At 35.2% G+C, this 247,854-nt stretch overlaps 2 protein-coding genes and 1 pseudogene across 7 annotated transcripts; all 3 read left to right on the top strand.

Moving 5' to 3' along the window:
• The first annotated feature begins 6,582 nt into the window (after positions 1–6,582).
• On the top strand, positions 6,583–59,367 carry INTS2 (integrator complex subunit 2). 6 transcript variants are annotated; one of them, XM_041726564.1, is made up of 25 exons: positions 6,583–7,381; positions 8,466–8,772; positions 9,831–9,969; positions 11,550–11,652; positions 13,138–13,251; positions 17,921–18,051; positions 18,296–18,469; positions 20,758–20,984; positions 22,626–22,751; positions 28,108–28,179; positions 28,257–28,371; positions 30,786–30,854; positions 32,301–32,435; positions 34,015–34,191; positions 35,199–35,307; positions 39,062–39,166; positions 41,412–41,576; positions 43,172–43,373; positions 46,579–46,704; positions 50,914–51,112; positions 53,559–53,810; positions 54,401–54,508; positions 54,638–54,743; positions 56,133–56,309; positions 57,145–59,367. In XM_041726564.1, exons 2-25 carry the CDS (start codon positions 8,477–8,479, stop codon positions 57,312–57,314), a joined length of 3,597 nt encoding a protein of 1,198 aa, XP_041582498.1. In that variant the 5' UTR covers positions 6,583–7,381; positions 8,466–8,476; the 3' UTR covers positions 57,315–59,367. The 6 variants fall into 6 exon arrangements, with proteins under 6 accessions (XP_041582498.1, XP_041582496.1, XP_041582495.1 ...); XM_041726562.1 differs by having other exon boundaries at positions 6,583–7,091; positions 57,145–59,366; XM_041726561.1 differs by having other exon boundaries at positions 6,583–7,104; positions 57,145–59,366.
• Positions 59,368–61,026: 1,659 nt separating this feature from the next.
• On the top strand, positions 61,027–247,086 carry BRIP1 (BRCA1 interacting helicase 1). Its single transcript, XM_041726192.1, has 20 exons — positions 61,027–61,180; positions 63,046–63,168; positions 65,197–65,308; positions 67,659–67,829; positions 75,203–75,330; positions 77,250–77,369; positions 112,049–112,339; positions 116,691–116,912; positions 120,531–120,730; positions 127,394–127,526; positions 134,585–134,739; positions 137,983–138,148; positions 138,266–138,406; positions 142,535–142,696; positions 187,801–187,960; positions 189,429–189,550; positions 220,520–220,632; positions 238,615–238,697; positions 241,862–242,185; positions 246,055–247,086. The coding sequence occupies exons 2-20, from the start codon at positions 63,076–63,078 to the stop codon at positions 246,900–246,902; spliced, it is 3,744 nt and encodes a 1,247-aa protein (XP_041582126.1). The 5' UTR covers positions 61,027–61,180; positions 63,046–63,075; the 3' UTR covers positions 246,903–247,086.
• On the top strand, positions 133,707–134,069 carry LOC121473147 (annotated as a pseudogene).
• Positions 247,087–247,854: the final 768 nt, after the last annotated feature.

Raw genomic sequence — 247,854 nt, 5'->3', positions numbered from 1 at the left:
GAGATCTTAATTTGTTTTATTTGTACATGAACTCAATAGTAATCAGACTTTCTAACATTAGCTTTGTGAACCTCAAAGGATTAAAAGAAACACTTAGAAATTTGTAAAATACAAATGTATGGGATGATTCATATAATACTACCTATGTTCTCTAGAAGAATCAAATCTAGAATAATTAAGGCTTGTCTGGGGGAGGGGGAGAATGCCTAAAGGCAACAACAGGACTTTTTTTTTTTTAACAACAGGATTTTTAAAATATGTTTCTAGCAAGATCAAGGATGGAAAGAATGCAAAGAATCAAGTATTTAATACTGTTTATCTCCCTTCTGTCCTAACCTACCCCCACTAAAAAGCCAGCTTGAAGGGTCTTCAAGTTCTAAAATGTAAAATCTGCCTATGATGAAATTAAAATCTGAGGTAGTTAACTGACTTAAAGGATTTAAAGGCGCCAGGTCCAAATGAGTTACATCCTTAGTGCTAAAAGAACTTACAGATCATGATTTCAGAAATGCTGTAGAAAACCAGAAGGTCCCAGAGGAGTGGAAAAGTACAACTTCCCTGGTTTTTTGAAGTTTTAAAAAGTTATGTCCTAGAAACTAACAAATTTACTTCACTTTATGAACAAGATCATTAAAAACCAGCATAGTTTCATTAAAGCACCATTTAATACACTACACTAGAGATCCTAACCTTTGACCTTTAGCCCTAGTCTACTGAGACACATACTTGTATGCACATAGTACCATAAGCCCTCTAGAGTGATAGGAATAATGTAATGCATATACAAGAGAGAATAGAATAGTTAAAATCAATCTCTACATTTTATTTTGACAGTATTAACTGTATGGAGATGCATATTCAGGTCATTTAGTAAGGTTTCATGGTATCATTACATAAGTCAATTCAGCAAGCCAGTATTAATACCATACCGTGCCAAGGGCAAAGAAATAAAATATAGTTCCTGCCCTCCACGTATTACATTCTGGTAGGAGAGATGGTTTGTTTTTTTGTTTTTTAGGAGAGACAAATTTTACAATATAGTGCAATATGTGAAGTACTATGATGGCAGCAAAGGGTGCCTTGGGAACATTGAGGGATGCTTAAATCTCGAGAGATAGGTGGTTTGTCAGGGAAAGATGCTTAGCAAGGAAACACTAGGAGTGAGACTTAAAGGATACTTAGGAGGTACTACATAAAATAAAGGAAATTCATTCAGAAGGAACAGTGAGGGAGAAGGAGCATAAAGGATTTGGGAAACAAGCAGTTCCAACAGACTAAAACAGTGGTGCTTATGGTGGCATAGATAGATGATGCAGGAGTCCAAGCCAGAATTAAGAAGTCAGACCATGAAAAAAAAAAAAAAAAAAAAAAAGACCATGGAAAACTGTCTTGAGTGCCAGAGTAAGGAAAAAGAATATCCCAAAGCAAGGCAATGTCTTAGAAGTTGGGATGATTCACAACAAACTGAACAATTACACTAAAAAAGGCTTGATTAATGGAGCTATATCAACCTGGAGGGATGTCTCTGGTGCTGCACTATAGAATTTTGGCTGAACCCAATTTTATTCAGTATTTTATCTATAAAATTAATAGATATGATCTGCATAGCCAGAGCAGATACCCAGTGTAAAAGAAGACTCCAAAAGATCTCAAAGGGTGAAACAATGGAAGAAATTTTATAAAATAGGGTACTATTGGGATCCCTGGGTGGCGCAGTGGTTTGGCGCTTGCCTTTGGCCCAGGGCGCGATCCTGGAGACCCGGGATCGAATCCCACGTCGGGCTCCCGGTGCATGGAGCCTGCTTCTCCCTCTGCCTATGTCTCTGCCTCTCTCTCGGTCTCTCTGTGACTATCATAAATAAATAAAAAAAATAAATAAAATAAAATAAAAAATAGGGTACTATTGAGGATAATTACAGAGTTTCATGTTGAGAAAACTGGAGCTAGATGGCTCCTGAGATCATTTTACTTTGAAATTCTGTGATTCTATTTCCAAAGAATATTGGTCTTCCTTTAAATACCCAGGTGTTCTAATTTCTTGAAGCCCATTTACTTCGCAATAATCTACACCTAGTATACCTGAAACATAATGTTGCTTTTTCTTTTTGATTCTTTTTTTTTTCTTCTCTTAGTCTTACTGAGAAATAGTTTTTTTAAATTTTTATTTATTTATGATAGTCACACACACAGAGAGAGAGAGAGGCAGAGACATAGGCAGAGGGAGGAGCAGGCTCCATGCACCGGGAGCCCGACATGGGATTCAATCCTGGGTCTCCAGGTGCCCTGGGCCAAAGGCAGGCGCCAAACTGCTGCGCCACCCAGGGATCCCTGAAAAATAGTTAAAGTCAGTCAATATTTTTTTTTACTGAAAAGAGTAAAGTCAGCCAGTCAGAGGAGAATGTTTATTACACTTAGGAAGGAGTCTTCCCTCCAACCCCCCCTTTTTTTTTTAAAACATTTTATTGATTTATTCATGAGAAACACAGAGAGAGAGAGAGAGAGAGAGAGGCAGAGACACAGGGAGAAGCAGGCTTCATGCAGGGAGCCCGATGTGGAATTCGATCCTGGGTCTCCAGGATCATGGCCTGGGCCAAAGGCAGGTGCTAAACCGCTGAGCCACCCAGGGATCCCCAGGTGTTTTCCCTTTTGACTTGAAGTATAGGAACTACACAACATGTTTCACCTAATCTAAACACCGGTGATTGTAAGACATTTTATGTACCACTAAAACATAAAAAATGCCGCTTAGTAAATTAAACAAACTACTGATTTTAAGACATCCCAATTTCAGGGACAGGTAAGCATTTGACTTGATTTCAGTTCAAGTCATGATCTATCTCAAGAGACACGACATCAAGCCCCGCCTTGGGCTCCGTCCTGGTCATGAAGCCTGCTTAAATTAAGATTCCCTATCTTCCTCTCTGTCCCTTACCCTCTATCATGCTCTCTCTCTCCCTCCCTCTTTCAAATAAATATTTTATTTTTATTATTTTTTTATTTTTATTTATTTATGATAGTCACAGAGAGAGAGAGAGAGAGAGAGAGAGAGAGAGAGGCAGAGACACAGGCAGAGGGAGAAGCAGGCTCCACACAGGGAGCCTGATGTGGGATTCGATCCCAGGTCTCCAGGATCACGCCCTAGGCCAAAGGCAGGCGCCAAACCGCTGCGCCACCCAGGGATCCCTCAAATAAATATTTTTAAAAAGACATCTCAATTTCAGTCATTTTAAGCATCTGACTCTTGATTTGACTTGGGTCATATTCTCAGGGTTGTGAGATCAAGCCCATGGGATTCTCTCCCTCTCCTTCTGCCCCTCCTTCCACTCTCTCTCTCTCTCTCTTAAATAAATAAAAAATCTTTTCAAAATGTGAAAAAAAGTCACCACAGAGTTGATGAAGTATATCTTTTGTGAGTAAAATGGTAATGAGCCTCAGTACCACATTGGTCTTAGAAGGTTATTTCTTCAAACATTTTATATCACAAAGGATACACCATAGTCATATAAGATACCCCTTTACTAATCAAAGGCTTTGTGGTTTATAGCAACTAAATGTTAGGACTACTTTACTCTTCTACAAGTTGTTAATCTAACTAAACATCAGAGCTGCAAAGCCTTTATTATTATTTTTAATATTTTATTTGACGGGGAGAGAGCACAAGCTGGGGGAGCAGGAGAGGAAAAAGCAGGTTCTCCATTGAACAGGGAACCCTATGTGAGGATCAATCCCATGACCCTAGGATCATGACCTGAGCCAAAGGCAGATGCTCAACCAACTGAGCCACCCAGGCGCCCCTGCAAAGTCTTTAAAAATTGATTTTATTATAGTTAGGGAATGAGCCTCAGAGGAGGCAGATCTAAAACTCAAAAGTTCATGAGTAAATCTTTTTTGAGTTTTATATGATTATCAAAATGATGTCACTGGCAAACATGTGGATGAGCGGGGAGAGATTGAAACCTAAGATGGCTTTCAGGTTTCTGGCTTGAGAAATTCTGAGTAGTGGGTGATATTCACTGGGAGAAGAATTGGAAGAGAAGGAGAAGGGGACTTGGAAGAAGGTTAAGTGTCAGCACTCATCACCTTTACCTAGGATCTTGTTTGGGCTGGGTGTGATCTGTTGTTACCTTAGATTGAGATGGATCTGCATTTTGTTTCTCCATTAATAATTACAGGATCATAAAAAGAGTTGAAAGAGATCTTAAAAATCACTTGGTCCTTTCTCCTCTCATTTACCTCTTAACCAGTCTTTGATTTCTCTCCATACTCCTGTGAAATGACTATCCAGGGAGATTAAATTATTTAACCTCTCTCAGTCTCAATTCCCCCACAATTATAAAATTGAGACTATTATCGGGACACCTGGGTGGCTCAGCGGTTGAGCATCTGCCTTTGGCTCAGGGTGTGTGATCCCACATTGGGCTCCCTGCATGGAGCCTACTTCTCCCTCTGCCTCTGTCTTTGCCTTTCCCTCTGTTTCTCATGAATAAATAAAATATATTTTTTAAAAAGGCTATTATCTACCTTAGAGAATGAAATCAGATGATATAAAATACTACTGCCTAGCAAATGTTCAATAAATGTTATTAAGTATCAGCTTAAAAATGACAACACACAATTTGTAAGCTAAGAGACTATGAAATCAATTTTAGTGTGTAGTGACCAGCAATTTTTTAAAATTTTATTTTATTTTTAAAAAGATTTTTTGTTTATTTATGAGAGACACAGAGAGGGAGAGGGAGAGAGGCAGAGACAGAGGCAGAGGAAGAAGCAGGCTCCATGCAGGGAGCCGGATGTGGGACTCAATTCCAGGTCTCCAGGATCACGCTGGGAGCGGAAGACGGCGCTAAACCACTTAGCCACCCGGGATGCCCTAAAATTTTACTTTTAAGTAATCTCTACACCCAATGTAGCGTTTGTATTTAAACCCTGAGATCAAGGGTCACTTGAGCCTTGCTCCCACTGAGCCAGCCAGGTGCCCTGTGACCAGCAATTTAAAGAAATGAAATAGAACATATAACATGTAGTGTATGTATTATTTCATAAAAATTTTATTCCATTTAAATGTGGGTATACGGGCACTGGCTAGCTCAGTGAAGCACGCAACTTTTTTTTTTTTTTCCGAGAGAGAGAGAGAGAGAGAGAGAGAGAGACAGAGAGACAGAGAGACAGAGAGAGAGAGAGAGAGAGAGAGAGAGAGAGAGCATGAGAGCAGGGTGAGGGGCAGAGGGAGAAGCAGACTCGCGCTTACCAGGGAGCCCATGGAGGGCTCAATCCTGGGACTCCAGGATCATGACCTGAGCCAAAGGCAGATGCTCAACCGAGCCACACAAGTGCCTCAAATCATTTGACTCTTGATCTCAGGGTTGTGAGTTCAGACCCTGTGTTAGGTGTAGAGATTACTTTAAAAAAAATATTTTTTTAAAAAATTTTTTATTTATTTATGATAGTCACAGAGAGAGAGAGAGAGAGAGAGAGAGAGAGGCAGAGACACAGGCAGAGGGAGAAGCAGGCTCCATGCAGGGAGCCCGAGTGGGACTCGATCCCGGGTCTCCAGGATCACACCCCAGGCTGCAGGCGGCACTAAACCGCTGCGCCACAGGGGCTGCCCTAAAAAAAAAAAAGAAAAAAAATCTTAAAAAAAAAAAAGTGGGTATACATGCATGTGTCCTAGATCACAATGTGAAATGTATTATTGTAGGTGGAAAAAAGTTTGAGAAACACTGCAACACATGTTAGTTTTCTTCCTTTGCTGATTTTTAATGCTGAAAGCAGACTTTATTAGAAGATTATCACTCTGTGAAAGCCTTGGAAACTATATGGTATGAAGTTCTAGCTCTGTAAGATATTTGTTTCCAGCTTGTAGCACAGTATCTGGTAAACAGAAGGTGCTAAATGCACACTGATTGAACCAGGAACTAGAAATAAAGTGAAAATAGGGATCCCTGGGTGGCGTAGCGGTTTGGTGCCTGCCTTTGGCCCAGAGCGCGATCCTGGAGACCCGGAATCGAATCCCACGTCGGGCTTCTGGTGCATGGAGCCTGCTTCTCCCTCTGCCTGTGTCTCTGCCTCTCTCTCTCTCAATCTCTCTGTGACTATCATAAATAAATAAAAATTTAAAAAAAAAAGAAATAAAGTGAAAATATAGAGAGATTAGTTAATCTTTTCTGGATGCTTAACACTCCATTTGAGAGGTTGTTCCAAGTTTGGACCCTTTTTCCAGAAGTGCCAAGCACTCACACTTTTGCAGGTTCCAGAGAATTCCAAAAACTCCACCCATCACTTTCTAAGGATCTATGGGCCCTAAGTGTTTGGTTTTTGTTTTTAAATTGAACTACAGATGACGCACAATGTTACATTAGTTTCTGGTGTCCCCATATAGGGATCGGGCAATTCTGTATGTTATGCTGTATGCTGCTCACCACAAGTGCAGCTACCCTCTATTATAATACCGTTGACTATAATTTCTATGTTGTGTGGGAGTTACTCATTCCGTAACTAGAAGTCTGTACCTCCCCCTCCCCCATTTTTCCCATTCCCCCAACCTTTGACCCTAAAGTACAGATCCCTGAAATTAAGGTGTTTAACTTGCCACCCTGAAGGTGTGAGAGGTCAAGAGCCTAAGCAAGCGCAGGAAGAGACTGAATTTGTATTCGCCCATACATGCTGGGATTCTAGAACTTCGGTGCCCGGAGGGCACAGGCAGAGATGGAAAGAGGAGCACAGCCTGATTCCATTAGTGTTCCGGTCAAGGAACAGTGTAGGCTTACACTGTTAACATTTCTTTTACCTACTTGACTTCATTCAAGTGCTACAAAAATCCTGGGATAATGAAACTTCAGCTTGGAGGAGCTTAAGCGCTCCATCGAAAAGGGACACAGACGGCGGGCGCGCTTCGCAGAAGACCCTGGAAGCTCCGTTGTCAACGAGGGAGGGGATGTAGTTACGCGGGGCAACGGCGGGGAGGAAGGGGTGGGGCCGCGCACGCGCACCGTCGCCTCGACGCCGACGCCTCTGGGTTTCCTTTCGCAGCCGGCGGTCCCCTCAGTCCAGTACGGTGGCCGACGGGAGCCCTACGCTGGGGATGAATGAAGGTGCTGGGTGCAGGTTGAAACAGCCCCCCTCCGCTTTCCCCTCCCTTCAGAGCGGGTTCTGCCTTTGTGCTTGTGCTGTGTCCCCATGCAGCCTAGCGCGCGGCCGACCCCGTGGGTCCCGGCGTCTGGGTTTGCCGGTGTCTGGGTCGACTCAGGGCACAGCTCGGGGTGGCGAATCGGGGTTTTCGCCTAGGCCCAACCTCGGATCGCGCTCTGGATTTCTACGGCGTCCCACCTCTAGGGCGCGGAATCCTGGTTTGGTCCCGGGAGGTTGGAGGGTGAATCTTAAGGTATGAAGCTTCCGCCTCTCAGGCCTGAGCGCGTTCCGGGTTCCACGTCGGTCACTGGCCTTGCCTCTCTCCGCCAGAGGGACTGGTTGGTTCTCCTCACGCTGCGGGCGAGCCCTGTGAGCACGCACGGCTCTTGGCGCCTCCGCTTGCTCAGCCCGCCCCTCCGTTAAAAGGCCAGCTCCTCTTGCTTAAAAACAAAGTAACGTTTCTGCCCACGACTCTGTTAACCCACGATTTTGGCGAGTCTGTGGTTTTTTAGAGGGGATGACTTTGGCCACCCGCTCTCTGCCTTTTTTTTTTTTCCCCCTCCTGATGATTAGCGAAGACAGAGAAGTGCCCAAGTGGAACTCGTCTTTCTCCCATAGCTAATTGCACCTCCACAGCTGTTTTTTGTTTTTGTTTTTTTTCCCCAAAGGAGCACAGGGGACATTAAGATAATGTTACGGCCTCCAGAATGTTGAATCTGGCATTGCATGTGGCAAGTGAGGAGATTTAGGTTCCATTGACTTGTGGAGGGTGAGAAAGAGAAGCCTGACAGGTTTTTTGTTTGTTTGTTTGTTTTGTTTTTTGTTTTTTTTTTTGCATTTGTTGGGTAGGCCGAAGAAACTAAAGACGTACAGAAGAGGGGCATTCTTAACTGTACTCCGCACTTTTATTTGCATTGTAGTGCTCAGTTGATTGATGCTGTGGACAAAGTCTTGGACTGAGATTTAGTAGATGAGGGTTCAGCCTTGGATTTTGCCACTAGTTATCACTATATGCCTGTTACTTAATCTCTCTGGGCTTTATATTTCTCCTTTGCAAAATAAGTACTAGAACAGAAGATCTCTAGGGCTGGAGGAGATATTACTATATTCTCTTTTATCATTTTTAAAAATTAATTAATTAATTAATTAATTAATATATATGTATTTTTTCTTTATCATTTTTTAGATGGGAGTAAAAACAGGGAACCTTTGTGCCAGAAACATAGCCAGCATAGGGGCCTATTAAAGATACACCACTTTTCTCAGGGTATTTAAAAAGAGGAGCATTCATACATATAGGAGTTAAACCTACTTTCTTTTTTTTTTTTTTTTAATAGGATCAACAGTGATGATGGCTGAGTGTACAAATCTTCAGTTTGTCAGCCCCTTTGCTTTTGAGGCAATGCAGAAGGTGGATGTTGTTCGGTTGGCATCTCTAAGTGATCCGGAATTAAGACTTCTCCTGCCTTGCTTGGTGCGGATGGCGCTTTGTGCTCCTGCTGACCAGAGCCAAAGCTGGGCTCAGGATAAAAAACTGATCCTTCGTCTTCTCTCTGGAGTGGAAGCTGTCAACTCCATTGTTGCATTGTTGTCTGTGGACTTTCATGCTTTAGAACAGGATGCCAGCAAAGAACAGCAGCTTAGGTAATGTGTTATATAATATGTGGACTGGGATTTACTTAGATATGCCAAAGAAGAGAGAATCAAATATGTCTTGGGAACTTTTACGATTTTTTTTTTTTTTAAATTTTTTTTTTTTATTTATTTATGATAGTCACAGAGAGAGAGAGAGAGGCAGAGACACAGGCGGAGGGAGAAGCAGGCTCCATGCACCGGGAGCCTGATGTGGGATTCGATCCCGGGTCTCCAGGATCGCGCCCTGGGCCAAAGGCAGGCGCCAAACCGCTGCGCCACCCAGGGATCCCTTTTTTTTTTTTTTTTTATTGGATGCACTCTCCCAGAAAAGATTGAGAATCTAAACTTTGGAGAGCATATTACGTAGTTCTTTTCTATTTATAGTTAAAATTCCAGGATCTTTTGAATTCCATATTCTAAAATGTGTAGAGGAGTTTGGCCAGATACACTGTCGTATTCATACTAAACTGATTAGGTCAATTACTCTCAGTGGGAAGTGGGTAGGGTAAGTTCCCCTAGAATAGAATAATTATTGGAATCACTCAGAAGGCTTTTTTTTTTTTTTTTAAGATTTTTATCTATTTATTTGACAGAGAGGACAAGCAGGGAAGCAAGAGGACAAGGGAGAGGGAGAAGCAGACTCCCCACTGAGCAGGGAGCCAGATGCAGGACTTTATCCCAGGACACCAGGATCCTGACAAAGGCAGATGAGCCAAAGGCAGATGCTTGACGTACTGAGCCACCCAGGCACCCCAAAGCCTTTTTAGCTTACACTGATTTCACAAAATTCTGGGCAGTTGTTCAGTTCTTCTCTGCCCATTGCGACTCTAGTAGTGAGCCATTCTTGTTCATTGAAGTGGGTGTTAACTGTTAGTTGAGTCTTTATATATAGGTTGTGAATCCCTGAAATAGGCAAACTAAATAGTGTTTCAGAAATGATACACTCATGAAATGTATGAAAAGAATTCATACATTCGTTTGTAGATTATTTCAACAAAAGATAATTTTATGTTATTTTTATGTCAGTGTTCTTATCATTGTGGTTTTACACATTTCTGCTTTATTAGGCATAAACTTGGAGGAGGCAGTGGAGAGAGCATCCTGGTATCCCAGCTTCAGCATGGATTGACATTGGAGTTTGAACACAGTGATTCACCTCGTCGATTGCGTCTTGTGCTTAGTGAACTGTTGGCAATAATGAACAAGGTGCATTTATTTTAATCACATCTCAAAATATGCATGATTTGTTGTCTACACATAGTAGAAGCAGAGATTAGAAGACGGGCAGGTTGCAGTCTCTTTTACATGTGTCTCTATTTGTTTTGAAAGTATTTTCCTTAGAAAGGCTTAAAAGAATATTAAATGCCTGCCTGAAAGATTTTCTTTCTCTAATTACTGTTTTCCCTCATTTATACCTAGTCTTCATTTTCTGTTGTAGAGATTTTTTTTCTGTATGGATTCCACACAATGGCTTCTTGATATTAGAAGAGTACATAGCTCAAGATTTCTACAAATTACCAAATTTTATATCTTTATAGGATATAATTTCCTTCAAAAAATATTATAAAGCATAACTGAAAAATGCATGTGATTCCTTTAGACACTGAATGGGCATTAATTATCTCACATAACGGTGAAGAGGGAATATCAAAGCTGAATTGGTTGGATCATTGAGTAGCCTTATTCACTAGATGACTGAATTGCTCACAATGAAGGCTATTCAACTTCACATGTCAGCAAAACGATAGATTACTGAGTTCATGGACCTCTGGGTAATTATGATTAATTGAAACTCTAAATTTGTGCATGTCAGGGGTCTACTATAAAAAGAATTAAGCTGGATTTCTGTATTAAGATGGCTTATATTATTAAGCCTAGAGTTTCAGAGGCAAAAGTTATTTACTGTTAGAATCTCAAGGTCAGTTAATTTATAATAAATAAAGTTTAGTTTTATAAACTGCGGACCGAACAATTCTAAATTCTGTTTCCAAAGAAAATACTAGTGATGGTTGGGGGGTGCAGTCAGTCAGTTTTAGATAGTCTTTAGGATATATTAGAAATCTTTATTTTTAAAAATTAATTTTTAAAATTCCAGTATATATATTATAAATCTTATAAAAAATGTTTTTCTATTACAATTATTTCTTTCTACTCTTTTGCACTATACTGATAGATTTAATTTAAGTCAATATTTTTCCTATATTTTTTTCTTAATTCCTAGCTTGATTACGCTAGTGAAATAAGTGACTGTTCTCCTTAGGAGGTTTCCAGTTTTTCAGTTCAGAACTCTAGCAAATGGGAAGTGTGATAAACTACTATATGAGATTTTTTAAAAAGTTAGTAGGTACTTCTATCGATCTACATTTTTATATTTTGTTTTCCCTACAGTTCATTTGCATTTGAACATAATTTATAGTTATTATACTCCTTCAAGTTTATCATTTCTTGCTTTTTTTTTTTTTTTTTTTAGCTATAACTTTTGTAGGTGACATTCCTACTTCATTTGTTTGGCTTGTCTTATCTTTAATTCCAGATGTCTCCAAATATTTATATAGAAATACATTATTGACACTCATATTGCTATGTCTGAACAGTAAGTGACTATGATTAAATTGGCTCAAATATATCAAATAATGCATATTGTGCTGCAGTATATTAATGGCATATTTAGAAACATGGTCTGTAAGCTCAATGAGTAATTATAAAAATAGTAAGGGATTTAGTATATTATCCAAAATTAATAGAGTTCATCATTTCTTTTTTATTTTTTTGTTTTCTTTTTTAAGGTGTCTGAGTCCAGTGGAGAATTTTTTTTTAAGTCATCTGAGCTATTTGAGAGCCCAGTCTATTTGGAGGAAGCTGCAGATGTACTTTGTATTTTACAAGCAGGTATTTATAATGACTGCTAAGATACATTAGAATACATACTTTCTTGTTAAATGATTCTGTGTAACTTTTTAACGTGGAATATTGTGTTATTTTATATAAATATTTTATGTATCTTATAAAAATGCACCTAATGTGCTAGTAGCAGGACAGTGATTAAGTATTGTATTATTTCCATAGTATGGCATGTTATACAGCCATCACCAAGTGAATTTGAAGGAATTTAATGATTTTTTTTTGAAAATGGTCATAACCTGTAAATGGAAAAAGCAAAGGGTAAAATGATAAGTGGAATATAATCCCAATTTTATTTAAAGATGAGATAATACCTGTGGGGGGATTAAAATATTTCAGATTATTAACTTTGAGTGATTGGATCAGAACGGTAGAGGATGCATAAAAATGCAAAGATTTCATGAAAATCACTTTGACCAGCATTGTCCAGTGTATCAGTGGCAGTATTGCATGTTGTACTTTTTTTTTTTTTTTAAGATTTTATTTATTTATTTGAGAACGAGAGAGAGAACATGAGAGAGATAGAAAGAACATGAGCAGGGGGTCGAGGCAGAGGGAGAGGGAAAAGCAGACTCCCCTACTAAGCAGGGAGCCTAACATGGGCGTGATCCCAGGACCCTGAGATCATGACCTGAGCTGAAGGCAGACACTTAACTGACTGAGCCACCCAGGTGCCCTGCATGTTGTACTTTCCCATGCAGTAGCCACTAGCCATACATGGTTGTAGATTACTTGAAATGTGATTAGCAAGACTGAACTATTTTAAATTTTATTTAATTTGAATTAATTTTAATTTATTCACTTATTCAAAGATTTTATTTATTTAATTGATGGGGGGGGGGGGGGAGGGACAGAGAGTGCACCAGCAGGGGGAGCAGCAGAGAGAAAGGGAGAACTGGCTCTTTGCTGACCCTGGGATTATGACCTGAGCTGAAGGACAGATCCTTAACCAACTGAGCCACCCAGGAACCCTCATTTATTTATTTTTTTAAAAGATTTTATTTTTAAGTTATCTTTGCACCCAGTGTGGGGCCCGAATTTACAACCCTGATATCAAGAGTTGCATGCTCTATCGAGATTAATTTAAATTTAAATAGCTACATGTGGCTGGTGGCTATTCCAACTGGACAGTTCAGCTCTAGACTATGAAAAGAAAGTACTTAATTGGTTTTGGTTTTTTTTTTTTTTTAAGGATTTTATTTATTTATTCATGAGAGACACAGAGAGATACAGAGAGGCAGAGACGCAGGCAGTGGGAGAAGCAGGCTTCATGCAGGGAGCCTGATGTGGGACTCGATCCAGGATCTCCAGAATCACACCCTGGGCCAAAAAGGTGGCGCTACACTGCTCAGCCACCCAGGCTGTCCCCCTTAATTGCTTTCAAATGACATCTGTAAAATTTCAAAAAATGCTTGTATATAATATAATGAAATATCACTCTTTAGTAGTAACATTGATTTTGTTTTCTTATAGAGCTCCCTTCCCTGCTTCCTATAGTGGATGTAGCTGAAGCTTTGCTACATGTTAGAAATGGTGCTTGGTTCTTATGTCTCTTGGTGGCCAATGTTCCTGATAGTTTTAATGAAGGTAAATATAATTTTAAAATAGGGTATTGAAGTGATTTGCTTGGGCAGATGCAGGACCTGCTTTTTTGAGCTAAGAAGAAATATTTATTTATTTATTTATTTATTTATTTATTTATTTATTTTTTATTTCTTTATTTTTAAATTCTTTTTTTTTTTAATTTTTATTTATTTATGATAGTCACAGAGAGAGAGAGAGAGAGAGAGAGAGAGAGAGAGAGAGAGAGGCAGAGACACAGGCAGAGGGAGAAGCAGGCCCCATGCACCGGGAGCCCGATGTGGGATTCGATCCCAGGTCTCCAGGATCGCGCCCTGGGCCAAAGGCAGGCGCCAAACCGCTGCGCCACCCAGGGATCCCAGAAGAAATATTTATGTGCTTTCATTTGAGATTTTTATCTTTGGAAAGTTTATTAGTGAGTATTCATTGTAGATATATTGAGTTGAGATTTCAAAATTGTTTTGAGATTACAAATTTATGTACAGTGAGTGTGCAAAAAAGTAATTTTTTTTGCCATTCATCATCAGTGCTATAATAGGACAGTAAAAAAAAAAACAACAACTACAAGCTATAATCCTGTGCTCATGGAGCAAGGAGAAGAAGACATACATCTGTGAAATAGAGTGCAGGACAAGATATATATAATCAGAAATAGCAGCAATCAAACCCTTTGTGTTTTAGACTTATTGCCATCGGTTGGCAGAAAAGTCGAAATTGAGAAAAATCAACTGAAATTTTCACCTCTATTTCAAACTACTACTGATTGAAGATTATTGTTTGGGTCTGTGTGATATAAAAAATAAAAACATTTATTGAACAAAGTTGTGAATTGGGAGCTGAAGAGGAAAAAGCACTGGATCTGGTAGTCATGATTTTTAATTTTGTCACTTGCTTTTCGGGTAATCTTCATCAAGATACTATTCTATAAAATGAGGTATTAATAATATTTCCCATACATTTCTTTTTTTTAAAATTTTCTTCCCATACTTTTCTGAGAGGCTTACTGAATATCATAACATGTAAAAGTCTTTCTGACAACTGTGCCATTGCTCATTTTCTGTCTCCATGTTCCTGAGAGAAGAGTGGTGACGTCTCCAAACAGAATTGTGGCTTTGTCTATTTCTCCTTTCATTTTGTCAGTTTTTACTTCATTAATTTTGAAGCTCTGATTGGGTCCATGTACATTTAGGATTGTTATATCTTATGATGAGTTGAGCTTTTTTCTTTTTCATTATGATATGTCCTTCTTTGTACCTGGGTAATATACCTTCTTTTGAAGTCTACTTTATTAGCAGAGCCATAGCAGCTTACAGTTAGTCTTTGCATGGTGTGTATCCATCTTTTTGAAAAATCTGTATCTTTCAGTAGGTTTCTTGTAGGCAAATGTAGTTGAATCTTTTTTTTTTTTAATTTACAGTCTCTGCTTTTTTTTTTTTTTTTTAAAGATTTTATTTATTCATGAGAGACACAGAGAGAAGGCAGAGACATAGGCAAAGGGAGAAGCAGGCTCCCCGCAGGGAGCCCGATGTGGGACTCGATCCCACAACTCCGAGATCATGCCCTGAGCTGAAGGCAGATATCCAACCGCTGAGCCACCCAAGCATCTCAACAGTCTCTGCCTTTTTTTTTTTTTTAATATTTTATTTATTTATTTATTCTTGAGAGAGAGGGAGAGGCAGAGACACAGGCAGAAGCAGGCCCCATGCAGGGAGCCCAATGTGGGACTCTATCCTGGGTCCCTGGGTCACACCCTGGGCCGAAGGCAGGCCCTAAACCGCTGAGCCACCCGGGCTGCCCAGTCTCTGCTTTTTAATTGGAGTGTTTAGACCATTTACATAGGCCATTTAATGTGATTATTGTCGTTGTTAGCTTTAAGTGTATCATCTTACTATTTGTTTTCTATTTGTTTCCTTTTTCCTCTTTTCCTTTCTTCATTTGGATTGAAATTCTTAGGATTCCATTTTATCTCCACTACTGTCATATTAGCTATAAGTCTTTGCTTAATTTTTTTCTTTGCATTTTTATTTCTTCATTATTGTTGTTGGGTTTAAAGTATGCATCTTTGGGGCACCTGGGTGGTTCAGTCAGTTAAGTGTAAGACTTTGTTTTATTTTATTTATTTTATTTATTTTTTAAGTGTAAGACTTTAAAAAAAAAAGATTATTTGAGAGAGTGAGAGTGCACAAGAGAACGTAAGTGAGTGTGATTTGGGGGAGGAGCAGAGGAAGAGGGACAAGCAGACTTTGAGCTGAGCTTTGAGCCCAGGCAGGGCTTGATTCCACAATGCAGAGATCATGACCTGACCTGAAATCAAGAGCCAGTCACTTGACTTAGCCACCCATTGCCCCAAGCTTCCAGCTCTTGATGTCAGCTCAGGTCTTGATCTCAGGGTTGTGAGTTCAAGCCTTGTGTTGGGTTCCACGCTGGGTGTGGACCCTACTTAAGAAAAAATAAATGAACTGGGGGGTGCCTGGGTGGCTCAGTCGTTGAGCATCTGCTTTCAGCTCAGATTGTGATCCTGGGGTCCTGGGATCAAGTTCAGCATCAGACTCCTTGCAGGGAGCCTGCTTCTCTCTCTGCCTGTGTCTCTGCCTCTTTCTCTGTGTTTGCCATGAATAAATAAATAAAATCTTAAATAAAAAAGTAAAAATAAATAAAAATATATAAAGTATGCATCTTTAGCTTATGACAGTCTACTTTTAATGATTTTATATCTCTTCACATATAATGTAATATACTCATATTTCCCCCTCCTGTCATTTGTGCTACTGTTGTCACAGATTTTACTTCAACATGTGTTATAAGACTCACAATACGTTGTTACTACTTTTGCTTTTACCATTAATTTTATTTTAGAGCAAGAGCATGGGGGTGGGAGAGGGAGAATCCTAAAGTGGCTCCATGCTCAATGAGGAGCCCGATCTGGGCTTGACCTCAGACTCTGAGATCATGACCTGAGCTGAAATCAGGTCTGACACTTCACAGACTGAGCCTCCCAGGTGCCCCACTTCATTCCTTTTTGTAGCTCCACATTTCCCCTTTAGCTTGAAGAACTAACTTACTTACTTTCTTTCTCTTTCTTTCTTTCTTTCTTTCTTTCTTTCTTTCTTTCTCTCTCTCTCTCTCTCTCTCTCTCTCTCTCTTTCTTTCTTTCTTTCTTCTTTTTTCCTTCCTTCCTTCCTTCCTTCCTTCCTTCCTTCCTTCCTTCCTTCCTTCCTTCCTTCCTTTTTAGTGAATGATGGCCCCTCATCCTATGGAAGGATGAGCTCAATCTTTTAAAAAATTTTGTTTAAGATTTTATTTATTCATGAGAGACAGAGAGGCAGATACACTGGCAGAGGGAGAAGCAGGCTCCCCAAGGGGAGCCCAGTGCAGGACTCGATCTCAGGACCCTAGGATCATAACCCAAGCCAAAGGCAGACCACTGAACCACCCAGGCATTCCCTTTTTTAAAAATTAAAAAAAAAAAAAACATTTAAAATTAAACATTTTTTGTTATAATTTTAAAAATTTATTTATTTGAGAGAGAGAGCACGCACGAGAGAGAGAGAGCATGAGTGGAGTGAGGAGCAGAGGGAGAAACAGACTCCTCACAGAGGAGGGTACCTGTTGTGGGGCTTGGTCCCAGGATTCGGGATCATGACCTGAGCTGAAGGCAGACGCTTAACCTTCTGAGCCACCCAAGCATCCCTTGAAGAACTTTCTTTAACATGTCTTACAGTTTAGGTTTACTGGCAACACACTTTTCCAGCTTTTTAAATTTATCTTATTTATTTTTATTTTTTAAAAGATTTTATTTTTAGGGGATCCTTGGGTGGCTCAGTGGTTTAGTGTCTGCCTTCGGCCCAGGGTATGATCCTGGAGACCCGGGATCGAGTCCCACATCTAGCTCCCTGCATGGAGCCTGCTTCTCCCACTGCCTGTGTCTCTGTTTCTCTTTCTCTCTGTGTCTCTCATGAATAAATACATAAAATCTTAAAAAAAATTATTTTTAAGTAATCTCTACCCACAATGTGGGGCTTGAACTTAACCCGGAAATCAGGAGTCACATGCTCTACAGACTGAGTAAGGTGCCCCTTTCCAGCTTTTTTTAATTTGAAAAAACAAAACAAAACCCTGATTTTCTCTTCATTCTTGAAAGATACTTTTCACTGGGTATAAAGTTTTAGGTTAACATTTTCTTTTAGCTCTTTGAAGATGTCATTCTGTTGTCTGTGGTAGTTTTGGTTTCTGTTCCTCTGTATATAATGTTTTTTAATTTTTTTCCTCTCTGGCTACTTTATTTTTTCTTTCTGGCTACTTTTAAGATTTTATCTTTTCCAGGGTCTTGATATGATTTTGTTTGTGTTTATCCTGCTTGAGTTTCTGTGTTTATAATTTTCATCAAAGTTGAAAAAATTTCTTTACATATATTTTTGTCTTCCATTTTCCTTTTCTTTCTGAGACCTTAATTATATTTGACTATGTGATATTATTGCTCTACAGGTCACTGTTCATTTTTTAAGTCTCTTTTCACTCTTTTTTAAAATTTTGACCAGTGTTCTGTTACTGGGTTTTCAAATTCTCTAATTGCTTTCTTCTATAATGTCTATTCCACATTAATTCAAAGGCTGAGGAAATTGTTGCTAACATCTTACTTGAAAGCTTAAAGTAATAGTGGCTGTTAAATGTTCAGTTTGCAGGGGCCTGATAAAAAATGGAGAACGACAAGATGAAGAAAGTCTTGGAGGAAGGCGCAGGACAGATGCCCTACGCTTCTTATGTAAAATGAATCCTTCTCAGGCCCTCAAAGTTCGAGGGATGGTGGTAGGACATCTTATTATTTTTATGAGACAAAAGCCTTTGTATTATCAAGAACTTTCCCAGGATGATTTTAGAATTTTGTAGAGATTTGGAATTACAATTATATTCGATGTATTAGTACCTTCTTCTCTGGGTTTTTATGTTTTGGGATATGTCTTTTTCCTAAACTTTAGAAACTTTAAAACATCTAAACTCTGAAGTGGCCTGATATGATACTGAGTTCAGTTTGTTTTCTTTGCTGTGTTAGGTGGAAGAATGTCACTTGCCAGGCCTTGGAGTGGCTTTGACATTGGATCATACTAAAAATGAAGCTAGTGAAGATGGAGTGAGTGACTTGGTTTGTTTTGTTAGTGGGTTGCTTCTTGGAACAAATGCGAAAGTCCGGACTTGGTTTGGAACTTTTATCCGAAATGGACAGCAGGTAAGGGATTAAAAATCTTATAGGTTAAGAATCAGGATATTTTGGCAACTAGTAAAAGACGAAGAAACACTTTTAGAATGATGTCATTAGACCAGTGGTTCTCACACTTTTAGTCTCAGGAACTCCTGGCATTTTAAATTATGGAGAGTACCAAATAACTTTTGTTTATGTACTTTTATCTGTTGCTATTTACCATATTAGAAATGAAAACTGAAAACTTTGAAATATTTACTTAATTCAGTTAAAAATAATAATAACCATATTAAATGTGAACACATTTTTAATGAAAAATAACCAAGTTTTCCAAAAATTTAGTGAGAAGAGTGGTACTGTTCTACAGTTTTACAAATCTCTTTAATGTCTGGCTTAATAGAACCTTTGGAAAACGACATTGTACACTTGTGAGAAAAGAGTAGAAATGGTCAGTAATGTTCAATGAAGTGTTTTTGACCTTTGGACCCTTTGAAAGAGTTTTGGGAATCTCTAGGGTTTTGGGTTAGACTCCTGAGAACTGCTGTAGTAGGTCATCAAAATATGTTATTATAGTCTGTAATTTTAGTATATATATAGTGGTAGAATATAGATGACATGAAATTTACTGTTTTAATCCTTTTTTTAGTGTCTAGTTCAGTGGCATTCACAATATTTTGCAACCATCATCACTATTCACTTTCAGAACTTTTTTCATCATTTCAAACAGAAACTCTATACCCATTAAACAATAACTCCCCATTCCTCCTTCCTTCCAGCCCCCGGTAGCTTCTTTCTGCTTTCTGTCTCTATGAATTTGAATGTTGTAGGTACCTCATGTAAGTGGAATCACATAGTATTTTCTCTTTTTGAGTTTGGCGTGTTTTACTTAGCATAATGTTTTCAAAATCCATGCACCTTGTAGCATATATCAGGATTTCTTTTTCAATGTTGAATAATAGTCTACTCTATGTATATACCACATTTTATTTGTTCATTCATCCATTGATGAATATTATATTTTGGAACAGTGTTTAAGTGCAAAATACTTTACTTTTTCTTTCTTTCTTTTTTTTTTTTTACTTTACTTTTTCAAAAAATATTTCCTGATAACTCTGTGACTAGAGCTCCAATGAAGGACCCTATGCAGACTGATTTTTATCTTGTTGAAGTGAATTAGAGTAACATGGGTACTGCCTAGTCCTCCAGGCGATTTTGTATGCTACTGGCTCCTCATATATTCTGTATCCAAATTCTGCTTATTTCTGGCCCATTTGAGAACTAATTTTAAACTTTGCTTTCTAAGGGTGTTCACATTTATTATATACCTTCTATATGTCTGGCACTGTGTGAGGCACTTTGGTATGCTCATCTTGTTTGTAATTATCCTCTGTGGGCAGTACATTTCTCTTCTTTGAGCCTAATGCTATTAAAGCAGGTTTATCATATTTTACTTAGAAACATCCTAAAAATAACTAACATTTGCCTAATTCTTTACAGTTTAGAACTGCTTTCTTTCTTTTCTTTCTTTTTTTTTTTTTTTTATGATTTTATTTATATGAGACACACAGAGAGAGAGGCAGAGACACAGGCAGAGGGAGAAGCAGGCTGCTCCCTGCAGGGAGCCCAATGCAGGACTTGATCTGCCCTGGGCCAAAGGCAGACATTCAACTGCTGAGTCACCCAGGTGTTCTTAGTACTGCTTTCATATGTATTACCTTTGTTCATTCATCTATTTAACAGATATTAAATGCTTGCTATATGTCAGGCTACAGGGGTAGGCTCTGCCAAGTAATAGATGCCTGAGACGCTATCCCTTCCTGAAGCACTATGAGGGTGATAGACTTGTAAACTCCTAATTACAATAGCTTTCGGAATTATATATTATTAATAAAATAATTACTTCCTTGTCATTAAAGAAATTGGGGTTCAGAGAGGTAAGTGTACATAATCAATGGCAAAGCTATTGTTTAAACCCAAGATATTCTATCTCCAACATCTGAGTAATTTGTGCTGTGTCAAAGATAACTCCATTAGTTATTATGTATTTGAAAGTACCATTTAAATGGTATTTTACAACTTGAATTATCATTAATTTAGTACTTTCTGTATAGCCAATCCAGTTTTTAAGGTGAGTAGAGTATTCCTCAAAGGGGTCAGTGAATTTTGATTTTGCTTGTTGGAGTTGCAGTTATGACAGCCTTTTCAAATGGGATCAATTTCAAATGTTTAACAGAGGAGTTTGATTTGAACATTCTTTTGACTTAATAAGTACTCTATGCTTTCTTCCTTCCTTCTGTGGTCCATATTTTTTACAGAGAAAAAGAGAGACCAGTAGTTCTGTCCTTTGGCAAATGAGAAGGCAGCTTCTTCTGGAGTTGATGGGCATTCTTCCCACAGTAAGAAGTACTCGCATTGTGGAAGAAGCTGATGTGGAGATGGAGCCCAATGTGTCTGTGTATTCGGGGCTGAAAGAAGAGCATGTTGTGAAAGCCAGTGCACTCTTACGTCTGTACTGTGCTTTGATGGGGATCGCTGGACTCAAGTATTCAATAATTTGATATTTTACCTTTTTTATCATTTTACTTTCTTGTTTCTAATCCCAAGAAAGTGAGCCAAAGGCCTCTTATTCTGAGGATTTGGGTTTTCTACTAGGTTTAGGCAGTGGGCTGGCCTATATCAGGAATGAAGTCCTAAGGCAAAAACATTCCTGGGTTGGATGTATCCATCTATTTTTGCCAGATTGTAAATATAATCATGTGTATATGGGAGGAGCCAGAGCAGTTAAAGAAAACCTGTGACTTTACCGCAGCTTGACTTGACTCTAGTGAATGATCTGTGAATGATACTTTACCTAGCCCTCACAGCTAGTTCAAGTAAATCTCTCCTGTTTCCTTTTGCAACTGAGATCACAGATTATTTAAAATTGCTATGTTGTAATTATTAAGCATAAGGTTTCTTGTTCAGTCACTGCACTACATCCTTTTGAATAATGTCCTCAACTGTTATACATACAGTCCTCACTTTGCATGTCTCTGATAAGTTGAATTTCACTAACCACGACTTTAGTGTTGGCTAAGTTAAATAAGACCACTCTCTCAACAACTAATGTATTAGTTACCATGATACATTAGTCAAATGGCTGTATAAGGTACAAACTTTGTCAGAGCTCTTCAAACCACTAGTCACTATGTAAATAACATGCACATCATGATCAGTGACTAATCCTATCATTTCTTTTAAAGTTGTTGGTGACTGTTTACTGCCCATCTATTAGTTGGTGAACAAACAGGAAAGCGTATAGTTATATGGTAGCCTTGTCTCAGTGATAAACCCATATGTCATTTGACAAACATAATTGAAAGAAGGAATTGGCCACAAGAAATGAATGTGTAGCAAAGAAAAAGTGGTAATACTGGAAGTGGCATTTGAACCAATCATAAATGGAACAGCTGATCATGACAATGTTGACATTGCTGCCATTTGAGAAACCCTAGATAGGTAGCTGATGAACGTAGTGAAGGTGCCCTTGTCAACATGAATGAAGAAAGTCATTGTGGAAAAAAAACGAAGTCCCAGAGGACGTGATGCTGACAAAAATCTCCACATTAAAGGAATCTCAGATCCAAACTTAGAAAGAGATATGATGGTTCATCAAGGCTTAAGAAAGGGATTCACTCCACTTTATAAGATATAAAGGAGAAGAAAGCAAGGGCTTTTCAAACTATTTCTTGCAAAATTTTTTTACAAAGAAAATAGTTTAATTCCCAATGTTTGTGTATTTTCAGTTATATAAATATTTGCTATTTTTTTCACTTATGCATTATGACTGACAAAGTTTTTAATGTTCTGACAGATTTTCAAGGTCACAAACAGTTAACTTTCCCCATTGATTATTATTATGATCCTGATGCAGAGTTTTGGCTTGCATGGTTATTTTTATGGTCCCACACTACTGTGCCAAGTGAGGATTGCTTGTGTTTGTGTTTGAGAAAAAGCACTGGTTGTAAGCTCCGCAGTTTTGCTTTTAATGACTTAAGATTTTAAAGATTTTATAAATAGAAAGGTATCATCAGAAAGCTCAGAATTTATTTCAGAAAAATTAAACTCTTGAGATGTCCTTTTTTCTTCTTTCTTCTCTCAACATAAGAAAAATAAAGCCTAATAATATATCCGTTTTTTTTAGACCAACTGAGGAAGAAGCTGAGCAGTTGCTGCAGTTGATGACAAGTCGTCCTCCTGCTACCCCAGCTGGGGTTCGCTTTGTTTCACTCTCCTTTTGTATGCTGCTGGCCTTTTCTACACTTGTCAGGTACCTTACTACATAGATTGTGCTGTTTTCCGAAGGTCTGCTTTTGTTTATTTATTAAAATGCTTGTATAGCATTAATTGGGAGCTTACTAAAAAAAATGGTCTAGGTATGGACAGTGGTATTATCTTTTAGTAAATTGTGTCAGTAGCATCTACTGTATGGCAGTCCCTATTCCCTTCCTTCCTATTTCCCTTTCCCTCAAGGCAACTTCTTTCAACTTCTTTAAGTTCTTATAGCTGATTCTTTTGTTTTTTTACTTCCACATCTTTAAATAACGTTTGTGTTTGCTATATTTTTAATTTTTTAATTTTAGGAGTAATTGATTTCCTACATGAAAGGTGAGGAATTAGTTCTCTTTTTTCTCTTCCCTCTCCCACCATATCTACATATCCTTCTCATCTTCCCATTCTCCCAGAACAGTTATATTGCAATTTTGCTTTGACAAATATGTAGTTGTTCATATTATATTATTGGAGGCTCAGCCATATAGTAGATGATAACTTTTCTTCTGCAAAACTTGTTTTTTTACCTTAATAATTATCTGGCATTTTGTTTATTTTTCATTGGCTCTTTGTTCTGTGCACTTAACATTAATGCAACCTCAAACTCTGCCATTCTGAACCTTCTCTCAAGATGTTCATACTTCTTATTCTGTCAGTTTCATTGTCTTGAGGAAGTCTCTTCTGACTCTCTGAACTCATTACCTCTCTAATGAGTTTTTCAGCTCTCATCCTGAAATTGCTCTTCACTCTTGTTTTTAGGACTTGCTTCATATCTCCTTTGTTGGATCTCCTGCTTGCTACATCTTATATCTCCTTTTTTCTTTTTCTTTTTTTTTTTTTTTTTTAAGATTTTATTTTTTAATAAGTACACCCAGTGTGGGGCTTGAACCTATGATCCCAAGATCAAGAGTTGCATGCTCTACTGATTGAGCCAACCAGGCACCCCAACATAGTTTTTTTTTTTTAAATTGCTTTCTCATTTTGCTTCTTTAGTTTGAGTATGTGGGAGATCAGTTATTTTCAGACCGGGTATTTCTGAAAATGTCTTTATTCTACTTTGACACTTGATTGATAGTTTCATAGGGTTTATCATTTAAAGTTGGAAATAATATCCTTTGAGAATTTTGAAAGTCTTGCTGCATTGTCTTCTTACTTCTGGTGTTGCTATTGAGAAGTCTGATGACATTCTGATTTTTGGTTTTTTGTGTAGCCTAGGTTTTTAAAACTATGGAGACAGGATTAACTTTTTGTCCCTAGGATTTTGAAAATTTTGGATGATATGCCTGTTTTTATCTATTGTCCTAGGTATTCAGTAAACCCTTTTAACCTGGGAACTCTTCAGTTCTAGGAAATTTTCTTAAACTAATATGTTGGTAATGTTCCATATAGGACTTTTTCCTGTCCAAAACCTTCTTTTATTTGGATATTGGACTTCCTAAAATGATTTATTTATTATTTTCATATTTTTTATTTTCATATCCTTTCCTGTTTTCTATATATTTGTCTTGTTCTACTTTAAAAAAAAAACCAGACAGCCTAGTTGAGAGACTATTTACATACCATAAAACCATAAAACTTGCCCATTTTAAAGTGTACAATGCAATAGTTTTAAGTATATTTACAAAGTTGTACAACCATTACCACAATTTTTTTTAATTTTTTTTAATTTTTTTAATTTTTTTTAAAATTTTTATTTATTTATGATAGTCACACAGAGAGAGAGAGAGAGGCAGAGATACAGGCAGAGGGAGAAGCAGGCTCCGTGCACCGGGAGCCTGACGTGGGATTCGATCCCGGGTCTCCAGGATCGCGCCCTGGGCCAAAGGCAGGCGCCAAACCGCTGCGCCACCCAGGGATCCCACCACAATTTTTTTTTAAATATTTTTATTTTTATTTATTTATGATAGACACAGAGAGAGAGAGAGGAAGAGACACAGGAGGAGGGAGAAGCAGGCTCCATGCCGGGAGCCCGATGTGGGACTCGATCCCGGGTCTCCAGGATCGCGCCCTGGGCCAAAGGCAGGCGCTAAACTGCTGAGCCACCCAGAGATCCCCCCATTACCACAATTTAATTTTAGAACATTTTATCACTCTGAAAAGATACTGCTCATTGTATCTTCAAGGATTTGTTTTGAGCTTCCAATTCTCTGTCATTTTTGACATCTAAGAGCTCTTTTTTGTTTTCTGGATATTTCTTCTGTACGGTAGCTGTTGCTTCATAGTGTGGCATGATTTCTCTGAAATTAATCATAATGATTTTTTTTTAAGATTTTATTTATTTATTCATGAGAGACATAGAGAGAGGCAGAGAGAGAGGCAACAGGGACAGGGGAAGCAGGCTCCATACGAGGAGCCTGATATGGGGCTTGATCCCAGAACTTCAGGATCACGCCCTGAGCCAAAAGCAGACGCTCAACCACTGAGCCACCCAGGCATCCCAATCATAATGATTGAAGAGGTTTTATTAGTACTGTTGGTTTTCTCTAAGTTTTTTTTTTTACTTTTTTTTTTTTTTTTTTGGGTCTCTATTTTTTAAGTCAGAAACTTTTCTCAGGGTTTTGATCATTCTTAATTGTTTATATTTAAGAGTAGAAGGGGTGCCTGGGTGGCTCAGTCAGTTTAATGTCCAGCTCTTGATTTCAGCTGAGGTCATGATCTCAGGATCATGAGATCAATCTCCACATTAGGTTCTGTGCTCAGTGGGGAGTCTGCTTTAGATTCTTTTCCTCTGCCCTCCCTCCCCCCTTCTCTCTCAAATAAATAAATCTTAAAAAAAAAAAAAGAGTAAGAAACTAACAAGCAGATTGAAGATTTTAATGCATAGGTGGCTCTTTGGCAAGCTCTTGGGCTTACCAGATTCTTAGAGGAGACTCTTGCCTTACGTTGAGGATAAAGACCTGATAAGAAAACCCATAAGCAAAATTTAAAAAGTAGGGGTTAAAGGTTAGGAGATCTAAACCTATAGTATAATTATTCACATAATTCTACTTTTAGAATGGTGTCCCAGATAGCCCTGGTTCTTCCTCAGTTCAGAGACTCCCTCTTTCACCATGTCCAGAACACAAATCTCCAGTCTTCTCTCTGCTGGGGCATGGGGAACCATCTACTTGTGTAGAATGGAGGAAGTGATTTGGAGGTCTACTACTTATATAGACTGCTGACCTTTTTAACTTCATCTGTCTTCACTCTTCATCCCACAACTGCCTGGAGCTCTCAGTTCCTGAGCTCTTTGGCGATTCTGTGGTATTAAGTGGATTGGCTTTTCCCTCCTGCCAGTTTAGTATTCTGCTTTCTTGGATCTACTAAATTATTTACCACTCTTCTATATGTGTTGTCAATTCCAGTATTTTGTGTTGTCCCTCAGCATCATCTTATGCATTTATGCCTTTTAGGAAAATCCTTTTAATGTAGTTTGGAGTTTCAGGAGGGTGTGAAATCAGGTAATAAAATGAAGTGCTTTCTTTTCTCTTTACCTAAAGTAATTGCTAAATATTATCTCTAATCTTCATCACTTCTGGAAGGTGGGTATTTCTATCTGTATTTTTCGATAGGAGAGCTAAAGTTTTTTTTTTTTTTTTAAAGACACATTTATTCAGTGTCATGATCAGACTATTACATTTAGCAATCAACAGCATGGGTGCAAAAAAAAAAAAAAATCTACATTAAAACCCTTTGTTGGAATGCTTTACACTTTCCACAGAACAGAAACTAAAATAACCTGTTATACAATTAGTCACCAATACAGTCCTCGAGTTTTTTGCCCATACACCAGAGTATTGTCTTAAACCTGTCTTCTTTGTAGCAGCTAGGCCCTGCCACCACTGTGCTTGGCTGAGTTCACAAATCTGTTGTAACCTGTAGCTTCCCTGTCACTTCTCTGGCTCTCCTCTCCTGCTAAGCTTTGTTTCCTGGCAGTAATTAAAACCTGCCACTGCCATAGCTGCTGCTGCTGCTGGAACTGCCATAGCCACCTTGTTTTCGTGGTTTGGCAAAGTATTGGCCTCCACCACCATAGGGGCCAGAGCTTCTGCCTCCAAAATTTCCTCCTTTCATGGGTCCAAAATTTGAGGATTGATTGTTGTAATTGCCAAAATCGTTATAGCTTCCGCCACCTCCAAAGTTGCTTCCACTACCACTGCCATAGCCCTCTGCCTCCTCCGTTTTTATAGCTGTCATAATTGCCACTCCCGTCATAGCCACTCCCCTGGTTTCCATAACCCTGTCCACCACTTCCATAGCCTCTGCTTCTTCCAGGGTAACCAGGGCCGCAGGAGAGCTAAAGTTTAGAAGGATCATTTAAATTCCTTGTTTGAGATCACATTACCAGTGATTAATAGAGATAGGATTCCTACTGAGCTCTGCCATGCTCTAAAGGCTGTTATCTTTCTACCATTTAATGCTTTTATTAGTGAAACGGTTTAAGTATAGTTCAGAATGACCTTTCAAATTCTCTTAGCTTGGGATAGCAGGCTTTTCAGTTGCTTTTTTTATCCATTTACTTTGCAATGAAGTAGAAAATCAAAATTATTTTCATAAGTCAAAGTTGACTTGTACCTTTCAATGGAAATCTAGGCATTCCCTTTAAAAATGTTTTGGTATGTTTTTATAATAATTTTTTATGTCTGATGAGCCCATGGCTCATTTTTCTTTTTCTTTGAATAGTGATCACTTATTTCTCTATAATTTTGAATTCTACTCAAAGTGTTTCTGTAAATTAAATTTTATTTTCCTTTTTACAGCCCTACTACTCAGTTTGTGACTTTTTGACGACTATTTTAAACACTGGATTTTTTTCTGAATGAAATATTAGCCATTCAAGGATGCCTGGGTGGCTCAGTGGTTGAGTGCCTGCCTTCAGCTCAGGGCGAGATCCTGGAGTTCTGGGATCGAGTCCCACATTGGGCTCCCTGCCTGCATAAAGTCTGCTTCTCCCTCTGCCTATGTCTTTGCCTCTCTCTCTGTGTCTCTCATGAATAAATAAATAAAATATTTTTTTAAAGAAATATTAACCATTCATACAGTTCTTCTACTATTTTATCCCAAAAAGTCTTGACTTTTCTAAAAAAAGGAGAAGAAGTTCACTCTCTCCAACTTGCAAATGCAATAATTAAGCCTTTGAGAGGGTTTGACTATTCACATTCATAAAAAAAAGCAAAGGCCCTTATTCTTCATCTTTGGAACTACTTCATATTTCAATGACAGTTAATGGCCATTTCAACAAGCAGTTAATTTGAATTGATACTTCAGAATAGAGAAGGAAAAAATAATTTCTGCTAAAAATAATTCCAGAATGTTTTCTCATTCTCTGCCTGTAAATCTGATTCAAACCAGTGACTTTTTCATATTTTCTATAGTACACCCGAACAGGAGCAGCTAATGGTAGTGTGGCTAAGTTGGATGATAAAAGAAGAAGCTTATTTTGAAAGGTAAGATGACTTCATTTGTTGCAGTTAGTGTTTCTTATTGTCTTTGGAAATTTACATTTTCTCTTTTGTTTCAACAGTACTTCTGGCGTGTCTGCTTCTTTTGGGGAGATGTTGTTATTGGTTGCTATGTACTTTCACAGCAATCAACTTAGTGCTATCATTGACTTGGTCTGTTCCACTTTGGGGATGAAGGTAATTTTCTTTTATCTTTTCTCTAAGGAAAGTATTTCTAAACTGGGTGGTTTTTTGTAGTATATAGTATATTTTGTTTCCATTTTGAAGTAATTTCAGTTTAATAGTTTGAAATTAATCTGGAGCTCTTAGAAAAAAATACATATTATGAAAACATTTATTTGCCAGAATAAAAGATGTTCAAGATAGAAAGTTGGGAAAACTCAAAATATAGAAAACTTAAAAAACACAAAAGAAAGGAAGAATATAATTTCATTGTTCAAGACATCAAGTATACTACTGTTAACACTCTTGTGTCTGTTCTTTCTTTTTTTTTTTTTTTTTTTTTTTTGTGTCTGTTCTTTCTTTATATTGATATATGTATTTTGTGATTTAAAGAACTTCTATGTAATATTTCCTCACATCAGTAAATGTTGTAATACAATATCATTTTCATTGACTGTAACATAGTACATCTTATATACCAATCATGACTTTCTAATGGATCCTTTCTTATTTGCCATGTAGATTTGCTAATTTCTGGATAGGGCTTAGATGGTTATCCTTATTTATGTAAATACAACATAGACGCTCAAATATGTTTATCTTTAAACAGTTGTTTTTTTTTTTTTTTTTAAGTAATCTCTACACCCAACATGGGCCTTGCACTCAGGATCCTGAGATCAAGCGTTGCATGCTTTACCAACTGAGCCAGCCAGGTGCCCCCTTTTTTGGGATGCCCGGGTGGCTCAGTGGTTGAGTATCTGCCTTTGGCTGAGGGCATGATCCCAGGGTCCTGGGATCGAGTCCTGCATCAGGCTCTTCACAGGGAGCCTGCTTCTCCTTCTGCCTATGTCTCTGCTCTCTCTGTGTCTCCCATGAATAAATAAAGTCTTTTAAAAAAACTATTTGGATTATCTCCTTAGGAAAAAGTTCTAGAAGGCAGTCACTAAGCAAAAGAATATGATGATGTTAAGATGTTTAATGAGTACTGCCAGATTACCTTTAAGAAAGATTATATCAGTTTAACTGTTCTTATCAGTGAATGAGAGTACCAATTAACTGGACTCTCACCATCAGTGGGCATACCATTCTTTTTAATCTTTATAACTTTGATTGATGAAAGATGGTCTCTCACTTAGTTTTCATTTCATCGTTTACTAGTGAAACTGTAGTTTTAATTATTTTTTTTAATTCATACGGTTTTTTTTTTTTTTCTTTGTAGTTTAAAAATCTGTGTGTTTTGGCTGGTTCATTTCTTTTGTGAAGAGGTTTATCAATGTCCTGATTTTCCTATAGGGATTTTTATTTATTTATCCTTTCACTGATTCAGAATTCATATATAAATGATATGCCATTATGCCTTATGTATCATATTTCATTGATTTCAAGACACATATTTTATCCGATATTGAAATGGGGCTTTATTTTACAGTTAGGTGATTTGTAATGTAATATGGTAGTAATCCCTCTCCCCACTTTTTTTCTTGAAAAGTTACTATTAAATCAGCATATCTTATTTTCCTTAGTGTCTTTAACAGTGGAGAAGTACAGTATGTTGCAATTGATTCTTCTCAGTCCTTTTTGGCCATGTGAAACTTATTTTTTTTTGGTGTGTGTACTATATTTAGTATTTATTTTATGGTTCCTACTTTGATGTTACTCTTAGAAATACTATCTTAAAAAAAAGGCAGGGAGGGCACCTGGCTGGCTTAGTTGGTAGAACATGTGACTCTTGGTTTCAGGGTTGAGTTTGAGCCCCATGCTGGACATAGAGATTAGTTAAAAAAAGAAAAAATGTAAAAAAAAAAATGTTTTAAATGAAAAAAAATTCTCTTTTCTCAGATTTAAAGAAACAGTTACCTATGTTTTCTTAACAGTGTCTTTGTGGCTTCGTGTTTCATATTTAAATTTTTAGTACACTTAGAGTTCATGTTGGGTATAGTATCATGTGTGCAGATATAAATATATATATATATATATATATATATATATATTTATTCCCCTGGAAGATAGCTGTTTTACCTTCATTGATGAATAATCCACTTCTTCCCACTGACTTGAAAAGTTGATAGTAATATTTACTAAGTACTTTTGTATGTCTGAGGAAAAACACACTTCAATGTAGGGTTTGAGGAGCTATTTTTTTTTAAAGATTTTATTTATTTATTAGAGAGCATAAGAGAGAGAGCATGAGAGGGAGGAAGCGTAGAGGAGGAGGGAGAAGCAGACTCCTCACTGAGCAGGGAGCCCAATGTTGGACTCCATCCTAGGACACTTAACCAACTGAGACATCCTGGTGCCTGAAGCCACTTTTAAAATAGAGTATTTGAACATTAATTTTACATATCATAGTCATTTTAGATAATACATTTATCAGAGAAAAGCACTTCATATATTTTTACATGCTATTAGAATTTTTTTGGTTGTTTTAGATTGTAATTAAGCCAAGTTCCTTGAGCAGGATGAAGACTATCTTCACACAGGAAATTTTTACTGAGCAGGTACTTCTTTTAACTTTATTTTTAGGTACTTCTGTAACTTTCTTTTATAACTTTTTTTGGGGAAAACTTGTATATCAGTTTAAAAGGATACTGTGGTCTTTTTCTGTTCCTTTGTAGTTTTTAGTGATGGTTTATTTAATCTTTAAAACTCTGTAAAGAACAATCCCTTTTAAAGTTTGCTTTTAAAGCTACTTACTACATACAAAAGCATGTTTTAGATTTATATATTTTGGAGATGTTGAGTAAATGCTGAAGAATATGGTCTTCAGTATTAATGGTAGGGATCTCACATGGGGTAATCATTTGGTTTGTCAGAGAAAAATAAAAAGAGACCTGTTTAAACTTTTAGGCTGTAATGTTCATTTCTAACTAAATTATAAACTAGAATCTAAATTCTTTATTCTTTAAAAAAATTTTTTTTTAATTAGGCTGGGTGTGGAGCCTAAACTGGGGCTTGAACTCATGACCCTGAGCTGAGATTGAAGAGTCGGATACTTAACCGACTGAGCCACCCAGGCGCCCCTTAATTCTTTATTCTTGTATTTATGTGTTCTTATTTGGCCGCAGTACTTTTGTCCATGGGTTAAGCCTATGGATATTTTAGTTTTTCAGCAAAAGATACAACTCTGAAATTTAAAATTAATTCCCAGTTTAATTTGTCAATTTAAAAAACATATGTCTGAAACATATGTCTGAAAAAATGAGATATTTGAAAATGCTCATGAAGGCATAATTTTTGCTTCTTTTACAATAATATTCTCATCCCTATACCAACTTTCCTTTTTCTCTCAGTATATATACACTCCCGCATAACAGACACAAATAATACGTAGGAAATTCATAAGTTATTTTTTATGTATTTATTTGAACTCACTGGAAGACAGTGTTGGAGACGGTCTTTGAAAACCATTAGAGGTCTATGCATGACACAATGAGAAGAATAATAAAAATCCATTTTTATTTATGTATATATTTATATCCCTATATATTTATCACATATAGAGAATTTATGTCACATATAAAGAATTGATAATTTATAATTCACATATGTTTTTCAAAGCAATTTTTCCCTCTCACAAAAACCTTTTGAGGCAGGTAAGACTGTATTGTCCCATTTTATAGATGGGAAAATAGGCCTAGAAGATAGTGACCTATCTAAAGTCACTGAGCCCAGATTTTGATTTTACATTTTTTTAACTTGATATTGCTGTCAACATATTTATGTTTAAAATTTTTAAAAAAAATTAGAGTGCTTTACAAATCCCTAAATGTATGCAGCTTTATCATCCAGAAATAATTAAATCATGTAATAATTAGTTTTTCTCACTCATTCTTAAGGATCACATTTGTGTTAAGAATTGACACTCTACCTGCTAATCCTCCCTTTTTCAGAATAATTTTGTATTTGGTTTTATCATATGTATTAATACTATTTTTCCCTTTTAGGTTGTCACAGCTCATGCTGTTCGGGTTCCTGTCACCAGCAACCTGAGTGCCAACATTACGGGATTTTTGCCTATTCATTGTATTTACCAGCTGCTAAGGAGTCGTTCCTTTACCAAGCACAAAGTGTCAATTAAAGTATGACCTTACGTTTATATTTGAAGCTACAACTCAAGTTAATTTTTTTCCCCTGATTCTTTATTTTTTTTTTAAGATTTTAAAAATTTATTTGTCAGAGACAGAGAAAGCACAAGCACTTTCCGCTGAGCAGAGAGCCTGACTTGGGGCTTGATCCCAGGACCCTGAGATCATGACCTTACCCAAAGACAGATGCCTACCCTACTGAGCCAACCAGGCATTCCTTTTTTTCTAATTCTGTTTTAGTTTTATAGGCTTCTGCTGCCGGTTTTATGTATGAAATACAGTTACTAATCATTTATACATAGTAAGTAGGACATTAATTTCAGTTTTTTTAAACAATGTAACTCTTAAGTTATTGACAAAATGTAGAGTATTACTAATCCAGTTAAAATTTTAATGATACCTTTTGGCCATTTCCTTAAAACTTGGTGTGAAATTGCCATTTTCTTTTTTTAAAGATTTTATTTATTCATGAGAGACAGAGAGAGAGAGAGAGAGAGAGGCAGAGACACAGTCAGAGGGAGAATCAGGCTCCATGCAGGGAGCCCGATGCGGGACTCGATCCCGGGACTGCAGGATCCTGCCCTGGGCCGAAGGCAGGTGCTAAACTGCTGAGCCACCCAGGGATCCTGAAATTGCCATTTTCTATACTTTGGTTTTGTTCACCAAACTGACAAAATTGCTTATCAGCCATGACCAGCATTTGTACTTTTGTCCCAAGGATAACTATCATCTAATATACATATTTTGATATATTTTCAATCAGTTATAGTTGGCTATACCAAACAGTTAAAAGGTCTTTTAAAGAAAAAGATAAATCCCAGAAGGTAAAGACGTCTGAGCGTTTTCTAGAGACTCTTTTATTTATAAAGAACAATGAACGATATATGCATTGATATATTACCTTTATCATTGTTTTCATGATTTAGTAAAGTTATTTTCCAGGTAGGTTGTATCTTCTTCTTTATATTTTTAGCAAGTGAAACAGATAAGATTAAGAGTGAATGCACACTCAATGTATCCACATGTTCTCTATCCATGTGTAGTTAATGATAGTCTCCCATAAGTGGTTGCCAAAGCCATTTTTTAAAATCTGAGGATTTGCTATGAAGAACTATCCCTCTCCCTAAATTCCTCTGTGCTGTGGGGTCTTTTACAACACAGATGGTGCTCTATATACAGATATAATAGGGACTTAAAATATTTTTCCTACTACTTAAAAAATTATGGATTAAAAACCCAAAATCCAAATTCATCAATTATATTTATCTTCCACTAGACAATAATAGTCTTGATTAGGATGTAAAAATAATTCATATTTTTAGATCAAAGACAATTGTGAAACTGGGTAATCTATTTGTAACTGCTAAAAGTTAATAGTTTTACTGATTCATAAATCATGTCAAATTGTATGTGTTTACTAGATTTCACTTTTTCTTATTGCCATAATTGATTGAGTGCTTGTAACCTTCTTTTTTAGGACTGGATTTATAGACAGCTGTGTGAGACCTCTACTCCACTTCATCCTCAATTACTTTATTGCCATAATTGATTGAGTGCTTATAACCTTTTTTAGGACTGGATTTATAGACAGCTGTGTGAGACCTCTACTCCACTTCATCCTCAGTTACTTCCTCTGATTGATGTGTATATAAATTCCATTCTTACTCCTGCATCGAAATCTAATCCAGAAGCCACAAATCAGCCAGTCACAGAACAGGAGATCCTCAGTATTTTCCAAGGAGTCATTGGGGTAAAATAGTTCTTTACATTTATTAGTTGATTTTTCTTTTCTTCTTCTGACTTGTTCCATATTTTTTCTTTGATTATTAGAGGACTTCTAGGTGGTTCTGAATTTGAAATGGGATTACATTTCTCCAGATCACGTATGAAATTTACAAGTATGGCATTAGTTTCAAGTAGTTTGTTGAAGAGGCACTTTCTGAGGAATTCTTTAAAAGAGCTACCTTTTAAAGTCTAAAGAATGCCCCAGAGAGTGTGCTTAACTAAGGACTATTTGGCATTTCAACACCGTCAACAGAGATTTGTTTAGCTTCTTGGGAATCTGCGATACACTTAGATTCAAATGGGAAATTTGAAAAAAATTTTTTTTCTCCATTTTTTAGAAGGAAAATATGGTTGTATTTTTCACAAATGTATTCCAATGTACAATATATTTTTTTAGAAGTTATTTTCTTTTTTTAAATTAATTAATTTATTTAAAGATTATTTATTTATTCATTCATTCATTCATTCATTCATTCATGAGAGAGACAGAGAGGGAGAGAGGCAGAGAGACAGGCAGAGGGAGAAGCAGGCTCCATGCAAGAAGCCTGATGCGGGACTTGATCCTGGATCAAGTCTTGATCTAGGATCACGCCCTGGGCTGAAGGCAGCACTGAACCACTGAGCCACCCGGGCTGCCCAGGAGTTATTTTCTTCATGGTAATTCCAGGTAATACTTGAGCCTCCTGTAAACCTTTTTCAGAAGCAGCCTGATGGAATTGCTGTTAAGGAACAACTGAAGTCTTTTTTTTTTTTTTTTAATCTTAAAGATGATTAAGCATGTTGTCTTTCATTGCCTGTGCCATCTCAAATTTAAATTTTGAGTTGTGTCTTTGAGTTTAGTGCAATGTTGCTCTCATTTTATCTGAACTTGGGAACAGTAACACTGAATAGCCTATTTTAAACGCTTTTACCATCAAAAAAGTACGCATGAAATTTAACAATATTTTAAATTATTTATAATATTACCTCTAGGGTGACAACATCCGCCTTAATCAACGTTTCAGTATCACAGCACAGCTTTTGGTGCTTTATTATATACTGTCTTATGAGGAAGCTCTCCTAGCAAACACAAAGACTTTAGGTAAGTTGTACATATACATAGGGAAGTGTTTCTAGTGATAATTCATTTTATTTGCTTACATTTTGTTACTTTCCAAGCTGTCATATGAGAAAATAAGGTCAAATATTCTAACAGGCTTCAATATCATTTTATAATCTTTGCAATGAAGGCATTATATACTCTGATGTGTGAATATATGTATGTGTGGGCACATAACCACCTCTTCAGGCTCAGCCTTCTTTTTAGCAGGCTCAATTAATAACTGAATTGTCTGTAGTTTAGTAATTTTAGGGACACTACTAAGTGCCTACAAATTAATAGATAAACCTGAAGGAAGTATAACTGAAAATTTTTTGCTAGATTTGAGTCTTTGCCCTACCTTCCTTCCACTAGGTGAAGAATAATAATCTAATGAAAAACAGTTGAAAAAAATAACAGAGGAGTTTCATTTTGCTATAAAATTATCACTGAACTGGGCTTTCAAACATAGATACTGTATATAATAACAAAAGTTAGATTTAACATAGAAGATAGCATATAAAGCAGTATGTTTTTTTGTATGTGAAAAAATTCACTTGTATTTTAGGCTTGCTAAATGTATGTAGTTCCATATTTGAACAAAAAATTTCATTAGAAAATTGTAGGCATTAAGTATTGCAGGGAAAATTCTTATAAGGGTTGTTATTTTGCCACAGCTGAGTGATTGTACATTTTGAAAGCTATAAATCAAAGTTACTTTTCAGTGTTTGGCAGATCCTTTATTTATCTGAAGTATTGTGTTTTAAATGTACTGTGAACTTCTTAACTGCTTTTCTTTTTCCTGAGTATAATTGTTAGGGTTATACAGATGATATCTCATAACTGTGATTATAATCTTTGTCATATTAGCCAAAAGATGGGCTAATAATAAGCATTAGTAATAGTCTGCCACTCTTATTCACATGTAATGTATTCTGTTAAAGAATATGACACTTGTAATTTAATAATAGAAGAATAAATTATAAGGAGGTGTTCTTGTGAAGAATTCAAACCATTAATATTGTAGCAGGGACCTGGATACACCCTTATTTTTTACCTTTATTTACACCTTTATTTTTCACCCTTATTTCATAAATGAATGTCTAGCAAAAAAAATTTTTTTAATACAGGAAAGTACAGGGAGTAGTATAGCCAATGCCTGTGTATATACCAATAGGAATTAATAAATGCTCAAAATTTTTTAGGACTGGAAGAATCTTTAAAGATTATGTTTTCCAATCCCTAGTGACGTGCTTAGTTGAACCCAGTGTTCCTATGAAACTACTCTTCTTTTTAACTTGTTATTTTATTTTTTAAAGATTTTATTTGAGAAAGCAATAGAGAGAACATGAACAGGTGGAGGGGCAGAGGAAGAGGGAGAAGCTGATTCCCTGCTGAGCAGGGACCCTGATGTGGGGCTTAATCTCAGGACCCTGAGGTCATGACCTGAGCCAAAGTCAGATGCTTAACTGACTGAGCCACCCAGGTGCCCTTCCTGTGAAGCTGCTAGTCTTTATATAACAGTCTGATGGATCTCAGAAAGTTAAAGGTTTTAGGTTAGGAGTACAACTCAGCCTAGAATGCATCTTGGGAAAGGAACTAAAGTATTAAAGGAATGTTAGTGGGTTTTTATAAGATTCTAGGTGAAAGGTAGTGGTGGTTTGGACTGGTAGAAGGATATATGCATTTTGAAGGTAGAGTTGAGAGGTTTTGCTAATGGATTCATGAGATTTGAGAGACATGAGCCAAGGTGGATGTGGAGGCTTTTGGCCTTAGCTTAAAGAACAGAATGGCTATCAACTAAAATATAAGAGCCTGGGGAAGGAGCAGATTTGTGAGCGACCAGGAACTCTGTAATGGGCATGTTAAGTTAGAAATGTCTGATAGACTTCTAAGTGGGGATGTTAAGGAGACAGTCTACACACACACACACACACACACACACACACACGCCTGGAATTCAGGGGAAGTACCTGGACTGAAGCTTTGAGAATTTATACATATATTTGATATTTAAAATCATGACATTAAATAAGATCACCCATGGATGGGAGTGTGGGAGATTAGGAGAATATGATGTTTGGATGCCAAGGGAAGAATGTTTCAGAGATACAGGGATCACCTATATCAAATGATGTTGCTAGATCAGTTAAGGTTAGGACTGAGGCTTAGCTGATTATAGCGTATTGCTTGCTGGAGGCCAGTTTTACTAGTAAATGGTAGAAAGCTGGATTGCAGTGGATTGAAAAGAAAATTAGAGGAGATAATAATGAAAACAATGAGTAGAGACAGCTCTTTGGAGGAGTTTTAAAGAAAGGAAAATAATGTAATTGGAGAGGAAAGTAAGGTCAGGAGAGGGCTTTCTTTCTTTCTTTTTTTTTTTAAGGTGAAGTAGTTGAGAGAATGTATGTTGTTGGGAGTAATCTACTGGAGAGGTAAGATTGATAATGCTGAGAAGAGAATTCCTGGACTGATGTCCTTGAAAGGCAGTGGGATGTAGAAGACAAATGAAGAGATTGGCTGTTCCTTGGAAAATTTTTCTTCCCTAGATGAGGAGACTTTTTCCTAGTCTAGTTTTTCATCTCTAAGGAAAATAAATGACTGTAGAATATGTCACAACATGGGAGAACTTTGCTTTTTCATAGTCAAAAAGGTAATTTTTCTGCCTCATATTTATTCCTACATGTGAAGTTGTATTGTAGTTTCAGTATATTAACTGTTCTGTGGTTTTAGCCGTATAATAAAAATTATTAGCAGCTACCAGGTAGCTGCAGATGCTCACATATGGAATTCTGGAAAATGACTTGGAGCAAAGTTATAGAATGTCATAGCAGTTTCAAAAAAGTGTGTTTGTGTGTGTATTTTCATATGCACATATATTTTTGGTTTGTTTAAAAAATCTTTATATTGTATATGTTAATTTTAGTTAAATATTGTATTGATACAAAAGAATGTGTATAAGAAATAGAGTACTATAATAAATCCCAATGTACTAATAATACCCAATTAAAATATGAGCATTATCATTATATTTCCAGTTTTTATTTTATTTTTTTAAAGATTTTATTTATTTATTAATGAGAGACACAGAGAGAGAGAGAGAGGCAGAGAGGCAGAGACACAGGCAGAGAGAGAAGCAGGCTCCTCAATAGGAGCTTGATGTGGGACTCGGTCTCAGGATCATGATCTGAGCTGAGGGGAGATGCTCAACCGCTGAGCCCCCCAGGTGCCCCAGGACTTGTTTTTTTAAAAAAGAAATTATTTGCTGACTGAAGATAGAAGTTGTGAGAAAAGGGAGTAAAACTCATATTGCCTAACTTCCTTTAAAAAGAGTCACTATAATACATCATTAAATTAAAACTATTGAAATCATGAAGCTTTAAAGCCATATGGTCATGACTGAATTTTAGTCTTCCTAATTTGATTAGATTTGGGAGAGGGTTGACTTACTTATCAAGGGTTTTGTTTCATTTTGTTTCATTTTTGTTTTTTCAGGTAGGGCACTTTTGCAGATGGCTTCTCTCTTAGGATTTTTCTCCTCACTAGTTTCATTTTGGGGCATTTTCCAGATCTTGCCCTTAGATATGTTCTTGCTCTTCCTTTGTGTCCACTATTTCTTCATTTTTTGTGACAAAAATTTATAGATTCAGTGAATTAAAAGCAATCTAATGTTGTTTTTGTTCCATTTTGGTTGACGGTTAAGATTGCTGTTGTTAATTACAGTTTTTATCTTCTGCTTTGTATCTTTCACTGACAGCCACCATGCAAAGAAAGCCCAAATCATATTCATCGTCTTTAATGGATCAGATTCCTATCAAATTCCTTATTCGACAGGCTCAAGGGTTGCAGCAGGAGTTGGGAGGTATTTGTTTTGCTTGCTTTTTACTGCTAACATTTGTTGTTAAAAAATACTTTCCTGTTTATAGTGTTATAAAGTGTAATAGGTGCTTAATAATAATAAAAAAAAATCAAACAATTTAGGAGTGAAATTCCTCTTTGCCTCCCTATCTTATTCCTTGCATTCCTCCTTCCCCAAAACCCAGTTTTATTTTGGTATGTAATTTTAGACGTTTTTTCTGTAAGTTGAACCATATGAAATTACAGGTATTCAACTTTTTTTGACCTACAAAAATACAGTTTCATATGGTTGAAGTTAATAGATACACGAGTAAAAAATTTTTTTTAACTATGAATGGCATTAAACCCTATCTCTTCTGAGACTTGTTTTTTTCCCTTGGAGACTTAGAAATGTTTTTATGCCAGTACATGTAGATCTACCTTACTGCTTTTAATTCCTCCATAATACTCCATAGCATCGAATTACTATAGTTTTTACTGTAAAGCTATCAAATAGATACATAATGATATTTTTTGAAATTCGATTTTTTTCCTTAACACCTCCTCTTATAGTGTTTGAGTTTTTTGTTTCTTTGAAGTTGGGAGTTTTCTTTTTCTTTCTTTGTTATGGTTGATTTCAAGCAGGAACAAAGATGGACCTTCTTTGGTCCCCTTTAGCCAGATACGTGCATTTATTTTTACTTAGATCTTTGCATAAACTATTTCCAAGGAAATAATGTTATATTTGGCAAGTAACATTTTATTGGAGAGATTATGAAATGTAGATTAATTTTCACTCTGGTAAGCAGTCATTTTGTGACTGTTTTGAGATAGTCTTAACTATACATGTAGTTGTGCATGTGGATATTTAAACTTTAAAATAATATTATTGATTGTTGCAGCATTTTTTCAAACAAATATTAATTTTAAGCAGTTTCTTTGACAAAGGAAGCAGGTATTCTCCCTACTGGGACTAAGTGGCATTATTTGATCTAAGTTGCATAATAAGGAGATTATTGGATGAAAAGTACTTTTATTACCACTAGTACTGTTGCTGCTATTCTTATAACTCTGATGAGGATGGTAATAATAATATAGTAACAACAATATTTATTAGGTATTTATGTGCCAAATCTTTAGCGTAGTGGTATTTCATATATCTAAGTAGACATTTTTACAGAATCATCATCATTTATTTTATCATTTAAAATACCAGTCATGCAATCATCATATGATTTCACTCATGTAGAATATAAGAAATAGTGAAAGGGACTATAGGGGAAAGGAGGGAAACTGAATGGGGAAAAATTAGAGGGGAAGACAAACCATGAGAGACTCAAATAACTCTGGGAAACAAAGGGTTGCAGAAGGGGAGGAGGATGGGGGGATGGGGTAACTGGGTGACAGGCACTAAGGAGGGCACTTGATGGGATGAGCACTGGGTGTTATATATTGGCAAATTGAATTTAAATTTAAAAAAAGTCATGAATAGTCAAACTGCTGTAAACAAAAGGTTTAGAAAGAAGACTTTGATTTAGTATGAGAAAGTTTCCCATTCCTTTTGCCCTTCCTTAATTAATTCTTCTTGAAGGAAGACAAATGGACTGTCTTGTAGGTATCATCAGTACTACTTCAGTTGGCTGACATATTTAGCTGTGTGACTCTGGGAACTTTAATAAATGTCTTTCAGTCTGTTTTCTTACAGTAGAATGGAGACAATATTGTTTACCTTGAAGGGATGTTACAGAGAAATGAAAAAATGTACATAGAGTGCCTGATATTTTTTTAGGCACTCAGAGTGGGCAACTTGATTTTACCCATCTGTAGCAGTGATTCTTAACTGGGTTGGAAGAGAGCACATGTTCTTCTATAGACACCTATCAGAATTTCTGAGGAAGGTCTTTCTCAAGCCATATATGATCTCCCCCAGATGGACATTCTTTTCCTCTTTTTGTCTTTCTCCCCATTGCCCTCATACTTGAACTACTGCTGTGTCAACATTGAAGTCTTTTATGTTGGGATAGGGTGGAAGAAAGCTGGAGAACTTTTGATAAAACTAGTAGTTTCCACCTTTTTGTATATCAAATCTTTATTTAAGCAGATTATCTGGCTGAATTACCAAACAAATTCTCAAATGATAGTATGCATGCACAAGATGTGCACATTCCTTTGGTTTGCCAAAAATGAAAGAGACAAGGGAGAGGGGAGAGAGGAGAAAAGATTTTGGTTTTGCGAATGAAAAATCCATTGACTTCTTGTAAATTTTTAAGGGTTACATTCTGCTTTACTACGTCTCCTTGCAACTAATTATCCACATTTGTGCATTGTGGATGATTGGATCTGTGAAGAAGAAATCACAGGGACTGATGCCCTGTTAAGGCGAATGCTACTGACTAATAATGCCAAAAACCACTCTCCTAAACAACTCCAAGAAGGTAGAGTAAATTGGAAACTCCTTTTATACCTTTAGTAGTACAAAGAGATGTTAGGCTCATTGAAATCTTAAAGTCATGCAGAATTTTCCTTGGTATGTAACAATGATTCGTCAATATGTTTAAGTAATTTTGAGTTTAGGGAGTTTTAACCTTTTTTTTTTTAATTTTTAAAATTATGTTATTTATTTATTTGAGAGAGAGAAAAAGAGAGTGCCCCAAGTTGGGGGAGGAACAGAGGGAGAGGGACAAGCAAACTCTGCCATGAGCCTGGATCCCCTGTGCTGGGCTTGATCTCATAACCTTGAGATCATGACCTGAGCCAAATCAAGAGTTGGACTCTTACCTGACTGAGCCACCCAGGCACCCCAGGAGTTTTAATCTTTTCTTTCTGACATGCTTGTATCTGTTTACTCATAGTTTCTACATTACAGTACTAAATAGGTCATATGGTTTAGGAAGGTCCTAAACTGGTCAGAAATAACTACTATAGAATAGAGCAATGTACTTGCCATTAATGGAAATGTTCAAGCATTGTCAATTAGAAATGTGATATGAGCCACACATATAATTTTTTTTGAGCCACACATATAATTTTTAACGTTCTATAGCCATATTAAAAAATAGGCAAAAGTAATTCTAATAATTGTATTTAACCCAATATTTCAATATATTATCATTTCATCCTGTAATCATTATAAAAATATTAATGAGATATTTTACTGTTTTTCCAAAGAAAGTCTTTGCCATCTGATATATATTTTATATTCAAAGCACATCTCAGTTTGCACTAGCTACATTTCTTACAGGTTCAGTAGCCAGATGTGGTGACTATTCTGTTGAAAAGCACAGTTATAGATATTTTTCACTAACAGCAGTCTGCTGGATACTTACATCTTATAAAGGGGGCCACCCAGATGGAAGATATTAAGAAGTTTGGATCTTACTGAATATTACTACCAAAAGCAATACTTGGGTATATTTTCATGTTTCAGTCAACTTTTATTTTATTTATTTTATTTTCTTTTTTTTCAGTCAACTTTTAAAACTAATTTGATTCACCAAGGAAATGGCATTTGTCTTTGGGTTACTAATGTGTTTTTTAAAATGGGATTTTTAGGGATGCCTGGGTGGCTCAGCAGTTGAGCATCTGCCTTTAGCTCAGAGTGTGATCCTGTAGTCCTGGGATCGAGTCCCACATTGGACTCCCTGCATGGTCTCCTTTAATAAATAAAGTCTTTAAAAAAATGGGATTTTTATAACTTTTATCTTTATTTTTTTTAACTTTTATCTTTATGATTATTTTTATAAATATACTTAACATTAACTTTTCTTAGGCCCCTCCTTTTTTTTTAAAGATTTTATTTTTTTATTCATGAGAGACACAGAGAGAGAGGCAGAGACATAGGCAGAGGGAAAAGTACCTTAGGCCGTTATTTTAAGTATAGCCAAAACTTGTGGCCAGGATTGAAAGTTTTACTCTTTTCAGCAACAGTGTTTCCTTCATTTGGGTGGTGTGTAGTCTGATGGGACAGTATTAAATAATATTTGGCAAGCTGTATAGAATTTAGATCATGACTGCTAAGTTTTCCTTTTAGCATTTTCAGCTGTCCCAGTAAGTCACACACAAGTGATGCAGATTCTGGAACACTTGACTCTACTCTCTGCCAGTGAACTTATACCTTATGCAGAAGTATTAACATCCAATATGAACCAGCTGTTGAATTCAGGAGTTCCGCGGCGAATTCTTCAAACGGTCAATAAACTATGGATGGTTCTTAATACTGTGATGCCCAGAAGGTAATTTCAGTGTATTGTTTCATGTAATAAATAAGTGTATAGCAGTGATTGTATACAATAACTTAAATATTGAAAAATTGTTGATTATCTGACAATATAAGTCCATTCTGAAGACCACTAATTAAAAAGTAGTTATACCTTTAAGGAAAAGAATAAACTTTAAGAAACAAAACAAAGTATTTTCAAGTTGAGAAAGTCCTTTAAAAATGAATTCTCACGTATACTCATTTGTGGCTAGTTGTGATTTAGATCACCATGTGGCTTACAATCCTTGCCATGGCTTCAAATTTTGCTACACATTAAAATCACCTGGAGATATTTTAAAACTCCTGATCAGCAAGTTGTAATGCATACTAATTAAATCAGAGTGTCTGTTGGTGGGAGTTAGCTATTACTTTTTTTTTTTTTTTTTAAAGAATTTCCTGAGTGATTCTAGCACCCATAAAGTTTAGAGAACACTGGATTAATTATTTTGCCTTTAGGAAGATAAATCTCTCTTGTTCCATATATGGCATCAGAAACATCTGGTCTAAATAGGTGATGGGGATTAAGGAGTGTACTTGTTGTGATGATGAGCACTGGGTGTTGTATGTAAGTTTTGAGTCACTAAATTGTACACCTGAAACTAATCTTATACTGTATGTTAACTAGCTAGAATTGAAATAAAAACAAATCAGAACCCCTTTAAGTAGGAAAACAAACAACACCTAGTCTGTTCTAAAAGAATCTAAACACTGGGCTAGACTTTGATTTTGATTTAATTGGTCTGGAAATATTTATGCTTTTTAAATTTAAGTTTTGCTTATGTCAAATAAATACACGTAACTTAAGAACTTAAGTAGTATATTCCTTTCCATTTTGACTGTTGCTCCCCAGAGACAGCTGTTTCCAGCTCTTTAACCTTTTTATTCTGGCATTTATATCCCCCCATCTATCTCAGTAACATAATTACTAGGATTTCCTGACTTTCCAATTGAGAAATTTTGTCTTTCCACTATGCAAGATGCAGAGTTAGCCCTGTTTCCTCCCCTGTGAGTCCCTCTTCCCCCAACACACTTTCCCTTCCTTCGCTTCTCCCAACAGAGTAATACCAAAATTTTGGTTAAAGTAGTATTCAGTGTGTCTATCATGACTGCATCAGTGCTATTATTATAGTTGATATATGCAGTATCCTTTGATTACAACCTCTTACACAACTGCCTTCCTTCATACCTCACACACATACCCTGAGTTAATACTTCCCTCTTCAAAAAAAAAAACAAACAAAAAAACTTTCCTCTTCATTTTACTTGGGTTTTTTGTTTTCATTTTGTATTAATAACTAATTCATCCCTAACTCCATTATTGAGGGGACATTTACTTTAAAATTGTTCTAACACATCCGGTAATGTATCAGTAGCATTTTATTCTTGGAAACATTCCTTTTATAGTTTTCCATCCTCATTTTTTAGTTTGGGACATGCACAGAAGCCATCCTGGAATTGCTTTTGTCTCTCCTCGTTGAATTCCATGTTTTTTTCTCCGTCTTGGTTTAGTTCGTTTTTTTAATGTGAGTGTAACTCACATTCAAGTTGCTTCCTGAGAAAGAGTGTTTAGGGAATTTATTTATTGTTTTGGACTTGCATGTGTGAAAAGGGTTTTATTCTTCCCCTCACATGTGATTGGTTGTTCTTTAGCCTAAGTGTAGAATTCTATCTCAATTTTCCTTTCAGAAATTTGAAGATTTAATTTTACTGAATGAATTGAGCTTCCCTTATTGCTATTAATTAATCCATTGATATATCAGTTCTCACTCCTTTGTATGTGATTGTTGTTTTTTTCTCTTAAATTGTAGGGTTTTTTTTCCTTTCACTGTTTTCTGAAATTTCATGATGTATTTTGTGTATGTGTTTTTTTTATTCATAGTGTTGGGTGCTTGGCCTTTTTTTTTAGTCTGGGGACTAATGCCTTCATTTCTAAGAATATAATCTTGATTTTTTTTCAATGATTTCTTTCCCTCTGTTTTCTGTAATTTTTTGTAATTTAGCTTTTAAGCCTCTTGTCATAAAACCTGATTATCTAATTTTTTTTCTTCTCTTTAAATTTGTCTTTTGAATTTACTTCATTTCCTCAATGTTATCTTCTGATCTTTCTTTTGTATTTAAATAATTTGTTATATTCTTTTTTTAAAAGATTTATTTATTTATTCATGAGAGAGAAAGAGGCAGAGATGCAGGCAGAGGGAGAAGCAGGCTCCCCGCAGGGAGCCTGATGTGGGACTCGATTCCAGAACTCCGGGATCACGCCCTGGGCCAAAGGCAGACATTCAACCGCTGAGCCACCCAGGCGTCCCTAAGTTGTTATATTCTTAATTTTTAAGAGCTCTTACCCAAGTATTTTTAGTTTTCTTTTTCTTTTTTTTAAGTAGGCTCCGTGTGCAGCATGGAGCCCAACATGGGGTTTGAACTCATGACCCTGAGAATGAGAGTCGGATGCCTAACTGACTCAGTTACCCAAGTGCCCTTTACCTTAAGATCTTTAAATGTCTCCTGTTCTTGTTTCATATATGCAATATTCTATCCTTTAAGGATATTATAGACTTTTAAAAGTTTCTCATCCCTATCTTGTTTCTTTGAAGTTTCCTTCTGTTTGCATATTTTAATCTTTTTCAAACTAGATGCTTTACTTAAGTGTCTGGTAACTCTTAGCTATCCACTCATATTTGAGAGTGGACAAGCTCTGTGTGCAAGATGGGGCTGATGGACTCTTGGGCTTCACTGTGAGAAATTAGGTACCCTTCCTATTGGCATATCCCTTAGTAATTCTGATGTGTACTTCAGGTTAGTAATCACTTTTATAGTTTATTGATGTCTAATCTCAAAGTGGCATCTCACATTGAGATTTTATGATGATACAGAACCAAAGCTTAATTTATGGGGCCAGATACAGTTTCATAGTGCTAAGGTTTTAATTCATACTTTTATTTTTATATGCCATGATTATTCCATTACAACCGTGGAAATTTTTTGAAACTATATTTGCTGTTTTATTTTCATTTGTTTTAGAGACATCATAATAAGTTAGATTTCCATAGTTCTTAATTTTTCCAAGTTTATTCACACCTGATTAATTTTTTCCTGATTTTATCCTTCTAAGTTATGACTGGATGGCTATAGGTTTCATCTATAATATAGCTGTTTTTGAACATGTGATTATTTTTCATCAGACTGTGGGTAATGACAGTTAATGCACTTCAGCCTTCAATAAAGTTTGTACGACAACAAAAGTATACTCAGAATGACCTGATGATAGATCCTCTCATTGTCCTAAGATGTGATCAGAGGGTACACAGGTAAGTGTCATTTGAGTTTCATTTTTATTCTGGAGTTATACTTTGGAGAGTCAGAAGAAACTGGAGAAATTCCGTTTACGTCTGTCTTAGTGTTCTTGTAGGTAATTGGCAGTGTGAGCTGTGAGGTTTTTTGTTTTTGTTTTGTCTACATTTAAGAACTATTCAGTTTAATATTTATTAATAAAATCTAGCCTTGTTAGCATTTTTGAAAAAGGCTTTTAAAAATTTACTAAATATGAATCATTACATAAACTATCATCTTTTTGGCATCCTCAGTTGTGATATTAGTTTCATTGATTCCACATTTGTCCATAATTCCTTGCCAATTGCTGAACTTTAATCAGTTGCTCTGAAGTGGCTTCACCTTAAGAGGCCAATTTAATTAATTCACATCAATAATATTTGAATTTCCAACGCTAAGTCATATCAATTATATATAGGTTAAAGTGATTATCACCTATATGGAGAAATAAGACAAATACATGAAAAGTTAAATAATACGGTTGCATGCAGATGAATGGTACAGTAAATGGATGCTGTTAAAGGTTCAGGAAAGATGCAAAAGAAGTGGATGCTGAGTAGTATTTTAAAGATGTATTTATTTACTCATGAGAGACACACAGAGAGAGGTAGAGACACAGGCAGAGGGAGAAGCAGGCTCCACGCAGGAAGCCCGACATGGGACTCAATCCCAGGTCTCCAGGATCACACCCCAGGCTGCAGGGGGCACTAAACTGCTGCGCCACCGGGGCTGCCTGCTGAGTAGTATTCTTTTTTTTTTTTTTTTTTTAATTTTTATTTATTTATGATAGTCACAGAGAGAGAGAGAGAGAGGCAGAGACACAGGCACAGGGAGAAGCAGGCTCCATGCACCGGGAGCCCGATGTAGGATTCGATCCCGGGTCTCCAGGATCGCGCCCTGGGCCAAAGGCAGGCGCCAAACCGCTGCGCCACCCAGGGATCCCGCTGAGTAGTATTCTAAAGGATAGAAATGGGGTTTAGATGAACAGACACTATAATGATGGGGGTAAGGGCTTAAGGAAGGCATTATGGGGGAAAAGGAAAAATGTGAGCAAAAATGTGAACAGAAGCACAGATGAAAAAGCCTTGGGGTGGAGGGGTAAGTTGTTCAGAGGAACATACTTTATTTTTTTATTTTTATTTTTTTTAAAGATTTTATTTATTTATTCATAGAGATGCAGAGGGAGGGGAGCAGAGACACAGGCAGAGGGAGAAGCAGGCTCCACGCAGAGAGCCCGATGTGGGACTCGATCCAGGGTCTCCAGATCATGCCATGGGCTGCAGGCGGTGCTAAACCCCTGCGCCACTGGGGCTGCCCGAGAGGAACATACTTTAGAACAGGAATGTCAACTTAGGGGTCAGACTGTGGAGGGCCTTGAATGTTAGGCTAAAGAGGTCATTTAGGTGGTAACTTAAGAAGAGAAGCTTTGTGTTAGATGGCTTAGAGGGGAAAGAAATTGGAGTTAAAACTTAAGTAAGACATACACTCTCTGAATGTACTCATCAGACCTCAACCTAAGGGATGACATTTGTGAAGTGACCAAATTTGCAAAATCAGCCACATATGGTTTGGTGAGATCAGGGTCTCATAGGAAATACGAGTCAGGAGAATGAACAGTGTAAGTGACATTAAGTATCTAATAAAAGAAAAATAGCAGTAAATAACACTTCCAGACAAGAGTAACTTCTAAAACAATTTATCAGTCTTAATAATCCATTTAAATAGGTAACTTTTCATCTGAATTGCCTCCAGTTATTCAGGAAGTTGTTAGATTTTGCTATCATAATGTATATAATGTTTTCTTAGCCTGGATTTTCACTTGTGAACTTTACCCCACATTAATAGATATTCTGATATTAATTGGCTGCATAGTATCCCACATAGATTTGCTTTGCCTGACCGAATCACTATTGTTGGACATTTTGTTTATTTCTATTTTTTGTTATTATCAATATTACTGTGGTGACTATTCTATATACTATTTCCTTAGAGCAGATTCTTTTTAAAAAATATTTTATTTTTTAATATTTATTGAAGTAATCTCTGTGTTCAATGTGGGGTTCAAACTCAGAACCCTGAGATCAAGAGTTGTATGCTCTTCCAAGTAAGCCAGCCAAGCCAACCCAGAACAGATTCTTAAAAATGGAATTATAGGGGAAAAGTAACATTCTTATTTTCAAGACTTTTGTATTTTTTATATTCATATTTTGATTCATATTCATATTTTCATTCTGCCACCTAGAAAGGCTGGGCCAGTTTACATTTCCAAAGCAGTGTTTGATATTATACTTTACTACTTTATATAGGTAAAAACTTGATTTTTATTTTAATTTTTTCTAAAGATTTTATTTATTTGAGAGTGAGTGAGAGAGCACAAGCCAGGGGGATAGGCAGAGGGAGAGGGAGAAGCAGGCTCCCTGTTGAGCAGGGATCCTGACGTGGGGCTCTATCCCAGGACCCTGGGATTATGACCTGAGCTGAAGGCAGATGCTTAACTGACTGAGGGTGACTAAGGGTGGCACCCTTAGTCAATTTGTATTTTTTTTTATTTTTTTATTTTTATTTATTTTTATTTATTTATGATAGTCACAGAGAGAGAGAGAGAGGCAGAGACACAGGCAGAGGGAGAAGCAGGCTCCATGCACCGGGAGCCCGATGTGGGACTCGATCCCGGGTCTCCAGGATCGCCCCCTGGGCCAAAGGCAGGCGCCAAACTGCTGCGCCACCCAGGGATCCCTAATTTGTATTTTAGATTGAATAATTTAATATGCTTATTGGCTATTGATATCGTTTCTTTCTATTTTAGTCTAGTTTTTTATTGAAATGCTTATTTTTTTTATTTGGAAAGAGTTCTTCATAAAGGATATTAGCTCTTGCAGTTTTTTTCTTTGTTCTATTTTGCCTTTTTTTTTTTTAAGATTTTATTTATTTATTCATGAGAACACACACACAGAGACAGACAGAGACAGAGACACAGGCAGAGGGAGAAGCTGGAATCCATGTGGGATTCAATCCTGGGTCTCCAGGATTAGGCCCTGGGCCGAAGGCGGTGCTAAACCGCTGAGCCACCTGGGCTGCCCCAATTTTGCCTTTTAATTTTGTTAATTTAAAAAATTTTTTTTACCAAGTGATCATTCATATTATTTTTTATATATTTTTAAAGATTTTATTTATTAGAGCAGGTGCGTGCCCACGAGTTGGGGGAAGGGCAGAGTGAGAAACAGAATCCCACTGAGCACAGAGCCCCATGCAAGGCTGCATCCCAGGACCCCGAGATCATGACCTGAGTCGAAATCAGATGCTTACCTGACTGAGCCACCCAAGCGCCCTGGGCTTGGCTTTTTAAAATTTTAGTGGTTACTAATTTATCTATTTTTTTGTTTCCTTTTTTGTATGTAATTCTTTTTTTTTTTTTTATTTTTATTTATTTTTTATTTTTTTATTTTTTTGTATGTAATTCTTGTATTTATTCTTACCTCCCTTAATTTAATCTGTAACAATCTTTGTGGAATGAATAACTGTAAATAACTTATCTCAGGTCAAGTGGATGAAGCACTTTTGGAGTAGTGAGTTGTCTTGCTCCAAAGGAGAAACAGGAATAGAAAGAATAAATATTCTGTTCTAGTTTCCTTCATCATATCAATTGTAGAATGTTTCTCTTTGAGGACAGCTACTTTGCAGGTTCCTACTTAAGAGATTTACTGGTAGTACTGCTCTTTTTGCAAAAGGGCATACGTTATATTTGATTTTAGCTGATGAGATGAAATAGATAATATTTAATATGTATTCAATATAATCAAAATATAGAGGATAGGATAAATATATTAAACTTTTTAAATAAATATTTCAGTGTAGGGCAGCTTGGGTAGCTCAGCGGTTTAGCACCTGCCTTCTGCCCGGGGCGTGATCCTGGAGTCCTGGGATTGAGTCCCACGTTGGGCTCACTGCATGGAGCCTGCTTCTCCCTCTGCCTGTGTCTGCCTCTCTCGCTCTGTGTCTCTGCCTCTCTCGCTCTGTGTCTTTCATGAATGAATAAAATCTTAAGAAAATAAAATAAATATTTCAGTGTAATAAGAGTACTACAACTCTTTAGGTTTTTTAGGTACTATTCACCACTGATTGATCATATTCTGAGTAATTTATAAATTTATATTCTTTCTCATGTATTTTTCTTCTTTCTGTGTTAGATGCCCCCCACTGATGGATATTACTCTACACATGTTGAATGGCTATCTGCTTGCATCCAAAGCCTACCTTAGTGCTCATCTGAAGGAAACAGCAGAGCAAGATAGGCCTTCCCAGAATAATACAATAGGTTTAGTTGGGCAAACTGATGGCCCCGAAGTTACCAGAGAAGAATTAAAAAATGCATTGCTGGCTGCTCAGGTAATAAAATTAGCCAAGAAAGGGCATGGGTTTCCTGTTAATATAATTAGTTAAATAGATGGGATATGATAGCCCTCTATGTACAACAGTGACATATTGTGCATGTCTTTCATTACAGAATGTATTATAGTTCTGTTTCCTTTGCTTCTGAATATCAGATGGACTATATTACTAAAATTAGGAATAATCTTCATAATATTAGTTTAATAGCCATTTAAATGAGATTTACATGTTAACAAAATATAAAACTTTTGTTTTTTTAAAATTGAAGGGTGGAGACAAACAGAACAAGTATATATATAATAAAATGTCAAGTAGTGGTAAATAGTATGACAATACAAGGAGTTGTTTTATATATAGAAAAGTTTTTAAAGATTTTATTTATTTATTTGACAGAGAGAGAGAACACAAGCTGAGGTTGCTGCAGGCAGAGGGAGAGGGAGAAGCAGGCTTCCTTCCTGGTGAGCAGGGAGCCAGATGTGAGGCTTTGATCCTAGGACCCTGAGATTGTGACCTGTGCTGAAGGCAAACGCTTAACTTATGGAGCCAGTCAGGGGCCCTTAGAAAAGTTTTATAACAATGTAGGATTGGGGATCCCTGGGTGGCGCAGCGGTTTAGCGCCTGCCTTTGGCCCAGGGCCCAATCCTGGAGACCCGGGATCGAATCCCACATCGGGCTCCCAGTGCATGGAGCCTGCTTCTCCCTCTGCCTGTGTCTCTGCCTCTCTCTGTGTGTGTGTGACTATCATAAAAAACAAAACAAAACAAAAAAACAATGTAGGATTTTCCGAAGCCTTTAGTCATTTTTAAGTAAGTCAGGAGATGTGAGATGATTAAAAGTTAAGCAATTTGAGGTCTTCAAAGTAGAAATGTTTTCTTAGTTTGAAACATATCTTCTGAAATATTTTTACTGCCAATAAGGGGAATTAGAGCAATAGTATAGGTCCACAATCCCTTATCTGTGATACAGAAATCAAATAAGCTATGAAAACTGAAGCACTTTTTCGGTAATTCAGTTGACAGAAAGACCTGACTTGATGTGATCTCATTTTTGAGAAAACTTGACCTGAATTGATATGAGGCTATTTATGGCTTTATCTCACTTATTGTGAATGTTGTTTTACTGCAGAAATGTGAGTATGTTTGACTGCACTGTGTGCTACCCTAGTCTCTCCTGGAGATACTATATAATATTACATTAAAAAGAATTCTGACTTCTAAAATTAATCTGGTCCTCAGAGTTTCAGGTAACTAATTGAGGATCATACTAGTTACCATTTATATAATGCTTACTATGTGCTGAGTGCTATTCTAAGTTCTTTATGTATATTAACTCATTTAATCTTTATAGCCAATCTATGAGGCATGGAGTATTATCCATTTTTATAGATTAGGAAAATGAGACCTAGGGAGGTTAAGCCACTTGTTCAAGGCTACACATTAATAAGTGGCAGAGCTAGTATTCAGGCCTGGGTAGTCTCACACCAGAGTTTACAAACAAAAACACAACAAAACAATAACTCCAGACCAAAAACCCTTCAACCCAAGAATGATAATTATAAAATAAAACTTACCTTACTTTATAATCATTCGTAAAAACAGGTGAAATAATTATTTTCTTCTATTCCAGGCAGTGGCTGTCTTCCAGAGATACATGTCATATATTCTCTCTCTCTTTTTTTTTTTTTTTTACCTCTTCCTGCTAGATAAAAATGATTCTAGCTCTCCTTTATATGTAGGGGCATCAAGTGGATCACCCCTCAGGAAATTACTGTTCTATGAAATGACACTCAAGCTTATAGACTGAGCAACAGTGATTTGTACAGGGGGAATAGATGGTAAGGCAGACTTTTTCTTTGCAAAACCAGGGCCATAAAGAGCCCATCTTCAAATTAAAAGTGAAAAAGCTTTAGGAAGTGACTTTTAGGTATTAATTATTAACCACCATCTTCAGAGGAATTACTTAATTGGTGAGGAAAAACAACCAGTTGAGGAAAAGAGGGGAATACAGGATAGGATCTCGGGAAATGTAGGAATTTAAGAGGAAAGGAAGGAGATTTTGGTAGAAGTCATTTTTTGCTTAGGCCCTGTTTAGGATGTCATTTAATCAGAATACTCCTCTTCTAGTAGACAATTTAAAACTAGAGTCCATCGATCTGCCATAGTGACATATGACCACTCTGAAATTATACAATATATTTGTTTTCATGGTAATTTATATATGGGGTGTGTAGTTTTTTTCAGAGACTTAAAAGCATTCATGACCCTAAACAAGGTAAGAACCACTGCTCTATAGATTGTTCACATTTGCTCGTCAAAGTACCTTTTTTTTTTTTTTAAAGAAACTGTTATTTTACCACTTTTGTTCATGTGAAAACAAGATTAGATTTGGTTTTCAAATAAAATTTTCAGAAAATTCTTAAATTCACTGTTCTGTTTGCTTGTAGGATAGTGCAGCTGTCCAGATTCTCTTGGAGATCTGCTTACCTACTGAAGAAGAGAAGGCAAAGGGTGTTAATCCAGACAGCTTGCTAAGGAATGTTCAAAGTGTTATTACTACCAGTGCTTCAAATAAGGGAATGGAGGAAGGAGAAGACAATTTGCTCTGTAACCTTCGAGAAGTTCAGTGCCTTATCTGTTGTCTCTTACACCAGATGTACATTGCTGATCCCAACATTGCTAAACTTGTTCACTTTCAGGTGTGTTTTCAAAGAACAATCTTTATATGATTGAACTTTATATCTGAGAAGGAGAGTTTGATTACTAAACTAATAGTTTGATTACTAAACTAACTGATTACTAAACAGTTAGAAATCAGAGATCACTCAAATGATCATGGTCCTTTGTGATATGGCCAAAAATCCAGAGTTTTTAGTTAGTTTTTTTTTTTTTAAGATTTATTCATTTATTTATGATAGACACACACAGAGAGAGAGAGAGAGGGAGAGAGGCAGAGACACAGGAGAGAGAAGTAGGCTCCATGCCAGGAGCCCGACGTGGGACTCGATCCTGGGACTCCAGGATTGCGCCCTGGGCCAAAGGCAGGCGCCAAACTGCCGAGCCACCCAGGGATCCCCAAGTTTTTAGGTTTTATTTCACACTGATAGGTTCAGATAATTTATTCTAGTGCACCAGAAGGGTCAAATGCCAGGATTTATTTAGGGCGCTGTAGCCTTCTGAGCAACTTTTACATAAAGGAAGAAAAATCTTCCTATGTATTTTTATCTGTATTTGACTTACAGGTCTTCTTTTTAATTTCTAACTTTTCCCCCCTTTCTTGTTGAGATAGGGTTATCCATGTGAACTTTTACCTCTGACCGTCGCAGGTATTCCATCTATGCACATTTGTCTGGATTTCATACCTGAGCTTATTGCACAGCCAGAACTTGAAAAACAGGTAATGAGCATTTTGGAGGTTTAGGAAAATTTTAATCTCCCTCCAGTCCTGCTAGTTATCAAACATTTAAAAAATTTTAATACTTAAGGATTCCTCAGAAACATGTAACATTTTGACTTTGTATTGCAGATATTTGCTATCCAGTTGCTTTCTCATTTGTGTATCCAGTATGCATTACCAAAGTCACTCAGTGTGGCTCGCTTAGCTGTGAATGTCATGGGAACTTTGCTAACAGGTGTGTGGTCAACCAACATTAATAACAAAGACTTCTAATGTAAAGTAGTACATATTTTTACTGAATTTAATAGTATGATGTGTTACCAGTAGTTTAATTTACACCGTCTTTTCAGTTATTCTTTTGAAAAATTTTTAATTACAAATGTGATTTATAGTGTAGAGGAGATGAATAGGTAGGCAAATTGTATCTTTCATTTTGTGAATGATATATATAGATTTAAGTAAATATAATTAGTTTTCAGGGGCTCCTGGGTGGCTCAATTGGTTGATGTCAGACTCTTGATTTCGGCTAAGGTCAAGATCTTATGGTCATGGAATCACGCCCTGCACTGGGCTCTGTGCTCAGTGCAGAGTCTGCTTCAGATTTGATCCCCATTCCGGTTGGCCCCTTCCCTTGCTCACACATTTGCATGCTATCTTTCTCTCTCTCTTTTTTTTTTTTTTAAAGATTTTATTTATTTATTCATGAGAGACACAGAGAGAGAGGCAGAGACACAGGCAGAGGGAGAAGCAGGCTCCATGCAGGGAGCCCGATGTGGGACCTGATCCCGAAACTCCGGGATCACGCCCTGAGCCAGAGGCAGATGCACTTAACTGCTGAGCCACCCAGGCGTCCCGTCTCTCTCTAAATAAATAAATAAAATCTTTAAAAAAAAAACAAACTTTTACAAATGAAAATCAGGTCTGCTTTCTGAATGTAATTATATCAACAGAAGACAAATTATAATTTATTACAAGGCTTAGAGTTCCAGAAAAATACCATCATGATATATAAATAAGAGAAAAAATATATTGTTTCCTTAAGTTCTAAAACTAAACTAGTTTTAGATACTAGATTAATGTTTTAATCACTGTCTGGTTTGCAGAGTAAAATGGTATCAAAATAAACTATTTTAAAAGATATGTAATTAAAAATATGTAATTCAGTCTTTTAAAGTTATGGCTTAGTTAATTTCATATTCTTTCTTAGTGGTCCCACAATGCTTTGTTCATTTTTCTTTTCGTTTTTATTATTTTTAGTGGTTGGGAACTTAACTGCCTGAGTTCAATCCCAACTGCACTAACTGGCTGTGTAGCCTTGAAAAGTTTCTTAATCTAAGGTTCATTTAGGATTTTTCTCCTCTATAAAAGAGGTATCATAATACTACTTCCCTCATTTATGAGGCTGTGAGAATTAAATAATGTAATTTACTCATAGTGCTTGAGAATAAGAATTTACATGTTGGATGATGGCTATCTACTAGATTATAAGCTCCCTGAAAGCAGGGATCAGACCTATCTTAGAAAATTTAGTAATCTCTGCACAGAGCGTGGTGCTTAGTATATTTAATAGGCCATATATGTTTAATTTATATTTGTAAAGTATTGTGTAACTTCTTTCCAACAGTTTTAACACAGGCTAAGCGGTATGCTTTTTTCATGCCAACTCTGCCAAGTTTGGTCTCTTTTTGTCGAGCATTTCCTCCACTGTATGAAGATATTATGTCTTTGCTGATCCAAATAGGGCAAGTCTGTGCCTCTGATGTTGCCACTCAGACAAGAGACATTGATCCAATTATTACACGTAAGTAGTAACTTATTTTCAAAGTTTTTTTTTTTTTTAAATTTTTATTTATTTATGATAGTCACACAGAGAGAGAGAGAGAGGCAGAGACCTAGAGGGAGAAGCAGGCTCCATGCACCGGGAGCCCGACGTGGGATTCGATTCCGGGTCTCCAGGATCGCATCCTGGGCCAAAGGCAGGCGCTAAACCGCTGCGCCACCCAGGGATCCCCTCAAAGTTGTTTTAATGTCAAACAAAGGCCAAACTCCTTTCTAGATTCCTTGCATTATTTCTTTTTTATAATAAATTTATTTTTTTATTGGTGTTCAATTTACCAACATACAGAATAACACCCAGTGCTCATCCCGTCAAGTGCCCCCCTCAGTGCCCGTCATCCAGTCACCCCCACCCCCTGCCCTCCTCCCCTTCCACCACCCCTAGTTTGTTTCCCAGAGTTAGGAGTCTTTATGTTCTGTCTCCCTTTCTGATATTTCCCACACATTTCTTCTCCCTTCCCTTATATTCCCTTTCACTATTATTTATATTCCCCAAATGAATGAGACCATACACTGTCCTTCTCTGATTGACTTACTTCACTCAGCATAATACCCTCCAGTTCCATCCACGTTGAAGCAAATGGTGGCTATTTGTCGTTTCTAATGGCTGAGTAATATTCCATTGTATACATAAACCACATCTTCTTTATCCATTCATCTTTCGATGGACACCGAGGCTCCTTCCACAGTTTGGCTATTGTGGACATTGCTGCTATAAACATCGGGGTGCAGGTGTCCCGGCGTTTCATTGCATAGATTCCTTGCATTAATTAATTAATTTATTTTCCTTATGTTTTTAGGTCTTCAGCAAATAAAGGAGAAGCCAAGTGGATGGTCAGGTATCTGTAAAGATCCACTTTATAAAAATGGATCTGGGGACACTGGAAGTATGGATCCTGATGTACAGCTCTGTCATTGTATTGAAAGCACAATAATTGAAATAATAAACATGAGTGTTAGTGGAATTTAGAAAAAAAGTAAAAAAATGAAGCTGTTTGCTGCATATACTCAATTCAAATCTGCATCTTATAACAACTCTAACCTGAATGGGAACAATAACGTCTTGAAATCATTAAACGATTCAGTTCAACATGAGTATAATTTAGAACTCTCTTAAGGATTAAGCTTGCTTGTATTTGATTGGCACTTCTTTGGATCTACTTTGCTGGTATGTTTATACTGTAGCAGTGGAGTGTTTTTTGTTTTTTTTCTATTGGGAGCACATTTAAGAAACTCATTACTAGAAAATGAATTTGGCCTTGTTTAGCTTTCGCGATGAAGAAACAGTGCCATGCCTTTAATTTCTTATAAAGATGAATCTCTGGGTAGCCCTAGTGTTTAAGGTCAGCTAGTAACAGTGTGACAATGATGCAATGATGAGATGGAGAAAAAGGGAAGGGAGAATTCAGGAAAAATTAGGAGTTTAAATACCCAATAGAAATCGCTAAAACTTGCAATGCAAGTAATAGTAATGTAAGGTAGAATCCTGCTTCTCTAGCAATAGTATTGAGAAGACTTTAAAAAAGGCAGATGGCTTTTTGTAAATGATTTCCATGGAATTACAGATGAGAATTTTAAGATTTTACATATTTGCTTCAATTTTTACTAATATGGAGACGTATGTTTAAAGAGATATTTGAATAATTTGAAATTTTAAGATACTAATTTAAAAGTGTTTACAGAAACATCTTTGTGCAGAGAAGAATCTGAAAGGAGATCTCATTTAATTTTTTTTATAAGATTTATTTTTATAATGTTTTACTAACTTACCTAATGGTCAGTGGGGGGGAAATACATTGGTATGTAATTAAAGTTTAGAGCAGCGAAACAGGCTAGATTAAAGAGCCCTTGGTGTGCTATCAGGATTATAATTCACATCATAATTTTAGAAGATCTCTGAGTAAGAAAAAATATATATAGTGTTTGGACCTCAGGAAAAATTTAAAAGTATGTAATGTACCATGTTGTTGAAGGATTTTGCATTTGTCTGTTAGTAACTTCCATTGATTAGGTAGATGCATTCAGGTAACCCATAATCCTAATTTTTTTCCTTAATTAAAATATCCAATGTAGAAGTTATTTCTCTTTGCTTTCTGAGATATGCCTGAGTGATACACACTCCTCACAACCACTCCCCCAGTCCACTGCCTTGAAACAGACCTCTTCACTTGTAAAAGAAATTAGGCTAATAAGAAAGTGTGATTTTTAAGAAAAGAAATTTAACTTCAGTCTTCTCACTACATTACAGGCACATGTCAGTTTCCTCCTTTGTAAAACTTGATTACTACTGGCCCTACCTCATAAGGGTATTATATAAGAATTAATTTGTAACTGTTTGAAATCATGAAGTACACAGTATCCTAGATGATAGACTATTTATAACTTTTATTAGATGCTTAATGTTCAAGTAAATAATTTTGATGCAAAAAGTAAAAGCATACACTTAAAAAATACCATAAGAATTTTCATATTTTTAAACAAGGCAGTTTTATAAGTCTTTTAAGATTGAATACAACTGCTCCTGTTTTGTTTAGTTTAGTTTTTAAACTGAGGCTTTGAAATATTTTGTGTGAGTAGATAATCTCTAGGAGTTCAGAAAAGGTTGAAATACGTTTTCTAACTAAATGCAGTGCACATTCCTGGATCACTTTTCAAAGACTGGTCAAAACCTGCTGTGTTAAAATAACATATGCTGTTTTTCATCAGATTTGTTGATGATGTAAATAAATGTGTAAATATATTAGTAAATGTTAATATTCATGTATTTTAAGTTAAGGTTCTAAGATTTGTCACAATGTGATTTTTTTTATTCAAGTGAAAGATGTGTGCAGCTATTTTGAATATTGGTTTATAAACATTCATATTCTTTATCAAATGAACTTGTGGTTTTTTGTGTTTCATTTCGCTGCTGCTGACTTGAAAGGGACATTTTGAGGGACTGGAGTCCAGGACTCTCTGGCTCCAGAATCTAGGTGTGTCCCTTTTCTATTATGCCATGTACATCAAATGACAATACAAGGTTAGAGTGGTTGAGAGCCTTACGAATTTAGGAGAGGAAAATCAGAATAGTTTCCCTGGAGCAGTAACTTAAAAGATTAGATATTTTAAATATGTGTAAATGCAGAATAACAATTTGAAGTGTATTTTTACGGTCTTATTTTTATAAATTATCCCTCCACTGTCTTAACAGTAAGTTATGTTTTTTTGTACTTTCTCTTCATCTTTGCTTATACACACATATTGTCACATAATGGAATTTACAGTACCCAGTTAGAGTCTGCTTTTTTTTTCATTTACTTTTATATGGTATTGTTTTTTGCAAGTTGTTTACTTTTTTATAATTATGGTTTATAGCAATTTTTTTTTTAATTTTTATTTATTTATGATAGTCACAGAGAGATAGAGAGAGGCAGAGACACAGGCAGAGGGAGAAGCAGGCTCCATGCACCGGGAGCCCGACATGGGATTCGATCCCGGGTCTCCAGGATCGCGCCCTGGGCCAAAGGCAGGCGCCAAACCGCTGCGCCACCCAGGGATCCCTGGTTTATAGCAATTTTATCTTTATAATTATTTTATTTGCTTCATGATGATTGAATTGATATAGCCATCTCCCTATTACTATACTGGGAAGTTTGTGATTTTTTTTTCAGTATTACAATAGGCACTGTTATCAAATTGAAGTATTATTTTTCTTTCCTTTAGATTACTTATTTAGGATAAATTTCTGAGTCTGAGATGACTGAAGGGCAGAATTTATTTTTATGACTAAGTTTTGGCGTTTGGGGACTCTGTAGTAAAAGTCAAAGTGAGGCAAACAAATCAGCTCGCCTCCTGGTGCTCCCTCCTGCCGCACACCTCACTCTCAAACCAGTTTCTCGAATTTGTGAAAATGTCTCAGGTTTTGCTTTTGGGGGCACTAGTATTTTAGCCAAGTTTAGGCTATACAGAACTCTTTAAAAATAACAATTCAGAGAGATTAACCTAATTTTGAGAAAATTTAAGTGTACTTCTTAGCAACAGAGAATAAACTGGTCTCGGGAGGGACAGAAGGTGGATGAGCCTTAATAGAGGTAGAAGTTACCTAGTGCTGGAAGACCTTGCGAGCGTTTGTCTGGTTTAATTTAGTACCTGAGGATGCCTTGAATATTATGAAATCTTGTCATCGAATCTTTTCGCCTGGTTTGGCTCAGTCTCGCAATTCCCGCCTCAATCTTTCCGATAGCGTGGCTACTTGTGAAGTTCCAATTTGAATTGCGTGGCACCGATGAATGCTCGGAGAACTCAGCAAGGCTTAGAGAGGTGTTTCCTTTCTGTCTACAGCTTTTAAGACTAGAGACTTCGAGTTTCCAAGAAATCTTTGCACGACTTAAATCACCGGTTTCAAAAAGTCCAACGGAGAGAACTCTTTTCCTTTAAATCCCCAAAATTTGGGAGAGTCCTTCCCTCTTCCGTCGCTCGCCTTCCGGTGCCGCCAAGTGCCCTGGGTCCATTCATCTTGCGGAGGCTTCCATTGGATGTCAGAGTTCTCGCCCCTTAACCTTGCACCGGGATTGGCTACTTGAATCCTGATCGAGGCGGGTGATTGGTTGTCTGGGCTCATCCGGCGATTGGATGCCGGGAGTCGAGGGGGCGGGAGGCGGGAATTTGGGAGAGCGTTGTAGAGCGAGCGGACTCCTGCGGGCTGGAGCGGAAAGCCGAAGCCTCCCGGAGCCCGTTGAGGAAGAGAGAGAGGCGTGTGACCCTTTGCCAGCGCTCTGCTGTACTTGCGGATATCTGTTTCCTTTTCTCCCGTGAATCGGAGCCCAGTCAGTGGTGCTTCAGTTTTCCTCAGGACAGGCAAGTTTGTCTCCCGTGCGGGGGGAGAGCGCGAAGCCTGCCGGCGGAGTGCTTTCTGCTTTCACCCAAACTCCTCGCCGGCAGGTCGGGGTTGGCTGGATCACCAGGGCCTCTGGGATCTCACCCGGATGCGGGAGGAGGGAGCCTGTCCTCCCCTCCCGGAGCCGAGGCCTGTTAGGATAGACAGCGGCCCGCGCTCACTCTTGGCTGCAGGGGGCGACGGCGGGAGGCGGATAGTTGTGTATTTTGGGTTTTGTTTGCTTTATTCCCTGTACGGGGGAAGCTACCCCTTTTGAGATGCCTGTTGCCGCTACTGGGGCGGGGGATGGATTGATTTCCAGGTTATATCTGAGTAACTAGGCCAGCGCTGAGCTGTTAGTTCAGATTAAAGGGTTAGGTTCCCCCAAATCTCATTCTCAGAGCTGCACAGAAGTAAAAAATACTAGAACTGGAAAGTACCTTAGAGTAGTGGTCCTTTTGGAGCACATAGGCCATGGTTAAGGTTTTACTGGCTCTCTAATCTTTTGCGTTGCTATTTCAACCATCCCTCCATCCCCAGATTGAGTCTACTAAATTTTTTCACTATTACAAAGTGCTATCAATGTATATCACCCCCCTCTTTGAGTTATTTTTTTATGCATTTCTGGGAATGAGAAATTTATGGACTCTCTTTTCAGAAAAAAAAAATGCAGTCGTGCGCAGAAACTTCTGTATGCAATAGCAAGAGATCTAGCAAGAGTTTCTGAATTTAATCTATTTTAAATTAAGAAAAGGTGGTTTAGAAAGAGGGAGATTAAAGTAGATCACTTCTGTTTTAGATACTAGAGTCTGTGCACATTTCTGTCCATTATGTTATTTTTTATTCTATTATTATTTTCAAAGGTTTTATTTATTTATTTGAGAGAGAGAGAGAGCAAGAGAGCACAAGTAGGGGTAGCGGGAGAGGGAGAAGCAGCAGTTGGGGCTCCATCCCAGGATCCTGGGATCATGACCTGACCTGAAGGCAGACACTTAACCAACTGAGCCACCTAGGCACCCCTCTATTTTATTATTTTTTAAAGATTTTATTTATTTGAGAAAAAAAAGATTTTATTTATTTGAGAGAGAATGAGCATGCGCAGAGGGAGAGGCAGAGGGACAAGCAGAGTCCCAGCTGACAAAGAGAGTCCCTGCGGGGCTAGATCCCAGGACCCTGAGATCTTGAACTGAGGTGAAGTGTGAAGCTTAGTGACTGAACCATCCAGGTGCCACAGGGTGCCTTATGTACACGTAGTATACAGACATTGTTATTTAATTCTGAACTCAGTGTCTGGCTAATTCTTGTGAAAACCCTATCAAATGAGTAGTATTATCTACATTTCACAGATGAAGAAATTAGCTCTGAGAGGTTAAGTGACTCACACAGAAAAATTCAAATTTAGATGTGCTTTAGTCCAAACTCACCTTTCCATTATACCCCCCTGACCCTTAAATACGAATTATTGGGAGCCTACTAAGTGTCAAGGCATTTTCTCTTTCACAACAGTTTAAGTTAGGAGTTACTACAAATAAGGATCTTAGTCTAGAGAAGTGAAGAGACATGATCAAGGTAACATATCTGAGTTGTTTTCAGAACCTGGTCTAGAGTTATATTTTCTAACTCCTAGTCCACAGCTTTGGCATAGCAGTGATACAAATCCATACTTGTCAGATTCCAAGACATCCACTGTGATTTATAAGATGAGGACATTCTTTTACTTCCCCATTTGTTTTGTTTAAACATTTATTCCAATTTTTATTTCCAGACATCTGTTCTAGTGTTGAATATCTGTTTTTTTTTTTTTTGAATGGCATTGTTTCAATATTGATTTTCATTTCTGTTGCAGTTACGAATCTGAAGTAAATAGTAAAGCATAATGTCTTCATTGTGGTCTGAATATACAATTGGTGGGGTGAAGATTACCTTTCCTTATAAAGCTTACCCATCACAGCTTGCTATGATGAATTCTGTAAGTATCTTTTAATAGTTAATTTTTTAGTAAGATAGGTGCTTACAATTCATGAGACTGTTCAATTTTTTAGATGGTAAATGGATTGAAAATATTTGCCAGGTTCATTGAAGAACATCTAGCCTTAAAAAAAAAAAAAAAAAAGAACATCTAGCCTTTGGAAAATTAATACTGATCACTGCTAAACTGTATATTTCATGGTTATAATGGAGACAAAGAGAACATTCTGAAAAACATTCTTTTTCTCCCCCCCCCCCTTTTTAAAAAAGATTTTATTTATTTATTCATGAGAGACACAGAGAGAGAGGCAGAGACATAGGCAGAGGGAGAAGCAGACTCATCACAGAGCCCAATGTGAGACCTGATCCCGGGTCTCCAGGATCACGCCCTGGGCCAGAGGTGGCGCCAAACCGACAAGCCACCCGGGCTGCCCTGAAAAACATTCTTAGCTCAGTTGGAACTTGTGTTTACTTTGCAGAATTACTGTCTTTTTTTTTTTTTTAGATTTTATTTATTTGTTAGAGAGAGACAGCAGAGCAGGCGGGTAGGGGTAGAGGGAGAAACAGACTCCCCACAGAGCAGGGAGCCCAACTCTGGCTGTATCCTAGGACTTGAGGATCATTATCCCAGGCAAAGGCAGACACTTTATTGACTGAGCCACCCAGGCACCCCAGAATTACTGCTTTCTACAAAATATTTGCTATCTATTACACAGAACATACTGTTCAGTATATTTCTCATCATAATTTTTTGAGATAGTTGTCATATAGCAAATTAATATAAAAACTTAAGTAAATCAAATTTCCAACTTTGTTAAATCTGAATATTTTATATTTACTTTATACCTTGTTTGTGAGCAATAGAATATTACTTCACACATTTTTAAATGTTGCATAATAACATGATACTTTACTTACCTGCAGAAGTTGACATATTTTTTTTGCTTAATATTTTTAAGATGTAGGCCTGTTGATTGTTAATCCATTTTACTTGCTGTATAGTATTCCATTATATGACTATATCAGAATTTTTTTGTCCATTTTCCTTTTAATATACTTAAGTTGTTTACATTCTTTTTTTAGTTGTTTACATTCTTTAGCAATTATAAACAATGCTGCTATGAACTTTCTTTTTTTTTTTTTTTTTTAAAAAAAGATTTTAGGGATCCCTGGGTGGCGCAGCGGTTTGGCGCCTGCCTTTGGCCCAGGGCGCGATCCTGGAGACCCGGGATCGAATCCCACGTCGGGCTCCCGGTGCATGGAGCCTGCTTCTCCCTCTGCCTGTGTCTCTGCCTCTCTCTATCTCTCTGTGACTATCATAAATAAATAAAAATTAAAAAAAATTTAAAAAAATAAAAATAAAAAAATAAAAAATAAAAAAAGATTTTATTTTATCTATTCATGAGAGACAGAGAGAGAGAGAGAGAGAGAGAGAGAGAGAGATAGGCAAAGGGAGAAGCAGCCTCCATGAAGGGAGCCCAATGTGGGACTAGATCCCAGTTCTCCAGGATCACCTGAGCTGAAGTCGGATGCTTAATCGCTGAGCCACCCAGGCATCCCTGCTATGAACTTTCTTATACAGGTTTCCTTGTGTTCATGTGGGAAAAGTTTGGGGTATATACATAAGACTGGACTTGCTGGAGTTGGGTATCTTCAACTTTACTAGGAATTGTTAATTTCTTTACAGAGTGGTTAACAGTTTACACTCCCATGAGCAGTATCCTCCATTAAGTTTTCATCAAAGGTACTTATGTGCTATATTCTAATTTTATAACATGATTCAGCAACAAACTGCTTTTCTTCACTTCTTTTTTTGCTTGATATGTTTTTAAGGCCATAATAATTTTAGGGAGAGGTATAAAGGAATAAAGTCTAGGGTTAAGTAAGTATTGGTTCTCCCTCCTGCTATTGCTGTGTTTGTGGAAGTGCATTCTTACTTCTCATTGTTATTGTATTATATCTGATGGAGAGAGATCCTAATGAAGTAAATTGTTCATTGATTTTTTTGTTTTTGTTTTTGTGTCCATAGATTGTCAGAGGATTAAACAGTAAGCAACATTGTTTGTTGGAGAGTCCTACAGGAAGTGGGAAAAGCTTAGCCTTACTTTGTTCTACTTTAGCATGGCAACAGTCTCTTAGTGGTAAGTAGTTGGTTGATATCTTCAGGTTCTTTATTGGGAACAGAAAAAGATATTTTAATAAAGTACTTTTTATCCAGAATGACTCAACCATATTCTAGCAAATTTAAGTACATATTGTTTTTCAAATATTTCTTTATAAGTTATATATATTCTTTTAAAATTTTTTCTTAAGATTTTGATTTTTTACTTATTTATTTTAGAGAGAGCTAACAAGATAGAGCACAAGTAGGGGGAGTGGCAAAGAGAGAAACAGGTTTCCTGCTTGAGCAGGGAGCCTTTCAGCAGAGCTCAATCTTAGGATCCTGAGATCCTGACTTGAGCCAAAGACAGATGCTTGACACACCACCACTTAGGTGCCCCAAGTTACATATCTTCCAAAAGAATTTTTTTTTAATTTTTAATTTTTTATTTATGATAGGCACACAGTGAGAGAGAGAGGCAGAGACATAGGCAGAGGGAGAAGCAGGCTCCATGCACCGGGAGCCCGACATAGGATTAAATCCCAGGTCCCCAGGATCGCGCCCTGGGCCAAAGGTAGGCGCCAAACTGCTGCACCACCCAGGGATCCCCCAAAAGAATTTTAACAGAGCAAAATATGTTCAGTTAATTCTAAAACAGTTTTGAACATAATATAGTCTTTTATTTGATGAATCAGAGTATATATAAGAATCTTGGAGTGCTTACTTATCATTATGAAAATGATTATGATAATTTGTATGTAAAAGATATGAGATGAGGCTGTCGTGATGCTAGTATTTCACAAGCAATTGCTTTGAGTAAATTGTTTAATATATTTGCTTATCTATCCCTTCCTCACAACATTAGACCATGGAATATGTAAAGAAAACATTCTAATTGATTTTTCTATTTGTTTGGATGCCAGATAAGCAAAAGTTTATTGTAATATTGTTTTCATAAACATGTATTATTTTCCATTACTTTTACTTTATTTGCTAACAAAGGCCTTGTAACATTTACTTTTATGAAAGACTAGCTAATACACTTAATGAGTCTGAAATACAGTTTTGGATATGTTTTAGTTACATAATTAGATGGGGATTTGACCTAAAGTACTAGGAAAATTTAAAGTTAACCACAGCGTATGTAGGTATGTATAAATGTATTTTCTTCTGTGTGTGTGTGTGTGTGTGTGTGTGTGTATATACATATAGTATTCCATTATATGAATATACCATATATATATGTTTTTAAAAGGAAATGTGTGTGTAGCCCAGGTGGCTCAGTGGTTTAGCACCACCTTCAGCCCAGGGCGTGATCCTGGAGACCCGGGATCGAGTCCCATGTTGGCTCCCTGCATGGAGCCTGCTTCTCCCTCTGCCTGTGTCTCTGCCTCTTCCTCTCTCTCTCTTTCTCTCTGTGTGTCTCATAAATAAATAAATAAAATCTTTAAAAAATAAAATAAAATAAAAGGAAATGTGCTACTGATAAGACTATTAAAAATAAGAAGTAAATATTTTATGACTTGTTTGTTTTGATTATTAATGATGTTACTCTTTGGGAAAAAATGGGATAATCTGTTAATAACTTAAAATTTTAATGAGAGACTGAAAATTAGAATTAGTGTTTATGTAGTACAGATGGGAAAATAATGTCAGTACTGTTCATAGAAAATAAATTAATTATTCACCTTTTTTTAGTATCTATGAACTGTATTTATACATGTAGGCAATCACTTCTTGGCCTTTTGGGTAAGATCAAATGTAATATACATATAGGCACACAATGTAAACCTATTCTTATTATGTATTCTGTTTATTAAAAATTACTTGTTTTATTTAATTTGAATATTGACCTTAAAATATATTTTGATACATGTATCAGAACTGATATATCATGAAACATGTTTCTATTTGAAATAGATGTATAAAGTGGAAATGATTTAACCCTTATGTATTTACACTATTTAATATATTGAGCTTTCAGTTTCTTCAGGGAAATAGCAGTAATTAAGAATATCCTTTAGTTCTTTATTTTAATCTTCCCTACTTGATATTTTTATAAATGTCAGTATACATGAATACCTGAATAGTTAACATTATTAATCTTTGACTATTATTAATTTTTACAAATTATGTAAATTGATGATAACTTCTCTCTATATATTTCTGTCATTAAGTGTCTCTCTCTTGTTGTAATTTGATGTTGGAGATAAGTTGACTAACTTGCCCAGATCTGCCACTTGCTTTTCCAAGTTTAGCACTGAAAATCTTGTATCTTAGAAAACCCCCCAGTGCTGAGCAAATTGGGTGGTTGCTTTCCCCAGTTGCAGAGGAAGATAAATGTTTTTTAAATGAGAAATATGACAACTTGAGATTCTCTCATTTTTTAGGGAAGCTAGTGGATGAAAGCTTAAGTAAAACTGAAGTATCATCGTCATGTTGTTGTGCATGCCATTCAAAGAATTTTACAAACATTGACTTAAGCCAAGGAACTTCACATCATTTCAACAGTCCGAGTACACCACCTTCTGAAAGATATGACACTTCATCAACTTGTCAAGGTAGTTTATATTTTGCTTGGCTCTGTTGGTATCTGTAGTAGTCTTAAGTATTGCCGTTGTGAGACTTAATTAAGATAAATTTGTTTAGCCTGACTATGTATCTCCACCTAATTTCTCTGGAATTGTTTTTATTTGTTTATTTATTTATTTATTTATTTATTTATTGGAATTATTTTTAGATAACACATAGAATAGTTAGATATACTTAGACTATTTTATTCTTGTCTTGATTTATAATTTATTTTGACATTTTGCTAGCTTAAATTTTTTTGAAGAGGGTAATGCACAATAAATGATATTTAGAAATTGATCTTATTTGTAGGCAGTATTATTAATTATATGTTAGGATTTTGGGGAGGTGCCTGATTGGCTCAGCTGGTTGGTTGTCCGACTCTTGGTTTCTGCTTAGGTAGTGATATCAGGGTTGTGGGATTGAACCTCTTGTCAGGCACTGTGCTAGGTGGGGAGACTGCTTGGGATTCTCTCTCCTTTCCCTCTTCCCCTTCCTCTACTTGCATACGCACACATTCTCTCTCTCTCTCAAATAAATAAAATCTTTAAAAAAATTATATGTTAAAAAATTTTAAAACATACCGGTTTGTAAGACAAAATGTAATTTGTTTCATTTATTCATCACTATGAGTTTGCTGGAACTTCCGAGGCCAATAAATCTTATATGAGGCTTTTTTAAAAAATATACATTAGCTTTTTAAATTAAAGTATAGCTGACACATTACATTACTTACATTAGTTTCAGATGTACAACATAGTGATTCAACAAGTCTACACATTATTCTGTATTCACCACAAGTGTCTCTAGCGTACATCACCTTAATGCTATTACAGTGCCATTGACTATATTCCCTATGCTGTACCTTTTATCTCTGTGACTTACTCATTCTGTTCCTGGAAGCCTGTATCTTCCACTTCTCTCTGGCAACCATCAGTTTGTTCTCTGTATTTTGGGTCTATTTCTGCTTTTTGTTTATTCATTTGTTTTTTAGATTCCCCACATAAGTGAAATCATGTAGTATTTGTCTTTCACTGACTTATTTCACTTAACATAATACCCTCTAGGTCCATCCATGTTGTCACAAATGGCAAGAGTTCATCCTTTTTTTATGGCTGAATAGAGAATCAGGGATATTTTAAATATGATACTTAAGTAGTTCTTACTATATTTATTTAAGAGAAATATACTTAGAATATTAAAGATTATTAATTTTAAAAAATATTTCTTTATCTTTGAGTATATGGAAAGGATTAACCATTATTTACCTAAGCCAAAAACCTAGGACATGGGCAGCTCTGGTGGCTCAGTGGTTTAGCGCCGCCTTCTGCCCGGGGTGTGATTCTGGAGACCTGGGATGGAGTCCCACGTCGGGCTCCCTGCGTGGAGCCTGCTTCTCCCTCTGCCTGTGTCTCTGCTTCTCTCTCTGTGTGTCTCTCATAAATAAATAAATAAAATCTTTAAAAAAACAAAAACAAAAACAAAAAAACCTAGGACATGTTCTGTATGCTTTGTTCTTCCTTATTTCTCCATGCAAACCTCCACCTCCACTGATACCTCCTTAGTCCAAAGTGCCATCTCTTGTTCAGAGCATGTAATAACTTCTTTTCCTGCTTTTACTCAAGCAGCTTTTACCATCTGTTAATCACTGGCAGGAACAAAAGGGGTTGCCATGAATGACTTAAGTCTAAATAGTATCTACTTTTTTTTTTTTTTAAGATTTTATTTATTTATTTGAGAGATAGTGAGTGGGGGAGGAGCAAGGGGAGAGGAGAGAATCTCAAGCAAACTCCCTGCTGAGCATGGAGCCCCACGTGGGCTGAAATCAAGAGTCAGACACTAATTGACTGAGCCACCCAGGTGCCCCTAAATAGTATCCACTTCTAAAATCAAGGTTGGAGTTACCTACCTTTAAAAGACATGACTGTGTGTGGAGGAGGGTAGCTGTTTGAACTGAAGTATGATTCTGTTAAGAATAAGGAAGAAGTGGTTGAATACATGCTGGGGAGGTGGCCAGTAGTGTTGTCTATACTGTTTTGACCCTTAGTCCTTTTGGTTTTCTTTCTGTTCCTTAAGAGGGTCATGCTTTCTCTTGCCTCAGCACCTTTGCATATTTTAGTGTTTCTTCTGAGAAAAGTCCCATCTTCAGTTTGTTATCCTGCATTTCCTTTAGGTCTCAGCTTAAATGTCGTTTCCTTGATGGAGCCATACTGACCTTTCTATCAGACTAGATTTGGTTTCCCTATTATATTTTGTCCTCTTATTGTGTACCTCTCCTTCTCATAACACTTGTCACAGTTTGTATCTTCTATATGTCTGTATACATCATTTATCAAGCTCTGCTTCCTATAGCAGACTATATACACCGTGAGGTCAGGGACCATGTCAGTTTGCTTATCGTCATATCTTTAGTACCTAGCAGAGTGCCTGGCATATGGTAGGTGCTAGAAAAATATTTATTGTATGAATGAATGGAACTGACTTTTAGGTAATTATAAGAATCCTGGTTTATGTTTATACACAATCTGTAGTTTTTCAAAGATTTTATTTATTTATTTGAGAGAGAGAATGAGCATAAGCAGGCGGAGTGACAGAGGGAGAGGGAGAAGCAGGCTCCCGACCCAACAGGGAGCCTGATGCAGGGCTTGATCTCAGGACCCTGGTATTATGACCTTAGTTGAAGGCAGATGCTTAACCGACTGAGCCACCCAGACACCCCTACCACCTGTATTTTTTTAAATTTTATTTATTTATTCATGAGAAACACACAGAGAGAGGCAGAGACACAGGCAGAGAGAGAAGCAGGCTCCCTGCAGGGAGCCTGATGTGGGACTTGATCCCAGGACCCCAGGATCATGCCCTGAGCCAAAGACAGATGCTCAACCACGGAGCCACCCAGGCCTCCCCACCACCTGTATTTTTTAAAGAACAGTCTTATTGAAATATACTTGACATAACTATATATATAAATGATACACTTTGGTAAGTTTTGACATAGATGTACCTCCATTAAACTTTGGCCAGCATCAAGATAGTGAACATGTCCATCACACCTTCAAAAGTTTTCTCATAAAAAAAAAAAAAAAAAAGTTTTCTCATGCCCCTTTGTTATCCCTCTTTCCCAGCCTTCCATGACTCACTCTTTCCAAACAACCACTGATTTGCTGTCATTGTAGTTTGCATTAGTTTGCATTTTTTTTAGTTTATTTAAATGGAATCATAGTTTATACACTTATTTTGTCTAGCTTCTTTCGCTTAATTCTTTTGAAATTTATCCATGCTGCTGCATGTATCAACAGTTTGTTCCTTTTTATTGTTGAGTAATATTCTATTGTATGGTTATACTACAAATTGTTTATCCAGTCACCTATTGATATACTTGAGTTGTTCCTAGTTTTAAGCTGTTATTTATAAAGCTACTGTGAATATCTGTGTGTAAGTCTTTGTTATGGGCGTGTGCTTTCATTTTTTTAGGGTAATTACCTAGAAATGAAATGACTAGATCACTTATGTGTAACTTCTTAAAACTTCCAAACTGTTTCCCAAAGTGGTTTTACCATTTTGCATTCCCACTAACAGTGGTTGGGAATTCCCATTTCTTTACATCCTTGTCAATACTTGTATGGTCAGGCTTTTTTACCATTTAATAGGTACGTAGTGGTATCTCATTGTGGTTTTAATTTGCATTTCCCTAATCATTTATGACATTTGAACATCTTTTCATAATGCTTCTTAGCCATGTATATCTTTGATGAAATTCCTGTTCACATTTCTGGGTTTTTTTTTTATTGTTAAGTTTTGAGAATTCTGTGTATATTTTGAGTACAGACTTTTTAACCAAGTATGGTTTTAGCTTTTACTTAGTTTAAGATCTATTTCAAGTTAAATTTTGTATATCATGTGAGGTAGAGATCCAAGTTCATTTATTTTGCATGTGGATATCTAATTGTTTGGCACCATTTATTGAAAAAGTGATTTTAACCACTGCTTTGCCTTTGTGCCTTTGTAAAAATCAGTTGTCAATATATATGCAGCCTGCATTTTATTTTATTTTTATTTTTAAATTTTTTTTGCAGCCTGCATTTTATTTTTTTTTATTTTTATTTTTTTATTTTTTATTTTTTATTTTTTTCAGCCTGCATTTTAATGTGATTGTGAGTTAAAGTTATTTAGAATAGTATCTTGAAGAATCAGATGGGATCAGGGTTGTATTCTGATACTCTACTTTTTAAGTAAGTCCCTTAATATGATACAACCTAAATACAGAAAAATATGCAGATAGTAAATGTATAAGCTTGATGAATTTTTGCAGAGTAAACACAATCCTGTAACTACACCCTAGATAAAAAACATAGAACATTACCTACAACATAGCAGCTCTCCCTAATTGCTATCCTCCCTTCTGTCACAATTGATAATTTTTACTTCTTTATAGGAATGGAATTATATATGCACTCTTGCACATTGTACTGTCTGCTTTTGCTTAATGTTGTATTTCTGAGATTCATTGGTGTTACTACATATAGTAGTAGTTTTGTAAATTACTTCTATAGTTTATTATTTGTTTTACAGTTATTAGACATATGAGTGGTTTTTACTTTTGGTTATTAATGCTATTATGAATGTTCTTGTTTTTTTTTTTTTTAAGATTTTATTTATTTATTCATAGAGACACAGCTAGAGAGAGAGAGAGAGGCAGAGACACAGGCAGAGGGAGAAGCAGGCACCATGCAGGGAGCCTGATGTGGGACTCGATCCGGGTCTCCAGGATCACACCCTGGGCTGCAGGTGGCGCTAAACCGCTGCGCCACCGGGGCTGCCCGAATGTTCTTGTTCATTCTAGCGCAAATGGATATTTTTTATTTTATATATACATATACATATACATATACATATACATATACATATATACACCTAGAAATGAGATTCCTGGTCAAAGTGTGTGCTTATGTTCAACTATAATAGATACCACTAACATTTTCCAAAGTGGTTGAACCAGTTTATTTTCCATGCTACCCTACGTCTCGCAGTATTCGGACACAGGTCTTGATCCCACAACCTGAGATCATGACCTGAGCCAAAATCAAGAGTTGGTTGCCCGACTTAGTCATCCAGATGCCCCTGGAATATAGTGGTGTTTAAACTATGTTCCTGGGATCCCTGGGTGGCTCAGCGGTTTGGCGCCTGCCTTTGGCCTGGGGCGCGATCCTGGAGTCCTGGGATCGAGTCCCACGTTGGGCTCCCGGCATGGAGCCTGCTTCTCCCTCCTCCTCTGTCTCTGCCTCTCTCTCTCTCTCTCTCTCTCTCTCTCATAAATAAATAAATAAATAAATAAATAAATAAATAAATAAATAAGTCTTAAAAAAAATAAATAAACTATGTTCCTAAGAGTCATAGGAAAAAACATGGTTTGTAAGGGAAAGGGTACAATAAGTCAGGAAATTCTAGGTATTTTATTCTATTCTGGAAATTTTAAGCAATTTTTTTGTTTTTAAGATTTTATTTATTTGACAGAACACAAGCAGGGGAAGTGGCAGGCAGAGAGAAAGGGAGAAGCAGTAGGGAGCCCATACAATGCAGGGCTCCATCCCAGGATCATGACCTGAACTGAAGGCAGACACTTAACCGACTGAGCCATCCAGGCACTTCTTTTTTTTTTTTTTTTTTTTCTTCATCCAGGCCATATTATCTTTAAAAGCAATATTATCTTTAAAAAATATAGTCCACTCAGAAAAAGTTTGAAAATGAATGCTGTGTGGCATAGATTTACTTCCGTGTTTTTATAGGCTTAGACTTAGTTTTTGAAAATACTATTGGACCTGCTTATAGGGCTTTCTTCTCTAATAGCCTATAAATCTTTTAAATCCAGAGGCTGTTTCTTTTTCATTGTTATCCATAGTATCTGGAATTGTATGGACTCAGTAAAATAAATACTTGTTAAATGAATTCAAGCCCTGGGAATGGAGGGAATGTATAGAGAAGAGCTGAGAGGAAGGAAGGTACTTTTAAGAACACTTACATTTAGGGAAAATGAAAAACCAATGTGTAGGAGCAGTTAAGAAAAGTGTTACAGAAAATAAGAAAAAGGAAGTATGTTTATTGTATTTTAAGAAGACAGTGCTATTTCACTGTATCCCTAGAGGTTATGCTGATGGATTTTAGAGTCCAACAGCAGGCATCAGTCATATCCATGTTCTGCTTCTCAGAAGCTTTATGATATTGGGCATATTAACTTGACTTCTTTAAAACCTTAGTGTTCACACTTATTAATTGGATTAATATTTTTGATGATTAAGAGGTCATTAATCACCATAAAGGGCAGATAATAGGAGCTTGGTTTTATTGTATTTTTAAGTCTAAAGAACATATAGGGCAGCCCTGGTGGCCTAGCAGTTTAGCGCCACCTTTGGCGGGGGGTGTGATCCTGGAGACCCAGGATTGAGTCCCATGTCAGGCTCCCTGCATGGAGCCTGCTTCTCCCTCTGCCTGTGTCTCTGCTTCTCTCTCTGTGCCTGTCATGAATAAATAAATAAAAAATCTTAAAAAAAAATAACATAGAAGCTTAGTGCAAAGGGACATTGAGACATTGTAGAGAAAGATTTTTATATAGATGAAATACATTTTCTTGTGAGACTCGTAATTTTTAAACTATTAGCGGAAATGGTTTACAAAAGCATAAACCTATTGTATTGGAATTGGACTTTCCTATTTGTTTTTAAGTTGGAATGGGAATTTTATTTATTTTTTTTAAGATTTTTATTTGACAAGAGAGCGTGCACATGCGCATGACCACGGGGAGCAGCAGGCAGAGGGAGAGGGTGAAGTAGGCTCCCCACTGAACAGAGACCCTGATGTGGACTTGATCCCAGAACCCTGGTATCATGACATGACCTGAAGGCAGACACTTAACCAGCTGAGCTAACCAAGCACCCAGAATTGGACTTTCCTATTGAAAGCATATTTCTCAAAATCTTGTATCTTTTTAAAGTAAACTCAGTGGTAAAGAAATGCTTTTAAATATGTCGAGCTTGGGATCCCTGGGTGGCGCAGCGGTTTAGCGCCTGCCTTTGGCCCAGGGCGCGATCCTGGAGACCCGGGATTGAATCCCACGTCGGGCTTCCGGTGCATGGAGCCTGCTTCTCCCTCTGCCTGTGTCTCTGCCTCTCTCTCTCTGTGTGACTATCATAAAAAAAAATATATATATATATATATGTAAATATATATATATATATATGTCGAGCTTTTCATGTTTTAAAGTATGTTACGAAATTTTGAGAAATCTTAATTAATATCATCATTCTTATTTTTCCTGGAAAAATTGCCTAAGTTATTTATGCTAATTTTTTATGACTTCTTCTATAAGACTCTCCTGAAAAAACCACACTGGCTGCAAAGCTATCTGCCAAGAAACAGGCATCCATAAAAAGAGATGAAAATGATGATTTTCAAGTAGAGAAGAAAAGAATTCGACCCTTAGAAACCACACAGCAGGTAAACAATTTATTGGCAGTGAAATAATACCATTATTACTGCACACAGGAGCCAAGTATCAATCACGTTTTCAGTGGCACTTTACAATTTACTTGGGTCATATCATAGACATAAATGGAAAATTATTGTAACTTCATTTTATATAGTTATTCATTACAAAGGAGTTTATTATTATAGTAGATTATTCATAATATGTCTTTAAAGTGAAACTGCATGGTGCTTTTCCATATATGAGGAATTTGACAGTAAAATATTTACTAAAAGGCATATGTTGGTAATATAGATACTTTGTAGTTTTTAACTCCATTGTTTTTAAAAAGATGGCATTTTCTTTTGGCCAAAGTATCTTTGATATGAATATTTTTGTTACTGATAGTTTTAGTATAATGACAAAGTTTATTCTCATTTATTGAATTTTAATATCAATACATGATAAAATGTTTATTTCTAAAAAGTATTGAAAGACCTGAATTACTAAATATTTTATGTGAAATGTGTTTTTCATACATGAATACAGTGTTTTGTCTTCGAGATCATGGCAGTGAGGGAGGGAGATGGACTGGGATTTTGATAGCCTTAGTTACAAATAAAGAGACTAATATAATTAATTAGCATATCCTTTGTAGATTATATATTTCTAATTGAATATACTCAAAAAGTGTTTGTATTCTTATATAGTTTATTCTTATAATCTGTATTAACTTCCATAATTAAACCTTGGTTTTAGAGATAGAATGAACTAGTTTACTTTTGGAAAAGTACTGATTACAAATGAAGTATGAATATGTATAAATTTTCTTCTCCAGAATGTGTACGTAGAGTTGGATGTTGTGTAATAGGGCTCAACCTACAACATTTATTCCCTGACTTAATTCACTCATTTCTTTTTTGGTAGGAATGGGATTATCAATAGAAATGCTTTTTTTTTTTTCCTCTTCATAATTTAAGTAAATAGATTTTTGGCAAGTATGAAAAAGCATAGACACTTTGGAAAGAAAACTTAGTATTTATAGAGGAAATATAGTCAAATACAACTTGAATTATCAAATATTTAGAAGATAATATTAATAATCAAATAATAGGGATCCCTGGGTGGCGCAGCGGTTTAGCGCTTGCCTTTGGCCGAGGGCGCGATCCTGGAGACCCGGGATCGAATCCCACATCGGGCTCCCGGTGCATGGAGCCTGCTTCTCCCTCTGCCTGTGTCTCTGCCTCTCTCTCTCTCTCTCTCTCTCTCTCTCTGTGTGACCATCATAAATAATAAATAAAAAAAAATCAAATAATATATTCTATCTTGTAGGAAATCATGAATATTTACATTTAAAATTGTTATTCTGAGTTTTTTCGATTTACACATTTATTTATTAAAGATTTATTTGTTTGAGAAAGACATAAAGTGTGGTAGGTGAGGGGCAAGGGGAGGAGAGAATCTTGAGCCCCACTTGCAGAGCTCCACTTAGGGCTCAACCCCATGACCCCAAGATGATGAATTGAGCCAAAACCAAGAATTGGACACTCAACTGACTGAGCCCCCCAGACGCCCATGAGTTTTTGCAATTTAGAATGAAGTTTTATTTTTATTTACTTTTGCTTTTCAATTAGATATTTAATTGAACTTTGCTATAATACTACACTTGATGTCCACATGATAGGACTATTTATGGGAAGATCATTTTACAATACTATAGTTTTAACACATGACTAAAGCTGTTTTGGTTAGGATTTGAGAAATATAAGGCAAAGAAATACAAATGCTCATTTGTATTTTTAAAAATTATTTGGTTATTGCCAGTTAGAAATAGTCATCTTTTTTTTTTAAATGCTGAAAACATATTGAAAACTGTTTTGATCTTTAAGAACAACTGGCCTGCTCAGACTTCTAGTTTACATTAAACTTCATTTTGGTTCTGTGTTTACAGATTAGAAAGCGTCATTGTTTTGAAAAGGAGGTACATCATGTGGATGCAAAAGTTGCTTCAGGAAAGACTACAAAACTCAACTCTCCATTAGAAAAGATAAACTCCTTTTCTCCACAAAATGTATGTATTTATTCCATTGAACAGTTTAAAGAGAGAAAATATGGAATTTGCTAAACTCATTAAAAAAAAAAAAGAATAATATAATGCAAAGAATAGTAGAAGGCAATTCAGAAATCCTGTAAGTGCTATGGGAGATGCTATTTTCTTTGTTCCCCTGTTTCCTCATTTTTAAAATGCAAGAATTGGACCAGAAAGAAATCTGAAGGATTTTTCCTCCTGTACATTCTAATGTTGTGGACTCTGCTTCCCTATAATTCTTTCAGTGTTCTTAGAGCAGGCACTTCTCAAGGAGCAGTTCCTTTCTAAAAAAAACCGCCTTGGCATTTACATTGATGGTGCAAAACAACAATAGGTAAAATTGTCAGAGCCCATCAAGATAGTGGTACCGGCTTGTTTTAATACTAGTTTTCTTTACCATCATTAATGCACAGTTTAAAAAAGCCGGTTTTACTTAAGAATATCCTTGATGAAGAGGTAAAAATTGCTAATTTTATTAAATTAGTAATAATTTAAGATTTTTAATATTCTGTGTGAAGAAGTGAGTGGTACTCAAAATGTTTTGCATAAAGGAATAGGATGATTGTCTTGAGGAAAAACATTTGTAGGATAGTGTGGATTGTTAGTTGAACTAGCCATTTTTTTTTTCATGGAACATCATTTTTACTTGAAAGACCAACTAACAGATCAACTCTGCTAATTCTTGAAAATAAGCAAAGTAAGCCTGATAAAATTTGAGTGAAAATCAGAATTTTGAAAAAATGTATATGCCACTGTGAGCTTGGCAGTTTTATGATACTTTTACTTACTTTCCTGATAATCATGGTGGTAATATTATAGAATGTGACTTTTGGGTATTGTATAATGAAATGTGCTAACACTTATAAGATCTGTAAAATCAGGGAACCAAATATTTTCTAAATGGCCTATACATGATACTATAAAATAATGCCTGGAAAAGATCCTTTGTAAGTGCCAGATAGACCAGTGGACCTATTTTTTTCCCCTTCCCATCATCCCTAGGCATCCTGAGATTTTTTTTTTTTTCCCCAGTCACTATAGATCAGTTTTCATTTCCATAGTTTTATATAAATGGAATCATGCCTCATTTTTTAAAATTAAATTTAAGATACTGTGAATTTTACCTGTTGGGTGTTGGATGTTGTTATATATATATATATACATTTGAGTTTTGTTCTGAGATGCAGTTAATTGGAATCAGCTTGATCCTTTTGGGTCTGCTTTTAGGACTTGTTAGATGGGACCTGAGTAGAATTTAGTTGTGTGTTACCTCAATAGAGGCTAGCTCCTTTGGAGTCCTCTATCTAATGCTCTGTGAATTGTTAGGTTTTCCAGTCTGGCTGGTCGGAATAGGCACTATTCTGTGCCCTGTGTGAGTGCCTCATCATTTCAAGTGGTTCTTTCCACTATCTTGGATAGTTTTCTCACTTACGTGTACTGATCAATACTCTGCTAAATTTTTGAGAGGTCCCTTTACAGATCTCTGGAATTCATTCTTTGTGTAGCTCTATCTACCTTAGTTTGTTAACCTGAACTTTAGTCTTTCCTGACTTCCTGGACTGAAGAGCAATGTCTCTTCAACACAGGTTTGCTGAGCTTTATCTGGGTTCCCTTCTCCATAGCACAGCCTAGCTCTCTCAAGACAGTAAGCTTAGGCAATCATAGGGCCTATCTCATTTATTTTCTCTCTCAAGGATCACTCTTTTTTTTTTTTTTTTTTAAGATTTTATTTATTTATCCATGAGAGACACAGAGAGAGAGAGAGAGGCAGAGACACAGGCAGAGGGAGAAGCAGGCCCCATGGAGGGAGCCCAACATGGGACTTGATCCCAGGTCTCCACGATCATGCCCTGGGCCAAAGGCAGCGCTAAACTGCTGGGCCACTGGGGCTGCTCTGGATCACTCTTTCTTACCTGATATCCTGTATCTTAAAAACTATTGCTTCAAATATTCTGTCTGTACTTTTAGTTTTTCAGGTGGAGAATGAAAAAACTCATTATGTGACAAATTCCAGAAATCCTTAGGTGGCTTATAAGTCTTTTTATCTATATAGTCATAAGACCTTTATTAACTGTTTTCTTTTGCCCTCTCAGCTCATCCTCCCTCTTTTTTTTTTTTTTTGACCAACTTCTGCTAATTCATCAAAAAGCTTTCTGTGACATCCTTACATTTGAGTTAGATTCTCATCTGAATGTTCCTTGTACTTCCAGATTTTTAATACTTACTATCTTCTCTGCAAGGCTCTAAGTTCCATTAAGGAAACAGCAGGTTCTCTAGTATATTGAGACATCCTTGAAGGCTGTGACTATTTTATTCGTCTTTATGTTCCAAGCACCTAGCTTTGTGGTAGGAGCCTAGTAAAGGCAGAGTGAATGAAAATTATATTCCCTGCCCCCAAAGAATCTTCCTTTAAATTCTTACAAATGCTAAATGGTGGAAAAGTTGTTGGTTATCTTCACAAAAGGCATATAGTTAGAGAAGTCGTCTCAGGAGCTTTTAATATTTAATTGTCAATAATAATATATGCTGTATGTTTGCCTGTCAGTGTTTCCTCCCTCATTTCGTTAACAGTGCCTTATTTTCATAGCTCTTAGTATTTCAATTTACCTACCTGTTTATTATCTATCTGCTCTGTTAGAATATAATGCCAGTCTTTTTCACATGTATCTCTAGTACCTAGAATAGCATATAGTGTTGCCTAATAAATATTTGTTAGTAGACCATAGCATAGGCATATAATATTGTTATTCCCATTTTATAGATAAGGATACTCTGAGGAGTAAGTAAGCTTAATGTCACAAAGCTGGCAAATATTAGAGCTAATTCCTGCCTAAGCAGTATGATGCTCTAATCACTTTATTATACAGTCTCTCTAAAATACCTCTCAAATCCTGAAGTCATCTAAGCCAGATTCTCATACCAACATAAAGGAAAGAAATATAATGTAGAAGCCTCAAGAAGAAAGAAATCAAGCATAGAATAAACTATGATTGATAATAGCTAAAATAAGAGAAGTGGATTTTTTTTTTTAAAAAGTGGAACCCAGATAAAGTTTGATCGTTTTTTTGTTGTTGTTGTTTATTTATTTAGAGAGTGTGTGCCACATGCAAGCTAGTAGATGGGGAAAGCAGTGGAGGTTGGGGAGGTGTGGTCCGGGAGGGAGAGAATCTTAAACAGGCTCCACGCCCGATGTGGAGTCCAAGCTGGAGCTTGACCTCATGACCCTCAGATGATCTGAACCAAAATCAAGAGTCAGACACATAACTGACTAAGCCACCCAGGCATCCCTAGAAAGTGGATTTTATTTATTTTTAATTTTTTTTATTTTTTAGAAAGTGGATTTTAAAATTTTGTTTTGTTTTTATTGGTTAAGAGAATGAACTTGAATCAGATTACCTGGGTTTTAATCACAGCTCTGCTCTTTACTACCTGTGTAACCTTGAAGTTTTTAAACTATTGCTACTTTTTTTTTTTTTTTAATTTTTATTTATTTATGATAGTCACACAGAGAGAGAGAGAGAGAGGCAGAGATACAGGCAGAGGGAGAAGCAGGCTCCGTGCACCGGGAGCCTGACGTGGGATTCGATCCCGGGTCTCCAGGATCGCGCCCTGGGCCAAAGGCAGGCACCAAACCGCTGCACCACCCAGGGATCCCAAACTATTGCTACTTTAATGTCCCCGTTTGTTAAATGGAGATAGTAATAGTACCTATCTCACAGTGCTATTATGAGGATTAAACAGGTTAATATTTATAAAGTGGTTAGAGTATACCTGGCACATATTAGAGCTTATTAAGTGGTAAGTGGTAGTAGAAGTAGCAGCAATAGGGATAGTAGTAGCAGCAAATGGTTATATATTTGTGTGTTGCTAATAAAGATTATATAATATTGATTAATATTACGTATATAGTTATCTTTAAATGCTACTAAAGTACATGATACAGTATTGATTGATAATAATTTTGAGGAATTAGTTTTATAATTAAGTAACAAATTCTTTTAATATTTGTTAAGGATGTCTATAGCTGAACCTGTTTATAGTTTAGACCACTTGTCAGCAGAGTTTCTGGCTAGGTACCTTAATTTTAAGCCAAGTGCTTTGATTTCTCCTCTCTTGGTTATGTGCTATATTAATCATTTAATGTGGTCTTCTTATGGCAAGGTATGATTGTATTTATATGTATATATCCATATCTTTATATTGGTTTTATTTTTTAAACCAGAATTTATAAGTTTTGTTTCCTTGGCTATATGTGGCATAACTATATTGCTGTAGAAATGGAATATTTTTTGTCATACATGGGTGATTTATTATGTATGAGACTAAAGGTTTCTGATGATTTCTCATAAGTTTGAAGATTGTTAAACAAACTAAATTTCTCAATTAAATCTAGTAACTCAAATGATAACATTTCACTAGTGTTAGAACTTTTGTTTATAAGAAGTTAAAAGTGGTATATGCCATACTGATTCAACACATATATAAAGTATATTTATCATCACCAAAGTACTTTTGCAATGACAGAAAGACCATATGGTTGAGCTCTAATACTTGTTCTTTTTTTATAGTTTGTAGTAAAAAACATGTATATATAAAGTAATTTTAGGTACTTGCTGAATGGTTAGGGAAAAACTCACAAATACTTAGGTAAAGGGATCTGTATTTTCAATGTTACTTTTTCTTCCTAACAAAATTAGAATAAGCAGTTAAAATAGAAATATAATCAGTACAAAATATAAAATTGTAATTAATATTTTCATAAATTGTTGGTAAATTTTAGTAAATTGTTAAGAAAACCTGTAGGTTTGTGTGTGGATTTTTTTAAAAAAAGATTTTATTTATTCATTTGAGAGAGAGAGAGAGCAGGAGGAAGGGCAGGGGGAAAAGGGGAAAGAGAATCCCAAGCAGATTCTGAGCTGAGCGTGGAGCCTGATGTGGGATTTGATCTCATGACCCTGCGATATGATGTGAATTGAAACCAAGAGTTGAACACTTACCTGACTGAGCCACTCAGGCACTCTAGTGTAGATTTGTGTGGTTTGCTGTCCTCTTAATTTTAAAAGTGGATGGTAGCATTTTTAGTGTAAATCTCTTGGTTTTTCAAAGAGCCAGGACTGATTCTTTCCATGGATATAAGAAAGAATAATGGAGATATAAGTAGTGATAATTTATTTAAAGAAAGAATTTTTGAGTTTAGAAGTATTTTTTTCTATTAGAACTTACTTTGCTTCTGGTATAACATTTCTTCTCTCATTTTTTTCTTTTGAATAGAGGTATAATTGATATTTTCAGGTATATACATAATGATTTGATATTTGTATACATTTTGAAATGATCACAGTAAGTCTAGTTAACATCTGTCACTTATTATAGTTAGAAAATGTTTTTTCTTGTGATGAGAACTTTCAAGATTTACTTTCTTAGTAACTTTCAAATATAAAATACATGTCAACTATGGTCACCATGCTGTACATTACATCTTCATGACTTATTTTATAACTGGAAGTTTTTGTCTTTCACTTCCTTCACGCATTTCCCCCACCCCACTCCTTGCCTCTGGCAACCACCAGTCTGTTCTCTATGAGCTTTTTTGTGTGTGTGTTTTTGGTTTTTTAGATTTTACAAATAAGCAAGATCATGCTGTATTTGTCTTTCTTTGTCAGACTTATTCACTTAGTATAAGGTCCTTGAAATCGGTCTATCCATGGTATTGCAAATGGCAAGATTTCATTCTTTTTTATGGCTGAATAATATTCCATTATGTATATATACATTTTTTTTATTCATTCATCCATTAATGGATGCTTAGATTATTTCCATATCTCAGCTATTGTTATTTTAATTTATTTTATTTTATTTTTTAGAGAGAGTATGAGTAGGGGGAGGAGCAGAGGGACAACCAGACTCCCCACTGAGCAGGGAGCCTGATGCAAAGCTCCATTCCAGGACCCTCTCAGATCATGACCTAAGCTGAAATCAGATGCTTAACTGACTGAGCCACCCAGGTGTCCTTCTGTATCTCCCCTAAGTAATGCTGCAGTGAACATAGGAGTACATATATCTTTTTTTGAGAGAGAGAGAGAGAGAGAGAGAGAGAGAGAGAGTATGTGCATGCGTGAGCCAGTGGGGAGGGGCAGAGGCAGAGGGAGAGAGAGAATCCTAAGCAGGCTCCATGCTCAGCACAGAGGTCAATATGGGGCTAAGTCTTGTGACCCTGAGATTATGACCTGAGGTGAAATCAAGAGTCAGATGTTTAACCGACTAAGTCACTCAGGCTCCTTCATAAATCCTTTTGAGTTAGTGTTTTTATTTTCTTTGGATCAATGCCCAGACATAGAATTGCTGGATCCTATATGGTGGTTATATTTTTAACTTTTTTAGTAATATCCATACCATTCCATAGTGGCTGCACAAATTTACATTCCCACCAACAGTGAACAAGGGTTCCATTTGCTCTACATCCTCACCAATACTTGTTATTTCTTGTTTTTTTTTTTGTTGTTGTTGTTTTTAAAGATTTCTTTATTTAAGAGATAGAGCACAAGCCGGGGCAGAGGCAGAAGGAGATTCTCACTGGGCAGGGAGCCCGATGCAGGGCTCAATCACAGGATCTCGGGATCATGACTTGAACTGAAGGCAGACATTTAACCATCTGAGCCACCCAGGCACTCCTTCTTTTCCTGTCTTTGATAATAGTCATTCCAACAGGTTGTGAGGTGAGAGCTCATTGTAGTTTTGATTTGCATTTCCCTAAGAATTAAAGACATTGATCTTTTATATACCTGGTGGTCATCTGTATGTCTTTAAAAAAAAAAGTCTATTCAGATCTTCTGCTCATTTTAATTAATTAAGTAAGTAAGTAAGTAGGCTCCATGCCCAGTGTGGGACTTGAACTCATGACCACGGATCAAGAGTTGGATGCTCTGTCAACTGGGCCAGCCAGGTGTCCCTCTTCTGCCCACTTTTAAATTGGATTGGTTGATTTTTCTGCTATTGAGTTATATGAGTTCTTTACATATTTTGGATTTTAGCTCCTTATCAGATATAGGGTTTGCAAATAATTCTCCTGTTCCATAGGTTGGTTTTTTATTTTGCTGATGATACTCTTTACTGTGAGGAAGTCTTTTAGTTTGATATAGTCAAACTTGTTCATTTTTGGTTTGTTGTTTTTGGTGTCATACTCATAAAACATTAGCAAGATCTGACATAGGAGCTTACTTCCTAGGGGTTTTATGATTTCAGATCTTAATGTTCATTTCTTTATATTAAGTTAATTTTGGAGTGGACTATAAGATGATGGTTGATTTTCATTCCTTTTGCAAATAGTTCTCCTTTCCCCATTGTATAATACTTCTTAATCTTTACTGAGTGGCTTATTATAAATCACAAAAATGTTTTCCATAAATTTTGGAATATATGGTTTTATAAAGAAGTGGAAAGAAAATGTGATTTCATAAGATTTAATATTTATTATATAGCAGCTTCTGAAGTTGGTTTATCATCAAAACCTTAGGTAAAGTAATTTTTTAAATACAGTCCATATTTTAAATCTTTCCTTTATTGCCAGATCACATGCCTCACATTTGGTAGATCACATTTTAGTTTAGATAATCTAAACATCTTGAATAAGGTAAATTGAGAGACTTGGGCAAGTAACATTTTTTTCTAGGATCTGTTCCTTCAACTTGCAGGAAAGAGAAGGTGGGACTAGGTTTAATTATATCTTATATCACTTTTAGCTCTAACACTTTTAAATTCTAAGGATGCATCTTCTGTTTTGGTTCATATAAGATGTTATAGGGAAGACAGAATTTATTTTTGGAATAATAGTTACTTGGATTCATAAATTAATGAATTAGTTTTCTTATTCCTACAAAATTATAAATGTTATAGTCTTTCTACATTTAAAATCCATAGTTGTATTATTTAAAAAAAAAAAAAAGGGCAGCCATGGTGGCGCAGCGGTTTGGTGCTGCCTGCAGCCCAGGGTGTGATCCTGGAGACCCGGGATCGAGTCCCATGTCGGGCTCCCTGCATGGAGCCTGCTTCTCCTTCTGCCTGTGTTTCTGCCTCTCTCTGTGTGTCTCTCATGAATAAATAAATAAAATATTAAAAATAAAATAAAATAAACTTTTCTTCATAAAGGAAATGATAAATTAGTGTAATGATTTCTCTTTTCCTCTGAATTCAACATTAAACTTTTAAGTTTTTCTTTATAATTTTCTTGGTTCTCATTAAAATAATATAGTTTTCAGCCTGTCGACTGAATAATTGGATAGTTGTCTTTTACCATCCTATCTCAAGTATCCTTGCAGTCTCTTCAAGTAAGAAAATGGAGTCAATACCTCATCTCTTACATAATTACCTTCCATTGTCCAATGCTTATTCTCTTATATTTTAGATTTTCTTTTTTACTGATAATTCAAATATCAAAGATCTAATAAGGTATTAGTCTCCATGTCAAAATACAGTTAAGAGAAACATTGTTTTTTAATAGTGTTACCATTCTGATTTTACTTTCTTCCACATGCATAATCATTTTCTCTAGAATTTATTTCCATTCTCTTCATTGTTAGTAAATTTTCACAACGGGTGAGGTATTTTTATAGACTCATGCTTATGCTTATACATAATTGTATTTATTAAATGTTAACATTGACTATATATTTTTATAAAAGTAGTTATATTTTTTGATTTAGTACAGCAGTAGCATTCATCACCTTTGCCTGGTGTGTAGAAGAGATGTGGGTCCAGTAGAGTGCGCTGTTGACCTTTGATAAAAGTGTTGATGTTGGGCGAACCTTGGGGTTTCTCCTTTTTCTTCCTCTTACATGCCCGTCTTTTCTTTCTTTTCTCTTTCCCTCTCTCTCTTCTCCTTTCTTCCTCTCCCTCCCATCAATATTTAAGGTGTTCTCTACGATCTCAAGAGAAAATTACCAGTTTTCTCTCACGTTATTTTACAAGTCATTTTCTCATAGTTTATTTTTTTATTTTTATTTTTTAAAGAGCCTTTATTCATGAGAGACAGAGAAAGAGAGGCAGAGACATAGGCAGAGGGAGAAGCAGTCTCCCTGTGGGGAGCCTGATGCACTTGATTCCAGGACCCTGGGATCATGCCCTGAGCCACTGAGCCACCAAGGTGCCCCCATTTTCTCATAGTTTAATTTACTCTTATTTAATATTACTGCTTATATAGTGATATGATACTTACTATGTGCCAGAAACTCTTCCAAACATTCTAGGAACATAATTCACCTGGTAAATACATGTTTTTATGAGTTAATATATATTGCAAGTTCTTTTAACTTTTCTTTGGATTTCACAATTTTCAAAATAAAATGAAATTTAACTCAATCCTGATGTTAGCCCTTTGAGAAAGGTATTATTATTTTCCCCAATGACATGTGGAAATTAAGGCATGAGAATTAAGTAGCTTGTTCATGTCACAAAGCTGAGGCTAGTTTAAAACCCAGGCAGTCTGGCTCTAGAATTGATTCTCTCAATCACCTTACCATTCTGCCTGTGAATAAACTCTTTCAAATGAACTTGGATGAAAGTTTTTTGTACTGTTGTTACAGGACATGTTGTATTCAGAACCATATAGATAATTAAGATTAGTTCCTCTTTAGTCTTTTAACACCCTGTTCTTTTCTTTACAATGCCTACCAAAATTTATAATCATATAGATATTTGTAGGTTTAACTGTTTTGTTTGCCTCTTTGTCAGGCTGTCCACCAGGACAAGTGTTATGTCTCTCTTGTCACTTTTTTAATAACCAGCATCTGGCTCAGGACCTGCACCTAGTAGGTACTGACATATTTGCTTAATAAATGAAAAAATGGCCAAAGTTGAGGAAATGCACGATTTACTATTGTAGTTTACGACTTTTACTCAGATTCATATACTAAAAGAGGTGTAATAGTACTGTTAAATAGAAGAGACTTAAATCAGGTTTTAAAATTTTTTTTCCTTTTGCAGTATATTTTGATAGTAGCTTTTTATGTAGTGGTAAACAGAATAAAACAAACTGTAGGAGGTAAGAGGTAAATTGGTGCTTAGTATAAACAAAAGATTAAAAGCATCTTTTGATTTGTTTAGCTGTTTCAGGAATAAGTTGTTAAATAATATGACGAACTAATCGAAGTATAATTTTTTCAAGGCAGCAACATTTTTGAAGCCTATTATGTGCCAGACACTTAAAAACAATAACCTATATTTCTTGAAGGGTTAATAATAATGATATGAGGGGCAGCCCGGGTGGCTCAGCGGTTTAGCACCTGCCTTCAGCCCAGGGCATGATCCTGGAGTCCTGGGATTGAGTCCTATGTCGGGCTCCCTGCATGAAGCCTGCCTCTGCCTGTGTCTCTGCCCCTCTCTCTCTCTCTCTCTCTCTCTCTCTCATGAATAAATAAATAAAATCTTTAAAAAAATGATATGATGATAGCTTTTGGGAATATTACTTGTGCTAGGCAATTTGTATGTTCTCTTACTTAATCCTTAAATCAGCACTGTGAAGAAAACCAAGTGGACATTAGATTCATTTTACAGATAAGAAAATTGAAGTCCAATGATACTAGGTTATTTGACTATGATCATACTACAAGTAAATCGTGGAACCATTATTTGAGCCTAGCTCTAAAATTGAGTGCATATAGATTCATGGATTATAAATGTGGAGAAAGGAGAGAAAAGGAATGGCTGGGAAATCTTTTTCTTGTTGCCAGATGAGGAAAAAAACCAAATCATTGTGCAAGAGAAAATAGACTTTATTATTCAGTATGTCTGGCATTAAATAACTACTTTTGTTTTATTTTTTTTTATTTTACTTATTTTTAAATATTTATTTATTTATTATAAAATTTATTTATTTATTGATGAGAGACACAGAGAGAGATAGAGAGAGAGGCAGAGACACAGGCAGAGGGAGAAGCAGGCTCCATGCAGGGAGCCTGACATGGGACTCGATCCCAGGTCTCCAGGATCATGCCCTGGGCTGAAGGCGGCGCTAAACTGCTGAGCCACTGGGGCTGCCCTTATTTTTTTTAATATCTACTTTTAAACAATCTATAGTTGGGGAAAGATTAAATTATCTTGCATGTTTTGTGTATTTTATTTACTAAAGAGTTTTAAACTAAAACTTAAAAATAATGAGTAATATACAGTGTTTGAAAAACCTTTAATAGTGTTATAAACCAGTACAAAGTAAAAATTAAAATATTCTCCCTTAGAACATTATTCCCACCCTCCCTTTCTGCTTTCCAGAAGTAAACAAGATGAACACTTCCATAAGAATCTTTCTGGATCCTTTTGTATAAATTTACAATAGATATTTTTCATTGTTCCATATAGTTAAATATATTTTTTAAAAATATTAAAACCTGGGGATGCCTGGGTGGCTCAGTGGTTTAGCTCCTGCCTTTGGTCCAGGGCATGAACATGGAGTCCTGGGATCGAGTCCCACATCGGGCTCCTTGCACGGAGCCTGCTTCTCCCTCTGCCTGTGTGTCTCTGCCTCTCTCTCTGTGTCTCTCATGAATAAATAAATAAAATCTTTAAAATATTTAAACCTTTTATTTATAGGATTAATTTTAGTTTGTGTATGAGTTCAGGCTCTAATTGTATGCTTTTCCAAGTAGATAATCAGTTGCCCCAATGTCAATTAAAGAATAATTTTTCTTGATTTGAATTTTGCCATTATCATACACTAAATTCCTATATATTTTTGAATTGGTTCCTAGACTGTTTATCACTTTAAATTTTTATTATTTTCTTTTTTTTTTTTTAATTTTTATTATTTTCAAAGTATATATGTATATAGTCCTAGTCAAAGAGTTCTACACACCTTTGAACGAAAGTAAACTTTTGTCCTACTTCCATTCTCCAATTCCTATTATCTGAAGTCAATAATTTTTAATTATTTTACTTATTTTAGTATTTATTTACTTATTTATTTTTTAAAGATTTTATTTATTTATTCATGAAAGACACAGAAAGAGAGGCAGAGCAGAGCCTGATACTGGCCTTGATCCCACGACCCCAAGGTCAAAACTTGAGCTGAAATCAACTGACTGAGCCACTTAGGCTGCCCTCACATTGAGTTTTTTTGAATACAAAGGCATTATCTATTTCTTGGTGAAAATTTGGAAAATACCAAAATGTGTACTTAAGTTATAAACATTGATCTTTAATTCAGCTGTTTCCATAGTATCAACACTGTTATTTTGCTTGTGCTATCTGTTTTTACCACTCACACCCACACCCATACACACAATTAGTTACCCATTACTGTGTAACAAACCAACCATTTATTTAGTTTACTATTATGGGGATCAGCAGTTTAGGCTGGGCTCAGCTGGGCATTTCTTCTGCTGATCTCAGCTGGGGCATCCATGCATTTATGGTCAGCTGTAGGTCAGCTACAGGTCAGCAAAGCAGCTGTTTCAGGGGCTTGGTTGGCAATTAGCTGGGACTGGTGGGTATCCCTCATCTAATCCTGAGTTATATATATATATATATTATATATAATGTAATGTATAATGGCCCCAGGGTTCCAGTAGCAGAAAGAAAGCAAAGCCCAATATGCAAGTATCTTTTGAGCTTCTGATTGTGTCACATTTGCTAATGTCTTAGTCACCAGAGCAAGTCACATGGCCAAACCCAGATTCAGATGGTAGAGTTCGCTTCTTGGTGGGAAGACCTACAAAGTGACCGTTCAAAGGGGCTTACATATAGAGATAGGAAGAATTTGTGGCCATTTTTGTTATATAACATATACATATATGTATTATGCATATACTTCATTTATAATTTTTGTCACAAAATTCAGATTATAATGTATATAGCTTTTACTTTTCACCTAATATATCATGGTCAGGCATCCCGATACATAAATTTATTTTTTTATTTTTTTTAAGATTTTACTTATTCATTCATGAGAGAGACACAGAGAGGGAGACAGAGACACAGGCAGAGGGAGAAGCAGGCTCCATGCAGGGAGCCCGATGCGGGACTCAATCCTGGGACTCCAGGGATCGTCCTGGGCAGAAGGCAGACACTAAACCAACAAGCCACCCAGGGATCCCCCCCGGTACATACTTTTTTGATGCAGCCTTTTTCTATGCCAGAAGTTGGTAAACTGTAACTCATGTGCTGAATATGGCTTGCTGCTTGTTTTTATATATTTTATATACTTTATAAATTTTAGGGAACATAGTTTACATTAATTTACATATTGTCTGTGGCTGCTTTTTTGCTACAGCATTAGAGTTGGTTAGTTGGGCAGAGATAATAGGGCTTAAAAAAACCTAAGCTAAAAAAAAAAAAAAGCTAAAAAAAAAAAAAAACCTAAGCTATTTACTCTTACCCTTTAAAGATAATTTACTAACCCTTGTCCTATGGTATTTCATTGCTAGGTGAGGCCAGAAGTTAGTGTGAATCTCTTGCTTGCTTTATTTGCAAATTTAACTTAAGGACAGGATAATAGAATGGATTGGTAATTACTTGAATGAGTTTCCTTCAGCTCCAATAATTATGATTTTTTTTTAATGTTTATAGAAAACATAATAGTGACCTCTGTAATGGAAATACAAAGGAAAAATCTCAAATTTTTCAAATATTTTTATCATGTTGAGTGAATTTGATGAATGTTTTAGAAAGATTGGCAGTTATTTTTCTTGATTTGTAGAAATATTTGATGAAATATCTATACCAATCCAGCCAACATGTGTATTTAGTGACAATAGAACCTACAATTGCCCATACAGAAAATTTTCACTCATGTATAGTGGGTATAGAAAGAGAACTACTTTAGAACACTGCTTTGTTAATTGACATATTTTTTGGCCAGTAGATTTATTTGTTTATTTTAGCTTTTTAAGATTTGACATAGCTATAGTATTCTACAAAAATTGGAAGTACAATACAAATACATCTTTTATCCCCCAGCACTATTTGAGAATGAGTTGATGACCTGATACTCCATCACCCTGGAATACTTATATCTCTATTTTCTATAAGCAAACACATTCTTCTATAGAACTATAATAAAACCATAAAAATCAGGAAATTAAAACTGATTCATTTCTATTATCTAGTACTCAGAACCAGGTTAGATTTGTCAGTTTTCTCAATAAAGCTTTTATCGCAGAAGAATCAAATTCAGAATCATGCGATGCTTTTAGTTGTCATTTTGCTGATCTTCAGTCTGGAACAATTCCTTAGTCTTTCCTTGACTTTAATGACCTTGATACTTCAGAAGATTACAGCCTTTTTGAGTATCTCTCAATTTTGGGTTTTAACATAATTAGATTAAGGTTATATATCCTTAGCAAGAATGTCATAGAAGCAGTGCTTCCCATTCTATCATTTTACTATTCTACCATTCCCATTCTACCATTGCATTCTCTGAGGTGGCAAATAGTTTGATTTTGTTTCATTAGTGATTACTTTGATAATTTGATTAATATGGTGATTGCTGGGCATACCTAAAACTTTTTTTCTTTTATAATTACAGAGGACTTTGTAGGGAGGAACTTTGAAACTTAATAGCATTCCTTAGTAAATATTCAATTTATTCTTTTTATATCTTTATGGATTTATGATTTCCCATTTTATTCAGTGGGTGATAATCCATCATATGATTTCTTTAGATGTTCAGGTGGGAGTTTAAGTTGCTGTGTATTTCTGACATGTATCCATTATTCATGGAGCATTTCCTTACTTTCTAGCACAAGATGTTCCAGGCTTGTATTATCTTTTCTCTGCCCAGTCCTGGATTTGGCTATTTTTCCAAGGACCTCTGGTTGCTTTTGGCAAATAATATTTAGAAGCCAAGTTGGGTGTTAGTTTTGTTCATTGCTCTTGGGATTGCTGTTCCAGGCCCTTCAGCAGACAGCTAGGAATTATGTGAGTGTGTGCAAATACACACTCATATGTATTTATATTTATGTTGTTTTCTATCTGTATGTTGAAAATTATATATTCCTATCAATACATCCAATTCCAGTTCAACACCAGAGGGAGGGAGGGAGGGTTCATTCTAAGTTTCTCCCTTTTCATATTTTTTTTTTCCTTTTCATATTTTTAACTGAAAAACCTTGTTCCTAGTTCTTCAAAAAGTTAAAAATAGAATTACCATATGTTCCAATAGTTTCATTTCTTGGTATATATCCAAAAGAATTGAAAGCAGATACAGAGACACATACTTGTACACCAATACTCAAATCAGTATTATTCGTAATAGCCAAATAGTAGAAACAATCTAAATGTCTTATGAAAGATGAATAGATAAACAAATGTAGTATATACATATTATGGCATATTTAGCCTTAAAAAGGAAGAAAATTCTGACTTGTGTTGCCACATTGATGAACCTTGAAGAGATCAGGCTAAGAGAAATAAGCCAGACAAAAAGAACAAATGTATGATTCCACTTTGAATTTTCTTTTCCAGTTATGTGTTTTTATTATAGAAATAGAGTTCATTTTTGTGTATTTACCATGTAACCTGTAACTTTGCTAAATGACTTTTTGGTTCTAGTTGATGTTGGAGTTTTTTGGGACTTCCCAAGTACATAGAATTGTATGTTTACATTCTCTAGTAAACATTTTACTTCTTTTTTAATGTTTGGCTTTTAATATATTTTCTTGCCGTGTTGGGTGAGGATATACAGTACAAGGTTGAATTGGAGTTGTGGGAGGATATTCTTGCCTTGTTCACATCTTGGGGGGAAAGCATTCATTCACTCTTTCATCATTAAATATGACTTTTTAATTGATGTTTTGTATATATATATTTTTCAGGTTAAGAAAGCTTTTCTCTATTCCTGGGTTCTGGAAGTTTTTATAAGGATTGGATGTTGAATTTTCTCTTTTAAATTTTATTGTATCCATTGGTAGGATCATAGGATTTTCCTCCTATATCCTGTTATATGGTGAATTATAATAATTGGGTTCTGGTTGTGGACCCAAACTCACATTCTTGGAGTAAAACCCACTTGGTCATGGAATAAGACCCTTTTTATATGTTGCTAGGTTTGATTTGCTGAATTTGCTAATGCTTTTTTTTTGCATGCAGATACGATCTTGGTCCTTGGTTTTATTTTTTATAATGTCTTTGGTTTTGATATCAGGGTAATTCTAGACTTATAAAATGAATTGAGAAGTATTGGTGTTATTTCTTCCTTAAATTTTTGATAGACTTTACTAGTGAAGCCTTCCAGACCTTGCATCTTATTTTTGGAAACCGTCTCACATGCATATTTAATTCTTGTTAAAATTTTTTATTTTTATTTATTTTTATCTTTAAAAGATTTTATTTATTCATGAGAGGCACAAAGAAAGGCAGAGACCTAGGCAGAAGGAGAGGATGTGGGACTTGATCCCAGGATCACGACCTGAGCCAAAGGCAGACATTCAATCCCTGAGCACCCAGGTGCCCCTAAAGTTTTTTAATTTAAAAAAATATGTATTTATTTTTAGGGCACCGGAGGCTCAAGTCAGTCTAAATAAACATATTAAATAGGTGTTTTTTCCACAGATATATTTCTCTTATTGATTCTAATTTAATATTATAGAGAACATATTCTTTCCTTTTTAAGATTTTATTTATTTGAGAGAGAGCGGAGTGAGAGAGAGAGAGCTTGAGCAGGGGTAAGGGGTAGAGGGAGAGGGACAAGCAGACTCCCCCACCTAGCAGGGAGCCTAACGTGGGGCTTGATCTTAGGGCCATGAGATCATGAACTGAGCCAAAGGCAGATGCTTAACCAACTGAGCACCCAGGCATCCCATTAGAGAACATATTCTATATGATTGCAGTTCTTTTAGATTTAATGATCTGTTGGTAAATGCTTTGAGTTCTTGGCGAGACTTTGTATTCATTTATAGACTACTGCTCACTTACTTAGTGTAGCAGTCTATAAATGTCAGTTAGGTTAATTTGTCTGATAATATTATTTATGTCTTTGTATTCTTACTGATTTTGAGGGGGTCTATACATTAGAGTGCTGAAGGCCTTAGAATTGTGGATTTACTGCTGCTTTCAATTCTATCAATTTTTAAATCTTAGATTTTTACATTTTGTTTTTAGTGATATATACATTTAAGATTATATCTTCCTGATAAGTTTACCCATCTGTCATTAGGAAAGCCTGTTCTGAAATCTACTTTGTTTAATATTAATATAGCCACTCTAGCTTTTTATGCTTAGTGTTTGCATAGTGTTTTCATTCTTCTACTTTTAACCATCTATGTTTTTATGTTTAAAATGGATTTTCTATACATAATTGAATCTTACCTTTTTTTTTTTCCAATTGTGACTGCCTCTGCCTTTTAATTGGAATCTTTACACATTTACATTTAATGTAATCATCAGTGTGGTTGTTGTATGTTTTCTATTTGCCTCCTCTGTTTTTTATTCTCCTTTCCTTTTCTGCTTTCTTTTTGATTAATTGAACATGTTTTAGGATTTTCTCTGCCATTGGTTTCTTAATTATATCTGTTTTGGGGTTATTCTAAGATTTATAATTTACATCTTAAATTTATCATTGTACTTTAAAATTTTTACTTCACATTTAATGTTTAAGAACCTTCTACCACCATACTTTCATTTCCATCTTCATCTTTTGTGCTACTTCTGTTATATATTTTACTTGAACCACACAGTATTTTATTACTTTTTTCAATCATCAGTTAGGATTTTTAAATATTTATTTATTTTAGGGAGAGAGAGAACGAGAGTGTGTGCACAGGCAGGGTCGGGGGACAGAGGGAGAGAAAAAGAGAATTTAAAGCAGACTTCATGTTGAGCGCAGAACCTGATAGGGGGCTGGATTTCACAACCCTGATATTATAACCTTAGCTGAAACGAAGAGTCAGATGCTTAACTGACTATGCCACCCCGGCATCTCCAGTTATATTTTTTACATTTTAATTTTCTTATTGAGATTTTATTTTTATAGAGCGGTTTAAGGATCACAGCAAAATTTAAGAGAAAGTACAGTGATTTCCCATATATGTCTTGATGGTGCCAACATGCATAGCCACCCTGTTATAAACATCTCTCACCAGAATGGTACATATATTACAATTGATGAACCTATATCAACACATCCTAATCACCCAAAGTCCATGGTTTATATTACAGTTCACTCTTGCTGTTGTATATTCAATGGGCTTGGCAAATGTATAATAACATGTATCCCATCATTATGATGTCATATTGAGTATTTTTACTCCTTAACAGTTTTTTGTGCTCTACCTATTCATCACCTCCTACCTCCTCCCCCAAATCCCTGGCTACCACTTATCTTTTTACTGTCTTCATAGTTTTACCTTTCCCAGAATGTGTTATATATATAATTGAAGTCATATGGTATGTAACCTCTCTTTGGCTTCTTAGTAATATTTTTTTAAAGATTTTTATTTAATTTTGAGAGAGAAGAGGGGGGCAGGGAGAGGGAGAAGCAGACTTCCCACGGAGCAAGGAGCCCGATGGGGGACTTGATCCCAGGACCCCAGGTACACAAACTGATCTGAAGGCAGATGCTTAACCGACTGGGCTACCCAGGCACCCAGTAATATGTTTTTAAGGTTCCTCTGTATTTTTTTTTCAAGATTTTATTTATTTATTCATGAGAGACACAGAGAGGCTGAGACACAGGCAGAGGGAGAAGCAGGCTCCATGCAAGGAGCCCGATGCAGAACTCGATCCTGGGTCCCGAGGATCACACCCTGGGCCGCAGGCGGCGCTAAACCGCTGCGTCACCGGGGCTGCCCTCCTCTGTATTTTTTCATGGCTTGATAGCTTATTTCTTTTTAGTGCTGAATAATCATCTACTGTCTGGATGTACCACACGTTGCTTATTCACTCCCTTGCTGAAGGATAACTTGGTTGCTTCGAAGTTTCATATGAATTAAGTGGCTGTAAACATCTTTGTGCAGGTTTTTATGTGGACATGTTTTCAGCTTCTTCAGGTAAATACCAGGAAGTATGACTGCTGGATCTTATGGTAAAAGTATATTTAGTTTTGTAAGAAATTGCCAAATTGTCTTCTATTATGGCTATCCATTTCATATTTCACCAGCAATAAATAAGAATACTTGTTGCTCCATGTTCTTGTCAGCATCCAGTGTTGTCAGAGTTCTGGATATGGCCATTCTAATTATGTATATAGTAGTATCTCATTTTAATTTGCATTTTCCTGATTTATGATGTCAAACATCTCTTCATATGCTTGTTTTCCATCTGTGTATTTTCTCTGGTGAAGTGTCTAATAAGGTCTAAAGGGATAGGGTGCCTGGGTGACTCAATTGGCTATGAGCCTGCCTTCTCAGGTTGTGATCTCAGAGTCCTGGAATTGAGCCCTGCATCAATCTCTGTGTGGGGAGTGTGCATTTCCCTCTCCCACTGCCCCTCCTCCCTGCTTGTTCTGTCTCTCTCTCTAAAATAAATAAAATCTTTTTAAATACAGTTTTAAAAAACTCTTTTTTTAATTGGGTTGTTTGCCTTTTTCTTCTTAAATTTTAAGAGTTCATTGTATATTTTGGATAATAGTTGTTTATCACATATATCTTTTGCAAATATTTCTCCTAGTCCAGTTTATCAGTTATTTCTCTCATGGATTGTGCTGTTGGTGTGTATCTAAAGCCATACCCAAGAGATTGACAGAGGGGATCATAAAACTATGTTTTGTACAAGAAACTCAATTTAAATATACTTATACTTAAATATAAATATACAGACTAAAAGTAAATGGATAGGGGGATCCCTGGGTGGCTCAGTGGTTTAGTGCCTGCCTTTGGCCCAGGGTGTGATCCTGGAGTTCCGGGATCGAGTCCCACATCAGGCTCCCTGCATGGAGCCTGCTTCTCCCTCTGCCTGTGTCTCTGCCTCTCTCTCTCTCTCTCAGTCTGTGTCTCTCATGAATAAATAAATGAAATATTTAAAAATAAATAAATATAAGTAAATGGATAGAGGAAAATATGCCATGCTAACAACTAATCAAAAGTAAGCGGGAGTAGTTGTATTAATTTCAGACAAAGGAAACTTTAAAGAAAGGAAAGTTATCAGAGATAAAGAAGGGCATTGCATAATGATAAAGAGACTAGTTCTCCAACAAGAAGTAATAGTAGTTAGTGTGTATGTGCCTAACAACAGTGCATCAAACTATATGAGGTAAAATCTAATAGAACTGCAAGGAGAAATAGTGAATAATAGAGTTGGAGACCCTTCTCTCTGATAGTTTCTCTACTCAGTATTTATTTTCCTTTATGTGTATTTTTAAAAAACCTTTTGTAAAAGTGATATTTGTTCATTATAAACAATTCAAGAAACAACAGAAAGTATAAAGAAGCAAGGAAAAAAATCAGACTGCCATTATCAAAGTCTAGTTGTTAATTAATAATATTTCTTCTGTTACTGTCTTTTCTTTTTTGTAATTTACTATTTTAATGTAATGTTTACAGAAGAAGACATTTCATTCATCAAGTTTTTTCAGCTATGTCAGCTTTTTATTGATTATGGCTTTTGCCATAGAGTTCTTTTTGTTTTAGGCTATTAATTTCTAACATTAAATATTTCTAGATGAAGTTTTGCCAGTCACAGTTTTTTTTTTAAATTTTTATTTATTTATGATAGTCAGAGAGAGAGAGAGGCAGAGACATAGGCAGAGGGAGAAGCCGGCTCCATGCACCGGGAACCCGATGTGGGACTCGATCCTGGGTCTCCAGGATCGCGCCCTGGGCCAAAGGCAGGTGCTAAACCGCTGTGCCACCCAGGGATCCCTACGTTTTTGTTTTTGTTTTTGTTTTTTTAAAGATTTTATTTATTTTTTCATGAGAGACAGCGTGCGCCAGAGACACAGGCAGAGGGAGAAGCAGGCTCCATGCAGGGAGCCCGACGTGAGAGAGAGAGAGCCAGAGAGAGAGAGAGAGAGTGAGAGAGAGAGGGAGAGAGAGCGCTAGAGACACAGGCAGAGGGAGAAGCAGGCCCCATGCAGGGAGTCCTACGTGGGACTCTATCCCGGGTCTCCAGGATCAGGCCCTGGGCTGAAGGTGGCACTAAACCGCTGAGCCACCCGGGCTGCCTTTTTTTTTTTTTTTTTTTTTTTTAAGATTTTATTTATTTATTCATGAGGGACACACACACACACACACACACACAGAGATTCAGAGACGCAGGCAGAGGGAGTACCAGTCACAGTTTTGTTAAATAATTGGTTCTTAAGTTATAGTCAGTAGTAAGTTTTATTTTGTGCAGTTTTAGCCAGTGTGAGAGTTTTGCTATTGCTGATTATTTCTACTACTAATGTTCATTAAGTCTTCATTCTCTGTTAAGAATGAAATGGCTACTTCTCTATACATTGTTTCAACATTATAGGGAGTAGATATGTCTGTAGTGCCAGAGGAAGCCAATTTGGTATTTTAATTTTTTTAATTTATATTTTATTTATTTATTCTTGAAAAGTATATATGCCTATGATATAAAATTGAAAAACAAAAAGGTGTGTGTTAAAAAGTCTCCCACACCCAGTTTCTCAGCCATTGTGTTTCCTGTCCCCAAGGCAATTGTTACTGTTTTTTATGAATCCTACCCAGGATAATAAAAGCAAATATATATGCATATATTATGTTTACATAGTATATATATTATAAAGGTAAATTATACATAATACACATACATACATATATGTATACATGTTACCACTCTTGCACATATATCAAAATCTTGTATCTTTTTTCTTCCCGATTGGTTAGCAAAAATGTCATTTCATTCTACTTTTAATGTGTATTTCTCTTGTTATGAATGAGGTTGAGTATCTTTTCAAATATCTGTTTATTCCTTTTGTCAGGGTTTTTTTTCTTTTTCTTACTATTTTACAGAGTTCTTCAGTATGAAGTTAGACCTTTGTGTTATGAATTACAAAAATCTTTTTGTTTTTTTACATTTTATCATGCAGGAAATTTTTATTTTATTTGAATTTTTCAGTCTTTTATGGTCTCTGGGTTTTGGTCACACTTAGAAAGACCTTTCTCAGATGATTTAAACATTTTTCAGTTGTTATATTTAAATCTGAAATGTATTCTGGTGAATAGTATAAGATAGGAACATAATTTTTGCTCCCTTGGATTGCTACTCAGTTATTCCAACATCATTTATTGATAGTTCTTCTTTTCCCTACTAATTTGAGATGCAACCTTTTTGACTTTATGATGTTCTAGATTTTTTAAAGTATCTGGTTCTACTTCTGGACTTTCTATTTTCTTTTCCATCAATCCACACTGTTTTGATTACTGTACGTATTAATATTCTGTATGTTTAGTTCTGCCTTATTATCTATTTAGTTATTCATCCTTGTTTATTTTTACGTATATATTTTAGACTTAGACTGCCTAGCTAAAAAAAAATTCCTTTTTATTTTTTTATTTTTTTATTTTTATTTACTTATGATAGTCACAGAGAGAGAGAGAGGCAGAGACACAGGCAGAGGGAGAAGCAGGCTCAATGCACCAGGAGCCCGACGTGGGATTCGATCCCGGGTCTCCAGGATCGCGCCCTGGGCCAAAGGCAGGCGCCAAACCGCTGCGCCACCCAGGGATCCCTAAAAAAAAATTCTTGATATATTTCTTAGATTATTTGGAAGAGTTCAGTTTTTTATGATGTCTTTCTATTTAATATTTAAGACCATGCTTTGTTTCCATTTGCTTTTTTTTTTAAATTTCCTTCAGTAGTGTTAAGTTTCTTACCAACTTTTTTTTTTCAGGTTTAATGAGGTGTAATTGAGAAATAAAATGATAAGATATTTAAAGTATATATCATGATGACTTGATATACATATAGTTTGTGAAAGGATTTGCCTCATCTAATTAAAACATACTGTTACTACTTAAATAAATATATTTTTAAGTTGATTCCTAGAGAATTTATCTCTCCTTTCTATATAATTGGGATTTTGATCTTTAATTGCATTTTCTAACTTGTTATGGTTTTATATATAAAGATTATTGATTGCTTTTTTTTTTTACTGAACTACATTTACGATGTTTTTTTACCAAACCACATCAATGAATTCTTTTATTTTAATAGTTCCAATAAATTTTCTTAGCTTTTCCAAGTATGTAATCATATGCTCTGTAAACAGTGATGATTTTATCTCCTTCACAATTTTATATAATACCTTCCAAAGTTATGTGTAATAATAGTAATGGAAGAATCATATCTATTATCCAGAATAGGACAGTTTTGAGAATGGAGGTGGTAGGGGGCATTATTAATAATAAATTGTAAAAGTAGGTATAAACTGAGATTCTTCCAGGCATATTGAGAAATAATGGTCATCATTGTCTTCTTTGAGACATTAATGAGAAAGCTTCTAGGGTTTCTTCCTTAAGGATGAAAGTGGCTTTTGAAAATTACATATATATATGTATATACACACATATATACATATGTAAAATTCATATAGAAATTAAATGGAAATCATATATAAATATGTTAAATTATATGTTATAGGTTTATATGTAAATTATAGATTTAATTAAATATTATACATATAATTTTTGTCATGGTTGAGAATCATTTCTATTCAGCATTTTCATCAAGAATGAATATTAAACTATGCATATGAATATGATTTTTCACATTTTTTAATACATGAAACTATATTAAGTTAACTGAATTATCCTTTTGTTCTTGAATTCTTGGTTGTGTGTATGTGTACACGTGTACAAGAATCCTATTTGTTATTACATTTAGAATTCATTTTTTTTTATCTTCATATTTTTCATTAGAAAAAGTTTATCTTGATTTGCTTTAGAATCAATGTTGTACTTGTTTTATAAAAAAGAATTTGTAAATTTTCCTTACTTTAAAAATATTAAGAAAATTTCATACACAAAGCCAACAGAGGACTGTTGATATGAGGATATAATGAACCCCCTTGTGCCCATTACTCAGCTTTTACAGTTATTAATATTTTGCCATTTTACCTCCTCTATTTGTTTTATTTACCCTTTGCCATTATTTTTTTTTTCTTTTTTTTGGAGGGGGATCAAAAGAGGAAAGAGTGAGGAACTGGGACTTATTTTTTTTCAAAGGTTTTATTTTTAAGTAATCCCTAAACCCACTGTGCTTAAACTGACTGAGCTACTCAGGCATCCCCAATTATCTCTCTTTATAATAATGGATCAGGATCATGTTTTCATGTCACCTAATATTCTTTTGCATCATTTTTAATGACTACATTGCATTTTGTTGATTGACTGTTCTTATAATTTATGTTTATAGTCTGTGGCTGGATATTTAGGTGAGTCATTTTCTTTCACTATGCTAGTTATTTAGTGGGTTTTATTAAGTTGAAGACTCAGAGACTATGTCAATTTAGGGAAAGTTTCTTGTTATTGCGTGATAATTTCAACCCTTAATCAGGAATGATTTCTTTTGAAGAAGTAGAAGCCCACTAAAAGTATGGTAAAACAGTAAATACAGTTGCCCTTATTAGAACTCAAAAGTTTTTAGGAAACTTTTTTCTTTTCTGTGGGGCCTTGAGTTAGTCTTCTCTGCCTCTCTCTGTAGAATTCTCTCATTTTTTTCTCCGTGATGTGAGTTTACCATAACATCACAGAATGGAAGCCTTGAAGTCTTATGAAAGGCTTGTCTGTTCTTCTTGTTGTCTGTTCCCTATAGTTAATCTAAATGCCCCAGTTACAAGTTCCTGGGAAGGTGAATGTTACTGGTCTTGCTATGCCTAGGAGTATTTTGGGCTTGGTCATGTGTTATGATGTCTACCTTTTTAGCAGGGGCTAAAGATGATGAACTCTTTTACAAATATAGGGTTGGGGCACCTGGGTGGCTCAGTTGGTTAAGCGTCCAAATCTTGATTTTGGCTGGGGTCATGAACTCAAGGCCATGATATCGAGCCCCGTATCAGCTCCACACTCAGTGTAGTCTGAGTGTAGTCTGCTTGTCCCTCTCCCTCTACCCGCTTGCACTCTCTGTCTTTCAAATAAATAAATCTCAAAAATAAAAAAGAATATAGGGTTGGACATGTCTAAAAAGGTGCCTAACACAACATCTTTATCATGTACACTAAATTCTTATATATATATAAAATACATATCATTCTTGTCCATCTTCCTTTCCAGATATTTTTTGGTTACTCTAATTTGTTTTCCAATTAAATTTAGAACCTGTTGTAGTATTTTAAAACTTCATTGATAGGGTTTATGGCCACATACAACTGTTTAATTAAAATTAAAATGTGGCTCCTTAGTTGCACTAAGCACATTTCCAGTACTCACTAGCCCCAGGTAGTAGTTAGTGGCAAGTGTATTGAATAGTGCAAGTAGAGAGCATTCCATCATTGCAGAAAGTTTTATTGCGTAGTGCTGCCTTCGAGCCTTGTATATTGATAATAACTTATCTGTATTGTAATGCTCGTGAAAAAGTAAAAAATCTCTATTTTGTGTAGGTTTTACTTGTAGCATTTTGGTCAATTATGTGGGGACGATGATGTCATAGGATAGCTTTGTTTTCTCATTTTAAAAGATTCATTGAAGGAAGTTTGAAAAATATGTAAGTGCAGTTGGATTAATTTTCACCAGCCAAATAATACATCTTTTTACCACAGTTTCTTTATTCCTGGGTTCTATTTGATTCATACCTGATTATTTGGATTTCATAATCAATGTAGTTTTGTTCAAGAAGATCACATAAGTATTTTTCTGGTATCACATCGAGAGGTACATTGATGCCAGTTTGTCTGACCACTGTATCATTTGACCATTTGGTTAAACTGATGATTACTAGGTGTCCATGCTAAAGGCACATTTTTCTTTTCAGTTAATAAGTAATCTATAGGGTGATATTTGGAGGCTGTGTGAATATCTTGTTCCCCAACAACTTTTCACTCAATGATTTTAGCATCCATTTAGGTAGCTCTAGGGTATCAGTTTTTACATAGGAGTTGCAAAATGATGATTTAAAAAATTCTTTCATTCTGTTTACATACAATATTTAGCTGACATTCTGTTCTTTAAGGGGGAGCTTTCTCTTTTCCCCTCATATTCTTTGATTCTTCTTTTTCTTCTCTATTTGTTGTAAACACCCCACGTAGGTCCCATGAATTGGCCAGTGTGACTTACTATGTCTTGAGACTTCTGTGTAAAGTGCTGTTAAACCAAGAGAATTTTTGGTTTCTAGCAGTCTGGTCATTTTTATCATGTATTTATTCTTAAAATAAGAATTTTTATAGGATATAATTGTTAAAATTTATGTAAAAAATTATACCACTTTGGATCTTTTTTGATTAATTGTACTGAAACATAAACTTTTCAGAAACTGGGGTAACTGTGTTAAGGAATTCCCATTTACACCAGGCAAGAAAGTAAACAGTAAGTGGAGAGTAGGGTAACAAACACTTATGGTATCAAGAAACAACCGTGAAAAGGATCTGTCTTAATGTGCTAGCCCATTGCAGTTTAACATATTGCTTACAACCTTCACAATAGAATTTGAGTGACTTCAGTTACACATTCCAGGAGACTGGCAGTCTGTTACAATCAGAGTCTGAACTTTAGAGCAGGCTAATTTACAGCGATGGGATGAAGAAAGTTGTGGATTTGTATTACACACTCTCACCTGACACTGTATCTGATCCCTTACCTGCTGATTGACATCTTGAATGAGCTCTTTGAAGCAAGTTCCAGCTTAATTAAAACGTTTGCTTGGTTAGCAGTGATCTGTGAAAGCCTGTGATAAATATTGAATCAGGTTCACCTGCTGGTTGCTGTGAGTGGATAAACAGCTGCTTTGTGCAGTTTAATCATGAAACTGGCAGTAGAATACTACTGTTTGAATTTTTAAAAATAGTTGAAAAGGTATAGTCATGTCACTTTTGCTATCTTACTAGAGTGTATGCTTATGTGAGATTTTGTACAACAGGCATTCGGTACCTGTTTATTTTAAATTTTTTAAAGATTTTATTTATTTGTACATGAGGGACAGAGAGGGAGAGAGAGGCAGAAACATAGGCAGAGGGAGAAGCAGGCTCCATGCAGGAAGCCCAATGTGGGACTCTATCCTGGGACTCCGGGATCACACCCTGAGCCAAAGGCAGATGCTCAACCATCGAGTCACCCAGGCATCTCTCAGTACCTGTTTAGATGGCTTGGACAACAGCAATTGGTTGATAAAGATTAACAATAAACCCTCTTTTTTATGCCTCAAAGATTGTAGTATAAGTCTGTCTTCATTGGCTTTTTACCACTAGCTTTTTATGTGCATGGCATTCTGAAATGAAAAAGAGCAATATTTTGCTTTTTTGCCAAGTTAAATGGTAGATGAAAATGATCCTGTTAAAGCTTTGTGTTTTGCTTTTTAAATGTTTGTTTGTTTGTTTATTATGTATGAGAAACAGGCAAAGGGAGAACCAGGCTCCTCGTGGGGAGCCCAGTGCGGAACTCGATCCCAGGACCCTGGGATTACGCCCTGAGCTGAAGGCAGATGCTCAACCAGTGAGCCAACCAGGCATCCCTGAAACTTTGAGATTTAAGTTTATGAATTCAAACTTTCCCACAGAAGTTGTTATTATGTATTTTATAACAACCTGAGGAACTCTTTTAGATTTTTTTTCATCTCTAAAATGGAGTTAGAAGTAAACAGTGGCAATAAACGAAGTGTTTTAGAATTATGTTAATATTAGGTAATTAACAAACATAAAAGAGAAATTAATTTACAAGCAGTGGAGGAACCTTTGTAAAATTGTCTTCTTTGGGTTATCAATTTGTTCATTCCCTTACCGAATAAATTTGACCAAGTTCGTTGTAAAGAAAATGCTGTTTCTGTTTGATTTTCATTATAAAATCAGACATAAGTTCTGGAATACAGAGCTCACCCAGTAAATCATAGTCTTCTTGACCACCTGAGGAAAGTTTGTACTTACTTTTTGGAAATGCACTCAAAATTGTGTCTGTAGTTTTGGGTGATCTCAAACCCTGTCTCCTGTAACAGTTCATGGACCCTAAATTAAGAACCTATTTCCTAATAAATTAGGTTGAAACATTTTGGTCAAGAGGTATTAAGATGAAAGCTATTCTGCTTTCTTTCTTTCTTTTTTTTTTTTTTCTTTTTAAGATTTTATTTATTTATTCATGAGAGACACAGAGAGAGAGGCAGAGGCCCAGGCAGCCGAAGAAATAGGCTCCATGCAGGGAACCCGACTCGGGACTCAATCCCAGTTCCCCAGGATCACCCCCGGGGCTGAAGGTGGCGCTAAATCACTGAGCTACCCAGGCTGCCCACTATTCTGCTTTCATAAGCTGCTGAGGAAGAACCAGAGTAGACTGCATTTGCTGTGCTAGGTTTCTTTTGAAGTACTGGTTAACATTTTCAGGTGTATTGTCTATTATAATCCTTAGCTCTAAAAATTATCTACTACAGTGGGGGTTCCTAATTCTGTATCTAAAGTTTTATAGTTTTATTCCTATCATCAATTTGTTTGGAATTTTATGGGGAGAATAAAATTTAATTTCTCTTCGGTCTGCTCAACATTGTTTTTTTTTTTTTATGTTTATGTTGATACCTGCAACTCTGGGTTTATTTTTTTCATTATAGACAGTATCATATTGATTGAAAAAAATCCACAATTTATCCATTCTTCTGTTGATACGTTTAGCTTGTTTTCCTCACTATTAAAACAATGCTGCAAAAAATATCCCTATTGTATTTGTCTTAATGTGCAAGAGTTTCTCTCATATATATACTTAGCAGTGTCATGCTGGATCAGAGTGTCTATGTATCTTTGATTCACTAGATCAACAGTTTACAAAGTGATGTGTCACCTTATACTTGTGTCAGCAGTGTGTGAGAGTTGCTTCATATCTTCTCTAACATCCTATCTGATAGGTGGGAAATGGAATCGAATTAGGATTTTAATTTGCATTTTCCTAATTAGTTATGAAGTTAAGCATTAAATTACATTTCTTTTCTGATGTTTATTGGCCTTTCAGCTATTCTCTTCTGTGATTTTTTGTTGTTGTTCTTGGCCATCTAGGGATTGGTCTTTTAAAATTCATTTGTTGAAATTCTTCATATGTTACGGATCCTGGTTCTTGGTTATATACAGTGCAAATATCTTCTCTTAGTCTGTGCTTCTTTCTTTCTTTCTTTCTTCCTTTCTTTCTTTCTTTCTCTCTTCTCTCTCTTTCTCTCTTTCTTTTATAAAGTGGAGCGCTACTTTAAATAGAAATTTTACATTTTAACGAGATTGCGTTTTTAATCATTGTGTTTTTGGTATGTTAAGAAACCTTTCCCCACATTGGGATCATAAAAATATTTTCTTTTCTTTTTTTTTTTTTTTTTAAATTTTTATTTATTTATGATAGTCACAGAGAGAGAGAGAGGCAGAGACACAGGCAGAGGGAGAAGCAGGCTCCATGCACCGGGAGCCTGACGTGGGATTCGATCCCGGGTCTCCAGGATCACGCCCTGGGCCAAAGGCAGGCGCTAAACCGCTGCGCCACCCAGGGATCCCATAAAAATATTTTCTTATACAGGGCCAGAAACCTTATTTACCACAAAACATAAAATATTTACTCTCTGACCCTTTACAGAAAAAGTTTGTTGTTATGTGCTTTAACGAGTCTCTTAATTGAGAATTTTGTTGTTTTTTTTCTTGAGGGTTAAAGTGTAAATCTTGTTAGAAAATATTTGATTTAAATGTCAACCAATAATAAGTTAAAATAGTTTTTTGAAGTAAATTTTATAGCATACCCTTAGGAATATTTTGTAATTGCATTCAGTAAATAATGCACTTAGAGTACTGACTTTAAACATGTCTCTAATTCATGAATGAAACTGGTATTGATAAACTCCAAAAACTGCTTTGTAGAATAATTAAGGAGAAACATTGTCAGTGAGATGAGGTGACCCTTGTCCTTCTACTTGGCTTGACAGATCGGGAATTCTAATATTTCTTGAGTGAATGAATGAGATAGTATATATATAGTGTTTAGCACAGGAACAATCTTAATGACTGATAGTTATTATTATTATTTTTTAAAGATTTTATTTATTCATGAAAGAGAGAGAGTCAGAGGCATAGGCAGAGGGAGAAGCAGGCTCCATGCAGGGAGCCTGACGCGGGACTCGATCCCGGGTCTCCAGGATCACGCCCTGGGCCGAAGGCAGGTGCTAAACCGCTGAGCCGCCCAGGAATCCCCAGTTATTATTAATAATGAATATATCAGGATATGTGTTTGTTGCTCACAACTATAAAGTGCCCCAGTTATTAGTATAACAAAATGATTTTTCTTTTTGGCCTTGAAAATAACAGATTGCTGTGTACTTTTTCTTTTAAAAGGTAAACTTTTTATTTTGAAGTACCTTTTTGACATATGAAGAACTTCAAATTAGGACATCAGTTATGCATCCTTTGGATAAATACAATGTGGTACATGTATAGTACTTGACTTGGGGACATTAGTCACAGTCCACCAATTAAAAAAAACTTAAGTTATAGTCATGTGAAAAACAACGTATTTAATGAGTGAGTTATATAAAGAAATGTAAGACATAGTTTCTCTCCTCAAGGAATTTGCAGTGTGATTGAAAGACAATACATGAACATGTGGAAAGTTCCAGAAAAGTATGTAATTATTTCATGGACCTAGTTTTCCCTTTATTTCCTACAAATAAAATTCTTTTTGGTCTTTTTTCCTCATTCTTATATACTCTCTCATATACTTATTTTTCATACAAATATTCCCCTTTATGTCTATGTTTAGAATCAGTTCATAGCGTCCTTTTAGGTTACCTAATTTTATGAATTAGCAAAATAGCTTCTCTGCCAATACAATAGTTTCTAGCTATTCCTTTATTATTTTCCATTTTTAAAATTTACAGTCACCATGCTCATTTTTATTTTTCAATTATTTAGGCATAGTAATTTTTATGTTGTTGTTCTTATGGGGAGAGGTTGGAGAAAATTATAAAACTTCAGACCTCGACATTGTATCTTAAACTACTTGAACTTGTAATTTTGTGAAAGGAATAGTGGGAAGGACTCAGAATTTGGCCTTTCTTTTAAGATCAAGTCTTACAATCTTTATCCTTTCAAAAAATTTAGATACTTGTTTCTATATAATAAGAGAATAGGTAGGAATTGTTATACTTGAAAAGAATTTTCTAAAATCCTTTGTTGTTGACCTTCTAAGAATAGTTTTGACTATTGTAAATTTGAAATTTATTTTTAAACAATTGACTCCTACATCTGGAAAGAATATAGCTGTCACACCCCCATGTGTCTCTTATGTTTCTCTTTATGGATGTAGGCTCCATGCTCAACGTGGGGCTTGAACTCCTGACCCTAAATTCAGGAGTCGCATGCTCCACTAACTGAGCTAGCCAAGTGCCCCTATAGTTTTTTTGTTTGTTTGGTTGTTTTTTTCTCTTTAAATAATAATGGAATTTTGGTGTTATTCTGGTTGAGTTTTCTTGCCTTTTGTTGAAGTAAAAGGACTCTAGACAGTTTCTAGGTATAGAAGTAGCCATCTCTTAAAGAGTTTGGCTCTGCCACTCAGTGTAGCCTATTTCAGGTTTTAGAGATTACAGGTTTTGGAGAGCCTATATGTTTTATCTTTCTTGACATTCAGATGTGTTTGATGAAAGTGAATACTTTTTAATTTATTCTCCGTTTCCTAATGCAATCTCTGTAAATTCAAAGGTCAAAAACAAAAGGAAAGTATCCCTGTGAAAGACAAACCTGATAGCTTGTTAGCAGGAGAAAAACTCAATGAAAGGTACAAAAGTATTTAATTTTGTTCATTTATTATTTCAAGACAGCTAGGTCAAAGGATTTCAGAGAGAGGCCATAAAGTGTTAGCCTATTAGTTGAATTGGAAGATATTATGACCTCCTGCCATTGCTGCTTTCAGCATTCTTTCTCTGGTTTTCCTACAGAATTGAAAGTTGGGGGTTTTCTGATGCAAATAATTCTTTTGCCACTAAAAAAAATGTCTTTTTGAAGTCTCTGTTCTCTTGCCACAGTTTTTTTTTTTCTGTGTTAAATATGACTATACCAAATCCTTTAAATGGAAACCTCAATAGAAGATCACATCTGAAGAAATAATTCCTCTTTAATATTGCAAAGGAAAAAGAATCAACTTTCTTAATTTCCATCTTCTATAATAACTTGCCCAACCACTCACTGAAAAACCATATTCTTGAGAGTCTAACCTCAAATTCGTAGATGACATAATTACTTCAGACCACTGTAAAACATAATGAACAAAAACATGTTTAATATAAAAGTAGTCCTAGTTTATAATTTTCTCAGTTATAGAGTGAAAATAGGATTTAAGGTACCTAAATAAAGCTGATCTAATGGGAAAAGTTTTCTGAAACCTTTCTCTATCTTTTGTTTTGTTAGTTACAGCTACTATCATAACATTTTAAGATAGGGAGATCCTTTTTTAAAATTATTAATGCCAAATTCATCCCTTTTAAGAAGTAAAAAGTTCTAATACAAAACAAGTTATAAAACTATGTAATAACATTCCTTTTTATTTGAAAAAATTATATGGGAGATATATATGAAGGTCTAAGTTATATATTAAATTATTTGTCATAGGTGGTTGACTTATTTTGTTTATTTCAATATTGTTTGGACTTTTGGTTAGAAAAAAGAATTAAATATAAGGTGTAGATGAATTAACATAAAATAAAAGGTGTAGATGATAAAGCTTTAAGTGGAATTGATGTTGAAAGTGTTTCATCAGAAAGATTTTCTAAGCCTTGAGAGAAGACCACTTTATTGGATTACTTTTGTGCTTGGATATGATATTTCCATGTAGTATATAGTCATGCATTAGACGTTAGCATTCCAATATTCAATTTAATATTCAGTATTTAATTTATTATATCATAGGAAAGAGATATAGTTTAATTAAGTAAAAAGATTGAAGGTACAGAAAAGTAAACTTAATTCTGCTACCTAGAGTTATCTTAATTCATTTACTAGATTAATTAATTAATGTGATAATTGCAAAGGCCAAAAAAATATTCAGTCAGAAATATCATAATTTGCATTCCATTTTCTGTGTGACCATAAATTGTTGGATATTGCAACATATGTAACATAAACCACATGTCAGCTGTTTCCTGCCTCACTGTTGACAAGAGCCCCATTCATAACTCTTCTTTTTATCCTTTCAGTGAATAAGTAATTATTCAATATAGAAGGCAGGATATTTGGAACAGGCTATTTAATGTGGCAGCACTCTGTAATGAAATCTGCTGCTACTAGCAACCTGAGAAGGGAATGTAACAATTCCAGCATGGCTGTAACTTTATCTGCTTTGACTGACTGTTTATTTGGCACATCAGTGAACCTTTTATCCCAGTGAGTGACAGCTCCAGAAGGGTCACATTTACATCCATTCTATCATGTATTGTAATATTTAATGGCGGACAAGGTTGAGCGAGACTGGGAGTAATTTGAACTTGCTTTTCCACTGAGTTGAGGCTAAAAGACAGCTTGATCCCCAGTATTGTGGTGTAACATACTATGACTTAGCATTTGTTTATGAAGGCTACTCTTACTGATTATAATTTTTTAAAAAAATTGAGTAAAATGGTGTATTTGTTCTATTGAACTAAAACTTTACAGCACATATTCTCTTAAGCAACTAAAACTCTACAGCACAAATTCTCTTAAGCAACTGTGGTATTTAGCTTTTTTTTCCTTCTCAGTCACCATTCCTATAAACTATTTCACAGTATTTCTTTTTAAATGAGGCTACATTTTGTCTCATTTATATAGCAATTGAGGTTGAGGAATGGGTGGTTAATAACCCATGATTCTAATATATAGCATTAAAGTTTTTATTTTATTTTTGAGTGTGGAAACAGAAGAGAAAAATCAGGTAAATAATGGACCAAATTCTTGCTATTCCTTATGATAGTGTGTTTAAGGAGACATTTATCTAATGATTCCAATTATGGAACTGAATTATGAGTAAAATTGTCCAGAAAAAGCTATCCTGAATAATTTTCTGATGGATTTGAATTTCATGACAGGTAATTGAATTTCAGGTATACTTGTTCCACACAAGCAACCTGCCTTCATTATTAAATATTAATAGCATTCATTTGCATCCCTTTGCTAGAGAATAGTTCTCTTGTTTTTAATGATATTTTAGATTCAACTTGATTATTTCTATTTTTTGTAAGTTATTGTTTAAAGTGCTTTTTAAAATATTGGTATAGAATATTTGAATGTGCTATGCCATGAACAAAAAAGCACTATCAACTCTAAACTGTAGTATCATGAGTTCACTTATAGCCTAAGCAAAAATGAAAACTGTCCTCCATTTTGTCTTATTTTTATAATTAGAATTAAAATCTACCTAAAATGTTTGGAATTCAAGAGTTAGAATGATATGTTAGAAAGCCATGCAAATATGGAAACATCGTTTATAACTTTTAGGAGTGCAAGAAAACCAATTTGAAATGGAAAACTTCCAAGTTTTAGATGATGTAATATCTTGACATTTCTCTTTATTTGACAATTGTGATTTATTGCATAGTGGTTCTGATTCTATGAGAGGTTTAATAACATTTTTTGTGATATACCAGACATGAGTTGTCTTTTTTTTCCTTTGTTACAGCCCCCCGGTCACTGTTCCAGGTGTTGTTGTTCTACTAAACAAGGAAGCAGTCAAGATTCCTCAAATACCACTAAGAAGGATCATGGCGGGAAATCCAAGATACCCAAAATATATTTTGGGACACGCACACACAAACAGATTGCTCAGATTACTAGAGAGCTCCGGAGGACAGCATACTCAGGGGTCCCAATGACTATTCTTTCTAGCAGGGACCATACTTGTGTTCATCCTGAAGTAGTAGGTAACTTCAACAGAAATGAGAAGTGCATGGAATTGCTGGATGGAAAAAATGTGAGTAAAGTTATTTTGTTTTAGAGAAAAAAAATACGGCTGAAAAGATTCAATTACTCAATTTTTTACATGTTCATTTTGTGTTTTATATGTGTATTTCCACTGATAATCAAATAACTTATAAAAATCAAATTAATTGCTAGTATTGCTATTTTTTGAAAAAGAATTTTACCACAAGAAAACCTTTCTTCAAGTTTAGAATGATAGATTTTGGTTCTAAAGCTTGGGGGTGTTTAATTCCTTGAAATTAATTTCTGTTTTGGTCAGATGTTTTTTTACCTCTTTGAAATCTCACTATCAAAAATAGTCAAATGTTGGGTGATGTCATAGGAGATAAAAGTATTTAAATAATTTAGTCTAATTTAATCAGTTAATTATTTCGTATATTTAAAACTTCAAGAGAACATAGTTTATTTAGACTCTCTGAGTAAATAAATTTTAGTTGAATGAGAAATATAGTGATTATCCTATCTTTTAATTTTAATACAAATTTCTCTTTCAAAAAATAAATTGAATTATTAAAGTTAAAGATATGTCATTGGTGGTTTTGAAGGCCTCCAGGAAAATCTTTAATACGAATTTGGTCAAGGTAGAAATTGAGAAGTCTTTCTTAGTAAAAACATAATTTTTTTGGCAGTATTAATTTGGTAGTCTGTGTACAGTTTAATAACTTGTTTAGTCTGAAGTTAGAAGTCTGGAATATACTGAGAAATTATTCGTGAACCATAAATTGATAGTCTATGAAATGACCAATGATAAATTAATATACTTTGAAAGTTCTTTCACTAGTATTTTGTCAAACAGAGTTGGTTCCACACAAAAAGCTAGGAGCCATAGCCCCTAGAGTTTCATTTAATTGATATATCACCTTCTACCATGTAATGTGAATAAATTATTTTGTATCATGCATTTCTTTCTCAATGCTTATAAATAATTGAAGATACCTGCTTTTGGTTATTTGTCTTGACTTAATTCTGCCTCAGAATGGTTTGCTCATAGGCATACATGAACATTCTTTTTTTTTTTGTTCCCAAGTCCTTAGGGTAATTTGGTATTGTAATGATGCCCAATTACAAAGTCACTATAGGTGTCTCTGTTTACTGTGGCTGAATTACCAAAGTGAAATGATAAATAGACAACTGACAGTTTGAGTGAAAAAGAGTTTAAAGTGTGATAACACTTCAATTGACAGACTCCTCTCAGGGTTATGTTACACTGCTAAAATGGATGAGCCATTCTGGTTTTGCTATCAGCCTGCACAGGAGTGTCATTCTAAGTGCCCTTAAAGTGTAAACTTTCCGATTTTTTGGCTTGATCCAAAGGCACATGTGTTTTTATTCACTGTTTCTTTTATGAAACTGCTCCTATGATGGAAAAGCAATGCACTTATCTGTTAAAAGTTAATTTTTGTTTCACTTAAGAACAAATAATCTTAACTAGCTCCAGAAATAATTCTAGAAAAATATTTTAGGTATGAAAGAATACGTTTTTTGTGAAGATGGAATTTAACAGTTAATAATCATCTACTCTAAAGGCATCTTGGTGATCATTTTACACAATTACAAGCTTTCAGAATAGTATCAAAGATAGTTGGAATAAAGAAATGATGAATATCATATTATTAAACTCAATCTGTATTGAAGTCAGTATGAAAGATACTTGGCACATTTCCATCTGTTTCTGGACCCTAGAATCAGGATTTTAGAGGTGGAAGAAACCTTAGAAATGGTAGTCTTTGGGTCAGAGGAATCTTTAAAAGGCTTCTGGTTCATTTAGTCTTTTGATGCCTCATCACCTGAGAAAAATGGGCCCTGAGGTTTGCCCAGGGTCTGACAACTAGTTAGCAAGAAAGACAACTTTTCTAATTCCTCGTCATTGTTATTTTGATTACACTAGAAGCAAAACAAAAGATGGCTTGAGGAAGTTGACCCTGTATGGAGGGTAAAAAAAGAAAGTAGAGGGTAAAAAAACACAGTGAGTGAAAGTAATATAGAGAATGAACTAAATAAATAAATAAAGGTTAGGTAAGTCCTTTTCTCAATTCTTATTTTTAGTACCATGGAGAACCAACTAGTAGCATCCCCTTACGTGGCTGAATACGAAGCTTTAGAACTAGTTGTCGTCCCTCAGCTGACCATGCCTTGTTCTTGGATTTGTTGACATTCTTTTATAGGTGATGAACATTTTATGCTTTATTCCATTTCTAGTAATTTCTAGGTCCTTTTGTGAATATAATGAGTACATGTGTTTTGAAAATATAGATTTGGCTGTTGGATAGTTTGTAGATAAGCATACATATATTATATATGTAATATTATTTTCACTTGTTAAGGACCGCAAACTAGGAAAGATAAATATTGGATTTCAAAATCACATTTAATTTTTTTATTGGTGCCTAGAATTAATTAAATAAAAATGACCCATCAGTTTTCAATGACTTAGTCCCAAATGACAATTGAAATAGAAAATAATATATTTATAGTTAGAAGACTCCAAATTACAGAAAGCAATAAAATGAATAGAGGAACTCTCCTTTTTGCTCCTTACATTCTTTTAACCCTTCAGGGAAATTGCTCTAAGGTTTTTTTATATAGTCTTCCAAAACACTTAAAATATGTATTTGCTATAATGTGTATATATTCTTTTAAAAGCCTAAACATATTGGCATATAGACAAATCTGACACGTTTCTTAGGGCTGTATCTTCTACATAAATTTACCATAAGTTGTTTAACATGTCTGCTTCAAAAAAAGAAAAAAAAAAAGTCTGCTTTTGATAGATATTTGGTTTACTTTCAAATTTTTGGCTGTTTAACAGTGCATTATATATATATATGTATATATATATTCACGTTAATGGTGAAATGTTAAAATTTGATAGTTATTGACAAAATATGTGCTTCTAACAGAAGTAATTTATACTTCCACTAATGGTGTACATTTATACTACTAATTTTATACATCTTTTAATGGGATATGAAACACTATTGCTAGGACTGGGTTTTTATCAAGCATCTTATTTTTGATTAGCATATATTGATAAAATTTTTTACTTCTGGTAATAGAATGGCAAAGGACATTAGTAGATAGTACATGAAAGAAGAAATGCAAATTACTGTTTAAGCATGTTAGAATGTTCACAGAGTACAATAGCAGTGTTAAACCTTGCTAGAAGGAATAAAAAACACAAATCAAAGCAAGAAGATTCTAGTTTTTAACCTTTAAAATAGGTAAAGATAATATTAGTGTTGATAAAGATACAGAAAAAGTGATGTAAAGTGGTATACACTTTCTGGAGGATAATTTGGTGGTATAGTTTTCATGAAGCTTAAAAATACTTTATACTGTTGGATCCCATAATGCCATTTCTAAAAATGTATACTAAGAAAATATTTAGAAATGTGCATAAAAGTGCTCATTGCAGCATTATTTATAATGCAAAAATTGGTAACAGTCTAAATGCCCAACAATAACGAAACGGTTTATAACCATTAACACAATGTACATATGTGGACACTGATGAAAAACTACTTAGTGATGTGAGAAAATATTTCTGATAGGATTTTTAATAAAATCAGATGGAGGGAAAAAAAGTGATTCCAGTTTTATAAAAAATGTTTATTATGGCTAACTTGTTAATCCTTGATGCCTTGGGAAACTGCTTTGTTTTCATTATTTTAATATTGGGTCACATTTTAGAGATGTATCCATATATACATATGTACAGAAGAAGTATAAATGAAATACATCAAAATGTTACTAGTACATGCTTTATGTGATAGAATTATAGATAATTTAGTGGGGTTTTTTTGGTACTCTTTTGTATCTTACAGATATTTTGTAGTGAACACTGTTTTTTTTCCCTAAGACATCCCCCCCTCCTTTTCTCCTTTCTTATTTCCTTTCTTTTTACTTATTTATATTTACTTAGGTAATACTATCTCATGGCTCAAACTGAAAATGTACAAAAGTGTCTATAGAGAAAAATCTCACTCCTGTCCCCAAGTCACTTAGCTGTCATCTTTGAAAGCAAACAATGATACCATTGTTCTTGTGTATCCTTCAAGAAATATTTTTGCCAATATCACTTGAATCAGAACAGTGGCACAACAAGCATAATTAAAAACAGTTTTTTCAGGTGAATTCAGGGTATCTAGAGCTATACTGATCTGGAGCTCTATATGAGTCAACTAACAGTTTCTTTAAAATGGTTGTGATTGCGGATATAATTTCTCTCCTGTAATATCTTTGCCTTGTGGCTTTAATGATGTTCTGAGAATTCTGAGATAAATTTGTTTTATTCCTTTGTTCCAGCATTGATTCACATTTCAGTAACACATATTTGTTTTTAGGGCAAATCCTGCTATTTTTATCATGGTGTACATAAAATTAGCAATCAACACACATTACAGACTCTGCAAGGGATGTGCAAAGCCTGGGATATAGAAGAACTTGTCAGCTTGGGAAAAAAACTAAAAGCATGTCCGTATTACACAGCACGAGAACTAATAGAAGATGCTCACATAATATTTTGTCCTTACAACTATCTTCTAGATGCACAAATAAGGGAAAGTGTAAGTAGCTATGTGAAAATTAGAACTTTTCTCCTACTTACTAAGATACAAATGATCAATGTAAAGCTTTTAGATGTTTTACTTTTCACTTTATTTTTTGCTTTATATTTATATAAATGTATAAGCAGATTAGAGTACTGAAAACATATACCGAGGTATATTAAAAACTGAGTTTTAGATCTTGTCATTTTAATGTCCAAAGTAACTCATACTTTTAAGGACCCAGTACTGAAGTAGAATTTTGATGGGGATTTTCAGCCTTGTTAATAATGATATTGATAATTATTTGTTTTTGGACGTGATAATTCTTTGTTGTGGTGGTTTATCTTGTGCACTGTAGGATGCTTAGCAGCATTTCTGGTTTTATCCACTAGACACCAGTGACACCCTTGTAGCTGTCACAATCAAAGATGTCTCCAGGGCAGTCCGGGTAGCTCAGTGGTTTAGCACCACCTTCAGCCCAGGGCGTGATCCTGGAGACTCTGGATTGAGTCCCACGTCAGGTTCCGGATTGAGTCCCTGCGTGGAGCCTGCTTCTCCCTCTGCCTGTGTCTCTGCCTCTCTGTCTCTCTCATGAATAAATAAATCTTTAAAAAAAAAAAATGTCTCCAGACATTGCCAGATATAACCTGTGGGGCAAAATTACCCCCAGTTGAGACCCAATAATAACTATCACTCCTTCCATTTATGAATAGTCAGAATTATTTTAAAACATTCATATGAAGAATCTGTAGTTTGAAGAACTTTGTGGGGAGAATATGTACACTATGCAAATTATGCTTTGTGAGTTTTTGAGAAATAAAGTTTGGATATAACATTTGTAATTTTGTGAGTTTTTGAGAAATAAAGTTTGGATATAGCATTTGTGTTTATTTGCATGGGTCTTCTTAGAACCATCCAGTTGTTACAGCATCAGACAAAAAGTAATTAACTTAGGTGCCTCCTTCAGTTGGGCGCCTGACTCTTGATCTCAGCTCAGGTCTTGATCTCAGGGTCATGAGTTTGGACTCCGCTTTGGGCTTCATACTGGGCATGGAGCTTACTTAAAAAAAAAAAAAGTGAATAACCTGGTATATTCACCTATTATTCCTCTCTTTAGATCTGACTGCACAACTCTCATTAGCTTTCTATTTAAGCTTAAAATTAATAGGCATTATTATGTTAACTATCCCTGTCCTACCTCTTCTTTGGTTGCCTCTTTGCTAGGCTCCTTTCATTTGAGCCACTTGTACATATCAGTGGCAGGTCAGTCTTCCTAGTATTACTTTTATTACATCCTTCTTCTGATTAAAAAATCTGTTGCACTCTTGGCTCATGGGATAAAGTCTATATCTTTTTAAATATTAGTTATTTAATTTTAAATTCAGTTAATTAACATACACTATATTATTGGTTTCAGAGATAAAGGTATTCAGCAGTCTTATATAATACCCAGTGCTGGGGGATCCCTGGGTGGCGCAGCGGTTTGGCGCCTGCCTTTGGCCCAGGGTGCGATCCTGGAGACCCGGGATCGAATCCCACGTCAGGCTCCCCATGCATGGAGCCTGCTTCTCCTTCTGCCTGTGTCTCTGCCTCTCTGTGTGTGTGTGTGTGTGACTATCATAAAAAAAAAAAAAAAATACCCAGTGCTCATCACATCAGTGCTGTCCTTAATGTCCATTACCCAGTTACTCCATCCCTTCATCCCTCTCCCCTCCAGTAACCCTCAATTTGTTTCCTATGATTAAGAGTATCTCTTATGATTTGTCTCCCTCTCTGACTTCATCTTGTTTTTGTTTTTACCTCCCTTCTTCCAGGATCCTCTGTTTTGTCTCTTAAATTCCACATAAGAGTGAGATTATATGATAATTGTCTTTCTCTGGTTGACATTTCATTAGCATAAAACCATCTAGTTCCATCCACATTGTTGCAAATGGCAAGATTTCATTTTTGATGGCTGAGTAGTATTCCATTGTATATGTATACCACATCTTCTTTATCCATTCATCTGTCAATTAATGTCTGTATCTGCTAAGCTTACTCTCAAGATGCTCAATAGTCTGGCTTAGATCTGCCTTCTCAGACATTTCTGCTACAAACTCCCAACTTAGCCCCTTCAAAAATTACCTCATAGTCCCCTGAGAATATCTTGTTCTTAACTGTATCTCTGCTTTTGATGATGCCTATATTGAAGTGCACTCCTCCTTTTGCTTTCCAAATCCAAATTCTACTCACCTCTTAATTATTTATTTATTTGGGAGAGCAGGGAGGGCACAGTGAAAGAGAGAGATCTTAAGCAGACTCCACGCCCAGTGAGGAACCCGATGTGGGGCTTGATCTCATGACCCTAAGATAAATGACCTGAACTGTAATCAAGAGTCAAATGAATGCTTACCTGACTGAGCCACCCAGGGACCTTTCTACTCATCTTTTTAAATGCCAGTACATTTCCTATTCTTTCATGGTTCTTTTTCAGTCATCGTCAACTTTCTGTATATTTTTTCCTCGGAATAACTCACTGGCAATTGTTTTTTAACATTTCTTTGTATTAGCCAGGACTCTGAATTGCAAGTGACACAAACCCAGCTTCAGTAGAGCTTAAGAAAAAATGCTTGGCTGACTTTATTGTGATGGCTTTATTCTCAGACAGTTTCTTTCCAGTTGGAACAAAGATAACCACAAATAGCCACCTAATCTGGAAAAAATTCATGATCTTATATTCATCACTCCAAATTTCTCTGATTGGCCTCCCTTAAATCTCATCTTCACTCTTCAACCCGTGACCACAGAGGGATGGAATACTTTATTTAATTGACAAACCTGGGGCACCTGGGTGGCTCAGTGGTTGAGCATCTGCCTTTGGCTCAGGATGTGATTCTGGGGTCCTGCTTCTCCCTTTGCCTGTCTCTCTCTTTCTCTTTCTCTTTCTCTTTCTCTTTCTCTTTCTCTTTCTCTTTCTCTTTCTCTTTCGCTCTCTCTGTGTCTCTCATGAATAAATAAATAAAATCCTTAAAAAAAAAAAATAACTGACAAACCTGGATTCTGAGTCTATGTTTTGAGGGTGGTTATATCCCTTGATTAACGGATTAACAGTTCTATCAACACCACATGGCGTCTGGGAAAAACAATTCTCAAAATGAAGGATAGTAGGAACAACTAAAATGAAACAGATAAATGCTGTATTTATATTAGTATTTTCAGAGTCTCTTGAATATTGTATAATTATTTAATTTTAAAGTTTTTTTTTTGTTCCTCTTTTAAAATTATGTCAGAGATTGCTTCATAGTGAGATTTTTATATCCTTTTGTGTGGCCAGCTGTACTTTAATCCAGATTCACTTAACATGTATTTTGGTTGATAAGTTTGTAAAGTATTTTGAGAATGAAAAATGGGAAACTGTAATGTTGAGCTAATATTTGTTAGCCTCATTAGTGCTTTAAAAGTGTTAAGACCAAAAAAAAAAAAAAAAAAGTGTTAAGACCTAGAATCAGTTACTTATATAATTATTCTTGCCACATTGGCCTATAATGTGAAGTTTTATTTATTTATTTTTTAATGTGAAGTTTTAAATGAAATATCTTGCCTACTGCTGTTAAGTGCATTTTACTGAATGTTTTACAGAATTCTTTTGTCTTATAGATGGATATCAATCTGAAAGAACAGGTTGTCATTTTAGACGAAGCTCATAACATTGAAGACTGTGCTCGGGAATCAGCAAGTTATAGTGTAACAGAAGTTCAGCTTCGGTTTGCTCGAGATGAACTAGATAGCATGGTCAACAATAATATAAGGAAGAAAAACCATGAACCCTTACGAGCTGTGTGCTATAGCCTAATTAAGTAAGAACATTTGTTTAACAGTGTCATTTTTGCTGCCTTTGTATTAAAAACATGTTTTATTATGCCATAGTATTTTTTTTTTAAGGTTTTATATATTTATTCACGAGAGATGCAGAGAGAGAGGCAGAGACACAGGCAGAGAGAGAAGCAGGCTCCTTGTGTGGAGCCCAATGTGGGACTGAATCCTAGGACTCCAAGATCACGCCCTGAGCCAAAGGCAACCACTGAACCACACAGGTGTCCTATATGCCATAATATTTTAATTAGTAAACTTTGAACTGGCAACTTAGGAAATAGATTGTTCCTTGCCTGTTAAACTTTTAGAAATAGGCCAGTCCAAACTTTTGTCTCGTTCAAAAGAATATAATAATAGATTTTTAAATTGATAATTATTAATTTGATTTCTAATTTAACAGAATAATTTAATAGCCTCCTGTATGATATATATGACATTGGGCTGAACATAAACTGAACATTAACATATTTTAAAATTTTGGGGCAGCCTGGGTGGCTCAGCAGTTTGGTGCCGCCTTCAGATTGGGTCCTGTGTCTGGCATGGAGCCTGCTTCTCCCTCTGCCTATGTTTCTGCCTCTCTCTCTCTCTCTCTCTCTCTCTCTCTCTCTGTGTCCCTCATAAATAAATAAATAAAATCTTAAAAAAATTTTTTTTGGATTATGCTTTATTTTTAAGATTTTATTTATTTATTCATGAGAGACACACAGAGAGAAAGACAGGTAGAGGGAGAAGCAGGCTTCCTGCAAGGAGCCCAATGTAGGACTCGATCCTGGGTCCTGGGATCACTCCCTGAGCCAAAGGCAGATGCTACACCACTGAGCCACCCAGGCGTCCCTGGATTATGCTTTAATTTATTGCTTTATCTTTCAGTTTGAGTAGGGTTCTGTTTTGAGTTTTAATTAGCCAGGATTTCAATACTCTAAAATAACAGATATAGTAATACTTTTATTAAAGTTTACATTGAATTTTTTTTTTAAAGATTTTATTTATTTATTCATGAGAGACACAGAGAGAGAGAGGCAGAGACACAGGCAGAGGGAGAAGCAGGCTCCTCCATGCAGGGAGCCCACTGTGGGACTTGATTCTGGGTCTCCAGGATCACGACCTGAGCCAAAGGCAGACATTTAACCACTGAGCCACCCAGGCATCCCTGAATTCCTTTTTATTAGACATTAGGTTTTGGTGGGTTTTTAAATGATTTTCTCTCTCTTTTTTTTAAGATTTTATTTATTCATGAGAGACACAGAGAGAGAATGAGAAAGCGACAGGCAGAGACACAGGCAGAGGGAGAAGCAAGCTCCATGCAGGGTGCCCAATGTGGGACTCATTCCGGGGACTCCAGGATCACACCCCAGCCAAAGGCAGGCACTAACCGCTGAGCCACCCAGTGATCCCAGACATAAGGTTGTTAATCTAGAATCTCTTTATCTTTTTTTTTTTTTTAAGATTTTATTTATTTATTCATGAGAGACACACAGGGAGAGACAGAGACATAGGTAGAGGGAGAAGCAGGCTCCTCATGGGGAGCCTGATGCGGGACTTCATCCCAGGACCCTGGGATCACCCTCTGAGCCGAAGGCAGACTTTCAACTACTGAGCCACCCAGGTACCACTAGAATCTCTTTATCTTAGATCTTGACCCTCTATCTTATTCCATTCATTGCAGCATTTTTCTGTTCATAGTATATTTAAAATTTTTTGAAGGTTACATAGTCACATGTTTGAATATAAAAGATATAGAAATTTATGTTGTAAAACTCCTTCCAACCCCATTCCCTGTCTGCATAGGTCCTCTCCTGAACAAGTTTAACATTCAGTGCATATTTACGAGCAATTCATTGATGAACCAATATAGGTACTTTCCCCAGTCCCTCCATTTCCTCCCAAATGATGGCATGCTACATTTTTAGTTTTTTGTCTTCTCCATTTTTTTTTTTTTTTTTAAGATTTATTTAGAGGATCCCTGGGTGGCTCAGCGGTTTGGCGCCTGCTTTTGGCCCAGGGTGTGATCCTGGACTCCCAGGATTGAGTCCCGCTTTGGACTCCCTGCATGGAGCCTGCCTCTCCCTCTGCCTGTGTTTCTGCCTCTCTGTGTGTGTCTCTCATGAATAAATAAATAAAATATATTTTTAAAAATAAAGATTTATTTATCTCAGAGAGTGTGTGCAGCATGTGAGGGGAAGAGCAGAGGGAGAGAGAGAATCTCTAGCAGACGCTCTGCTGAGCATGGAACCTGATGATGCAGGGCTTGATCTCACAACCCTGAGACTATGACCTGAGCCAAAATCAAGAGTTGGATGCTTAACCAGCTGAACCACCCAGGCGCCCCATTGTCTTCCATTTTAAGCATAAAAATGTTATTTTTAAAGCCATTTTATTAAAATAAATAAATAAAGCCATTTTATTGAAGTATGATTGACATATATAAGACTATAAATATTTAATGTATACAACTGGATAAGTTTGCAGGTAAGTATATATCCATGAAACTATCATCACAATCTATGCCATAAACATCACCTCTGAAAGTTTCCTTCTGTCCTCTTTATTAATCTTTTTTTTTTATAAGAACACGTAAGCTCTACCCTCCTAGCAAATTTTTTAAGTATACAATACAGTATTGTTGACTATTGGCACTGTACTTTATGCTTATTGTTTCCTGTTTCATGTCTTTTTCCACTTAATATATTTTGGAGATTTTTCCTTATCATGACTTAAAAAGCTTTCTCAGTTTTAAAAAATAATTGCCTTGAATTCCATTGCATTGATGTATAATAATTTAGCTAACATCTAAATAATAGATACTGAGGTTTGCAATTGTTTGCTGTTACAATGGGAGTATATAGGAAAATTCCTACAAGTGGGATTGTTGAGTGAAACCGTAGATCCACATGTAATTCTGATAGATATTTCTAAACTTTACACAATAAATGGGTAGGCAGAGGACTAATTTATACTTTCGTCAGCAACATATGAGAGGATGAAAGTTGTTTTTTTCTAGTCTGATGGGTGAAAAGTGGTATTCAGTGTAGTTTTTACTTAATTTCTCTTAATATAATTGATATTAAGCATTTTATCTTTTTTTTTTTTTAAAGAAGATTTATTTATTTTAGAGAGAGGGAGTGCGGGAAGGGTTGGAGGAGACAGAAGGAGAGGGATCAAGAGTCCTAAGCAGACTCTACACTGAGCATGGAGCCCATCGTGGGGCTCAGTCTCACAACGTTGAGTTCATGACCTGAGCTGAAACCAAGAGTCAGACGTTTAATTGACTGGGCCACCCAGGTGCCCCAATATTAAGCATTTTAAAAGGCAAAAGGTGTATTTCCTTTCCTGTCAACTGTCTGTTGACATCTCTGTCCTTTTTTGGTTTTGTTACAGTTTTTACTGATTTGTAGAGGCTCTTTGTAGATTAACCCTTTGCCTGTCTGTGATAAGAGTGCAAATATTTTTCCCCCTATTTTACCATGTGCTTGTGCCTTTCCTTTTTTTTTTTTTTAAGATTTTATTTATTTATTTATTTATGACACACACACAGAGGCAGAGACATAGGCAGAGAGAGAAGCAGGATCCCTGCAGGGAGCCCAATGCGGGACTCGATCCCGGGACCCAGCATCCTGCGTTGGATGGCGCTAAACCGCTGAGCCATCCAGGCATCCCGCTTATGCCTTTCCTGTGGTGTTTTTGTCACGTAGCATATTGTCATTTTTACTTCACAGCATAATTTGGTGAAAGAGTTGTCTTTAGTTGCTAATTCTGTTTTCTCACTCCTCAGTCTTTCCTCACTGATCTCAGTTGTATTGTTGTCTGCAGACTTCCACTGAAACTGTTCTTATCAAGGTCACCAATGATCCCCTGTGTTGCCAAATGCAAAGGTTATTTTTCTATTATCTCACTCAGCCTCTCAGCAGTATTGTTTGGGTGTTGTCGACTATCACCTCTATGAAAAATGTTTTTGGCTTAACTTCTGTGAAATAATGGAAAATATATACACATTGCTCTCTGTCACCAGTTCCTGGCACAGAGTTCCTAAAACCTTGTAATTCCCTAGTGAGAAGAGTACTAAGAGCATTTTTAACCCCCCAGTTCCTGACAGAACTCCTAAATCCTTTGGTATTTCCTAGGTGCTGGGACTGGCTTTTGTTCTAATGAGGTGCTTGGTGAACTTCTGGATGTGTGTGGCCACTAGAAAGACTAAACCATGATTAGAAGCTTAGAACTTTCAGCTCCACCTTTCCTCTGGAAAGGGGAGAGGGAGGGGAGGTCAAGTTAATAATTGATCATGCTTATGTAATGAAGCCATTGTTCAGAGCTTCCAGATTGGTGAACACATTTATGTGCTTGGAGCATCCCACCTTTCCAGGGACAGAAGCTCCTGTGCTCAGACCCTCCCAGAACTTTTCATCTGGCTATTTGTCTGTATCCTTTATTGTATAATAAACTGGTAAACATAGATGTTTTCTGGAGCTCTGTGGGTTGTTCTAGTAAATGATCAAACTTGAGGAGGGGTCATGAGAACCTCTGACTTATAATTGCTTTGTCAGAGGCACAGATGACAACTTGGACTTTAATGCTGGCATCTGAAGTGATGAGGTGGGGAGGACAGTATGGTGAGACTGAATCCCAGTCTTGGGATCTGTGCTAACTTGTTAGTGTAAGAATTGGTTTGAATCATGGAACACCCATCTAGTGTCTTGGAGAATTGCATTAGTGTAAGGAAAAAAGAACCCCACATACATGTAGTGACCAAACATGTCAGAAGTGAAGTAGTAAGACTAGAGGAGACATACAAGAGTACTTTTTCCTAGACAGCCTCTGGATACCTTCCGGTCTTCTTCTTCTTCACAGTCCACTCTTTGTCAGTTTCTTTTGATAGTTCTTATTCTGTTTGATGTCTAAATGTTGAAGTGCCTCAGGATTTGGTTCTGGTACTTCATTTCTTCTCTTAACTCTGTACTTTGCCTAAATTACTTAACCGAGTAGTACTAGTGAGGCCTGAATCTGTGTCTAGCCCAATTTCTAATAAATCTATATTCAAATCTGTCTCTGGAATGTGATTTTCGTATATTGACCTGTACTTTATATTAATCTGTTGGGGCTTTAATTTCAACTTTACAAAATAAACTCCTTCTCTTCCTACGTACTCCCCCCAAATGCCTTGTCTTCCTTATCTAAGCAAACAATACCAGCCAGTTCCTCAAATCAGAAATCTGTTATCCTTGATTGCTACCTCACCTTATCCAGTTCATCAGTAAGTTTAATAAATGCCACCTGTACAATATATCCCAAATCCTTCAGACTCCTATCTATCATCCCAGAATCATCTCTCAACTAGAATTCTGTAACAGCCTGCAACAGGTCTCTGCTTTTATTCTTGCCTTTTTCCATAATCCATTCTGGCTTAGAAACTGGAATCATCTTTTAAACACTTAAAATAGATTGTCTTTCATTTCAAATATTCCATTTAAGGGGCACCTGGGTGACTCAGTCGGTTAAGCATCTAACTCTTGACTTCAGCTCAGGTCATGGTCTCAGGGTTGTGGTATGGATCCCCACACTGGGCTCTGTGCTGTGTGTGTAGCCTGCTTAAGATTTTCTCTCTCTCCCAATGCTCCTCTCCAATCCCCTCCTCATGTGTACACACTGTCTAAATCAGTCAATCAGTCCTCTTATTTAAAACCTTCCCATTACATTTTGGATAGAATCCAGATTCTTTACCTTGTCTCAACATGATCTGATTCCTGCTTATCACTCTAACATTGTTCTAACATTGTTCATATTGTTATTCCTTTTTGCCCATTGTGTTGCAACTACAGTGGCTTTCTGTCAAGTCCTTAAATAAACAGAATTTATTAACCACTTCTAGATCTTTGCATTAGCTATTCTTTCTACTTGGAATCCCTCCCCCCCACCCCCCGCGCCCCATCCTTTCATGACGGGGTATTTTTTGCATTCAATTATTAGAATAAATGTCACTTCAGGGAGAACTTCCTTGACACTCAAAGTAGCAAGTAGATTACATTAACCTAATTTATTTTCATTATATCACTTTCCATTATCTGATATGCTCTTGTTTCATGTATGTGTTTCTAAGATTATTTCTCCCTTTAGTAGAATGTAATTTCCATGAGAATAAGTATCTTGCCTGTTTTACTTACTGCTGTATTTCTAGTATCCAGTACAGTGTCTGGCATATAATATAGGCATTTAAGTACTTACTGAATGTCAAAATGTATATATATACATAAAAATGAATATACTTTCTAGTAACTCTCTTTTTTGTCTTAATATATAATACCTTAATTTCTTAATTAGATTGTTTTATATTTTCTTTATGTGCATTTGGGATCAAATGCTCCTATACCTGGCTGTCAGTTGGAAAGATAGTCAAGTGAAGCAGTGTGAATCCATAAAACATAATTGGGAAATCACATGCATGTTTCTCTTTTCTAAGTGAAAGCTTACTATTTAGCTATGTAAGTGTTTATTTGGCAATATGAGACATGCATGCATTTTAAGAGACGTCTGAATTCACATTTGTATCCTAGTAGCTTCAAGGAATATGATGAATGTATCACAACTCTTTCTTTTGTTAAAATAGTGCACACAAGGGTGATACTAGTTGACGGAACTGTTTTATTTTATTTTAGTTGGTTAGAAGCAAACTCTGAACATCTTGTGGAAAGGGATTATGAATCATCCTGTAAAATATGGAGTGGAAGTGAAATGGTCTTAAATTTGCACAAAATGGGCATTACTACTGCTACTTTTCCTATTTTGCAGGTAAGATTTTTTTTCCACCTCTAACATTTATTTAGTGAATTAAACCATTAAACCATTGTTTAATAGTGAATAAATTAATCCAGGCCTATAAAAAAAAAAAAAAAGGGATCCCTGGGTGGCGCAGCGGTTTGGCGCCTGCCTTTGGCCCAGGGCGCGATCCTGGAGACCCGGGATCGAATCCCACGTCGGGCTCCCGGTGCATGGAGCCTGCTTCTCCCTCTGCCTGTGTCTCTGCCTCTCTCTCTCTCTCTCTGTGTGACTATCATAAATAAATAAAAATTAAAAAAAAAAAAATCCAGGCCTAAAAAAGTAGCAACTTAATTGTTTTAAAATTTTATTTTATTACTAAGCTTGGTAATCTTTAACTGATGGTGTAAATAATGGATTAAAAAATTCGCATTATTTAGTTATAACTAAATAAAATATACTGTAAAATATACAATATAAAATAAAATAAAACTAAATAAAATAACTGCCTATTTTAAATTAATAGACTTTGCTTTTAAGAGTGGTTGTTTGAGGTTTGCAGAAAAATTTAGCAGAAAGGACAGAATTCTCATGTACCTAACGACAAACATACATACACACTACAGTTCTCCTATTATTAACATCTTACAATAATACAGTATATTTGTTACAATTGAGCCAGTATTGTTAACTAAAGTCCATAGTTTTACATTAAAGATTCACTCGTACAATTCTATGAGTTTTGACAAAAATAAAGTCATGTATCTACCATTACAGTGTCATACAAAATATTTTCACTGCCTTAAAAATCTTATGTGCTACATTTACTAATTCATTCCTTCACCATAACTCATCTCCCCTGCTGAACTTCTGGCAACCAGTGATATGTGTGTGTGTGTGTGTGTATATATATATATATATTTTTTTTTTTTTTTTTTTTTAAATTTTGACTCCTTAGTTTTGCCTTTTCCAGAATCCCATTTAGTTGGAATCATACTAAGGGTCCTTCATGTCTTTTTATGGTTTGATGGCTCATTTCTTTTTATTGCTAAATAGTATTCATTGTATGTATGCACACTGCTGATCCATTCACCTACTGTAGGACATACTGGTGACTTCCAAGTTTGGGCAATTCTGAATAAAGCTATTATAACCATTTGTGTGAGTATTTTTGTGTGGATATGCTTTCTTCTCATTGGGTAAATACTTAGTACAATTGCTGTATTGATGGTAAAACTACTTTTAGCTGTGCAAGAAACTGCTATCTTCCACAGTGGCTGTGCTATTATTTTACATTCCCATCATCAGTGAATAAGGGATCCTGTTATTCTATATCCTTGCCAACATTTGGAATTGTCAGTTTTGAATACTAGCCATTCAAATAGATATGTAGTAGTATCTTATTGTTATTTTAATTTACAATTCCTAAATAACATTGAGGTGGAACATCTGTTTACATGCTCTTTTGCCATTTATATATCTTATTTGGTGAGATGTCTCTTCAGATCTTTTGCCTACTTTTCAGTTGGATGCTTTTGTCTTCTTATTATTGAGTTTTAAGGGTTTTCTATATTTGGTATACAAGTCCTTCATCAGGACTCATGCTTGCAGATATGTTCTTCCAGTCTGTGGCTTGTCTTTTCAATTTGTTAACAGTGTCTTTTTTTGAAACATAAGGTTTTTTTTTGTTTTTGTTTTTAAGATTTTATTTATTTATTCATGAGATATACAGAGAGACAGAGAGAGAGGCAGAGACACAGGCAGAAGGAGAAGCAGGCTCCATGCAGGGAGCCCGACGTGGGACTCGATCCCGGGTCTCCAGGATCAGGCCCTGGGCTGAAGGTGGTGCTAAACTGCTGAGCCACCCAGGCTCCCCAAGTTTTTAGTTTTAATAGAGTTCACCTTACCAATTTTTTTCTTTGATGGATCATGCTTTAGGTGTTGTGTCTGAAAACTCACCACCAAAACCAAAATCACCTAGATTTTCTTCTGTTATTTCTTCTAAAAGTTTCAGAGTTTTCATTTAACATTTAGGTCTGATCCATTTTTAGTTAATTTTTGTGAAGGATAGAAGGTCTGTATCTAGATTCATTTCTTTGCATGTCCTGTCACCATTTGTTGAAAAGACCATCCTTTCTCCTTTGGATTGTCTTTGTTACTTTGTTAAATATCAGTTGACTGTATCCTTGTGGGTCCATTTTTAGGCTCTATTCTTTTCCATTGATTGATTTGTCTTTTCCTTCACTAATACCACACTATCTTCATTACTATTGATTTGTAATAAGTCTTGAAGTTGGGTAGTATCAGTTCTCTGATTTTGATCAGTATATTGTGTTGGTTATTTTGGTTTGTTTCTTTCCAAATAAACTTTAGACTCAGCTTGTCAATCTACCAGGTAACTTTCTGGAATTTTGATTGAGATTGTCTTGAATCTATAGATCAAAGTAGGAAGAACTAACAATTGAACAATTCTGAGTCTTCCTATTTATGAACAGAGAGTATCTTTCCATTTGTTTGGATCTTTGTTTTCTTTTATCGGAATTTTATAATTTTCCTCATGTACAGACTTAAAGAGGCTTTTGAACTAAAACAGATAGGAACTATGGCTACCATGGTCACCACTAGAATTCTGGGCATATGAGTATTAAAAAATGTATTTTTATCAGATAATACTTAAGATTTTTGCCCTGCATTTTTAAAATGCAATGTGGTATTATAAGTATTGTCCATATCATGGCATCTTTCCATGATTTTTTGCATAAACTTAGCATTTTAATAGTTCATATCATTAGCAAAATGGATAAATTGTGAGGTATTCATAGAATACTAGACAGCAATTTAAGAAATGAACTACCAATCATATAAATGAATCTTAGAGACAATGTTGAGTAAAAGAAACTGGACACAGAAGAATATAAACTGTATGATTTCATTTTTATGAAATTAAGAAATGAATATTCTTACACTATTAGAAGTCAGAATAATGGTTACTACTGTGCAGGGGTAAGGAGCAGTTTGGGTTGAGAAAGGGCAAAAGGGAACCATCTGGGATTCAAGGAATATTTTGTATTGTGAGTGTTAGTTACATGGGTGTGTGCATGTTGTGTGTATGTGTGTTTAGTGAGCTGTATATTTAAGACTAGTGCATTATATATTATACTTTAATAAAAAATGTACAAATAAATATATCTCAAAGAAAAAACTTGGGAAATACAAAGGCACAAAGGAAAAAGAAAATTCATAAAGATGATCATTATTAACTTTTGGATTTTTATCCACCCATCTTATTCTATGCATATATTTATTTGACATAGATTTCTGATATGATGCATGTTCTTTATAGTCTCTTTTCATTTAACAGTATATTAGGAGTACTGTTTTTTTATTTTAAAATATTTTTAAATTTAAATTCAGTTAATTAACATATATTATTAGTTTCAGAGGTAGAGGTCAGTGATTCATCAGTCTTATGTAATACCCAGGGCTGTTATTTTTTAAAGATTTATTTCAGAAAGATGGAGAAAGTGCATGTGTGAGATGATAGGGAGGGACAGAGGGAAAGAGAGAATCTCAAGCAGATTCCCCACTGAGCACAGGTCCATCTCAGGACCCTGAAATCATAACCTGAGCTAAAATCAAGAGTGGGAGGTTTAGCTGACCCAGATGCCCCTATGAATACTATTTTAATATTCTTTCACATGATCTGTATTTTTATTTTAAAAATATTTATTTATTTGAGAGAGAGCAGGGGTAAGGGGAAGAGCAGAGGGAGAAAAAAATCTTAAGCAGACTGCAATGAGCGTGGAACGCACACAGAGCTCCATCTCATGACCCTGAGATCAGGGCCTGAACTGAAACCAAGAGTTTGGAGGCCTGACTGAGTCTCTCAGGCACCCCTTTCACGTGATTTTTTAATTGCAGTGTAGCACTTTTGTGAGTGCAGATATTCTAAATTACTTGCTTAATTTGGCATTTGAAATATAAGTTGTTGCCAGCTTTCCCAGAGTAAGAAAAAATTCTGTTATGAACATCCTTGAAAATATATCTCTGTATATGTTGCTATTTCTTTTATGTGTTATAAATACTAATTCTTTGTTGCTTATTGCATTGTATGTTAGTCTTGTGTCTATGTTTTATTTATGGAGCATTTTTCTAGAAGTTTTTTATTTTAAGGCATTCAAATGTATCAGTGTTTTCTTATGAATTATATTTGAGTTTAGTTTAAGTAGTCTTTCCTTATCTTGTACTATATTTTCTAAAAGTGATTCTTTTTTTTTTTTTTTTAAATAAAATCAGCCTAGAATTCATTTTTGTTTATATTGTGAGGTTGGGAATCCATTTTATTTCCTATAAGTATAATTTTGGCATCATTTACTAAGTTGTTCATCCATTTATCTCTGATTTGTAATGACACTTCTGCCACATATCTAATTTTCATTTATTTGTGAATTAATTTCTGGACTTTGTTCTATGATTCTGTTTATCTAAACTGTCATATTTGGGGCACCTCGGCTCAATGGTTGACTGCCTTCTGCTTGGGTCGGGAGGCTGCTTCTCTCTCTGCCTACTCTCTCTGTTCATGTCTCTTCCTGTCTCTCTGTGTCTCTCATGAATAAATAAATAAAATCTTAAAAAAATAAAAATAAACTGTCATATTGGTTAATTACTCTAGCATTAGAAGTATGCTGATACCTGGTAGGGTGGATCTCTTCACTTTGTTCTTTTCCTTTGAGGATGATCTTGGCTGAATTTTAAAATTAACTTGTAAATTTTCATGAAAAATTCTGTTGGAATTTTGGTTGGAATTTCACTGAATTTATGGGTTAATTTAGAGTGTTGATATATTTATAATATGGGAGTTTTCCTATTCACAAATAAGATGTATAAAGTTCTTCACTTATTATGTCATATATGTCAATAAAATTTTATTTTATTTTTAAAAGTCTTAGGAGTTTTAGATTTATTTCTAAGTAAGTTAAAATTTGTTTCTTTTTCAAATGCTAAAATTACATTTTCTAATTATTACTGCTGTATAAATGTGGTAGTTGATTTTTATTTATTTATCTTGTAGCCAGCCAACCACTTTGTTAAACTATCTTATACTACCTGGTTTGTCTATGGATTCTCAAATTTTCTATGTAATTATACTGTCTGTAAGTAGTAACTTTATTCTCTTTCCTTCCAACTCCATCACATTTTCTTTCTTTCTTTGTTAGCTTAAACTTCCAGTACATTGTTTATCACAGGAAGTGAAACAGATATTCTGGTCTTATTGCTACCCAAAAGAGACTATATTACCAGTGTTACGTCATTTAGGAATATGTCTACTGCATTGTTTTAAAATTCTTTGTTTTATTTTTTATTAACAGCTTGATTGAGGTATAATTCACATGCCATGAAAACTACCCTTTTAAAATATACAATTCAAAAAAATATATACAATTCAGTAGTTTTTAATATAGTTACAGAATTATGCAACTGTCACTGCTGTCTAACTCTAGAACATTTGTTAAAACTTATGAGCCACATGCAAAAAATGAGTTAATTAGTATACATTTTGTATTTAGCATTTATTATTTCCTTTTTTCATTTAAAAATTTTTGCTTGTCATACAATCATATTATTCTCATCATTGGAATACTACCTGGAAGTAATTCAGGCATTTAGATGGCATATCAACTCTTTTAAGCTCTTTGGAAAAACTGTTTGGCACATTTTAGTTCTCTTTTACTGTTTTGTTTTGTTTTTGTTTTTGTTTTTAAATTAGCTCTATACCCAACATGGGGCCTGAACTCACATTCTTGAGATCAAAGTTTGCATGGCCTACCAACTGAGCCAGCCAGGTATACCTAGTTCATTACTTTTGAAGGGCACTTTATAATAATACCCTGATTGCCTCAAGAAGTAATGAACCTCCTAAATATATAACTTATTGTTAAAATGTCTTTGACTCTGAAGAGAATTTGGGAATATATGGGAATTTATTTATTTATTTATTGGTTTGTTTGTTGAAAAGGTTGATTTAAGCATAAACACTAGGAAAAAGTAAATGAAAGTGTTACTAAAGAAAGGAAATATGATCAGTATACTATATATGGGTTAGCTATTATTAGTGTATAATATATATAATCACAATTTTGTTAAAAATAAATATTGACTTAATTTTGGAGCCTGTGGAGGCCTGCTGGGAACAGAACTCCTAAAGTGACAATTATGTCTGGAAGGCTGTGGTCCAAGGCCATTTTTGTTGGCTATAAGCGGGGTCTCCGGGGCCAGAGGGAGCACACAGCTCTTCTTAAAATTGAAGGTGTTTATGATTGAGATGAAATTGACTTCTGACTAAGCAAGACATATGCTTATGTGTACAAAACAAAGAACAACACTCCTGGTGGCAAACCAAACAAAACCAGAGTATTCTGGGAAAAAGTAACTTGTGTTCATGGAAACAGTGGCATGGTTTGTCCTAAATTCTGAAGCAAACTTCCTGCTAAAGCCATTGGCCACAGAATCCATGTAATGCTCAGGACTTATCATCATGTAATCCTCAAGGACTTAAACTTGCTGAAAAGTAAATAAAGGTGTAGGTCTGTTCTCTTGTAAAAAAATGAATAAAATATTGAATTAATAAAAAATTATGATATAACTATTGTGAGAATGGTAAGTAAAATGTATATTTGGTGGTATAAGAGACTTAAAGATGTACTTTTCTGTAGGATACCAATTGAGGGAATATGTAGGAATTTATTTTATTTTTATTATTTTTTTAAAGATTTTACTTATTTATTTATAGAGACACACACAGAGAGAGAGGCAGACACACAAGCAGAGAGAGAAGCAGGCTCCATGCAGGGAGCCCGACGGGGGACTAGATCCCAGGTCTCCAGGATCACGCCCTGGGCTGCAGGCGGCGCTAAACCTCTGCGCCACCGGGGCTGCCCTATGTAGGAATTTAAAACATACTTTTAGCACTTATTAACAATGTTTCCCTAAAATTTCAATGTATCTTTCATTTGGGTTATATTATAGTTTTAAGAGGTTTGTATTTCTCTTCTTCTCGTTTCCTGCCATGTACTTAATGTAATTTCTTACAGGGACACTTTTCTGCTATCCTTCAAAAAGAAGAAAAAGTCTTACCAATTCATGGTAAAGAGGAGACCAGAGAAGTGCCGATTATTAGTGCTTCAACTCAAATAATGCTCAAAGGACTTTTTATGGTGTTTGACTATCTTTTTAGGCAAAATAGCAGGTTAGTAAATATATATGATTTGTATTTTTCCTCTTAAAAATATTAGTTTTATTGGGTGCCAGGATGTGTTTAATCTGTATTTTGTGTGAGTACTTAGGTTCGTTGTAAAGAAGTGGGTATAAGTATTATTCTTATTGACACAGATTTGGATCAATCAAAATTAGTCTTTATTAATGAAAATGAGTATTGAAATAAAAAATAAATGTATTTTAAATACATTTTTAAAGTTACTGCAGTATTAAATTTATAGTTGTATATGATTAAACTTAAACATTTAGGTTTTAAGGATAGTTTTAGATATGTTTGTCCCAGTGTCAGAATGTATCTTCTTATTGCATAAAGCCTCTATTTGTTAAAATGTGGAAAATGAGAAACAACTCCCTTCACTCTACCCCTTATTAAATTATAGTACTGGGATGCCTGGGTTGCTCAGTGGTTGAGCATCTGCCTTTGGCTCGGGTCGTGATCCTGGGGTCCTGGGATTGAGTCCCACATCAGACTCCCCGCAGGGAGCCTCCCTTTCCCTCTCCCTATGTCTCTGCCTCTCTCTGTGTTTCTCATGAATAAATACATTAAAAATCTAAAAAAATAAAATAAATTATAGTACTATCTGGTTCCAATTTTTTTATGATAAAATATACATAACAGAATTTACTATTTTAATTCTTTTAAGTGTACCTTTTAGTAGCATTAAGTATATTCACACTGTTGTGCAACCATCACCACTTTGGAAAGTCCATTTCCAGAACTTCTTCAGGAACTCTATGCCCATGAAACAATATTTACCATTTCCCTCTTCCTACAACCTCTAGTAACCTCCATTCTTTCAGCTCCCTGGATTTGCCCCTTTTAGGTATCTCTTATAAAGTGAAACCATATAATATTTCTTCTTTTGCATCTGGCTTATTTAACTTAGTATAATGTTTTCAAGGTTCATCCAAGTCGTACCATGTATCAGAATGCCATTCTTTTTTATGGCTGAATATTCAGATTCCACTGTATGTATATACCATAGTTTGTTTATACCTTTTATGTTGATGGACATTTGGATTATTTTCACCATTAGTCTATTGTGAATAGTGCTATAGTGAACATTGATATACAAGTATCTGTTTGAGTCCCTGCTTTTAATTCTTTCAGGTACGTACCTGGAATTTCAGATCACACGGTCATTCTGTATTTAACTTTTTGAGAAATCAACATGCTATTTTCCATAGCAACTGCATATTTTAGATTCCCTTAGTTATGCACAACATTTATAGTTGCTCAATGTCCTTGCCAATACTCGTTTCTGGCTTTTGTTTGTTTTGTTTTTTAAAGATTTTATTTATTCATTCATGAGAGACACAGAGAGAGAGGCAGAGACATAGGCAGAGGAAAGAGCAGGCTCCCTGCAGGGAGCCTGATGCAGGACTCCATCCAAGGACCCTGGGATTACACCCTGAGCCAAAGGCAGATGCTTAACCACTGAGCCATCCAGGTGCTGCTGTTTCTGGCTTTTTGGATAATAGCCATCCTAATGAGTATAAAGTGGTATCTGCTTTTGAACTATACCAGGTTTCAATTTATTCCACCCTCCACTAACGGCTAATTGAGCATCTTTTCACATTTTTATTGTCCATTTGCATTTCCTCATTGAAGTAATGTCTATTCACGTCCTATGCCCATTTTTAATTATTCCTTTTTTTAAAATTTTTATTTATTTATGATAGTCACACAGAGAGAGAGAGGGGCAGAGAGAAAAGCAGGCTCCATGCACCGGGAGCCCGACGTGGGATTCGATCCTGGGTCTCCAGGATCGCGCCCCGGGCCAAAGGCAGGCACCAAACCACTGCACCACCCAGGGATCCCCTATGCCCATTTTTGAATTGAGTTTTTTGTTGTTGTTGAGTTATAAAAGTTACCTGTATATGCTCCATATTAATCCCATATCAGGTATACGTTTTACAAGTATTTTTCATTCCGAGGGTTGTCTTCTCACTCTCTGATAGTGTCAGATGCACAAAAGTTTTTTAATCTTGGTGAAGTCCAGTTTATTTTTTCTTTTGTTGCTTGTGCGTTTGGTATATACAGGAAATATTGCCAAATCTGGTATCATTAAGATTTTCCCCTGTGTTTTCTTCTAAATGTTTTTAGCTCCCAGTACTGTTATAAAACTCACTCCACAGATTGTAGGGTTTGTGACTTGAACTTTGAGATCTGATCTCTCTAGGGGTGAAATTAACTGTCAGTATTATTGTGAGGAGATTGTAGAGAATAGTACATTTTATTCTGTTTCAGCTGAAGTTTGCATAGCTCTTTTGTGCAAAACCTCTTATTGAGAAGTTATAAGTTGCATGGGATCACAGAGATCAGTACCTTTATTAAAAGTTAATGGAGTCTGAGACCCATATTTTAAAGGAACTTAAAAATCTTGTAACTCGTTTATTTTCTCATATAATAAAAATGTATAATCTACTGTTTAGTTTCTTTAAGGATAACTTACCTGTTTTGTAGCTGATAACGTAAAACAGAGCGAAGAACTCTAGACTAGGAGTTAGGAGACCTGGATTTTAATTCTGGCTCTGCCATGATTTATGTATTTTAAAACATAGGGATGGGAAATAGTAAGGGATAGATGTTTATGTGATATCTAATCTCTGAAAGAGGAAGTTGGTTGTAAGATATAATGGCTCATTTTCTATCAGAAATACTGAATTTAGGGGATCCCTGGGTGGCTCAGTGGTTTAGCGCCTGCCTTTGGCCGAGGGCATGATCCTGGAGTCCCGGGATCGAGTCCCACATCGGGCTCCCTGCATGGAGCCTGCTTCTCCCTCTGCCTGTGTCTCTGTGTCTCTCATGAATAAGTAAATAAAATCTTAAAAAAAAAAATACTGAATTTAATTTGTGTTGGGGTTGTTGATGGGGAAAATGTTATCTTTGGGAAAACACTAGGAGTCTCAATTTAGTTTTTCTTTTTTAACATTATTTATTCATTAGAGAGAGAGAGTGCACAAGCAAGGGAAATAATAGAGAGAGGGAGATGCAGACTCCCTGCTGGACAGGGAGCCTGATGTGGAGCTCAATCACAGGACCTTTGGATCATGACCTGAGCCAAAGGCAGATGCTTTAACTGACTGAGCCACCCAGGTGCTCCTCGATTTAGTTTTAAGTTAATCAGTTTTTATATTGTGTGTAGCTGGGGCATTATATAAGTTTCATATAATTTAATTGCCATTAACTTACCATTTTGTTTTCATTCAGATTTGCAGATGATTATAAAGTTGCTATTCAACAGACTTATTCTTGGATAAATCAGACTGATACTTCAGATAAAAATGGATTCTTTGCTCCAGCAAAAAATAAAAAACATTTAAGACAGAAAACTGCAGTTCATGTGCTAAACTTTTGGTGCTTAAATCCAGCTGTGGTAAGCCGGTCATGTTGTAAATGAAGATTCTGTCATCTTGCTCAATACCAGCAATTAAATAAATATGTTTAGCTCTTATAAAGATGAGTTTATGTTTTTAATATTGTTTCCTTTTAGGCCTTTTCAGATATTAATGGCAAAGTTTTGACGATTGTTTTGACATCTGGAACATTATCACCAATGAAATCCTTTTCATCAGAACTTGGTGTTACATTTACAATCCAACTGGAGGCTAATCATGTCATTAATAAGTCACAGGTTAGTATGTTCTTTGGAGGCTCTCAGTCTTTTTTACCTCAATATAATTTTATATAAAGAAAACTGAAAGTACCTGAAATACTAACAGATCCTGCTAGAAAATTCAACAGTTTAGCTTTAGAATAAAAGGAAAATCTGCCAGCTATTTGGTAGTGTCAACAAAAGGAAATACTGATTTGTTTAGCTCAATGAGTAAAAATATACACTTTAGATGCTAAAATTATATTGCAGTTTCTTAACTTAAATATGTTTTAGGTTTTTAAAAATAATTAAAAAGAAAGCAAAAATTTTAATGTCTTCACATGGTTCCTATTGCATAATTATTTGTTCATGTGCTTCTCTTTTCCAACAGACAGTGGTATATCCTTATTCTTTTTATGTCCCCATTCTTCCACTGTACTTTGATACCTGGTATTAGTGTTCAGCATATGTTGAATATCTGAAACGAACTAAAAGTACTCTTATGAGTCCTATAACTTAAGATTTTAATGTTTTTATACCAATACCACATAAATATTATTTAATTTCCTAGGAATATTTGTTTTTTTTTTTTCCCTAGGAATATTTGAATTGTCATTTGTCAATCTACCTTCTGCTACTTTTTTATGACGTAATTTAAACCAGCTAGCTACATACTTGGCATCACCTGTGTGCCTAACACAATGCTAGTTCTTTATAAAGGTGTTTTTTTTTTTTTTTCCTTTAAAAAATGAAAGACAGGGAGAAGGAGAGAGCAAGCATGATTGGGGGAAGAGCAGAGGGAGAGGGACAAACTGACTCCCTGCTGAACACTGAGCTTGATGTGGGGCTTGATTCTAGGACCTTGAGTTCATGGACCGGAGCTGAAGTTAGATGCCCAACTGACTGAGCCACCCAGGCACCCCATACAGCTGTTGTTTTCAACCAAAGTGTATTTGTGGGGACATTTTTGGTTTTCACAATCACTTGGGAGGAACTACTCATATTTAGTAGGTAGAGGCCTTGAACATTAAGCTCCTATGTAACTAAGAATTGTGCTTTCTATAATGCCAGAATGCTCCTGTTTAGAGACATTGCTATAAATAGTAGTGAGGTAAAAAGATATGTTGCACAGTTTTTTAAAGTCTTTGTTTAAATTCCAGTTAGTTAATGCAGTGTCATATTAGTTTCAGGTGTACAGTTTAGTGGTTCAGCACTTGCATACAACACCCAGTGCTATCATGTTCCATAGTTTTAAGTTTCCTTTTTTTAGAGGTTCAAAAATATAGGAAGTTATTAATAAATTTAACATGTTTTCTCATAAGAATGTTGTTATAGATTCTATGTTCTCACTCTAGTATACAAAAGCCCATTTAACCTGTAATGTCAGTGGATTATAATAGTAAAAATGCTAATTGTTCAGTTGAATTCTATTATATTTCCCCCAATTTTTAAAAATTTATTTAATATGGTGAAGTGTTTTATTACCTTTTTAACATCTGTAGCCATGTTTTTCTTATTCCTATCTGATATTGCCAATTTGTATTCTCTGCATCTATGGTTTTGGTTTTTTAATCAGTGTCAGTGTAAGTCTATCACTTCAATAATCTTTTTAAAGAGTAAACTCTTGCCTTTTTTGAGTATTTTTGTTATATAAAAGTATTTTTATTTTTGTTATAAAAATATTTTTATTTTTATTTTCTTTAGAGAGGGAGGGGAGTAGAGCAGAGGGAGAAGAGAGAGAATCTCAAGCAGGACCCACACTCAGTGCAGAGCCAGACGTGGGGCTCTCTCTTACAACTCTGAGATCATGACCTGAACTGAAATCAAGAGTCAGATACTTAACTGAGCCACCCAAGCACCCCTCATTTTTATTTTATTTTATTTATTTATTTTTCCTCATTTTTATTTTAATAAAAATAATGAAACATGTACAACATAAAATTTACCATCTTAACCAGTCTTAAAGGTATAGTTCAATCCTATTAAGTATATTTCATTGTTGTACACCCACTTTCGAGAACTTTTTCAAATCTTGCAGAACTGAAATTCTTTTCCCATTGAATAAGTCTCCGTTTCCCCCTCTTCTCAGCCCTTGGTAACTATCATCTACTTTCTATTTTTATGAATTTGATACTCTATATACTTCATTTAAGTGGAACCACAGGCATTTTTATTTATGAGTAGCTTGTTTCATTTAGTATGATGTTTTCAGGGTCCATCCATGTTGTAACCTGAGTCAGAATTTCCTTCCTCTTAAGGGTGGATGATAATCCATTGTATGTATTTATGTACCACATTTTGGTTGTCCATTCATTTGGTGATGCCCCCAACTTCTTATCTTAAGCAATTATAAACTTAGGAAGGTACAAAAAATAGTATTAATATAGTGAACATCTTTATACCCTTCATTTAGATTCATCAGTTGTTAACATTTTGCAGGTGTATATGTGAGAGACAGAAGAGGAATATTGCAAATGTTAACAGTTACATCATACAGATATATATGTATAATGCACATTTTTTGGATAAACTATGAGAAAGTAATTTGCATACATCTTGACACTTTTCCCTTAATTAGTTTAGCATGTCTCTAAAGAACAATTACATAAGGGGCACTTGGGTGGCTCACCTTGGTTAACTCTTGATTTTGGCTCAGGTCATGATCTCAGGGTCATGAGATTGAGCCCCACGTAGGCCTCCACTCTTGGGATTGGATTCCTTCTTTCCTTCTCCCTCTGCCTGTCTCCCTCTTTCTTTTTTTTTTTACATTGTCTCCCTCTTTCAAATAAATAAAATATTTTTTAAAAAAGGATAAGAATGTAATCCTACATAACCACGATACCATGATCATATCCAAGAAATTCAGTATTGGTATATTAGTGTCTATATTTCTCCAGTTATTTCCAAAATGTCATTATACCTATTTATTCTTTTTTTTTTTTAATTTTTATTTATTTCTTTTTTTTTAATTTTTATTTATTTATGATAGTCACAGAGAGAGAGAGAGAGAGGCAGAGACACAGGCAGAGGGAGAAGCAGGCACCATGCACCGGGAGCCCGACGTGGGATTCGATCCCGGGTCTCCAGGATCGCGCCCTGGGCCAAAGGCAGGCGCCCAACCGCTGCGCCACCCAGGGATCCCATACCTATTTATTCTTGATCTAGGATCCAATCAAGAATTATATATTGCACTTTTATATATCTAGTCTTTAATACTGTTTTTTGCCCTTTTTTTTCTTTTTTTGGTCTTTCATGACATTTTTTATAGAATTTAAGTCAGCGTTTATCTTGAGGAATGTTTTATGGTCTGGATTTTATCTGATTGTTTCCTCTTGATAAGATTCATGTTAAACAGTTTGGTAACAATACTGTATAGGTAATATTCTTACTTCTTATTGCCTCATGTCAGGAAACACTTAATATCAGTTTGTCTTTACTAGTTAATTTACTTAAAAGTTGATGAAACCAACTGGTGTCCATCAGCTATCATCTTGCAAAATGTACCTCGATCTCCTGCATCATTTGAAAATATAGGACTATTATATTCTTAACAATCTGAGGTCTTTCTTCTCTTTAGATTACAAATAAAGTTTTTTCTGTCTCTTAGTCAAGTATACTAAAGTTAGATCTGTATAAATGTAGAGGAAATAACTGTAAAATTGGTGGGTCTGATTTTTTTTTTAGGATTGTAGATCTTTGAGCCTCAGTGAATTTGTAAATTTGTTAAGTATATTCATGTTGAATATACTTAGCTCTTGTCATAGTTGAGTCTTAGAGACTTATCTACAGCAGATCATACAAGCCTTCATTTCTAAGAGTTTGGAGTCACTTCTAATTTACTCATTTCATTTGTTCACATCCCACAAAATTTTGCTACTGTGTTTAGTTTTGCAAAGCTGTTGAGGAAATAGGTAGGTAAAACTCTTTATGGTTTTATCATAAGTTGTCAGTGGTAAAATTAAAAGTAAAATTTAAAGTTAAATTTTTATAAATTAGATTTATATATAATTAATGATAATAGAGAAACACCAACAGTTTAAAAATAAATTTCCTCTAAACGTGTTGCTTGATCTTTTCTTGACATACATAACTAAATGCTCTCAACTAAATGCTAATTTGCCTGCCCTGGTGTAGGCATGACTCTAATATAACATATTTATATTCTAGGTTTGGGTGGGCACCATTGGGTCAGGCCCCAAGGGTCGGAATCTCTGTGCTACCTTCCAGCACACAGAAACATTTGAATTCCAGGATGAAGTGGGAGCACTTTTGTTATCTGTGTGTCAGACTGTGAGCCAAGGAATTTTGTGTTTCTTGCCATCTTACAAGGTACGGGAATATTTATTGTTTCTTTTGCCTTTAAAAAAAAAATCACGTGGGATTACCGTGATAAACTTCCAGAGTTCAGAAGCAACAAAAGAATTATGCCTTCCTAAGCATCATACATTGTTTTACTTATTTATTGTTTAAGATATTGGTTGTTCTGTTTTACTTGAAACTCTAAGAGACTAAAAGTCTTCAAGTGGTGTTAGTTATATAGGATTGTTTATGTGTATGTTATTTTTATTCTTAGGGACAACTGGATTTTTTCACAGTTGAAGGAAAAAAGTGCATTCTTTACTTTCATAAATTATACTTCTGAATGTTTCATTAATCTGAATCTAAAGTCAGACTTCCTTTGTTACTTATCTTTTTTACTTCATGTACTTGGCTAGATATTTTTCTTCTTTAACCTCTCTGGTTTTTAATAATATTTTCTTGTGTAAAATTGAGTTATATGGTATATGTTAGTCCTAATATTCAAAGCATTAAAACTACATATAATTCCTGAGAGTAAAATCATACTTTATCAAAATCCAAGCTAAATTCCAATGTAGAAAAGTGGTATTCCCCTTTCTTTTCTCATAGGAAATTATATATGTAAGCATAGTAGCATACATAAGTAATATATTTGAGTGGCAATACTGATAACTTTTTGGCTCTCCTATTTTCTTTTCATTTATATACATACTGCTATGTCTGAATGTGACCTCCAGAATTTCATATGTTGAAATCCTAACCCCTAAAGATGGTGATAGTAGGAATGGGGTCTTTGGGAGGCGCTTAAGTCATGAGGTTAGAATTCCTATGAATAGGATTAGTGTTTGTAAAAGAGGACCTGAGAGAAACCTTGCCCCTTCTCCCATGTGAGGACAGAGAAAAAAGATGCCAACTATGAACCAGAAAGAGGGTCCTCACCAAATGTGACCATGCCGGTGCCTTGATCTTGGATTTTCCAGCCTCCCGGACTGTACTCAATAAATTTCTTATGTTTAAAAGCTATCCAACTTGAGGTATTTTGTTATAGCAGCCTGAAGGGGACACATACTTTGTTAGCCAGGGACAGTAAATTAGTCGTCCTGTAGGTAAATTGAAGGAATTGCTTTCAGAAGAAATTTAAACAGGCTTTTTTTTTTTTCAAGAACATCTAAAAAAAAAAATGGACATAAACATCTTAAAAATTCTTAATAGAAAGCAATACTTATCCCAGAGTCTGAAAATTTACACCAAACAGGTATGTTAAGGAAAACTAATAATTAAAATTAGAGCTAAAGAAAAGTAAAATCTCAATCACAATCCCAGAAGTGAGCTGGAAATGCCCAGTTATGTAAATGAACAATTTCATATTCTGCTAGGTTTCAAATACATGGTAAGAATGATTCTTTATATGCCAGGAAGCAGTTTGGTATGGATTTTTTTGTTTCTGTTTTTTGTATATAGAGAGGAAAACCAAATCTAATATAAAGTTATTAAAATAGACGATAATATAATTGTCATTGAAAAAGTTACAGTGAAAAAGAAAACAGACTATTTGTTGAACAATGAACCATATTGTCTGGTTTTCAAATAACATAATTTTTGTTAGCCAGTCTCAGTAGTTTAAAAATATATTCTATGGGCAGCCCTGGTGGCTCAGCGGTTTAGCGCCACCTTCCGCCCACGGCGTGATCCTGGAGACCCGTGATCGAGTCCCACGTCGGGCTCCCTGCATGGTGTCTGCTCCTCCCTCTGCCTGTATCTCTGCCTCTCTCTCTGTGTCTGTCATGAATAAATAAATAAAATCTTTAAAAATAATAATAATAATAAATAAAAATATATTCTAAATTCTTAGTATATTTACTTGCTAGAAGAAAAGTAACTACTCTAAATATAAATGGAATGTTACCTCCTAAATTTAATTTTTGGAATAGATTTAGCACAATATTTCTTTTTTTTGAGCACAGTATTTTTATAGTTACTGAAGTTGATGATTGATTATTGTGTAACTACAGAGACTAACATTTAAATATACTTTTTAGCAGTTTTATAAATTGGTATAACGAATGGATTATTTTTCTGCTTCTACCTTTCAACTAAAAAAGAATGGGAAGATACAGAATATAAGCTTTCAAAAGTATTTTGTTTCTGTTTTAGTTTATTTCTTTTATTAAATAGTGGAATTGATAGTTCCAGGGGTTTTGCTTCTTTATTTTCTTATTGTCTATACTATATTTATCTTTTTCATTGATTTGTATAGACTCTTAATAGATTGCATGGATATTAATTCTCTATAGAACATGTCAAAAAAGTTTCCCAGTTTTTCATTTTTGAAATATTGCAATTTCTTTTTTTAAGCTTTAAAAATTAATTTGTTATCAAAGTAATTCTTATACATAATTAATAAAAAATGATGATAATAAAAAACAACCTCACTTTTCAGTTCTGTACCTCCGAGGTTTCTCAAATCTCTGATCTATTCCTCTGATATTTATTGCTATTTCTTTTTTTAAAATTATGAAACATGCATAACATAAAATGTATCATTTTAAGTGTAGTTACACCATTTTACATTTTTAAGTGTAGTTTAATGCCATTAAATATATTTGCAATTTGTGCAATGATAAACACTGTCCATTTCTACAAATTTTGCATCATCTCAAACAAATTCTCTATGAAATAGTAGCTCCCCCGAGTCCCTAGCTGCAGTCTCTCGTGATCTCTATTCTATCTACTCTGTTAAGAATTTGTCTCTTCTAGGTACTTCATATAAATAGAATCATACAAATTTGTCCTTTTGTATCTGGCTTATTTCTCTTAATGTTTTTAAGGTTCGTCCATGTCGTACCATGTATCAATTTTATTTTTTATAGCTGAATAATCCATTTTATGTATGAGCCACATTTTGTTTATCCATTATCTATCAGTGGTCACTTGAGTTGTTTCCACCTTTTGGCTGTTGTAATGCTGCTGTGAACATTGGTATACAGATACCTGTTTGAGCCCTTGCTTTCAATTCTTTGGGATATATCTAGAGATGGTATTGCTATATTGTATTATAATTCTGTATAACTCTGAGGAACCAACATGCTGTTTTCCACACCAGCTGTACAGTTTTAGCTGTAGAAAACAGCATTGAGCAATGCCAGGGTGGCTCAGTGGACAAGCGTCTGCCTTTGGCTCAGGGTGTGATCCTGGGGTCTTAGCATCGGATCCCGCATAGGGCTCCCTGTGGGGAGCTTGCTTCTCCCTCTGCCTGTGTCTCTACCTCCCTCTCTGTATCTCTCATGAGTAAATAAAAAAAAAAATCTTTAGAAAACAGCACTGCATAAAGATTTCCATTTTTCTACATCTTTGCCAACCTTTGTTATTTTCTGGTTTTTGGATAATAGCCATCTTAATGGATATGAAGTGGTATCTCCTTGTGGTTTTGATTTGCATCTCCCTAATGACTAGTGGTGTTTTTTGTGCTTATTTGCCATTTGTCTATCTTTGGAGAAATGTCTATTCAAGTCCTTTCCTCATATTTGAATCAGGTTTTTGTCATTTTTATTGTTAAGTTATAGGAGTTTTAAAATATATTCTAGATATTAATCCCTTGTCAGATATATGCTTTATAAATATTATCTCCCATTCTTTGAGTTGTCTTTTCACTCTGTGAGTGTTCTTTGATGCGTAAAAGTTTTAGACTGAAATTTTTTTTAATAAATCAATTTTTATTGGTGTTCAATTTACCAACATACAGAATAACACCCAGTGCTCATCCCGTCAAGTGTCCCCCTCAGTGCTCGTCACCCATTCACCCCCACCCCCTGCCCTCCTCCCCTTCCACCACCCCTAGTTCATTTCCCAGAGTTAGGAGTCTTTATGTTCTGTCTCCCTTCCTGATATTTCCCACACATTTCTTCTCCCTTCCCTTATATTCCCTTTCACTATTATTTATATTCCCCAAATGAATGAGAACATACACTGTTTGTCCTTCTCCGATTGACTTACTTCACTCAGCATAATACCCTCCAGTTCCATCCACGTAGAAGCAAATGGTGGGTATTTGTCGTTTCTAATGGCTGAGTAATATTCCATTGTATACATAAACCACATCCTCTTTATCCATTCATCTTTCGATGGACACCGAGGCTCCTTCCACAGTTTGGCTATTGTGGACATTGCTGCTAGAAACATCGGGGTGCAGGTGTCCCGGCGTTTCATTGAATCTGAATCTTTGGGGTAAATCCCCAACAGTGCAATTGCTGGGTCGTAGGGCAGGTTTATTTTTAACTCTTTGAGGAACCTCCACACAGTTTTCCAGAGTGACTGCACCAGTTCACATTCCCACCAACCGTGTAAGAGGGTTCCCTTTTCTCTGCATCCTCTCCAACATTTGTTGTTTCCTGCCTTGTTAATTTTCCCCATTCTCACTGGTGTGAGGTGGTATCTCATTGTGGTTTTGATTTGTATTTCCCTGATGGCAAGTGATGCAGAGCATTTTCTCATGTGCATGTTGGCCATGCAGAGCATTTTCTCATGTGCATGTTGGCCATGTCCATGTCTTCCTCTGTGAGATTTCTCTTCATGTCTTTTGCCCATTTCATGATTGGATTGTTTGTTTCTTTGGTGTTGAGTTTAATAAGTTCTTTATAGATTTTGGAAACTAGCCCTTTATCTGATATGTCATTTGCAAATATCTTCTCCCATTCTGTAGGTTGTCTTTTAGTTTTGTTGACTGTATCCTTTGCTGTGCAAAAGCTTCTTATCTTGATGAAGTCCCAATAGTTCATTTTTGCTTTTGTTTCTCTTGCCTTCCTGGATGTATCTTGTAAGAAGTTATTGTGGCCAAGTTCAAAAAGGGAGTTGCCTGTGTTCTCCTCTAGGATTTTGATGGAATCTTGTCTCACATTTAGATCTCTCATCCATTTTGAGTTTATCTTTGTGTATGGTGAAAGAGAGTAGTCTAGTTTCATTCTTCTGCATGTGGATGTCCAATTTTCCCAACACCATTTATTGAAGAGACTGTCTTCCAATGGATAATCTTTCCTCCTTTATCAAATATTAGTTGACCATAAAGTTCAGGGTCCACTTATGGGTTCTCTTTTCTGTTCCATTGATCTATGTGTCTGTTTTTGTGCCAGTACCACACTGTCTTGATGACCACAGCTTTGTAGTACAACCTGAAATCTGGCATTGTTATGCCCCCAGCTATGGTTTCTTTTTTAAAATTCCCCTGGCTATTTGGGGTCTTTTCTGATTCCACACAAATCTTAAAATAATTTGTTCTAACTCTCTGAAGAAAGTCCATGGTATTTTGATAGGGATTGCATCAAACGGGTAAAGTGCCCTGGGTAACATTGACATTTTCACAATATTAATTCTGCCAATCCATGAGCATGGAATACTTTTCCATCTCTTTGTGTCTTCCTCAATTTCTTTCAGAAGTGTTCTATAGTTTTTAGGGTATAGATCGTTTACCTCTTTGGTTAGGTTTATTCCTAGGTATCTTATGCTTTTGGGTGCAATTGTAAATGGGATTGACTCCTTAATTTCTCTTTCTTCAGTCTCATTGTTAGTGTATAGAAATGCCATTGATTTCTGGGCATTGATTTTGTATCCTGCCACACTATCAAATTGCTGTATGAGTTCTAGCAATCTTGGAGTGGAGGCTTTTGGGTTTTCTATGTAGAGTATCATGTCATCGGCGAAGAGGGAGAGTTTGACTCTTCTTTGCCAATTTGAATGCCTTTAATGTCTTTTTGTTGTCTGATTGGTGAGGCTAGGACTTCCAATACTATGTTGAATAGCAGTGGTGAGAGTGGACATCCCTTAGACTGAAATTTTGATCAAGTTAATTGTCAGGGCACCTGGGTGGCTCAGTGGTTGAGCATCTTCTCAGGGCATGATCCCAGGGTCCTGGGAATGAGCCCCACATCAGGCTCCCCATGGGGAGCCTACTTCTCCCTCTGCCTATATCTCTACCTCTCTCTGTGTCTCTCATAAATAAAAATTCTTTTTAAAAAAATTTGTCTATTTTTTCTTTTGTTACCTCTACTTTTGGTGTCATGACCAAGAAATTATTGCTAAATCTAATGTCATGAAGATTTCCCCCTATGTTTTCTCTAGGGGTTTAATAGTTTAGCTGTTAAATTTAAATCTTTTAGGTTTTTGAGATAATTTTTTAAAGATATTATTTATTTTAGAGAGTAGGAGAGAGCAGGGAGAGGAGCAGAGAGAGCGTCACTAGCAGACTTTGTGCTGAGCTGGACACAGGGCTTGATCCCATGACCTTGAGATCATGACCTGGGCTGAAATCAAGAGCTGGATGCTCACCCAACAGAGACACCCAGGCACCTCAAGATAATTTTTGCCTATAGTGTAAGGTATGGGCCCACTTTTTTTTTTTTTTTTTTGCATATGGATACCAAATTTTCCCAGCATCATTTGTTGAGAAGATTCTCTTCATTGAGTGCTATTGGTACCCTTGTTGAAAACCCATTAACCACATATGCAAGGACTTGCAAGTGGACTTCCTGTTCTGTTTCCTTGGTCTATAAATCTATCCTTATGCCATTACTGTTTCAATTACTCCAGCTTTACATTAAGTTTTAAAGTTAGCAAGTGTAGATCCTCTAATTTTTTTTTTTTCAAGATTGCGTTATCTATTTGGAGTTTCAGGATTCCTTATGCATTTTCGGATGGAGTTTTTCTTTTTCTGCAAAAGAACGATGTTGGGATTTTGATAGGGATTGCATTGAATCTATATTTTGTTTTGGTAGTATTACTAATAATATTAACTCTTCCAATCAATGAACATGGGATGTCTTTCCATTTATTTATGTCTTCTTTAATTGTTTTCAGCAATGTTTAGTAGTTTCAGTGTACAATTCTTTAACCTTCTTGGTTAAATTTATTTCTAAGTATTTTTTCATGTGGTTGCAAATGGATTGTTTTCTTAACTTCCTTTTCCAATTGCTCATTGATGCTGTATGGAAAGGGACTAATTTTTCTGTATTGATTTTGTATCCTGCAACTTTTCTGAATCTGTTTGCTTTCTATTTGGTCTGTGTGTGTGGGGGAGGGTGGAATCTTTTGCTCTCTATTTATAAGATCACATCTACAAACAGATCATTTTAGTTTTTCCTTTCTAGTTTGGATGTCTTTTATTTCCTTTTCTTGCCTGATTATTCTGGCTAGAACTGTAGTATGTTGAATAGAAGTGGTATAAACTGACATCTCTGACTTGTTCCATTGAGTGTGATGTTACCTGTGGATATTTCATATATTGCTTTACTATGTTTTTTGTTTGTTTGTTTGTTTTGCTTTTTTTTTTTTTTTTTGCTTTACTATGTTGAAGAAATTACCTTCAACTCCTAGTTTATTGACTATTTTTGTTTGATACTTTTTTGAATCAATTGAAAATCATGTGGTTTCTTGTCCTTCATTCTATTAATGCTGTGTATTACATTGATTGATTTTCATATATTGAACCACTCTTTTTTAATTTTGGGAATAATCCCCCGTGGTCATGGTTTATAATCCTTTTAGTATGCTGCTGAATTTGTTTTGCTTATATTTGTTGAAGATTCTTGGATCAATATGTGTAAGAGATATTGTCTCTAGTTTCTTTTGCTTCCATCTTTGTCTTTGCTCTCAGGATACTAGACTCATAGAACAAGTTAACAAATATTCTCTACTCTTCAGTTTTTTGGAAGAGTTTGAGTAGGAGTGGTGTTAATTTGTCTTTAAATGATTTGTAAAATTTGCCAGTGATGTCACTGGGCTCAGAGATTTTCTATGTTGGAAGGCTTTTGATTCAATCTCCTTACGAACTTTAAGTCTATTCACATTTTCTATTTCTTCATGATTCAGTATTTGTAAGTTGTATGTTTCTTTAAATTTGCCCTTTTTATCTAGGTTATCGAGTTTGGTGGCATACAATTGTTTATAATATTTTTCATAATCCTTATTTCTGTATAATTGGTAGTGACGTCTCTTTCTTTTGTGTTTAGTAATTTGAGTCTCCCTCACACATACCCAAAGTCAAAGTAGCCCAACGTTTCTTAATTTTATTAATTTTTTCAAATAACCAACTTTGGTTTTACTGATTTCCTCTACTCTTTTCTAGTCTCTATGTATTCTTTTTTTTTTTTAAGGATTTTAAAAGAGGCAGAGAGAGAGAAGCAGGCTCTATGCAGGGATCCTGATGTGGGACTCGATCTGGGTCTCCAGGATCATGCCCTGGGCTGAAGGTGGCGCTAAACCACTGAGCCACCCGGGTTGCCCACATTTGTGAGTTTTCTAGTTTTCTTTCTTTTATTGATTTCTAGTTTTATTCTATTGTGATAAGAAAAGATATTTTATATGATTACAGTCTTTTTAAATCTAGTAAGTCTTGTGTTGTGCACTTACGTGGTGTCTTTGGGAGAATGTTCTGTGTCCATTTTGGAATGTGTATTCTCTGTTGTGATTGAAATTCTGTGCATGCCTGTTAGATTCAACTAGATTATAGTGCTGTTCCAATTCTTTATTTCCATTCTTAGCTCTATCCAATTCCTATTCATTATTGAAAATGGGCTTTTGATGTCTCCAATATTATATACTTGTCAGTTTCTTTTTTAAAATTATTTTTTAAAGATTTTATTTATTTATTCATGAAAGAGAGAGAGAAGCAGCAACATAGGCAGAGGGAGAAGCAGGCTCCCTGTAGGATACTGGTGCTGACTTGATCCCCGGATCCCGGAGTCATACCCTGAGCCAAAGGCAGACACTCAGTGGCTCAGCCACCCAGACATCCGTAATTGTCAGTTTCTCCCTTCAATTCTGCCATCGTTTGCCTAATAAATTTTGGGATTACAATTTTGGTGCATATGTTTATAATTGTTATGTATGTTTTTCATGAAATGACCTTTTTATCATCAATATATAGTATCCTTTGACCCTTGTAATAGTTTTTGACTGAAAGTCTATTTTGTCTGATATTAGTTATGGCACCCTACCATTTGTGTGGAATAGCATTTCCATCCTTTCACTTTCAACCTTAATGTCTTTAGATCTAAAATGAATCTCTTATAGTCAATATATAGTTGGACCATCTTTTTAAATCTATTCTGCCATTTATTTATTTATTTTCTGTATGTTTTAAACTTTCATGTTCCACAATTCTCCATCACCACCCTCTTTATTGTTCAGTTGATTTTTTGTAGCTATACATTTTGCTTTATTTTGTGTATATTTATAGATACTTTCTTTTTGCTCACTATGGGGATTACTTATTAGCATCCTAAAGTTGTGAGAGTCTGATTAGAATTGATAACAATTGAACTTCATTTATGTACAAAACCTCACATTTAAACAGTTCCATCTCTTCTTTGTGTTATTGGTATCATGGATTACTTCTTTATACATGTGTGTCCAACAAAGATTTATAATAATTTTTTATGCATTTGCCTTTTAAATCCTTTAGAAAATTAACATAGAGTTACAAACCAAAATTATAACAATAATGGCTTTATCTTTTTTCATGTTTTTACTTTTACTGGAGATCTTTGTATCATTATGCCATTTTAAGTTACTATTTTATGTTCATTCATTTCAAAAGAAGTCCTCATCTTAGCTTTTCTCAGAGGGAGGTCTACTGTAATAAACTCCACTTTTGTTTATCTGGATCTGTCATAATATTTTTGAAGGACAGTGTTGTCAGATATAGTACAGCCAGCCAGTAGTTGGCTGATAGTTTTTTCTTTAACAGAGGCCACTGCTTCCTGGCCTCTTAGGTTTTTGTTCTTTATCTTTGGCAGTTTAATTACAAAGTATCTTTGAGTCACTTTGGATTAATTCTGATTGAACTCATTACGTTTCGTGGATTTGTATATTCATTTCTTCCATCACATCTGGGAAAAATTCAGCCATTATTTCCTAAATATTTGAATTGAGATATAAGGGAAATATATCACGATTTATATAGTAGAGGTGAAGTTAGAGGGAATTTATAGCTTTTACTGCTTATTAGAAAAAAAAGTTCTTAAAATCATAATCCAAATTTCTGAGGAAAAAACCAACAAACTAAATAGAGGAAAGAAAATAATGAAGAACAAAAATCAATAAAATAGAAAACCAAGAAATAATAGAAATGAATTAAATGAAGAGCTGTACTCATTATTAAAATGTATTAATAAAGTTAATAGAATCTAGCAAAGCTGGTCAGGATAAAAAGGGAAGGCAAGATTACCAGTATTAGGAATTAAGTGGGAATATCATCATATATTTCATTGAATTAAAAAGATAATAAAGGAATATTTTCAACAACTTTATGCCAAGCAGTTAAACAACTTATATGAAATGGATAGATTCCTTCAAAGACACAGATTACCAAAACTGACTCAACAAGAATTAGATAATTCAAATTAATAAATCTGTTGAACAAATTGGAGTATGTATTAAAACCAGAAAGAAAATTGTAGACTCAGGTATCTTTATTGATTAATTCTATCAAGAAAAAGTACCAATACTACCCAGACTCAGAAGGAAGGAGGAACACTTCCTATGTCATTAGGCAAGTATAACTCTGATTACAAGATATTACAAGAAAATAAAACTGTAGACCAACACAGGCCAAAAAAATAACTGGTAAATATAATCCCTTCATATAAAAAGGATCATACATCAAGACCAAGTGAGATTCATCCTAGGAAGCTAATAATACTTTCGTCCTCAAAAATCCACCAGTATAATTAAATTCTTAAATAGAATAAGTTAGAAAAACATGTTCATCTAAAAAGTTACAGATAAAGCATTTTGCAAAATTTAATGCCAATTCATAATATAACCCTCTAGTAAATAATGAACAATCTGATAAAGGAGAATCTGTGAAAAACTTAGAGCTAACATCCTGCTTAATGTTCTAAGACTGAATGCTTTTTGCTCATTTTTAGGAACAAGGCACAGTTGTCTGTTTTCTAGTCTATTATAAACATTGTACTGTATATGCTACAGTGAGACAAAAACAAGAAATAAAATTACAAAGATTTCAAAAGAATAAGTAAAATTGGTTTTGCTCAGATAATATGATTATGTACTTTTTCGCTAACGAATTAAAAAAAAAACTACTAGAATTAATAACTGAATGTAGCAAGTTCTCAATCTAGAGACAGTCAGTGCAAGTGCCCCTCATCTTGGGTTTGAACTGCACAGGCCCACTTACATGTCAATTTTTTTAAAAGCACAGTGCTGTACTATAAATATATTTTCTCTTCCTCATGATTTTCTCTTTTTAAATTAATTTTTAAATATTTTTTTAAAAGATTCTATGTATTTATTCATAAGAGACACAGAGAGGCAGAGACATAGGCAGAGGGAGAAGCAGGCTCCCCATGGAGAGCCTGATGCGGGACTCAATTCCAGGACCCCAGGATCACGCCCTGAGCCAAAGGCAGACAATCAACCTCTGAGCCACCCAGTGCCCCTTCTCTTTTTAATAAAAAAAAAAAATTTTTTTAAGATTTTTAATTTAGAGCACAAGCTGGAGGGGTAGAGGGAAATAGAATCAACCAACTGCATCACCCATGTCCCCCTCTTCCTTTTGATTTTCTTAATAATAATTTTTTTTCTTTAGGTTGCTTTATTATAAGAATAGTATATATTACACTTAACATACAAAAAATGTGTTAATTGACTATTCATATTATTGGTAAGTCTTGTATTCAACAACAGGCTATTAATAGTTTTGGGGGAGTCAGAAGTTATATGTGGCTTTTTGACTAAGCAGGTGTGTTGGTGCCCCTAACCCCTGTGTTGTTCTAGGGTCAACTGTATACATAAACAGACTGTATGTCTGTTTATTGGAAAGTAAAATTTAAAACAGTATTAGTTCAGATAACACTATAAATCATATAACACTAAAAATTAGATGCACTAAAAAGTACAAGACATTGCTGAGAGAAATTAAAGCCGGTATATATAAAATCTATACCAGTAGATACTATGTTCATGAGTTTGGAAGTCTCAGTATTATTATCTATTATCCTGAAATTCATCTGTACATTCAAGCTAATCTTAGTAAATATTTCAATAGGCCTTTTTTTTAAGACATTGACATGATTCTATAATTCATACAAAAGTGCGAATTATTTTAAAATTTAGGAAAATAAGTAAAAACAAAGTTGGAATTCTTAAATAACTGGTTTCAAGATTTCCTGTGAAGCTACAGAAATATTGGGCATAGGGATAGACATATATTCTCAATAAAACAGAGTAGAGTCCAGAAATAGATTCACATCAGTTGGCTTTTGACAAAGATAATTTATTGGACAAGTGGAAGTCTCTTCAGGAAATGGAACACATATATATCCATATGGATAAAATGAACACTGACACTTTATAACCTTATCCAAAAATTTCAAAGTTCATCATATACCTAAACATAAAAGCTAAAACATTAAAACTAAAATCACCTCTTTAAGGACCTTATTTTTAAATATAGTCATATTCTGAGATACTGGAGATTAAGACTACCACATATAAATTTTGAGTGAGAAAAACTCAGTCTATAATGGCACAAAGGAACTTTCAGGAAAATGTAAATGTTTCATATTTTAATTATGGTGGGAGTTTCTAGGGTACATGCATTTGTTAAAACTCATTGAACTATTCACTTAAAAAGAAAGCATTTTGTTATATGTAAATTATAATCAGTAAAACTTTTTTTACACAACAAAACATCAGAAAAATAAAAATTTTCATCACAAATTAGATGAAAATGTATTAAAATGTTTATCTGGAAAGGATAATATAAAATCTTTTTATATGGAAATATGGTATGTTTTTATTATGTGATGATTTTTATCCTTCAGGAAAACAAGGTGGTCAAACCAACAATATAACAGTTCCCTTAATACTTTGCCTTTAACAAAAGTGCATAAGTGGATATATTCTGCCTTTCATTAGGTCAGCTGATATGGCAATATAAATGATATCCAATGAGTAGCTTCTGATAAAATCTGTTCCAATATAGTTCAAATTCAGGGTTTTTTGTTTTGTTTTGTTTTGTTTTGTTTTGTTTTGTTTTAGAGATTTTATTTATTTGAGAAAGAGAGCACGATTCGGGGGAGAGGTAGAGGGAAAAGCCGACTCAGCAATGAGCTGGGAGCCCCAAGCAGGGCTGCATCCCAGGACCCTGAGACCATGACCTGAACTGAAGGCAGACACTTAACTGACTGAGCCACCCAGATGCCCCTCAAATTCAATTTTAAAATGAATGTTTAGAATTTTTGTTTATACAAGTTGACATGCCATGAATTTTTAGGTAATCAATCTTATGTGATAGTTTACATTTCCTACAAGCTTCTACTTCACCTTTATGAAGTCTAGAATATTTAATAATTATATATAATAGGCAGGCAGGAATTCAGCTAAAGCAAATTATTAGCCAGAAAAAAAAATTAAAAAGGAGAAAGATGTTTAAAGATTTAAAAATGGCAAGCCAAGTAATGAAATCCTGTTTTTAATTAATGAATAATATGTATATTGATGATCACTTTAAGATCAGGATGTTCTTAACATCTAATATTAGATACCATTTCTTAATTATTACATAATAGGCACTATTGATAAAATATCATTGTGTTACAGACCTGTAATTCACAATTTGAAAGCATATTTAATTATAATAACATTGTAAACAGTTTCCACAGAAAGATCAGTAACCATGATGATGAATCAACTAAGTTTATAAGCATTATCACTTTTCTTTGGCTACTTAGTCTTTGATAAGAAATCAGGTACTAGACTTTTATACATCTTAATGTAGACAGATTGGCGACAATGAACACTAATGGTTTTTATCTTAATCGTATTTAAAAGCATCTTCTATTTCTAACTAATTTTTACTTTCTGATAGTCTGTGACACCCAGTGAGTATCAATTCTGATACTCATTTTTAGAAGTTATTTTTGCTACCGTTGCTATTGATTTTCATCATAATACTCTTGTTAGTGTATATTTATTTACCTTCTCTTTTAACAATAAAAAACTATTAAAAATGACAGGTGTAAGATGGCTTCATAGTAAAAGTATATTATCTAAATAAATGAAAATTTTAAATTAAAAGCATTGGCTTTATTATAATAAAAATTACCTACTTAAATGTTACTTTAGAATAGTTTTTATATCACTTAATTATGCTATGTGGGTCTAAAAAGATACACAACAAATGGTTCACAGGGGTTTTTTTCTATGTAGAATGAATACTATAATAAAAATTCATTCATCATGAAACATGAACTTAAAGACAGGAAATGTTTTGAAAATTTTGGTGTGTAATACTGAGAGTAATTATTTCTTCACAATTAAAAAAAGTATGAAACAGAGAAGGTTCTAAATTAGTATTCTAGCACAGAGGAGGAAAGTTTTCTTATTCATAATTTTCAGCTAGTTTTTATTTTCTAATTATTCTACCAATTGATTCCTATTATAATTTTTCAAAATCTTGAATTTTGGAAAATTCAGAAGCCTCTTAATTATTTTTTCTTTCTTTAATGTAATTTTTCTTAATCTGAAGTTGATCTCTTTTTGTTATTTTAAATTTTTTTTTTAAGATTTTATTTACTTATTCATGAGAGACACACAGAGAGAGAGGCAGAGACATAAGCAGAGAGAGAAGCAGCTCCCTGAGGTGAGCCTGATGTAGGACTCAGTCCCAGGAACCTGGGATCATGACCTGAGCAAAAGACAGATGCTCAACCACTGAGCCACCCAGGCATCCCTATAAAAAACTTTTTTTTAGATATAATCCACATACCGTAGAATTCACTCTTTTAAAATATGGAAATCAGTAGTTTTGAGTGTATTTATAAAGTTGTGTAGCTATCACCACTAATGGTCTAATTACAGAACATTTTCTTTACTTCAAAAATAAACCCTTATCCAGTAGTAGTCACTTCCCATTCTTACCTCCCTTTACCCCTTGGTAACCACTACTTTATGTGTTTTGTGGATTTGCCTTTCCTGGACATTCATATCAATGGAATCATATAATAGGTAGCCTTTAGTGTGTAGCTCTTTCACTTAGCATGTTTTCAATGTTATCTGTATCATAGGATGAATCGTTACTTTATTCCTTCTTATGATTAAATAATATTTCTTTTACTTTCAATATTTGTATCTCTGAACTTAAAGTGTATGTTTTAGAGCCAGCGTATAGTTGGATCATTTTTAAAAGTCCATTCTGCTAACCTCTGCCTTTTAACTAAGGTTTTACTTCATTTACATTTAGTGTAATTTTGATAAGGTAGTTTTTACATATGTCACTTTGCTCTTTGTTTTCTCTATGTCATCTTTCCCCCCCTTCTATTCCTCCATTACTGCCTTCTTTTGTGTTAATTTTCTAGTGTGCCATTTCTACATGTATGTCTATCAGCACAGATTCATATTTACCGCATTTGTAGTTGTCTGTTAAGTCAAATAGATAAAAAGTGTTACAAAAAATACACTTACGCTGTCTCTCATATTTACTTATGTTACTTAAGTTACCTTTACTAGTACCCTTTAATTCTTCATGTGGGTTTGCGTTACTGTCTACTGTACCTAAACACTCATTCTTAGGGTCCAAGATTATAGTTCTCTCAGTTGTAATCCACTGTCATTATCCTGGAGCCCAGTGGATATGATGTTAAGGTATGGGGAAGAGACTTAATTCTGTGATTAAGTCTCAGTCTTTTTTAGTGGCACTTGTGTCCTTGGGCTGTTACCTTCACGTGTTTCCCATCTCTTTACTCATCTCCTTAGGAAGTCTAGAAGGAGCTAAGGTTCCAGTAATGTTCATTCCCCACAGTTCATAACCCTTATTGAGGGTTTTGGGGAATGCCTTGTTTGCATTTCAAAATGGTTACTTTTCCCCTCCTCTCTGTCAGGAAATAGAGGAGATTTTTTTTTTTCTCTTTACTGTGAGAATCTGGTGGAGTTCCTGGAGGTAACTCCAGAAATGTGGGGGACCCTTAAGACAGAGCCCTAGGAGTTTCTCACTTTTACACTAGTATACACTGTGCCTCCAGCAGTTCATCAAAATTATCATACCAACTTACGGTTTAGTGACTTTGCCTATAAGTAAGCAGATGTAGACTGTGATTCTCCATATTCACCTGTCTGCAGATTTTAGGGTGGCAGTTTGCCTTTTGATTTCAGTTCTCTGTGTGTCCAAGAAAAGTCACTGATTTTCAGTTCCACTTTTTTCTTGGTAAAAGGTGGGTATGCTGACTTCCAAGATTTTCATGTGGAAGTCGTAAGTTTATCTTTAAAAATGTAAAAAAAAAAAAAAAAAAATGTATTTTCAACTGTGTTTTAGAATGTAGGTATAATTTACTTAAAAGGTCAAACTAACACATTGTAATAATCTTTTGTCAGTACTATTGTCAACTGTTGCACAGTAGAGTGACTGGAATTATTAAATGTATTATGTTATCTATTTTTCATTTTGAATGTGTTTGACATTGGACATGCAGAAAATGTGAGAGCTTACATTAGAATTTATTTCGTGGGGATATTTTGGGTCAAGATTGAAAAATATATGGGATCCCTGGGTGGCGCAGCGGTTTGGCGCCTGCCTTTGGCTCAGGGCGCGATCCTGGAGACCCGGGATCAAATCCCACATCAGGCTCCCAGTGCATGGAGCCTGCTTCTCCCTCCGCCTGTGTCTCTGCCTCTCTCTCTCTCTGTGACTATCATAAAAAAAAAAAAAAGATTGAAAAATATATATAGAAGCGTTTATTTTCTATTGTTGCACTCTAAATGCCATAAACTCAGCACCTTAAAACAACATACATTTATTAGTTCAATGGATCAGGAGTCTGGGAATACCTTAGGTTTTTTTCCTCAGGATTTCACAGGGTTTTCCTCCAGGATCTCACAGGGCTATCAGGGGTCACTTGGGACTATAGTCTCCTTAGAGGCCTGATTAGGGAGATGAGCTTCCCAGTGCCCTTAATTTATTGGCAGATTTTATGTTCTTATGGTTGTAAGACTGAAGCACCCAGTTTCTTACTGGCTTTGATTGGAGATGGCTCTTAGCACCTGCCCTGAGGTGTTTTGCCATGTGGTTCTCTTACCCACATGGCAGCTTCTTCAAAACCAACAAGAGCACCTCTTTCATAATAGGTATAATCTGTCTTGTAGGATTTTACCTGATCAAGCTAGGTCCATGCAGGATAATTTCCCTTTTGATTAACTCAGAACCAGTTGAGGGAGATTTTAATTACAGAACTGAGCAAAGTTCTTCCATCTTTGCTACCTAATTGTGAGAGTAAAATCTTATTATTTATATTTATCCCACTCACAGTCAAGGGGAGAAGTTTATACAGGGTATGTACAGAGGGCAGAAATCTTGGGAGCTGTCTTAGATTTCTTTCTATACAAGGGTAAGTCAACAGGGTAAGAAAAAGGTTAAGAACCATTAAATCAGGGTTTGCTTCCTTGGCATATGCAGAGAAGATTGACTAAAGTGAAATGAGACTTGTGAAATTCAGTTAGGTAGCAAAGGCATCATGACTGACATATAATAAGTTCTCCATAGATGCTGAATGAACATATAAGTGGATGGATATTAATTCTCCCTTGGTCCAAGTCTTCCTTATTCATATTCCTGATTCCTTAAATCACAGATATTTTAGAACTACAAGCTAACATCCCTGTGTTTTGCACCACAGATCAATACATTCTAATCCCTGCATATTAATGTTATTTCTGTATTGAGAAGGAACTTTCAATATTCTTAATTAAATTTCTTTAAAATATCAAAATTATTTACATTGAGAAACTTGCTCTAATTGCATTTAAGATCTTTCTGGAAAATCTACTAACTATATTCACATTTATTTTTTTCCGCATTTTTATTTACTCAGCCCATTAAGTAAATAATTACTGAATGTGTACTTCGTGCAAAGGACTGCGTTAAGCCCTATTGAATATTCAAAAATGAACAAGAGCTCTTGTTCTCTTATCCCTTCAAGAGGATTTCAGTTTTGATAGTGGTATAAAATATGTTTAGTACAAATCTCTATGGTAGTTGACAAAATCTGTAATCATTAGGAAGATAAAAGTGATATGGAGTTTAAAAGTAGGAAGAGATCACATTTGATTGACTCAATCAGCAATGCTTCTTAGAGGAAATGCTATTTCAGTGAGTTTTAAAAAAGGTTAGTAGATTCACAGTGATAGATATGGGATTGGGGATAGTATTTTAAGCTGAGGGGATAGCATTACCAAAGTCATAGAAAACAGTTTTTTTGTTTTAATTTAAAAAAAATTTTTTAGAGAATATTTTTATAATCATGAGTTCAGCCAACTTGTGTGAAAGAATTTAATGGAAAGACTGCACAGGAAGTTGCAGGTTTTCATAGAAGAAATATAGGATAGAAGTTTCCAAATAATATAGTGGTAGTTTTTCCCTGTATGTCTGGATAATTAGAATGAGTGATTTATTCAAAACTGTACTCTTTCACTGAGAGAAATAAAAGGAATTTCCTTTGGTTAAAAACTGCAGCATTTGTGTAAGGATAAAAGTGAGAAAGTTGTCATTCTACATGTTTTTCCCTTGCATTTCTTTCAGAGGCTTCCAAAGTTACTAAAAATTGTAACAGTTTTGTGAAGAGTATCGTTCCTGCAATAAGATAAATTTTATTTTTAACTATTGTCATTTAACTAGTAGCACCACTGCTTTAGAACTCCATGAGAGATCGTTTTTATGGGTAGAAGACTTTCTATACTTTTTTTATGAATAGAAAAGTTTCCATTAAATCATTTTGAAAAGAGGCACTCTGGTGCCAAAGTATCAACTTGAATCTTTTTATTCAATTCAGTCTGATTTTCTTTTATATCTTTATGAGTAAAATGCATAAATCATTTTCCCTGAGAGAACGTTTTTGCATTGACCACTGAAATGTCAGATAAGGAATAAAATGCAAATGTTTCTGTTCAGTCTCTAGTTATAATTTTTATAAGTATTACTTAATATTAAGTTTGTATATTGAGAGAAATTTACAGTGCTAATAGTTTGCTATGTTTCTCATTTTTTTTTGTTGTTTCTCATTTTTAAGCTATATTGCATTTAATGTGAAGAAGAAACCAAATTGTTCTGTTTAAAATATTTTTTTCTTAGACACTTGAAGTTTCTATAGGTTATGGATTTGCCTTATTCAAAGTAATCAACCGAGCCTTTTTAATTTTTTTTTTTAAAGATTGTATTATTTTTTCATGAGACACACAGAGAGAGAGGCAGAGACATAGGCAGAGGAAAAAGCAGGCTCCCTATAGAAAGCCTGATGTGGGATTCAATCCCAGAACCCTGGGATCATGACCTGAGCCAAAGGCAGACACTCAACCACTGAGCCACTCAGGTGCCCCTCAACCAAACCTTTTTAAGGAACGTTTCATCTGCAGAGTTAAGTAGAAGGAATCTTCATGGTGTTGAGGCCTTTTGAATTGTGAGAGATTAGGTATTTTAAGAAGTTCTTAAGAATTTCTCTTTTCAATTAAACAGTATTCACTCATTTGTTCATTGATTTATTTAGCACATATTCATTGGGTACATACTATATTCTGAATAGACACCTCAAATTCCTTGGCCAAGGTCATATAAATATATATATATATATATATTTATTTAAATATTTTATTTATTTATTCATGAGAAACACAGGGAGAGAGAGAGACAGAGACACAGCAGAGGGAGAAGCAGGCTCCATGCAGGGAGCCTGACGTGGGACTCGATCCCGGGTCCCCGGTATCACACCCCGGGCTGCAGGCGGCGCTAAACCGCTGCGCCACTGGGGCTGCCCCCAAGGTCATATATTTAATTAATGAAAGCACTTGCCTTAGGACTCTTGATTTTCTGACCCAGTGCTATCTTCATAATAGCATTCTAGAGTTTGACATATGAAATATGTTTGATCTGATAAATATTAATTTGATCGATTTTTATTTAGAATTGTATGCAGATTTGTATTAATACCTACATACTTGCTTGTGTATGTATATATATATACATACATATATATATTTGCTTTTCACATTTAGCTCTGCTTGTGAGGTAAACTGTTATCTTGCAAGGCAGACAGAAGAGCTACCCTGAAGGGATACAATGGAAAGTGGCTTTAATGAGTGAGTGATCAAATATTCTGAAAAGTAGGAGATCATTTGAAATAACTACTTAAATAACCAGGTTTTTTGCTTTGTTTTTTTGTGTTTGTATGCATGTATATAATCATTCATGCCCTTTGTCTATAAATAATCTGTGTATATTTGTATCATATCTGGTTTCTTTCTTTTTTTTTTTTTTTTACTTTTTTTTTCATATCTGGTTTCAAAAGAGCTCTATAAAAATATATTGACTTTAATTTTTTAAGGGAAAAATCTAGAGAGAATAAGAGCAGGGAAGTTAAGATTAATTAGAGTCAAGGATGGCCAGATAACATAGGTTGAAGAGCAAAGGTCAAGCAATAAATCTAGAAGCTGTATTCATTCTAACTTCTTGTGCATCCCCCACTCTCTAACCTTGGTTCTAAACTATATTTTCCATGGATGAAAGCATAGATACAAAAAGCACTTTGGGGGAAATGACAGGCAAATTGGTTAATACATGATTAATTTACTGTACGTATCCATATTAAAGCAATTTATTTGAAATTTCAATTGAATTGAAAAACTTGGAGGCCTCAGGCATTGTTTTGGTTACAATATTTAATATCCATCTATAATTAATCTTCATAGTAGTAACCAATGGATTTTTCTATTTGGCTGACAATTTCAGGTTGGCAGCTTTTGAATTGAGATGATTTGGGTATTGACAGGTAGAAAATTACCTTGATGCAGTGGTAGCCTCCAGTATAAGCTAATATGCATAGTAGACAGGCTATCCCAGTGGTAATGGGACAGAGAAGCTGACAGACCATATTAAGATGCTTAAATCACATAGTTTATTAAGTCAATTCTTTCTGAAAAGATGATTCAGTACTTTGGAGTTCCTGAATGGCTCAGTTAGTTGAGTGTCTGCCTTCGGCTGAGGTCATAATCTCAGGGTCCTGGGATTGGGCCCCTTGTCAGGCTCCCTGCAGTGGGGAGCCTGCTTCTCCCTCTCCTCCCACTCATGCTCTCTTTTGCTATCTCTGTTTCTCTCTCTCTGTTTCTCTCTCTCTGTTTCTCTCTCTCTCTCTCTCTCTCAAATAAATAAATAAAATCTTTTTAAAGAAAAGCACGCAATATTTTGAACAACACAATAAGAAAAAAGAATGACAGTTTATTATTGCATATCCCACATTGATACCATCATTATTCTCTTTTCCTGTTTTACCTTTTTTTTTTTAAACATTCCTAGGAATAATTGGTAAATAATAATGGGTAGTGATGGAATGATTTGCAGGATAATGAAATAGCTGAATGTTTCAAGATGTAGGAAAAATAGTATCAGTAAGATCCCATAATATATCATAGAATTATAAAAGAGTCCAGTTAACCCATATGGTAATTGCAAGATACAATGGGTTTTATTCTTTTTTTTTTTTAAGTACATTTTCTTTTGGTTGTCCTCTAAGAAAAAATAGTGATGAAATTGATATTTGAAATTTATTATCTTTACAAATAATTAGAAATGTTTGGAAATGAGAAATATGTCCATTGGATCACAGTAGTATATGAAGGGTTATTTTTTTAAAAATTTTTTAAAGATTTATTTATTTATTTATTTATTCATGAGAGACACAGAGAGAGAGAGAGAAATGCAGAGACACAGGCAGAGGGGGAAGCAGGCTCCACGCAGGGAGCCCCATGCGGGACTCCATCCTGGGACTCCAGGATCACGCCCTGGCCGGAAGGCAGGCGCCAAACCGCTGAGCCCCCTAGGGATCCCTATTAAGGGTTAAAAACCGTTAGTAATTCCTTGTTTTCTGAAAGATAAATCCTAAAATCCTTTGCATTACGTAGAAACCATGGTTGTTTTCCAGCCTTGCTCTTCCACTCCCCTATCCTCTATATATATATACCCTTTTGGGGGGTTACATTGTATTATTAGAAGTACCTTCAGCTGCCATGCATTTTCATACTGACAAATATGTGGTAGGCAGAATTCTAATAGTCCCTTAAGATTCCTTGCTCCTAGTGTGCCCATTTATTCAGTGCCCTTTTATTCAATGAAATACTAATCTAGGTACTGGTGTGAGGGGATTTGTATATGAAATGAGTAGACCTTAAGATAGGACAATTGTCTGGATGACCCTTATCTAATCATATAAGCCTTCTAAAAGTGGTTTTCTGCAGCTGGTTACAGATGAGGAAGTCAGAGAGACATGATATAACCTAGAAGACAGCAGACATCATGTTGTAAACTGACTGGTGGGAGGGATGGAGCATGCGGCAAGGTATAGTAAGTGTCCTCTAGCTGCTGAGACATTCTGGCCTGTAACTAGCAGAAAAACGGGAGAAGTAATCTTAGAGCCAGTAGGAAATGAATTCTGTTAACAACCAGTGACCTTGGAAGAAAACCCAAGTTTCAGATGAGAACTGCAGCCCTGGTGGACACCTTAATTTTAACCTAATAAGACCCTAAGCAAGAATCTAGTTGTACTGTGCCTGAGCTTTGATCTACAGAAGCTAGATAATAAATGATGGTGTTTTTATGCTACAACATGAATGAATCTGGAAGACATTATGCCAAGTAAAATAAGGCAGTCACAGAGAGACAAATACTCTACGATTCCCTTTATATGAAGTACCTAGAGTAGTCAAGCTCATAGAGACAGAGAGTAGAAGAGTGGTTCCCAGGGCCCAGGGGAGGAAAGGGAAGAGGGGAATGAGGAGTTATTTAAGAGGTATAGTTTCATTTTTGCAAGGTAAATAGAATTTTGGAGATTGAACAATAATGTGAATGTACTTAGCACTACTAAACTGTACACTTAAAAATGGTTAAGATGGTACATTTTATGTTATGTATGTTTTACCACAATTTAAAGAATTATTTTAAGAAGTGGATATTTGTTTTAAGTCCCTAAGTTTGTGAGTAATTTGTTATGCAGCAATTGTGTTCATAGTTTAGTGCCTGCTTGAAATCTACTCTCTGACTTTTTTATTATCCAGAAAGGTTATGCTCTATATCCACCTCAGAGGTTTACCTTATTAAGACATCCTTAACCCTCAGGCAAAGTTAGTCACTTTTTCCTCTGCCTAGCCACATACATCTATAATAGCACTTACCACATTATATTTTAAGCATTAAGGGTGGGGGGGTTTCTCCACTAGATTTTGAAGTAGTGTTTGTTTTTTTTTTTTCCAGAGGATTTCATCTTCAGGTTTTACAGCAACAAGTTTACAGTAAATTCAGATTGGCAGTATCTGAAAGCACTTTGTAGTGGTTGCTTCTTACTCATTTTCTTCTCTCAGCCTAGATTCTACAAAGATTCTAATACCACATTATAGTTTAATTATTAGCCTTTTAACAGAGAGGTAGAAAACAAGTTGTGTTCCCTCCCCTCCCCCCCCCCCCCACCTTTTTTTGCCTACAGTTGATCTTAACAGGTAAGGAATGGAACATACAGATAATAGATTTATTCATTCTGATTTCAACCAAAATTTACTAAGCCAATGCTTCTTGACTCTCAAGTAGCAAAACTGGTCAAATATATACATTTTTAACCATAGGGTTATTTCAGATACTGATGAATCAAATATGTAGATCAGTCAACAGAAATTCAGAATTCATGTTTTAGACAATTAGTAATTTGTTCCATAAGTAAATATTGTTTTCAGGAGATTTCAACAAAGTAGATTGTGGTGAGGAAATGTAGAAGTTATTTCTGAAATTCCATTTTATTTGGAGTTTTTTACATTGTAGCTATTATTGTGTATTTTTTCAAAATGTATCAATAAATGACTGTAAATAATCATATCAGTATCAGTAGTGCAGTTCTAACATTTTCAGAGTCCTCATTCTTAACCAATTTATGGAAGGGAATGCTCCTTGTCAGAGAGGACTGTAGTACCTTTCATTTCCATTTAGATAGCCAACTATTACAAGGGATCCTACTTACTTTCACTTAGGACAGTATTTGTCCATATTCTTCCTACTGCATTACTCACTGCATCTATATTCATTGAAAGTTTGATTCTGGGGGATCCCTGGGTGGCTCAGCGGTTTCGCACCTGCCTTTGGCCCAGGGCGTGATCCTGGAGTCCCGGGATCGAGTCCCACATCGGCCTCCTTACATGGAGCCTGCTTCTCCCTCTGCCTGTGTCTCTGCCTCTCTCTCTCTATGTCTATCATAAATAAACAAAAATAAATCGTTAAAAAAAATTTTTAAAAAAGAAAGTTTGATTCTGAAATATAACACCATCTCTTGAGATAAAGATGCTGAGTCAGACATGACCAAGTATCTAGCATTTCAAAATATATTTATATTTTTGGTTTTCTCATATTTTATATTGGAATACAGCAAGAATTGAGGATATGCCCATTTTTACTATAATTTCCAAAAGTTGTAAAAAACACTACTATATTTAAAAGCAACTGTACTTTTTCCTAACATGCCACCTATAGATAGGCACATATCGACTGAATAAAAGAAAATAAATAATTCTTTAATATAAGTTCCTCATGAAGTGAATAGTGAAGAATCATCTTCAGATGGAAAATATGACAGGTTTTACCTATGAAATAAATTATGTGAAAAAGATTACAAAAGATGGTAGTCTGTTTAGGCAGGCCTATTAAAAGCATTAAGACTTGAGTACTGGCTATTAAAGTGAGTAAATGGCAATATTATAAAGTTAAACACATGCCAAAAAACATTTTCCGGAGGACCGGGATTGTAACAATACCATTAATGAGGGCAAAGAGGTCTTAATGCAATTTGCACTTTCTAAAGTTTCAAAAAGGAGCTTTGAGTTAGAACATTATTAATGTACTGAACATCTGGAACTGTGTAAAAGCTATAGACATTGAGCAAATGCAGAATTTCCCCACTAGGTTGCATTCTAACTTACTGCTTCCCTAGTGAGATACTGTTTTAAGAAGTTTGAAAAAGTAAAATAACAATATCCAGATAAAGCATAAATATTCCAAAGTGTCTTTTAATTTGTGAGATCTGACTAAAAAAAAGTATCTGAGGTTACCAAATCCAATTAATAGATTAAGTAATCTATATATTACTATATATAAACTAGTTTCTCTGTATGTGAACAGTATTTGCTCTTTATAGCTAAGTAAACTATCTTATATAACAGATTTACTTCACATTTTTCATGTATGTAAGTCTTAAAACTTGAGTGTCAGTGTACTTTTCCTCCCTGTTATTTTGATTTTTAGGTTCCTAGTTGGGATACTTAAGAGAATTTTAAAAACAACTGAGTATGTATGTCTTTAGTTATCTGAATGATTTCTCTGGCAAGGGGTGCAATACTAAGATGTATAAATGTGTAATTTGAGTGTCACCTGCAGTGAGAATGGAAAAGCTTTAATCTAAACATTCTGTTATCTAAAACTGAAAATTTGCTATAGACCATTTTCACCAAAATACTCAGTATGTTTCTGCTATAGAGCTATACTCCAAATTTGCATGTAGTTACTGTATAAACTTTAACAGGCTTTTAAGATACTTTTCTTAAAACTTCCACCAAGATATTAAAATAAACACATTGTGTTCTGTGAAAATGTTGTCTCATAATTACCAAATTCTCCCTTTTTCATAGTGTTCCTTGTACCTCCTTACTTGAATTAAAATCTGCACATAACCAGAGGATATGTCATTTCTTCATTAACCATTTCATGTTATAGCTGTATAGCCGTATTTTCTCTGTAGTAACTCAGGTTTGGTATCCAGTGCTCTTTCTAAATCTTTACCTCTCCCATTTTTTCTGAAGGAGGAATGGGAAGGGAAAGAGGAGGGGAAGAGTGGGGAGGGAAAGAGAAATACAGAGAGAGAAAAAAACTCTCCAACATAAGTTCTGGTCTTTGAGTTCATATCTTTTAATTGATATATATCATCCTTTCCTCTTCACCTTTATTGACATCTTACAAATCACTTGAATACTCTTATTAACAACTTTTGGCACCAATTGTATAATATTTTTCCCCTGTCTTACTCCCCTCTCTTACCTTCCACTATTTTGGCCCTTCCTTTTTCATTCACTTATTAAATTCATTCAACAAATACTGAATACTTTCTATATGTCAGGTACTGTTCTAAGCACTGAACAATCAGCAGTGAGCAAAATAAAAATCATTGTCCTGGGGCTCCTGGGTGACCCAGTCAGTTAAATGTCTGCCTTCAGTTCGGGTCATGATCTCAGGGTCCTGGGATCAAGTTCCATGTTGGGCTCCCTAGGCTCAGCGGGAAGTCTGCTTCTCCCTCTCTCTCTTCCTCTGCCCCTCTCCCCAGCTGGTGTGTTCTCTCTCTCTCAGATAAATAAATAAAATATTTTTTAAAAATTCATTGTCCTTATAGAGATTATATTCTAGGAGCGTGAGACAGAAAATAAACTAGACATGTAGCGGGCAGCCCGGGTGGCTCAGCGGTTTAGCACCTTCAGTCCAGGGCCTGATCCTGGAGACCCAGGATCGAGTCCCACGTCAGGCTCCCTGCATGGGGCCTGCTTCTCCCTCTGCCTGTGTCTCTGCCTCTGTCTGTCTGTCTGTCTCTCTCTCTGTGTTTCTCATGAGTAAATAAATAAAATCTTTAAAAAAAAAAAAAAAAGACAGGGATCCCTGGGTGGTGCAGCGGTTTAGCACCTGCCTTTGACCCAGGGCGCGATCCTGGAGACCCGGGATCGAATCCCATGTCAGGCTCCCAGTGCATGGAGCCTGCTTCGCCCTCTGTCTGTGTCTCTGCCTCTCTCTCTCTCTCTCTCTCTCTCTCTCTCTCTGACTATCATAAATAAATAAAAATTTAAAATAAATAAATAAATAAATAAATAAATAAATAAATAAATAGATAATAAGACATGTAGAAAGATAGTAATTTATTAGATGGTGTCATGGGCTGGATGTTTGGGTCATTCCCCCATGTCCACCCCCAAATACATATGTTGAAGCCCTAATCCCCTGTATTTGGAAATAGGGTCTCCTTACTAAGGGGTTAATTAAGGTTAAGTCAGGTCATAAGCATGAGGTTCTGACCTTGATAATATTAGTGTCCTTATAAGAAGAGATATCAGAAATCTGGCTATCTTCTCTGCAAGTGGCGTGATGACTTGGTGAGAAGATGTCTGTCTGCAAGCCTAGAAGAGAACCACCAAGAATTGTGTCAGCAAGCACCTTGATCTTGAACCTCCCAGTATCCAGAACTGTGAGAAATAAATTTGTTTAAGCCATGCTATCTGTGGTATTTTTTTTCCAGCTTTATTGATGTGTTGACATAACATAGTAAATTTAAGGTCTACAATGTGATGATTTGATTCCACATATCTACTGCAGAATGATTATGTGGTATTTTCCTATAGTAGCCTGAGGGGACTAGTGCAAATAATGTGTGTAGTACATACATTACATACTAGTACAAATAAGTGCTATGTGGAAAAATAATGCAAAGAAGGGGGAAATGAGACTCCTAGGGGAGTGGGGAAAAGTGGTTTAGTATTTTAATTGGATGGTTCAGGAAGTACTGTCAGAAGTGACATTGAGTAAAGGCCTAAAAGGAGAGGAAGCAAGCCATTGTGATCTGGGGGAAGAATGTTTAGACAGAGGGAACCTTGAGGTAGAGAGTGGTTTTATCAACAAGAAGGCTACTGTGGCTGAAGCAGAGTTGGAGTGAGGTGAGAGGAGTAGTAGGATGAGTTTAGAGAAGTAGCTGCAGTAACATCACACCACAGTAAGGTTTAGGTTTTATTCTAAATGCAATAGGAAGTCATTGGAGGCTTTAGACTTAATTTTAAAAGGATTATACTGGCTACTGTATAGAAAATGGACTGTAGGGAGCATAAGAAGAAGCAAGGTGACTGCATAGGAGTCTATTGTAATAACATATGATGGATAGTGGCTTGGACCACTGTGATAGCAGTGTTTGGAGTCTAGATATGATTGAAAGTGCTGGCAGGATTTGCTGATGAATTAGATGTGCAGTCTTGTAGAGAGGGAGGGAGTAAGGTTTTCTTGCTGGGCTTCTTTCTTATCTGTATTGTGCTGCTAGTCAGTCACATCTGTGTTCATTCTTCTAGGTACATCTATTGTCTTGGTTTTCCAATTTCGCATTCAATTCTGACCTCTCCTCTAAGTAGCACACTCTAAAGAAAAACTTCTTGTGTGCCTTCTCTCAGTAATTTGCTATAATACACCTTCACTTCTGACACTAGATATGTGGTTGTCCTATAGTTTAGCTCAGTTCTGACACTGTCTGCCTAAAGATAGAGCATCAGATCCCAACAGGTTAAAGGTTCAGTCCCACATGATTACCCCCACTCTGACACCATTCTCAGGTCCAGGTTGTTTAATCTGTGTTTCTGACTAACTGGCTGTAAATTGGAGGTACCCACCACCTCCTCCTCAGGTTTGATTAATTTGCTAGAGTGGTTTACAGAACTCAGAGAAACGTTTACTTAATGTTTACCAATTTATTATAAAGGATACAGATGAGTAGCCAGATGAAGAGGTACATGAGGTGAGGTCTAGAAAGGTTGAAGCACAGGAGCATCTGTTCCCATGGAACTGGAGTATACCACCCTGCAGCATGTAGATACATTCACCAGCCTAGAAACTCTGAACTCCATCTGTTTGGGGTTTTATGCAGGCTTTATTAACATAGGCATGGTTGATTAAATGACCACGGGCAATTAATTGAACCTTGAGCCCCTTCCTGGATGTTGGGGACCGGGGGGCGGGGGGGACTGAAAGTACCAACCCTCTAATCACATGGTTGATCCCTTGGCAACCAGCCACCATCCTTAGGTTACCCGGAGGTTGTGCAAAAGTCACTAATTAACATATACTCAGGTGTGGTTGATGAGACTTGTTATGAATAAATAATTTTCACCTGGAGCTATTTCAGGAATTAGAACAAAAGATGCATGTATGGCTCTTCTTGCTCAGGAGATTCCAAGAGTTTTAGGAGCTATGTGCCAAGAAAAGAGATAAAGACCAAATATATGTTTCTTATTACAAATCACAACATCACGCACACCCATATATTGAGCTGCTGGATAAACATATCAATATGAGTATCTCAAAGGCAACAAACTTGTGATCTTTCCTCCCGATCTCGTTGCTTTTCCAGTGTTGCCGTTATGAGTGGATGGTACCACAATCTAAATTTGGACTAATCCTGGGACACTTAGGTGGCTCAGCGGTTGAATGTCTGCCTTGGGCTCAGGTTGTGATCCTGGGGTCCTGAGATTGAGTCCCACATTGGGCTTCCTGCAGGAGCTTCTTCCTCTGCCTATGTCTCTGCCTCTCTCTCTCCCTGTCTCTTATGAATAAATTTTAAAAATTTTAATAAGTAAATAAATAAATAAATAAATTTCTCCTAATCCTATAATCAGTATCATCTATGAACCTTTTCCTCCCTTCCCTGTCATATCTAATCTTTTTTTTTAAGATTTTATTTATTTATTCATGAGAGACACACAGAGAGAGGGAGAGACACAGACAGAGGGAGAAACAGGCTTCCATGCAGGGAGCCTGATGTGGGACTCGATCCCAGGTCTCCAGGATCACACCCCAGTGCTAAGACGGCGCTAAACCACTGAGCCACATGGGCTGCCCTGTCATATTTAATCTTACATTTCATTTTAAATTTTTTTTTATTTTTTAAAAGATTTTATTTATTTATTCATAGAGATACAGAGAGAGAGAGAGGCAGAGACACAGGCAGAAGGAGAAGCAGGCTCCATACAGGGAGCCCGACATGGGACTCAATCCAGGGTCTCCAGGATCACGCCCTGGGCTGCAGGCAGTGCTAAACCGCTGCACCACCAGGGCTGCCCTCATTTTAAATTTTAAATATCTTTATAACTTGCTCACTTTTCTTTCTCTACAGTATAATTTTTCAAAAAGGTAAAATCATGACTCAATGTAAATAGTGAAAATCTATCAAGGAGTTTATTCTATTTGATTAACGAGTATGGTGTTAGGCTGATTCAGAGAACATTTAAGGAACTGTGTAAACTTATAGGCCATTTAATTAAAGGAATATGACAGTTGAGTTCAATAAAGTGCATTTTCCTGCTTAATATTTGGCTGGGCCTTTGTCTTCACGCAAAGTTTATCAATAAAACTAATGTGTACATTTTAAATAATAAAATTGACATTGACATACCCGCCACCAACTTAAGAAATAGAACATTACTCTTACATTAGAAGAACCCATGTACCCCTTCACAATCATATCCTTCCATCCCAAGGGATAATATATGTTTTGCATTTTTAGAAGTAGTGTATATGTGTGTGTGTGCGTGTTAAATAATAAATAATATAGTTTTGAACTTCATATGAAAAATTATTTATGTTTATAATTATTTATTTATATATTAGTGAGGGCATATGTGAGCAGGGGGAGAGGGGCAGGGGAGAGACGGAGAGAGAATCTCAAGCAGACTGCCTGTTAAACGTGGAGTTAGATGTCGGGCTCAGGTTCACAACTCTTGAGATCATGACCTGAGCTGAAATCAAGATCTTGTCAGACACTTAACTGCCCCAGTAATTTGCTTTTAAAACTCAATATCTGTAGATTTATGTTCATCCTTGTTGATACATGTATTACTAATTTATTCGTTTACACTATTATATAGTATTTGTTTTTGTGCATGCGTGGGTTTATTTTATTCAATTTTTTAAATGGTGGTAAAAAACATATAACGTACAATTTACTGCTTAACTACTTTTAAAGTATACAATTCCATGTCATTAAGTACATTTACAATATTGTACAACCATCATTACTATTTTCAAAATACTTTTATCCCAAATCTACAAACTCTGTACCCATTAAACTATAACTCTTCATTTTCTCCTCTCCCCAGGCCTTGGCAACTCCTACTTACTTTGTCTGTGAATTTGTCTATTCTGGGTATCTCATAAAAATGGAATCATAATATATTTGTCCTTTTGCATCTGCCTTATTGCCCTTATCCTGTTTTCAGGATTTATCTACATTGTAACATGTTTCACAATTTCATTCCTTTTTATGGCTGAATATTACATTGTATGTATCTATTACTTTGTTTATCCATTCATCTGTTGATGGATGTTTGTGTCGTTTCCACCTTACAGCTATTGTGAGTAATGCTGCCATGAACATAGATGTACAACTATCCATTTGAGTGTTTGCCTTCACTTTTGGTGATAGGCTCATAAGTGGAATTGTTGAAGTATATGGTAATTTTGTTTTATAAACTTTTTGAGGAACTGCCAGATTTTTCTACAGTGGTTGTACCACTTTACATTCCCACCAGCAGTGTACAGAGTTAACAGTTTCTCTACATCTTTGCTAACACCTTTTTCTGAGGTTTTGTGTTCATTGATTGGTTCGTTTGTTTTATAGTAGCCATCCTAATGGATGTGAGATGGTTTCTCGTTCTGATTTGCGTTTCCCTAATGATTAGTGAAGTTGTCCTTTTTTTCATGTGCTTATTTGTCCTCTGTGTATCTTTGAAGAAATGTCTATTCAAGTTTTTTGTCCACTTTTCAAATTGGATTTTTTTTGTATTGTAGGAGTTCTTTATATTAGTTTCCTATCAGATAAATGAATTGCAAATATTTTCTCCTATTCGTGGATTATCTTTTCACTTACTTGATGGTATCTTTTGATGCACAAAAGTTTTTAAATTTAGATGAAGTTCAGTTCATCTATATTCTGCTGTTACCTATGCTTTTGATGGCATATCTTAAAAAATTGTTAAATCCAGTATATGAAGATTTTGACCTGTGCTTTCATCTAATAGTTTTATAGTTTTAGGTCTTACATTTAGGTTTTTGTAATTTTGAGTTATTTTGTACATGGTATAGGCAAGTCCTAATTTCATTTTTTGTATTGGATATCCCCTTTCCCAACATCATTTGTTGAACAGACTGTCCATTCCCCATTGAATGGTCTTAGTATCCTGATTGAAAATCAGTTGACTGTATATGCAGGGCTTATTTCTGGGCTCCCTTTTCTATTCCATTGGTTTATATATCTGTCCTTAAGCCAGTATTGCACTATTTGATTGCTGTTGCTTTGTATTAAGTTTTGAAATTAGGAAATGTGAGCTCTCCAATGTTTTGTTTTGTTTTTCCAAGATTGTTTGTCTCTCTGAGGCTCCTTCTGATTCCATATGAATTTTAGAATGGGTTTTTCTATTTCTGGAAAAAAAATAATTGGAATTTTGGTAGGGATTGCACTGAATATAAATTACCTTTTTTATTTTATTTTTTTAAGATTTTACTTATTTATTCATTAGAGACACAGAGAGAGAGAAGGAGAAAGGCAGAGACACAAGCAGAGGGAGAAGCAGGCTCCATGCAGGGAGCCCGACATGGGCCTTGATCCTGGGTCTCCAGGATCATGCCCTGGGCCGAAGGTAGGCACTAAACCTGGGCCGAAGGTAGGCACTAAACCTACTAAGGTAGGCACTGAACCACCCGGGCTGCCCCGTATAAATTACTTTGGAGGCAGTAATTGTCAAGTTAACAATAGTAAGTCTTCCAATCCACGAATATGGCATATTTTCTCATTTATTTATATTTCTTTAATTTCTTTCAGCAGTGTTTTGTGGTTTTCAGTATACAAGTCTTTGGTTGAATTTATTCCTGAGTGTTTTATTCTTTTTGATGTTAATATGTATGTGTTGCTGAAGTGAGCACTCTTTTTGATGCTACTGTGAATGGAATTGTTTTCATTTCTTTTATGGTTGTTTATTGTTAGCATATAAAAATGAAACAAATTTTTGGATGTTGATTTTATATCGTGCAACTTTGCTGATTTCATTTATTAGCTTTAACAGGGTTTTTTGGAGGGGGGAGTTGATGTGTATTCTTTGGGGTTTTCTAGATGTAAGATCATGTCAGCTGTGAACAGAGATAGTTTTACTTCTTTTTTTACAATTTGAATACCATTTATTTATTTATTTATTTTTTATTTATTTATTTATTTATTTTTGCTTAATTGTTCTGTTTAATTGAAGTGGCAAAGTCAGGCATTCTTATCTTGTTTTCTGATTTTGGGGGAAGCTTTGAGTTGTTCACTATTTGAGTTTGATGTTAGGTGTGAGCTTTTCATAAAAGATCTTTAATATGTTTGGGAAATTTTCTCCCATTCCTAATTTGAGAGTTTTTATCATGAAAATGTGTTAAATTTTTTCAAATGCTTTCCTACCTCAATTGAGATGATCATGTGGCTTTTTTCCCTCCATTCCACCAATGTAATATATTACATTGATAGATTTTTTTTTTATGTGTTGAACAACCCTTCTGTTGTAGGGGTAAATCCCAATTGGTCATGATATATAATACTTTTACACTTTTTAAGAATTTAAAATATTTATTTATTTGAGAGAGAGACAGAATGAGAAAAAAAACAAAAGCAGGGAGAAGGAGAAGCAGACTCCCCACTGAGCAGGGATCCTGACATGGGGCTTACTCTCAGGACCCTGGGATCATAACCTGACCTGAAGGCAGATGCTTAACCAACTGAGTCACCTAGGCACCCTTATACTTTTAGTATGTTGCTGAATTTTTTTTTTAAGATTTTATTTATTTATTCACGAGAGAGACAGAGAGAGGCAGAGACACAGGCAGAGGGAGAAGCAGGCTCCATGCAGGGAGCCCAATGTGGGGCTTGATCCTGGGGCCCCAGGATCATGCCCTGGGCTGAAGGTGGCACTAAACCACTGAGCCACCCAGGCTGCCCCAGTATGTTGCTGAATTTTGTTTGCTAGTATTGAGGATTTTTGCATCAATATTTATAAGGGATATTTGTAGCTTTCTTTGCTTGTGGTATCTTTGTCTGCCTTTGGTATAAAGTAATGCTAGCCAATAGAATGAGTTAGGAAGTGTTCTCTTCAGTTTTGGGGAGAGTGAGGAAGATTGATATTAATTCTTTTTTTATATTAATTCTTTAAATGTTTGATGGAATTCACCAGTGAAGATATCTGATCCAGAGCTTTTTTTGTTGGAGGATTTTGATTATTGATTCAATCTCCTTATTTGTTAAGGTCTATTTAGATTTTCTTTTTCTTCATGATTCAGTTTTCATAGATTATGTTTCTAAGAATTTATTCTTTACATCCACATTATCCAATTTAGTGGTATACATTGGTTTATAGTATTGTCTTATAATCTTTTTATTTCTTTTAAAGTTGATAGTATGTCTCCACTTTTGTGGTTTTAATCATTGAATCTTCTTTTTTTCTTAGTCTACCAAAGATTTGTCAGTTTTGTTGATCTTCAAAGAACCAACTCTCAGTTTTCTATTTTTTTTCTATTCTCTAGTTCATTTATTTAGCTCTACCCTTTATTTCTTCTTTCCTTCTGCTAGTTTTTGGTTTAATTTGCTATTTTCTAGTTTCTTAAGTTGTATAGTTAAGATTAATTTGAACTTTTCTTTTTAATTATGCATTTACAGCTATAAATATCTTTTGTAGTACTTTTTTTCACTGTATCTCATAAGTTTTAATATGTGTGTATTTTTGTTTTCATGTGTCTGAAGATTTTTTTTTCTAATTTCTTTTGTGATTTCTAGTTTGATCTACTGGTTGTTTAAGACTGTATTATTCAGTCTCCACCTATGTGTGTATTTTTCAATTTTCCTTATGTTATTGATTTCTAGTTTCATTTCCTGATTGTCAGAAAAACTACTCAATCCCTTTAAAATTTATTATGACTTATATTGTGACCTAACCTATGGTCTACCATAGAGAATGTTCCATGTGTACTTGAGAAGACTGTATTTATTTGGTTGAGTGGGGTGTTATATATGTGTGTGTGTGTGTATGTGTGTGTGTGTGTTGGGTCAGTTCATTTATAGTGTTTTTCTTTTTTTCAAAAAGATTGATTGATTTTAGAGAGAGAGAAAGCATGTAGTGGGGAGTGGCAGAGGGAAAAGGAGAGCGAGAATTCCAAGCGGACTCCTCTCTGAGTACAGAGCCCAATGTAGGGCTCTGACTCTCTAGCCTGGGAGCATGACCTGAACCGAACTTAGGAATCAGATCCTTAACCAACCTAAGTGCTCTCACAGTGTTTCTCAAATCCTTTTTTTCCTATTGAACTTCTGTATGGTTGTTTTGTTCATTATTGAAATTGGAGTATTAAAACTTACTATTATTGTAAAACTGTTTATTTTTCTATTTTATTCTGTTTTTCTTTCATGTGTTTTAGAGCTCTGGTCTTAGGCGTTTATGTGTTTATAATCACATCTTCATGAGTTGGCACTTTTCTCAATATATTATATCTTGGTCTCTAACAATTCTTCACCAAGAATTCATTTTTTTTTTGTTTTGTGTTGCTGTCTAGCATTTTTATTTCAACTTGAAAGATTCTCTTTAACACTTCTTATGAAGCAGGTCTAGGGGAACCAAACTTCCTCAGTTTTTCTTATTCTTAGGGAAATCTTTATCTCGCCTTCATTTTTTTACTGAATATTATGGTTTTGGCTGGTAGTTTTTTTCTTTTAGCACTTCATGTATATCATTTTAGCACCTGCAAGATTTCTGCTGAGAAATTCACTCAGATTTATGGGGGTTCTGCTTTGCTTTTGCTTTCAAAAATCTTTTTTTTTTTAAAGAGTTTATTTATTCATTAGAGACATAAGCAGAGGGATAAGCAGGCTCCCTGCGGGGAACCTGATGCAGGACTTGATCCTAGGACCCTGGGATCATGACCTGAGCCAAAGGCAGACACTCAATTCCTCAGCCACCCAGGTGCCACTGTCTCTGACTTTTGACACATTTATTAATAATGTATCTCAATGTGATCTTCTTTGATTTCATCCTTTTTGCTGTTTGGCTTCTTGAAGCTGGATGTCTGTTTTCTACCCCTACTCCTGATTTGGAAAGTTTTTGCCTTCTCACTTTTTTCTCCTTCTGAGAGTCTCATATGTATATACTTGTGTACTTGATGGTATCCTATAAGTACTCTCTGCTTTATTCACTCTTTTTCATTCTTTTTCCTTTTTACTTCTCTGGATAATTTTTAATGACCTGTCTTGAAGTTCATGGATTCTTTATCTTGATCAGGTCTGCTGTTGAAACTTTTCAGTGAATTTTTCAGTTCAGTTATTGTTTTCTTCAGCTCCAAAATTTCTGTTTGGTTCTCTTTTATATTTTCTATCTCTTTTCAAATTCTTCTATGTATCACTTTCCTGAGCTCGCTGAATATCTTTGTGATGGTTATTTTGAATTCTTTGGCAGGTAATTCATGTGCCATTTTTTAAAAAAAAATATTTATTTATTTGAGAAAGAAAGTGAGAGAGAGCATAGGGGGAGAGTGAGAAGGAGAAGCAGATGCCCCCCCGGAGCAGAGAGCCTGATTCAGCGCTTGATCCCAGGACCCTGTGGTCATGATCTGAGCTGAAGGCAGACGTTTAGCCAGCTGAGCCATCCAAGTGCCCCTCTTCCATTTCTTTATAGTTGGTTCCTGGAGTTTATTTTGTTCCTTTTTACCTACTCATATTTAAAAAACTGTCTCTTACGGACTGGCTTTGTCCCGCAGATTCTGGGGACCTCCAAACGTTTCCTGTGAATGTATCTTCTCTAGACTCGTGTGTAAATTCCTAATTAGAGGGATTTTTCCTCTTTTTTTTTTTTTTTTAAGAGCTCATAATCACTTGCTCCCTCTGAGTTTTGTCTGTGGTACTACAGTTCTCTGGAGTGCTATAAGCTATCCAGCTCTCTTTTGTTTTCAGCAGCCCCCAGGCCTTTAGAGTATGTCAGGTCCCATTAACGCTCTGAGTTGGGCAAGACAGAAACCAGTCCCTTAGAGCAGTGCCAACTGGAATGTTGTACAACATAGTCCATTATTCTCTTCTCCCCATCCAGGGTAGAGACTACCAAACTATACTGGTTTGTCTGCTATACTGTGAGTCCTCTGCAGTGGCACCAAGCTACCTAGCTGTCTTTTGTTCTCAGTGGCCCCCTGGCATCTAGGGTATGCTGGCTCTTGTCAGTGCTCTGAGACAAGTGACACAGAAACCACCAGTCCTCCAGTCAGCTTCCTGAAAAAGTGCAACATTGAATATACAGTTCAACAGTTTCCATTCCCTGGAGAAATTGGGAATTGGAGGTTTTCTCCCCCTAATTAAGACCTGAGCCAGGGTGAGAGACGATGGTTAGTGAATGTATTCTACTCTAAACTTTAGCCTTTGTGCTCAGCGGCCCCCATCTCAGGACTATTTCCTGTCAGTACTTAGATTTAGGCAAGACAGAAACCAGTCCCCCGGGTAGCTCCCCTAATAGTCAGTACATTGAATGTATGTTTCAGTCTTCCCTGTCCCTCCTCAGGGAAAAGCCAGGAATTGGAAGTTTTCCCTGAGTCACACCATGCTGAGCGGAGGAGGGGGGACTAAGGCAAATGGTGCCACGAATTTTCCCCTTCTATGCAGCTGGTTTCATACTCTTCTAGGGGCAAGAGCCTCTTAACTATTTTCCAGATTTCTCACAAAAGTAATTGGTCCATGTATTGTTGTTGAATCAATGTTTCCATGAGGGCAAGGAGGGTTTGTTGATGCACACTTACTGAATTTTTGAAATGGAGATGTGAGCAGATGGTGTGGTAAAATTTGTGTTTTGAAAATATTATCTGGCTAAAATGTAAAGACCTAAGAGTGATAAAAAAGAAGCAGGAAATCCAGTTAAAAGATTATTGGAGTAGTTTTTCAAGAGATTTAATGGCTTGGACTGGGGTGGTGGCTTTGGATATAGAGAGATAGAAGACAAAAATTAAGAAGGTTGGTAATGGGTTATACATGGAGAATGAAGGGAAGAGGGAATTGTTAAGGATGACTCAGTGTTCTAGCAAAGGCAGCTCAGTGAATGGTGATATCCTTTATTGAAATAACAAACACTGAAATGTTATAAATTTAGTCTCATATGAAACATTTCCAGTGTCTCATATGAGACATTTCAGGTACCTTTGAGATACCTAACTGGTGAATTTGACCACACTTATGAATATAGCACATAAAGGAGCAACTGGGGCTGTAGATACAAATTTTGGAGCTTCAGGCCATATTTATTCTGCATCTTTAGGAATATAATATTCTCTCACTAGAATGTAAGTGCCATGAAGGTAGGTTATCTTTTCTGTGGTGTTCCCTGCTTTATCCTTAGATGTTTGATGTTTCTGGCACATTGTACAAGCTAAATATGTTTATTGTTGTTGTTTCTTTTCTTATCTTCACCCTCCATCCCCACTGCCCTGGTATTACTAAAAACATTCGAAAGAAATCCATCTTATTCCATTTTCACAATCATGATGTAATATATTTCATACTTACATAAGAGCACATGTAATATATATATGTGAGTTATGGAATATATTAATAAAATGAAAACATCAAAACTGTCATTTAAGAACTAAATATTACTTTTAAAGCTATGTGGATGCTTCTTGTCAATCCCATCCATTTACCTATTCCCATAGTGTTAATCATTGTCCTGAAGTTTGTGATTACCGTTCTTTTTTTTTAAATTTTATTTATTTACTCATGACAGACACACACACACAGAGAGAGAGAGAGAGAGAGAGAGAGAGGCAGAGACACAGGCAGAGGGAGAAGCAGGCTCCATACAGGGAGCCTGACGTGGGACTTGATCCCAGGTCTCCAGGATCACACCCCAGGCTGAAGATGGCGCTAAACCGCTGGGCCACTGGGGCTGCCCTGCTGTTTATTTTTTAAAAGTGGCTTTACCACATAGATACATATTCCCTAATAAATATATACTTCTAAACAATGTTACTTAATTTTGTTTTTTTTTTATTTTTTAAAAATGGCAGGATATTATATATAATTTTCTGCCACATGCTTTTTTCCCTAATCCATGGTAGAAGTGCCAATTATTTTTATTGCTTATTATAATACATTGTATGACCATGAGATAGTTTACATATTACTGTTAGTAAATATTTCTGGTTATTTCTAATATTTTTGTTTTTATGTTCTGCTGTTAAAGTAATGTTGCTATTGACATTTTTGTAGAAATTGAGAAGCTGATTTTAAAATTTATATGGAAAAGACTTAGCATAGCCAAGATGTTTTTAAGTAATTTTTTTCCATTTTATTTCCCTCTTTTTTTTTTTTTTAAGATTTTATTTGTTTGGGAGAGAGAGAGAGAGAGCACAAGCAGGGAGGAGAGGGAGTAAGTGAGCTCCCCCTTGAGTAGAGAGCCCAAAACAAGGCTTGATACCAGGGCTCAGGATCATGATCTGAACTAAAGGCAGATGCTTAACTGACTGAGCCACCCAGGTGCCACATTTTGTTTCCCTCTTGAAACCTAGAAATTGTTTCCCAAAAAAATGGAAAATTTTTTATTTCTATGTAGATAAATTATTTTTAGTATAGAAGGCCTTTCTGTTAATATGCATTTCCAGTGAATCTGTATAATTCCAGATTTTAAAAAATTGATACATTCTTTGTGACTTAACACACATAGTTTCATGTTTGAAAAAATCCTCTTTTCAGGTAGCATCAGCATCAAGTTCTCTATGAGAACAAGGTTGATGATTCTTTTTTTCCTCTTTTCTTTCTTTCTTTCTTTCTTTCTTTCTTTCTTTCTTTCTTTCTTTCTAAGAGAGAGAGAAAGAGAGAGAGAGCTCAATGGAAGGGCAGTTGGAGGAGGAGAGAAAATCTTGAGCTGGGGCTTCATCCCATGACCTGGAGCACCTGTCCTGAGCCAAAATCAAGAGTCAAGACATTTAACTGACTGAGCCACCCAGTTACCCTAGAGCAAGGTTGATGATTCTTACAAACTTCAGTCTTCTGTATCCTTACTAATTTTGTCTGACTCAACTGTAGATAGAGATAAGATATATAAGAGAGAAGTACATCAAAATCCTCTATAGTATTTAGGGAATTGATAAGTTTATCCTTATATTTCTTGTCAGCTTTTCTTTTATATATCTTGAAACTGTGTTTAAAGTGCGTAAAGATTCATGACTGTTACCTTTTCACATCTTTTTAGTGGATGCACTTTTTAAGTATATGGAATATATATCTGTTTCTTATGAAACTTTTTGCTTTGAAGTCCATTTTTTATGACTGTGTTATACCTGATTTCTTTTGGTATATGCCTTGCATTTCTTTTTCCATATATTCATTTTAAGATTTCTGTATGGCGTAATTTTAAGTGTTTCTATTGGTCAACATATAGATGATTTTTTCTTTTTCGCTCCACCTCTTCCTTCCCTGCCTACCTCTCTTCCTTTTTTCCAAACAATATGAGTGTCTCAGTCTTAATAAATGAGTTAAATTAATTTGTGTTTGCTTTAATTCTGGGCATATTTGGACTTATTTTCTACTTATTTTCTCATTTTTCCCCATAGTTGTTTGGAAGTTCTGTATCCCATTTATCATTTTCTCAATATAACATCTTTATTGTGATACAATTTGCATATAGCTCACTCATTTAAAATATAAGTTCAGTGGTTTTTATTCAATTCACAAAGTTCTGCAACTATATTTGAACATTTTTATCACTCCATACACATTAGTAATCACTCCCCATTTTCCCCCAGACTTTTTCCCTTCCCCAGCCCTAGACAACTTATAATTTACTTTATGTCTCTATGCATTAGCCTGTTCTGGGACTTAATATAAATGGAATTATACAATATGTGATCTTTCGTGTCGGACTAATCCCCTGCACAGTCAGAACTCTAACTTTTGGCTCCCTCAAAACTTAACTACTAATAACCTACTGTTTGCCAGAAGCCTTATTGTTATCAATGTTATCACAAACAGTTGATTAACACGTTTTATATGTTATATGTATTTTATACTATATACTTTTTTAAATTTATTTTTTATTGGTGTTCAATTTGCCAACATATAGAATAACACCCAGTGCTCATCCCATCAAGTGCCCCCCTCAGTGCCCATCACCCAGTCACCCCCACCCCCCCACCCACCTCCCTTTCTACCACCCCTTGTTCGTTTCCCAGAGTTAGGAGTCTCTCATGTTCTGTCTCCCTTTCTGATATTTATACTATCTACTTAACAATAAGCTAGAGAAAATCATAAGGAGGAGAAAATGCATACGTGGCATTGTACTGTATTAAAATCTGTTTATAAGTGGACTCACACAGTTAAAACCTGTGTTGCTCAAGGGTCAACTGTATATTGTTTTCAAGGTTCATCCATGTTATAACATGTGTCAGTACTTCATTTTTATGGCTGAATAATATTCCACTGCACAAATATACCATGTTTTATTTATCTATTAATCAATTGGAAAATATTTGGATTGTTTCTACTTAGGGATATTATGAATAATGCTGCTATGAACATCTATGCACAAGTTTTTGTTTAGACACGTTTTCATTTCTCTTGGGTATTTAATTATGAGTGTAATTGCTGGGCCATGTGGTAGCTCTATGTTTAACCTTTTGAAGAACTGCCTGACTTCTTTCCAAGGCACCTGCACCATCTTATATTTTCACTGCAGTGTATGAGAGTTCCAATTCTCCATATTCTTGCCAACATTTATTAAAAATAGATAAAAATGAAGAGCGAATTATCTTCTCCCCCCCCATTTCTGACTAAGAGCTCTTCTAGTTATGATCTATTATTTGTCTCTTATCTGCCTCAGCTTCGCTTGAGTTGCCTAAAATATTTCTCAGGAATTGCTTTATATGGTATGGCAGGGGCACCTGGGTGGCTCAGTTGGTTAAGCAGCCAACTCTTGATTTCAGGTTAGGTCTTGGTTTTGGGATCGTGAGTTTAAGCCCTGTGTAGGACTCCACACTGGCATGGAACCAACTTATAAGTGAATGAATGAATGAATGAATGAATGAATGAATGAATGAATACATGCATGCTATGGTATGTAATGGCAATTTGAAAGGGCAGATAGGTGTTAAACTGCATACAGTTTTTCTGGAAAAAATAGTTTAATAACTTCTTAGCTATGATTGGATAACTAAAATGATTCTTTTCAATTAGGGCAAATTTGAATCATTTCTATTTAGGGAAAAAATTTTGTCCTAGTTATAAAATTTATATCAACAGTAAAGTTTTTCAGCTCTAATGCCAAGCTAGGAAAAAAATAGCCTGTCTTTGAGTGTCCCACCTTCTCCTTTTTGTTCTATTCTCTGAATTATAATCTTATATATAAATATTACATACTAATGATTCAGTTTTTAAATTTTAATAGAATTAAAGATCTTTACAGCTAAAAGTTCATTCAGATAGATCAACAAACTTTAACAGCCTTACTTTGTAGATAATTTTTTTAAAGACCTAGTAATATATGACAGTTTGTTTTATATTTGCCATAAAAGTTCCCTGAAGTGAGTGACATAATGCACATTGTACTTTTAATTGTAATATTTATGATTTATTTACAAATTTGTGGCTATTTTCATTGTCCATAAAATTCTTAAGTTCTTAGAATCCAAAAAGTCAATAGATAGGCTGTTTTTTCTTCATTCATTATAACAAATTTTGGAATTTTACACATAAACCTGCTTTGAAATTTTTTAAACTTTTAGATGTTTTCTAAGTCATATATAACTCTTTGATATTCTGAATTCTTTTCTATATAATGGGAGTTTCTTTGGGGCTAAATGTATATTGAACCAATTTCTTTGTTATTTCTCAAACTTGCCTTGTTAAATAGATATTATGGGATATATTTTGGAATTACCAACTTAATGATTTTCCTCAAGTAAAGTGAGAGGTGTTCCTCCAGATTTTAAATGTTAAAAACCTATTGTTCTGACAATTATTATCTCACGATCAAGGAATCATATATGAACTGCTATCTATGTTTTCAGATGACAGAAAACAGTGTATCATTGGATTAAATTCCATTAAGTATTAACAGTCTTACAAATTCATAACACATTTTACATTGTTTAAATCCTAAGGATATTTATACCCTCTTCTAAACTGGTTATTCAGTAGAGAAATTTAAAGACATTAATATATCATTCTGAACATTATCAACTTTATAGTAGTCTTATCTTTTCAATTGAAGACTCAGTTTGACTCTCCCTTATACACCATAGCTCTGAATACTGTTACAAGGTTTTCAAACTTCCTAACACTGATGAGAGACTAATTAATAATAGTGCATATTAAAAAGCAAATTTTAATAGCCAACCTTTGAGGCACTCAAGTCAGTAATCTAAAAACGACTTTTAGATTAATGATTACCCTACATGTTTTTTTTTCCTAATAACATGATAATAAAGAGAATTTTTCTTTTTATTAGGCTACCTTGATCGCTGTATAACATACAATGAGATGTGTTACAAATTAGTGATTTTTTTTTAGTGTTTTGGCTGCTGTAACAAAATACCACAGACTTGGTAGTTTATAAACAACAAAAATTTATTTCTCACACCACTGGAGGCTGGAAGTCCCAAGATCAGGTTGGATGACGGCCTTCTTCCTGATTAGTAGCCAGGGTCTTTTGGCTGTGTCTCTTATGGTAGAGGGAGCAAGATAGCTCTGTGGGATCCCTTTCATAAGAGCGCTCATCTCATTCGTGAAAGCTCTAAACTCATGACCTAATCACTTCCCAAAGGGCACATTTCATAGTACCATCATCTTTGGGGATTAGGAGTTCAACATGTGAATTTTGAGAAGACATAAATATTTATATCATAGGAGTGATAAAAATTTTGTCTTATGATCTTATTAAATTTATTTCTGAAAATAGATAAGGGTGATGGGGCATCTGGGTGGCTCACTTGGTTAAGTGTTGGAATCTTGATTTCAGCTCAGGTCATGATCTCAGTTTCCTGGGATCAGCCTGTCCAGCTAGCTGGGATTCTGCTGCTTTCTCTCCCACTCTGTCTGCCCAACCCTACCCACACACGTGTGCATCCTCTCTCTCTCTCTCAAATAAACAAATAGAAATCTTTATAAAAAATCAAATAGATAAGGGTGAAATTCTGAGGAAATAAACCATCTTATAAAAATTAGTTTCTGTTTTCTAGAGAATTTGGGGTAATGTCCTCTTGCTTACCTACATTATAATAGCTGGTCCACATTGTATAGAACTCTTTGCGTAGAACAAGTAGGTAAAACAGGTACATTTAAATCATAATAATCTCTAGTACTGGCTTTTGTCGTTTCATTTCAGCTCTTAAGAGTTTATTGTTAACTTCTACTTTCTTTGCATTTACTATTTGATTTTCTAGCTTCTTAAAAAGAATACTTCAGGGGATCCCTGGGTGGCTCAGCGGTTTAGCGCCTGCCTTTGGCCCAGGGCGCGATCCTGGAGTCCCGGGATCGAATCCTGGAGTCCCGGGATCGAGTCCCGGGATCGAGTCCCAAGTCGGGCTCCCAGCATGGAGCCTGCTTCTCCCTCCTCCTGTGTCTCTGCCTCTCTCTCTCTCTCTCTCTCTCTCTCTCTCTCTCTCTCTCTCTCTGTGTCTCTCATGGATAAATAAATAAAAACCTTAAAAAAAAAAAAAAGAAGAATCTTCAATAAAAAATCTTTAGTTGGGGCTCCTGGGTGCCTCAGTCAATTAAGGGTCTGACTCTTGATCTCAGGCTTGTGAGTTCAAGTTCTGCATTGGGCTCCAGGCTGGGCATGGAGCCTACTTAAAAAAAAAAAAAAAAAAAGGTAAAGAACCTTTAGGTAAGAATATTAAGGAATTTCACTTAAGGTTTAAAGAGATAACTTGAAATTTATCAACTTTGACAGAAGTCATTTTTTTTTCTGCTTTTGAAACCCCAAGATAGCAATCATAGTAGCAGCAGCAGCAGTAGTAGTAATAGATATGGTAACAGCAGCAGTAGCAGTAAACTTTTATGCTTCTCTTATTATGTGCTAGGCATCATTCAGAGTCATCTAAATCAGTTAATGAATTTAATCCAATAAGAATTCTATGACACACTCTTGTTTTTCTCATTTTATAGATGAGAAAAGTAAAATGCTGAGAGATTAATTTGCTTGCCCATAGTTATATTCTTTCAACAAACCACAGTAAGTTTGTTTATTTGGACACACACAAAAAAAGTTGATTTTTTCTTTCTCCTTTTCAGTTACTAGAAAAGTTAAAAGAACGTTGGCTCTACACTGGTTTATGGCATAATCTAGAATTGGTGAAGACAGTCATTGTAGAACCACAAGGAGGAGAAAAAACTGATTTTGATGAATTACTGCAAGTGTACTATGATGCAATCAAGTACAAAGGAGAGAAAGGTAATTGGAAATTATCAGTTGGTCAATGAAAAAATATTTTTTATCATAAGGTAAGAAGTTGATTCTGTCAGAATTCTGTTTATGAATCTTTTCAAATGAATTGCACATAAGAGAAAAATAATACTTTAAAATCTGTGTGAAAAGAAAATAAATTGAAGAAACTCTTTTATTTGGAGTTGTTCTATGAATATTTTCATTTGGCCAGTTCAGCTGGCTGAGTTCAACTTTAAGAAACAGATATGTAGGGCAGCCCGGGTGGCTCAGCAGTTTAGCGCCGCCTTCAGCCCAGGGCGTGGCCCCGGAGACCCCAGATCGAGTCCTGCATCGGGCTCCCTGCGTGGAGCCTGCTTCTCCCTCTGCCTGTGTCTCTGCCTCTGTGTGTGTGTGTGTGTGTGTCTTTCATGAATAAATAAATAAATAATCTTTAAATATATATATATATATATATATATATATATTTAAAGATTCAGATCAGGAAGGAAATATATATATATATATTCAGATCAGGAATATATATATATATATTCAGATCAGGAAGACAGTATAGTCTTTCTTATACTACCTAAAATGTTTTATGAAAGAGGGTGGATGGAGTATGCATAAATATCTTCCTTACTAGCCAGACAAACCCTAAATTTTGATGCAAATAATGTACTTTATGTTTACATTTTATTACATAAGGTAAATTTGAGTTTTCAAAACAGAACTGAAGTCTCAATTTCAAATTTAGAGAATGTCTGTAAAAAGTTTGCTAGGAAGAGCTAATAGTAATAACTTATGAACAGTGTACCATCTTAAAAATTCTATAACATAACATAATTGTCAATATTGTCAGTATAATAAGATTATAGACAGAGTGTTCTGTGTGTGTTTTAAATGCTTTCCAATATAATATTGATTCAATATGATATGTAGTACAAACTAAAGGTTTTTTTTTTCTTTCTTAAAGAATTTATTTATTCGAGAGAGAGAGAGAGAGAGAGGCAGAGACACAAGCAGGCTCCATGCAGGGAGCCCAGTGTGGGGCTCTATCCTGTTTCCAGGATCATCCCCTGGGCTGAAGGCAGCGCTAAACTGCTGAGCCACCCGGGCTGCCCAAACTAGAGTTGTTTAAATCATTCTGAGAACTTTATATTCTGGTGGTAAAAGTAATGATTGCAATTTTACCTTTTTAAAGATAAAACAGTTGGTGCACAATTGCTCAGTTCATCTATAAGTTAATGGTACTCCAATATGGCTTTTCTTTGTAAGTTATTTGGGAGATAGACAGTTTGTAAATTCATTTAGTACCATATTGCACAGAAATGTAGTATTGTTTCCCTTTTAAAACTTTATGTCATCATAGTTTTTTATTTTGATTATGTTAAATTTGCTATTACTTAACTAGATCTTTTCAAAATGACAGGAATAAGCAGTTTCAGGGAATTTTGAGTGTGCTTTTTAAAATCTTTATTTTTTGTTGCTTAAGACGGAGCCCTCTTGGTAGCAGTTTGTCGTGGGAAAGTGAGTGAGGGTCTGGATTTCTCAGATGACAATGCCCGTGCTGTCATAACAATAGGAATTCCTTTTCCAAATGTGAAAGATCTACAGGTAGGCCATCAAAGCCTTAAGTTTTGTTTATCAAATAAGTTGTTAATTTTTTAAGTTTTTATTTAAATTCCAGTTAATTAAGATACAGTGCAATATTATTTTCAGCTACTGAAGTTGTTGATCTTTATGTAAAGTTAATAATACAGTTTTCTTGTATCCTCGGATATTTTAATGCTTTGGTGACTCAGAATGAGTGAGAAAGATTTGGTAGATATTTGTGTTCTATCAACCTCTAAGCCCAGACTTACAAGGTCCCTCAGAGAATTCTAGAATTCTAGGGTTCTTTCTTTATTTCCCTTCTCTCAATACCATACTCTCCCCTGGTGATTTCAGTGAGTTTAGCTGCTCTAAAATCTGATCTCTTGCACCTCAGCTCAGCAGGACCACCATACTCTGCTTGTACTTCAGTGTTCTGGGTACTATTTGTCAGGAAATTATATGGTAGGAAGAGAGCTGAGAATCATGGGGTTCACCTGATGGGTTCCCTTTATCTCCAAAATTATGGTCCTATGCTGCCTGATATCTTCTCCCTGAAAGTAGTTGCTTTATCTATTTTATCCAGTTTTACAGTACTTGTAGTGGGAAGGATATTCTCAAACCAGATATTCTATCTAGGCTAAAAACAAGAACTTTGCTTTATCATCACTGATTGTTTACTAAACAGTATATTTGAAAAATTATCTGTAGCAATAATTTGAAGCCTACGGTGATGTTATTTTCCATCAGGAAGGATTTTCTTTTACTTGCTACTGGGATTTGAAGGTGCTAGCAATCTGAGACCAAGAGTTCAGGTTTTCTGGCCATTAAGCTGACTTAAATGAGTATAATTTATATCTCTTTTCCTAGGATATAATCTGTTAGGGTCTCATACCAAAGCAAGTATTCTTTCCCTAGGCAGTTATCTTATTTATTGTTAATACTTTAATAGACACTGTGAATTATATATTAAATGTAATAAACAGTATTTCAGTGGTTAGCTCCTACTCTTTCCTAAGCTCTAGATCTCTTCAAAATTTCTGAAAGTCCTCAGGAGGTATCTAATTCTTCCAGCCTGCACTAACTTTGGTGGTTTCCATTATCTTTCTTCATTCAGCTGCTAGGCCCCTATTGAGTGTGCTAATGACCATGCCCAAGGCTCCCCTTTCTAATATAGTTAATGGTGCCTCTCACTACAGCTACTGATGAAATAGTTGACATCTACTCAAGAAAACTGTTCTGTTCACTATCAACAGCTTTAGTTGCCACATTCCACTGAAGCTGAGGGGTGCTGATGGTTCTGCTATTGGCAGTATTACTGTCTCTCTTTAGTGTCTTATCATTTTACCTTGGCCCTATATCATTGTACTAATGCTCCTTTGTATCATACATTCTCCCAATGTCTTATATGTTTTTTCCTTAAAACTAGCTCTTTCAATTTTTGTTTATATCTTGTCTTTTTCTTGGACCTATACATAAGCCCTTGAGGACCACACAAGAAAATAACTCTTTGGCTAACACTATGTTGTAGTAAATATTATACTCACTAAATAGCAAGGCCCGAAGATTCATTCACATCAAACTCATAATAATGATTATGATATCTGAGAAGAGAAAGGAATGAAACTAAGGGTGGTTATCAAATGGGACTTTAACTTTTTCTATAATACTTGTTTTAGTAGAAAACAAATTTTAAGAAAATGTGGTAAGAATAAAGATGTTTATTATGTCATTCTTCAAAAAAATATTTAAATAAAATGTTAACTTGTGAAGAAAAAAATTACATTTACCTTCTGGTTTCTCTACCCTTGCTCCCAATAACTATGATTATTGGCATTGTTGTTGCACTAGTGTTGAGTTACTAATGCTCTTTTTCCTCAAGATTAGTTCTTCTCAGGCAACTTCTCATTCTGTCATACACGAAAGACAGCTGGTGACCTGCTCTGATATTCCTCAGTAATGGTCTTGCTTATCACAGTTCTGCTTGTCTGAATTGCAGTGGCGGTAGTTATATTTGCATTGTTCTGCAAAACAACAGAAGCTTCATTGAGATCTGAATGCAGAGGAGGAGGGTGGTTTTAAAGGAGTTTTGCTAGTGGTTCCTGAAAGGGACAAGTAGAGTAGACCCAAGAGTAGTCCAGACTTCATGGATAAGGGACAGATAAAGAGGAAAATTCCTTACTGGCAATATCAGATAGAAGTGAAGTGTATTTCTTGTTGCCTTATGTCTAGATCAGCTCTTCCTGTGTAACAAACAATTCTGAAACATAGTGGCTTAAAACAGTAATCATTTGTTATGAATCACATATCAATTGGTGGGGGGTAGTAGCTAGGTGGTAGATGATATGAGCTGGGGTTGGCTGGGCAGCTCTGCTGATTTCTACTAGGCTCTGTCACCCTGCTATGGTTTCACCAATGTAGTTTGGCCCAAGTGGGTCAGCTCTGCTATATATGCATCTTATCCTTTTATATACCAGCACACTAGTCAGAACATGTTACCATGTTTTATACCTTGGCAGAGACATGAGGGCAGGCTTGATTGTGCAAGCACTTTTCACATACCTACTTATATCACGCCTATTAACTTACTGCCCAAAGTATGTCACAGGCCTAAGCCCAAAGCCAGGAACAATAGGAGGCATGTGGGTATTTTCTACCGCACATGGCAAAGGGCTTAGAATTAAGACTCGAAAAAGGAGTTTTGGCTTTTTTTTTTTTTTTGACAACTAAAGGATATTTGTGGGACATCCATTCAAAAGACTGATATTTATAAGCTTTAAGAGTATAGATATATAATGTTTATAATAATTAGAAAGGCCTTTTATCATTTAGAAACACCAGAATATAGTCATCAATACCTGAGTGTGTGTGTGTGTGTGTGTCTTTCATGAATAAATAAATAAATAATCTTTAAATATATATATATATATATATATATATATATTTAAAGATTCAGATCAGGAAGGAAATATATATATATATATTCAGATCAGGAATATATATATATATATTCAGATCAGGAAGACAGTATAGTCTTTCTTATACTACCTAAAATGTTTTATGAAAGAGGGTGGATGGAGTATGCATAAATATCTTCCTTACTAGCCAGACAAACCCTAAATTTTGATGCAAATAATGTACTTTATGTTTACATTTTATTACATAAGGTAAATTTGAGTTTTCAAAACAGAACTGAAGTCTCAATTTCAAATTTAGAGAATGTCTGTAAAAAGTTTGCTAGGAAGAGCTAATAGTAATAACTTATGAACAGTGTACCATCTTAAAAATTCTATAACATAACATAATTGTCAATATTGTCAGTATAATAAGATTATAGACAGAGTGTTCTGTGTGTGTTTTAAATGCTTTCCAATATAATATTGATTCAATATGATATGTAGTACAAACTAAAGGTTTTTTTTTTCTTTCTTAAAGAATTTATTTATTCGAGAGAGAGAGAGAGAGAGGCAGAGACACAAGCAGGCTCCATGCAGGGAGCCCAGTGTGGGGCTCTATCCTGTTTCCAGGATCATCCCCTGGGCTGAAGGCAGCGCTAAACTGCTGAGCCACCCGGGCTGCCCAAACTAGAGTTGTTTAAATCATTCTGAGAACTTTATATTCTGGTGGTAAAAGTAATGATTGCAATTTTACCTTTTTAAAGATAAAACAGTTGGTGCACAATTGCTCAGTTCATCTATAAGTTAATGGTACTCCAATATGGCTTTTCTTTGTAAGTTATTTGGGAGATAGACAGTTTGTAAATTCATTTAGTACCATATTGCACAGAAATGTAGTATTGTTTCCCTTTTAAAACTTTATGTCATCATAGTTTTTTATTTTGATTATGTTAAATTTGCTATTACTTAACTAGATCTTTTCAAAATGACAGGAATAAGCAGTTTCAGGGAATTTTGAGTGTGCTTTTTAAAATCTTTATTTTTTGTTGCTTAAGACGGAGCCCTCTTGGTAGCAGTTTGTCGTGGGAAAGTGAGTGAGGGTCTGGATTTCTCAGATGACAATGCCCGTGCTGTCATAACAATAGGAATTCCTTTTCCAAATGTGAAAGATCTACAGGTAGGCCATCAAAGCCTTAAGTTTTGTTTATCAAATAAGTTGTTAATTTTTTAAGTTTTTATTTAAATTCCAGTTAATTAAGATACAGTGCAATATTATTTTCAGCTACTGAAGTTGTTGATCTTTATGTAAAGTTAATAATACAGTTTTCTTGTATCCTCGGATATTTTAATGCTTTGGTGACTCAGAATGAGTGAGAAAGATTTGGTAGATATTTGTGTTCTATCAACCTCTAAGCCCAGACTTACAAGGTCCCTCAGAGAATTCTAGAATTCTAGGGTTCTTTCTTTATTTCCCTTCTCTCAATACCATACTCTCCCCTGGTGATTTCAGTGAGTTTAGCTGCTCTAAAATCTGATCTCTTGCACCTCAGCTCAGCAGGACCACCATACTCTGCTTGTACTTCAGTGTTCTGGGTACTATTTGTCAGGAAATTATATGGTAGGAAGAGAGCTGAGAATCATGGGGTTCACCTGATGGGTTCCCTTTATCTCCAAAATTATGGTCCTATGCTGCCTGATATCTTCTCCCTGAAAGTAGTTGCTTTATCTATTTTATCCAGTTTTACAGTACTTGTAGTGGGAAGGATATTCTCAAACCAGATATTCTATCTAGGCTAAAAACAAGAACTTTGCTTTATCATCACTGATTGTTTACTAAACAGTATATTTGAAAAATTATCTGTAGCAATAATTTGAAGCCTACGGTGATGTTATTTTCCATCAGGAAGGATTTTCTTTTACTTGCTACTGGGATTTGAAGGTGCTAGCAATCTGAGACCAAGAGTTCAGGTTTTCTGGCCATTAAGCTGACTTAAATGAGTATAATTTATATCTCTTTTCCTAGGATATAATCTGTTAGGGTCTCATACCAAAGCAAGTATTCTTTCCCTAGGCAGTTATCTTATTTATTGTTAATACTTTAATAGACACTGTGAATTATATATTAAATGTAATAAACAGTATTTCAGTGGTTAGCTCCTACTCTTTCCTAAGCTCTAGATCTCTTCAAAATTTCTGAAAGTCCTCAGGAGGTATCTAATTCTTCCAGCCTGCACTAACTTTGGTGGTTTCCATTATCTTTCTTCATTCAGCTGCTAGGCCCCTATTGAGTGTGCTAATGACCATGCCCAAGGCTCCGCTTTCTAATATAGTTAATGGTGCCTCTCACTACAGCTACTGATGAAATAGTTGACATCTACTCAAGAAAACTGTTCTGTTCACTATCAACAGCTTTAGTTGCCACATTCCACTGAAGCTGAGGGGTGCTGATGGTTCTGCTATTGGCAGTATTACTGTCTCTCTTTAGTGTCTTATCATTTTACCTTGGCCCTATATCATTGTACTAATGCTCCTTTGTATCATACATTCTCCCAATGTCTTATATGTTTTTTCCTTAAAACTAGCTCTTTCAATTTTTGTTTATATCTTGTCTTTTTCTTGGACCTATACATAAGCCCTTGAGGACCACACAAGAAAATAACTCTTTGGCTAACACTATGTTGTAGTAAATATTATACTCACTAAATAGCAAGGCCCGAAGATTCATTCACATCAAACTCATAATAATGATTATGATATCTGAGAAGAGAAAGGAATGAAACTAAGGGTGGTTATCAAATGGGACTTTAACTTTTTCTATAATACTTGTTTTAGTAGAAAACAAATTTTAAGAAAATGTGGTAAGAATAAAGATGTTTATTATGTCATTCTTCAAAAAAATATTTAAATAAAATGTTAACTTGTGAAGAAAAAAATTACATTTACCTTCTGGTTTCTCTACCCTTGCTCCCAATAACTATGATTATTGGCATTGTTGTTGCACTAGTGTTGAGTTACTAATGCTCTTTTTCCTCAAGATTAGTTCTTCTCAGGCAACTTCTCATTCTGTCATACACGAAAGACAGCTGGTGACCTGCTCTGATATTCCTCAGTAATGGTCTTGCTTATCACAGTTCTGCTTGTCTGAATTGCAGTGGCGGTAGTTATATTTGCATTGTTCTGCAAAACAACAGAAGCTTCATTGAGATCTGAATGCAGAGGAGGAGGGTGGTTTTAAAGGAGTTTTGCTAGTGGTTCCTGAAAGGGACAAGTAGAGTAGACCCAAGAGTAGTCCAGACTTCATGGATAAGGGACAGATAAAGAGGAAAATTCCTTACTGGCAATATCAGATAGAAGTGAAGTGTATTTCTTGTTGCCTTATGTCTAGATCAGCTCTTCCTGTGTAACAAACAATTCTGAAACATAGTGGCTTAAAACAGTAATCATTTGTTATGAATCACATATCAGTTGGTGGGGGGTAGTAGCTAGGTGGTAGATGATATGAGCTGGGGTTGGCTGGGCAGCTCTGCTGATTTCTACTAGGCTCTGTCACCCTGCTATGGTTTCACCAATGTAGTTTGGCCCAAGTGGGTCAGCTCTGCTATATATGCATCTTATCCTTTTATATACCAGCACACTAGTCAGAACATGTTACCATGTTTTATACCTTGGCAGAGACATGAGGGCAGGCTTGATTGTGCAAGCACTTTTCACATACCTACTTATATCACGCCTATTAACTTACTGCCCAAAGTATGTCACAGGCCTAAGCCCAAAGCCAGGAACAATAGGAGGCATGTGGGTATTTTCTACCGCACATGGCAAAGGGCTTAGAATTAAGACTCGAAAAAGGAGTTTTGGCTTTTTTTTTTTTTTTGACAACTAAAGGATATTTGTGGGACATCCATTCAAAAGACTGATATTTATAAGCTTTAAGAGTATAGATATATAATGTTTATAATAATTAGAAAGGCCTTTTATCATTTAGAAACGACCAGAATATAGTCATCAATACCTGAAATATCTGAACACCTGAAATAAATCAGAGCACTATTATGGGATTAAAAAGAAATAAAAGTATAAATTAAAATTATAAATATATAAATTTTTATAATAATTTAATTATATATAAAATTATATAATAATTTAATTATGTATAAAAATTATATAATAATTATATATAAAAATAAGCATAAATTTATACTTATAAATTAAAATATAAAAGAAATACAAAATTTGGTAATGAAGTCTACTTTATTCTTTTGTTTTTTTCCTGTACATTTGGTGTTGCCAAATAGTTTCCTAAATATAACAAAAATCTGCCATGCAGATTTGCCCATTTTCTTCAAAGAGTTTCATAAGTTTGAGCTCTTAAATTTAGATATTTGGTTCCAGGGATCCCTGGGTGGCTCAGTGGTTTAACGCCTGCCTTCAGCCCAGGGCATGATCCTGGAGTTCCGGGATCAAATCCCACGTCAGGCTCCCTGCATGGGGCCTGCTTCTCCCTCTGCCTGTGTCTCTGCCTCTCTCTCTCTCTCTCTGTGTCTCTCATGAATAAATAAATAAAATCTTTCAAAAAAAAAAAAGATATTTGTTTCCATTTTGAGTAATTTTTTGTATATGATATAAGGTACCAATTTTCTTACATCTAAAATGAGTTTGTATACACCATATAGTTAAATCATATTTTTTAAATTCATTCAGCTGAATTCTGCCTTTCATTTGAAGAGTTTAATCTATTCACAAAGTAATTACTAATAAGGAAAGACTTAGTTCTACTATTCAGCTGTTTGTTTTCTGTGCTTTTTGTTCCTCAATTGCTTCATTATTACTCTTTTTTGTATTTAGTTGTTTTTTTTTTTTTATTTTTATTTATTTATTTTTTTTATTTAGTTGTTTTTTCACTGAATGCTATTTTGATACCCTTCTTTTGTGTACATTTTTTAGTTATTTTCTTAGTGTTAACCCTGGAGATTACAAATAACATCCTTAATCTCTGTCCTTTCCCTTTTATAGTGTTACTGTCTGGATTACATTCTTAAAATTTTATGCATTGCATTTTTATACATTTTATAACATAATTTATAATTATTATTTTATACATTTGCCTTTTAAATGTTGTAGAAAAAAAGAATTACAAACTAAAAGTATAATAATACTAGCTTGTATATTTTACCTACATAGTCCTCTTTACCAGTATCCTTTATTACTTCCTAAAGCACATACTGTACTGCTTTCATTTTGTTAATTTTATTGCTTACAAATATGTTTTATGATGTGTTAGATGGTATACTTCAAGGATTAGGATAATTTCTTAAGGTGTCTCTGTAATTAAAGTAGTACCTTGGAATATAGTAAGTGTTCAATAAATGTTGATTTCTTAAAAAATAAAAATGTTGATTTAATGACTAAATATAAATCTATTACTTAGTAGTCTTACATACACTTACATATATTTAACTGTGTATATACTTAATCATATCTGAATACTAAGTATATTCAATATATACATTGTATTTACATATAATTTAAATATAAATATATTTGATATATTAATTAAATTAAAATAGAACTAAAAGTTAAATATGTATTTAATATTCAGGCATACTTCTTTTTATCATACATTATTGCACTTTGTAAATATTGTGATTTTTTTTACACATTGAAAGTTTATGGCAACCTGCATACAGCAAGTCTGTTCGTGCTGTTTTTCCAACAGCATTTGCTCACTTCATATCTCTGTGTTGCATTTTGGTAATTATTGCAAATATTTCACAGTTTTTCATTATTATATTTGTTATGGTGATCTGTGATGTTACTACTGTAATTGTTTTGGGGTGCCACAAACTGCCCATATAAGACGTCTTACTTAATTGACTGATGTTAAGTAAGTAGATGTGTTCTGACTGCTCCACCACTGCTCCACTGGCTTTTCCATTATCTCTCTCCCTTCCTCCTCGGGCCTCCCTATTTCCCAAGACACCACAGTATCCTTAAATTAGGCCAGGTAATAACTCTTCAATGACCTCTAGGTGTTCAAGTGAAAGGAAGAGTTGCATGTCTCACTTTAAATGAAAAACTAGAAATGATTAAACCTGGTGAGGAAGGCATGTTGAAAGTTGAGATTATCTGAAAGCTAGGCCTCATGTGCCAAACAGCCAAGTTTTGAATGCAAAGGAAAAATTCTTGAGGGAAATTTAAAATGCTACTCCAGTGAACACACAAATGATAAGAAAGCAAAACAGCCTTATTGCTGATGGAGAAAGTTTTCATGCTCTGAATAGAAGATTAAGCCAGCCACAATATTCCCTTAAGCCAAAATCTAATCCAGAGCAAGGCCTTAATTCTCTTTAATTCTATGAAGGCTGAGAAGAAGCTACAGAAGAAGAGTTTAAAGCTAGAAGAGATTGATTCATGAAGCCAACTCCATAACATCAAAGAGCAAGGTGAAGCAGCAAATGCTGATGTAGAAGCTGCAGCAAGTTATCCAAAAGATCTAGCTAAGATAATTAAAGAAGGAGGCTACACTAAACAGATTTTTCAATGTAGATGAAATGGCCTTACATTGAAAGAAGAGGCCATTTAGTACTGGACCATCTAGAAAGGGGAATTCAGTTCCTGGCTTTTTATCATAGAGCAGGCTGACTCTTGTTAATGGCTGATGCAGCTTGTGACTTTAAGCCGAAGCCAGTGCTCATTTACCATTCTGAAAATTCTAGGGCCCTTAGGAGTTATGCTCAACCTACTCTTGCCCCTGCTCTGTAAATGGGCAACAAAGCTTGGGTGACAGCACATCTGCTTATAACTTGGTTTACTGAATATTTTAAGTCCATTCCTGAGGTCTACTGCTCATGAAAAGAAGATGGCTTTCAATATATGACTGTTCATTGACAATGCACCTGGTCACCCAAGAGTTTGGATGGAGATATGCAGTGGGATTAATGTTTTCATGCCTGCTTATACCACATCCATTCTGCAGCACATGGATCAAGGAGTAACTTTCAAGTCTTATTATTTAAGAAACATATTTTTGTAAGGCAATAGCTGTCATAGAGGTTTCTCTAAAGTCAACTGAAAACCTTCTGGAAAGGATTCACCATTCTAGATGCTGTTAAGAAATTCATGATTCATGGCAAGAGGCCAAAATATCAACATTAACAGGAGTTTGGAAGGAGTCTATTCCAACCCTTGTAGATGACTTTAAGGGAATGTGATTGAATTGCTGCAATCTCATGATAAGACTTTAACGGAAAAGGAGTTGTTTCTTACGGATGACCAAGAAAGTGATTTCTTGAGATGTAATGCCCTGGTGAAGATACTGTGAAGATTGTTGAAATGATAGTAAAAGACTTAGAATATTACATAAATTTAGTTGATAAAGAAGTGGCAAGGTTTGAGAGGTTTGACTCCCAATTTTGAAAGAAGTTTACTGTGGGTAAAATGCTGTTAAACAACATTGCATGCTATAGAGAAAGTTCACTGAAAGGAAGAGCCAGTCAATATGGCAGACTTCATTGTTGTTATATTTTAAGAAATTGCCACAGCCACCGCAGTTTTTAGCAACTTCCATACTGATCAGTAGCAGCCATCGACACTGAGGCAAGAACCCCACCAGTAGAAAGATTACGACTCAGATAATGGTTAGCACTCTTTTTTTTTTTTAGCAATAAAGGATTTTTTAATTAAGGCATGTATGTTGTTTTTTAAGACATAATGCTATTGCACACTTAAGAAACTATGGTATGGTGCATACATAACTTTTATATGTGCTGAGGAACAAATTCATTGGACTTGCTTTATTGTCATATTTGCTTTATCACAGTGGTCTGGAACCAAACCCACTATATCTCCAAGGTATGTCTATTTATATTTAATAGAAGTTATTAAACTAATTAAAAGTTATTAAAATGATAGTAATCATTATGAGATGATAATAGGGCATTAGTGAACATTAATATGACTTATAATGAGGCAGTATAGTATATTATTACAATCATGAATTATTAAAAGAGAAGAAAATGCTCAATCCTAGTAGAATTTTATATTAACACACAGTAGAACATTATAAATTAGAGGGATATCTTATATTGATTATACTGACTGTCACTCTTTATTATTTTTCTACTGCTGCATTATAAATTGTCACATAGTGAAAAAAATTATCACATGGTAGCTTAAGACAACACACATTTCTTTTTTTTTTTTTTTTTTTTAATTTTTTTTTTTATTTATTTATGATAGTCACACAGAGAGAGAGAGAGGCAGAGACACAGGCAGAGGGAGAAGCAGGCTCCATGCACCAGGAGCCCGACGCGGGACTCGATCCCGGGTCTCCAGGACCGCGCCCTGGGCCAAAGGCAGGCGCCAAACCGCTGCGCCACCCAGGGATCCCGACAACACACATTTCTTAATGTCATAGTTTCTGTGGGTCAGGCATCTGGGCGTGGCTTAGCTCAGGATTCCATAGGATGCAGTCAACGTATCAGCTGGGCTGTGTTCTTATCTGGACCTTGGGTCTTCTTCCAAGCTCATCCAGGATGTTGACAGAATTCAGTTCCTTATGATCAGTAGCCCCTGATCCAGCCAGGAGCTACTCTTATCTCATAGAGGCTACTCACAGTTCCTGGCCCTGTCACCTTCATACAAGCCCTCAGCAGGGCAATTTACTTTTTCAAAAGACCGATGAGATATATAAGAAGCAAGTCACAGGTTCTGCTCATACTCAAGATGAGAGGAATCTATAAGACACAAGTCTGAGTCGTCTTAGGGTATGTTTGCCATATTCCTATTTTCTGTAAAATGAGATGAAGAAAAAATGACTTCTATAAATAGTTCTTCCAAAACTAAAACGAATTACTGGATTATAAATTAGGACTTTATAATTTTCTTTTATGTTAATACTCAGTCTATCATACAGAAATAGTAGAGGTTAATTTTGTTGAAAACCTTAAATATTCTAGCTTTTGGAAATTAAACAATCTGTTTCTACATTTTTTCTCTATTGTTTGATTTGAATTTGTATTTTCAAAGTTTAAGATCAGTGTCAGAATTAGAAAAGTGATTTGAGTGGGGAAAAAGGGCAATGACATTAATTTTATGATACTAAAAGTTTTTTCTTAAATTTGAGACACAGATTATGGAACTAAAAATTAAAATACACTTTAAAATACTAACTTAAGACTCTTGTCTCAATTGCAGAGTTTGGCTTTTAGAGAAGCAGGAAAATGTATGTTAGAGCCAAAAATATGACTTCTTTGGCTGTGACCAGGATTTCCTCTTCCCACCTTGGGGACTAGAAAGTAGAGGTAGGAAAATTTCATTTTGGAGCCAAGTGTGACTTGTTTAGTTCAAGTCATAATTTATTGCACATACCTCAGGGACCTGAAAATAAAGAAACCCACTATGAAATGTTGATAATGGGCCACTCTGAAGGGCAAGCATTAAGCTAACTTTCCCAGTGAGGATTTTTTTCACTTCCACCTTTCCCAGATGCTTCTGATCATTCTATAAGGACATACTTAATCGTGTAATAGTTAAAAAGAAAACTTTCTGTGCACTAAACCGTAGTATTTGAGGGGGAGGAAAGTGAACCAAGGCCTTTATATGATTAGATGTTGGTGAAAAAGTAGAACTAAAAGAAAAGTTGTTTTCTTTTAATGCAATTAAGTTACAGTATAACAAGGCTGCTATTTAGTGGATATCTACAGCAAATCCTTTGGCCAATTAGTATGATCTAAAAACTACAAAAGCCTTCAACTTTATAATCCAGGCATCTACATCTGAAATTGGTGGCTTGGTCATAATTTGTGAGACATTATAAGGTATAATATTTAGATTTTAAAATCGCATTTTATTTATATTCCCTAGCATAGTTTGGTAGTCGATAGAAATATTTTCTTTTCATGAGTATTGTGCCTTTACTTCCCTGTGGAAAATGCATAAAACCATGGCATATGGGTAAAAATATTTGTACTTTAAAGATGTTCAGGTGGTATGTTAGATTTTTATAATTGGTTTCATGAAATTTGATGGTAATATTCAATAACAGAAGTACTCTTACAATGATTGAAATAACTTCAGATAAATTTTATATTTGTGTAATCATTTCTCTTTATTAATATAGTATATTCAGTTACTAAAATAGATTTTACCTGGAAACTTTAAAATTCAGAGGGTGATCTGATTAGTATCTTAGTATTGACATACAAAAACTACTATATTTTTGTTTAGGAAGCTTCTCTTAGCTTTGAAGATACTGTACTCTGAGTATATTTAATCAGTTTTGGAAAATTACATTCATGATTGAAAAGACAAGCATGTTAAATTAGTTATTGACTTTATAACAAACATATAAATTTATAGGCTTCCATGGATTCTTGATGTTTTATAAACTTTAGAAAAGGGTTGTTATTTTTGCTTGCCCCAGAAGATAACAGCATTAATAAAACAGAATGCACGTTAAACTGCATTCAACTAGTATTTTCAAGTGTCAGAATATTATTAGATGATGGCTGTATATGTATTCTTTAACACTTATTTTTAAGGAGAATGATATTGATTCTTAATTATTTTTCTTGCTTTGATAGCAGCCTGTATATTCATCAGTAGATAAATGAAGGCAGGAGTGCAAGGGGCCATAGTATATCAAGACAAATTTCAGAAACAAACCATTCTTAATAATTTTTAGTAGATTTATATATTCCTTTTGTATCACTTTCATAATTGTGTTGATGCTCTTGAGTATTATAGTATTTATTTATTCATTCATGCAATAAGCTTTTACAAAGAGCCTAATTTGTACTAAATATAGTAGGTACAAAAATGAACACAATGCTATCTCTACACTCCTGAAGCCTCTAATTTAGTAAAGGATGTGAGTATGTAACAGAATGTTTTGGTGGGATTGAATTTAGGTATTCAGATGCTTGGAGAAAGTGAAATTGAGTAACACTTTTCACCTCTCATCCAGATATCGATTTACTTTGATTTGCCTAAAATAGGTGAAGGAAGCAGAGAGATGAGATTTGAATATTGTTTATACCAATATTGAAACATACAAACATTTGGAATAGCCTCTTCAAAGGTCAGATTATAAGACTATTCAGATCATTAAGACTATTCAGGATAATGAAACAACCATTCTTTGAGTATCTGCCTAGAGTACCAAGTACTTTAATAGACTGGTGACACAATGATCCACTAAACAGATTATAGTCCCTTGTCTCATGGAATTTATAGTCTAGCAAGAAATAGTGATATTAAGGTAATAAACAGTTAATTACAGTTGTGATAGAGGCTGTAAGAAAAAGTCACAAGAACTATGAGAATGTATAACAGGATCCTGACCTAGTCTTTGGGGGTAAAGAAAGACTTCCTAAGGAAGTGATATTTAAACTGACATGGGAAAGAAAGCTAGGAGTTATATAGGTGAGCAGAATGGATAAGAATATTCTCAATGGAGAGAATAGACTATGATCAGGCCCTAAAGGTGTGAAAGAAGATAAGCAGTTTCCAGGAATTGAAACAAGGTAGAAAGTAAGTTGGGGAGAATGGCATGTGAATAGAGGCTGGGAGAGGTATTAAGGAGCCAAATCATTTAGGGCTCTCTATGCCATTTTAAGGGTTTGAGACTATTCTAAGCCAAGGGAAATTCTAAGCTATCCTGTGGGAAACCAGATCCGGGAATGGAGCCTGAGGTCAGAGCATAGTGGAGTTCTAGTTATAGTGTAGCATCTGATACAGAAACCCACCTGGATCTAGCTCCGATAATAACATGTGGTTACCCAGGGGAAACGGCTGTGTATATAAACTTAAACGGTTGTAATACTAAACTCCTAAGTTGCTTAGGAGTCCAGCAACTTGCTGTTGGAATTTTTGGAAACACTTAGGCCAAAGCACAGAAATGGAAGAAGAACCATGTCCTCTCTGAAGGTCCAGAATGAATTTATCCTCAATTACTTAAACATTTTTTTTCCTTCTCAGAACACTTTTTTCCCCAGCTTTTTTATTTTTTAAAGATAGTTTGGCCAAAGGTATTATTAAAGTAAGTTGTAAGTGTATCTTGAAATAACAAAATTAAAATCTAGTTTAAATCTAATCATGTCCTCTAGGTTGACAATTTGTAATTTGCCTTGGACACTGAAAACTGAGATAACCAAACCCTTGTACCCATCCCTCCTGAGAAACAAACACAAAAACATAAAATAAATGGCTGAGGTATTTTTTAATTTTTAAATTTAAAAGATTTCCCATATTTCTTAAAGGAATGTTTTAGGATCGGGGGGAAACATTTAAAATCACAAAGTTTTAAGCAAGTTTCATTAGCCTTTTTCCTTTTTCTCCAAATGACATAACTAATGTCATTCTTTTTCTATAGAAAAAAAAAGCCGTGTCTGAATGTAACTACAAATTAAACCTTTGGATATTTAATAAAACAAAAACTTCTGGTTTTGAGTTTATTTTTAAGATTTTATTTATTCGGGATCCCTGGGTGGCGCAGCTGTTTGGCGCCTGCCTTTGGCCCAGGGCGTGATCCTGGAGACCCGGGATCGAATCCCATGTCGGGCTCCCGGTGCATGGAGCCTGCTTCTCTCTCAGCCTGTGTCTCTGCCTCTCACTCTCTCTCTCTGTGTGACTATCATAAATAAATAAAAATTAAAAAAAAAAGATTTTATTTATTCATGAGAGACACAGAGAGAGAGAGAGGCAGAGACACAGGCAGAGGGAGAAGCAGGCTCCTCGCAGGGAGCTTGATTGGGATTTGATCTTGGATCCCAGGATCACACCCTGAGCCAAAGGCAGACGCTCAACTGCTGAGCCACCCAGGTGTCCCTGAAAAAAATTTTTTTTCTTGTATTCATCTTGTTTTTGGCAAGAACAAGAACTTTATTGACCTTTGTATTTTACTTTTGTTCTCATAGTAAGTTTAAGGCCTTAAAAGTGAAATTATCACCCTGGGGAATCATAAGATTGATTGACATATTACTTCTGTTGGCCCGAACAGAATCAGCAACACTACCTCAAAGGGAAGTGGTAGAATGGGTTTTTAATTTCTCTGAAAATAAGTTTAAGTTTTTTTCTTCAGAGTAGAATTTTTTTGTAGGGAATTTTAGCTTATTTATATTTATTTGGTCAAATCCCCTTAAACCCTACAGAGTACAGAGATGTAGGTGGGCTTCAGGTGAGTATGTTACTTGATATTTTCTCCAACTATAAAGCCTTAAGGTCTCAAATAACATAAACTGTAGTAGATAGCACTGATCATTGTTTATACATCAGTCTTTCCTATTTTTCACTGAGACTGAAGGTTTGATCATTTGGAAATAAGTTCAATTTCTTTCTTTTTTTCTTTTTTTTTAAGATTTTATTTATTTATTCATGAGAGACAGAGAGAGAGGCAGAGACATAGGCAGAGGGAGAAGCAGGCTCCCTGTTGGGGAGCCTAATACAGGCTCAATCTCGGTTGACAATTTGTAATTTGCTTGGACACTGAAAACTGAGATAACCAAACCCTTGTACCCATCCCTCCTGAGAAACAAACACAAAAACATAAAAATAAATGGCTGAGGTATTTTTTAATTTTTAAATTTAAAAGATTTCCCATATTTCTTAAAGGAATGTTTTAGGATCGGGGGGAAACATTTAAAATCACAAAGTTTTAAGCAAGTTTCATTAGCCTTTTTCCTTTTTCTCCAAATGACATAACTAATGTCATTCTTTTTCTATAGAAAAAAAAAGCCGTGTCTGAATGTAACTACAAATTAAACCTTTGGATATTTAATAAAACAAAAACTTCTGGTTTTGAGTTTATTTTTTAAAGATAGTTTGGCCAAAGGTATTATTAAAGTAAGTTGTAAGTGTATCTTGAAATAACAAAATTAAAATCTAGTTTAAATCTAATCATGTCCTCTAGGTTGACAATTTGTAATTTGCTTGGACACTGAAAACTGAGATAACCAAAACCTTCTTCTGAGAGACAGTGACTTTCACTTCTTTTAGCTATTTTGTCTGGTATTTACCTCAGTATTTATCTTTATTTAATCAATTTTAAACCTGTTTACTTCATATGTGATATAAGGATTTTAGCTTACTACACCTTTCGCTTTTTCCTCCTAATATATCACATTTTAAAAATTAAATCCATGATCAATATTCAAATCATGACTATGAAAATATTGTTCACTGTAGTGAAATGATTTCCTTTCTTTCTTGAACTTTTTATCTTCCCATTAATAATGTCCTCTGCCCAGCCCCGGTGGCTCAGTGGTTTAGCGCCGCCTATGGCCCGGGACGTGCTCCTGGGGACCTGGGATCAAGTCCCATATCAGGCTCCCTGCATGGAGCCTGCTTCTCCCTCTGTCTGTGTCTCTACCTCTCTCTCTCCTCTCTGTGTATTCTCATGAATAAATAAATAAAATCTTTAAAAAAAAATAAATAAATAAAATCTTTAAAAAAAAATAATGTCCTCCGCCCTTTTTTCCTTTTAAAAGATCTTTAATCTTCTCTCACCCTTCAATGAATCTATACAGCACCTCTCAATACAATTATCCTATCAGACCTGTCAGATAATAGGTCAGTCTTTTTTTTTTCCCCCTGACGACATTGCTTCTTGAGCCTTCTGATCTACTTCAATCAGGACTGAGCTGTTTTGTTAGCCCACTTAACTGCCAAAATGCTGAAATTTCCCTTTGCTTTCATCCTAGGAATTTGATTTGCCTGTCTTCTATATTAGATCCTAAATTTCCTGGGTCTCAAATCTTCCTCCTGTTTCTTATTTACTGTTTCATCTTCATGGTACACATCCTCTAGCAGTTTACCTATACATTCATTTCCTGAGCTTTTTTGGATTCCTGCAGCCTAACTGGCTTATTTCCCATCAGTAGCTCTGTGAGTACTTTGGTTTGAACTTTCGCCTCTCTGCTTAGCCATATACCATTTGTCCATCTGCTTTTCACATTCAAGTATTGGATTTTGAGGTTGCAGTTGTCTCTGAGTTTAATTGAAGATGAAGACTGTGTTTTTCTTGTCTTTTAAGTTTGGGCAGTTTTTGAGAGGCAAGGAAAGAAAAATGTCTTTCTTTTTTCCTTTCTGAAACTAGAAGTGTTCATTACTTTTCAAGATTAAGAATGAGATTTTAAAATGCTGTGATCCCATATGCCTTATTCCTACACTCTCACATTCACATTTGAGAAACTCTAAGTTAAATATTCCTAACAATAATATCGTAAAGATGGAAAGTAATATTTTTTTAAAATCAAGCATATACTTATATTTGAAAGATAAATTTGGATGTAATAAAAATCTAGATGAAGAAAGTGTCAGAATTCGTTTGTTGGGATGTGGAGGCAATAAACAGTTTTAAGATTTTAAGTATATTTGAGTATTCTTCAGTACTTATGTAATCTGTTACATGCGCACTTTCTCTTGACCGTGTTTGTTTTTCAATGTCACAGTGTTTAATCATGTGAAATTTGAATCTGAGCTTCCTCTTACTGTGATTACCTTCTACTTTCTATGCCTGCCATTGCCACCAAACTTTTATGCAATATTCCCACCTCCCACCCCAGGGCCAAAGTGCTTAGTATTGTATTTTCTAGCATCCATAAGCCTCTTGCATGAGAGTTACTGCCTTCTTCCAGAATTCTATAGGAGTAGGTACGGTCTCTATCATCTTTTGAGTGCAACACTACTCTTTTTAAAAAGCCTCCTGATGGTAGCTCATTCCTTTAAGAGCCTAGGCTTCCATTTACAACTCCACCTTGCTTTCTTATGTACTATAGTATTTCATTTTGTTGACTATTGCTAGAAGTGTTTATTCATAATTATTTGGCTCTTGTTTGTGACAAGGGAAGCTCTAGATTACAAAATATAGGAATGAGATAATATTCAGACTAATAAAGGACCAACCAGTTATGAACTCATTCCATATATTATACCACGAACATATTTTATAAAGTTAAAATAAAGCTCATGGATTGCAAAGTGATAAAAGATATTATGGAGGATATTTAAAAGTGTTAAGGTTATAATTTGTCAGAAAATTTACAATCGCAGAAATTATCGAAAATTAAGATTCAAAAGTGAATACTATTTTCTATGTCCTGCCAATGTATATTTGATGAAAAAGTAGCCACTTAATAAACTGAAGAAACTGTTGTGCCCAAGATCGCGAATCCGAGAAACCGCCAAGGAGCAGACACCGACGCAAACACACGAGGGTTTATTTACAAGCTCGAGCCTGGGTTCAAGGGTACCCGACACAGTGGAGCAGGGACTTGGACCCCGAGATTAAGAGGCTTAGCAACTTTATAGGGGCCAATGGCCAATGGGATACGCAGAAAGTTGCAAAGTCATGCTGGTCCGCTGAGCCGGATTTCCGGTTAGGGTGTGCCCTGGTCTTTGACTAGGTTGGGGCAGTGGCCTAAGTAATAAGCAGGTCAGCACAAGGCGGGTGCAGCCCAAAATAGAGTCAGTCCTGCTCTGCTTGTCCAGGGGTAGGGGATTTTGTTCAGTTTCCTGGGTCCCACAGAAACTTATTTTATGTTACCTAAAATAATTTGCCTATATATTGACTAGAATCAGTTAACTTCATAAGAAGTTGATCGAGCTGTTAGAACCCTGATTTTAGGTGAACAGCCTAAGAGATGGCCTACATTGGCTAATTGCCCACATTGTTTTTGTCAGTACTGTGGCTTTCATGTATATGCAACAATGTAGTATGACAAAATGTAAAGCCCACCCAAACCTACTTGGGCTTTAGAAATATGGGATAAATAATGACTCCAGCCCACTTACCTCCAATATATGACATTGTACTGTTTTGTGCTAATTTTCATTTATTTCTTCAGCCAACTCTATGAGGTAAGGTTAGCAGGAATTATTTTCTTCCACTTAGAAAGGAGGAAACTGAGAAAGGAAACTAAATTGAGGGAGTACTGGTGACTTGCCCAAGATCAGACAACTAGTTAGTGTCAGTCTTAAATCCAAGCTGTGTACTTTTACCTCCTTCCCTCAAAACGTACTATAGAATGAATATATATATATATATATATATTATATATATATATATATATATAACATTTTATGGAGGTGATAATTTAAGCATTTTCAGGTTAACCTAGACAATATTTTAATGTGGCTAGCCTAACTAAATTGCCACAGGGCTTATTATTTTTAAAAACTGTTTAGCTTTGCCCTTTATAGAATAAACATATTCTATTTAAGATAATCTTGCATATCTTAAAGTATTAACTGTCTTTTTTTTAATAGAAAAATTGTGATTTCTTTTTTTCTGGGCTCATTTTCTTATCTTAACAAATTATTTTCGTAATAAAAAACCCCAAGCATCTAATGCTCCATAACTGACAGATTGTTTTTGCATTACCCAAAGCATTTAATCAGGATTTTTTTTTAAAAGATTTTATTCATACAAGAGACAGAGTAGGAGCAGGGCAGGGTGGGGGGAGTAGAGGGAGAGGGATAAACAGACCCCTCACTGAGCAGGGAGCCAGTGCTGCCAAATCCCAGGACTCTAGGATCCTGACCTGAGCTGCAGGTAGACACTTAACCTACTGAGTCACCCAGACACCCTCAGGTTTATTTAAATATTAGTGAGTTACAATAAACTATTCTAGATAGTAATTAAATTATTCTAACCAATTAAGGTAAAGTATGTTGAATATATTGAAAAAAAGAGATGCCTGGTTTGAGGAGAAAATTTTTTTCTCTATTTGAAATTTCTAGGCTATTTTTTTTATAGCAATGACAATTTATAACAGAGTTTAATATAGATTTTCTCTGTAAAAAGTGTGTCACCCAAAGTAGCCTTACAACATATGTAAGATAAGTTATGTTGCTGTTACTGTGTCTGTTATTATGTTATGATTATTATTTCCTAGTAGATGATTGTGGTCAGTTCCTAAGGTAACAAGAAAAGTAAGTAATAATTGAATACCATCAGTTACGTGAGCACTCAGCATTCGTGTGTGTGTGTGTGTGTGTGCGTGTGTGTGTGTGTGTGTGTGTGTGTGTGTGTGTTTAAACTCTTAAAGGGAGCCTGGCTTCTTAAGTCTTGGCAGAAACCCATTTTTTTCCCATCTAAGAAAATATATATACTATATTTGGTTAACTTGATGTTTAGAAATCTTGAAAATATGCCAGATGAAATAAAACCAGCTATATTCCTTTTATCTGGCTAAATTATTTTACATACAAGATCTTATGCTGAGTTTAGAACTCTAACCATTGGAATTTATATTGTGATATTCTGATAAAAGTGTTTATACTGTGATGATATAGAGCAGTAAATGTCTCTAATGCACAGTCTCTGTCTTCCAGATTTGGTTTGTTATAAATATTTATGTTTTATGTCCTGTACGTTGGCGAAAGATAAAACTATTCTTTTTGAGTGTTTGCTAGACAAATGCGCTTATTTTTCTGAAACAAAGTTTTAAAATATTTTTGATTAATAAGTTTAGCTGATTATTTGTTCTTAGTCTTATTTCCAGGCTTGAACTTGTGTTGTAAAGCTTACATATGAGGGAAAAGGTATATTCTGCCTGTATAGATTGCTTTTAGAAAGGTGTTATTACTCAAATCATAATACATATTTATATGAATTGGGATAAATTCCCCTGTCTTTCATATGAGTCAGTAAAGTGAGGAGTTGCATTTATACTTCCAGCTCATATTTTTATCATACCACTTATTTCTTCAGAAGCTACTTGTGAAACTTGTAGAAGGCTATTCTTGTACAGAGCTACTTACGGCCGACACTGTTGAGTTTGACTAAGTTGAAAAAATAATCTAATGTTCAAAATTGTGACTTAAATCTCTTGTTGACATATACAGTGTAATCCTTTTGGTTATTTTAATATATACTGTGCCCATCAGTAGTATGCTACCTATACTCACTCCAATAAAAGTGAGAAATTGAAAGACTTAAGTAACTTCCTATTTGATTTCAAAGATATTATAATGTAATAGTAAAATCAGAATCCAAAACCATATAACTTTTGTATGAAATCTATATGGGAATTTTTACATAATTCTCTAAGTACCACTTCAGTCTTTATTATCTATCTTTTGCCATTCAGAATCTAATCTCTGCTTATGTCAGATGCAGATTTTGATGCAGATATTTTTAGTTGTCTAGAAACTACTGTATTAAAGATATTTTTTCATTTTGTGTGAACTTGAACTCATGGAAAAAAAATGTTTTGTGAATTAGTGTAGAATCTGAACCAATGGTTTGCAAACCCAAGCCACTAAAAGAGTTAAACAGGTTATTTAAATGAGTGAGCTAGTTGAGGGTTGGTAAATAGTTCACATTATTTTAAGCCACAGTAAGGGAGCCACAGAAAACACAACCTTGGGCCTTCAGTTTGCAACTTTTGATAAAATAGTTTGATTTCTCCCTGCCATTCACACATCCCTCCAAAATTACACATATACTAATTTATTGAGTCTGGGGACCAAGTAGTTTGAACTCCTTCTAGAGTATACAATTAAATATAGCTTTCTATTTTGGGAAAGCCTTATAAAATGTATTTGAAAAGTACTGTTAACTGGTCTACAAGATCATTTTTCCAAACTACACTTGAGCTTAGTTTATGGTGTTTACTCTCTGTCAAAACTCAGAAAAACACTCACAGTTAACTTCCATAATGTAAAATGTCTGTCTCATTAGGCGTTAAAGAAGGATTGGTCAACAGGTATAATATTGTTAGACTCTATTGCTAATGTGAATGTGGACATGACCTCCCAAATAGATCAAAGACTAATCTCTTTGACAGTTACAAGATGGCAGAGCTTGCCTGGGGCCTTTTGCTGCTGCACACTGAAACTATTTGTTTGGAAAGCATGCCTGAGGGATGAGAATGTGTTTATAGGGATGAGCAGGTAAAAGTAAAAGGTTGTCTTTTGACATTTCAGCTAATCCCTTCCAGCCTTTGGCTTACTTAACATTTAGGCTATTTGCTGGCAGGAGAAACTGGCTTTTTCACATATGCTTTATGTCATTTTAAATTGGGCATTGATTTCGTGCCTGATAATCCCTAAGTGTACAATGAAATAGATTCTGATGTCATTAGAATGATGTATACTAGCTTCCTACTTTTTCAAACCCTTAGTTTTGCTTTCTCTAATTAAATGTGTTCCCCCAAAACAATTTTTACTTTTTATTAATTTTTAAGTCTGTTTCTTTATATAATAAAAAAATTATGTTAACCAATATATATATTTACTTTCAAAAGTTTTTTTTTTTCTTTTCATCTAAGATAGTTTTCTCAGGTAAAATACTGGCAGTATTTTAAAGGCCATTTGCATTGTAAAAACTATTTGAAAATTTATAAAGAATTGAATTCATGGTGTCATACCTAAAAGTTAATTCATTTTAATGAAAACTAAAAGACCAAGGAGAGATAATTTTGTTTATTTAATCTAATAGTTGTTACATTATCTCTATTTCATTTGTAACTAATACATCCTAGAACAACTGTTATCATAGGCAGAGTGATTATTATAAAGTATTTGTCTGGAACAGGGTATAGGAAAATTCTAAAACCCTTAAGCTGTTATGTCTGACAAAGGATAAATGCTTTAATTTGGTGGGGGTTGGATGGTACTGTTAAAGAATATAAAAAACTAGTTGCATTTTGAGAAATAGAAAGGAAATATATTTTTTCCAGTTGGATAGGATTTTTAAAGAATATTCTCTTTTAATCTCTATATGTTATACTTTATCTCTGAATTGTCAGAAATTTTTACATACTATTATCTAATGTTTCCTATAATGCCATATTATTTATTATATATATATTTAAAACATATCCTGTAGGGGTGAGTGGGTGGCTCAGTCAGTTAAGCATCTGCCTTGGCTCAAGTCATGATCCCGGGGTCGAGATCAAGCCCCACTTCAGGCTGCATGCTCAGTGGAGTGCCTGCTTCTCCTTCTCCCTCTGCCTCTCCCCTCTGCTTGTGCTCTATCTCTCTCAAATAAATAAAATCTTTTAAAAATAAGTAAATAAAACATAGCTTGTAACACTTAAAGGAAAGTTTATTTCCCTTGTATTCTAGTTATAAAGTTAATATAGAAATTTGACAGGTTATTTTGAGGGAATATAAAATTCAGTGTCGGGATCCCTGGGTGGCGCAGTGGTTTGGCGCCTGCCTTTGGCCCAGGGCGCGATCCTGGGGACCTGGGATCAAATCCCACGTCAGGCTACCGGTGCATGGAGCCTGCTTCTCCCTCTGCCTGTGTCTCTGCCTCTCTCTCTCTCTGTGACTATCAAAAATAAATTTAAAAATTAAAAAAAAATAAAACAAAATAAAATTCAGTGTCTTTCCTACTAATTTGAAAGCTACTTGTCAGAAGTGTACCCTTCTTTTATTTTTTAAGATTTTTTTATTTTTTGAGAGAGAGAGAGACAGAGATAGCAAAAGAAAGCAAGAGCAGAGTGGAGAGGGAGAAGCAGGCTCTAGCCCAGGACTCTGGGATCATGACCTCAGCTGAAGGCCGATGTTTAACAGACTGAGCCACCCAGGCACCCGAGAAGTGTACCCTTCTGATTTCTCATCTAACACATGTCCTTTGCTTTAGAAGGTTGATAGTATTATACACTGTATTGACACTTTTTCTCCTGAGTAGTTTTAAAACTTCTTAAAACTACTGTTAATTTATCTTGAAAGTCCAGAATTTTTCCAAGAGAATAGCTCTTTATATCTTTAATTAGGTGTATGCTACAAAAAAAACATACTACATACTTGTCCAGGAATAGTACATAGGAGATCTTTACAGGGTAACTAAGTGAAAAGAGCAATTCCTACTATTTCATATTAGGTAACTAGTTGCTAGGTATTATAGTCAATTTCTGTGAGCTGCCAATACTAGCAGTTATAGGTGATTAAATTGTTGTCGCTGTATTTGAAAACCATTTTAAATTTTATTTTAATTAGATTTTCTTTCTCATTCCATTTCTAATTAGGAAAAGTAATCCACAAGAGAATTGACCTACTTAAGATCACTCATAGGAGCTATGTAGTGTTTTGACTCCATAGATTTTTGTTCTTGACCTCCAGATCAAGAGTTGGGTGCTCTACAGACAGTCAGCCAGGTGCTCCAGAAATTAATTATTTATCAGGAATTAAGCCAAGTTTATCTTCTCCCTTAAACATACTTCTTGTCTTCTCTTGATGGATTACTAGATTGCTTCTCTCTGGTGGCTGGAAACTTTGTGGAGTCATTTTTTACTTTTCTCTTTAGTAAGCCCCACATCTACTTTATCACTAAAAGTTCTGTAGTTCTACAATGTATTACAAACCTGGGCCTCTTTTCCATTCCTTTTGCTGTTCCAAATAAGGCCTTCATTACTTTTGCACCAAATTCATGTCTTCATTTCTCAATTCTTCTTACTTCTATACATTATAATAAAAGCAAATACTTTAAGACTTAAAAATTTACTTGATGGCTGTTTGTACTCATTTTTTTTTAATTTTTTTTTTTATGATAGAGAGAGAGAGAGAGAGAGGGAGGGAGAGGGGCAGAGAAATAGGCAGAAGGAGAAGCAGGCTCCATGCACTGGGAGCCCGACGTGAGATTCGATCCCGGGTCTCCAGGATCGTGCCCTGGGCCAGAGGCAAGCGCTAAACCGCTGCGCCACCCAGGGATCCCTGTACTCATATTCTTTTCAGTTCCTTATAAACTCTTGCTAGACAGAACATATTTTTAACTTTTTTTTTCAGATTTATTTATTTATTTGAGAGACAGAACACATGAGCATGAGCAGGGAGAGGAGGAAAAGGAGAGGGAGAGAATCTCAAGCAAATTCCCCACTGAGTGTGGAGGCCAGCATGGGGATCAGTCTCACTACCCTGAGATCATGACCTAGGCCAAAATCAAGAGTCAGGCGCTTAACTGACTGAGCCACCCAGGCAACTCTAACTCATCTTTGTATTTCTACTGCCTATCACAGATGTTTTGTACATAAGTGAAACTGTAAATATTAGTCTAAATTCAGTGTTTCTTTAAGCCACCAAAAATTTCCTCCCTCCCATTTTATAAATTTTTGTACTTCAAATGTTCTATTTTTTATGTTTCTACAGCATTCTTTTTTATTTAGGTTCTTTTTTATTTTTATTTTTTAGCTTTATTGAGACATAATTGACTCTATAGCATTCTTGAGAGCTGTCTAAAACACAATCCCTTTTAGGGTACCTGGGTGGCTCAGTTTGTTGGGTGTCCAGCTCTTGATTTCCATGCCCAGCACGGAGCCTGTTTAAGATTTTCTCTCTCCCTCTCCTTCTGTCCCTCCTCTGCCTCTTGCTGTCTCTTTCTAAAAATAAAAACCTCTTTTTCATTCAGTGAATGTATAAAAATATAAAATCATAATGCATAATTTCCTTTAACTTAGAACTTGCATCTTTTTAAAGGAGAAATTTTACAGGAAAAAGCTCATTATCTTGTATATTTAAATAGGTCAGTCTGAATTGTGTATACCATACACTCTAACCTTGTATGAAAGTAGTCTACTCTCAGGATGATGTAATTTTAACATTTTTTATGAAGACCAGATGAAGGTTGTTGGGTATGTGGTATCCTTTGATGTGACACTGCTTTTATTTTTTTTTTAATTTTTTTAAGATTTTATTTATTTATTCATGAGAGAGACACAGAGAGAGAGACACAGGCAGAGGAAGAGGCAGGCTCCTTGCAGGGAGCCCGATGTGGGACTCGATCCTGGAATTCCAGGATCACGACCTGAGCCAAAGGCAGATGCTCAACACTGAGTCACCCAGGTGCCGTGACACTGCTTTTAATAGGAATGTAGTTTATGTCCTGTAATTAATTCTGAGTCTCTTTGAAAAGGGATATGATTATAATATCAAATTCAATTGACCAGGTAGCAGAATTTATTGTGATTTCTTTTCCAGCAAGGAAGTTTAATTTAACATAGTTTTTGAATATAGATAGAAAATCAATGTAGATTCAGTCACTTGGAAAAGTAAGAGATTCTTGATATCCTATAATACTGAAGCCTTTCAGGCACTAAATATTGTCTCAAATGTATTAGTACTGTTTCAGCTCTGAATTTTAAATTTGTTTAGATCATCACTGAATGCTTTCATATGCTTTGATTCTTTCACACCTATGTCTTTGGTGTGCATAAAGTTATTTTGCTCTAGTTTATGTTTTTCTTTGCTTCTGTGGATCTATCTTAAGACTTACCAGTTCTTCTATCTTCTCTAATCTGCTGTTAAGCCTACCCAATGGAATGGAATTTTGTTACTATATTTTTTCAGGTGTAGAATTTCCATTTGGATCTTTTTTATAGTTTTTGTTTCTCTACTGAGACTCTCTAAAGTGTATTCATTAAGCTGTATGTTTTTAAGTTATTTAAATATATCCATAACAGCTACAATAAAGTCTTCACTAATTCCAACAGCGGGGCCCTTGCTAAAATTGGTTTCTATTAACTTTTTTTTTCTTTGATTATGCATCACATTTTTTAGTAATTTTTATTGTACACTGGGCATTGTGGGTAGTACATTAGAGATTCTGGACTCTATTCTATGAAGAATATTGATTTTTGTTTTTTGTAGGTAGTTCAATTAGTAGATGATCATCTTGAACTTGTATGAGCATGATTGACAATTTTTAAAGGGAGATCTGGGAAAAGCTCAAAGTACATAATTTTTAAACTCTGTCTCTGTGGTTCTTGTCAGTTTTAGTTGAAATCTTTTTGGGGGTTGGTTTAGATTTGGCATAGCTCTGAACTGATTGTGTGTGTGTGTGTGTGTGTGTGTGTGTGTGTGTGTGTGTGTGTGTGTGTGACTCAGGTTTTATTTTAAAAATGTATTTTGGCTAAATTTCTGTGTCAAAATGTATAAATCTATTTCTTTTAATAATACAGTATCAGAATAAATATAATATTACATTTTAATTAATCCACTTGGTAAACATTTAGGTTGTTTCTTATTTGTCTTCAGGGCAAAGATGCAGTGAATATCCTTGTATATGTTATCTATTTGTACTTGTAGAAAAATATAAACACTTTTGGTAAATATTTGTCAGTTTTTGCAGATAAAAGCAATGGAATGGTTAAATGTGCATTTCTTCATTTACTAGTAAAGTTAAGCATGTTTTCATGTGGGCTGCCAGCCAGTTATCATTCATCTAGTTCTGTAAAAGATGCCATTTGGATTTTGATGGGAATTTTATTGAATCTATAGATCACTTTGGGTAGTTAGGATATCTTAACAATGCTGATTATTCCAATGCATAAACATAGGATCTTTCCATTTATCTGTGTTTCCTTGATTTCTTTCATCAGTGTCTTATAGTTTTTGGTGTAAAGATCTTTTGCATCCCTGGTTTAATTTATCCCAAAGTATTTTAATTCTTTTTGATGTTATTGTAAATGAGACTGTTTTCCTAATTTCTTCTTTGGATAGTTTTTATTAGTGTATGGAAATACAACAAATTTTTGTATGTTGGTTTTGTATCCTCCAACTTTACTAAATTCATTTATTGGTGCTGAGAGTTTTTTGGTAGAGTCTATAGGGTTCTCTCTATGTAAGATCCTGTCATATGCAAACAAAGACAGTTTTACTTCTTCCTTTCTGGTTTGGATGCCTTTTATTTATTGCCTAATTGTTCTGGCTAGGACTTTCAGTGCTTTGTTGAACAGAAGTGGTTAGAATGGGCACCTTTGTCTTCTTCCTTATGCTAGAAGAAAAGTTTTCAACTCTTCACCACCGAGTATGATATTAGCTGTAGGCTTGTTATGTATGGACTTTATTATGTTGAAGTACATTCCTTTTATATTGATTCCTTTTATATTTGATCATGAAAGGATGTTGAATTTTCTGAGATGCTTTTTCTGCTTCTATTGAGATGATTATATGTTCTTACTCTCTTTTCACATTTATTGATTTATTGTTTTCTGTATAGATAAACCCGTCTTGCATTCCAGGGATAAATCCCACTTGATCATGTGTCTAATTCTTTTAATATGCTGTTGAATTCAATTTCCTAATCTTTTGTTGAGGATTTTTACAACAATGTTTATCATATAGGGATGTAGGCCTGTAATTTTCTCTTCTTGTAGCATCCTTATCTGGCTTTGGTATGAGTAGTGCTGGGCTCTTAAAATGAGTTTGGAAGTTTTCCCTTCTCTTCATTATTTTGGAAGCATTTGAGAAGGGGACAGTATTAATTCTATCTTAAATGCTTGATAGAATTCATCAATGAAGCCATCAGGTCCTGGGATTATTTTTGTTCAGAGATTTTTGATTGCTGCTTCAATTTTCTTGCTTGATACAGATCCGTTCAGATTTTTTTTTTTTTTTTTTTGTCTCTTCATGATTTAATCATGGTAGGTTGTTTATTTGTTGGAATTTATCCATTTCTTCTAGAATAGTTACTCCAATTATTTGGCATATAATTGTTCATAGTAGTCTCTTACAATCCTTTGTATTTCTGTAGTATCACTTGTACTCTTTCTTTTTTTCTTTTTAATTTTTATTTATTTATGATAGTCACACAGAGAGAGAGAGGCAGAGACACAGGCAGAGGGAGAAGCAGGCTCCATGCACCGGGAGCCTGACGTGGGACTCGATCCCGGGTCTCCAGGATTGGGCCCTGGGCCAAAGGCAGGCGGCAAACTGCTGCGCCACCCAGGATCCCCACTTGTACTCTTTCATTTATAATTTTTTGACCCTTTCTTTTGCTTATTTAGCGAAAAGTTTATCAGTCTTATGTTTAAAAAAAAACCAACTCCTAGTTTCAACAATTTTTTTCTGTTGCTTTCTAGTCTCAATTTTATTTGTGCTCTCATCTTAGTTTCCTTCCTTAAGCAAACTTTGTAATTAGTTTGTTCTTCTTTTTCTAGTTTCTTAAGATGTAAAGTTAGGTTGTTTATCTGAGATCTTATTGTTTTTTTCTTACTACAGTAACATCTACAGATGTTTATCACTACAAACTTTTCTCTTAGAACTGCTTTTGGTGCATCTGTATATTTTTGGTTTGTTGTTTTTCCATTTTCATTTGTATAAAGATACTTTTTGAGTTCTCTTCTGATTTCTTTGGCCCATTGACTGTTCAGTTATGTGTTATGTAATTTCTGCATATTTGTGAATATTCCAGTTTTCCTCATGTTATTGATTTCTAATTTCATACCCTTGTTGGAAAAGATACATTATATGATTTCAGTCTTGAATTTCTCAAGACATGTTCTTATGACCAACACATAATCTATCCTGGAAAATATTCTATGTGTACTTGAGAAGAATGTGAATTCTGTTGCTATAGATTTAGACCAAATCATAACAATATTTACATTAAATGTGAATGCTCTGAACATCCCAATTAAAAAGCAGAGATTATCAGGCTAGATAAACATTTAAAAAATGAATCTCTGATGTATGTTTCAACATGAATGAATTCCAAAATCATTATGGTAAATGAAAAAGACAAATTATTATATACTGAGTAATAACATTTACAAGAAATTCTAGAAAAGATAAAACAGCAGATCATTGGTTGACAAAGTCAGCAGTGAAGGAGAGAGACAGAATAGAAAGCACATTTGCAGGGTGATGAAAATATTCTATATTATGATTATAGTGGTGGTTATATGACAATACATTTGTGTTGGGACGTGAAGGGACACCTTGGTGGCTCAGTGGTTGAGTGTCTCCCTTCAGGTCAGGTTGTGATCCCAGGGTCCTGGGATCAAGTCCCGCATCAGACTCCCCACAGGGAGCCTGTTTCTCCCTCTATGTCTCTACCTCTTTCTCTGTCTCTCATGAATAAAGAAATAAAATCTTTAAAAAAAAAAAAGAAGACTTAATCTACGTGTACATTGAAAGCTTATGAATTTTATTCTATGTGATTAGCTGATTTAATTAAACAGTTAATTAGTTGCATGTAGGAATTCAGGGAATGTAAAGATGAATAGATATAGAGAAACTAAACAAAATTTAGTACTGAAATATTGAAAAGCAAAATCTCTAACAAAATGATGCTCAGAATGTTAGAAGTTAATATGATTTTTAAAATAAGTGTTATCTACTATGTTTTTAATATTTTTTAAATTATTAGGTTGAACTAAAGCGACAATACAATGATCAGCACTCAAAATTGAGAGGTCTTTTACCTGGTCGTCAGTGGTATGAAATTCAAGCATATAGGGCCTTAAACCAGGCCCTAGGTAGGTAAGTGAAATTTAATGTAATGTTACTATAATATTATCTATGGCCAGGGCTATAGAAGAAACAGTCTTGCTACTTCTTAGACTAAATTTGATAGCATTTTGCTTAGGAACTGATAAATTTTAAGTGATATATGTCACAAGTGAAAGCTGAAAAGAATCAGTGGAATAAATGAATCCCTAAAACCTCAACATTTGCTAAAGTTTAAAGATTAATGATTGATCAAACGATGAATGTCACACAGAAGAGGTACTCAGTAAGTGTTTATAGAAGTTCACCACCAAACAATAAAAGTTTTATCTTATGAACATCAGAACCTAGATGATGATTTTATGGATATAAAGCGAATCATTCAAGAAGAGTTAAAAAAAAACAAAAACATGCTTGTAGGGGTGCCTGAGTGGCTCAGTTGAACATCTGGCTCTCAATTTCAGCTCAGGTCACAATCTCAGGGTTATGAGATCAAGCCCCTCTTTGGCTTGGTGCTCAGCCAGGAGTCTGTTTAAGATTCTCCCTCTCCATATTTCCCTCCCCCTGCTCTCTCTCTCTCTCTCTCTCTCTCTCTCTCTCTCAAGTAAATAAGTCTTTTTTAAATATAAAATTAAAATTTTTTTTAAAAAAACCATGCTTGTGGAACTAAAGAATTAGTGCCAACTCACAATAACATTTAACACTTCTTTTCCTAAGGATTCTGGTCCGTTAAGATTTGTCCTTTGTGGAACATCAGCATTTAATTTATAAACAAAATAATTCGTAGACTTTGAATAATCTCATCTAATATTTTATATTCTCTGTTTATGAAATTGTAATTAGTTAAAACCATGTAATAATTTTTTCCTGTGAGGCTATAAGTCACTCATATAATCAAAATAAAAGAACACAAGAATAAAGTCATGAGGGACGCCTGGGTGGCTCAGTGGTTGAACATCTGCCTTCAGCTCAGGGCGTGATCCTGGATTCCTGGGATCGAGTCCCACATCAGGTTCCCTGCAAGGAGCCTGCTTCTCCCTCTGTCTATGTCTCTGCCTATCTCTGTGTGTCTCTCATCAATAAATAAATAAAATCTTTTTAAAAAAGAATAAAGTCATGAAAACATGACCATTTGATATATTTTCTATTCAGCCAGAAGAATCACACCTAACTGTAATCTGACCTAACCAACCAGAATTTAAGGTTTTCTCAAGTAACTTGTTCACTTACATTAGCCTATTTACACATAACATTAGATTCCATTTGAGTTCAGATTTACAGATAGATACCTAATGACATAGGACTACAATGGCTAGATTTAAGCCCCAGAACATATCACCCACTTTCTTCCTCAGCATTTAAGAATGATATTCTGCAGGTGTTTCCCTTCAAATTGAATGATTCAGTTCTGTGGTTAATCTGCTGATATGGTTAAGGTGCTGCCCTTCTCCGCCTAGAAATCTCATTGGTACTTCACATCAAGTTGCACTATAAATCGTTCTTGAACCATTTCATGTTTACTTGGTCTTTTCCTGTTGATTGACCTGTTTTGTGTTCTCTAATTTTTATTTTAATATTCAGCAAATAGTTTCTAGGGGATCCTGAATATTATTTAAAATTCTGTTTTTCCCCAACCTTTAACTAAATTTTTATTTTTTTATTCTACCTTTTTTTGTCAAAATTCTTGACTTTTAGTCACTATACTTAATTTCAAGAAAGTATTCTTACCCCAGTTATTATTTTTTTCCTTTTAATATAGGCAATGCATTGAATTTTAAGAAATTACTTGAAGTAAAAATATATATACACCACTTTGTCATTTGTAAACATTTTCTACACATATCAAGCAGGTTGTAAGAGATTAAATTACTTGTCTAATATAACATACTACTAAGTGGGCCTTCACACTTTGGCCCCACCTACTTTTAAAACCTCAAGACCTGCTTTTTCATCCTTAGACCTTACCTTTATCCTCTAAAATTCTCCCTGTTAAGCATAAAATATCTTACTAGTAAACATACCATATCCTTTCACTACTCTCTGCTTTGGCATACAAACTATCATACAATTCATTTGACATGTTTACCCATCAAAACCTAGTTGAAGATCATGTCCTTTATGAAGATTTCTTTTACTTTTCCAACTAGTTTTTACTCCTTAGGAAACCCATAGTAGTTTATACATTATCTCTGTTACACATCTAACTCATTGTATTGTAATAACATGTTTATATGTCTGTCTCCTTCCCTAAACATGTATTTTACGTTTTCAGCAACCAACTATGCCTCAGCTTGGGGCATGGATGCTCAATAAATACTTGTTGAATTTGTGAAAAATAGTGGTTTGATGCTTTCCCCACTATACCGTGTTGACCATAGAGCTTCTAGAGCTTCAAACATACTTTTCTAGAATTTCATAAAAAACATGTGTTTTGGGGATCCCTGGGTGGCTCAGTGGTTTGGCGCCTGCCTTTGGCTGAGGGCGTGATCCTGGAGACCTGGTATCAAGTCCCGCATCAGGCTCCCGGCATGGAGCCTGCTTCTCCCTCTGCCGGTGTTGTCTCTGCCTCCTCTCTCTCTATGTCATGATGAATAAATAAAATCTTAAAAAAAAAAAAAAAAAAACATGTGTTTGAAATAGTGATATATAATATTGCAGTTTTAAAATTTTATTAATTAGGGGATCCCTGGGTGGTGCAGCGGTTTGGCGCCTGCCTTTGGCCCAGGGCACGATCCTGGAGACCTGGGATCGAATCCCACGTCGGGCTCCCGGTGCATGGAGCCTGCTTTTCCCTCTGCCTGTGTCTCTGCCTCTCTCTCTCTCTCTCTGTGTGACTATCATAAATAAATAAATTTTTTAAAAAATTTTATTAATTAAAAAATTGATAGTCTTTGTATTGATTTTCAGGGAACAGTGTCAACAAGTAGCAACTTTTTATTATAAAGAAACATTATTTAAAAATCAAGTGAATGTTTTACATCACTTGATAAAACTCATAATATGTATTGATAGACATAAAAGGTACCTATATCAGGCACTCTTCATATAAGGGATAAATCTAGAAGGTCTAAAGTAAGCAGAAACAAATTGAGTTTTAAAAAATCTTTTTTTTAAGCCCACATGGGACTGTTAGAGTATTTGAAGTAATATAAGTCCATGAAATGTAATAACAGCCTTTGGGAATGTACCAGATGGTTTTGTGACCAGGTTACAACTGCACTATAAGTTTCCTAACGGGTGTGCTTTACTGAAAGTATAATCTTTGTCTCGAGTGGGCATAATTCATTTGAACAAGGCAGAATGAAAACAATGGAAAAAAAAGATGAAATTCTTTTCTCTGAACTGTTTTGTTAACTTAAATACCTTTCTACCATAGGACACTTTAAAATAAACCAAAGTGGAATAAAAAATAGAGTGGTGCCCTGACTTTCCATTGATTTTTCAACCGTGTTCTATCATGTTGGCATATCCATGTTCCTATCCTGCCTAATTTTGTGGTATGATGCCTTAGAACCTCTGAATTGCTTTAAAATAATATCAGAAAAGGGTGTCATATAAAATTTAGATTTTTTTAAAAGTTTCTGGAAAAATCAAACATTTATATTAATCTCCACCCTTCTCAAAATTCCATGATAGTAAAGAAATAAAAATGTCAAAACTAAAAGTTTAAAAGAGTGGAAGAGGGAACACTAACAGATGAGATGTCAGCAAATTTTGAACACTGGAGAACAGATGAATGAGTGACTTAGCAGGCAAAAGAAAGCTATTGTAAAGGCCAGCAAGATTCTTCAGATTGAACCGTGGAAAAGCTTAGGATATGGGGGCACTATAAGTAGACAGCCCCCTGCACCAGTCAAATTAACTCTCTGGGGAGATTGTATTAGAGAGTTTATATATTCTTCAACTCCAGGTATAGCTAAAGATGTATTAAGAGCAAAGAGTGATCACCAGATATATTTTTTAAAAATCTATAATATGAAAAATACAGACCAAAACAATAGCAAAATTACACCAATAAAAACAAGGTGGAAGAGCTTGTAGAAAACAGAGACAGTGCAATAGAACAGAAGTTGGTCAAACTTTTGGTAAAGGAGTGGGCAGTACATATTTTAGGGTTTTTTGGCCATGTACAATCTGCATATTCTTCTTTATTTTTTCTTTAGTCCTTTAAAAATGTGAATACCATTCCTACTTTGAGGCTGTACAAAAACAAGATACGGACCAGATTTTCTGTGTGGGCTTAGTTAGTCAACCACTTACCCATAGAGGGTAAAATATTTCCTTAATGAAATAAGAACAGATTTATCATAGGAAAAGTTTCCAGGCATTAACATGATAGCAACAAATTTGAAATGCAGAATTAGGCTTAGAAGATAAAATTGAAATACCCTAAGTCAAAACAACAAAGATACAAAAAAAATTAAAGATCATATATAAGAGCCAAGTTCTAATAAAAAAGAGATCTATAGAAAGAGACTAGAAAAAATATGAAGGAAATTAAACCTATCAAAGAAACAATTCAAGGAAAATGTTCAGAATTAAAGGATATAATTTTCTGATTAAGGGGGCCCACGCAAGCACCAGTAAAGGAAGAAAAGCTATAAAGCATCTCACTGTGTAGTTTCAAACTACCTCAGATACAGAAAAAGTCCTAAAACATTCCGGGGGGGGGGGGTGTGGGGGGGGGAAGGTCTCATACAGAAGATGCAAAATCACATTTGAGAGTCTCCTTAAAAACATTAGAAGCTAGAAGACAGTTTTAAATTATTTTCAAATTTTTGAGGGAAATTTTGACTTGCAATTTAAGTTCTATACAACTCAAATGATCAATAAACTGTAAGATAAAATAAAGCTTTCAATATGCAAGGACCTAAAACATTAGCTTTAAATGCGTACTTTCCCAGGACGCTCCTGGAAGATATGCTCTGTCAAATAAGAGAAAATTTATACAGAGGAATATCTAGGTTTCAGGAAATGGGAGTTCCAATCTATAATACAGGAAAGGAGAATTCTTAGATTAGGAGAGGAATCCACTCTGGAATGACAGCTGTGCAGCAGCCCCATAGTAGTCAGTCTAGAATGATTTCTGAGAATGGATTTTTGACCATATTGAGAAGAATTTTTATAGCTGTGGCAAAGTTTGGGAATTAATTACTGACAGAATACATAGAAAAGTGGGGCACCTGGGTGGTTCAGTCAGTTAAGCATCTGCCTTTGGCTCAGGTCATAATCTTAGGGGCCTGGGATCGAGTCTTAAGTGGGGCTTCCTGCTCAGCAGGGAGCCTATTGCCTTTGCTCATGAGCTCTCTCTCTTTCTCAAATATATTAAATCTTTTTTAAAAAAAAGGTACATAAAAAAAAAAAACACAAAAGGAGATAGACAGTTATTAACTCTAGGGCAGACCAAGAAATCTTGTGCAAGAAAAAAATGTAATCATAGTGTACAATATAACACCTATAAATGATAATCCATTGAATATTGATTGCTCAGAATTGTGGTATAACTATCAGGAAAATGAAGAGGTGATGAAGTATCCGTGATGTAAGAGAATAAACATCTTTTGTAGGAAGAGTCAACATATAATGTGTAAAGTTTAAAAACCAAGAAGTAGTAGTAGTTCTAAAAGTTATTTAGAAACATGGAAGTAAAGGAGTAGAAGAACTATAATATATATAAAGGAATTGTTTCTGAGGATTGGGAATTGGAGATAGGATGTGCATAGGTAAAAGAGAATTCTGGTGTTTTGTTTTTTTTTTAATTATAACTACTTTACTACCATTTGATTTTTAAACTATGCTTATGTATTTGATTAAAAATTAAAATTTGCAAAGTTAAAATTAACTTTTAAAAAATAGTCTGGAGGTTTCAACCCTAGATAAGATGGAGTAAGCATACTATATACTGTCTTAAAAGCCTGGACAGAATGCATGGAATAGCTATTTGAGTACCGTAAAAAGTAAATAGTGGCAGGCAGATTTGGGAAGAATAGAATTCAAAGTACAAGAGAACTTTCTGGAGTAAGTATATTAATATCAAATACAGTAGAGTTCAGAGCAAAGAGTATTATTGGAGTATTAAAAAGGAAAATTATATAATGATTTAAGGGTCAATTTACCAATAAGTTACAAAATCCTTAATGTATATGCACCTAAAAAAGAGCTTCAAAATATATGATGTAATAACAAATCTGAATAGAGAAATAGATAAGTCTGAAAGTATATTTGAAGATTTCATTTCCTCTTTCCTTAAGGAATAGACAGAAAACTAATAAAAATACAGAAGATTTGAACAAGGGATCCCTGGGTGGCGCAGCGGTTTGGCGCCTGCCTTTGGCCCAGGGCGCGATCCTGGAGACCTGGGATCGAATCCCACGTCGGGCTCCCGGTGCATGGAGCCTGCTTCTCCCTCTGCCTATGTCTCAGCTTCTCTCTCTCTCTCTCTCTCTGTGTGACTATCATAAATAAAAATAAAAAAAAAAAAGAAGATTTGAACAATGCTATTAACCAACTGTATTGAATTGACATTATAGATACTCCATACAACATTAGAATAATGTTGTTTCCAAGTGTACAAGGAACATTTATTAAAACAGATCATATCCTGTATGATAAACTTTACATTTTTAAAAGAATTGAAATCCTAATTTGTTCTCTGATCAAAATGGAATTAAACAATTAAATTAGAAATCAATAACACTTGACAGAAAAAGAACCCCAAATACTAGGAAATTAAAAATTAAAAACATACTTTTTTTTTTTTACAATAAATGTCTAGTAATTTTTTAAATTTAAATTGCAATTAGTTGACATACAGTTCAATATTGGCTTTAGGAGCAGAGTTCTGTGGTTCATCATTTACTTGTAACACCCAGTGCTCATCATAGCAAGTGCCCTCCTTAATATTCATCATCCATCTATCTCATACCTCTCCCACCTCCATCAACCTCAGTTCTCTATAATTAAGAGTCTCTCATTTTTTCATCATTTTATCCCACACTCTCCTTGTTCATCTATTTTGTTTCTTAAATTCCACATATGAGTGAAATTATAAATATATTTCTAGTGGCGCCTGGGTGGCACTGTCAGTTGGGCTTCTGACTCTTGGTTTCAGTTCAGGTTGTGAACTCAGGGTCATGGGATCCAGCCCTATGTCAAACTCCACACTCAACACAAAGTCTGCTTTATTTAGACTCTTTGTCCTCCTCTCCACCCCCTAGAATGAATAAATAAATCTTTAAAAAAAAAAAAAAGCATACTTCTAAATAATCTATAGGTAAAGCAGAAAATCTTACAAAAATTAGAAAATACTTTGAGTTAATCAAAATGAAAATATATCCAAATATGTGGGCTGCATCTATAGCAGTGCCCAGTGAGAAATTTGTATCATTAAATGCTTATTTTAAAAAAGAAGAAAGGTCTCAAATCAATAATCTAAGCTTCTACCTTAAGCTAGGAGAAGAAAAGTAAAATATATATAAAGCACACAAAAAATGAAATAATAAAGAATAAAGTATAAATCCATGAGTTTGAAAACAAAGGAAATCAATGAAACTAAAAATTGAGAAATTGATTTTATTTAAGATTATTTATTAGAGTAAGCACAAGTGTGAGGAGCAGAGGGAGAGGAAAGAATCTTAAGCAGACTCTCTGCTGAGTGCAGAGCTCAGTGCAGGGCTCAATTTCAAAACCCTGAGATCACAACCTGAGCTGAAACCAAGAGTCAGATGCTCACCTGACTGCACCTTCCAGGTGCCCCTAAAAAATTGATTTTAAAAAGATCAGTAAAAAAGAGAAGCCACAAATTAACAATCTCCAGAATAAAAGAAGTCCTAGTACTATATACTCGCAGATATTAAAAAGATAATATGGGAAAAACTATACTATATGCATACATTCAACAACTTAGATGTGATAAACTAATTCCCTCAAACCCACAAAGTACCACACTCACTCAAGATGAAATAGATAACTTGAATAGTCAATCCTCTTTCTAGTAAAGAAACAACTTGTAGTTTGAAAATAAATCACCTAGATGGGTTCACTAGCAAATTACCAAGCATTTAAAGAAGAAGTAACACCCAATTCCATTTGATCTCTTCTAGAAAATAGATGGTATGGGGCACGTGGGTGGCTTAGTGGGTTAAGCATCTGCCCTTGGCTCACGTGATGATCTCAGGGTCCTGGGATTGAGCCCCAAGTCAGGCTTCGTGCTCAGTGGGATGTCTGCTTCTCCCACATCCTCTGCCCCATTCACCCCCACTCATTCTCTCTTTCTCCCTCTCTCTCTCGCAAATAGGTAAAATCCTTTTTTAAAAAACAGATAGAACCCTTCCCAATTCATTTTATGAGCCCAGTACTATCTTGGAACCAAAACTAAATGAAGACAATATAAAACAGAAAGAAAGAAAAGAGAAAGAAAGAAAGAAAGAAAGAAAGAAAGAAAGAAAGAAAGAAAGAAAGAAAGAAAAGAAAGAAAACAGACTAATACCTGTCAAAAATATAAGTGAAAATATTCTTAAATTAGGTTAGATGTACAAAAATGACGAAGACCTCTGAAAATTCTATAATAAAGGAATGAGAAAACAGGCCATATAGAATCAACTTTGTCGAAACTATAAATTAACCAGTTTACAACATTCCAGGAAAAATTTATTCATGCAAATTGCTGAATCTCATTAAGAACAGTGAATATGGGGATCCCTGGGTGGTTCAGCGGTTTCACGCCTGCCTTTGGCCCAGGGCGTGATCCTGGAGTCCCGGGATCGAGTCCCCTGTCGGGCTCCCGGCATGGAGCCTGCTTCTCCCTCTGCCTGTGTCTCTGCCTCTCTCTCTCTCTCTCTGTCTATCATAAATAAATAAAAATAAATTTTAAAAAAAGAACAGTGAATATTGTGACATTTTCACTTGCCCAGTTCCCATTCCCCTCTCTTCAAGTTCACAGTAGTTTTAAATCCTAGTGAAAGCCAGCATTCTGCCAGCCAGAGAAAAGGCTGGATCTTATTCCTTGAGATTCCTTGAGAATTGTCATTATGGAACCTCTCGTGATTTCCTGGACAGGGCTGTCTTATATGACCTGATTAGGACCTCACACAGGCAATTTTTTAATTTCACAGCATCCTGAAATTAAATTAAATTTGGGTCAAGTAATAAGCTAACTAAAACAGCTTAATTGGAAAAACTAGCAAATGAGATATACATAGAGGGCTTTAAAAGTTCTGACATATTCCTGGGACTTTAGTGGGCCATGCCCATATGTACAATGGTGCATGTAACCAGGGATGTGCCACATGGTCAGGAAAACCTGAGAAGCCCCTAAGCTCTCACCTATGGCTGACTTTGAGGCTGTGTTGAAGCAGGAAGTGAAGACTATGGCAGAGTTGTTACCTGCCTTACTGAGGATGTTGAAAAATGTGTGCAAAGCCTCTTGGCAAATGAGACATATATTGGTTACAGATGTTTAAAGAAATCTTTGTCCTGTCATTAACTGGCCACTAAGCTGATCTAGCAGTGGTCATACATGACAGAACATAGACTTTAAAGAATTATTTTTAGAAAGTCACAACAGCAACAAAAAAATCCTTGAGCAGAGGGAAGAATCTGAATTCTAAAGTTGCCACATTGTGTTATTTAAAATGTACTTTTGCAACAAAAATGATATATTTCAAAGAAAGAATATATGTCTCATACACATGAGAAAAAACAATCAAATAGAAAGTGTCCCTAAGATAATCCAGTCATTGTAGTGAATGTATAAAGCTACTTTAAATACGGTCAAAGAAATAAGGAAATTATATCTAAAGAACTATAGGAAACTATGAGAATGATGTCTCACCAAATAGAATTTCTTAAGATAGAATCAATAATAATATCGAATTTTTAAAAGAACTTAATGGAAATTCTAGATTTGAAAAGTTCAATAACTGAAATGAAGAATTCATTAGAGTGACTCAACAGCTGTTTTGAGCAGGAAGAAGACTCCCTTTACTTAAAAGTAAGTCAATTGAGATTATCTAGTCTGAGGACTAGAAAGGAAAAGAATGAAGAATAATGAACATAGCCTCAGAGACCTGTAGAAGAACCCCATCAAGCATACCAATGTTCACATAATGGGAGTCTTAGAAGGAGAGAAGAGAGAGAAAGAAACAGAAAGATTAGTTGAAGAAGTAAGGCTGGAAACTTCCCAAATTTGATGAAAAACATTAATCTGCACATATAAGAAAACCGGCAAATTTGAAGTAATTTAAAATCAAAGAGATCCATACGTATACATGTCATAAACCACTAACAAAGAGAATCTAGAAAACAGCAAAAGAAAACGACTCAGAAGACATCTTCAATAATTTTAGCAGATATCTTATTGGAAACTCTGGGAAGCAGAAGGCAATGGACTGACATTTAAAGATAAAGACTGTCAATCAACTCTGTATCTAATAAAGCTATCCTTCAAAAATGAAGGAGAAATTAAGACATTCCCAATAAACAAAAACTGAGAAAATTAATGTCCAAAAAATTTGTCCTACAGCAAATACTACAGAGAGTCTTTTTCTGGTTGAAATGAAAAAACAATAGGCATATAGACATATGTCTATATAATAGACATAACCATATGAAGAAATAAAGAGCATCTGTAAAGGTAATTTCATAGATAAATATAAAAAGTAATGTAAGTGTATTTTATAGCTCTTTTTATCCTATTCGATTTTTTTTAAAAAAACAACTGCATAAAGCAGTCATTTTAAATATGTGGTGATAGGCATTGTCATGAACCACCAGAGGTTCGGTAATTCACTAGGAGCAGGGCAGGGATACATTTGTCATATAGTTAGTTGTATGCACATGTAGGATTTATTACATTGAAAAAATACCAGGCAAAAATCAGCAAACAGAATAGGCATATGGGCAAAGTCTAGGGGAAACTAGGTTAAAGCTTCCAAGGCTCCTCTCTCAGGGGGTCATATAGGACACACTTAATTCCCAACAGTGATTATGGTAACATGTATGAGATATTGCCAATTAGGGGAGCTCATTAAAGACTCAGGACCTAGTATTTTTATTTGGGACTGTTCACATAGCCTCTGCCTAGCACTTCCCCAAAGTTCTACCTCTTAGAAACAGATGTTTCTAAGCAGATGTTCAGCTTAATCATTGTTTACCCAAACATTTTCTTTTTTAAATTTTTATTTATTTATTCATGAGAGACACAGAGGCAGAGACATAGGCAGAGGGAGAAGCAGGTTCCCCACAGGGAGCCTGATGCAGGACTTGATCCCAGGACCCCAGGATTACAACCTGAGCCAAAGGCAAATGCTCAACCCCTGAGCCACCCAAGCACCCTTGCACAAACATTTTAAACTTAGGGAGCCTCTCCTATCAGTCAATGATTGGAACCCTCCTGAAATCTAAATTCCTAAACACCAAAGTCTCCCTTGTATGCAGGTCTCTCTAGAGATAAGCATTTTGGCCTGCTGTTACCTCTTTTCTGCACAGGCATACAGTGTATAAAGATATAATTTATATTACAGTAATAACAAAGATGAGGGGAGAAGGAACAGAATTATATAGGAGCAACATTTTTATATACTATTGAAATTAAGTTGGTATTAATCCAAATTATATTATAAGTTAAAGTGTTAATTTATAATCCTCAAAATAGCCACAAATAAAATAACTCAAAATAATATAAAATGACAAGAACTTAACATGATACATAAAGATATCTGTTGCACACCGGGGGGTTTCTGGGGAGCTCAGTTGGTTAAGCATCTGTCTCAATTTCAGCTCAGGTCATGATCTCAGGATCCTGAGATCAAGCCCCATATTGAGCTCCATGCTCAGTGGGGAGTCTGCTTGAGGATTCTCCATCTCCCTCTGAAATAAATAAATTTAAAGATTGGTTTATTTATTTTAGAAAGAGGGCACACAAGCAAGAAGGGCTAGGAGAGAGAGAAAATCCCAAGTAGACTCTGCACTGAGCGTGAAACCTGACATGGAGCTCGATCCCACAACCATGAGATCATGACCTGCGGCAAAGCACAGACAAAGCAAACCCACTGTGCCACCCAGGCACCCCAATTAATAAAACTTTTAAAAAATATATTGCACAGAAAAGAAGCCAATAATGGGAAAATAGTGAAAAAAAATTAAGACATAGAAAACAAATAGTAAAGTATGAAATAGCTAAGTAAATCCTATCTTATCAGTAATTACACTAAATGTAAATTGCATTAAGCACTGCAGTCAAGACAAAGATTTGCAAAATTCATTTAAAAAAAAAATACAACCCATCTAAATGCTACCTGTGAGAGAAACACTCTAGTTAAGCATGTGCACGTGCACACATACAAATAGATTTAGGTAAATAGATGGGGAAAAGATTTACCATATGAACAGTAAACATAAGTAAGCTGGTTGATTATACTGATATCAGACAAAATAGATTTTAAGACAAAAATTGTTAATAGAGAGAATATTCTATAATGTTTCATTTCATCAAGAATATGTAACATTCAGCTTTGCAACATATACACAGATAGGCAACTAACAAAAGGACCCTAAATCATATGTAGCAAAAACTGTCAGTTCAACAATTAAATAGTTGGATACTTTATTACCCTTTCAATAATAGAACGGTTAGAAAGTAAATCGATCAAAAATGTGAGACGTGAACACTATAACCCAACAATTATAAGCCTAACATATCTATTACACTCCACCTTCCTAAGGTGCATGGAGCATATTCTTCAAGATAGGCTACAAAATAAGTCTTCAATAAATTGAATGGTTAAAATCATAGGAAGTATCTTTTCTGATCTCAGTGGAATGAAACTAGAAATCAAGAATAGCAGAGAAAATGGGAAACTCATGTGGAAATTAAAGAACACATTTTTAACCATTGGATCCAAGAAGATATGAAAGAAACTAGAAAATACCTTGCAATGAGTGAAAATGAAAACACAGTGTACCAAAATTTTGAGGATACAATGAAAGCATTGCTCATAAAAAAAAAAAAAAAAAGAAAGCATTGCTCATTAAGAAACTTACAGTTGTAAATGCCTATTTCTTTTTAAAGAAAGATCTAAAATCAGTAGTCTAACCTCCTTTCTTAAGGAATTAGGAAAAGAAGGGCAAGCTAAGCCCAAGGCGAGCAGATCAAAGGGATAATAGATATTAGAGTGGAAATAAAGAAGAGAGAGAATAGAAAATTCAATAGAAAAAAATGATAACAAAAGTTTTTTTTTTTTAAGATTTTATTTATTTATTCATGAGAGACACAGAGAGAGAGAGACAGAGACACAGGCAGAGGGAGAAGCAGGCTCCATGCAGGGAGCCCGATGTGGGACTTGATCCCGGGCCCCCAGGATCACACCCCGGGCTGAAGGCAGCACTAAACCTCAGAGCCACCAGGGCTAACCTTTTTTTTTTTTTTTAAAGTTGGTTCTTTGAAAAGATAAAATTGACCACCTTTAACTGGACTAACCAAGAGAAAATACAGAAAGGACTTAAATTACTAAAATTAGGAATGAAAGAGGGGATGTGACTACCAACCCCATAGAAATATAAAGCCTTATAAGAGAATGCGTTGAACAATTCCATGACAACAAATTACATCACTTAGATGCAATGTACAAATTCATAGAAAAACATAAGCTACTGTAACTGATACAACGAGAAGATCTGAATAGATCTATAAAATTAAAGAGATAAAAGAATTAGTAATCAGAAATTTTCCCATAAAGAAAAGCTCAGGGCCAAATGGCTTCACTGATGAGTTCTAGTAAATACTTGAAGAATTAACACCAGTCCTTTACAAGCTCTTATGAAAAATAGAAGGACAAACATGTATCAACGTATTCCATGAGGCCAGTATTGCCTGTTACCAAAGTCAAAGCCCTCACATGAAAAAAAAGTTACACAACAGTATCTCTTATGGGTGTAGATGAAAAAATTCTTAATGGAAAATAGAAAGCTGAATCCAGTAATTTACTAACAAATTATACACATTGACCATATGGGTTTTATCCTGGGAATGCAAGGTTGGTTCAACCTCCAACCAATTTTGTTGCTTCAACTAAAGTCAATGTAATATACCATATGGTGGAATAAAATACAAAAAACACAAGATCTTCTTAAGAAAAGAAAGAAAAGCATTTGACAGTATCTAATGTATTTTCATCACAAAACACTCAGTAGAAATGGAAGGGCATCTGTGACAAACCTGTAGTTAACATTTCAATAGTGAAAGACTGAAAGTTTGCCCCTTTGTTTGGAAATAAAATAAGGATGTCCACTCTCATTACTTGTATTCAGTATTGTATTAGAGTTTTTACACAGGACAAATAGGCAAAAAAGATAGAAAGGAAGGCAGGCAGGCAAGCAAAGAGAGAAAGAAAGGAAGGAAGCAAGAGAAAGAAAAAAAAGTAGTTGGATTTGAAAAGAAGTAAAATTATTTTAAACTTTGCAAATGACATGGTATTCCAGATAGAATTCTTATATCCATAAAACATAACTATTAGAGCTAATAAGCAAGTGCAATAAGTTATAACATTCAGTATACAAAAATCAATCACCTTATATACAGTGGGAATAAACAATCCAAAAAAAAATAAGAAATTCTATTTACATATTGTTGTATGGTAACAAATGATAGCTACATTTGTCATAAGCATAGTATAACATATAGGTTTGTTAAATCACTATGTTAAGATCTGAAACTAATGTGAAATTGTGTGTCAACTATATTTCAATAAAAATAAATTTAAAATTTTTCATCTCTAATAGCATCAAAAGAGTAAGATGCTTAGGAGTAACTTTAACAAAAGAAATGCCAGACTTTACACCAAAATCTGCAAAATATTGTTGAAAATTTTTTATTTTTTTATTTTTTTTTTATTTTGTATTTATTTATTTATTTACTTATGACAGTCACAGAGAGAGATAGAGAGGCAGAGACATAGGCAGAGGGAGAAGCAGGCTCCATGCACCGGGAGCCCGACATGGGATTCGATCCCGGGTCTCCAGGATCGTGCCCTGGGCCAAAGGCAGGCGCCAAACCGCTGCACCACCCAGGGATCCCGAAAAATTTTTAAATAAATGAGAAAGAATTCCATGATGATGGATTGGAAGGCTTATTTTTAAAATAACAATATTCCCCCTAATTAATCTACAGAGATTTAGTGCAGTTCCAAAATCCCACTGGATTTCTTGTAGAAATTGAGAAAGCTGATCCTAAAATTCATATGGAAATTGAAAGAAACTCATTTTAGTCACAAAAATAATGAAATAGAACAAAATTGGAGAACGAGCGGTTCTCAATTTCAAACATATGCAGTGCTACAATAATCGAGACTGTGTTGTACTGGCATAATATAGACATATAGAACAAGGGAGTAGAGTTGAAGGTCCAGGAAACTCCAATATTTACAGTAAGTTGATTTTTGACAAAAGTGCCAAGACAGAGGGAGAAGAAGATGGTGGAGTAGGAGGACCTTAGGCTTGTCTTGTCCCATGAACACAACTATGTAACTACCAAATCATCTTAGATACCCCAGAAACCAACCTGAAGACTGACAGAACAAACAACACAACTAAAGGGAGAGCAGGGGCCACACTGAAGAAGGTATAGTATGCTCCTTGCTGTTCCTTGACTATGTCAGATAAGCTCTTGTACCAAGGTCTTTGCATTTGCATTTCTCTTTGCTACAAAACTTCCTTTCCACATATATACACAGCCTATTCCCTTACCTGTGAAGGATCTGTGTTCAAATGATGTTTTTTCAGGTGCTCAATATTACTGTATTTAAAAATTTAGTGCCCCCAACATTCCCTATTCTCTATTTTTTCCTTAATACTTAGTATATTCTCATATACTATATAATTTTCCTACTTTCTGCCATGGACTGAATTGTGCCCCCACCCCTCAAATTCATATGTTGAAGCCCTAATCCCCAATGTAATGCTATTTGGAGATGAGGCCTTTGAAAGGTCGTTAGGTTTAGACGATGTCATTCACAGGAGCCCTCATGATGGGATTAGTGCCCTTAGAAGAAGAGACACCAGAGAACTTGCATGTCTCTTCCTCTCCCTCCTCTCACCCTCACACAATGAGATGGCTGACATCTGCAAGCCAGGAGGAGAACCTCACCAGGGAACTAATAAGTTCACACCACTTTCTTGCACTTCCCAGCCTCAAGAAATGTGAGAAATAAATTCCTATTCGTTAAGCACCACCCCCCCTTAATGTGTCAAGACAATTCAATGGGGAAAAAAATCTTTTTAACAGATGGTGCTGGAATGACTGGCTATCCATATGCAAAAGAAAGAAGTTAGTCCCCTTCCTCACACCATATATAAAAGTTAATTCAAAATAGGTCAAAGACTAATGAGGTGTAAATCTTCTTGTCCTTGGATTAGGCAGTGGTTTCTTAAATCTGACATCAGCAGCATAACTAAAAAAAAAACTAGATAAGTTGGGCTTTGTCAAAGTCAAAACTTTTGTTCTTCAGAGAATGCTACTAAAAATGGAAAAAATTCACAGATGGGAGAAAATAGTTGCAAAAAGTGTTTCTGATAAGGGTGTAGCATCCAGAATGTATAAAGAACTTTTATAATTCAACAATAAGAAGATAAATAATGCAATTCAAAAATGGGCTAATGACTTGGATAGGCATTTCTCCAAGGGATATACAAGTGGCCAGTATACACATGAAAGGATGCTCAGCATCACTAGTTATTAGGGAATTGCAAATCAAAACCACAGTGAAATGATACTTCACATTTCCTACAGAACATATAATGAAAAAGTGGATAATAAGTGTTGATGAGGGTATGGAGAAATTAGAAACCTCACACAAAGCTGACAGGAATGTAAAATTGTGCAAGTGCTTCAGAAAGAAAGTGTGGTAGTTCCTCAAAAAGTTAAATATTGAATTCTGTACAATCCACCAATTCCACTCCTAGTTGGATTCATACAAAAATTTGTACCAAATGTTCAAAGCAGCATTATTCATAACAATCAAAATGTGGAAACAACCCTAATACTCATTAACTCTCCACCAAGGCACCACTCGACAGGGGGCTCAATCTCAGAACCCTCAGATCATGACCTGAGTTGAAATCAGGAATCAGACACTTAAGCAACTGAGCCACCCAGGCGCCCTTGAATAATTTTTAAGATTAAAAATTTTTTTAGCAAACCAAATATGACAATCTGTAAAAAGAATAATGCACCATAACAACATGTGGTTACTATCTAAGGAATGAAAGTCTGGCCCTCTATTTGAAATTTTGCCAATGTGCTTCACTATGCTAACAGTCTAAAGAAGAAAAACTACATGATCATATCAATTGATACTTCCGAGGTTTCTTTTTTACAAAATTAAACATTCATTAATGATGAAAACTCATTAAACTAAAAAAAAGTTCATTTACATAAAATCTACAACTAATATGATACCAAAGGTAAAAAAAAAAAAAAGATACAGTCTGTGTGGCTAAGATTTTGGAAAATATTTTCAATAATATTTTGGCTTTCAAAATAGAATGCATATAACATTTTTAATATAAGTCATCAGTAGAAAAAAATAAGTCATCAGTAGATGGCAAAAATTGATTTTTTAATATACCTACTTAGGTATATTATATTGAACCATTTCTATAACCTTGCTCATAATAGCAAAGCTTTGATTAAAGGAATATTCCACTGATATATCACTGACTTTCTCATTCTTTTATCTGTCCCATGAGAAATTTGGCTTTTCTTTTCTTTTTTTTTTTAAAGCTTTATTTATTTTAGAAAGAGAGCACAAGTAGGAAGGCAGGGAGAGGAAGAAAGACTCTCAAGCAGACTCCCTGCTAAGTATGGAGCCCAGTGCAGGGCTCAATCTCACCATTCTGAGATCACAAACTGTTACAAAATGAAGAGCCAGAGGCTTAATCAACTGCACCACCGAAGCGCCCTGTTGGTTTTTATTTTCAAGTTTATTTTTGTTTGATTTTTCTCCCTATTTCTTTTTATAGGTGTATTCGACACAAAAATGATTGGGGAGCTCTTATTCTAGTGGATGATCGCTTCAGGAGTAATCCCAGTAGATATATATCTGGTAAGATTCTCAGATGGGCTTAAAGTAAGAAATAATAATGATCTTTGGCATTTGATAACTACTAGTTTTAAAGAAAAATTTTGGACAGAATTTGTTTTACTAAATCAAACTTGGAAAAATTCACATTGTTGGGAAATCTAGCCTTAATAATGCTTATGTTTATAAAAAAAATAGAAGAATCTGGTTAGATACTAACATAGTATTAATCAGGATCCTTCAGTTTCATAGAATGTAGGATTTAATTAAGTAACAGAGTATTTAGCATTGTAAGGGGAAAAAAAGGCTGTTCACAAAAATGAATTTTCCAGGAAATAAGTTTTTACATGTAAGCATGTAAGCAATCTCCTTTGGCTGCTTAGAATTCCTTATTCTTTCATTCTGGAATATACTGAAGTTTGATTGTTTATTTAGATATGCTTCAGCTGTTCTACAGTTTATGTTAGTCAGAACTAGTATTTTCTAAAAGAAAAAAAGCACCATGTGGGTCTCAAGATGAAATAGATGGTCATTTTTTGCCCACTTAGATGAACAAGTACTATGTGCCTATAGTTTCTATCCAGTAGTCAGAGTCCCTTTAGAGTCAATACCAGGAATCCATCTGTTATTAAAGAACTGTTAGGAATACTTGCATCTGTATTATCTTTAAAGCTTAAAGATAAAAGCTTTATCTGCCGTACAATGATAGAGATGCAGAATTTTAAGTTTCTTTCTGATTAGCTACCTGTAGGTATGGACTTTTTTTTCTATCCCAGAGCCTAATATTTGGTTTGGTATTAAAATGTATCCACCTGGTTTAAAATAGCAAGTGCTTTATTAGTCTTTTCTGCCCTTTCCATGTAAAGCAAGCCATTGTGCTTAGGTCCAGATATAACTAAAAGAAAAATGTTAAGTGCTTATGTTTAGTCAGCAGATGGAGCTCAGATTCTTTGTGTTTTCAAAAGCAAATGGACATTTTGCACCAAAAAGGCTTTCTTTGATTACAGAAAGTTCCAAACATGAAAGAAGTTTATAACTAAAAATTGTCCATTTTAGAAAGTTTCTTGGTTAATTGGTGTAATTATTTTCCCCAAGTTAACAAAAATAAAGAACTTTAAGGGGATCCTTGGGTGGCGCAGCGGTTTAGCGCCTGTCTTTGGCCCAGGGCGCGATCCTGGAGACACGGGATCGAATCCCACGTCGGGCTCCCGGTGCATGGGGCCTGCTTCTCCCTCTGCCTGTGTCTCTGCCTCTTTCTCTCTCTCTCTCTCTCTCTGTGACTATCATAAATAATAAAAAAAAAAAGATTAAAAAAAAAGCATGACAAAGTAGTCATAAATAGAAAAAAGGGATTATTAAAAAAAAAAAAAAAGAACTTTAAGGGAAATGTTTATTTAAAATGTGCTTCTAGGGCTACCTGACTGGTTCAGTAGATAGAACATGTGACTCTTGATCTTGGGATTGTAAATTTGAGCCCCCCATGTTGGGTGTGGAGATTACTTAAAAATAAAATCATTAAAAAATTAAAAATTAAAATATTCTTCTTGCCAACTATACTTCAACTAAAAAATGTAAAATATGAAAAAAAGTTTTTCTTATTTTAAAATCTTGAAGTTGAATTTTTACCTGATCAAATTTGATTTTTTTTTAATTGTATTTTTTTAGTCTGTATAGCCAATGTGAGGCTCGAACTTAAAATCCCAAGATCAAGATTTGCATGCTCCACTTACTGAGCCAGCTAAGCATCCCTGACAGATTTTAAATGAAGAATTTTTCATTATTTTTGTATGGTTTTTATTTATTTTTTTGAGATTCATAAAAATTTGAAGTCTTCTTATCGAGACAGTAATAGCACAGCATACAAATTCCTTTTGATTAAATTCAGCTTGTAGGGACTCTTGGGTGGCTGAGCAGTTGAGTGTCTGTCTTTGGCTCAGGTCGTGATTCCGGGGTTCCAGGATCGAGTCCCATATCAGGTTCCCTGTGAGGAGTCTGCTTCTCCCTCTGCCTGTGTCTCTGCCTCTTTCTGTGTCTCTCATGAGTAAATAAATAAAATCTTTAAAAAAAAAAATTCAGTTTGTATTAACTATAGAACTCAATTTGATTTACATTAAATATAGAAAAGCTCCATTAAAAAAAAAAAAACTAAAGGGGAATGTATTTGAAATGAATGAATTACAACTTGAAACTTGAAGCCCTGTCTTATTTTTCTTCTAACTTAAAATACCATAGTGACTTTTTAAACTACTTCAGAAGATGATGATAGTTTTAGTAATACCAACCAGCAGAGAATATTTATTTTTTAGAAATTCAAATGTCTGATTTTGAATTTCGTTCTGAAATTAAGCAAAACACTTATACTTTTATGTGGTTCAAGCTTATACATTACTCACATGTCACAGGTCAAATCCTATCCCTTATAACTTGGTTATTTATATATTAAAAAAGAATTATATAATAAATATACAAACAGGACATGATTTGTCCCTAATAACATTGTTATTCTTTTCATTCCCTGGATAGTATAAGACATTTGGAATTGGGGGAGAAGAGCACCAAAAAAGGAATCTTGAATTTATTTTTGTGAAGGAAGTCAAAGTTAGAAAGTTGGAATGGAAGACTGTTGATTGTTGTTTACAACTTTTAGTTTCCTTAAAATTAAAGAGCAGGCATTATTTGTGGAAAATTATGATGAAATGAAATTTGCCTTATTTCCCCAGTTATCCTAAACTGACAAATAATACATTTCCCCCTCTGCCTCTTCCCTCCCTCCAGTTGATAATCACTGCACATAAAGAAAAATGTTACTGATACATGAGCAGAGTATACATGTGAAGATGTTTAGGCAGGAAAAATACTGAGAATCATTCTATATACCCTAAATTCATGTGGATTACTTCATTAGAAAAATGATCTAAGTGTTTTCTTAATACATAATATATATTTTTTAAGATTTTATTTATTTATTCATAAGAGACACAGAAAGAGGCAGAGGCATAGGCAGAGGGATAAGTAGGCTTCCTGTGTGGAGCCCCCCAATGCTGGACTTGATTGCAGGACCCAGGATCATGACTTGAGTGAGCCAAAGGCAGATGCTCAACCACTGAGCCACCCAGGTGCCCCAAAACATAGTATCTTAAGAAACTAAATAACTACAGTTTCTTCCTTGGGTTTACTTTTTTCCTTAGGACTTTCCAAATGGATACGGCAGCAGATTCAGCACCATTCAACCTTTGAAAGTGCACTGGAGTCCTTGTCTGAATTTTCCAGAAAGCACCAAAAGGTCATTAATGTATCCAAAGAGGACAGAAAGTTTACACAAGACAGTGAGTCTATACTTGAAGTGACCTGTTTGAAGGACAATACATTAACTTACTTAGAAGCAGCAAGTCCTCTAACACCAGAAAATCCTAGGAAAGGTGAAGCAAAAATACATGTCCAAGAACAACAGTGTCTTACAATAACTGAAAGTCCACCTCTACCAAGAGGCATCATCTCCAAAAAGGAAAGAGGTTTGAAAAGTTTTGCCTATTTACATTTGATAGAGAAGTCTTTCATTATATCCAGTGAAATGATATTTATTGTGCTATAGATTAATTTTTTAAAACACGGTTTGAAATAGAAAGTGTTACCATAAAATAATAAAATAATATGGTGTATTGGAATAGGAACAAACTTTTGTCAAGAGACCTAAGCATAGTTTGTATTTCTCCACTCACAAGGTTTGCCACCACCTAGCTGTGTGACCTGAGCAAGTCATGTAACTTTTTTGAGTCTTAATAGAAAAAAGAATCTATACACACCTATCTCTTAGGATGGGCTGTAAAGATCTAATAATATGAATATCATGAATATCATGAATAAATATCACAGCATAGTAAAATATACTGTACAAATGGTAGATATTTTTCTAAAAGCTATAATAAAAATTGGTCTATTTATAGATACAAGAGCAGTATTCAAGTAAAAAACATGAATTTCTTAGTTTAGGTAAATGTGAGTCATTTATACTAAATGATAAAAAAAAATAATTGTAAAAAATAGAGGAGTATCTGGGTGGTTCAGTTGATTAAGCATCTGACTCTGGGTTTGGGCTCAGGTTATGATCTCAGAGTTGTGAGATTGAGCTCCACATAGGGCTCTGCACTCAGCAAGGAGTCTGCTTGAGATTCTCTCCCTCTCCTCCTGCCCCTCCCCCACTGTGTGGGCTCTCTCTCACTCCCTCAAATAAATAAATAAATAAATAAATAAGTCTTTAAAAAATATACACACACACACACACACACACACACACACAAGAATAGTCTGTCAGGGATTGACAAACTATGGCTTATGGACCAAATTTGGCCATCTGTTTTCGTAAAGCAAGTCTAATGGAACATAGTCATGTCTATTCAGTTACATATGGTACACAAAGCAGAGTTTAGTCATAGTATATTTTGTACTGGAACAGCATAATTGAGTACATATGTACCTCAGAGATATTGCGGGTTTGGTTCTAGACCACCACGATAAAGCAAGTATCACGATAAAGCAATTCAAGTGAATTTTTTGGTTTCATAGTACATATAAAAGTTATATTTACATTATACCACAATCTCTTAAGTGTACAATAACACTATGTCTTTAAAAATAATGTATATACCTTAATTTAAAAATATTTTATTGCTAAAAAATACTAGCCATCTGAGCTTTCAATAAGTCATCATCTTTTTGCTGGTGGAGTGTCATGCCTCAGTTTTGATGGCTACTAACTGATCAGGGTGGTGTTTGCCAAAGGCTGGGGTGATTGCAGCAATTTCTTAAAAAAAAATACCACATTGAAGTTTGCCACATCAATTGACTCTTCCTTTCATGAATGATTTCTCTACAGCATGCAACACTGTTTTACTTAAAAGTAGAACTTCCTTCCAAAATTGGAAGCCAATTTGGAGCCACCTACGTGGCTCCGTGTTGGACCTCTGCCTTCAGCTCAGGGCATGATCCTGGAGTCCTGGGATGGAGTCCACACTGGGCTCCCTGCATGGAGCCTGCTTCTCCCTCTGCCTGTGTCTCTGCCTCTCTCTGTATGTCTCTTATGAATAAATAAGTAAAATCTTTAAAACAAAACAAAAAATAAAATTGGAGTCAGTCGTCTCAAACCCTGTTGCTACTTTATTAACTAAGTTTAGGTAATATTCTAAGTTCTTTGTAGTCATTTCAAGAATTTTCACAGCATCTTCACTAGGAGTAGCTTTTATCTCAAGAAACCACTTCCTGAAAAAAAAAAAGAAAGAAAGAAAGAAAGAAAGAAAGAAAGAAAGAAAGAAAGAAAGAAAGAAAGAAAGAAAGAAAGAAAGAGAAAGAAGAAGGAAGAAGAAGAAAGAAGAAAGAAAGAAAGAAAGAAAGAAAGAAGAAGAAGAAAGAAAGAAAGAAAGAAAGAAAGAAAGAAACCACTTCCTGCTCATGTGTAAGAAGCAATTCCTCTTCCATTGAAGTTTTATTATGAGACGGCAGAAATTCAATCACGTTTTCAAGCTTCCCTTCTCATTCTAGTTGTCTTGATATTTCTACCACATCTCCACTGAAGTCTTGAATCCCTCAAAGTCATCCATGAGGGTTGGAACCAGCTCCTTCCAAACTCCTCTTAATATTGATATTTTGACCTCTTCCCATGAATCATGAATATTCTTAATGGCTTTTAGCATGGTGAATCCTCTCCAGAAGGTTTTCAACTTTTTTTGCCCAGATTCATCAAAGGAATCCCGATCTATGGCAGCTGTTGCCTTACAAAAATGTAATACCTTTTTTTTTTTTTAGATTTATTTATTTATTTTAGAGAGAGAGAACACGAGCAGGAGAAGCAGAGGGAGAATCGCAAGCAGACTTCATGCTGAGCACAGAGCTGGATGCAGTGCTTAATCTCATGACCCTGAGATCATGACCTGAGTTGAAAAAAGTGTCAGACACTTAACTGACTATGCGACCCAGGTGCCCCCAAAAGTGTATTTCTTAAATAATAAAACCTGAAAGTCAGAATTACTCCCTGATCTATCTTGGTTTCAACATGTCTTTCTCACTAACTGTATCGTTTCTAGCTTTTGATTTAAAGTGAGAGATTTGTGACTCTTCCTTTCACTTGGATGCTTAGAGGCCATTGGAGGATTATTAATTGGCCTAATTTTAATATTGTTATATCTCAGAAAATAGGGAGGCCTTAGAAAAGGGGAAAAAATGGAGGAACAGCTGGTCAGTCAAGCAGTCAGAACACAAACATTTGTCTACCAAGTTCACCATCTTACGTGGCTGTGATGTATAGTGCCCCAAATAGTTACAATAGTAACATCAAAGATCACTGATCGCAGATGACCACACAAATATAATAATGAAAAAAGTTGAGATATTATAAGAATTACCAAAATGTGATACAGAGACGTGAAATGAGCAAATACTTTTTAAAAACTGTTGCCTGTATGCTTGCTTGATGCAAGGTTGCCACAAACTTTGAATTTGTAAAAAACACATTATTTGCAAAGTACAATAAAGAAGGTATGCCAGGGTGGAGGGTGGGGGTGACTGGGTGATGGGCACTGAGGGGGGCACTTGATGGGATGAGCACTGGGTGTTATTCTATATGTTGGCAAATTGAACACCAATAAAAAATAAATTTATAAAAAATTTAAAAAACAGGAAGGTATGCCAGTAATATGACCCAGAAAGCCTAAAATCTTTACTATCTGGCCAGTTACAGAAAAAGTTTGCCAAACTGTGATCTGTATCATTGGATATCATTTTAATTGTTTTAACTAATATATGACAATTTAATATATGAAGCATTAAATATTTACTTTGTAGTACCTGTTGGGTTGGGGTTTTTTTGTTTTTTGTTTTGTTTAAGTAAATGTCATAATGAATTCAAAGCCATTAGACTGGTAATCAGGAAACCTAAGTTCTAGTTTGGGTCTGATTACTAACCAGTTTTATAACTCTAAACAAATAATTTAGTCTTTGTGGTTGCCAGTTTCCTTTAGGGAATTAATCTAGATCAGTTTTTCCCAGTCCTTGGTTAGTGAATTTTTAAGGCAGAGTTTTATAGTGTATTTCCTCCGTTACTCAGCCCTCTTCCTATTCCTTTTACCCCTCCTTTTTTCATTCACTTCTGAGGTCCCTGGTGTGGAATTTGATAGTTTACCAGACAGCATTATAACTTGGGCTCAGAATCACTGGAGATCTAAGATTCCTTTCAGAGTTCACATTTTGTTCTCTATATTCTAATATGGAAGTCCTGCTGCTATTGGTTGTAGGCTTTAAATTAGGATACTATACAGTTATTTCAGTATTTTTAACAAAAATTACTATATTAGAAGCAGAAAATTAACACTTTTAAATTTTGTATTCGTAGATGATCCTGTATTACCAGAAGAGTTTGCCCAGGCAGTCAAAGCAGAAAAAAATGTGATTTCCAGATCCACAAGCCCAATCTTCAACAAACAAACAAAGCCAGTTAGCTGGTCTAACTTTAATTCTTTGGGACATTATTTTACTGGTGAAATTCTGACTGCAGGACCTAAGTTCAGGTCACCAGAGGACTGTGCCTCTAGCATTTCCACTTTAGAAACAGAAGAGGGTTATAAAACAGTTTTGCCACTCACTGATAAATGTGAATCCTCATCTCTGATGTTAAATGCATCATGCTCTCAATCAGAAGTCATTTCATCAGTAAAGATTGATTCTACTCTTCTTAAAAGAAATTATTCCAAACAACTATTTTGCTGTGAAGAAGCCGTGGATCCAGACATTGAATTGTCTCTAGTTGGTGAAGAAGCTAAATTTTCCACTTCACATAGAGCTTCTGAAATAGAAGCAGAGGATGAATCTATCTATTTTTCACCTGAGCTTTATGATCCTGTAGATACAAATGAAGAAAAGAATGAACTAGTTGAAAGTGATAGAGACAATAGATTTGTTGATCATTCAAATTGTATTTTAGTTGAAGATCTTTTTGAAATTAGAACTATTAAGGGAGTGGATTCAGTCCAAGAAATGAAAGCTGAGGATTGCACAGTCACAACGTTGAATAGACTCATGCATATTAAAGAAAGTAAAATTGATAACATTGATAGTAATATGAAAAAAACTCATATAAATGAATTGGAACTAGGAAAAACTTGTGAAACTGATATAAAGAACTTTAATCAGTTGCCTTCCAAAAATAAAGGTGTGTTCCTGGTGTTAGATAATAATACTTAACTATAATACTATAAAAATATGTTGTCATGCTTGTATTAAACTCTTTTAAATGACAACTCCTTCATTGGATAAATGGTATAGTTTTTTTATTTTAAAAATATTTTTCACTTTAATTCTTTGATATTAGAGGTTTTTAAGTCTTATTTTATGTTTAGAATGTAAGTTTTGTTGTTTTTGAGTTTTGAGAGTGATCCATACAAAATATTTTCTTCTAACAAATTTTCTTTACCTATATACTTAATCTGAAAGATACATAGTTAACTGAAGCACTTTAAATTTTACATAAATATTTGTATTTTATAGTCCTATTCATCCATTTGTTTTCATACTAATATATAAAAAATGAAAGCAGTCTAATCCAGTTATACCTCAGTCATGTTTTATATATTCACCTCAAATCAGTTTATTATTTTAGAAATCAAAGTTTTCTTTTAAAAGCTTATTCCTGTATTAAACTGCCTATTTAGAAGTAATTAAGAATGAAGAAGAAAACTATGTATTTTTAACTGATATTGCTTTACATTTTTCTGTTTTTGATAAACCAAAATCAAGCACATTTAAAGCAAATTATGTAGTTACAAAATGCCAAATGAATGACTCCAGATTTGCAGTTCTAATTATTTAGCTTCATTGTGGAAAAAGGTGACATGTTCTAGCATGAAAGCTATAACTATGAAATTGTTAGGATAGAAAACTTCATATGTAAATTTTATAAGTAAACCCAAACATGTAACTGCAACTGAAAAATGTTCTCTTATGCTCACTAATTTTCTGTAAATTTTGACTCTGTTTACGTGTTTGTGAATGAAGCTATATTTCTGATCAACAATGGTTATAAAAGATGCCCTTCTCTGTTATTATTTCTTTAAAATTACATTCACTCATGTTTTTCTAAGAAACATCTGTTATTTGATGGACTTTTAGGCTTTGTGTGGATGATTCGAATTTAAAT

The sequence above is a fragment of the Vulpes lagopus genome, chromosome 12, assembly GCF_018345385.1.
Source record: "Vulpes lagopus strain Blue_001 chromosome 12, ASM1834538v1, whole genome shotgun sequence".
Lineage (NCBI taxonomy): Eukaryota > Metazoa > Chordata > Mammalia > Carnivora > Canidae > Vulpes > Vulpes lagopus.
The sequence above is the reverse complement of the archived record's forward strand: the minus strand, read 5'-3'. Positions and strand labels throughout refer to the sequence as shown.

Coding starts and splice junctions, on each gene's coding strand:
- INTS2 (XM_041726560.1), top strand. CDS start 7,836: ATGTTGAATCTGGCATTGCATGTGGCAA. Junction 7,864..8,465: donor TCTGGCATTGCATGTGGCAA/GTGAGGAGATTT, acceptor TTTTTTTAATAG/GATCAACAGTGATGATGGCT. Junction 32,436..34,014: donor AGCACAAAGTGTCAATTAAA/GTATGACCTTAC, acceptor AACCTTTTTTAG/GACTGGATTTATAGACAGCT.
- BRIP1 (XM_041726192.1), top strand. CDS start 63,076: ATGTCTTCATTGTGGTCTGAATATACAATTGGTGGGGTGAAGATTACC. Junction 65,309..67,658: donor ATGGCAACAGTCTCTTAGTG/GTAAGTAGTTGG, acceptor CTCATTTTTTAG/GGAAGCTAGTGGATGAAAGC. Junction 138,407..142,534: donor ATGTCATTAATAAGTCACAG/GTTAGTATGTTC, acceptor TTTATATTCTAG/GTTTGGGTGGGCACCATTGG.